The 288,358-nt window shown below is 48.3% G+C and overlaps 1 protein-coding gene across 22 annotated transcripts; it reads right to left on the minus strand.

Annotated features, from left to right (window-relative positions):
- Positions 1–25,454: 25,454 nt before the first annotated feature.
- On the minus strand, positions 25,455–215,680 carry NFASC (neurofascin). 22 transcript variants are annotated; one of them, XM_060091060.1, is made up of 34 exons: positions 215,604–215,680; positions 212,130–212,217; positions 123,405–123,513; positions 101,105–101,275; positions 94,560–94,577; positions 93,843–93,948; positions 91,714–91,910; positions 91,112–91,234; positions 88,014–88,184; positions 83,769–83,819; positions 77,629–77,740; positions 77,006–77,190; positions 75,584–75,715; positions 72,765–72,908; positions 71,993–72,104; positions 71,532–71,698; positions 70,901–71,048; positions 69,516–69,640; positions 68,603–68,647; positions 67,255–67,356; positions 66,768–66,965; positions 65,878–65,948; positions 64,120–64,342; positions 62,028–62,143; positions 60,205–60,409; positions 58,909–59,031; positions 57,626–57,799; positions 55,210–55,224; positions 49,330–49,557; positions 45,706–45,822; positions 44,381–44,533; positions 36,982–37,113; positions 34,417–34,486; positions 25,455–30,967 (listed from the first exon to the last, which is right to left on the minus strand). In XM_060091060.1, exons 4-34 carry the CDS (start codon positions 101,193–101,195, stop codon positions 30,736–30,738), a joined length of 4,086 nt encoding a protein of 1,361 aa, XP_059947043.1. In that variant the 5' UTR covers positions 101,196–101,275; positions 123,405–123,513; positions 212,130–212,217; positions 215,604–215,680; the 3' UTR covers positions 25,455–30,735. The 22 variants fall into 22 exon arrangements, with proteins under 22 accessions (XP_059947043.1, XP_059947045.1, XP_059947048.1 ...); XM_060091062.1 differs by lacking the exon at positions 94,560–94,577; XM_060091065.1 differs by lacking the exon at positions 83,769–83,819.
- Between the last annotated feature and the right edge of the window lie 72,678 nt (positions 215,681–288,358).

Below are 288,358 nucleotides of genomic sequence, written 5' to 3' on the forward strand. Positions count from 1 at the left end.
GGCCTGGGAAAGCTGCCCCTGGGTGGGAGTGGGGAGGTGGAGATGGCAGGCTGCCGATGACCTGAGTCTGCCTCTAGGGCCAGTGCAGAGTGCGAAGACCGGTGCAAGCTCCGGATCTCCCGGTCTCACTGCTGGCTCTATTCCCCAGGAAATAGAGGGCTCCCAAATGCCTTTAAGCGTCAATATTGATCACCACCACCCCGTTCCTGCCTTCCCAAAAGCCACAGCTGGCACCGAAGGAGCAGGCGGGGGTGGGGTGGGGGGAAGAGAGGGGAGAAGTGGGCCCAGGGCCCGTCAGGGAGGATATAGGCTGAGAAGCTTGGTGCTCTGGTGCGAGTGGCGGGAGTGGTGTTTAAACAGATGGCACTCCTTCCCCCGCCCCAACTCCAGCCTCATACCCACCTACCTGTGTCAGGAAGGGGGCCAGGTGCCACCTCTCCACCGTTCCTCCCTATCCTTGCCACTTTCAGTTCCAGGCTTGAACCCAGAGATTCAGCGCTTCCAGCCCATCCAACACGCCCCCAGCACCCTCAGCGCAGAATAGGTATCACTTGTGTGTTGTATTTAACTGCTTGAGAACAGCTGTGACTGTGTGCCTCCACGTCACATGCTCACACTCACACTCACACAGTGGGCTGACCCGTCTTCAGTGCTGCCCAAGGGCAGCACACACACACACACACACACACCCGTCATACTCCCTCTTACACGCATTGTCTCTCACTCACACACTCCCTCCCTCTCTCTCTCATACACACATACACTCTCACACATGCTCTCAGGTTACTGGGGTCAGCAGGGTGCTTAGCCATGGAAGAATCTAGAAGCAGGACCCTGGATAGTACACAAATGCAGGAAGCTGTCCTCATGATAGGGAGCCACTGGGGCACTGGGAACCACAACAGGCTTTGGAATCGATGAACAGGAGTTGGTGACCTTGGCTTCATCTCCTAACAGTGTTGGGAGCTTGGACAAGTTATCTCCCCTGGTGGACCTCAGTTTTCTCATCTGCGAAGTGGAGATTGTAACACTTCCTTTGCAGAGCTGTTCTGAGTGTTGAATGAGGTACAGAGTGCCCTGCAGAGGCAGTCTTGGGGCTGTTTGGACTTGCCTTCGGGTAGCGGTGGGGATAGGGGCGTGGAGAGAAGATGGGGCACCAGGCCCCCTCCCCACTTCAGCCAGAGCAACTCCACTTATACTTGTTTTATCTGCTGGACTTCCCTCTGAGGCTCCCTTTACACAAAGGTTTCCGCAGCTCCGAAGAGTTTGAAAACGCCCCTTTGGCACAGGTGTGTCCCGTCCGGAGTCTGGCACAGAGAAGATGCTCAGTCATCGTTTGCTTCCTGCCCTTTGTCTGCCTGCCAGTCTTGAGAGCTCAGCGAGGGGGTAGGGTGTGGGCTCGGGGAGACAGGCACTTATCCTGAGTGTGTCCGAGCAAAACGGAAACAGACGGGCAGGGACCCGTGGCCGGGGCTGGAGACTCCAGGGACGAGTCTGCTGCTGCCCGTCTGCTGTAGCCCACCAGCAGTGCTGGAGAGAGTGGGGTGGGTGTGCGTGTGTGCGTGCATGTATGTGATGTTTGTGCGTATCTGTGTGTTCTGTCTCTATGTCCCTGTGTACATGTGTGGTCTGGTCTTGTGTCTCTGTGTGTATGCATGTGTCTGTGTATGAGTATATCTGGTCTTTGTGTATTGAATATATGCCTCTGTGTATGTGTGTGTGTGTGTGTGTGTGTGTGTGTGTCTGTGTCTTGTGTCCCAGCCCTGCCTTGTTTCCGGGTGATCTACCAGGAGCCCTGCACCCTGGATCATTCACCTCCACCCAACAATGGTCAGAATTATCTGTTATCTCTCTTACCATAAATCATGGATAATACAATCCCTCTGCTCATCCTAAACTTCGATTTAATCCAGACTTTTATCAGTCACCTCTGGGCTCAAGGGCCCTGGGCACCCCCTGGGGCCTGAGACCTGCAGCCTCAGAGGAGACATGGGTCAGGGAGGGGCTGGTACCAGGAAGCACCTAGGGTTGCCCTCGGGGAGCATTAGAGGCTGATCAACCCAATCAGATGTCCATTGAGCCAAGCCCACTGTGTGCTGAGGCCTTGTGTGAACGCACAACCCCACCCCCCCAGAGCTTGGGTCAAAGGTTGGAGCTTATTTCCTCCCTGACACGAGGCAGTTGGCATCCAGCCTTGCCCTGCATCCATTCCCATTGCATATTTAACACCATGTGCCAGGCATTGTGCTAAGTGCTGGGGAGGCAGGAATAAAAACACCACCTTTGCTGAGCTCCCTGCCCAGCTGAGTGCAGCGGGGGATGTGCTCACGAGCTGCATGGGTCAGTCATCTCCCCATACCATCTGCCCTGTGACACATTCTAGAATACCCAGGATGGAGGAGGCCTTTTTGTCAAGACCAAGGCCGGCATGGAGCTATGCCAGGCCTAGAGCTGGCCCTGTGGACCCTGAGCCAGCCAAGCCTGGCCCCGGCCAGCTGCCCTGGTGCAGGGGTGCAGGCACAGGCTGGCACAGGCGGACACAGGCTGTCACCATTCGGGGCTGGTCCTGGGAGAACGTGGGGGGCTCATAGGCTGCTTGGGGTCCCGGGAGACCAGGGGGAGCTGGCTGAATTGCTGGGCCCAGGAGACAAAGGGCCTGGAGGACAGCTGGGGATGGAAGGCTGTGAGCTGGACTCCAGGGCTTGCTGGGCTGAGGACCCTTGCACAGAGGCAGTCGGAAAATGAAAGACACACTCCACGCAAGTGCTTTCCCTTGGGGTACTGAGCTCCTGGCCCCAAGCCTGTCTCTCCTTCCCCCGGACAATGGAGATTTGAGCAGCTTTGGGATGAGTGGGTGGTGGTAGGAAAAGAAGGAGTTTGGAGCACATTTGAGGGCAGAGACTTAAGTGACTTGTAAGCTGACAGGTATTATAGGAGCTCCTTGGGTCCCCACCGTGCTCCACCTAGCAGCACAGCACACTGGCTTAGTGGGGTGGGCTCCTGCGTTGACAGGCCTGACACTTACTAGCCAGTGTAACCCCAATTATTACGTTCATTACTTAACCTCTCTGAGCCTCAGTCTCCATCTGCAAAATGGGGATGAGAGGGGTAGTACCCACCTCCCGGGACTCCTGTGAGGTCAGCACAATTCCTAGCCCATAGTAAGCGCTTGGGAAAGATCAGAGTTCATCACTGAGAGCCCTCATGGGCCTCGAGCACGGACCCCAGCACACCGAGGGACACACAAGTGTGTCGACAGACAGTGAGCCTGGCTGTGGGTCGGGCTCACTTCCACACAGTCGCGACATTCGGGCCAGGCTCACATGTGTCAAGAGCGCTGAAAATCTCCCACAGTCTCCCTGGGCTGTACCCCACAGGCGTGGCGGGCCTGGGCCAGCACCGGCGGCCATGCCGTTCCAGACAAGGCACAAGGACACACAGACACACGTCCAGACACCACATGTTCAGGAGAGCACCTGGCTCGGACACCCACGCGGGCCCCCCCATACAGGTGCTCCACCTCAGCCACCGCACCTCCTGCCTGTGGGGTGTATGACGGGAGGCGGACTCTACCTACGAAAGGAATTGCCACCTGGGACGGGACCACTGTCTTCCGGGAAGGTCTGAGCCATGCCCACACCCCCTGGGAGGATGGGGTGTCTTCAGTGGCCTGGTGGGCCCACGTGCCTGGTGGCAGGAGCCGGCAGGAAGAGGACTGCAGTTGAGAGGCCTCGGTACGGGCGGGGCTGGTGCCCTGAGCTGGAGGAGGTCCTTAGGGCATATTTGGGTGGGATAGGGACCTTCTCAGTCCCCACTGGGGGACAGGGACTGCTTGGTGACAGGGCAGCCTTGCAGCTGGGTCCCTCCCCAGCTTGCTCTGTGTGCTCCCTCTCCTCCCACCCCTCGGTGTTCTCTGCAGGCTCTTTGTATTCGCAGCTGGTTCCCTGAGGCCCCAGCCCTGGCACTGCCGTGCCCTCTGGGGAGAGCTGTGACTCCCAGGCTCATGGGTTTGCCTGGGCTTTCGGCACGGGGCCGGGGAAGTCCAGTCCTTGATCTGCAGCCGGGAGTCTTCGGCCCTTCTGTCCCCACCCTCTCCACTGAAGAGACCCCTCAGAGTGGAGAGGGGGCAGAAGGGGAGAGCCGTGCATTCTCCTGGGAGGACCTGGGGGAGGGAAAATGGCACCCAGACTCGAGGTTTTCCTACTTGCCTGCCTACTCCATGTGGGGTCTGGGGGCAGAGCGAGTGAGGGCTTTGGGAGGAGAGCCCCCTTTGAGACGTCAGGCGTGGGAGCGTTTGTTTCAACTTGGTTCAGAAGATCCAAATTGGGAAGAAATCAGCGGAGCAATTTTGCATGTCCCCTCATCTCTGCTGAGAGGTGACTGCCTCTAATTCCTGGACAGGCTGGTTCAGAACCAAGCCTGGTCGAGGTGGGTTTGAACTTGCTCCTCCCCTCAGGCTAGTTTCCACTCTAGGGCCCAGATTAACTGCACCTGTTGGGCTGCAGGAAGGCCACCCTTCAGCCAGAGCCAGGGTTGGGGAGCCTTTTGGTCTATGAGGTCGGTGGACATTGAGAGGATGTGGGCTGGGCTGGAGGAGACCCAGCAGGTTTCATCTGGATGGGTGTCCCGAGTGTGGGGTGGGGCTCATCAGATAAAGATGCTGAGGTGCACTTGGGTTTGCACGTGTTCTGGGATGGAGTGTGTGCAGTTTGGGGTGAGAATGTCACACACTTTTGCTTTTGTTTGCATCCTCTCTGGGTAAACAAGGAAACATGGGCTCATTTTGTATCAAGAGAACTCATTAAACCCATGGAAGTACTTCTTTACTCCAGGAGAGTTACCACTGGGGCACAGAACCCATGGAAACTCCCATGAATGTTCCAAGTTAGCAAAGTCCTGGGGGGTTTGGTCTAGATTAGGGAGATCCAGAAGGTTGAGAGGTGGCCAGCATGCAGGAGGGAGAGCAAAGGATGTCTGTCTTCTTATGGATTCCTGAGTCACCTCCCCCTGTACCATTTGCACGAGGATAACCTGAGGCTGGGAGAAATTAACAGGTCGCCTAGCCCAGCCTCTACTTCTAGGCAGGACTGTCTCTGAGCTTGGACAGACCCCAGTTCTCCACACCCTCACAGAGTCATTGGAAGGAGGTTGCCCTGCTTCCTCATGGCACGTTTTCCTGCTGAGGAAGCGTCTCCTGCAGTCTAGCTTCAATCCCTCCTGCTTCACTGGCATATCTTTTGCTCTAGTTCTTTCCCTGTGTATCAATCCTCAGCCCTGTGGTTCCAACCTCAGGCATAAATGTGTGTAGATAAGCTTTCTCACAAACATTTGGCTGAGGATGTTTCTGGGAGGTGGGGCACAGTGCATTCTCCAAACCACCCCAAAGGTATTGCTTCCCTGATGGCCTTAAAGTCAGAGAGGATACCTTGGGGGCACCTCCTTCTTTGTACTTACTCCTGAGGAGCAAGTCTGGTCAGTCGGTCAGAGACAATGTGTGCAACCATCCCGTTGAGCACACTTCTTCAGAGGCCCATCCCACACGTGTCTCTAAACAACTGCTGGCAGAGAAGGTGCTGGAATGGAGTTGCATAAGGAGTGAAATCTGGCAGGGGGAACGGTGCAGGGTAGGTGGAGGAGTGCATTCGACCAGGAAGGGAATGTGAGGAGAAAGCTTGGCCGGGTGGGGCATAGAAGACGGGCGGGGAATAAGAGAGAGAGAGAGAAGGGGACACCTTTCCTAGGGCAGTGTGCCCCTGCTTCCCTCACTGCTCATGGTGAGTGCCAGAAGGACAGGTGGATCTTGGATGACTTTGATGCCATGGGCTCTGCGGCCCCTCCCTGTGTGTCTCACCTCCCACCTCCCTCTTGCCGGCTGGCGACTCCTGATAGATCTCATGGGAGATTAGGAAGAACTTTGAGCTTGTGGTCAAAGCCTTCCTTGAGTGGTCCTGCAGCCTGGCTAGAAGGGGTTAACTGTGGGCACCCTGGGGAAGGGCTTGGATGCTGCTGTGTCTAAGGGCAGAACTCCCCCCCCCCCCCGAGGACAGGAGTCAGGGCACCATCTCCCTGCTCCACCTCCAGCCTCTCCCACAGGTGGCCCACCCTTTGCTGCCCTTGATCTCCGGTGGCTCCGTCTGGTTCCCTCTGAGTGCAACTGGGAGGCGGGGACTCCTACCCCTAAGTGGAGGTAGGGGCTTACCTACACCTAAGTGGAGGTAGGGGCTCTCTGGCCAGGAGATTGGGAGAGGAACCTGAGACTGCTGCCCAGAATGAGGTCAGATCACTGACCTCCTGGGTTATTTGGTCTCTTCCTCCTTCTGCTTCCCTTTGAGCAGAAGAGAAAGGATACCAGCTGGACTGGGAAGGGAGTTTGGGGCCTTGGGGCATCAGGCTGAAAGGAAAGGGTGATAAGAGTCTGACCAGTTGCAGGCTGGACATGAAGTGGGGGAAGTTAACAGCAGGAAACCTGGAGGCTAAAAAACCTGCCCTTCTCCAGGGCAGGGGCCATGGGTACTCACAGCTCACTCCATCCTGGTCTGTCTAGATTCCCAAACCTCCAAACAACCTTGACTGACAACTTTTCCTCTTGGGACACAGGCTCAGCCCCCAGTGCTCTGTGGCTGAAGGGTCCCTGGCTTTGTCCCTGTGTAGGGTCAGGGCTCTCTCCCTCCACAGGCCCTGTCTTAGCTCACCCCCTTCCTTGCCTCCCAGACCTGGGAATCCCTCCTGGAGAAGGTGATGGGATTCATCTCTGGACACTGGCTGGGGCTGCTTCCCCCACCTCTGGCTATTATGTAAGCCCCACGGTGCCGGACAGAAGGATTGCCCTCTCTTTCTAGACCCCCTAAACGGAGCCCCTCCCCCTTCTAGCCTAGCCCCTTTCCCCACTGGAAAGCCAAACTTCTGCAAATCCTTTCTTCCCACCGGTGAGGATGAGGGGGAGGGATCCGAGGAGGAGATAAGGTTGGGGAGGGGGGAAGGGATGTGACTTGCCTCAGTTTCTCCTCTCTATGTCCCCGCTCCAGGACAGGGCTTTGCCCAAACTTGTGCTCCAGTCTCTCCTTGTCTCCCACAGCCTTCCCCTCTGCCGAACAGAAGCAAGACTTTGCAAAGAGGTCAACCTGCACAGGCAGACCCAGGGGGACCTCAAGTCTGGGCAGTCAGGCTCAATTCCATCCAGGGATATCTGTGCGCAGGTCAGGGTGTGGGACTTGGCCTCATGGATGGTCAAGCCCTGGACCAGGGGTGTGGGGCAGGCCCATAGCCTCTGCCCTCTCCGGAGGCAGTTGTTGCTACCAGCCTGTGGCTTGAATTCCTGAACACACTGCTGGGGTCTAGCTTCTGGACCAGGCTTGGCCTGCTAGGGCCCTGAAGGATGCCACCCACGTAGGGCGGAGGGCATCTCCAGTCCTGTTGGCCCCTGTGGGGCTGGGGTGAGAAGTCAGACTGGCCCCTGCCAGCCAGCTGGGGTTCCTGCCCTGTCCCTGCCCCCTCCCAAGTTGCCAGGAAACTGAACGCGGAGCCCCTGCCCACAGCAGCGCCCTGGGAAGCCCCAGGACTGGAGGAGACAAAAGCGGTTGGCACCTACCTGGGCTGAAAGAAGGGTGTTGGCTGGGGTAGGTGGACGCTGCTCATAGCCCCCTGGGCTGCCCTCCTCTCCTCCCGGCTTGCCTCAGCCTCAGCTGATCCCTGCTGTCCTGGAGCGGCAGCGACGGCAGTGGCGGTGGCGGGTGAGGGCGTGCATGTGTGTGTGTGTGTGTGCGTGTGTGTGTGTGCGCGCGCTGGAGCCACTGCAGCATCTCTGCATCAAGATGTGCTCCTCCCTCTCCCAGGCTCCGCTCACTGGCTGGCTCCCGTCCTCAGCCAACGCTCGCTCGGGGCCCTGGAGACGGCTTCCTCCTGCCCCCCTCCCACCCTCTTCCCGTCCCCACCCTCCTGGCTTTACCTCATTTGCTGTCATTTAAGGGCTAGGGAGCGAGCCAGGCGCCCACATCTTCCATAATGCATGGGCAGCTCAGCTCCTGGCGCTGTCTGGCCTGCCTGCCCCCACCTTCCCTGCCCAGCCCAGAACGGAAGGGCTGGAGAGGGGTGCGGTGAGGAGGCAAAAGAAAGTGGCTCCTATCCTCAAACCCTAGAGACCTATGGAGGCAAACTCCTTGTTTCCTCCAGAAATCCCCTATTAGAGGAAGGGCTGCAAATCAGAAATCTCCAGTTAGTGGTGCAAAGCAAGTGGGGTGGAGGGCTGCCTCCGTTGCCCACCTTACGTGTTTATTTTTATTGTTTCCCTTGCTTATAAAAGTCACACGGGCTCTTGGTCAAAATATCCGAACATTAGAGGAAATTTAAAAATAGATAGTGAAAGTACCTTAACAAATTTAAATCACATGCCTCCAGGTTTATTATTTTCATGTGTATAATTTCATGGGTTATTAGTATTATTTTATGCAAATGGATCACACAATACGTCATGATTTGCAAACTATTTTAAAATTATATAATAGATCTTGGGCACCTTTTCACATCAGTGCATATGGATCCAAGCCCATTTTCAATCAGCCAGCTGTGGATTGTCACGAAAAGCTCACTAGATTGGGGGTCTGAATGTGTGAAAGGTAGTCTGGGCTCTGCTAGTGACTGGCTATGTGTTCTAGGGTAAGTGCTCTGACCTCTCTGAGCCCCACTGGTAACCCGAAGGGGTTAAAGAGGGCCAAGGCCCCTGCCAGCTCTGAGATTCTAGGTGCTCACCCAGGTGAGTGACACATCTCTCCTGCTCTGTTCCTGTCATGTGGCAGGTGTGCCCAGGAAGCCTGGGGCCTGGAGGAGGAGGGACAAGCCATCTGTGGTGGCAGTGGGCCCCGTCAGGCTGTCACTGTTCTCTCACCCTCCTCTGGTCCACCTGCTGTCCAGCTCGCACAGACAAGACTGGTGAGTGGTCCAGGTGCTAGAAACAGCTGGCAGGGCCAGGCCAGCATCAGAGTTTTCAATAAGCATACCTGTCAAGCCTGGAACATGGCTCCATGTCTTCCTGAGTGGAGGGGGTCACAGGCGCTTGGGACAGACCTGGGCCCACAGAGAAGGGCCTGGAAAGGGAGAAGGAGGTGTGGTGTGGAGGAGGGTCTGCTGCGCAGCCTCCAAGGCCTGAACGCCTGCCCAGGTCCCATATGCTCTCCCCTCTGGTCCTCCGGCCTCCGCTCCATAAAGCTTCCCCAACTCGGGAGATCGTCTTCATTGTTCCTGATGGAGACGGTGTGAGCCACGTCTCTTGGATAACTTGGACTGATGCTGTGCAAGTTCCTTCCAGGACGTCCTTCCTTTTTCTGCCTCTGCCCACATTGTCCTTGTCTGTCTATTTGTCTTCCTGGGGCTGGCACGTTGACCCCGAGCTCCTGAGGTGAGCCCTGCCCTCTGACCCCGCCCAGGTCAGCCCAGGCTCTGAGGAGAGGGCTTCGAGTTCTCTCCAAGCAGAAACGGCTGCCAAGAGGGGATGGCTCAGCTGCTGCCCTGGGACTGACGGACCAGCCAGTGGCTGACTCAGGGGCCAAGGGTCTGGAAATGCATGCAAGGAGGATCGCTTTAGATTGATACTTGCTGTCTTTGTGACTTTGTGTTTTAGGGCAGCTGCTGCCCTTATGGTGGGAGCTGGGTCCTTGGGGAGGCCACAGTTCCCGTCCCAATGACACAGGTGGCTGGGGTTTCTAAGATGCTCTCAGATCTCTGTGCAACCTGCCTGCCCTGCCCTCCCCTGCCCTGCCCAGGTGGGCTCCAGCAGCCACAGTAAGTGAAAACAAGAGTGAAACTAAGTGGAGTAAAAAACTAAGTGAAACTAAGCCTAGGACTGGATTTGGGAAACATTTCCCAGAGTTTCATCTCAGATGGATCTGGGGGGTTGGGGAGGCTCCTCATGGCTGGCCTCTATGGTGCTTCTGTTTCTGACAAGAGACTGGGCTGAGCATTTGGGGGTCCAGGCTGAGTTTTGCTTGTGGGTCCATTAGTTCGATAAGGACAAAAATATCTTATAATGGTATTATTAATTATTGTGTAAATTATTAATAATAACGTGAGTGTCTCCAACGTGCCAGGAACTGTACTAAGTGCTTTACCTGAATTATCCACCCAAGGGGGTATGTGTAGTTATTATTATGCTCACTTTACAGATGAGGCTCAGAGAGATTAAGGAACCTGCTCAAAGTAAACAAGTGGAGAAGCAGAGACTGCTGGTCTGGCTCCAGCCCCCCATCACCTACTCTTCTCAGGTGGGCAAAGCAGGGGACAGGACAGTTCACTCTTTTTTGGTGCCTGTCAGATCCCAGAATCCTCAGCACGGTTGACTGTAAGGGCCCCTCTCCTTTCTGTGGCTAATCAGTGTGTCTCCCTGTTGTCTAGAGCGGGACACCTCATCTCCAAGTTGAGTTTCCACAGAGGTCCAGATGGGGCAGAGAAGGGCCATCCGAAGATGATCAGGCAGCTAATCTAATGGGTCACTGATCTGCCTGTAAGCATGTGGTGATCCCAGAGCGGGAGGTCCCAGAAGGCATCCTGAGGGCCACCCAACCCTGCCCAGACCATCGGCTCCTTCCTCCGGAGGCCCTACCAGTGGATCTCCAGTGGTCAAGGAGGGGGCCTTGGGCCAGCCCCAGGGGACCAGTGGAGAGGCGCTGAGACCTTGCCAGGCCCCAGGGCCCTGATGGTGTTGATCTCCTCTCTCCTCAATGCCAAGCCTCACACAGCCTTTCCTGGCCCCTCCCCGCTGCCCCGCCAGACTCTTTACCTCTGGTTTCAGGCTTCAGACCTTTTCTAGAGCTCCCAGGAGTGTTTATGTGTTTATGGAGCCGTGTCTCTGCCTAGAACAGGGGGGGATTCGAGGGCCACAGGATGTGGTCTGCCTTCAGTGTGCCTGTAACCTTTCTGGAAGCAGTCTGATGGTGGTAACAGGACGGTCCATCCACAGCTTTGGGGAAGAGTGACGGGCAGGTTGGGCAAAGCTCTGAAACAGGACCAGCTTGACACATAGTCCTGCTACTTCTGGGCTGCGTGGCCCTGGGCAAGCCACTTACCTCCTCAGAGCCTCAGGTTCCCCATTCAGAAAATGGGGATTAAGACACAAACCTCGCTGAGTTGATGTGAGCTCTGAATTAAGCACATAGTAGGTGCTCAATAAACGTCACTACTTCCCTTTGGACCCTTTTAGGATTCAGCTTCCCCATCTGTAACGAGGGTGGGCACCTACGAGGCTGAGCCCTTCTCCACTTCGAGGGTTGGGTGGCTCTGGATTCACATTCAAGAGAGCCGGACTCTGCTCTGTCACTCCCAGCTGGATGACAATGGCAGGTCACCGAAGACACTTAGTTGCTCTGAGAATCCAGTTCCTCATCAGTAAAATGGGAATGATCCTATTCCTACTTAGAGTAGTTGTAAGGACATGTGGATAAAACATGATTTTAAAAGCAGTTTTTGTATGAACAAGTGCCATGTAAAATACTGGTTATAATTCCCTCGACTACAGTCTCTGAAGGCAGAGCTTATCTCATTAATATCTCTTCCCCCCGCCCCTGCCCCCACCCCCGCCCCCGCCCCTGGCTTAACATAGTGACTGGTGCCTAGTAGAGACTCAAATAACTATTTGTTGACTGGTGAATGAATAGTGGAGAATAACCGCTGTGACAGTTCAGGTGGGGGGAGAGAGGGAGCTCGGGGGTGGGTGAAGGTTTCCATCAGTGGGGGTGTGTGGGGGGGTGCATCTTGAATTGGGCCTGGATGGACAGAGCGGAGGTGGGGAATGCATTCCTGGCATGGGGGTGCTGGAGACTGGAAAAAGCATGATTTGCGCAGGTCTAGGAGGAGCCAAGTTGAACTGAGCCCCTGGGGGCTGGAAATCTCACTACTCCATCCACATTTGCCTTCCTAATTTTGCTTGAGGGCCTGAAGGGGTCTGCGGCCCGGAGGGGCCTAATTATTCCCTTAGCCGTTTCAACCCAGGGCTCTCGGAGCTTCTTTTCAGGCTTATAATAGACAATGCTAATGTCATTATTAATATTTAATAGTAATGGTGCTAATAATGCCCTGCATTTATGTGGTCTCTCCGAAGAGCTCAGAGAACGCTGAGATCTTTTTTTATGAACGATTTGGCCAGTGTGGGAGGTGGGAGGGTGGGAGGGCAGGGGCAGCAGAGAGAGGATTGAGTCATAGGGAAACTGAAGCCCAGAAAGGTTGGGCCAAGGTCACAGAGTGGTGGAGGTGGAGCTGGGACTAGGACTGGGTCCTTGGGCTCCCTGCCTCTCCAGGACATCTGGGTCTGAGGAGGACATCCCTGGTGGGGGAATCTTCTGGCAAAGCCAAATTGTGACCCTGGATGTGGCCGGGCTGCCGAGCAGGGGCCTCTGAGTGTTCTTGTCATAAGCCTGCCCTGGGTGGCTAATGTGCGGCCTGGGAACACGGGAGCCGGAAGGGACAGGTGAGGACACTAGGAGTCCTTGGCCAGATTCTTCAGGTCTCCCTGAGCCTCAGGCCAGGCCCCTGTTTTCCAGCATCCCTGGATGGCTGATGTATAACCTCCTGGAAACAGCTTCAATCAGCCCACGTCAGGGCACAGACCCTCTCTCTACTCAGCCTTCTTGTGCTGACATTGTCAGGGCCAAAAACATACTCCAAATATATAGTTACAAAAAAGCTAGCACATTGGAATTTCAGGGCTGCTGTGTAGCACTGTCCAGGGAGCTGCATTTACGTAAGAATGGTGGGTGGTGCTCCTTGAAGGAGACAGTGCAGAGTGGAGTGGACGGCAATGGGCTTTGGCATCTGACAGCTACTGATTCCAGCCCCACCCACTCTATTGATTGGCTGGCGACCTTAGGCTTCTCTAAGTCTCAGTTTCCTCGTCTATAAAATGGAGGTGAGATTACCTGCCTCAGAGGGCTGTGTGGATCACACGAGGTGAGGTACACATGTTGGACAGCAGTGGAGGGGGCAGTGGGAATCTCAAGCTTCTGGCACCCTTGGAGGGAGTGTCCAGTGTGGGCGACGCCAGCGGTGGCATCCTGATCAGGCTGTTCCTGAGATGTGATCTGCATGTGTCTCTGCTGGCTAGCCTCCCTCGGTTTCTGCCCATTTCTGAGTTGGCTTCTGTAGCCTCCTCTGATTCTGTGATCCATCTGATAACCTTCTGGTGAATTTCCTTTTAGCTTATGACAGCCAAAGTCTGCTTCTGCTGCCTGCAGCCAAGAACCTGGACTGATTCTGGACTTAAAGTTCCTAGCACAGTGCCTGGAACGAGAGAAGTGCTCAGTCAGTGATAGCCAGAAGTTGTTAGAAAACTGTTGTATCCAGCACCCAGCCACATCCGTCCTTTCATCCATCCATCTGTTTAACAAGCAAATATCGAGCACCTCTTGTACCAAGCACCGTACTGAGTGCTGGGGACACTGAGGAGAATAAGACATAGTATGAACCCTTGAGCTCACAGTGTAATGGTGAGATGACACGAAAAATAATCAAAATACATTCCGGTGAGTGCTGTAATCCAGGCTTGCACAAAGTATCATGGAGGGCTACCTGCCTTGGCCTAGTGAGGCTCAGGGACAGAGAAAACATTTTAACTGAGTCCTGAAGGAAGGCTCTGAGCTCACCAGATAGGTCAGCTGTATGAGGCATGGGCTGGGAGGGGCAAGGAGGGCGTGGTTCCCGGCGGTAGCACGGCAGAGCAGTGAGTGAGTTTGGGGCGAGAGTTGGTCAGCATGTCTGGAGGTGAAAGAACAAGGAACAGGTGAGGCCGGAGGAGTAGGCTTCGGTCAGTCCTCGAGGAGGCTTATGAGCCCTGCAGGGGCTTTATCTGAGAACAGTGGGAGCGGTCAGAGGGGTCTGAGCCGGCAAGAGACAGGCTGAGACGTATGCTTTGGGAAGTTCACTTTGGGTTGGTGGGGAGGGTGGAAGGCCTAAAGCAGACGCAGACATGGAGGTGGGGACCTGAGCTAGTCAGGCACTGTCAGAGGAGAAGTGACAGGGACCTGGAAGGATCCTTGGGCTCAGACCTGTGTCGGCCAGCCAGAAGTCTTCACTTGGGTGCCCATGGGCCTCTCACATCTCTAGGTGGGATGAACCCCCTGTCCCCACCCCCGTGATGGTCAGTTTTGTGTGTCAACTTGGCTAGGCTACAGTACCCAGTTGTCTAATCAAACACTGATCTAGGTGTTGCTGAGAAGGTATTTTGTAGACGTGGTTAACATCCACCACCAGTTGACTTTAAGTAAAGAGGCTACCCTCTATAATGTGCGAGGGCTTCATCCAGTCGGTTGAGGGGCCTGAAAAGCACAACTGAGGTCTTCCTGAGGAAGAAGAAATTCTGCCCTCAAAGTGCAGCATCAGCTCTTACCAGAGTTTCCAGCCTGCCAGCTTTTGCCTACAGAAAACAGACTTGCTAGCCCCCGCAATTATGTAAGTCAATCCCTTGAAATAAATCATATGTGTGTGTGTGTGTGTGTGTGTGTGTATGTACACACACATGCACCTGTGCACACACATCTTACTTGTTTTGTTTCTTGGGAGAACCCTGGTTGATACATCCCTCTTTGCCCTGTCCACCTGCTTCTCCTCCTGGGTTCCCTGTCCCGTGAATGGTACCCCCCAGACCTTCACATCCTCTGTGGTTTCTCCCTCCCTCACCCTCACTCCTGTGTCTTGCCAACCACTCAGTCCTCCCACTTTGCCTCCCAAGGGCCTCTCCTATACATGTCCCGCCCCCCACCCCGCCCCAGCCTGCCTCCCACAGTCTTAGCTCTGACCCTCACCCGTTTTCACCTGAATTCTTACCATCTGTCCTCCCAGGCTTTCTGTTTCCAGTCTTGCCCCCTCCCATTCACCCTCCAGACTGCAGTCAGAGATAGCTTCCTAAAATGCAAATCAGATCATGCCACTTTCCTACTAAAAATTCCTCAGCTTCTCTTGCTTCCAGGTTGATGGCAGGCTCCTTCCTGTGACACTCGGGCTATTGTCATCTGGCCCCTCTTTAGCTCAGCCCTTGTCTTGCATATCCCCAGCTCACTCAAGGCATTTTGACCTGCCTGCCCTTTTTGGAAGGGGCTGGACTCTCTCATTTCACTCTTTTAGTGCTGTTCCTTGTTCGAAATGGTTATCTTTCTCCCTTAGGTGTACCTGGCTAAGTCCTCCTTGCTCTCAAGGATTGGCCCTGAGGTCCCACCTCCAGGAAGCCTAATCTGCCCCCGCTCTCTCGGGCACTAGGGGGCCCTCTTCAGTGTCCTTGTCATTTCATAGGCAACCCTCTCACTAATCTGTATGGAGATGGGGTGTCTCACCCTGTGTCTTATACCTTTGCACCCTCAGCATAGTATCTGTTGCTCAATATATATTTGTTAAATGGCTTGATTAGTGGGTCATCCATTCTACTCTGGGGTTCAGAATGGGGCAGAGGAGACCATGCTGGGCCACATTTGGTTACCTCCCTCCCCAACCTGGATGTCCTGGTGTTGTGATCCCTCTGAGATCCTTGGGTCCAAGTGCTAAGTGTGTGTTTCAAAGTTTCAAAGAGTTGGAAATAAAAAAAGAAAAAAGTTTTGTGACACTTGACAAAAGAATATGAAATTCAAATTTCAACGTTCATAAATAAAGATTTATTGGAACACAGTCACACTTGTTCATTTGTGTATTTCTGGCCACTTTCATGCTGCACTGGCAGTGGAATAGTTGCCACAGAGGCTATATGGTCTGCAAAGCTGAAATTATTTACTATCTGGCCCTTTACAGAAAATGTGTGCCAATGCCTAGTTTGAGCCATCCCATTGTCAGCTGGAGCCTGGGAATCAGAAACGTGGGGGGTGTCAGTCACTGATGCTCAGGTGTCAGTTTTCTTTCTTGCCTTAGCTCAGTGGTTCTCAACCAGGGGACATTTGGCGATGTCTGGAGATATTTTTCATTATCACGATGGGTGTGTGTGGGGGGGCGGAGTGGAATGTGTGTTAGGCATCTAGGGGGTAGAGGTCAGGGATGCTGCTCAATAGCCTATGAAGCACTGGGCAGCCACACAACTAAGAATTACCTAGCCCCAAACGTCAGCAGTGCCGACGTTGGGAACCCTGTGCAGAAGCTCAGGACAGGGCAGGCCAGATTCCTGGTAGGTCTTCTGGATTGCAGGCCCAACCAGAACTTCCACTGCCCTGGAACTGAGCAGTCCAAGGACTGTGTGTGTGTATAGGGAAGGGGGCAGTGGGCAGGCCAGCTTTCTTCTTGGCCCCCTGAGTCTCCTGTACCTGTTAGGGGCCTGGGTGGGCCTCCAATGAAAGAATAGCCTCTTCCCCTATAGCCCCCTAAGAAACAGGACAGGTGCCTACCTGCTTGGGCAAGTGAACTTGGTTTCAGAAGGGGAGATGGTTATCGAGGCTGCCAGCTGGGGTCATAGGGAGGGGCGCCAGGACCAGGGATGTAGAGGAACCGGAGGTGCTCCCAGGGGACCAGGTGATCAGGGTGTCCAAACTGGCAGAAGGAACGTGAGGCAGGGCGAGCCCCAGGGAAGGGACTGGCACTGCTCCCACCCAGCCTTCTGGAGACTGAGAAGAACAGATGCTGTGACTGTCAGATGAGATGCTCCTGGCACTTTGGGAAATTGCAAAATTAACAAAAGGACAGTTGCTTTCAGGGAGCACAAGCAGCAGCACAGTGTGTACAGCTGGGCTGGCCTCTGGGGACTCCCTTTCCTTGGAAGGGCACAGAGCAGGGGTCCTCCTGCCTGGCTTCTGGGCTGCTTGTGGATTGGGATTAGGGAGAGGGAGGGCTGAGGCAGCGCGTCGGGCCTGGGGGCAGAACAGGGTCAGGTCAGATTCAGGGCCAGGGTACATGTAGCTTGGAGTCTGGTAAGCGGCGGGGCTGTTTGGAGGTCCTCTCATCTATCCTCCTGTCTCTGGGTCCAGCCTCAGCAGACGGTGTCTTGCCGGCTGAGGATCCAAACAGAGGGGCCCTCAGCAGGAATGAGAATTCACCAGCTGTTACTTGCAAAGCCCCCAGAAGCAGCAGCCAGTGCTCTCTGGAAGCTTCATGGACAAAGAGGCATGTGCCTGAGGGTCTGCAGGGAGCCTGCACTTTCTCCTGGTAGAGAGTGGGGGCAGCCGGAGTGGCCGGAGCTGGTGTGGCCTCATCCTGGATGCTTACCTGGGACAGGGAGGGGACTGTGACTAAAACCATGTGGCTGGGAGTAACTGAGGAAGGGTCAGACTAGAGCAGGTTCGCTGGGTCCAGCTTAGAGGCAGGAGGATTAGACTCCATGCTTCTAAACCTATTAAAAGAACAGGAAAAGAAAGAGGACGATAAGCAATTTCCTAAATGGGGATGGTTTTAATTGCAATGTGGAGCTAATTTAGACCCAGAGAAAATTCCTTCTTTTTTTTTTTTTTGTTCTTTTTTAAAACATTGAAGTATAGCTGATTTACAATATTGTGTCAGTTTCAGGTGTACAATATTGTGTTAGTTTCAGGTATATATATATATATATATTCCAGAGTATTTTCCATTATAGGTTATTATAAGATATTGAATATAGTTCCCTGTGCTATACAGTAAATCCTTGTTTTTTATCTATTTTATATATAGCAGTGTGTATCTGTTAATCCCATACTCCTGATTTTATCCCTCCCCACCCTTCCCCTTTGGTAACCATAAGTTTGTTTTCTATGCCTGAGTCTGTTTCTGTTTTGTAAATAGCTTCATGTGTATTATTTTTTAGCTTCCACATATAAGTGATATCACGTCATATTTGTCTTTCTCTGACTTCAGTTAGTATGATATTCTCTAGGTCCATCCATCCCCAAAAAACTTTCTAACACTGGCATGTCAGACAAGTGACAGGGGAGCGGTGGAATCTCTCTCAGGTGTCAGGGACTTGCCTGCCTGCCTGCTCTGGTGGCCAAACCTGGCTAAAGGTCCCCAGACAGATGGTCCTGGGGTACAGCTTTGTCCTTGCCTGGCAGACCCTCTGCTTCCTTGTTCCTGGAGCTGCAGCAGCTGAAGTATAGACGGGAGACTGGGGGTGGGGGGTCTGGGGACTCTGAGTCTCTGGAGGCCCTGGGCATCGGCCAGGGAGCCCCCGAGAGGAGGCAGTTGCCTGTCTGTCCATCGGGGAAGTGAACTGACCATCAACCGATGGCCAGTCATGACTGGGAGGTGAGCAGGGCCAGAGGGCAAGGGGCAGCAGACAGATGCAAGGGGTCATGCTCCTCATTTGCTGGAGTGCCATCTCTTTCCTTGTCAAAAATCTCTCCGGGGGGCCAGCCAGCTGACAGATGCGCCCCGGAGGAGGGGGGGGCTGCCGGCCTCCTCCCCGTTGGCCAGCCATCCCTGGCTTCTTCCCCCTTCCCTGTTTCCCTGGAGCCTGCTACATTGTTAGCTGGCACCCCAGGGGACGGACTTCAGATGGAGGGAAGCGGGTGTGTATTTTGTTCTGTGGTGGGGGGGGTCTCTGAACCAAGAACCTATCTGGCTAATGAAGTCGTAATTACTCCCGGCCTCACTAATAGGATGAAAGCCGGGGGCTCCCTTAAAAGCCACTGATGGACCCACGAGAGTGTGCCTGACAGCTCTGAAGAGGGGCTGGACAATCAGAAATGGAAAGGGGTGGATGTTGCGGGGGACTGGGGGTGGGAGGAAAGGGTTGAAGAGGCTCTGCCCTGGTCTGGGGCCTACCTGCTCCTGGGAATGAAAGTTATACCTACATATTCCTCAGTTTAGGTTTCCTGAGAATTATCATATTGTCTCTTCTGCCCCCAACTTTCCCAAACTCAGCACAGCTTCCAGCTGTCTGCTTTGGTGGGAGATAGAGGGCCAGGGGGAGTCTAGGGCAGCTGAAAATCCCAAACGATTTCTACCTGTCTTTAGAATGAGTCTATTTATGTTCATATATATATATATAAATTTTTTTTTTTCCCCCTTGAAAAACCTTCAGCCTTTTCAAATGCAGTCTGGTTGGTCATAATTTGAAATGTGAGCCTGCTTTCCCCCAGGAGGCCTTAGCTAATGTGGAAGGCAAGGGCGGGGCATTCACGGGGGTGGGGGGTATGTCAGAGCCAAATTTGGATTTAGCGTTAGATGTGGGGAATCCATGGGATGAGGGGATGGACCAGGACTCACACCAGCCCTCACATTCTGTGGGTCCAAGCCACATGCACATAACTGAGAGGGGCTGGGGTGACTCCAAGGACCCTGCCAACTAAAGACCGCCCCAACGGCCCCTGTGCACACCCAGTCCGGCCCATATTCTATCCCCTGCAGTTAGCCTGTGACCTTGACTACCTCAGCCACACCAGGGCACAGCCCTGAGGAAAACTTGGGAAGGACACCCACGTGGTTCAGGAAGAAGGACCTTTTGTTTTTTTGTTTCCCGTGGAGGTTGTTGCTGGGCCTTGGGAGGGTGAAGGATGGAAGATTTTAGCTTCTCTGGACCTAAGAGCTGACTGCATCAATGATGGTCTTTGCCAAACTCCCCTTCCCTGGGGAGAGGTGTGTCAGTGTTGAGCAGGAAGGATCCCTGAGTCTTATACCTGTGGCCTAGAAGAGGTGGTGTCTCCTGTGCTGAGCTTGGGCATTGGGCTCCTAAATCTCAGGGGAAATGACCCCAGGGAGGTAACTATACCCAACTGCATCTGGACCAGGGCCGTGAGAGCTCATGGAGGGGACATTGGCTGAGTTCTGTCCTGTGGTCATTCTCCCTTGGGACAAACCCAGGCCTTCCAGACATCTAGCCTCATCCTCTTTTGCCACGTGGGTTGTCTGGTGGGTAGAGGGTTGTGCTGTGTCCTAACATCCAGGCTGGAGCTAGAAGGGGCAGGAGGGAGGGAGGTGAAAGATGGACAGTCCTTTCCGATAAATGAGAATGGGTTCCTAGGCATTCAAGGGAGACAAGAGCACTTAGGGGACTCAGGGAAAATTAATTAATGGGGCTGTAGAATGAACCTCTAGCTCTTAATACTCATCACTGGCCCTTACATCCAACCACTTGGAACGTGGTAAACTTGCTTTTAGGAAGACAAAAACTGCTTGCTCCCATCCCCTTTCACCCCACCCTCCCCACCCCCTCACCCCCAACCCAGTTGATGCCCCACAATTTAAACCACTAGCTGGGCAGTAAATACAGTAATACAGACAGCTTGAATACAAGGAGGGCCTGCTTACCCTGCGGGGACCATTGGGTCCTAAAGATCAGTGGATCACCCACTGTGCATGAGGTACCACAAAGGTACAGAGTCATGAGTTGCTGGTCCTGCCCTCCAGAGGCCTGTAGACTGGCCAGGCATGGGGGGACAAGTTGGGCACTTATGCTGAAGGCCAAGGGGAAAGGGAGGTAGGAAGTTCAAGAGAAGCTCCTTGGAGAGAGACAGACCTGTGGGCCAAGGTACTTATAAAAGGAGGGGTTTGAGCCTGGCTGGAAGGATGGGAAGGACTTTTGAAGGAAGGAGTCAAGGTCAGGGGGAACATTCTAGAAGGCAGAAGGGGATTCATTCATTTATCTAAATTTAACAAATTATTATATAGTACTTACTATGCATCAGGCATTTTTCATATTTTAATTAATTTGACCCTTACAACAACCTAAAAGGTAGCTACAATTATAACCCCTGTTTTATAGATGAAGAAACTGAGGAAAGCAAGGTTAGGTAACTTGCCCAAGGTCACACAACTAGGACCTTACTGCCCTGTCTGCCGAGCCCTGGCTCTTTCTTGGTACTCAAGGCCGACTTGCAGAAGGATGAGCGCCTATGGCTTCCCTGCCCCTCATCACATGACCAGCAGCTGCATGGCACCCCAACCCTCTCCTGAGCTCTCCTGGGCTCTCTTGGGGTGGAGTCAGGAGCCCACATGTCCTGCTACAGCAGCGCAGAGCAGGAGGGGATAAACCGTTGCCGGGTCCTGTGAAGAGCTGGCAGGGGCTGCTCTGGCATGAAAACTCTGAAGCACGTTGCCAGGGCGAATTCTTCACAATGATGCCCATTCATACCCAAGTGTAGCAGTGAAAGCTGAGGCTTCAGAGTCAGACGGACCTGACAGCTGGTTCTGGCTTTGTCACCTACCTTGGGCAAGTTATTCAGCCATGTGGAGCCACAGTTTCCTCATGGGTAACAGGATATAAAGCTACCTGCCTCAGGGGGCTGGTGTGAGGTTAAGAGAACATTTGCATAAAGTGCGCAGCCCTCTGCTTTGCACAGTTGGCCGGCGTCAACATTATTAGTTACTCTTCTCCTAAGTCACTTAATGTAAATGCATGGTGACCCAAATACCAGCTGGTGCCCTCTTGCCTCTTTGACATCTACATATAAATGGCTTAGTTGCCTGCCAATTCCGTGGTCTGTGGAAGTCAAAGTCCCTCCCATAATTTTTGCTAATTCCTGAGGTCTTGTGCTCTGATGTCTACATTCTCCTGTGGTCTCTGCTTCATCCTGCGTCAGTTTGGATGTAGAATTCACCAACTTTGCTAGTTTTTATAAAACGTCTACTCACACGAAGCTAATTCATCAATTGGGTAGATTTGACTGACAATCTGGGGGCACCAGGTAGGGCCACATCCCAGAGTGCCCAGCCTTCTCATTGTGGCCCTCTAGTCTAGGGGTCCTCAAACTTCAGTCTGCCTGAGAATCACCTAGAGCGTTTGTTAAAACACAGATTTCAGAGTTTCTGAGACAGTAGATCAGGGTGGGGCCCAAGAATCTGCATTTTAATAAATTCCCCGGTGATTCTGATCCTGCTGGTCTAGGGACCATACTTGGAAACCACTACTCTAATCTTCCTTCTGTCTGTCTCTGCGCCTCAGCTGCCTTTTGCCCTGGGTTGCTCCAGAGTTCTCAAATCTCTCCCCTCTGCTATGCAGGATTCTCTTGCTGCTATCTGCAAACTCCCTACCCAGACCATTCCTGGACCCTCCATTTAATAGGATTCAGCCCTGTTAGAGGGCAACTGTGATTTTAAACATATACTAAGTAATTTTGTTTGTCTGTTTCAGAGTGAACTACTGCCCTGCCCTCCAGCCACAGCTCGCCCTCTGCTGTGGTCTCTTACTTGAGCCTGAGGGGTCAGAGCTCCCGTTTAGGGTGGGTAAGATGAGTTCCTGCGAGCCTGAGCCAGGACTGAGAGTCTGTTTGTGGACCCTGCCAGACTGTTCCCTGAATACACAAAGCTGTGCTTCTCTATCGTGGGGTCTGGGGCTAATCAGCAGCAAGTTCTGGGGAGGGAAGTGGGAGTGGGGGTGGGGAGCTGGGCCGCTGAGCCGCAGCTGTGGCTCCAAATTGCTCTGAGGCCCACTGCCTGGTCCGTGCTCCAGCAGGAACCTACATCAAACAAATGGGCTCTGATGCATTAAGTGGGGAGAGGGTGGCTGAAATGGGCCCTCCCCCACCCACATGCATCTAATATGGTGTTGAGCGGTAGAGGCTGACTTGATAAGAGGAACCATAACGAATCCTCAGATTCCATCCCTTTGGGGGCAGCTGGGCAAGAGCGGGTATAGCCTTCACTCTTAATAAAGACTGGAAGATGACTTGTCCCCTCCCACTGGGTCAGTTAATCCAACTCCACGCTGGAGATTAGCATTTCTAATGGGCTGGGAGGCGCAGCCTTCAGAAGACAGGGATGAGGGATGACAGATATTCTGGGGGTTCCCGGGGCTCTGAAGGGAGGCGGGCCTCTCTTTGTTTGGCCTCAGTTAAATTGAGGTCGACGTTCTTCGAATAAGGTGGTCGCTTCATCTCTCCACTTCTGTCCCCTTGAGAGGGGGCTCCTGCTCTAAAAATGGGCCAGTGGACCCCCCAAATGTCATATCCAAGTCCCAAATCCAAATATCCAAAGAGGATGACACAAAAGTCTTGAATTCACCTGGCCACTTCTTTCCTTAAAAGCCACAAGCTGTCTCTGGCATTCATTCATCCACTTATTCACTCATATTCTTTCATTTTGTCCTTGCTCTGTGACAGACTGGCCTGTGGATACAGAGGTGAAAAAATGGTCTCTTACACTTAGGATGGTCACAATTTAGTGAAAGAAACAGACAATAAATGTCGTATGACAAGCCCCAGTGAGAGATATAAAATAGGTGTTCTGGGGGCATAGCGAGGGGATCTCAACCAGACCGTGCTGATGTGTGTGTGTGTGTGTGTGTGTGTGTGTGTGTGTGTGTGTGTGTACTTGTGCGGTCATATCAGGATCAGGGAGGATTTTCTGAGACAGTGTCACCTGCACTTCCTGTTAAAGATGTGTGACCCAGCACGGAGGCCACAACCTGCCTTCCAGGAGCCCAGAGAGATGATCTGTAAGGAGAAAGGTGATTAGAGAGGTATGAGAGCCTGGAATCAGGACTTACAAGGCTTGGTTGTGAGCATCAACTCCAGGGATTATGAATTATCCAGAGGGAGGGGGGTCTGGAAGGTTGAGAGGAGAATATTCCAAGTGGACTCACCTTTGGGCCATGATCCATTTGTTGAACCCACAGTTGTTGAGCCCGCTGTCCAGGACACTATCACATTGCTTTTGTCACCTGACTGTCGCCCATGACAGTCTGAATTTCCTGAGGACTGGAACTCTATCCTACTTATTTTATGTCATTAATTGGCCCAGAGTAGGTTATTAATAGGTGCTTTTTGAGCTCAATTGAATTTCTGAAGTTGAGGAGTCTGAGAAATCATTGCATGTCAGGGGAGCTGGAAATAGCTTGAAATGGCTAGAATTTAGGGTATATGTGAGGAGTAGTAAAAAATAAATAAATAAATAAATAAATAAATAAATGAGGCTGCAGACGTCAGGTGTAACATGTCAAACCGTGGAGTTTAGGTTTTATCCTATGATAGCAAATAAGGTTATTGCAGCAAACAAGGTTATTGTAGCAAACAAGGTTATTGTAGCAAACTTGAAGTTTTTCAGTAAAGGAGTGACACGATCAGATTTGTATTTTAGAAGACCCTTTTGGCTACAGTTTCAAGGGGGAGCAGGCAATACAGGAGGCAAGGACACTGTCAATTCAGGATGAGGCCTTGGACTAATGGAGGGACAGTGCAAGTGGACACAAGGAGCAAATTTCTGAGACAATCTGTGAACTTGAGAATGATAAGGTCTTTTTCATATTCCAACAAGTGAATAGGGAGGTTCAGAGGTGCTGTGGGATAAACCCAACGAGTTATTCAGAAGGAGCCAGACCTGGAAATAAGGTCTTATTTTATTATATTTTTATTATTTATTTGTTTTATTTTATTTTTGTGGTACGCGGGCCTCTCACTGTTGTGGCCTCTCCCGTTGCGGAGCCCAGGCTCCGGACGCGCAGGCTCAGCGGCCATGGCTCACGGGCCCAGCCACTCCGTGGCATGCAGGATCCTCCCGGACCGGGGCACAAACCCATGTCCCCTGCATCGGCAGGTAGACTCTCAACCACTGTGCCACCAGGGAAGCCCCAATAAGGTCTTATTTTAATCTAATGAAGCAATAACCTCTCAAGTCAACGATGTTTTCTGAAGGAAGAATAAACACAGGTGGCTTGGATAGTTACTTTGCGGTTCTTTGTCCGAGAGATTTGGGTCTACATTTGCAGGGGAATCTTTTTGCCCTTGTTTCCCATGACTGCCTATAAACCGCTAGTTATCTTTCTACACAGGCAGAACCACTCCACTCCCCACACTAACCTGAGGAAAGGGAGGGGGCTTACAGTGTCTGGGTGCATCCTCACGCTGCCGGGGTGATGGTCTTCAGCCACTCCTCAGGGGGAATGTGCACAAGTACAGGCCAAAGTATCAAGAAAGGCGGCGTGGTGAAACTTGAGCCGTGTCCCTGACCAACACAGCCCTCTCTGTTTCCTTCCTTTCTCTACTTGCTTGTTGATTGAGATTCCTTTGAGTCTATTAAGAGGGGCGTTTGGTTTGTTGTAAGCAGTTTTATTCATCCTTTCAACGATATGAAATGTCTGTTCTGTGTCAGGCACAAGGCGGGGCATATACGCCAGTGTTCTCACATCTCAGGGCAGGCAGGGCTGCAAAGGAGGAGCGGCTAGGAGGCGGAGCTTCACTGCACATTCCTTTCCTTCTCCCAACATCCCAACACGGCACTTCTTAACAGGTGGCTGTGCGCAAGCACACGTCAGTTGCATGGAATCAGGGGTGCCTCCGTGGCTGAGCACATTCCTATATCACTCGTTGTACGTTGAAAACACTAACCGTGCCAGTGAGTTTTCCAAGATAAGACCAACTTCAAGATGGGGGCTGGTATCGTGGAATTTCTGGGTATGCTGTGTGGTGCCCATGAAAAACCCCATGATTCATTTCTGTCATTAATCCCCAGACATCCCTCTTCTACCCACTAAGGAAAATGAACAAATTACATGGCCAGAGTCCATTTTGAACAACTTTTATTATACGTTTAGTGTTCTCTATACAAAAGAAATCAGTCTTTTTTTTTTTTACAGTGATTCAAAAAAATTCTGAATAATTTGGCCTTTTCATTGCTCATGCAGTCGTTTATAAGTCCACATATTAGATGGTCCTCACGACCCAGAAGCCTTCCCTGCTGAAGGTCGAGCGTGACACCCTCAGATATGCATCTGTCACTGACAATGTTGGTTAATGCAAAACAACTCGCAAAAAGGAAAGAACACGATGTGAGAGGGGTTAAAACAAGGTGTGCCATGGTGAGTTAAATATTTAACCAATGGAAGAAAAGATCAGACCAATTTGTGGGTGTGTGGGTAGGTGGGAAGGGATGGAGACATTCGGAAAAGATTTCCTCACTGAAAGGAACAAACTGGAAAATGTGTGTGTTGAAGGGAGGTGAAGGGCAAGAGGTCCTCCAGGGCCCAGCACGGGTGAGGGTGGGACCAGGACAGAAGGCGGCCACGCCACAGGCAACTGATGCTCAGTGCGGGAGGATGTGAGGTTGGCAAAGAGCTGGGAGCTGGGCAGAGGGACAACACCGACTGAGGACGTCGAATTTGGGAATCAGAAAGGAGAGCAGGGCAGGGTCACCTGATCTGCATCCTTTTTGAAAAAGAAACAAGAGAAGTGCACAAAATTCTGGATTTCTTCTCCCAGATTTTTGTATTTATTGCTTCACTGAAGTCTTTACACGTGCTGACCTCCAGCCCAGCAAATCCCGGGGGTGGAGCTCCCGTGGGCCCTGCTGCCCCTCGGCACCCTGCGGCCGTGGGTGGAGGGGACAGCGCCCTGAACACCCACTCTTCCGAGGGACACAGTATGCTGGGGGCCCGATGCGTTACGAAGCAAGAGACACCACCCTAGAGGATACTCTAGGCTTCATGGTGACAAACACCAATCAGCTCGTCACCCTCTTCTCCTGGCTTGGGTCTCCCCTTAACAGCACGGCTGGTTCACCACAGGCTGGCACAAACTGGCTGATCTGGGGACTCCGAAAAATCCGCTGATTTCATCTGCGGAGGTGTATGGGGATGTGGGAGAAGTGGAAAGAGACGTGGGAGACAGTGAACCAGAAGGCCAGATCTTAAGTAACACCACTGCTCCCAAGGCGGCAGCTGCAGTGAGATGAAAGAACACTGAACAAGGAGTCAGAAGGCCTGCGCTCAAGCCCTACCGCACCTTGATCTACTAGCTGTGTGACCTCGGGCAAGTCCCTTGACCTCCCTGGATTTTAGCTTACGATGAATACGTTCAATCAGATCAGCTCTGTGATTCCTCTGCATGCTGAAATCTGATCCTGTCTTAAGCTAGACCGCTTTGTACCTATTTCACTTCCATCCTTATCATTACAAAACATCCATTTAATACTAATGTACTGCTAGAGGGGCACTGGTTTTGGGTGTGGCTTGAGACACTGGGTGGTGGGGTCTGGTGGCTTCCCTGGACAGCTGTCCTCCTTTCCCTCTGTTCCTTCTCAGAACCCGTTCTTAGTAGGGGAGGGAAGGAAAGGGCACTGCCCTGGCTTGGGCTGGGCAGGCTGGGGACAGCCACAAGGTTGGCTTGAACTCCCATGGGGTGGCCCCTGCCTGGTTTCAAGGAGGGGCTGCCCAGGATTTGGGCTCTGCCCGGGGCACTGAGTGTCCTCCTGACATTTCAAGCTCTTTGTTTCATTCGTTCGACTCCTCTGATTCTACTCTTAAGCCACCATGTAAAGATCAACCAGGATCCACAGGGTGATTTCTTTCCAGTGGACCTAGCTGGGTGGAACGAATTACAACACAGGCTTCTGTGTGCGTGGCAGGGGCTGCTGCAGTGGTGACCGAGGTATCACGGGCGGGGAGTGTGCTCTGGGCCCTCCCGCTGAGAAGTGATTCCTGACACCAGCCCCGCCAGCTGAGAGCCCAGGAAGCCTCCCCTTTTCAGCGTGTTAGTGGAGCAGCCTTGCAAAGACTGAGGCAGGTGTGTGAGATCCCCTCTCATCACACTGGCTGTTTGGGATGCTCTGTGACTTGGCTCTGGTACTGCAAAGAGCCCCAGGAGCCTTAAAAAGCTGCTGCCTGTGCTGTTCCTGGGGAAAATTCCCTCTCCTTCGGATCAGACTCTGTCTCTCTTGGTTTTGCCTCCAAGAATTGCCCGAGTGGGGTCCAGCGTGGGTAGCCTCCTTCCCCTGCCCTGAGTTGTGCATGGCACCCCACACAGCCCTTCACATTTCATCTCCAGCGGGGCTGGCTATGGACTCATCCTCTTCAAGACAAGGTCGTAATCTGGATTGTTCCCCCGAAAGGGCCGCCCTGCAAAGGGGCCTAGGTCTGCTGTGAGTGTGCCGGTGTGGCTGCCGGCTGTGTGCAGGGAGGCAGTCCAGCAGCTGGAAAAGCCACAGACATCTGTGGGTCTGTTCCCAGCCCTTTTCCAGGGCTAACTGCGTGCATGGAAACCACGAAAGCACTGTCTGGGCCCAGGCAGCGGTCCCCTTTCTGGGTGATCAGTACTGGCACCAGCAGCCTCACGGACCTTGGGACCGAGACCTTGGGACCTGCCAGGAAGGGGGTAGACCAAATGCCTCTGACCCCTCGGGGCAAAGGCAATGGACGAGGGAAGTGGCTGGTTTTCAGCTGAAACTCAACCATCTCCCCAAAAGCAAGGTAAGGAAAGAAGGGTCCCATTCACCACGACCCAGGCAAGGTGAGAGGCAGCTGTCCCCCGGCCCTGCAATGGTGCCCTCCCCAGACACTGGCCTCCCCGCTCCTTTAGCTGGGCCCATGTCCCTCTGTGGGGACAGGTTTTCAAAGGAGGGACTGACAAGGGGAGAGAGAGGCACCAAAATACAGACAAGTTCAGCAACTTGGCCCAAGGGGCAGAGAAGAGAGGCTCAGGCAGCAGGACTGCCCCTGTCTTGCCCAGGCTTCAGGACCAAGTTCCCCCTCCAAAGCTCTTCCCTTTGAGCCTGGAGCCACTGGCGGCTTAAGCACTCAGAGTTCTCCCAACCAATGCCACTCTGTCCCAAGACTCAGTTCCACGACTGTCAGCCCTTCCCCCATCATCAGTTGTGTGGAGGACTTTCCTGAGGCAGGGGGACGGGTGTGACATCTCACGGTCCATCCTGCCCAAAGAGCTTACTTCCGGTGCAATGAGTTCACTAGTATGTACCGTGCAATATGGAATGAGGGCCTGAGAGACTGACTGCTCTCCTCAGATCCAGAGTGTTTTCTGGAAAGGCCGGTCCTTTAATTCAGCTCACAGGTACACTTCCCTGACATTCCCTAGGCCACAGGAATGCCCAGCAGTATCCAGGCAGGTGGAGGAGGAAAGCCAGGGGAGGGGACCCCTGAGCTGGCTCCCTAGCCCGCTACTATTCGCCCTGTCCCCTATCATCACGAGAGAGCTTCCCCCCAGGCTTCCGGGCAGCACACCTGGCTACGGCTTGGATCAAAGGACGGTTACTCGCTCAGGTTCAGACAACATAACTGGCTCAGCTCTGAGCTACATATTCTCACCTGCAGACAGAGTAGGTGTGCCTATGGGCTTGACCTTCAACTGACTGATTATTAAGTGATGCAAGCATTGCTAATACCTTTGCGGCTTAAACATGTGGCAAACGATGCTTTCTTTAATAACGTCTCTGAAGGACACAGCCCTGCTCCTGCCCAGGTCACCTGGCAAGAAGCTGGAGGCTCCAATCAGAGGTTGTGTCTGTGGCAGGTGGTCCACGACTGGGGCTCAGCTTCACCCTCCTGAAACCAACAGCTGAAGGGTTACTCTTAGGCTCTAGATCTCTCTCTTCCTCTGAGGCTAGGTACCTTTGGTTTCAAAATGGAACAGGTGGGGAGCATGAAGGCAGTGCCTTGGGTCTCAGAGAACTGCAGGTCTGAGAGTGTCTCCATCTGGGGCAACGGGCTGCAGGGCACATTTGGAGTGGCTGCTTCTGGTTCTGCTGTGACGCTTGCATAGGCCGCCCCATTCTCCTTGAGACAGATGTCACTGGAGGCTTCAAGGCTTGCAGGGAGGGGCTGGGAACCTGGGAACTGCAGGGACAGGTCAGGGCTGCATAAGGCATACGAAGAGCGCTCCCAGGCCAGGCTTTACAGCACTGTCAGCGACGCGTTCCCGCGCGCGGCAGCGGCGGGGGTGGGGGTGGGTCTCCTGATAGGTAAATATCCTAAGGAAAGGACACACGGGCTCAGTCTTGGGGGCAGCAGGGCCCCACCCACACGCCATAAAACACCAGCTTCAACATCATACAGGAGCTGCTATCTGCTAGAGACGAAAGGGGGGGCAGTGCTTTCCACCCCCAAGCACACCAGCACAGCCTTCACATCGCAGGGGTCCATCTCCTGGACGGCAGCAGCACAGACCCTGACCAGGTGGGAGGCACCCTCTCCTCTGGATGCCGTGGGCGTGGTCCTCTCTCCCACATCCTGAGTTTCCCTGATGGGGAGGAAGGAAGTCCAAACCTAGCCCTTTCCTTCTCTCTCGAGGTGGGCACAGCTCCCTAGGGACAGACGCCTGGTTTTCCTCTGCTTGAGGTACACAGTCACTGGAGCTGAAGTCCTTCCCACTCCTGTCCCTTAAACTCCTTCAGTCAGTGCAGCTTTTGTCTCAGACACTCCAGAGGAAGGGGCAGGGTAAGAGGCAGGAGCTAGAGGTAAGCCCACCTCCCAACTGCTTACCCTCTCCCTGCCAAAACTACTGTCAATTTCCAGAGAGGAGCCAAGCCCAGCTCAGCAACTGACAAGGCTGAGGTGGATGGGTTGGGGGCCAGGGGAGGCATCTGGCGAGAAAGGCATCCTTCGGAAATACGTTGGCCCAGCCGCGGTTTGAATACTATAGCTTTTCTGTATGTTCGTTTACGGATCAATCCTTTTTTTGCCTATCTCTGCAGTTTCCTGGGCGAGGATCCACCTATTCTTTCTTTTTTTCCAGGGACATTTCTTCAAAAGGAAAAGAAAATGGAGATGTTGGGTCTGGAGGAGAAGACCCACAAAGCAAAAATAAAGACAGTGAGTAAGTACCGTAACCAACAGAAACTGGTGAGTGTGTGTGTTGAGGTCAAGGGCAGGCAGTGTGGGTAGAGGCTGGGGGTGGCTGTGAGGCTGAGCAAGGGACCTGGGCTCCCTCCAGCTGAGCTTAGCCATGGCTCCAGCTCGCCCACCGGTGGCACCCCGGGGGGGTCATCGGGAGGGGGCTTGCGATTGGCTGGGTGGTCAGTGGTCCTCACAGCTTGGCAGACTCCCATGTTGTACCCTTGTCCCTGAAGGTGGTGGCGGCTTTGTGGTAGGTCTGCAGTGGCTCGTCTCCCCCTCTCCCCTCCTTCTACTTGCAAAGTAGTGGCTGTGCCTGGGGGGCTCTGTTAGGCCAGAGAATAGATGGCGTTGACAGGAGACGTGGCCTCTGAGCTTTCGTTGCCCTCCGTCTCTTCCTTGTCCTTTTTGACTGTGTACTGGCCGATGAAGGAGCCGTCTTCATTGAACTGTCCCTCGCCGCCCTCGCCATAGTCCACCAGGCTGTCATCGCTCTCCTGCTGCTTGATGGTGCCATCCAGGGACGTCTGGCTGCCCTGCAGGGGCTTGTTGTCCTCGTCACTGGATGGAGAGAGGACAGAGAGTCAGGGCTGGCCCACCCAGCGCAGCCCAAACCCAGGCCAGGTGGAAGAAGGCCCCCAGCCTCTTGCCAGGCATGCGTACCACACAGCTCAGACAGGACGGGACCTCAGGGATGACCCAGACCAGCCCTCACTCCCCTCCCTGTCCGGGCAGTTCTGCAGAAGGGAAGCTGAGGCCTAGAGAGGACGGCATCGTCTCCCAGGCGAGGGGCAAGCTGGTGCAGAGCTGGGATGGACCCACACTCCTGGACGCCGGGTCTGGGGTCCTCTCTGGGAGGCTGGGTCGCTCTCTGGGGTGGACGCAGGCAGAGGACGCCACCCCATGGTGAGGCGGAGCCAGCCACTTGTAGACCAGGGGGACAGGAAGGGTCAAAGAAGGGAAGTCCAGGACGTGGAGTTCTGGTCCCATGTGTGTCCCTGTGTGGTTCTGTGGCCTTGGGAAAGCCCTTCCTTCTTACTGGGCCTTAGTCCCTCTATCAAGAGGGTTCAACTAGCTTTGACTCTCTGTGACCTGTGACTGTCTCTGGAAAGACTCTGCTCTTGACCCAAAGCAAGGGTCTGGACCTTAAAGGGACAAACCTCTCCCTGCCTTTCCCCTTCTTTGTCTTGGTGGTGTTCCTCTCAGCTCTGGTTTATCCACAAACAGATGCTGTTGTTTCAGGGCTAGCAAGGGATGGAGGGAGGAGGGAGGGGCATGCAAATGAGGTAGGAGGGGCCATCAAGTTGAGACAAAACCAGCAAGACTCAGAGGATCCAGCTCAGCCCCCCTCTGAGGCCCCAGGTCCTGCCCTTAAGCGCCTCTCATGCAAGGAGAGCTGGTCGTTAAAGTGGCATCTACCCACTGCGGTGCCTGCTGTGCCCCCAGGAAGTGAGATACCCCGAGTGGGCCGGCATCTGCTCAGGCACCACATCCCTTCCCCTGGCTCTTTTAGGCTCAGAGGCGGGGACCAGGTGCTGCTGGCTGCACTTCAGAGGAGAGACGAGGTCCCGGCAGGCGGCAGCCGGACCAGCAGTGGGCATCTGGGTCCCGGCAGGCAGGACTACAGCGGTGCCAGGCAGTCTGAGCAGACACCCCCCACCCCCACTCCCCTGCCCCAGGCCACCCTTAGCCCTTCCTGGGCTTGTGGCAAACCACCGGCTGAGTTGCCATTAGAGTGGGCAGTGAGTTCACTTCTAACCGCAGCGCTGGTCAAAGACAGCTGTGGGGGGAGGGCCGCGAGCCAGAGGAGCTAGGCGTCAGGAGATGGAAGGCTATTAGCCCACTGCCCCCGTGAGCTGAGTGAATGCGGCCCGTTACCCTGCTTAACTGTGTTCTCTGACGGCAGTGCTGTGGGAGAGGCAGCTGAGTGAGGGAAGTGGGTGTCTGGGGTTATGCTGTATTTGTTCAGGGGGTGGAATTCACCTTTTGAGAACCAGCAGATTCTAATGACCAGGCTCCTTAGCCCACTTGCCAGTGTTTCTCACAGGCACCCTCTCCCCAGGGCCCTCCACTCCCCCTGCAAGGGAGTGACAATTGTGTCTATGTGGTTCTCGGGAATTCCAGGCCCCCAAGCTAAATGCAATCACTGAACAGGGTGGCCCAGTGGGGGTGGGAGGGGTCCTTAGTGTGTCAGGTTCTTGTGGGAAAGAGGATCCAGGTCTGGAAAGAACAGACCTCTCCTAAGGGAAGCCTGAAAGAAACCCAATGACTGTGGCCCCCTGGTCCAGTCACCTGTTAGCCTACCTTCCAGGAGACCTTTGAGGACCAAGTGGACAGACAAGGGAGAGAGAAGCAGAGAGAGACACACCAGAGACGTGCTTGGGCAGCGAGGTCCCAGACGAGCAGGGTGAGCCAGACCCCCAGCCTGTCCCGCCCAGAAACTTGGTTTTTCCTCTAATGTATTAAATTTCTCCCCTTTCCCAGTTTTGGACTCTTGGACTCATCCAAGTGGGGGCTCTAGGATAGATGCCGCAGGCCTCCACAGAGCCGAAGCCAAGGGGTGTGTATGTGCGTGCGCTTGTGTGTGTGTACATGTGTGTGCATGGTGTGGAAGCCCGTGCGTGCGTGCACCAATATATGTGTATCCAGCCTCAGTGTCGGTGGGTCAGGGGGGTGGGGTGGTGAGGAGGCAGGTGTTTTCGCCCAACAGCTTTGGTGTCTGGTGGAGAAGAGGTACCTGCGGAAGTGGCTTCTCATAGGTTACCTGGCCCTGTATTTGAGGAGGTCCTCACCCTTCCTCACGCTGCACTGAGGGCCTGGGGAGAGAAGGCCCAGGGCCTTTGGAACTGATGGCCAGAGGATAGCTCCTGGCCCGTGGGGAAGCTGGGCCCCACCAAGGGTGCTGAGGACAGCCTGGGGAGGGGTCTCTCGTGCTTGTTCTTTGTGAGGCTCCTGGGGATGCATGAATTGGATGGATAGACAGGGTCTATAAGCCGCCAGACGGGCTCCTGTGTGGGCAGAGGCTCTGCTGCCCATTGATCTGATCCTGTTTGAGAGGCTGCTGATGGGCAGAGTGGCGGAGGCCCAAGACAGGATAAGGAGAAGTCAGAGGAGGATGGGGTGACCTGGCCCCAGAGAGTGACCTGGTGGGGGTGGGGAAGGAGGGCTCCAATCAGAACATTTCCTCCCTTTGCACTTGGCCTGGGAACGAGACCTCCATGACTCACCCTGCACCATTCCTTTACTCAAAGTCTACTTGCCAATAAAATGGACAGATTACAACTTTTGTTAAGCCAGATACAAAGGCCCATCCAGATCTGAGAGGGAGCATGGGCATAGGACAGTGGCAGTAGCTGGACGCTGGTAGCTGGACGTTGGGCCCCTGGGCTCTCCAGTTCTGCACTAGCTCACTGAGTGGACAGCACAGGAATCTTCCAGGTCACTTCCCAGCCTGGGCCTTGGTCTTCTCATCTGGGACACAGGCTCTGGACCAAATGCCTCTCCAAGGCCTATTCCAAGCCACACCCAGAGAAGTCATTCTAGTTCCTGAGGAAAAGGCCTAGAACACCTCCCCACACCCCCTTCATCCCTCACCTAGTTGAGTTTTAAAGACAATACAACTTCCCCAGGTCGTCATCTTCAGAGTTAAGGTGGGGTGTAGGCAGAGAGCGAGCTGAGAGCAGAGCTCATTTCACAGCAAGGGGGGCCTGGGTGCGCTTTCAGAGCGCAAAGGTGGAAACACACATACAAAGAATGCAATAAATCTGGGTTGTGCAGCTGAATGGATGAAATGCTGTTCATCGAATGAGTGTAGTGTGTTGGGCAGTGCTCCCCGTCCCCGGGGGGGGGGTGGCGGGTGCTGTCACAGAGGCGGAGGTGACAGCCTGATGGGAGAGGACATCCGTGTAGTAGCGTCTCAGCCCAGCTGAGCAGCTCTGAGGGAAGGGGGCTGCCTCAGGGTGGGTGAGGAGAACCCACCTGTGTGGACAGGAGTCAAGGAGATCGCGCACCTGTAATCAAAGGAGCCATCCTCTTCTTTGGGGTCTTCAGGGCCGAGGGGGACATCCTTCTTTTCTCGCACTTGGTCAGTAAGGGAAGCAAAGACAGACGTGATGATTGAGCGTGCTCCCGCTCTGTGGGGCCCCGAAGTACAGCCAAAGAAGCCGCCTCTGGGTTCCATGACTCTCCCTCTTAACAAGGCCCCATCCATGCCCCCCTTGTTCTTGCCTCCCACAGATGATCGGGTGCCAAGTGAATTCTGCTTCCTCCTCCCCGTCACTGGGGCTTTTCTTACATCTTCACTGACAACTGAAATCTCCCCCCAACCCGGCTCCCCCCCACCGCTCCATGAGGTCTTCTCCAAACACCAAATGGATGCAATCCTTGGCACCTTTCTTTTTTTCTTTTCTTTTTTTGGCTGCGGCACGTGGCATACTAGATCTTAGTTCCCTGACCATGCCCCCTGCAGTGGAAGTGCCGAGTCCTAACCACTGGACCACCAGGGAATTCCTCGGCACCTTTCTTAATCTGGCTCCATGTTATAATTATTTGTGCATTTATTTTGCCTGTAACAGAATGCCAGTTCTTGTCTCGAGGGTGGGGACTGTGTGTTTCTTCAAAGCTCCTAAGAGAGCGCCCTGGGCAGACAGGACACGCCACACACACCTCTGGAATGGAAGGTGCTCTCTTAAGTGTGACCTCACTTGTTTGTGCGACTCCCTCTTCCCACACCTCCTCTGTGATGCGTCAGCGTCCCTCCCAGGCCCTGTCTTGTGCTGTGATCCTCCTACTATGCCAGCTGCACTGTCCTTGAGGGAGAGGTCACCTCTCCTTCTAGTATCCTTAGCACCCAGCACAGAGCCTGGCACACAGCAGACACTGAGGTGAGTGACTTCATTTCTTTCTAAGGTACGAGGCAGGATAATCACCTCTATTTTAGGGGAGGGAAGCTGAGGCCTTGAAGATGTCACATAACTAATTAGCAACTAAACAAAGTTTAAGGTGGAGACTGGAGCCCTGGCCTCAAGGCTCCTGGTTCACTCATCTTCCTAATGGATGGGGGGCTTCCCTTGGAGCTGGAGGAAAGGGGATTAGCTGTAAGAAGAACTTTCTGGAACGGGCAGAGGAAAGCTGAGTTTATCTGATCAGTTCTCAGGTGCATCAGTTCCCCCTGGAACAGAGGGTAAGCTCAGAAAGGCTGCCCTTCTCCTAACTCTGCCTTTCTGTCTTACAGAAGAAAACCAGCCCCAACACAGCACAACAAAGTGAAAGAAAACATCATTCACCAATAAAGAAGTATAATTTCCTGCCCTCCCTGACTTGAAGGAGAGGCGTAACTCTTTAAAATCCTAGGGTCTGGGCCTCCCTGGTGGCGCAAGTGGTTGAGAGTCCGCCTGCCGATGCAGGGGATACGGGTTCGTGCCCCGGTCTGGGAGGATCCCATATGCCGCGGAGCGGCTGGGCCCGTGAGCCATGGCCGCTGAGCCTGCGTGTCCGGAGCCTGTGCTCCGCAACGGGGGAGGCCACAACAGTGAGAGGCCCGCATACCGCAAAAAAATAAAAAAATAAAAAAATAAAATAAAATCCTAGGGTCTGAGGGCACACGGGCCAGGGGAAGAAAATAAAACAGAATCTCCTCTCTCTTTGAGTTGAGTTTTAGGGGATCGTGGAGGAGGATGTATTCACAGAGATGCACAGAAGCTGGCACTTGGGGCGCGTGGGGTGTGTCTGGCAATGGCTTTGGGGGCAGGGAGCAATTTCATTGTGCAGTCCAGCTGGATTTTCACTCTCAGGGTCATCCATTATCCTGTCTCCTGCCACCCTACCCACTCCATCACAGACAGATGGCTTTCTCATCCCTGTTTGAAAAACAGTCAATATTTCCAGAAACAAAAAAGCCAGAGGTCCTTGTCCTTGACCTTGGTTTGTCTGGGCTGGAGGATCTTCAGGCCACAGAAGAGAAATACTGCTGTGGGACTCAAGAAAAGCTCAAAGCCATTTAAGGACTGGGGGTCCCTCTCAGTGCAACCCACCCCTCCGCCTCTGCCAGCTCCTCATATAGGAGCATCTGACCCTCTGTTGGTGTATCTGTGATTTCAACCCAGCCGTGCTGAGAGCCCAGCTCTGCGGCCTCTCTCATGCATGTGCTTCTTCCATCCAGACCTCTCTTCACTCCGGCCTCTCTCTTACGGTTACAGAAAATGCATCTCTCCTTCCCACTTCACTGGGACATAGGATCCTAATGAGATTCAGGCTGAAAGAAGCCAATTACTGAGCAGATGGGTGGTGAGTCAAGGGGAGGGAAGGTCATTCTTAAAGGGAGCCAGGGCTCTTTCCATATCCTCGCTGGCTGCCTGGACTGCTCCATCCCCCCACCTCAGGCGAACTTAATTAACTCAAGTGCTTTCTGGCTACTCTAAGATGCACAGAACAGGCAAGAGGACTGTACGTCCAAGCTTGGCAAAGACTGTGCTCACTGAGAGGGTGGAGCCGCCTGGACCTGGCAGGGGACCTGGTGACTCGCAAGAAAGCCCACTGGCCCTGTCCCCCAAGCCCAATCCTCTGACACATCTTACCTGGGTACTTGCCGCCTCGACTCCTCTTGATGAAACAGACGATGAGCAGGGTCAGCACCAGGAGGGCGACGGCGCACATGAGCCCAATGAACCAGCCCTGGGTGGCGATGTCCGCCTGGTTGTTGGTGTAGGCTGGTGGGGGAGGGCCAGAAGCAAACACGTGGTGAATGATTCACGTGGGAGAAGGTGAGGAGGGGAGGGAAGAACTTCAGTTATTTCATGTCCACGTTCCTCCTGCAGCCTAACGGTACCACCCAGCAGCCCTCTGGCCCAAACTACCCTACCCTACTACAGGGACAAAGAGAAAATAACTTAAAAGTCAAGGTCAAAAGGTCAGAAAATAGGCACAGGAAAGGGGTACAGGGAGCAGAATAAGCAGCAGAAAGCTGAACAGGTCCTTTAGGAAGGGAAGTTTCCTAAGGATGAGGCATGGCATTCTTGCAAACCCGATGGCTGGGCACAGCCTGGTGGGGAATGAGGGAAGGCCAGGGATTGACTATGATTTCCCACGAATGAGCCAGGGGTGAGCTGGCACGCTACCCGTCAGGAAACAAGGTCAGTGGTCCCATAGCAAAACCCCTGGAAGAACGCCTTTGCAGGCCTGCACAGGCACAGAGCAGCGGCCTGTCCCACCAGTACGGCCCTGAAGCCAATCGGGCTTCCCAGCAGTGGGTTGCAGGTGGGGTACAGTTCCAGGATGCCCTGTGCTTCCTCGTGTCTCCCCAACTGCACTGTGGGCTCCCTGACAGCAAAGACAGTCCCTGTGCGGGTAGCCCAGATGGGCCGGTGGCGAGGTTATGGCCAGGACTGTGCCTTCAGCACACCCCATGCTGCCGCTTCCAGACCACTTCCGTACGTGGAGACCCCTGTGACAGCGGGTCCCTCGCTGTCCCTGCCTGGACATGCGGAGACCTGTCTCCAAGTGGGCAGACACCTTCATGACGCAAGGGGCAGATGGGCGGGCCTGGAGACCAGAAGCAGACCTGATGGTGTCCTGGAGGACCAATGGCTAAGGTTAGAGATCAGAAGGGGTGGGGTGGGTAGGAGTCACTTGCCCTCTTCCTTTCTATGGACTGGAGAACAAAAGCAGCAGCCTTCCATGGAAACCACGACGTGGAGGACAGGAAGGATCACAGGGGCAGAACAGACCCTGGGTAACCCTGGGGCCAGCAGAGCGAGCGGAGTGGCCTCTGGGAGAGCCAGACAACATCAGGAGTGCTGAGAGCCACGCAGCTAGAGCCGAAGCTCAGGGCCTCCTCGGGGGAAAAGCACAGGCACAGAGGATGGACCCGGGGCCCGTGCCGTACTCTAGGGTCTGCATCACACACCATTTTGTGGGGCACGTATCTGGGTGCAGTCTACCCTTTGCTCTTCTTGGGCAGAGAAACTGTCTTTATAGTGTTCTCAGCATCGAGCCAAGGGCATTGCACCAAGATGGGTCTCAATAAACAATGAAGACTGATGCACAAGACCTTCCACGCTCTCTGTGCTCTGGCTGCCCAGGCAGCCCAGGATGGAAAGCAGCTGAGTTCCATGGGAACATGGCTGTGACTACCCTGATCCAGGTACACTGTGGGGCAAGTCCCATCCCTGCTTCCACTCCTGCTTCCAAAGGCCATTTCCTGCACAGGGTCAGAGAGGTCTTCCTAAACCCCATGCAGGATCAGATCACTTCCTCGCTTCAACCTCCAATGCTTCTCATTACTGTTAGGAAAAACCGTCCATTCCTTATCCTGATCTGCTGGGCTCCATCAGTCCCATCTCCCACCACCCTGGACACTCCAGCCACACTGGCCACTCCCACTCCTGCCTCAGGGCCTTTGCATCTGCTGCTCTTCTTTTCAGATGGCTGCCTCAGCAAAGGTCATCTCTTCAGAAAGGCCTTCCTGGAACTTCCCAGCTAAGGCAAAAGCCCTCTCCCCCACCCAGCCACTCTCTATCTGAGGGCTAGAATTTATCCTCTTCCTAGCACTTATAAGATAGCATTTGCTATCTTACTACTACTAACAGTTTACACCTATAAGCAAGTCCTATGGGCTGGCATGACTCCAAGTGCTTTCCCATGATTATCTAATTTAATCCTCCCAACAACCCCATAAGGTGGATTTTTACTATTACCCCTATTTCACAGGTGGGGAAACTGAAGCACTGAGGTTAGTGATTTGCTGAGGGGCCCAGAGCTGGTAAGTGGTAGAGCTGAGCTGTGACCCCTGGCCGTCACAGCGCGAGTCTGTGCTCTTCACTCCACTCTCATCTCTCCACCCAGAAAGTAAGCTCCTTGAAGGAGGGACTGTGAGGGTTACTGTCGTTCCCCCCAGTGCTGGGACACAGCCTGGAACACAGAGGCCCTTGATTCACATCTGCTTCCTGACTTCCTTCCCTTCGCTCAGTCCACTCATCCTCTTGGCCTGATGGGGGTCTCTGCTTCCCTCAAACTCCACGCTGCCCTCCCTTTTGCATCACCCATTCCAGCACGTGACTCAATCGCCAGCTGTGGGTCCCCTTGGCAATTACTGCATCTTTTTGTGCTTGCCCTGAGCTTTGCTGGAGGAAGATGAAGACCCAGGCCCCTCACAGATTCACTAAGTCATACTTCAACCGGACCTCCTCTGCAGCCTGGCCACCCTTCCACTCCTTTCTCACTGCCCCTCCCAACTGCTCCCCCTCCCCCTCTCGCTGCCCCCATGTGACCCTCTCTCTGAGTCAGTGTCTCGGTGTCGAGTGCATCTGCTCTACTCTGGAGACCACTGAAATCTCACAGCCTCCATGACTGTCCCTTCCTTCTGTGTCCAGTAGGGCCCTCCTCTCTCCCCTCTGAAGGGACCCAATGCCTCACCTCCTTGGTGGCTCAATCCTGTAAGGATCTCTGAAAACTCCAGCATTTTCAATTTCTTCCTCTGTGCTATCTCCTCCCTCCTGCTGTTAAGCACGTTGAAGCTCCTTGTATCTTAAAACAAAAAACCCTTGAGGAACCTGGCAGACTTTTTGGCTCTAGTGCATGCACTGTCCTCTTATAGGTAAACTCTTTAATCTTCCATCATCTCCAGTTCCTGCCAACTCCTTTCTCTGCCAAGACGCTAACCTCGAGCCCCTCTGTACTCAGTGCTCATCCACCATCACTGAGGGCATCTTTCCCAGACTTACCTCGACACCCTTGACTCTTACTCTCACCTGCCCTCCAGTCCTGCCCTTCCAACTGGTGATCCTTTTTTCACCTCTCATTGTCCTTCCAGCCGGTTCCACACTGTAAGCCCAGGGCTTGCTCCTGACATCTCCTTGGATGGTCCCTCTGCCCCCTTCCTGCCCACCTGCTTCTGCCAGTGGCTTCACGACTCATCTCTAAGGGCTATCATTTTACTCCTTCCAACATGTCTCTCATAGTCATGTCACTGCCCCATTCTAAAGGAGTCCCCTCACCCCAGTGTCCAGCAGATCCCAAGGATACAATGACACATCATGTTATCATGTTCCCAGAACACTTCCATCATGCCAGGTGCTCTGATCTTCCCCTCCCTGCATCCTTCCCATCCTGCCCCAGAGAGTCTGGATTGCCACCCTTCTTGCCCTCCACCTTTCCACATTGTACCCCCTCCTTCCTGAATCTCCCATTCCTCCAGCTCACACCAATCTCTGAACTCCCACTTCACCCCTATTTACTCTGCACAATGTAACATTTAATTGCTCTGTTTCCTGCGTTCTGATGTCCAATGATACTATTAAGGCTTGAGAAAAGGGGATTCCTTGGGCCCCCTCGTACTTAGCATGATGTTGGTCACCTAACAAGCAGTCATTGACTACTTATTAATGACCAATTTAATCCTAATATACTATGGCTAACCTGGGGTATCTCTTTCATTTTTTCCTGATACTAGCTGGAGGGTCACATGGATATTGGCTTGACCACGTGCCACCTGGGCACTGGGATGAAGGAGTCACTTCAACTTGTGTTTGGATGGTGGTCGCCACCTTTTACAGAGAAGTTGGTCTGAACGTCTGCAGTGACCTGTTTGCTCCACCATCTTGCTGATAGCCGTCTCCCACGAGACTCCTTTCTCTTGGGAGAGAAAGTCACAATTCCAGGGAAAGTGGCCATATGGGCAATTTAGAAATTAAATGTAGCTTTCCATTCCTGACAGCACCATGTAAAGTTCAAATGTTACCTTCAGTCCTCACTGAAAAGATCAAAGAAATTTCTGTGGAGTTTGGACACAGGAGGCTGTTCAAAACCAAGTAGATTCTGTAACTATGTTTGGTGATAGATGTTAACTAAACCTATAGTGATAATCATTTTGCAGTATATACATAGATCAAATCATTATGTTGTACGCCTAAAACTAATCAGTGTCAATGATACACAAAAACAAAGAAACCAAAAACCCAGTGGGATCTGGGGTAAGGTGGGCTCAACCAGACCCCATCAAAATGACTTAGTTTCTCAAGAACCAAAAGAAATTTAGGACATGATCTCACTCACAATGTGACCCTACACACAGACTCTGAGAGGAATAAGGCATTTTTGCAAGGCTTCAGGGCAGTTACATTTGTCTGCTAACACCGCTCTTAATCGATCCATTCAACATGTTTCCAGATTCCTAATGGACACAGTAATAGCAACATCCCAAGATCAGGGTATATTTACACTTACCACCTTTGCTGTAGCTAACGGAAGCCAGAACAGCACCCGTTCCTTGGGTACACACAGGTCCTCATAGCTCTTACTCTAGCCTAGAAGCCATATTTTGTGTGCCTTCCACACCACACCCTACAATCCTGCTCAGAAATGGGCAATTCACCTGCAAGGCAGACAGTTCCCATAACTCCGAACTCTAATCAGGAGGAAACTGGTTTGGCCATTGGAGAGAGGCCAGTCACTCAAAGTCAGCAGAAAAATTATATTTCAGAAATAGGGCAGATGAACAAGTATGACAGGGATGGGCTTTCTTCAAACGCAGTTTAGCTTGGCTACTCTCACTTAAGCATCATTTTACACCTTTCCATCTTCACCTCGCTCCATCCTGGGTTTCTCCCAAACACAGCAGAAAGAGGCCAAATACAAGTAGGTCCCCTAATGTCCCTCCTCCCGGAGTCCCTGAGGTCTAAGGCAGTTTGCTGTCTGTCTCGCTGGCCCCCGTCAGCCCCCCATCCCACCTGCCCCAGGATGTAAGAGCTGGCAGGCCTCCTGGAGTCCAGGGTTATGTGTTTGTGGTCCCTCGGGTCTCTTTGGCTTCAAAAGCTTCAAGAAGGTGATTAACTTCCCATGTGGGATCTTTCTGGTGAGAGTCAGGGAGCTTGTTAGCATTCCTAGTTGTTTTCTTCCATTTCCTTCCTGAACCACTGTAGCATGTTTGAGTCTATAGACTACAGTGATGGCCTGTGGTTGCCTAAATGACTAGTGGTTGGGCCCAGAGATGATCATAAACTTACTTTGATGAGACACAGGGACCTGGGAGATTGTGTGAACTTGACTCTGGAGTCCAGCCACTCCTTTGTGTGTTTTCAAAGGATCTGAACACACACTCACAGACACACATGAACTTCAGAAAGTGGAAATATTTTCCTTCTCTATGTGGTTTGCAGTGAGGTAAGTGAGCTGTATGTACTCAGGGCGAGGGTCATACCTGCCCTCTCCAGCTTGCACTGGGAGGAACTGGGAAAACATGCAAGTGCTGAAGGCCTCAATCACTCTGAAAGCAAGCTATGGGATCAGTTTCTCCATAGGAACCACAGGAAAAGAGAAATGAATACCCGAGTCAATATTCAGGAGTGTATTATCAATCATTATTATTATTTTTCTGTATTGCATGTTTCATATCTCAAAGCAGATTGGGACATACCCCAGGGCAGGGGCTGGTCCTTTTTGCTCTGGCTCTTTCTCCCCAACCCTCACCCACAGTCCCAGGGCTCAGCTCTGGGAGAAGTCGAAGTCTGAAAGCAGGCTGAGCCGGCTTTTGCTGCAATCCCTAGGATGGAACGCTATCCTCAAATCTCATCTTTGCTTTCTGCCTCTGTGCAGAATCAAATTTGTAATGAGTAAAATCAAATGCACGCACTGGTGAGCAACAGCTTGGGACCCCGACTGGGTCAGACAGAATCCGGCCACCTGCTCTGCTTGGTCAACTGTCCAGTCCCCCTGGCCTGGCTCCCAGGATGACCTGGCTGCTCATGGACATCCTGCCTGAGTTGGCCTGGTTAGCCTCAAGCTGGCAGCCGGACTCTCAGACTCCCCAAGTCTTGATGGCATGGGCATGCACAGGACAGGCAGAGACACAGGGAGGAGGCCGGGACACCCAGACCAGGAGGCACCAGGCTAGAAGGGGTGGAGTGAAGCCCTTATACACATGGGCAGTGACTCTCAAGATGCAAACTACCAAGATCGGCCTCCAAGCCAGGCACAGGGAGAGTAATACATACTTAAGTCCACATTCAGAAGTTCATATAAACCATTGTGTGTTTTTCCCTTTATCCTGTGTCTAGTAACCTGCATCTGATTAGGATGTGCCTTGAGGCAGGGACTGGTGCTTTTCTCTCTCAGTCTCTTTCCCCACACTCATCCTTACCCCAGGGTTTAGCAAACTGGCCACTTGGCTAGCTTGCCTGGCTGATTTTAAAGAGACACACAGACAGACAAGCAAGTGTCCTCACGGTCTCCAGACTGCCAGTCACCCTGATCAACAGAGAGATTTCCGAACCTTGTACCTTTTACTGAGCCCCAGTTGGTACAAGTGAAGAAGCTTCTCTATCCACAGCCCTGATAGATCCAGAGCTCTTTTAGGATTAGAAGGCTTCTTCCCCTCCCCGGTACGACCAAAGGTCAACTACTTTTAAGCCACGACAAACTTGGGACAAAATTAAACCAAAACAACTTGTGTAACACACTTTCGAATTTTTAAACAACAGATGACAGTGGCAAGGTAGTGACATACATGCTGATCCTTGGTTTGATTCCTGGGAGGATTTTTGGGTCAAGACCCTTGGATGGCCTATCCCCTAACCTAACCCCACGTGCGAGAAGCAAGCCCCTGTGCCTCCGGGACACACTGCCCCCAGACCCACACACAGGGACCATGTCTGCATATACACCAAGCCCTTGTGGTTCAAGCACAGTGGAGACCAGGTGGTCTCCCCTGCCCTCATTCTACAACGCCTCCGTTCCCCCGACATCCCACTCATCCCCACAGGGTCAGAAGCATGGTCTCCTATCTACTGGCATGCACTTTTGGCTCGTTTTGTCTTCCTGGGAGCTGCAGACTGACATAAAAGAAGAGCCGAGCCATGTCATGCAAGGTGAGGAATGGGAGGATGAGTCTTCTTTCCGAGGAGAAGAGACAAGCAGGAAGCTGACAATGAGAACAACATGCCCCATGCTTGTAGGGGACGGCCAGGCCAGATCCCCTCTCACCTGTACTGGTCATAAAGGTGATGACGGTACTGCTGATGCCCTCGTTGTCCCGGGAATAAACTCGCAACGTGTATGTCATACCGGGATAGAGGTCTGTCAGCTGTATGGGCTGGGCCTGGGCCTTAACAGGGACAGTTTTTTTCGTATGGTTGCCTGGGGAACAGAAACCTCAGTCAGCCTAAGGCTGGGCACGATGAGCTGGAGAGGCAGTGCTTAGGCTCCTGGGCACCTGTCAAAGGTAGAAGCATGGAGGGTGGGGGAAGGGGCCAGGCTGTCTTGCAGACCTGGAGGTCACTGGGCAGCTCCACCAGCTTTCTCACATGCTGACTCTCCTATACAATGGCCCTGCAGCCTAGGACACTGTTCCCTCTCCTAAAGTTTTCTGTCCTCACCCCAGTCTTAAGCACTTAGCACATCATGACCTGCTTCCTTAAGCTCTCAGGGTGTCAGCCAGCGCTCCGTTACCCTGGAGAGGGTCAGAGAGCCAGTCAGCGTCCCTCACGGTAACCGGAGGTGAGACGGCCTCTTCTTCTCAGCTCTCACTCCTGGTTTCCCCTCTCATTTCTCGCTGTGTGGTGAATTCACACATCAGGAGAAGCGAGTGCCTGGCTGTCTGAAAAAGTGCGGACCAAACTAGGAATTCTGGATTCTGTGGATGTGAATATCTCTCCAACTGTAGAGAACTAAGAGTTGACTTTGTTCTCCCTCAAAGAGCTTCGGGTGGATTTCCAGCACAAGCCAAATAGGCCAGCATGGTGGGTCTGAGCCCTCAGGAACAGGGGCCTTCACTCAGAGAAGGCAGATAGCCTGACCACACTTCACAGCCTCACAAATCTGGACGCTTGCTCCCAAGATCCAGTAAAGAATGAACAGCTCAGCTCAAGCCACCAGCTGAGACGAGTGACCCTGGACGGTGTCTCTGACCTGTGAGCAGCTAGTGTCCCTCTGTGAGCAAAGCACAGTTGAACCCCAAGTCTGGACTGGCCCAGCCTGTCTAGGGGAGACAGCTGAGAATGTGGATCCTGAATTAAGGAGATCCAAGCAAAGGTGAGATCTGGGGGCCACCAGAACCCTCATCCTGGGCAGGAAATGGACGAAGGGCCCCTCACCCAGGCCGCCCCCACCGCCAGGCACCCCTGGACCTTCGCTGATGGCCGCAGAAACCCCTTCCTCCTCCTCGGGTCTGCTCTTCCTACCTCGCCGCCGCCTGAGCACATGTCGACTTCATTAAGCCACAATGAAGCGGCTGGAAGGCCTCCCTGAGCCTGGGGGAGCGCATGGGATCTTATTCAATGGCATCTCCACCACCCGCACAGAATGCTTACTGTCGATGTACTCAACCACAAAGTCAGTTCCGGGCCCGAAATTGTGCTTCCAGGTGATGTTGGCCCATTTACTGTTGGGGAGCACTGTGACGTTCCAGATGGATTGCTCATCGGGGGCTGGTAGGGGGGTTAGAAGAGGAGTTAGTGGTGAGGAGGGAGGCAGCACTGCAGACGCGCGCGCACACACACGCACACGCACACACACACACACAGACACACACACACACGCACGCGCGCGCGCAGCTAGGAAAGGGGAGAGGAGGAAGTGGCTGTGCACAGGGCCCGACAGAGCTCCAAGCTGCAGCCTTGGTAGCCAGGCTATAGGTATGAGCAAGTACAGTCAGGAGGACCCGTATGTGAGGGAGAGCCGGAAACTATGTGTCCACATAGGTGGGAGTAGGAATGAAAGAGTGGGCTTGATCCAGGCCATTGGAGGCTCTAACCTGGGTTTATTCCCTTTTTAGGTCCCTTGTCATGGATGTGAACAGTGCAGCGAAAGGGGCCAGTGAAGAGCCCCATTAGCTAGGACGCAGATGGGGCGGGAGAGGTGTGCCAGCCTCTTTCCCCTCAACTATAGACATTCTACAGGAAGGAGAGAAGGTATCTTGAAAAGCCACTCGAGAGTCATGATGAGATTTGCAGAAAGGACAGGACCAAACAGGGGAAAGCCTTAATGGGATCCTGAAACTGGAGGTGGAGAATGGCAACCTACAAGGGTGACTCTGGTCTGAGGAGCCCCGGGGGTCATTCTTGGTCCATAAGATGCTGAATTATTGAAAAATGGCCTCAGATTCTCTAAGGGGACTTGGGGCCTAAAACCCCAGGGCCCCAAGCAGAGACAGTACGAATCCTTCCTCTCCCTTTCATGGGCTAGAGGGGACCAGAGAAGATAACTCCTTCTTGACACCCAACGTTCAGTGGTCCAGATACCAGAAGAATCCTGCTCTGTTGCCTTCTCAGCACTGTATCTTTGAGGCCCGATCTCTATGTAACACAGAAGACATTAATTATCTAGTTCCTATGAGCTGGGAGATACTTTATCAAAGCCATCACCCTGTCTGAAACCACAGCCTGCGGACAGGAGAATGGCACTAATCTTCAAATGTAATCATTTTTCAAGCATCCCAGCGGTCTGATTACCCCATTTCCCAGCAAAGATTTAATAGTGGAATACTAGCATGAAGGCTTATATTTCAAAGACTTTACAAGTGTGGCTCCTCTATATTTTATTAGCATGCAAGGGGGCACTGTCACCGACTCACCTGTCAAAAATAAATGAATAGAGTACATTGGTGATGCATTTATTCATTATCTATTTGACATGTGACTGAGTCTGCAGGGCTGGGGAAGTGATAAAAGATCTCCTGGTCTCCACTTCAAAGAAACACCTTCTCTACTACAACCTTGTCAGTTGTCAGTTGCCCCAGGTGAATATGATTCATTTTAGAAAGAGATTCCATTGATGGCACGAGGCATTCTCCGTGCGGAGGGCAGAAGTCAGCCTTCTTTACTGATCTGCCAAAGGTTTCCGCTGTATTGGCTGCTTTAACTCAGCCCAAATCCCAGCTCCTTACAATCTCATGGCTCTCTCTAGTGGGAATGAATTATGATCAGTTATGATTTGGGGACTTGAGATTTTTCCTCCTCAGCCCTGGGCCCTGGAAATAGCCAAAGAATTTGGGTTTAGACTCTCTGACCACCAATACAACCCTGGCCCAAATCTGACTGTCTTAAAGGTAATGGAGATTGGGGCACTATTAGATAAGGTCAAGCAATGGGAAACCAAAATGATTTAGAGGTGGGAGCTGGAAGAAGGCACTGCCATCTAGAGAGACCAAGATGACGATCATTAAAGAACAGAAAAGCTCAAAGAAAGGTGCCAAGAAGGAAAACAAGAGGAAGAAGTGAGGGGAAGCATGGACTGTCCTGTCAGCTCGTGGGATGTGAGACTTAAGGCGTATTCCTTGAAATCTGAAAAAGACAAGTTAAGGACAAAGAAAAAGTCCCATTTCACCACCCAAAAGAGTAAACTTAGGAAACATTTTGTCCTAAGTTGTAAGACACGAAAAAGATGAACTTTCATTTTGAAAATCCTGGACAACAGAGCCACTCTGCTGCATTGAGGGAGATGAGGATGTTGAGGGGAGCCCCCGAGCTCTAAGGATAAGGTCAGAATGTGGCCAGGCCCCCGCAGCATCTCAGGCTCAGTTAGCAGTTGGGATGTGAGAGTCCATAGGCTAGTCCTCTGCGGCAGCGAGGCCAATCCTTCCAGAAGGAGCAAGACCCACTCCCTGTCTTCATTCTTGGTACATCTCTTCTGTGAACTCGGAGCATTAAAGTGGGGCACGGAGGCCCACCTGAATGCAAAAGAAGCCTCACTGTGGACCCAAAGAACACCCATCACCAAACTGCCAGTGGCAGCTTCTCATAGCCTAGCAGGTTTCTCTCAGCCAACTTTTCCCTACAGAACATGCTGTTTAAATTCTCGTTATTGCAGCTTTAAAGCAAATCAGTGTTTTCAAGGTCTGAGGAGCATAATGTCAGCTACGCGTCACGTGTCTCCCCTTATGGCTCACATAACTCCATGTAATTGGATTAAAGAAGATACTCACACATGCATTAAGTCTCTATCCTCATTCAAGTGCTGAGAGAAGAGGGGTGGGATGGGTGACAGTGAGGCCTCGGAAGGCGAAGGGACTTGCCCAGGAAACAGAGGGGGCCTACAATTCTACAGCTGCTGGAGGAGGGTTCTGGGTGCTTCCTGCCAGCCGCATCGTGCTGACTTTACAGCTGGCCTGTGGGCTCCACAAGCTAGACGCCCTCCCCTCCGTGGTAATAAGAGTGTTTGATGTCAGTTCTTAGAAGTACTGCTGGATTCCCGAGGGGGTCTCCTCACGCTGGAAGAACAGAGCTTCCTGGCCTGGCTGCGTGATGCAGGAACAGCACATTCTCTGGGCTCAGCAGGCCAGCCCTGGGATCGATTCTTACCACGGGCCCCTAGAAAGGCTGCGATTTTCCCTCCGTGTGTATATCTGGGGGCGTGGGGAATATGAGTGGGGAGAGCCGCAGAGCCCTCTCTGCCATTACAGGACTCCTTGGTAATACCATTTCCTGCAAGCTCTGACTAGAAAAGTTTGTAAGTGCGCCTTTCGGGCAGAGGTGCAAGGGAGGCGCAGGATTCTGGGGACAGAGCTGCCTGGCATGGCTGGCCACTCCCCACTCCTCAGCCCTCTGCTGCAAGGCTGGGGCATCGTGGCGGAGACAGGAAGCCTTCTCAGGCCGGTCGGCCAGTGTCAGGCCCTTCCCCACTCTCCCCCTTCTGGAGTGCTCAGCCCTAAGCTGATCCCTCAGCCTGTGGCTGGAGGCAGCCCTACAGTCTGGAGCCTGGGGGCCCTCTGTTAAAGAACAGGGATCCGAGGTTAGGACAGGGGCTCTGAGCAGTGGAGGCCACCATAGGGGTGGGCGTTCTGTGCCTCTAGGCCACCAGACTGAGAATCCAGTCTCCTGTGCTTTCAAAGCAGAAACAAAGGGAGGTGTTGACCAGCACCATCTGAGACCCCCCGCCCCGTCCTATCTGGGGAAGCCTGTGGGTGGAGGGACGGGAGCACGGACGATGGGCAGTACCGGATTCTTGAATCTTAGTCCTGGTGGTGGTGGGAGGACTCTCCGGGGTGGCGGCGGCGGCAGTGGTTGTAGTAGTTGTGGCGACGGTGGTGGTGGCGATGGTGGAGGGTGCGACAGTTGGGAGGGCGGGGACTGCTGTGGCTTCGGCGGTGGCAGCAGTGGCAGTGGCATCAGTACTGCCCACCGTGCCCGTCACACCCACTGTGCTCGGGGGCGACGTGGGAGGAGCTAAGGGGGAAATGTAAAACAGCCAAGTCTGGTGGGCGTGGCCGTCCCCAGCCTGGACACACGGCCCCACGTGCAAGGCAGGCAGCCCGCAGAAGAGATGGAGCTTAGGGACCAGAAGCCTCCCCGAGCAGGATGGACTGGGTCAGACGGGTCGCCGTGAAAGAGAACAGGACCATGGCAACGAAAGAGAATGAAGCCTGTGTGTTTCATTTTCTTCTCATGGTCTGTGTGGCTCAAAGCACCAGCATGCACACAGCCAAGGGAGGTGATGAAGATGGGACACATACCAAATCACTCAGACCCCAGGGATGACATGGAGTCCCAGGTCAAGCACCACCCAGCACAGGCCAAGCAGCACCACTTGGGTGCAGGCCTGGAGCCCTGGCCTTGGAGGTGGGCAGGTTGCGGGGCCCTGTCCTGCAGGAGCACCGGGAAGCCTGCCATTCCCAACCATTCACTCCAAAATCACCCCCTCTCCTGCCTGCTTGAGTTCGACCACCACCCAAACCCCGTGACAGAGGGAGAACAATCCCCACCCTGTGGGCAAGACTTGCACCTTGGTTCGTCTTTCCTACCTCCACCGCCAGCCCCTCCCCAGGCTCTCAGCTCTTGTTCATTCCCTGGCCTCTCCTCCCTTCTTCTCTGCCCAGCGACGGTCCCAGATGACCCCAATCCACCCTGACTTGTAGTAACTGCCTTTCTCTCTAGGGCATCTGGGGTCTGGGCACCCGAAGCCCTTTCCCTTTGATTAGAATGTGGGGAAAGGGCATTGATGGACTCACAGTGTGGCCTGCGCTCAGTGGCACAATCTTCCCAGCCCACAGTAGATGCAGAAATCCCAGGACACGAGTGGGGCACAGGCTGGGCTGCTCTTTTGCATAAATCTTCAGAGAAGTTTAAATCTGCACTACCTCTCACTTCCTCATCTCCTATCCAAAGCTACCCTTTGTCGTTGGTCAGCCCTCAGGGGCTAAGTCTATCATGACAACATTTCCACAGACCGCCTTTCCTTCTACAGAAGGGTTGTGGACACTAACAAAGGGCTGGCCTATTCCTCTTTAGTTCCAGTATTGCTAAAGCTTAGGGTATGAGAAGAATGATGGGCAAATCAGAGAGAAACCGAGCTGCCTCTCCTCCTTGCCCACTACCTCCTGTGATCTGACCACAGTCGACTTTCTAGTGTCACTGCTGATGGGGCGGAAGGCAGTGATGTTAAGGCATAAGTAGGTAACTCTAACTTTCAAGGAAGAGTGATATCCTACCTTATCTCAAATCTGCAGAAGATCAGGAAAATACTATCTCCACTCCCCAGAAGGGAGCCAGGGCAGGGAGGGAACCAGAGAGAAAATTGCCAGAAAGCCTTTCTCAAGAAAGAATCAAGAGATCCTAACTCTTCTCAACAAGAGCCTGACCAACAAAAGTCCTTTCATTCCCCTGGGACTCCAATATTACAAGTCCCCCATAGAGAAGGAGGGACTGTTCCCAGGATCCCAGTCACTTCCCTATTTGTAAGATCAGAGGCATTACTGGGCCTGAGGGTGCTGACCACAGAAGTCACACTGGGCAGCTGAATATGCCCCATGCATTCCAGACATTCCTGGACAAGGTCAAGGCAGACTGCACCATATTCCCCAAACCCCAGTCAACTCGCAGACATCAGGAAGGAGGGGGCGGGGAGGGGAACGTGAGGTGGGAAAAACTCTCCCTCTCACAGTCAGTATTCAAGGATGTATTTCAGTCCAAGGTGGCCCCACGCCTGGAATGCAAGCTCAGTGCTATAAGAGCTCAGCCTGAGGGAATTCGCCTATCCCACCCACCAAGACACACACACACACACACACACACACACACACACACACACACACACGCCTGAGAGATCCACAAAGCAAAGGTGAGCTCCCTCTCAGGCCTGATGCCTGGCAGCTCCCATGGCCACGGAACACACATAGGCTTTTCCTGCTGTTCTGAGCTGCTGGAAGGAACCCTGAGAAGCTATTTTGTCCATCTGGATATGACTGCTCTGCTCTGGCTCCTTATCAATAGTGTATTTTCTTTTTTTTTTTTTGCGGTACGCGGGCCTCTCACCGTTGTGGCCTCTCCCGTTTGCGGAGCACAGGCTCCGGACGTGCAGGCTCAGCGGCCATGGCTCACGGGCCCAGCCGCTCCGCGGCATGTGGGATCTTCCCGGACCGGGGCACGAACCCATGTCCCCCGCATCGGCAGGCGGACTCCCAACCACTGTGCCACCAGGGAAGCCCTCACTAGTGTATTTTCTAATAATTTCTAGCAAGAGCAATGTTTACAAGGTTCCCCTTTGCTATGACTGTTTAAAAGGCATCATCAAAAAACTGAAAATGCCTTTAAAGTTAAATCATCCCACTCTGTGCAGTGCAGAGACGCGGGCTTCCCTTCTTATGTGCACAGTGGTGCTGCATTTCCCAGCCCCCGGAAGCTATTCACACTCTCAAGTGGGCCCTGGTCCTCATACAAGCAGGTACACACGCTCATGCTCACACAGGGCCTACAGCCAGGCCCACACGCTTCCCTGGGCGCTCCAGCAAGAAGCCCTAGAAACAGAGATGCTGAGACAGGCTAGGCTAGAGCGAGTTTCTTCCTGGGCCCTGCTGGGCAGAGACAAGAATGAGCAATGACTGAGGATGCTTCCACACTCTCCTCCCCTCCCTCTGCCAAGTGTGACAGGAGGAAGGGTTTTCTTTGATGATGGCTACCTAGATGCTTATCCTTCAGCTCAGCAGCAACAATCAGGTATTAGCGAGAGGGGACCAGAAGGGAGTGGGAGGAAAGGAGGCACTTCCCAGGCGTCCTCCCAGAGGGTCCTCAGCACTGGAGGCACAGTGGAGAAGACACCTTGGTTGGCTGAGGTCACAGCTGGTAAATCAGCATCCTCTCTGGCCTACTCATTAGCTGTGTCTAGTGTCCCAGGGTTGGACAGGGCCAGAGACACTGGGAGGGCAGAGGCCAGAAGGCAAGGCTCTGAGGGAAGGGACCAAGGAGTCAGGTGAGTGAGTTGTTATAGGTGGGAGAGGAGGGCAGGTTTTCCATGGGAAACTGTCCAGCGCTCAGGTCTACGGGGATTCAGATGATTTCAACCCCTGGGGTGGGGTGGGGGTAGCAGATAAACGGGCAATACGGCCCAGAAGCGGGGCTTATAGTCAGAGTGGCCCACAGGCTGGACAGACTCGTTGCTGGGCTAGGGTGTCATCTTCAGCCACAGCAGGAACTATGGGCTGGAGAACCACCCTGGTCACTGCCCAGTGGAGACCACCAGCCTGGCGACCGAGAGTAATGGGGAGCCACAGTGGGCCTGGAGCTGGAAGCACAGGACCCCTACCTGAAGGCAGAGTCAACGTAATGGGTTACCTAATGCACACTGGAAGGCACCCCAGCTATGGCCAAAGGTTTTCCACCAGAGTTTTGGGCGACACCACGCAGGAGATGGAGAAAATTAAGACATGTCTCTCATTCATTTTTCGTTGCCCAGAACCTGCCCTGGAGCTGCCCACCAAACACTGGCAGATCTGAGCCGAGTCAAAGACAAGGACAGCAGTTTCCTGACATTCCAAGGTGGAGGGTTCAGGCCAAACATGTCCACCTGGTGCACGGACTACCCTGGCCAAACCACAGATGGCCAGGACAGATGGGCAGCAACCCTAAGAGACTGCAGATATGGGTACATGAGAGGGATTATCTTTACCGGGTGAGATAGGAACAGATCAGTGTGTGTGGGGGGAAATGCCCACGTTTGGAGAAGATGAGAGGGAAGGGAGCAGTGGGCTGGACTCCAGGCCCACGTCACCAGTATAGAACCTGAGCGCCATCACTTCACACCTGCAGATTGTGCAGGAGGTTCTTACGCATTTAAGGCTGGGAACAGCTGATGTTACCAGCACAGCTCATCTACCAAGATGCGCGTTGTGCCTCTACCACCATGTCACATGGAAGCTGGAGCCTAGGAAACACATCTGACCGATGGACAGAGGCCCTGGCACCCTCTGCACACCAGGGTGAGCTTGGATCTTTCCTAAACGAGAAGTAGGAAGTGGGGTGTTTGGAATTACATCCATCCCCCTCACACCTGCCACACACGAGAGGGGCAGCACAGACTGGCATGGATGCCCACTGAGCAAAGCATACTCCCCGCAACCAGATCCACTTGCTTTGGGTCCTGGGTGCCAGATGGGGAAGGTGGACTGCAAACTGCCTGACCAAAGAGCTTCTAGGTGATTCACGTGGTACCCTCCCTGCATCTCCCCTTCCATCTCCACTAAGTCGCTTCGGCTGCCCTGAGCACCTGCTATAATAGTCCCAGGGGAAACCCTTATGCAATCTTGAATCAGGAAGTTAGGGCCACTCCCAGACTGCAAGGATGGCTTTCTCCCGGTCTCCAGGCCCAGGACACCTCTCTGCCTCACATCCCAGCAGAGGTGGGGAGGCACTGGCCCCTGCAGGCCTGGGTTATTTGGGGGCGGGGGGATGGAGAGGACTGGGCGTGGGAAGGATGATGGCAGTGCACCACCCAGATCCGACTGGTGGAGCAAACGCAAACCAAGGAAGCAGGGTGCGCAACAGAAACAGAATCAACCTAAAATGGCGGAGCAGGGGGAGGTAAATGAGTGAAGGTGGAGGGGAACCAAACCGGGTAAGGTGGCGGCCTCTTCCTAAGCCAACCCTCCAGTTCCTCACCTGGCTCTCGGCTCTCCCTGCTACCTAGAGCCTGAGAAGGCTCTGGCAAACCCTTGCCCTATAGCCTTGGTTCTGCCTCAAAGGAGGGCAGCAGAAGGCACCCTGGGGCCCCTGCCTAGTTCCTCCAGCTTGAGGACCGGCCTTCGGTGGTGATGTTCCTCAAACCCACAACAGGAGGACTTGAGACAAGGACCTTGGCTAGCAGGTCACCTCCTGCTCCAGACTTGCCTGCCCAGCTCCTCACTGTGCGTCCACTTCCCAGACCCCAAGAGTGGAGACTGTTCTTAACACCCAAGACTCTGAGAAGCTGGGTTTCTGAGGGATGAGTGGGCAATCAGTGCATGGCGTCCACTGAGACTCCAGGTCCTGGGGCACCTGGCCCCATCCTGGAACATGCAGGCTCGTTCTCACTGAGTAGAAGCCATGGTGGATGGCAGAGCTGGTGCCAGGCCCCATGCAGCATGCAAGGCCAGCATGCACGGTGTGCTCACCCACAGGCCACCCTTTCAGGGGATGGCAGCCTGACCAGGAGACGGGAGCCAGCTGCCCCCACTCCTTCTAGGGCACAGCTGGCCACCCAAAGGCTGTGGACCCTTTCTCTGTGCTCTGAGATGTCAAGCCTGGGCAAGGCCCCAGGTGGCTCAGGGGAAGTAATCACCGCTTCAGAGAAAGCTGCAGCTCCAGAGAACAGGTCTGCAGCCTATGCATGTGGGGCCCCTTCTAAGCCAACCTCCTTCTCTAGCAAAGGGAGGAGAATGTGTTTGATCTCCTCTGGTCCCATCCTCCACATACATCCTCCTGGAGAGTCTGGCTTCCCAACCACTTGAAAGGGTGAGTCCGGAGCATGCTTTCACCCCAAGCCTCTCCCTCCTTCTCTGCTCTGGCTGGGCCGGACTCCACCTGAATTGCCCCATGCCATGCCCATTACCTCTGCTGCTGGTACGGTACCTGCGGTTGGAGCAGCTTCAGAACACAGCGCCCAAGATAGCCAGAGAGGGTGAGGGCGAAAGAACGAGAGGGAAGAGAAAACAGCACAGGTGAAACCACAAGACAAGCAATCACAGGACAGAGAAGGTTCTGGCTCAAATCTGACCCAGACGGTGTGGCCAAGTGCTGGTCACGGCCCTGAGGATGCCACCTGGTGTTTGGGGATCATGTTCAACTCCACTGGGGTCTGACACGTTCCTACGGAAAACTTTCCTGGGTCTTGGAAACCTCTCTAATATACTCGCTTCTGCGTCTACTCAAGGACGTCTACGAGGTGGGAGCAGAAGCAGTCCACCTCAAGTGCTCTGTTCCCAGGTCTTTCTCGGAGGGTGTGTCCTTTCCTAGCTGGGCTGGGGTGAAGGAGTCTGGGTAACCCTCAGTGACGCCAGGAATTGAAGGCATAAGGTACAGGTCGTTTAGGAGGACATCAACGCCTGTCAAAAGCATGGTTCCTTCATCCCCAGGGGCAGGCGTTGAATAGTGCTGGGGTGGGGGGTAGGGGTGAGGGGGAGCGCATTTGGCTGAACGCTCCCCACACCAGCTCAGCCTGGGAAGGCTGGGGCATGTGATGGACTGGAGCCCGGAGACACTGTCCTGCTGCTCCGTTGTATTGTATGAAGAAACTCAACTGGGGACTGAGAGCCCTAAAAGGAATTCCTGAATTTGCCGCAAACCCCTAGGTTGAGAAGGAAGTCTCTCTTTGTTCTCTTGTCCCCTGGAGCTGAAGATCCTTCCCTGAGGTGGTCACTGGGGCTGGGCAACGGGGTTTTGTTTATCTGATGTTCTGTAATGGGGGGGGGAGATGGGGAGGGAGAAGAGGCTCTCTGTATGTATCTCCTTACAGAATTAAGTAATCAAGAAAGTGCATCATCCCTGGCCTGGCCTTTGGTAATAGGCATATATTAACCACTTACTCGAAGTCCCCCAGCCCTAATAAATTGCCCAAGTCCCCAGGAGATTGGAAGGGTACACTAGGAGGGGAGCTTATTGTGTAGCTCACTCCTGGGTTACAAGAGCAGAGAGGTAGAGACAAAGCACTGTCAGCCTTTCTCGACATTCTGCCTGCCCCCTCTCCTCTCCGCTTCAGTGCTGGCCTGCTGGCCAGGGAGGTGGGGCCTGGGGAGGGATGCAGGGCTGCTCATGAAGCCGCACTGGGAGCCTGGGGTAAGGCAGCAGGGCCTGGAAGCACTGCTCCTCTCCTGGGTTGGGGGTACGGGTGCTCAGGAGGTCCAGTCAGGCCAGGGTCAGGCCACCGGACCTCAGCCTTCTGGGGAAAGCACTAGACAGGATAACCTGTTGTCAGCTTCAAGGATTCCTAATCACATCACCCCTCCTTTGAAGTCTTCCCTTGTAGAATCAACCCCCCTCCCCTGCACAGCCACTGCACTTCTGCCATCTAAACATACACAGCTCATGGTGAATTACAATTAGATATTCCTGTGGATGTCCCTCCTTCTAGACTGTGTGAGCTTATTAGCTTTATATCCCTCGTTTTGGGTACAGCGTCTGGCACCTCATGTTGTGGGTGCTCAAGAAATGCCCTTTGCAGAGACCGTGGTACCTCTGGAGAGGCGGAGCCTCCACCCGCTGTCATAGGGGATCTGCCAGTATCCAGGCTTCTAGTGGCTCGCCTGCCCCAGAGGTTCCTGGAAGCCAGAACGTGTGCAGATGGGCCTGGAGCCCCCTCTAGTGGAGTTCTCAGGCAGGTGCAGCTCTGGGGCGGGGTGCGACGCTACTAGGTGCCAGAACCCAGGAGAGGAACTCATGGGCTCTCTCTGTGGAGCTGGTTTGGCAAATGGCTGTTTCCAAACCCCCTTTCCTCTCCTCAGCCTGACAACTCCCTCAGTTCAGGCTGCAAGGAGGGACGACACCTCCTGCTCTACTCATGATCCCGGCAATTAGCCTCAGTCACAGCTGTCCCCCTCTCTCCTGGGCGTCACGCGTCCTCGAGAGAAGAAGGGGCGCCCCCAGAGCGCTCACGGGGCGGTCTCCATAGCACTGCCGCCTCCCTCACTAGGCGAGCATCGTCACTGCTCTTTGGAGTTTGTGAGCACAGTGACTTCCAGCACGCTTTCTCTCAGCCCCTCAACTCAGCTACGATTCACACTCTCTTCCCTATCCCCCCACCACAAGGAAAGATGACAGATGTTAAGTAGCTGAGCAAGTCAAGGCCAAGTGGGGATCCAGGTCTGACTGCAACAGTAAGAAGATGTGTTTTCCAGATCCATCGCCGGTACCTACCTCTCGGCACACAGCGTGGCTCCCTCCTCTGGAGGGTTCCAGGGCCTTCAGCCTCTCCATCCCAGGAGGCCGGGCGGCCTCTAGGCATCCGAATTCCCCGGCACCATTCGCCCCGAGGCTGCCGCAGTGCACCTACCTTCATTCGGGGGTGCTGGTGATTCCTCTGTGACTGCTTCCCCAGAGCCCACCTGCGTCCTGGCACTGAGGGAAAAGCGGTAGCGCGACACGGGGTCTGCTCTTTGCATCGTGAACTTGGTCTGATTGGGAGAGAAGTTTTCCACTATCTGCTTTCCTACTTTGGTTCCATTAACTGGGGAGAGACAGGTAAGTGGAATTGAACTTTAGCAACATTGACCATGATGGGTTATACAATCTGCAGCTGGAAGGACGAAGCCTTCCCGACTCTGCTGGGAAGGGAACCCGTGGAACCTGCCCGTGATCTTAAGGACTCAGGGGAGGGAGATGATTCAAAGGCTGACGGCTGTGCAAGAACTCCTTTCCGGCTTTTTGATGACGCACCAGGGTAACACTTTTTCACTGATCTCATTACGCCAGCTCAGTGCAAAGTTATGTGGCTGATTCTGAAAGATTCAATTTTTAATCCTCAAGCCTTTTCAACAAGGACAGAACTTGAAGTTCCTTTTTTCCTTTCAAACAGAACTAGGGCAAAACCATTAGAGCTTTTCGTTGTTAATGCCTCCTTTGTAAAAGGCCTCCTTTGTCAAATACCTCAAAGGGGGAAGGTCAGGTCCAGAGATGGATTCAGAACCACATACAAGCACCCAGTTGGCTATTAAAATCCTTAACAGCACAATACCTGTCCTTTGAGCTTCACACTGAGGCACAACGTCACCCACTTTAGAAGACTTAAGTTTTTCAAATGAATGACGCTCCTGTCCCTGCCTGGTGAGGCTGAACTCTTTAGGTGAGGTCGTCCAGACCCAGGCTCCTGACTGAGCCACTCCAAATTCCATGGCAGCTCTACATACAGCTGCCTTACCATAAATGGCATCTTATTAAGGTGTCCCCAAGTGTCGGTGTCGTGTGGATTCCTAAGCACGTACTATCTGCCCCATCGGATGGAAGGTCCATCAGGTAAGGAAACTTCTCTCCTAGACTTGTAGGTGTTAGAGACTCTAAGATTCCTGAGGGCAGGGGTTGAATCCCTCATCAAACCAGAAGTCCCCTTTGTCTCACCGGGCCGACTGGAAGCTCCCTGCAGGAGGAGGTGTGTCAGAAGAGCAGGGATTGGGTCTCACTTGCCTCCCCTAACCCTACAGGAAACTTTTCCCCTGGCCCCTCTATCCCTCCACAATGACCTCTGTACCCATAGGCTTTCTACCTTGATTCCTTAGGAAAAGTGTTGAGAATGGGGTTTCTGATTCTCAGGTTATCCAAGATTAAGAGGGCAGAACGTACAGGCCACGTATTTGAGAGTATATCCAATCAGGATCCCATTGGGGTGTTCTGGATGATCCCATTCCAGGTTGATTGTCTCCAGGTTGGGCTGCCGGACTCGGAAACGCCTGGGGGCACTGGGTACTTGGGGAAGGAGGAGAGAGTGGGGGAGATGGGGGAGAGAAGAGGGGCGGGCAAGATGAAGAAAACACAAAAAACAAAGCACAAGTATGAAGGCATTGACTTCTGGGCAACCCCCGTGCTGGATCACTGTTAAGCCAGAACCCAGAGAACTACGAGGTGGCCAGCGCCCATCGCCCCATCCAGGATGGCGTTTCCCCAGATCTAGGACAAGCACGGCTCAGACTCGGTTTACACGGGGAAGAAGTCAGTCAAGTTCTCCTTTAGCAACTACCCTGGATTCAACACATGTTAGGCTCTGATCCTGCAAAGAAACCCCCAAGTTGGGCAGTCATTCGCAGGCAGGGAACCGGTTTTAGCCGTTTGGTAATAGAGGCTGCAGTTCCCAATCCTCAGACAAGGATTCTCACCGCTGGGTCCAAGCATCAGGCCCTGGCCTCTGGGCTGAGAATGCCGGGTTCAGGGGTGAAGAGAGAGAAACCCATGATGGAACATGTGGATGGTGCCAAGAGCATGAGCAATGGGGAGAGGCTGGTGATGAAAACCAGACGAGGAGGGGAGACAGGAATAAAGAAACAAGAGGGGAGAACAGAGGAGAGGACAAAGGAGGAAGAGAAGAAGAATGGGGAAAATAATAGTTAAGAAGGGAGAAAGGAGAAACAGAAGAGGGCAAAGCCACTGCCCAGCTGGTTCAAGAGGGCTGGCAGGAAGAGGAGATGCGCCGGGACCTCGGCAGGTGTCTGCCTCCCAGGACCGGGGCGCCCACTGCAGGGCCGTCTCTTGACTATAGTGGTGTAACAAGAGTGAAGGTCCTCGGGTATGGTAAACCAACCAGGTGCCTCTTGGGGTCAAGGTGCCTGAGCTCCCTCAGGAGGTGGTAGGCAGGCAGCCCCGCCTCCCGCAGTGCCCTCGGGAGTCCGTGTGCACATCCCGTCTGGAATCATGGCAGCAGCCAGCACAGTCTCGTCTTGACGTACAATCTCCCGTCAGGGCGACCGCCTTGGTGACGGTGCTCCATGAGCACGGCGGCGCTGCTCAGCTCGCAGGTCATCCCTTCTTGAGGTCAGGCAGAGGTCAATTTGTGTGGTCCAGGCCGAGCCACGCTGGAGCCGCTGAGGGGCACCTGGCCGCGCCACCCTCGACCTGCCCTACCCAGGGAGCTGCGGCCGGACCTACCTCCTTCCGGGGTGGTGAACTCCTTGGTTTCACTGCGAGGCCCATCGCCTCGCCCATTGACCACAACCATCTCCAGCTTGTAGTTACTGTAGGGGAAGAGGCGGGACACCACGCCACGGAGGCGGTCGCCGGGGAAGCCGGCTTGCTGCCTCTTCTGAGACACCCACAGGCTCTTCAGCAAGCTGCTCTCCCTCCAGTAGTAGGCCTTCAGGACAGAGGCAGGCCAGTAAGGGTTCGGCCAGGCAGAGCCAGGTTAGTTGTTAGTGGTGGCGCTCGTGGTGACCGGTGTTCCCTTTGCTGGCCACAGGCTCCAAATCCCCAACGACCTCGTCAGGCCCACGGAGGGCTGGGGGTGTCCTGACAGTCCCCATTCGTTAGCCACTAGCGAGTGGGAACTGATGTCAAACAAAATAAGAGTTTTTGGTTTCAATCATTTTCTGAGCCATGTCGCCTCTCTGGGGAACAGGCAAGTCAGCCAAACTTACAGCTGAGCGGCTCCGTCTTGAGACTTCTTTCCAAGCTGGGGATAGGTTGCTCAGGGAGTCCGTGCCAGAACCACAGATTTGAGCCAAGGGTCCAGGCACGGAAAGCTCTTTTCTGTGCTCAAAGGCCGCATCACCTTGAGTTAGATTTAGTATGGTTTAGATTGGCAGCGGGCAGGAGTTGAAAAGCAGCAGGTTACCCCCGGAAGTCTGAATATAAGAAAGGGTTGATTTAATCCATTGAAGTCCAATGGTTCTTTTTAATACTGTTTAAAGACCTTTAGGATAGTGACATGGCCAAGCCAATGGGAGACCAGGCTGTGGGGTGGCAAGAGCTTGGATGGGATGGGACGGCCTGTGCAAGGCGGTAGTGTCACAGGTACAGTCGAGAGAGTCTGAGACATGGGGTCTGATGAGCGGTGGAGGAGACGCCCCAGGTCAGCTGTCACACGAGCATCACCCGGGGCCTCCAAAGGCAAGGTAAGGAGGAAGTCCAGACTTAAGAGGGGGACCCAAAGGGAGCTTTAGCCAAAAAAAATCTCTAGGCAAGTAGGTTAAGAGTGCAAGTTGGGGAAGATTTAAGCATATATATCACCTTGCCTTCCTTCCCCTACCTACCAAATCCATTTCCCAAGAAGAGACTGGCTCCCTCTGTGTGCCCCCAACTGTCCATCAGCCAACTCTTGATGACCCCTAAGCCTGTGTTACCCCAGGGCTACAGCCTCCCCAGGAACTTTTTAAAAAGAGCTACTCATCAGGGAGAGCCTTGCCTACCCTGGGTTTTCTCTCCCTTCCCTTTCAAAGAGAGAGATGTCAGGGATGGAAGAGGTGGCCAGGGGAAGCCAAGGGCCTTGATAATTGGAGTTGGCTGTGACAACAGGGAAGGGTTTGTACCCTTCTAGTGGCTCTTCTGGTTAGTTGGGGCTTCATGAAATCAGACTGGGAGAGGCAAGCAGCCCAGCGGGGGCCATTAGGAGAGGGGAGGGGTGTAGCTCAGCGGTGCCTCAAGACTGCTTCTGAAGATACATGTGTGTCCACACACATGTATTACAAGCATAATGTGCTATGTATGGTCAACCCAAACCCAACACCCTTCACATGATTTTCTGCTGAGCAGAATCTCTCAGCATACCCGGTGCAGGATACATCTGGGTGTATATATATTTTTTCTGGGTATATTTTTGAACAGCTAACCCTAGACATCATCTTCTTGAACCAACTGTGGATCCAACAGCTATCCCAAGGGACCCCTTCCAAATATCTTACGGCCCGCATCTGCTACCCCCTCGCCCTGGTTAGCGAGCTGGGTGGTTAGACAGGGCTTGGAGCTGGCTTCCTCACTCGGTACTCTCTGAGCTGGCCCTGGACCGTGTCGGAGTAGACGCGGTTCCACTGAAGGCTGATGGCTGTGCTGTTCAGGACTCGGATTTTAACATCAGTGGGTGCAGCCCTGGGATCTGCAATGTGTTGGGACAGAGAGCTGGTTACGCAGGCGGGGCTGGGCCCCCGACTCGAGAGTCCCCTCTGACTTGTTCTCTGCTGGCCTGCACCTCCGGCCCACTCTGGACACTGGGTACTCCCTGAGGGCAGGGGCCATGCCTCCTCCACCAGCCTGGACTTGGAAGAGTGTGGGGAGGCTCAAGACAAAAGGGCGGCCTCACAGGTGGAGGGCTCTGCCTACACGTTTAGAGGGCAATTATGTGCAACCGTCACACAGAGTCTCTGCCCCTCCATCCCATTGGCCACCCTTCCCCACCCTGCCTCGGGTCCCGGGAGGCTTGTCCTCTCTGGACAATGTCAGCGGGGCTCCCCTGTTCTCAGGCTTCCAGATGGGTCTGCCCAACAGGCGGTAGCGACAGGAGCTCCCAGGGCAGGAGAGGGAAGATGGTATCTATTCCCCTGGCTGCCTCTTTGCGGGGAGGCAGGATGGCAATAGTGCACTCTTCTACACAAGGGCAGCCCTCGCTGGCCATGGTGACTCGCCCGCCGCCAGCCCCTCAGGGCTCGAGTGGTATAACAGCATCCTGCTGTCGCTGGCTCTCCAGCTGGTTTGCTGTACCTTGCTGTTGTCCCTCTTAACTCTGTCCTCACATTAGAAATAGTCCCCGCTGAGTGGCATTTATTTCCTGCCAGGGCCCTGCAGGGAACGTTACCTACAGACTAAAGACACCCTAACCAAGTTCAGGAAAAGATTCTGATCCTGTGACTACTTGCAAAGGGAGGGCCACTCCTCCCTCCCCCATACTGGTTCTCGCCCCCGTTTTCTCTACTCTGCTGCAAAAGCAGTTGTGCCCCACCCTCTCTAAAGCACCTGCCGCAGGGGTACACGGATGCGATGGAAACCGTGAGGTGGTCCGTGAAGTCCATGGCTAGATGCTCCCTCTTCCATACTTACCCTCCAGTAGTCCCTACTGTCTTCTGTCCGGAAGTGTCTGCCACCATGGAGATGAGCAGTGGGACGGACGGAGGGCCTGCTGATCCCCTCTACTTATCTCCCAAGTGGGTCCAATACATACTTCCAGCGAAGGGCCCAACCCTCACTTGCTCCCGTCTCGCCGTTATGAACCCCGCTGGCCCTGCTCCTGACCCCGGCCTTGGCCCCTGTGACCCTGCTCCTCCCTTCCTTCTGGTCACCTCACCCACCTACATGATTTCTTCTTGGATCAGACCCAAACACACCAGGACATGGATTTCCCTGACCAGGAGGGGCATCACCAACCCTCCTGCCTTGCTCAAAAGCCTACAGGATTGATGTGCGGGGGGCAGAGAGGCTACCACCATCTGGAAAACCAGGCACATACTTCTACATATATGCCCAGAATTGTGTTGATTTACCCAGTGACAGCCTCCAAAGAACTTCTCTTTTTATGTTCAATTCCAAGGGCTAAGAGCAACACTGGGAATGTTGCAGTGCCTGGTCTGGAGCATTCCAGTCTGGGGCTCTGTGGACCTTGCTTCCTCAAGGATTCCCCTGGGGAGCCCAGGAGGAGTCTGGCCTGTGGCCCTGCTTCTGGTGGAGGTGTCTAATTATGGCCTGTTGGGACGGACGGTCCGTGGTACTAGCAAGCCCTGGCAGTAAGGTAGATCAGAAGGCCTGGGTTCTATTTTCAAGCCTGACATTTGCTATTGTGCAATATTGGCAGGGGTTTCCCTTGCAGGGCCTCAGTTTTCATGTTGATAAAGTGAGAGTATTGGACTAGGTGACTAACAAGAATACTAACTAGTGTTCGGATGATACCATCTCTGCTCCCGGCATCACCTGGGGCCTGTCTGCTCTAGGTCACTGTAGGGGATTTCTCTTCCCTGGGAACTGAATGTCCTCCCAGGATGCTCTCGGAAGACCCCCGACCCACCCTGAGGTTCCTGGTCTGTGAGGGTGGCCTGTGCAGCCCAGCCATCAGGGTCCTGGGTGGGGACAGGGGAGGGTACTCACAATCTTCTCCAGAGTAACCGATGACAGTGTCTGGTTCAGGGCCCTTCCCAAAGTCATTTTCTGCCTGGACTCGGATCTCATAGGGCACGTAGACAGGGGTCTGCCCCACCACATAGCGGGAGCCCCACACAGTGACATTGTTCCAGGTCTCTCGGGTCTCTCTCCGCCGCCACTTGACGATGTAGCGCAGGTTGGGGCCAAAGGCGGAGGTGGCGTTCATCGGCTGAGCAGGGAGAGAGATGGCAGGAGTGGAGAGGGTGCAGGCGAGGAGCCCAGGCCACCCACGGCTCGCACCCTTTCTGTGCCAGGTACCCTGCCCCAAACTGCCCAACAGCGGCCAGCCCCCTGGCAGAGCTGGGGAGACCACGGCCCCCACTCTGAGTCCCCCCGGAGCCTGGAGCCCCGTGAAGCCAGCAGCGTCGAGATTCGCCACCCAAGCCCTAGTCCCTCTGATTCCACAGCCAGCCCCCCTGGCAGGTGCCCAGGGAGCGAAAGCTTTATTGTCGACAGGACTCTCTCCTGTGATGGAGCAACCAGGAAACAAAATATGGACAGTGATATAATGGCTCCAAAGTCAGAAAGGGGTGAGTTTGCTTCAGGCACAGCATGCCTGCTGCCAATGAACTCAAAATTCCAGATTTCAGTCCTACTTAATCCTTGCATGTCTGTCCTGTCCTTCCCAAAAGGCCAGAGCTGGGAGTGAGCATAACTCTGTTTTTGTTCCGTAGGGGCCTGGTCCAGGAAGCAGTCCTCCGGGAGCCTGGAATACAGAGCCGTAGACCAAGAACCGACCCTTGCAAGGTCCTGCAAGACGAGTCCCGGTGTCTTAAGTCTGGGCTCAGCCCAGTTGCCAAGGCTGCTGTGAAACCAGGCTCTCTGAAGACAGGGATGGTCGTGATTCCAAACTCTGTTATCTCCCTGTTTCCATTACTCACGTCAACAGCACAAAAATGTTAATATTTCAGTGGCTGAATTTGCATCTCTTAGACTTGGAAGGGGTTTGGAAAAAAGCCATTTTGAGGCCACATATCCCAGTTTGGGTTTGGAAAATGTGGTCAGTGAGCCGAGGTGAAGATGAGCTTTTTCAATCCTGGCCCGGAGGACATCTTTTTTTTTTTTTTTCGGTACGCGGGCCTCTCACTGTTGTGGCCTCTCCCGTTGCGGAGCACAGGCTCCGGACACGCAGTCTCAGCGGCCATGGCTCACGGGCCCAGCCGCTCCGCGCCATGTGGGATCTTCCCGGACCGGGGCACGAACCCGTGTCCCCTGCATCGGCAGGCGGACTCTCAACCACTGCGCCACCAGGGAAGCCCCCGGAGGACATCTTTTGAGTCACCTTGTCCATCCTGGACTTACAGATGGCTGGCACTGGAGGACCACTCAGAGGCTGGTCTCTCCCCACCACTCCCAGCAATCTCCAGTGATGGGCCCCCAGAACACACCAAAGCGAGGTACTGGTGTTTGGGCTAAATCTCTCCTACAGACTAATCTAAATTTCTCCCTCTTCTGAAGAAGCCCATTGATCCTGCAGGACTCTCTCTGATTTTGCCAGACTGACAGTCTGTTCCTTGGTCATCTCTGCTCCTGTCTCCTGTCTTAAATGTTGCTCTTAGACATTCTCCTGTTTGGTTTCTGGATGCTCAATGCAGAGACGAGTAGCCCCCGCACCAGCCAGGTAGTCTGAGCCACCCTGCGGCCTTGGAGTCACAGGGTTGTAAAGGGCAAGCCCATCACGGATGGGCTGCGAGGGGCTCTTACCGTCCACGTGATCTCCATGTTGTTCTTTCTGGTCCCCTCTCCCTTCACATCAGAGGGGTTGGACTCAGGGGCTGGAATCCAAATGGATGCAAAGTTCAAGTCCAGTCTGTGCATTACCAGGGCACAGTAAGCACCCTCTCTCCCCCAGCCTGACTGGTCCCTTCTACGCTCTGTCTTTTCTCAGCATCTCTCAACACACTTTGTCCCGTAAGCAGCTGAACTCCCTCTGCCACTTTCTCGTATGGGTGATGTGCCTTCCTAGCTAAGATTTAAACCCCCCAAAGCAGGGATAATTTCTTTTGAATTTTAATCCCTTACAAGACAGCATTTATCATAAGGCTTTCCAAACTTTAGATGATCAGTACAGCCAACTCAATGTGGATTATCCCCTTTGTGGATTATCCACTAAGTATGTTTAATACAAGACTGGTGGTTTACCCTGGCATTCAACATTTTGGGGGAGCATCTCCACCCTCAATGAACCAGCATGATTTTAGAAATCTAAACATTTCATTACCCAAGTGTTTTAAGAAACCTGGTGCAACCCCAGATGATATATTTCTACTGCAAATCTTTGCCATAGCTCTTCCCTTTAAAGCAGAGCATCAAGAATTATTCATAGTATTAGTAATAATAAAAATAACAGTTAACTTTTATTGTGTGCTTGCTATATGCACATCACGGTAAGTACCCGAATCCCATTTTCAAACGTAATCCTCACAACAGCCCCATGATGGAGATGGTGTTATTCTCTGTTTCACAGACGAGGAAGCTGAGCCTTGGAGAGGTTAAGTAACTTGCCCAAATTCATGTGGCTGGGGACCGGGGGAACTCAGTCTGAACTTGGGGTACCTGGCTTCAGCACCTCCCGTTAGCCCTCAAGCACTCACGTGCTCCACTGGTTCGGTAGCGCTCGGACGGGAGGCTGGGATGGCTGCTGCCCACCTCATTGATGGCAATGACCCGGAACTGGTAGTTGACATAGGGGGACAGCTGGAGGACGGCTGAGTTGACACTGCCTGGGAACTTGGAATGGTCATGCCAGACCCCTGGCTGGAACTGGTCCTCTTCAAACTGGACAACGTAGTCTGAGGGGGCAAAGGAAGACAGGGCTGTCTGGGGAGCTGAGTTAGTGAGTTCTTTCTCAAGAGCACTCCTTCATGGTCTCCATTAGTCTTTATAATCTCCCTCGGGTAGACAAAGGCACAGGTATTCTTCCCAAAACCCAAAAGGGAAACCAAGGCCTCCACGCGTTCTGTCAACAGGCCAGGGCACACGTCAAGTGAGGCCGAAGTGGGACCAGAAACCAGGACCATGCCTCTGGCTTCCGGGCTGCCGTCCCTCTTTTCTGGACAGTAGTGCAGGGCCCCGGCTGACCTGTGATGGGGCTGTTGTTATCGTCCCCCGGGATCCAGGTCAGTCTCACGCTCCTCTCGGCCAGGTCGGTGAGCTCCAGGTCCCGGGGTCGGTCTGGCCGTCCTGGCAGCAGAGGGAGAAGACACCACGCAGGCCTCCAACGTTAGAGCCGGCCCATCCCTGTGCTGGCCTCAGCCCTGAACACTGTCCCACGGACAGGACTCTGGCGGGCTGAGGTCACCACCACAGGAACCAACCCCAGCCTGTGCCGGAGGGTCAGCACAGGGACCGCCCCCTTCCCTCAGGGTTCAAGGAAGAACAAGGAGAGAACGCCAACTTCCACCCCCCCCCCCAAAATATCAAGGAATGCAGGGCACAGGGAGAGCTGGGACCAACCCACCCCATTGCTGTGGATGTTCTCGGAGTGCAAGCATTTGGGAAATGCTGCCCTTTGCATTAGACCCATGTTCACAACCTTTAGGAAAACTGGTGAAGAAGTCTGGGATTTTGTCTCATTTTCTCATAATTATCTTCTACTCAGTGTGCCGAGGCTCTGAGGGGGCAGGAGCCCAGGGGGTGTTGGGAAAGCTGAGCAGGGCAGACCAGTTAAGGGAATAGAGGGGACAAAGACGGAGGACCAGGCCAGGGAGGAGACAGGGACTCAGTCTAGAAGTTTCAGTGCTGGACAGGACAGAGGCCCTAACAAGGGTGGGGGCAGCACCTCTTTGGGGCTCCAGTCTCACTGGATTTCCTAAGTGTGTGTAAGTGCCCTCCTGGCCTGGGGATAAAGCCATCTGGCCACTGACTGGTGAGGGTAGGCATGATTTTTTTCTCCTATCCTGGCTCCTTGAACCAGCTATTTCCACCTTTTGGCTGGTTACTGGAAGGATCTGGAAGGTGAGTCACTGGAGCCCACATTCATGTGTGTTGCACACGAATGTGTGCAGATTGGAAATGGGTGTATAGTAGATGTGAAAGGCTGCAAAAGAGATGGGCCTACAGATAACTCAAAGCAAGTGGGTTTCCTGACTGAATACACTTCAGAGGCTAAGCTGGGGGAAGAGAACAGGCCACCCCAAGGGAGTCGTAGGCATGGCCAGAGGTAAGGGACTGGCGACGCGGGGAGCGACAGCCGGACTTTGGAGCTCAGTCTGTGAAAGGAGCAAGAAGCCGGGAGTCGGGCTGTGATGGGCTAATAAGGTAGGTGACGTGGGCCTCTTGAGAGGAGTCAGATTTGGCAGGGAGCGGGGCAGGCCGCCCCTTGCCTGTACACAGCACTCCTGTCCAGCAGCGCCTTCCTCCTCCTAGACTCCTCCCTCCCAGACACCTGGAGTGCTTGGCGACGGTCCCCGGGATTAGTATGAATTACCTTTGGGCAGGGCAGCCAAACGGTTAGTTGGAGTGGCCTGATCAGCTGCAAAGGTAAGATGGGTTATCCAGGTTAGCAGGTTATCTGGGGATAAAGGTGTTCTCGAAGGGTGGGAATAGGCAGCCAAGGCTTGAACAGCTGCCCCTGCACAGCTTCACCCCTCCCCCACTTCCATGGAGGGTACCCCACCCTCACAAAGGCCTTCCTGTCCTCCCTCCACAGCTGGGGGTAGACACCCTGGGTCCTTCCTATCCCAATGCTACGACTGTGACTGGGCCCACTGTTCCCAGGGTCCCTGGGACACTGCTGAGGGACGGGAGTGCACTGAGAGTTATGGCAATAGGGGGCCCGGAGACAGCAGAGATGAGGAGGTGATTTGCTTCCCCGGACGGGAGAGGCTATGTCCCCAGGTCTGGGATGGCTTAGTATTTACAGTCTGGCCTGGACACGAGGGCAGGACAAGACAGGATCATCTGAAATGCACAGCACCCTGTGAAATCCCATCAGGAAAGGGGTGCAGAGAGGAAGGCTAGCAGAGGGTGTTGGAAGGACAAACACAAAGTTCAGTCTTGCTTCAAGGATGGATCGTTTTAATTGACTTAGTGGTTTAGAGTTAGCTGTAAAGTTGGTAAAAATAATCATAATGAGAACCCCCTGTCCATTTCCCTCTCTCCTTCAGGCACCTTTCAGGTGAGGATTTGGGCAAGTTAATGATTCCATTCAGGAGGTAAGGCAACCAGCACAGCTTGTTCTGAAAAGAGCAGCTTCCTAACCCTTAAACCAGGAGGCAGGAGGATCACCAGGCCTGGCTGGCTCGCTGACCACAGGCTCTGCCCTTGGAACCGTCCTCTGCTTCTCTGGCCTCGGGAAGTAGGGGGTGGGGATCAGCGCCAGTGTGGGCAGCGGCAGTTACCTAGCACGGTCAGGTAGGCCTTGGCCAGGTCTCGGTCCAGCTCGGTGCTGGCAACGCACGTGTAGCTACCCTGGTCCCGCTCGGCCACACCAAAGATGGTCAGGGAGTCCTCTTCCTTCTTCATCCTGCAAAGGTACCAGGGAGGGGTTGGGAGGAAGGCGAGTAGGGTGACAGTGAAGGGGGCAGGCAGCAGGAGTGCTGGGCACTGCCCGGCTGCTTTCTCCCTGAAGTGGGGACAGTGGGTCAGAAGGGAGGAGGCGGCGCTGTAGCCTGGGCTGGGCCGCCGCAGCCCCTCCTAGGGGACGTGAGGCTCCACCTCAGTGCTTCAAGAGAGGCAGGGTCTTCATGTCACCTTGAGCACTTATGGTGCTTGCTGGAGGGGACAGGAAAGTAGGTGGAGCCAAAGCGGCCCTGGGCCATATTCACTGTCCTCAGTTCCCGCACTGGGTCTGCTCTCTGGGCCTTTCCTGTGCTGTGCTCCCCTCCCGGATTAGGGCACAGTTAGGCCCACCCCCAAAAGGCAGGTCTTCTCGTATTTCCAGCTCTGTCTTCAGCCCAGATTGATGCCCCGGGCTCCTCTGCACGGTCTCCCATAGAGGGAGGAGGGCACCAAAGAGCAGGGCAGACTGTGAGCATGGCTGAGGGCCAGAATACCTGCACCCACCCGCAGGCTACGCCCCTGCAGAAAACCAGATCATCACTGGAAACAGCTGGTACCGATGCTCAACCTGCCCCGAGACGGACGAAGAGTCCTGAGGGGAGGCTCGGATCAGCCGTTCTTAACCCTAGCTGCACATTACAAACATCTGGGGGGACTTTTAAACACTATCTATGCCTGGGCCCTCCCTCAACTCCAATTAAATCCGAATCTGGGATGAGGGATGGATGGGGCAGGCCTGGGCCTGGTAAACGGTCCCAGGTGCATTAAGGGCGGAGAGCGCCATTAACCACGAGGGTTAGAGTCTGCTCGGCCAACCCTGCCCTCTGCTGGAGAACAGGAGCACTGCAGGCAGGGCTGAGAGGATGGGGAGGGAGTCCTGGCTGTGAAAAGGAGGAAGGGAAAGGATCAAAATAAAGGGAGGAGGACAAGAGAAGAAGTGAGGGAAGAGAGGGAGAGAAGTGAAGACAGGAAGGCGTGGGAAGGAGAGGAGAAGAGGGAGGGAGGAGGAGGAGAGAGAAGCAGAGCCCTGACGGGGGAGAGGGGGAAGCTGCCGTGGGAGGGGGGTCTCGTCTGGTGTGGAGGGAGTCGCTGAGGCTGTCACGCCCTCCTCAGCAGTTCCCCAGTGACACACACGGCTCCCTGTGTTCTTCCATGCATCCCCAAGAGCAAGGGAAAAGAAAACGCCCCGAGGCGCAGCAGGAAGGAAGGAGGGAGGAGCAGAAACCTGTTCCCGATGTAGAGGGGCTCGTCGTCCTTCAGCCAGTACACCGTGAGCTTCAGGGAGGGGTCGTGCTTCACGCGACACTCCAGCTGCACCGTGGTGCCCCTTCTGGCGACCTGGTCCTCAGGCATCCGGTAGATCCTGGTGGGGTCTGTGGGGAAGCCCCTGGAGCTCGTCTCTGCCACCCCACGCCCGTGCGGCCACACAGTGTGACATGCATGACCTCCAGGTTAGATGCACCGCGGAAGTGGCAGAAATAGGACTCGGTTCCATGAATGGTAGGGGACGCCTGGTATGGGGGGGATCCCAAACAGTAGCCAATCCCCAAATCCTTTCTCTCCGGCTCAGGAACATAGGACGTATTTTCTGGGGTGGTAGTGGGGAGCTGGTGTGGGTAACAGGCGTCCCTGCCTAAGTCTATTTGGACCAGGCTGGTGATGACTCAGTGCTCGCAACACCAGGCCCGCCAGAGGCCCTGGCCACGAAACTTCCACGGAGAGGACACACAGACCTGGAGGGAGGTCCCATTAGGTGTGGCACATTTTCCAAGTGAGTGACACACATGGATAACCCTGAGGAGATGGCTTCCTTGCCCTCCCCACCCCTCCCTCTACCTAGCAACTCTCTCCTTTACCTTTGACCTCCAGGCGGACCTGGTTCTCAGCTTTGCCCAGGATGTTGGTGGCAACACAGGTGTAGATGCCTTGGTCCTCTTTGCGGATCATCTTGATTTCCAGACTGCCGTTCTCGTAGACATGGTAGTTGCCACCATCCAGGTTGCTTCCTTGCCCATTCTTAAACCTCACAACAGAGCAGCAGGACACACAGCATACTGAGAAAGGACTGGCCCGGGGGGCGGAGGAGCCCCGAGCCCTGTGGGTCTTGCCTCCGACCACTGGATGGCCTTGGCAGGTCTCTGGGCCTCGGTTTCTTTCTTTGCACAATAAGAGGGTTGACCCAGCTGATCTGCCACCTCCACCCAGCTTCAACCCTTTAAGGCTCCCAGGACTTGCTGAATACCTCTCACGGGCCAGATGGAATGAGCAAGGAGAGACAGATGACCCCGTGGGGGAGGCCTGGTCTCCTGGAACTTACCATCGGAGTGTGGGGATGGGAGACCCAAAGAACGGGCAGTCCAGCCGCGTCCGGTTGTACAGGATCACCCTGATGAGCTGGTTCCGGGGCGACAGCATCCGAGGGGGCACGTCTGCAATTCCCAGAGAACTGACCTTGGGTGGGGAGTCTTCCTCTTCCTCTTTGTGGACCAGTCTTATCTCTCTGTTCCTTCTCCTCACAGCAGCTTTCTCAGTACCAGTGTACTTTCCCCCATCAACCTCCCTCCTTTAAGAAGCCTCTGAGGATTAGGTGAGGAAGGAGGAAGCTTATCCATTTGTCCTTCACCTACCCTACATCCAGTCCAGCTTTTGCAAAGGGTTCCCCCCAATTTTCCAGCAGCTTCTATACCTGCCCCTCCACAGCCCCAAGGCTTCTCCTAGCTGCACCTGCCCACTGCCCTCTCCCTGCTCTGGAAATGCCACGAACATATTCAGGACTATTTCCCACCGAGACCATGGAAAACCCAGGGAGAGTCAACATGGACACACCCAGGAGACAAGACGGTCCCTCCTCTCATCAGGGGAGGAAGGGGACTGAGACTGACTTTTCGCATGGAATGAACTCTGTCTGCACACCCAGCTCTATGGATTTTAAGTCCTCCATCCTCCCCGCAAATGTCATTCTGGGTCTCCGTGCTTCCCCCATCCTGCCGCCCTCATGCCCCACCAGCCTGGCCAATCACCGGAGAAGAAAGTGTGCCCAGGAGGTGAGCAAGGTCCAGGCAGGCGAGCGGAGGGAGGGGTGCGCTCACCCAGCACGCTGACGAAGGCGTTGGCCAGCAGGTAGCCGTGCTCGTTGGAGGTGTTGCACTGGTACACGGCCCTGCTGCTGATCTGGGTGTCCCGGAAGATGATGGTGTCCCCGGCCACCTCACGGTTTGGGTTGGGTGGTGCCGCTACAGTGGGAAAAGACACTCCTTGTGAGAAAGGGGGAGGGCAGGGCGAAGGGCACTTGGGACTCTGGCCAGGACTCCCTGGTAGGACTGGGGTGCTGTGGAGGCGGTAGCACTGGGCCAGCTCAGACCCAGCTTCCGGCCCACCACTGCCTAGCTGTGTGGCCTGGGTCCATCGCTGAGCCCACTGGAGTTTATTTCTCAATCCATCCGATGGGAATAGGAATCCCGGTCAAACCTACACAGCAGCCGGGCAGCTGTGGTTGACAGCGTAAGCTTTGGAAACAGGAGGGGTTTGAATTCTAACCACACTAGCTGCCGGCGCTATTCAATGGCTCTGCACTTCAGTCTCCTTGTCAACTGAATGGGGATAACATACCACCTTGTGGGGCTCTTATGAGGATGACCGGAGATTCTCTGCATGTCATTAGCAGAGGGCTCAGCATATACTGATCATTATCGTTGTTATTATTTTATTTTATTTTATTTTTTTGCGTTACACGGGCCTCTCACTGCTGTGGCCTCTCCCGCTGCGGAGCACAGGCTCCGGACGCGCAGGCCCAGCGGCCATGGCTCACGGGCCCAGCCGTTCCGCGGCATGTGGGATCTTCCCGGACCGGGGCACGAACCTGTGTCCCCTGCATCGGCAGGCGGACTCTCAACCACTGTGCCACCAGGGTAGCCCGTTGTTATTATTTTAATTCAATGTGCATATACTCAAATGTGTTTTGAAAAGGATAAAGCGATATCCAACTAGATGGGACCTGCCACCTTCCCATCCTCTAAGCAGAGGACTCTGCAGACATTCACAGAGTTAAATCTGGAAGTCGATGCCTGCTGAAAGCTGAATGAGTCCCTGTATTTGCCAAAGCTACCTGATCTCCCCAAGACGAGTGCACACTGAGAGGACAATCCCTGCTGCAGTTCTCCTGGTACCACTGGCTGGGGATACAGAGAGCAGGGGCTGGGGAGTGGCCGTGGGGTCTCACACCTGTCCCCGTTATCACTCCAAGACCCGGGGCAAATCAATAACTCCTCTGGGCCTCATTTCCTTCACCTGTCAAACGCGGAAGCATTACTCCCATCTTTCCCCTACTCTGAGGAAGGTTAAGATAAGAAAATGATAATGAGGTAATGAGCTGTACAAATAAAAGTTTTTTAGAAGTGTAAAGAATCCCTACTTCTCTCAACTTTCACCACCAGAAGGTGCCTTTCCTCTGTAAGATTTCGGGACTGAGCCAGATGACTTGGTTTGCGTGATCTAGGAACTCATCCAGGATCACTCAGACCTACCACAGAGGTCAGCAGAGAAGAACCCAGGGTCTGGCCCCGTGGGCTCCACCCCACAGATAGCAAGTCTGAGCCCGGAACTAGGGAATCAGCAGGTGAACAAAGCCGAGGTCAGCATCCTTATCATCCTTCCGGAGTCTCCACTCAGCAAAAAAGCACAAAGGAAGCCGATGCCAGCAACTTTAAGTCTCCTTGCCCGGCAATTCCCACAGACCAGCTTTCCTCCCGGTCACTCCCTTGAGGGACGGGGGACCTTTCCCTGGGCCAAGGCTCAGCTGTAAATCCTGAACTTTGCACATTTATTTAATGGTGCTGTGAAGTTTAGAGCCTTTGTTTGCTTTGTCCCCAAACTGCTACCAGGACAGGGAGAAGGGCAGAGGGCAGGCCGTGTCCGTGTGTCGCTCGTATCCAGAGGCAGGATATTTCCTGGGATCGACAGGGTAGGCATATGGCACTGTCACGTCAGCCCACAGCTTCCCCACTCACTAGCCATGTGACCTCGGGCAATTCCCTGCACCATCAGAGCCTCATTTCCTCATCTTTAATGTTTGAGGTTAATGAGATAAGAGGAATGCACAGTGCCTGGCACACAATAAATGTCTAGAAAGGTCCATTCTCCTCTACCTGTCTCCCTGCCTCTCCACCTGTTTCTATCAGTTGTTGCTTGTGAGTTAGGCTCTGAGGTCTCGCCATCTATTTTTGGCCCCATCGGGTTGAAAACATTGTTTGCATTTCCTCTGACCCCTTAGAGAAAGTAAGGACAGGACACTTCAAAAGTAAGTGTAACTGGAGTGAATATGATGTGAAAAGTTGACCTCTGGCTGGAAGGATCCCTGGAGTCACCCACTCCGGTACCTGGGTAGGACTAACTCTTCCTGACGTCTGTGCGCACTCAGTAACTGCACTGTGCATCTCTGCTCTCATAGGGAAGTTTTCCCTCATTTCTGACCATATCTTTCATGTTGTCGCATAACCCTGCCTCTTATTTTGCCCTCGGCAGAGAGAGGGACTTGGGTAAATGATGGAAATGAGTTACCGAGCTCTCCTCTACCTCCTGAGCCCCAGCCATCACTCAGAGCCTATACTCTCAGGAGATACAGGCTGAGGTCTCCAGCCCTTGAACTGGGCTCTGTAGTTGGAAAGGGCAGAAAGCAGAAATTTACGAAAAACCCCAGGGAGCAGAAATCCCCTAAACATGGGAACATAACCACAGGCCTTCTGTTCTCTCTCACACACAAATGAGGCAGGTTTCCTGCCTCTTGAGATGTCCAAAGAGATGGGCTACTCCCTCACTTCTGCTGCAACAGGGCTGGCCCACAGGGATGGGGAGCTGGATCCTCTGGCAGGAGACAGGGCAGAGGCAAGCGGGAGAACAGTGCGTTACTCACATTGCAAAGGTTCTCCATTCACCATCCACTGGACGGTGGGCTTGGGGTTCCCGTTGGCTCGACACACCAGTCTCCCGTCCTCGCCAGGAGCCAGGATAAGGTTCTTGGGTTCGTCCAGCCAGTAGGGAGCAGCTGGAAGACAAGGACAGGCATAGGTAGGGGTGTCAGATGACAGGAGCAGCCAGAAGGAACCAATGGGCCCCCTCTAGGAAGGCAGGAGCCCCCGAGTGCCAGCCCCAGGCCCCCACCACCTGCCCAGGGCTCATCCTGATAGGTTGACAGTCTAGGCTGCCTTTGGTCAGCTTGGCACTACAGATGCTGACTGATTTATTTCAAGTTCACAGAACAAGAGTTCTAAACTGGGGCTCCCTGAAGAGCTGTTAACAAACATGGGTGCCAGGGCCCATCTTCGACCTACTAAGTCAGAATCCTCGGGGATGACTGGGCGGCCAATGCGTTGAGAGCTCCCCAGGCTCTCGTGGTGTGCACCCAAGGGCTTGAGCCAGGGAGGGTGGTAAAGTAGCAGGGGTTGGCCCTCTGGATTCCTGCTGTTGTTGCTGCAGGATCGGACCATTTAGGAAAGGCCAGATATTCATTCTTTTAGACACTAAGCTTCAGTTAGAGCAGACGCTCTTAGCTGGCCACCCCTTCCAATTTTCTGGAAATGTTTGTGAATATGTGGATATGGATTTTTTTTGAGAAGAGGGTCCTTTGGATCAGAGTCCCAAAGATCTTGAAACCCCAATAAAGGTTAAGAGCCCCTGGTTCGAGCGTGGTGCTGAAACCAAGGTCACAGGTCAACCTGAGCCTGTACTAGGAAAGTTCTTACACTGTGGTTTCAGACCTCATCACCCCAATCATCCATTCAGCCCACCATTCAGACTGAGAAGTGACTAGTGCACCCCCCCCCCACCCGTGGCTGGGACCCCCACAGAGGCATGTGCTCTGTTGCCTACAACAGCTCAGGTGGCCCATCTATGCTTTGGGGGGAGGGCAGTGATTTTTTGAAAAATAATTTGGGCCATGATGACTTCCCATTTTTGAAAGAGAACCATACACAAGTACACAGACAGCACAGGCCTAAGACAACACACCGTGAACAGGACTGCGAAACGAAAGACAGAAAGGTTCTGGGTGATCCAAATAGGCCACAGGAGAAAGTGCACCTGCTGGGCAATGGTCAGGGCAGATTCCCTCCCTTAACACCTCCCTCTTTCCCCCTCCCCTTTTACACACACACACACACACACACACACACACACACCTGGGGGTGACACCATTCCTGCAGGACACTATTGCCACTAATCAGCATGCTGGACATTTTCCCCACTCACCCTGCCCTCCAACCACCCTGAGAGAGAAGGGTGGCCATGGAGTGTAGCGCTGGCAAAATCATCGTAATGAGAAATACACACAACGTACCCTTTACTCTCACCGAGATCGTGTGCCGGATGCTGCCCATCTTGTTGGAGGCCAGGCAGAAATACTCCCCGGAGTCTTCCTCGGACACGTTGGTGATACGCAGGGCCTTGTTAAAGTTCTCAAACTTGGCCTTGTCAGACGGGAGGTCCCCACCTTTCTTGTACCATGCGATGTCTGGTGTTGGGCTAAGAGGGACCAGGCGAGAAACAGGGACTTATCACTAAATGTGGCTCTGCTATTATTGTATGGAGCCCGGGACACCCAGGTATCCTTAAAGTGTACTCGGGCCCAGGAGGATGCATGTCCTCTGAGAGCTGATGCCTCCTATGCAGAGGGGATGCTCAGCCACAGGGCACCTGAGGGACTTAGCTAAGGTCACAAGAGGGTCTAACACACATACAGGAAGCCTAGTCACCTCCTTTCCTCATTATCTAAAAAAGAGAGGCGGCCAGTGGGATGGAGATGACTATGATTTGCATCGTCCTCACTAGGAGCTGTTCGCCTCGCTTTTTGCACCACCACAACGCCCTCCACCCCAAAATGTGGCAAGAACAGAGCATGCACAAACCCCCAGCCCAGCCTCCTGGAGGGTGGCCAGAAGTTGGGGTGCAAACTGTACGTACACCCCGGAGGCGATGCACTCCAGCAGGAGGTCCATGCCACGCAGCACCATCTGACTGCTCGCAGTGCCCTGGGGATACATGAAGCTGGGTGTTCTTTCTGCAACTCCTCGGGCTGAAACAGGATGGAACAAGCTCTCGTGAGCTTATTGCCCAGCGGGCTGACCCAGCTAGGCCAGAGCTGTCAGGCTAGAGAGAAAGGTTATCATGCCCTCTTGCTTACCCCCTTACCCTCAGAGGCACCAAGCCCCAGACCCTCCCCGCTGAGACCACCCCAAGGGCCGGGACATCATTAAATGAGGTGTGTTAGGAAGCGCAGGGCTCCTCGGCCCCACCAGCACATGTGTGTGAGCAGCTCTACGTTCTGACAGGATCTGCCAAGAGGAGCCCAGCTTCCCTCCCAGTTCAGTAAGCCTCTCTGGCCCTGCAACGGGGGAGGAGTTGCCTGAGCAGCGAGTAGTCTATTCCCCGAGCATCTCCTGTTGGGATCCGGAGGCCAGCACGGTGGCCCCCAGGGAGGCCATCTCAGCAGCAGTGGAAGAAAGAGAAGGAACATCTTGGGGCCACAGGATAACCTGCTCTTTGGGACCCTGGAGACAAGGAGCTGGGATGAAGCCACGGAGACTCAGATGAACAGTCAGAGATGCGGGGAGTATTATTAATGGTTTAGCAAAGACATGGAGAGAATTAATGAACAGAGATGACAGGAAATCACTTTGGGGCCAAGACCATTCTGCTTCTTCACTAATGACTCTGGAAGGGGGCTGGGGAGGAGGGTGTTAATTGGATGTGAGAGACTGGGGGAGGGGTGAGAGGCAAGGGGCAGCCAAGATGGAGGAGGCGATCTGCAATTCAACTAGGCTGGAGCAGCCGCGGGGTCTGGAATCAATGACATGCACACAGCTTTTGGAAGCCAGATGGCTCACAAGAGAGCGACGCTGTCAGGGTGGCTATTTCCCTATGGAAGGGGTCATGCAAGTCTGGGGACACCCCAGCGCAGTGGACCCCACCTTACCTCAGCCTCACCTCTCCCTCAGGGCACAGTTCTATGGAAGCGGATAAGATGGGACGGAGAAGAACAAGGATTTTGCAACCAGGAACCACAAAGCAAAGGGAAACTGGAGCAGTCACCCCTGCTCAAAAGGTGTATGACTGCAAACAAGAAGAGTTAAAAATATAAAGATAAGCTGGGCCTACCCATGGGTTTCATGGGTCTTCAACTCAGCTGGAGAGGTGAGAGCTGGAGGGGAGGAAGGGCTGCCAGGAGCTGGGAGCCCTCAGACATGCCTGGAGGGAGAGCGAGGCATTCTTCCCGGCAGGAGTCAGGTAGTGTTACTGGGTGATGGCAGAAGGACAGAGTGGCAGGGGGAACTCTGTGTCTGTGACATTGCTGGACTTAGTGAGCTAGCTACTGGCTGGCTGGAACAGTGGGGCTCCTGTCCTAGGGGCGCCCAGTTTCTCTCCGTCAGCCTTCAGGGGAGTGCGTTTCGTAGAGTTGGCATCTATTTTATCCTTTTGTCAAGGGGAAGAACTGATGAAACGTGGAGGGAGTTAGGCTCCTGGCACAATATATGGCACATATATCGAGTGTTCAGTAAGTGTGTGTGGGATGAATAAATTCAAGAGGAGAAGAGACGAAAAAAGAAGGCAACAAGTTACCCCATGTTCTCTCTCTCTCTCTGTAGATATTCTCATCTGTCCCACCAGCACACACATATACAACAGTGGCTACTGAAGGGGTTAATCCATTATGTGGTTAATCGGTTACCGTCTATAACTCTTATAGCATCCAGGTCTCAGTACCGAAGAAGCCTGATACCAAAGCAGCAGCTTCCTCCCACCCATCATCCCGGAATCACCCAAACGGTCAGACAACACAAGGTCAGGGGCACATGAGGAGGCTCTGGTGCCGGTTTGGTGAATCTGGGAGAGCTGCGAACCGTGGGGTTACGTGGAAGCTCAGTCGGCATACTCCTTCCACATGGGAACAAAACCTGTAGAAACCAATCTGTGACCCTGTGGACATTTAGTTCACACCACAGTGTGCAGCCCTGCCAAGTACACATGACCAGCAAAGCATTAAGTACAGGAAAGGGGGAAATGAACACCGAGGGCTGCTGTAGCTGCCCTGACACACTGCAGCCGTGACTATAAAAAGGTTACAGCAATACTTCATTTGTAGGATGTGGGCAGCAGCCACAGAGTTGTTCCAAAGGAGGAGAAGCTACTGGGAAATGAGCCAAAGTTCAAAACTACAGGGAAGAACATCCTAAAGGCAGGGGTAATCATCAGGGCTGCCACGTGGCCGTTTACTATGGGCCAAGCGCTGGGGCTCGGCTCCATCTCCATCACCATCATCACGTTCGATCCTCACAGCAAACTTGGGGGGTATGACTCCCATTTTCCACAGAGGAAGCTGAGGTTCAGTGGAGTCAACAGACTTGCCGAGGTCACAAGCCAGTTATATTTTGGATTGTGGACCATCTGGTGTCAAAGTTTGTGTCCTAGCATCTATTCTATGTTGCCTCTCTCTTTAAAGATGGATACCCTACTTGTTCCTACTTCTGACAGTCAGCTTTGGGAAGATTTTTTGTACTCAAACCAAAGAATACCAAAATTCAAGGGCAAAAGACGTAAAGGAGAAAGATATTTTTGTCTTAATGAGCTGCTCTGGTGAAACTCTTCCATGATGTTTTTCTCAAATATTGTTCTCACCATCTCAGCTGAGATTCTATCTCTCCTCGATGGCTATTAAATAAAGTCAGGCCCAAACTGGAAAAATACAAGCTGGGCTGGACATTAAGAGGCTCCAAAGACATCTCAGCTGGATTGTTAAAGCCACAGAAAGCTTGAAGAGGAGGCAGGGTGACACATGGTATCATTAAGGGATGAGAAAGCTGGATCCAAAGGGGAGATCGTGAAAAAATGTGGTCTTACATGAAAGGGATTTGCAGGAAAATTTACAAAGGATAATCCAGCTGGTGGTTTTGGGAGCTACTGCTCCCAAGGGAGGGTAGCTCATTTCTTGCCCTGGAGACGTAGACCCAGAAGGAGGGTTGGAGACAAAGGCGATTGATTACTCTATGAGACTCTATATGGTGGAACATGACAGAGTCTTTTAGGGCATCATAGGATCCCACCACCTTCTCAGAGGTGGGGATCCCAGCCTCTCCAGCTTGATGACGCTTCACTGACTCTCCCAAATCTTCAGGGCTGGACCTAATATCTGATCATCTCAGAATCCAGATGCTAAAGGGCACATCTGTGAGGATTCGGGAAGAGCTTCCCATGCTGGCCCATCTGACCTCTAGGCCAAGGGCGGTCCATCCTCTCCTGCCTCTCACAAGCTGTGGTACAAGCGCAGGCTCATCAGTTTCCGGGGAAGGCTGGCCAGCAGGGGGACGTCAGGAGATGCCTCTGCCTCAACCACCTTGGCTTTAAAGAGCCAATGAAAAATGCCTCAATTGTCTCCTGCAAAAGTACAGGTCAAAACTGCTGAAAACCCGAGTTGCTCCCCCTCTGTCAAGTACTGTGTGTTAGCAGAAGAGAGTTCAATGAATCAGACGTATCTGGAATCCACAAACAGCTTTTAGGGGCGGCTGGATCCTACCTTTAGCTGCTTGTGATTCTCAGAACTGAGAACTCACGGGCCTGGATCCCTGGCATCTCACCACCTCTCTGGCTCTAGAAACGGCTGACAAAACAACCGCAGAAGACAAGAAAAACTCTTTGTCTAGTAAATTTGATACCTTCTACTGCCAGGAAATCTCTTCCATAAATCTAACCCAAATCCCTCATGCTGTAGTTGGAGCTTTTTTCTTACCCAGTTCTCAGCATAGCTGAGAATCTGAAAAGCTAGTCTGCCCTAAAATTTCTCCCTCCTTAGTACTTTCTTCCCATAATTGTGCCTGCCTCTCTCCCCTAAGCTTCTCTTCAAGTTCTCCATGTCCCTCTTAATTTTAGAATCAAAGAACAATTGTACTTGATACAGTCAACACTAAGTCTTTAACACCATAATGGTAACATTTATTAATCACTGCTGTGTCTGACACCACACTAGGAACATAGGCACATTATCCTGTTTAATCTTCACAACAATCCTTTGGGGCAGGTAATACACCCATTTTGCAGATGAGGAGATTAAAGGCCTGACACACTAAATGACTTGCCCAAGGTCACTCAATGGTATGTCCTGGAGGCTGAGTTTAATTCAAGGCAGTCTGCCTCACAGCACACATCATTATCTTCCTTTCTCCTTTCCTGGGTGAATCCTAAGTGGCAAGTTACAACTTTCAGATCAGCTTCCCCCTGCTACTTAGCAGGTCAGGGGGCATCTGGCATATGTTCAGAGGATACCAAACCACTATAGAGATCACTAAACTATAGCTATGGGCTGGCCCTACTGTTACAAAAGGGGCATGCTTCAAAGCCAAGTTCAGAGGTGTACTGGGTACTGTTCATCATACTGTGTCTCTCTGTCCAGCTCCCTGAACTCAGGAAGGACCTTATCTTCTTTCCTTTCTTTTCACTTTCTGTCTCTTTCTAGAAGCATTCAAGTTAGCTGTCCTTTGTTCAACATGTACCTCACTTTGACTTTATACCCTTTCCAGCTGGGGTCATACTTGGGTCAGCCCCACTCTACCTTGGATTGAGGAGATGAGGTCAATCTTCTTCTGAGCCCTTGTGAGTTTTGCTTGGTTTCATAGCCCTGGATGATTCTTATAACTCCTACTTATTTACTTACAATAATATCTACCACTGGTCACAAACTGGTTTAAATGGCTGGAATCACTTAAACTTATATAATTGATGAAACAACTCTATATGCATGTCCCCCTCAGTGGTTTGTCTTATATAAAGCAAGGAGCTTGGACCAGATGGCCTCTAAGAGACCTTCTGGCTTTGATAAGACTCCAGCTTTAAGAATACTTCCATAACAGATTACCCGGAGTCCAACTGAGAAAAAGGCACATTCCACACCAATGCTCTGGGGCTCTTGACACAATGGTGGTTGGCCCCATTAGTTTGAAAACAAACAATGCCCCGAATCCAACAAAGGTCCCCTGCTTCCTCGGGCAGTAAATCTCTTTGGCAGGATCTCAATGTGGCTCTGGGTGCTCGGTGCCAAGTTAAAGCCTTTGCCACTCTCGCTGGCTCTCACTCCCTCCTCCCATCCCCCACTCCAGACTCCGATCATTGTTTATATTAGCACATCACCATGCAGACACTTCCTATCTCTCTGAGCCCACAATGACCCCCCTGGGGACCTGCAGCCTCAGCTTCCGCGATGGGAGCCAGCTGCCTCTCCAGAGCCAGCAAATGATGATTCCTCCGGCTGCTCAAGGGAAACAAGACAGTCTTGAGCCATGGTTGCGGGTAGCTCAGGTGTGGAAACAGCCAATTACTCTACTAATCAGCTTGAGCAACCAGTTGTGTGATGAGTTGGAAATATGCCTCATGGAAATTGTTCCATGACTTGCAAATGTGTGGGTGGATGGGCATTGGATTTGCATGCGCTCCCACAGGAGGAAAGAGACCCAGGTGCTAGATTGCAGTGGATGGTCCAACTTCTTTTATACTTACCTTGAAAGTGAACTCAGAGCTAGACCCTTCCTCCTATTTCCCAGATGAATTTTAAAGGGATATGGGACCTGTGAAATGGTACCCCCAGTAACTAAGGCTAGAGCCCCACGCAGGCAATTCATATCCAGACACTTAAGAGCTAGCTAAGCACACACTACAAAGCTTTCTGTGTTCTTTAAACCACTGATAGAAACGAGACCTCCCCTTTCCTCCTGGCTGTGGGAACTCCCTATCCTCAGGTATTCTCCATCCATCCACCATTGGTTCCTAAGTTTCTACTGAACCCTCCAAGAAGCTCCTTTGAAGTCCTCCCCTGGCCTGACCAACTTGTCCAGAACTCAGACTGGAGGCTGGCACATTCGAAGAGATCGCACCTCCCCTCCCACACTGGCCACCTTCCTCCCCGTGAGCAGCGCTCTGGAGGTGGCGCCTTGGTATCCTGACCTGGCCAACTGTCACACTTGGCACCCAGCATGAGTTAATGGCATGGTATCAGTCAAGTTAGGCAAACTGGGGTTAGGACCGGCAAGGTTACTCCCAAGGTTACCACGGCGACTCACCACTGTACATGTCAGGGTGGTTTCTTAAGGACGAGTCATTATAGGGGTGGTCTGCAATAAACAAAAGAGGGTGAGCAAACAGGGACCACGGAGAGGTCATGGAGGCATAAACGGGAGAGAACAACAGAAATGCAAAGCCACAAAACAACCAGGGAGCACCAGTGGTCTTTTGCAAAGGAAACACACAGCATATTTGGAAAGGAAATACGGTTGGTGAAGAACAAGCAACACAAAACAGCCCCCGAAAGGGAAGAAAAGGTTAAATCCTGCAAAAGAAGGCAATATGTTTCTTTTTTAATAAAGAAATTAGGCTTGACCTTTAATTGCTTGGTCCTACTATGTTTTTAAACAAATGAGATAAGAATTAGTGGTATCCCGTAGCAATTGGAACAACCCTTTCCCACCAAAATCCTCAGTTCCCAGGACTCTGGATCAGGCCAGCTCCTGGGGTCGCTGAAGAGAAAGGAGTGTTAGTGAGCCCTGGGGCAAGAGCAAAACCCTACCTGAGCAGAAGTTAACTTGCAAGGGGTGGGAGGTAAATGAGGGGAGAAGACAGAGAGAAACAGATCATCAACAGAGTGGGACAGAGAGACCCTTGGCAGTGTCCAGCAATAATGTGCCGACCAGCAACAAACACTCCCCAACCTGTCCAGGTGGGCAGCGCCCTGGTCTCCAAGATGTGTCTGTTGGCAGAAAGGCCTCCTTCTGAGGAGGTGAGGAGTGGTCCAGGGAGGTGGGGACAGCCAGGCTGAGGTTCAGATTTTAGGATTAGAAAGGCAGCCTGGGACAGGGGAGAGAGTGTGAGCTGTGAGTTCTACACTTAGAACAGGGAAAGGCCTGCTGACTAAGATGGAGGTTCAGAGCTCTCCAGACTAGCTTGGGATGAAGCCATTCCTTAAGGAACAAGATCAGTGGGCTCCAATGTTAGGTAATTAAAACCTTTGGGCATTTCATCCTCAGTGAAAAAGACATTCTGGGATAGGCCACAATCATGCCAACATCCTTAAGTAGATTTTCGTTCTCCTATCACTGTCCCCTTCCAGCTACTGGGTTCACGTTTTGACAGTACCAACAGGGGGTGGGGAGTGGAACAGCCGACTGGAAGCCAAGCAGACGGCCCTGAGAAGCCTGGACGGAGCCCAACTGCCTGAGGCGGGAGAGGTGCTGCCAGAACATTTGCATATTTGAAGACAGATCAAATCCTGTTACAACTCATGCCAGGGAGGCAATGCGAGCTCTTTTCTGGGACCCGCATTGCGCTGCATCCCAAATTTGCTTAACACCTGCTAGAAGGAGTTTCATTATTCAGAACCATCCTTTAAAATGGAGAGAGTTGTAAGAGACCTAGCCTGTGTTTGGGAAGTTGGCTTGGGTTTACCTGCAGCTAAAGGTGGGAACTGATCTGCAGTGGAAAGAAGAGACAGGGTGGCAAAGGGGCAGGAGGGTTGAGTGGTAACGTTCCCCTCCTGGGGAGGACAGGGCACACACAGGTGAAAGGGCCCTTGCTTCATGCTCCCAGTGCCACCAGGTGAAACAGAAGTGACCAAGCTCAGGATTGACCTCTTGGTTTGTGGATTCTGGAGCACATCTGAGAGATTTAGGGAGACTTTCTGACTCCTTTAAGAAGGTCCCTGAGACGACAGACATTAGAAGGAAGCAGGGTTAGCGCTCCACCGTCCGCCTCAGGGCCATCCCTCCTCCCTCACCACGGCTGCCTCTTGTCCCCAGGAGGCACCCGGTGCCTGTGTGGTGTGGACAAAGTGGGACAGGCATCTCTTTGTTACTCCGACTTCACTGTTTGTCTTTGACTGCATCCCAAAACAAAATTTTAAAATGATTTTATATTGCCCAATATTTGGTATTAGATCCCTTTCTCTCCTTCCTTTAATGCAGGTAATAAAAACTGGGCTGTGATGAGATGTATTTCTTCCCCAATGGGCAGACTGTGAAAGAAACTCCTGGTGAGAACAGTCTTTGAAGCTGTCCCAACTTGTCTGTTTTGTCTTCCACCCCCAGACCTGGTTCTGAAGGTACAAGAAAAAGCTTGTGTCCTTTCCAGGCAGGAAAGCAGAGAGAGCACAACTGAGTTATTTTAAGCAACTGTGCCCAATTCTGGGCTGGCTCGGATGCCCAGAACTTGCTCCCAGCCAAAGCTGCCCTTGGGAGAACTCCAGGAAGCCGACAGGGTTCTGTTCCCATCACCCAGGGGGTTTCTCAGCATTTGGGGGAAAGCGATTTCAGTGGGGTAGGGGACCCAGAAATGAAGCAGAAACAAACATCTCTTACCTCCTCTGGTAGGGAAAAGGAGGTTTCTGGAAAGTTCAACTTGTAAATGTTGTTGAAATCTCCAGCTGCTTAATTCTACAGAGGAAGGCTCTTCCCCACCTCTATCTCCCTGCTTCTACCCCGTGTAACAGTGAGGGCCTCTGCTCAGGACTGCAGATGGTCACCTGACTCAGTCCCCAAACAGCAGGCAGATTTCAAGGTGATGGCACTGAAAGCTATCCAGGGAGCATCTTGCTCTTGATATTCCTGTCTCTCCCACTGCCCAAGGCTGCCTGCTCTGTCCTGGCTCCGGAGGCCCCTCTGAGGTCCTGGGCAGACCACACTGTCCTCCCCAGCTCAGCCAGCTGGCAGGCGATCGCCCCTGCACTGAGGCGGCACCTCAGAAAACCCAACTTTCTTTGCAGGGGTCCTCTCTGGGCCTGGGTCCGGGATAAGAAAACCAGGGAGCAGGTAGCAAGTGGATCGGAGCTGGGTGACCCTGCCAGGAACAAGGGGGGCTTGTCCCTGGGTTGCTGGCCATCGTGTTGGCTACCAGAGCACGGGCAACTCAGAGCAGTGTGTGGGGAGCTGTACAGGCAGGAAGGGGAGAATTAGAGGAGGGTGAAAGGGGGTTCAAAGAGAGAAAGGTGAGAGGGGAAAAGAAGAGAGAAAGAAAGAGGGAGGCGAAACAGTGAAGAAGGAAGTGAAAAAAGGGGAAGAACGTGAAGAGAAAGGAAGAAAGAAAAGGCCCACAACAGGAGAAGGGGCACGGGAGGGATGCTGCTTCTTGGGGGTCCCCCTCCGTGCTGCGGTGGAGACAGTGTGGGGCAGGGCTGACTCTCAGCACCAGGGGTTCCCATCACCGGCAGGGACTGGTGGGGAGAGAAGAGCCCACCTGTCCTGACCGAGGGGCGAGCTCACCCGCGCCTCTCCCCCGCCGCCTGCGCCCACCCAGGAGGCGTCGTCAACCACCCACCCACTTCCGGGGGGCGCTCCGGGGAGCCAGGGCTCAGCCTCTTTCCTTCGACCTGCGGAAACTGCCAGCGCCCACATGGGGCCCTCTGCCTGGCCTCCCCCATGACTGCCTCTGCCCATGGCATTGAAAACAACACTCATAGCTGTGTCAGACAGACGAAGGTCTTTGGGGGGCTTTTCTACAGAAGGCAAGTTACAAATCCATGGTATAAACCAACACAGCCACTTTCAATGCCCTGAGCAGGCTGAGGACTTTGCAGCCAAAGCTCCAGGCCGGCTGGCACCTGGCAAAAAAAGTGTCTCTCTGACCTGTCTTCTTTCTCTTCTGGTGGAGCGTCACAATGCTAAAATGGGTCAGGAAATGCTGATTCACTCTGGTACCAGCCAAACAGAATCAGGGAATAAAAATGAAAACAAATAAAACTAAAAGATAAACCTGCAACTTTTAAACACAGCGACTCCACATGGTCCAGCATATACTTATTACAGAATCAAACACAATTCATTTTGCTGTACTCACTAATTTGGATATTCCATACTATCGCTTTATTCTAGAAATAAAGATAACCAAACAAGGACTAGAAATAATCAAGCTGGCTGCATGAGAACAATGGTGGATGACCACTTACAGTAGTGCTTCTCAAATTGTGGTGTGTCCCAAAACACCTGGAGAACTAATGAAGACCAAAGAGGCCCCGGACTGCCGGGCAGGAGAGGGCTAGGCTTAGGTACGTACGGGTGCCAGGTTTGCCAGGTTATTCTGATTCCACCAAAATTTGAGAAGCGCTGGTGTAGAGTAGGACCAAGTTTAACTCAAGGCTCCAGAATCAAGAGATGTGGCTGAAGAGCAGCTAAAGTCACTCAGGCACAATGAGCTGCAAGGATTTCTAGCTCACGATGGGGGACAAGGCTCTTCCCAGACCCAGGTGCCAGGGGCCGCTTGGGCTCAGCAGGCTGCTGCCCCCGACCCCCAGCTTCCAGCCCCGGGCAGGGGCCTGCACTTACTGGTAAGGACTTTGAGGTTGAATGGGTTCTTCTGCTGGATGGTGTGGGTGAAGTGGAAGCGGGCATTGCAGCTGTAGTCCGTCTGCATGTCCTGCAGCATCACATTAGAGAAATACAGGTCTCCGTTATGGCCCTGGGAGACACGCTTGTCTTGGGTGATGGGCTCCATGGCTATAAGGAAGCAGAGGTAGAGTGGGAGGTTAGCAGTAACTATAACAGTAATAAAAATCATCATAGTTCTGGCAATTGAGCACCTACGGAGGGCCAGGTCGGGGCCGGGAGCTTGACATTATTTGATTTAATCCCTTCAACTCTGAGGCAGGGCTTATTCCCATTTTAAGGATAAGAAAGCAGAGGATTTAACATGATCTGGGTCGCAAAAGCAGTGAGAGGGGAGTAGGATTTCGATTCAGATCTGCCTGCCTACCATGCTCATGCTCCGTGACCATGCTTTTCTATCTCCTATTCATGCCACAAAAGATCTGACTGGCTCTGAGGCCAGAGGGAGGAAACACAATCCTTTAGATGCTCCCCAAACTGGGAGTCAAGTTCACCTGTTTTATTTTTTAAACGTCTACTCATCCCCAAGAAAGAAAAAAGCACCATCAATTATAATTGTATGAGGTATACCAATCAATGATGCATACCAACAATTTTAGGACACCTTCCAATTTTAGAGATGTTAAAATATGAAAATGTGTGCTTTTTAGAATTAATGACATCATAGGAGTGGCTGAGAATGCTGACAACATAATCTACATTTCTTTCAAGCACTGCATCTGTAAACTCAAATGATCAGGTTTCTAGGCTGTTAGGTTTATAAAAATATACTTAATAAGGCTGACTACTCATAGGTATCGCCTTCTTATCCCTACTGATTGTTTCTCAAGTCACCATTTCTTTTTTTTTTCTCTTGAAAAGTGGTTCTCTTTTATTTATTTATTTATTTATTTATTTTACAATGTTGTGCTACTTTCAGGTATACAGCAAAGTGATTCAGTTTATTTATATATATATATATATATATAAAATACTTTGTCAGATTCTTTTTCCATTATAGGTTATTATAAGGTACTGAATATAGTTCCCTGTGCCATACAGTAGGACCTTGCTGTTTATCTATCAAGTCACCATTTCTTAAAGCATTTCTTAAAGGTTAATGATGCCAACTTTCCAATGATGGGCTGCTGAGCTTTTCAATTCATTTATCAAAGATTTACTGTAGGCGTCAGGTACTGTGCTAGGCACTGTTGAAAGAGCGAGAAATAAGAAAGACAGTTCCTACCCTCAAAGCACCTTCGGTCTAGTAGAAGAGACAGCAGATAAATGCAATGCAGTGTGGTGAGTGGGAAGCCCCAGATAAGAAGGGGATGAGCTGAGAGAAGGAACACCCAGTCCATTCCGGGGTTTGAGCTGACACTTGAAGGCTGCATGACATTTACCAGGCAGAAGAGAAAGGACCTAAGTGGTTTCTAAGCAGCAGGAACAGCGTGTGCGAAAGGTAAGAATCCACAGCCTGAGCAGGGGAGTGGGGGTGGGGAGAGGCAGGGGGTAGGGGAAGGGCTGGAGAGTCAGAGGGGACCACATCAGGAGCTGTGTGCCAGGGAAAGGAGTCTGGACTTTATGGGAAGTGATGAGGAGGCAGTGAAGGACTCTGAGCATGAATGAATCAGTTTTACATTTTTAGAAAGACAGGGGAGGCCAGGTACGGATGATTACTCTAACCCAGGGAAAAGCCGACGGTGGCCTGTGCTGGGTAGATGCTAGAGAGGATGGAAAGAGGAGGGCCATGAGATGTGCTCAGGAGGTAGCATGGACACAACTTGGTGCGATGCGGGGGATGAGAGGAGAGTCTGAACTGTTAGCTAACAAGCCAACCCTCCAGCCTGTGGCCCACATATACTCACGGTGGTGAGGCAAGGCAGGGACAATGATTGAGCACAAAGCCATCCTCACCTCGCAAAACAATTGAAAGCAGTCTCTTTCGGAAGCAGGCTAATAAGAATTCAGAGATGGGGACTTCCCTGGTGGTCCAGTGGCTAGGACTCCACACTCCCAGTGCAGGGGACCCAGGTTCGATCCCTGGTCAGGAAACTAGAGCCCACATGCTGCAACTAAGAGTTCGCATGCTGCAAGGAAGATCTCGCACGTGGCAAAGAAGATCCCACGTGCTGCAACTAAGACCCGGCGCAGCCAAATAAATAAATAAAAATAAATAAAATATTAAAAAAAAGAATTCAGGGATGGAGAGAATGATGGGTGACAGGGAGGAGTATCTATAGATTGATGAAAGGATGGATAGATGGGGAAGGAGGAGGGGCAGGAGGGGATGGGAGGTATTCAGGAAGGGAGGGAGGAAGGAAGCCAGGGTGATGCTCAGATAGACAGCAGTCTTCTATCCACCTTCATAATGTCCCCTCCCTTTATTTGACTGAAAACACAGGAATAAACATCGGTCCACAGCAGTTAAGTGAGCCTCTGTCCAAAACTGAGCCAGGACAAGCTCTGAATGATGTACTCTGTCCCCGACTCCAAACATCCTGTCTCCCCATCACTCCTTTATCAGAAGTTTCATTCCTGAATCCCACTTCTGTCCTACAAGAAGAGTGAATCGGAGTAAATCCAGATGCACCAAAGACTGAAAGAGGAGGCTTGGTTTCAACCTGCCTTCAACTGGCCGACTGAAAACCAGCTTCTCCTCCGTCCCATTCCTTTCGCTCTTCCTCTTCTCCATGTTCACAAATATTACTGAGCACTTATTGTGTCTGGCCCTGTTCTAAGCACTTTGGATGTATTAACTCATTTATCCTTACAATAATTCTATTAGATAAGTACGATTACCAGCCTTATTTTTTCCAGAGGAGGAAACTGAGGCCCAGAGATGTTAAGCAGCTTGCTCAAGATCACACAGCTAATAGCAGCCAGGCTAAAAAGTGAGCCCTAGCAACCTCTCTCTGCAAAGCCAGTGTTCTCTGCCACATGGCCACCTTATATCTGCTTCTCACAAGTCAAGGTCGTCTAGCCTTGGGAAGACCCCTCCCCATTTAACACTCCCTAAGATTAAAAGAGAAATAAAACACCAGGTCCCCAAGACTTACAGCTGCTCATCCAAAAGATGACTGGGGATGGAAGTCCGGGTGGGGGGTTGCACTGGAGCGTCAAGGGAGCACCTTCTTGAACGACGACAGGGTCTAGGTTTTCCTTGGGCCACAGAGGAGATTCTAGGGAGAAACAGACAAAGGAGGATGCGATGAGGGTGACGGCTGGGCTGGGGCAAGGAGTGGGGTTAGAGGCTGGCACGCAAGGAGGGCAAAGAGAAGAGGAAATGGGAGAACAAGGGAGGCATGAGAGAGGAACGGGGCCTATGAGTCCAAGCGAGGCGCAGCCCTTGAGAGGCTGGAGAGGCCTATTTCATCTGACTGAATGGATGCACATCTTTAAAGTCTCTTCTCCTTCCCCGCCCTGCGCCCGGAGTGGCCAGTGAAGTTGTTCATGACCGGTTTGGAAACTTCTTTTCCAAGGAATCTTTTTGAGTTGGGGGAGATGAACCCCTGCTCAGAGGCAGAAAAGCAAGCAGGACACGTGGGGCACCAAGGTACCTGCAGGACAAGGGTGGGGCAACCCTTCTGGAATGACCCTCCAGGCCCTGCCCTCCACTGACCCAGAAGCAGGGCATCCTGGGCCTGCCCCATGCACTCACTGGACACCTGCAGGCGGATCCTATTGGATAGGGCCGTGCCAAACTTGTTGCGGGCAAAGCACTGGTATTCCCCCTCATATTCCTCTGGCCGCCCGCCACTGCGGAAGTCGATCACCAGGGTACCAGACCTCCTCCTCATTGACACCCGGGGGTCCTTGGCGATGTTGAAGAACCTACTGTTGCGAGTCCAGTGGAAGCTGTGGACAATGAAGGGGGTGGGTTGGAGGGGGGTGGTCAGGGACGATGAAGAGTAGCAGGGTGGGCTCCAGGCTCCGAGCTCCAGGTCAGAATCACAGGGCCCTAGACTCTGACTCAGGCCCATAACTGTTCCTCCAGACCAATGGGTCCCAGCCCTGGCTGAGTAGCAGGACCTGCTAGAATGCCTGATAAAATGCCGGGACCCGGGTCCCACCCAGGTGAACCTCTGGGGCAGGTCCCTGACATTAGTAGTTTTATTACCCAACCCAGGCTGGGAGTCATGGCTCTAAGTGATAGATACCAAGTAGCCCCTGGGGGATTGTGCTCTTTAGAGGAGTAGGCAGCAATTTTGATTTTGTAAAATCCCGAGTCAGCTGCTACTTCCACCCCCAAGCATTCCCAACCTCCGACTAGGAATGCAAACCCAAATTCCTATTCCACCCGACCCGAACACATGAGGGAGCCAGCCCTGCTCCTCCTGTGTCTTTATTTGATAATCGAAATGGCCCGGGTTATCTATGCCGCTGCTCAGTGGATGCAGATTATAAAACGGTGGCTGTACATTTCGGAAGGAGCAATTTTGAAAGAAAGGGCAGCCTTAATAAAACTGAGCCTGGGGTGGAGAGACTAGAACATCCCTCTGCTTCGCCTGGGGGGACGTGTGTCTGCAGCTGCCCAGGACATAAGTAAAAGAAGCAGGAGCAATAGTGGCTGCTCAGTGTCTGAGTCATCGTCCCTGCGAAGGACCGTGGAAGAAAGACCAAACCTCAGAAGCAAGGTCACCAGTGCCCTGCCTGACTTTTCAGGGTGACTCCTGCTTCTCCCGTCATGGGCAAGAGAGGCCCTGCTTGCTCCTGGGCTCACAGCTCTGGGCCAGACCATCTCAGGCACACCCGGGGAGGGAGGCAGAAGCAGGATGCCACACACCTGAGGCAGGCTCCACTCGCCTCATTGCTCCTGCTGACAGACACGCTCTACATGGGGGCCTGTCACGTCTGGGTCTGAATCCAGCGTGAGGCTCCTGAAAGCTCCAGCCTGTGGATGCTGTTTTGAAGATGGTGGACGCGTAGTGCATCCTTATCACCAGTGCTTATCGCTTGGTAGAAACGAACCTGGCCTGGGCAGTCAGAGGCCTGGGATTAGGTACTTCACATCTCTGTGCCTCCATTTTACTGCCTCTTCACCAGGACATGAGTCCTTCCCCAAAGGGCAGTGAGGTGGTTGAACAGACAGCGTGAGGAACATCTAACACAGAGCCTGGCACAGCAGGCTTGCAACTCGTGTCTGCTGACATCTCATGTGATCCTGATGTGCACATAAATAAGCAGAGACGAGCTCAGAATGAAAGACTCAAGTTAGGTTGAAGAGGAACTTCCTATAGCCTAAGCATGGGGTGGATGCTGGGGACAAAGGCAGTGGGAAGAATGTTTTACTCAAAGTTGGAAAACTTAATACCTGGTCCTGGCTTTTTGTTGTGAACTTAAGCCAGTTAAGTTTTCTGGCCCCCAGTGTCCTCATCAGCTAAATTTCCTGGCTATCCAAATTGTACCTTCTACCTTGTGGGTGCCTAACGGACATTTTCTTTTTTTTTTTTTCGGTATGTGGGCCTCTCACTGTTGTGGCCTCTCCCCTTGTGGAGCACAGGCTCCGGACGCGCAGGCTCAGCGGCCATGGCTCACGGGCCCAGCTGCTCCGCGGCATGTGGGATCTTCCCAGACCGGGGCATGAACCCGTGTCCCCTGCATCGGCAGGCGGACTCTCAACCACTGCGCCACCAGGGAAGCCCTAACGGACATTTTTTGAATGGATACATTTAATTTCTCAGCTGCTTCAACTATCATCAGACCCAGAGGGAAGGGGACGGTTTAAATGCCCTCTTCGCAGGCCCCTTTCCCTCCACCCAGCTTGGATTTACCTGCCAGTACACTCACCTGGGGGCAGGGTTCCCTTTTGCTTCACACTCAATCAAGATGTTATCACGGGGATCCACGATGTGGTCCTTCACTGACTGCTTGGTGATGGTTGGGGGCTGGGACACTGCAACAGCACACACAGTGGGCAGTCAGGGCTGCAGGGACCTGCCCTTGGCGGACGGCTGAAATTAAGAGCTTCAGGAGCCACACAGACAAGCAGGCAAGCGGGGGGTGAACAGTGCCCCATTCTAGAGACCCAGCTCCTTAAACGGGGCTGCAGGAAAGGGGGTGTGTGTCAAGGACTAAGCATAAGAAGAATCCCTTTAAGATCTCATAATATCGTTGTGAGAAACTGAAGGCCAGGCTTCTGTTTTACGCATTCTTGTACTCCAGGGCTTAGTACAATGCCTAGCGTACAACAGTTCTTGACAAGTGTTTGTTGAATGAATAAAGAAGCCAAAAGCTGATCGATTTCCAGAACCTAGCGGCCATTTCCAGAACCTTCTGAGCCCAGTTGGCCAAACTGTGGTGAGGTTGGAGCTGAAAGACGCTTCAGTCCCCAGAGAAGCCCTCCCAGGGTCTTACTTGTCTGCAGCTAAAGAGCCAGCTCCTCTCATTCCCAGTCCCGGACTCTAAAGTTCTCCAGGGATCTCCTCCCTGGCCTTTTCCCGCCCCTCCTTGCTGCCCTCCTAACTCCCAGAGGCACAAGTGCAGACAGGCACCCAGGGGACTTACGCTCATTCTGAATGCTTGCTGTTAGTTCCCGATGGGTTAGCATTGTGATGGGGGAGAAAAGAAGACAATGGTTATCGGTTATCTGTGGTCGGACACGACTGATCGCCCAGGTGGCCTCACACCCCAGCATACAGGGAGAGGGCGAGGCAGGCCTGGGGAGGGCAGTGTGCGGGCTGTCTCCTCCCAGCTGCGGAACTCCATGAATAGCCAAGCAGGGGTGGGGACAGACCCGGCAAGTGCTTCACGGAGAAGGTGATGCCTCCCCCAGGAGACCAGACTGTGCAGTTGAGCAGAATGACCACCTTCTGACCAGATGATGACGTCTCCAGGGATGTCTCCCATCAGGAGTGGCAGTGTTGCTCACAAGAGGCTGGGGTCCGAAGATGCAGCCTGTCATCTCCAGATGCCCCCGAGCAAAGCAGGTTCCTTAGCCAAGGGTGCAAGGGTGAGGCTGGGGGCGCCAGGGAAGGAGTGGATCTGAACCACCGCTACAGGGGGCAGCCCGAGGGGGCCCAGCCAGGTCCACAGGCGCCACTCCTCCCTCGACACCTTCTTCTCTTTCACACCTGAAAGCACCTTCTCTCCTCATGGTCTCCTCCTTTGCCATCCTTTGGAAAACTCGAGGGACGGATGAATTATCGTCGTCTGCTCATGGCAGAAGTACATTGTTCTATGGAAACTCTGCTTCTGAAAAACCCTGGGGATGAAGCAGAGCCCACCACTCTTTTCTGTGCTTTTTACAAAGAGGGTAAAGAGGCAGGTGGCACAAATGGTCCCCGGCGCTCACCTGAGGTGTGCATGTGCTCATGTACAGGTGTGTGCACGTTTGGGGTGTGGGCTTCTCACACTTTGAGAAGCACGAGAATCACCTTGCAGGGGGGTCTGGTTAAAATGCAGGTTCTGACTCAGTAGGTCTGGGCGGGGTCTGAGCTTCTGCCTTTTTTTTTTTTTTTTTTTTTTTTTTTTGCAGTACGCGGGCCTCTCACTGTTGTGGCCTCCCCCGTTGCGGAGCACAGGCTCCGGACGCGCAGGCTCAGCGGCCATGGCTCACGGGCCCAGCCGCTCCGCGGCATATGGGATCCTCCCAGACCGGGGCACGAACCCGTATCCCCTGCATCGGCAGGCGGACTCTCAACCACTTGCGCCACCAGGGAGGCCCTGAGCTTCTGCCTTTTTGACAAGCAGCCAGGTGATGCCGATGCTGGTGGTCTGTGGACCACACTTTGAATAGCAAGGTTTCAGAGGTTTTAGAGGGTATATACTCTCTGTGGGGAGAAGGGCTTGGTTAAAATTTGTCTGCAGAAAAGAGAACATGTGTTGCTATAACCTTTTCCCTTATACAATATATGTATTACATGATTATGTGACTGTATGCCATTCTTATTTCATGCTGGTGGGGGTGTCAGACACTGCCGGTCTTGTGAGCTGACCTTTTCCAAGTGATCGCTTCCTGGGGGAAGGCTGAGCCACGGTGACCTCAAAGCTTTCTGACTTGACCGCAGTGAGCTATGCAAGAGGAGTTTAGGGGCTCAGAGAGGGGGCGGCCTGGGGAAGGCAGAGTTAAGACAGGACTAAGAGATGCAACAGGAGCCACAGGAGAAAGAAGGGAGACAGAGAGGAGAGACGGAGGGTAGCAGGGATGAGGGCCCTGCTACACATGCTATCAGGAAGTGAAAGTGTTGAGAGTAAGGCTTATGGAGGGGTTCAAAACAATTCTTTCATTGGCCTGTTCGGGCACTGAAGAGAAATTTTATCTGCTTTACCATGTGCCTGGGGCAGCCCTGGCAGGAAACAAAAAGGAAAAGAAAAGTCCAGGGGAACAGCAGGAATCTGTGGTTTCTGAACACAGGCTCTGTGGAGCTCCCCACTGCAGCATCTTCACCCATCTATGATTTTCCTGCCACGGCCCAAGAAAGGTAATTCTGGAAAATCAGTGGGGCTAGGCAGGGAGGGGGAGGTGGGAGGAAGGGACCATTGTCCGGAGCAGCAGGGCTGACACCTGACCCACTCCTTTGATAACCAGCCCAGGCCCCTGGTTTCTTCATCTCAAGACACAGTTGACATCTCTTGGGTCCTCCTATCCATTTGAGGGCTCTGGCCTCACCCTGGATGGAAAGCCTGACAAAGGATCTGCTTTGCCCACATGGGCTTCAAGCCTCTTTTATATAAAGGTCAGTTCAATGGAAACAGCCCTAGACGTTGCCCAGGGAATCTCAGGTTCTTGGACGGGAAGTCACTCAGTTAAGGTCACACAGGAAGTTTGCTGCAGAATAGGAATGAGAATCAGCTCTCCCACTGCTGGTCGAGAGCTCTTTTTGCAAATCCATCCTTGGCCGGAGAGATGAGCTGGTCTGGTGGGGTCTTGGCACTCTGCTCTCCTTGACACTTTGGACAGAGCTTGGGGAAGGGGAGACGCTCAGGATGCTGTCCCCAGCCCCACACTGAAGTCAGGCCGGGGGCCTCCTGAGAAACTACTTGCCTAAAGAGGTAATGACATCTGCAGCCACCATGGTGCTACCAAGGGGTTTATTACAGGGACACAATCAACCCAGAAGACATGCCGCCACAGGGAGAAGACAGTGAGGACAGCCTGCCTAGGGACAAAGGCGACCCATCTAGTCCCGGGAACGCCCCTGCCTCCCATGTCACACCACCTGCCCTCCTCTCCGTCTATGGAAGTTGCTGGATGACTACGTCAAGTGGAGAATGAATGTGCTCTTTTGACTTCCAAGGGGGAGGACAAGTCTTCCAATGGTCTCTGCAGGGGGTGAGGCAGATGCCTGCCCAGTCTGCAAGGTTTCTTTATTCATGAACCACTTTTCTTTCCCTGGCTACCACCAAAGCAGTCATCCCTTGGAGGGTGTGTGTGTGTGTGTGTGTGTGTGTGTGTGTGTGTGTGTGTGTGTGTGTGTGTGTGTGTGTGTGTGTGTGTGTGTGTGTGTGTGTGTGTGTGTGTGTGTGTGTGTGTGTGTGTGTGTGTGTGTGTGTGTGTGTGTGTGTGTGTGTGTGTGTGTGTGTGTCCTGGCTACCACCAAAGCAGTCATCCCTTGGAGGGTGTGTGTGTGTGTGTGTGTGTGTGTGTGTGTGTGTGTGTGTGTGTGTGTGCGTGCGTGCTTTGCTGAGGTGTCCTGCAGCCTCACTGCCCGGGATGACAGTGAGGAGGAAGTGTTTCTCCTACCCCAGGGCCCTCCTCTGTGGGTTCCTAGGAGAAAAATGCCCAGTTCTTTGATGTGGGGAGGGAGCTGGAGGGGCAAGCTGCCAGCAGACTCACTTTTCTGGCAAAATCACTCTGGTGGACAGGGCAACCCTTTGCTTTTTCCAAAGGTCATGCTGTTCTGCTTGGGGTAGTGAGAGTTGGGGTACATGTGACTTGGCTGGCAGAGCAGTGGGAACGGGAGGCCGAGTGTTCAAGGAGGGATTGTGCCTCGGCCCATGGGGTCCGTTCCAGGAAGCCTGCTGCACCCAAGCTCCCCAGGGCAGAAGCAGCGCCCTGGTCCTCAAGGCACAGACGACGCCCTCCCAAAGGGGAAGCGAATGGAGGGCACACCGGGCCGGGGAGCCTCTGGCCTGAGCCCCTCAGTCCCTTCCAGCCAACACACAGAGAAAGTTACAAGTGCCTGATCTGAGGTGGTTCCCGTTGGCTATTGTGAGCAATGCTGCATGCACATGGGGGTGCAGATACCTCTCCTGCCTTTTGCAACAACATGGATGGACCCTGAGGTCATTATGCTAAGTGAAAATAAGTCAGAGAAAGACAAATACCGTGTGTTCTCACTTATATGTAGAGTCTAAAAAAGTCAAACTGAAAGAAATAGGGAGTAGGATGGTGGTTGCCAGGGGCCGGGGGTGGGGGAAGTAGGGGGATGCTGGCCAAGGGGCACAAACTTTCAGCTACAAGATGGATAAGTTCTGAGGATCTCATGTACAGCATGGCAACTATAATTAACTGTACTGTACTATATACTTGTAAGTTGTTATGAGAGATCTTCAAAGTTATCACCACACACACAAAAAGGTAATTATGTGAGGAGATGGATGTGTTAACTCACCCTATTCTGGTGACCATTTCCTACTGTATATGTGCATCAAACTGTCGAGTTGTACACCTTAAATTGACATATATGTCAATAATATCTCAATAAAGCTGGGGGTGGAGGGGAGAAAGCCTGATCTTTCCCCAGCCCATTCCACTGGGGCTCAGCCCAGGGTGAGATGGAAGGACGGGCTCAGATAATCTGGGGGGCATCTATCCTGCGCCCAGGGGGAGGGAAAATCCTGGCTGAAGAGGACTTCTTCCCATGGCAACTGGGTATTCTCTGAAGGGCTTGCTTCACTCTTGTCTTGCATTCAGCCTTTGTAGACTCAGTCTGGAGACGTCGCCACGGCCACTGTGCCTGCAGCAACCAGGGAGGCATACGTATGTATGAGGCAGGCTCCAGCGGTAGCAGTAGGAGTGCATAGCCCAGGGCACTGGGAGTGGCTTTGCAGAAGGACTCACCTCTTCATTCAGAGAAACACTGGCCCTGCCGCTATGAACAGGAGAAAACAGCTTTGTTTCTCTGCTCCTCAGATTTCTAACCTGTCAGCTAAGGATAATACCTACTTCATGGATTCGCTGTGAGAATCATGGGAAATGATGCCTGGAAAGCTCTTAGCTCTCTATTAAGCACACGGCAGCTGCTGTTCCAGGGAGAATAACAGGGGCTCCAAGAGGAGCTAAAAGGGGCCAGATTACCAGAGGTAGGGGTGCGGCATGTAGGGCCAGACTGGGGATCCAAGAGGCCTGGGTTCTTTCCATGAGTCCATCACCCGTTTGCTGTGTGACCTTGAGCAAGTAGGGACCTGAGTTCCCGTGAACACATGGGAAGGGGTCCTGCAGACCCTCCTCAGGGTCCTGGCAGCTCTCTGGCCCACAGGTGGTGCTCTGGAGAGACTGACTGCGGGGGTCCTGCCCGGCGCACGGCTGAGCTTTAGGACTCCGGATTCCTAACACAGACATCAAAGCCATCTGTTTACAGGCTCACCTTGCAGGAACCCCTCACCCACCAGCCCCAGGGATCAAAGTGGCAGGTGAGTGAGTGAGGAGAAGCAGCAGAAGAGAAACGAGGCTTCACCACGTCCTTCATAACGCAATTTCCTCTGCAGCCCCTCTCCTCTCCAAGGACGAGGCCTTATCATGCTTCTTATTAGACTATCTGCCTGGGACTGTTAATGAGAAACTATCCTTGGGCCAGCAGTGCAGATGGTCTCCATGGGAACAGCCCCCTTTACAACTCCCCTCTCCCTCCCTCCCTAAGTGTGTGCGAGCAAGTGCGCACGCACACACACACGTACACACGTACACACATACACACGTTGGGGCCATAGGGAGGGCAGTAGGGACCTTGTCCATCTTGCTCTGGGTCCAACTTAGAGTTTCTCCTGGCCTTCTCCATCCAGAAGCAGTCACTCCTCTGAGCAACTATTAGTGGCGAAGTGGGGGGCGGGGAGCAGAGATACCTGCAACTCTTCTCCAAGCTGTGCTAATTCCAGGCCCCAGGGGCTGGTTTTGGAGAGCTCAGTGGGGACTTCTTGGAGGCTATATCACTCTCTCACCCCTCCCTCCCCAGACACCTGTCACCTGGAGAGAGCCCAACTCAACTCTGGCATCACGTGGGCCCCATCTATTCCTAGAAGCAGGGAACGGGGGACAGAGGTGGTATGTCTCCATCATAGCACTGGGATGCCAAGACTTTCTGGCAGAAGTGTCAGAATTGTGGCAAAGGCGGTGCACATCTAAACGCAGAGCCAAGGAGCATGGCTGCCAGTCAATGGGCCATTTACAAATGCAACACCAGGTATGGTTGGTGGAGACATGGCTATTAGATCAGCATTTTAAGCTTTCCTTTATGATCCTGATGGCCGAATAATTCCCCCACCCTGGTAAACAGATGCCATGGATTTTACTTTTCAACTTTACCATGGGAAAGTTGAAAACAAACAGAAGGAATCCATGCCTGGTTCTCCCATGGTGACATTATCATGGGGCTCTATTTTAATGTCTCATTTAGCCACAGTCTTTTGCAAAAGTAGTCTCCTTCTCAACCCTCCCAGGCCATCTGTCCTCCTCATCACTTCAGCCAAGAGGACCTGGACATATGAGAGAGGCAAATAAGAGCTGTCCACCACGCTCGGCCCCTGGAAACTCCACTTCGATAGGTAAGTCAAGACGACGGAGGGCCGAGGGAGGGGTGTGGAGGGAAGAACTCCCCAGTGACACTCAGACTTCCAAACTCTGCCGTCTCTGGTCCCACTCAGCAGGCTCCAGGCAGCCATCCGCGCAGCCATGGCCCTGAGAGACAGCACTGAGACTCAAGGTCTCAGGTCCCCAAATAAGAGGCCACCTGCACCGATTCTTCAGAGGGAGACCCAGCTCTGAATCCAGAAGCCACTGCTTCCTCAACCCCAACCTGCTGTGAATGGTCTTCACTCTCCCCTGACCTTCCCTACCCTCCAATTCCTCTGCCACAAATCAGGAGAATAAAAGAGGACAGCGCAGGACTCACGATCCATAGGAATCTCGATGGCCTCGCTGAGGCTAAGCAGGCAGAAGAGGAAGGCTGTGTGGACCCAGGGCGGTGGCTGCTGCCTGGCCATCCTGAGCACTGGGCCTCGCTCCCTGCTCTCTGGCCCACAGCCTCCAGCCGCTGTAACTGGGCCTCCCGGACAGAGCTCAGCTGTGGAAAGAAATGTGATGACAGGTGAGTTTTTCTTGAACTCCTGGTTTGCTCCAGCAATCCTACAGGGCCTCAAGGACTCAAGGGTCCCCTTGGTTATAGACCTATGTTCTATTACAGGGTTTCTTAACCTTGCGCTATTGACTTTTGGGACCCAGTGATTCTTTGTGTGGGGAACTGTCTTGGGTATTGTAGGATGTTGAGCAGCATCCCTGGCCTCTACCCACTAGATGCCAGTAGAGCTCACTCCTGTCTCCAATCAAAAAACGTCTCTAGGCATTGACAACTGTCCCCTGGAGGGCAAAACCACCCCCTGTTGAGAACCAGTATTCTAGAAGGAAGGGCAACTCAGCATAGAACAGTCATGAAAACAAACACTGGCCCCTAGGTCCAGCATCTAGAAGGTGCCATGCACTGAGCCAGTAGGAAATGCACCGATCTCACAGCCTCTATGAACCACGTGTGATGAGTGGACCCGAGGCCGAGTGTGTCTGGGGTAGTAGCTCAGAGACAAGATCACGGTGCTCTCCTTTGACCCAGAGAGAGGGGGAGGGGGCAGCACTGTGGGCCAGAAGTTTGGTAAGTGAAAACTTGGTTGCCCCAAAGACTTTCTGTAATTGAATGATTTCTGCAAATACTTTGTGCAGCTAAATATTTGGTGGTGGTCCCTGATGTTGTCCCTTAAGAGATAAAGGCAGTGCTGAGATGAGGGCCCAGGACAGGAGGCTCCAGGAGGTTGGCAGAATAAGCAACATTTATGACAGCACGATGTTCACACCCTCAAGCACAAGACATCATTCCAGGGCTTACAGGGGTAAGGGTTAAAAATGGCTGTCCAAGGAGCCTGGAACAGGTCCTTGAGAGACAAACCCTTTTCCCCTTGTCCTGAGAGAGAAGAGCAAGAATGGCCTACAGCTGAGGCTCAGATACTGAGCTATAAAACTGCCTGAGGCTCGGAAACACGGAGTTGTAAAAACTGGTCCATTTTGCTGTTCTACCTAGCATGGGGCCAAAGAAAGCAAAGAGGACAGTGGGAGGCAGTTTCCCCACAATTCCTCCAGCTTTGCTGGACCAACAGCCATCTATCAAATGGACACATTGTTTAAAACAACTTGGCAGCAAAACGAAGACTCTATCACCTGTACAACCCCACCATCTCCCAGCTTTCCAGACTGAGGGTGTAAGGCATGCCCTGTGCCAGGATGTGAGCAAACTAGAGGATGCTGATTCAGATTTCAGCAATTTCTTTCCTGGAAGCTGGGCCCAATACCAGCCTCCAACCTCACGTGTATTTCTGGACTCCATCTGCTGGTCTCCTTTCCCATTGCTTCCTCCTTGGCTTTGGGCACCACTATTTCACACCAATTACTGCAACAGCTTCCTAAGTGGTCTCTTCCCACTTCTACTCTTGCCTCTCTGGTTCATTCTCCATCCACAGTCAGAGTGCTTACTCCTCAAATGCAAGTATAAATAAGCCACTCCCCTAGTCAAGCTCACTAGCTCACTGCTGCTCCAAAGTTGAAGCTGAAGTCCGTGAAATGGCTCAGAAGCCCTGCATGATGCAGTCCCGTCTGCAAGGTTCTTTCTTATCACCATCCCCTTGTGTTCTGTGTTCCAGCCAACATGGGTCTTCTACCAGGTCTTTCAGTGCATAATGCTCTGTTGTGCTGACTTCTGCACAGATTAACTTCTGTCTAGAACACTCTTTGCACCTGCCTTCTCTCATTAGGCTATGCTAAGTGTGACTTATGTGCCCCCTTGTCTGCGCTCCTGAACACCACTCATGACCCCCTATTATAGCACTTGTCACTTAGTATTCACTCTAAAAGTCACTAGTCTGTACCCCCTATAGAAAGGAAGGTACTGTAAGGGAAGGTGCCTCGTCTTGTTATTCCTGGAATACAGCATAGTGCCTAAAACATAGCAGGCACTCAAAACCATGTGATGGATGGATGAAAAATGAGCAAATAAAATAATAAACCACTTGGATCACAGGTTTTAAACCTGTTTCCCCATAAAACCACCAGGCGGCGCAGGAGAACACATGCTTTGGACCTGGGCAGCAAACTGTGAAGGCTTCCCATCAGTAGAGGACAAAATTCCCTCCCTACACAGGCACTGCTCTCCGGCCAGGGAACCATCCAGCTGTAAGAGAGTTAAGAAAGTAGAAAATCTCCCAAGGTGGGGACTGTCTGGCTGGAAGGCATCACAGCAGGTCTTTGGTTCTTTCTCCTCTCTAAGATGATCCTCACACTGTCTCAAAAAGAGTCTGCTAATGCCTCTCCATGGCTCCTGTATTTCCAAAGACTAGACTCAGGTTATCCAACTGAAACCTTAGTGCTGAGGGAACCAGCACCAGGGGGAGGTTCAGCTTTCCTTCCAGGAGGACAGTGGGGATGGCTCCAGTCTTGGCTCCATGACCGCCATGTTTTGTTCAGGAGCTGCCAAGTGGTAGGAAGTGATGGGAAAGAGAAGGATATCTTATTCTGGGAATCTTGATGGAAACGGGAAGCCAGAAGCTATTCAATAACTAGATACACATTGGCAAGAAGAAAGTCCAATCATTTGGGGTGTCTTTAACTCACAATTTAAAAACACAGTAGGAAAAGAACAGAGAAATAATCACATTTAGTTGTTTGACAATTCTCTCTCTCTCTTCTCCTGGAATCCAATTTTTCCAATAAAATCTTTAAAAAGGAAGATAATTTAAAGAGCATTTAGCTTTATGCAATCCCCTTACTTCTCAGATGAGGAAACAAGAGCCGAGAAAGGGGAAGTGATGTGCTCAAGGTCACTGTGCGGGTTAGTGGCAAAGCTAGGAAAAGAACCTAGGTCTCCTGATTCCTAGCTCAGGGTTTTTCCATCCAATTTCCCTGTCTCTCAATATGCATGACAGGTCCTAAGCAAAGTTGCAATTTAAAAAAAGAAATGTATAGTTTGGCAGTACCTCAAAAAATTAAGCAAAGAATTACCATATGAGCCCGTATTTCTGCTCTTAGGTATATGTCCTAAAGAATTAAAAACTGGGACTCAAACAAGTACATGTACACACATGTTCATAGCAGCATCATTCACAATAGCTGAGAAGTGGAACGAGCCCAAATGTCCATCAAAGAATCAATGAATAAACAAATTGCAGGTTATCGCTAGGAGAGAAGCATACCATCCAGCTGGGGGCGGGGCTTGGCGGTGGAGTTGTCAGGGCTCTTCAAGGGAAATGCTATCTAACTATGGAGCATCCCGTGGAGGAATAAGGAAAATCCCATATCCTTGAGAGGGCAGATAGAGGCTGCAGAAGAGGGGGTGGTGATGACTGTCTTGGGAAGTCAGAAGAGGGCGTGGCATTTTTCTGTTTAGCTCCACGGGGGCAAAAGAAGGATCAAATGGGAGGAAGTTCCAGAGAGGCAGATGCTTCTCTGAGATGCAAGGAAGAATAATCCACAGCCATCGTACAAAATCATTCATGAAAATGAAACACACCACCCACACACGCTACCACTATGATGTATCTGAAGGATCCTTTTATATCGAATCAAACAGGTAAGAGGTGAACTGTAAGGCTATAAAATACATTGAAGGGGGGTCTATTGCATGGGGAGTGAGGAAAAGAACAAAAATAAATAAAACCGAAAGAGAAATCTTGTGTGGACTGGTGGTGTACTATGAACTAGAGAATATGATTAATTCAGTCCTTGTGTATCTGAGATGCCTGTACCCCAATCCACTGTGTGAAAAGAAAAGCCAAAAAAAAAAAGAAGAAGAAGAAAGAAAAGAAAAGACAAAAGAGAATAGAGTCACCTGAATATGAAGTGTTCTGCATGTGATGTGCTGAGCTCACCGCTTTTCATAAAGAATCCATATGGCATTTGGTCAGGTGTGTCCCTGACAATGTGCCCCCGCAGGAGGGAAACTGGATGCTTATCAGGATCACCTGGGTACTCTTTAAATACACAAATCCTTGGACCCTCAAACTTCTAGGTAGGGCATCAAATCAAGCCTGCAGATTAAAAAAATTTTTTAATTTGAATGCCCTTAGAACCTCTGTTATCTTACATGGGGGTGTTTCACACACTTAGGTCTTCTTGAACTCAAGGACCTTAAATGTGCAAGCCCTGTGGGAGATGTGAATTCAAAATATCTAAGATGGGGCCCAGGAAAGCGCACGTGAGTCGAGTGATGATCAGCCACTGGTGGGGACAGCAGACATGACAGCCTCTCTTGGTTGAGTTCAACAGCATTGGCCATGCAGCAAAACCACCTGGGTTTGAAGCTGCTCCCCACGGGCAAGTACTGAAACTTTGGAGCTTTGTATTTCTCATCTGAAAAATGCAGATAATAGAAGCACCTATTCCAGAGGGTTGCCACTGTGACTTGATACCCCAAATCCTATATAAAGCACTTAACAAAGCATGGGGGCACAAGCTCAAGAAATGTTAGCTACTGCTATCCATCGGGCTTTGAACTACCTCCAGGACATTACCTGCAACAGCTCCAAGGAGCAATACTACTTATCCAACCGCAATCAGTGTGCTTTTCTATTTTTCCTTTTTTCTGGGTCCTGGTTTGCTTTCTTTCCCCAGATTGGGGGGCCCCTGGTGTTGATTCCACAAGCTGTCCCTGGCAGATGGATGAGAGGCCCACAGCTCCCACAAGCTGTTGCCGTCAGGAGCTCCCCGCATTCCCGCAGCCCCATTCTGAGCAGGCTGCACCGGTGTTCACAACACATCTGAAGTGATGGGGAGAGGAGACGGGCTGCGCGGAGACACGCCTCAGTCGGCAGGACCATGGCCCCTGAAGCAGAACCCGCCTTGGACTTTTGGCCAGCAGTCAGCCGGCCATTCGTTCACTTGCCAGACCTGGTGGCTGGCGCCAGTCTAGAGAATATACAGGGACAAGAGCTGAGGTTTCTCTACTCTTGCAGAGCCTGCGTCTCAGTGGGGAAGACAGGAAATAAACGTTGAACAGCAGCAACAACAACAACAAAATCAGGCAGCAGTAAGTGCAAAGAAGGACATACAATCTGACCTGCACACAACGTTTACAGTAGCCTTTTCCATAACTGCCAAATTTGGAAGCACCAAAGTTGTCCTTCAGTAGGTGAATAGATAAATAAACTGGTCCATCCAGACAATGGAATATTTTTTTAGCACTAAAAAGAAATGAGCTATCAAGCCTTGAAAAGACATGGAAGAAACTTAAATGCCTATTAGTAAGTGAAAGAAGCCAATCTGAAAAAGCTACCTACTGTATGATTCTAACTATGGAACATTCTGGAAAAGGCAAAGCTATGGAGACAATAAAAAGATCAGGGGTTGGAGGGATGAATAGGTGGAGCACAGAGGATTTTTAGGGCAATGAAACTACTCTGTATGATACTCTAATGGTATCATTATAATTTGTCAAAACTCATAGAATGTACAATACCAGGAGTAAACCCTATTGCAAACTATGGACTTTGGGTGATAACGATGTGTCAATATAGGTTCATCAGTTGTAACAAATGTACCGCTCTGGTGGGAATGGTGATGACACAGGGGTGGCTGTGCATGTGTGGGGGCAGGAGGCATATGGGAAATCTCTGTACCTTCTGCTCAATTTTGCTGTGAATCTAAAAGTGCTCTAAAAAATAAAGTCATTAAAAACAAGAAAAAAGAAACTACAGTGATGGTGATGTGATAAAAGAAAGTGAATGGTCAAGGAAGGCCTCTGTGAAAATGTGACATTTGACCGAGATATAAATGGCAATAAGGAGCCAACCTTGTAAAGATGGGTCAGAAAAACATTCCAGGCAGAGAGAACTGCCTGTGCAAAGGCCCAGTGGCAGGAAGCAGATGGGGACATGAAAGAAACTGAAAGAAGCCGGTGTGACTGGAGCTTGGAGGGTACGTGGGGAAGAACAGAACAAGTCATAGTCAGAGAGGGAGACAAGAGTATACTCCCAGAGGGCTGAAGGCCAAAGTAAGGAATTAAAATATATTCTAAGCATGTCAGGAAACTATTGTAGGGTTCTAAGTGGTGAACCGACCCGATAAGATTTGTTTGTAAAGACCACTCTGCTGTGTGGAGGGTTGAATGTAGATCGACAACACTGGAAGCAGGAAGACCTTGTAGGAGGCGCTGCATCCTCTGGGGCAAGGCCAGCCCCTCAGCTTCCAAACTCAGAAACTTCATCACACAAAGTATTCCTGGTGGTGAGGGCAGAGCTGAAAAATTCTGCAAAATCTTTTAGTGCTGGGTGTTTATGATGGGTCCAGAGAAGCTGGGTGGCTTCTTTGGAAGTGCCTCAGGCCCTCTCCGAGGGGGAGGATGGGTGGCTAGCTGCTTCACAGTCCTTGTTTTACATTGGGCTTTTGCATAAGGTTTTGTTTCAAGAAAGTATTCTGTTAGTAAAAAAAAGAACTAAAAACCCCTGTGCAACAGCCTAACTTCCCAAATGCAGAAACCCTGCGCCCAGTGGCAAAAACATGTGAGTGCAACAGCCAGGTACAGGCGTGAGGAACAGCACACCAGGCTGGGGCCGCAGCACTGCATTGGAAACCGTCTGGCTTCCCGTGGCTAGCATTTCCTCACTGAGGCCTGGGGTACCTGCTTGGGACAGCCTCACAATCCCTGACACCCCTGGTCAACCTGTGTCCATCCCCACCCCACCTGCTTCTGTCCTTTATGTCTCTCTTAAAATAAAACGTGCTTCGAAAGCCCTCCCTGATCAGGCCTTGCATACCTGCCCAGTCTCATCCGCCGCTCCTCCACTCACCCCCAGTTATACTGAATTATTCCTAGTTCCATCAATAGTCCTTGCTCGCTCACCCACCCACTGAGAGAGGACTGCACAGACGACGGCCACACCATCTACGACAGCAGGAGCCTGGCCCACAGCCTCTCAGCAGACAGCCCAGAGTGGTCAGGACTCGGGCAGTGACTACAGGCTTTCAGATATTTTTTTACCAGTATTTCCAACTCAAGACCAACCAGGGAAAGACAAATATGCTTCTCAGACCAATCACATAGGATGCCTGCTTCTACTTAGCCCGCCTCCAGGTGCCCATGTCAGTCCGAGCATACAGGAAGCCTTCCCTTTCTTTCACTAAAAACTTGTCCTCTCCCCTCTCTACCTTTAAGTCTCTGCCAAAGCAAGTGATGGTGGCTGACTCCCTTGCTATAGCTCACTCCAAATAAATAGCCTCTGCTTGTTCTCATTTGGGTGGCATTTATTTTCACACTAACTTTACATAAATTATTCTCTTTTCCTAGTCTGCCTTTTCTGCTCTTTCACTCAACTTTCTGTTATCTTTCAGGCTCAGGGCAGGTGACACCACCTCTGGGAAGCCTTCCTTGGTTTCCCTGGAACACCCTATCCCACCAAGGCTGGATGCAGTCCTCATCCTCCTTGCTCTCAGAGAATTCTGGGATATACTCGCTGTAATGAGTGCTAGGTCTTGGTGTAGATTGTTGTCTCCCCAGTGAATTTCTTGAGGCTGTCAAGCACACAGAGAACCTAGTGGGCATTTACTGGATGTTTATCCAGCATCCTTGCTCTCCTCCTCCCACCCACTGTACCTGTGTTCTTCAGCTAGCACTGCCATTACAAAATACCACAGACTGGAAATTCACTGTCTCACAGTTTTGGAAGCTGGCAGTCCAAGATCAAGGTGCCGGCAGGGTTGGCTTCTCCTAAGGTCTCTCTCCTTAGCTTCCAAATGGCTGCCTTCTTGCAGTGTCCTCACACGGCCTTTCCTCTGTGCAAATGCACCTCTGGTGTTTCTTCCTCTTCTTATAAGGACACCAACACTATTGGATTAGGGCGCACCATAATGACATCATTTAACCTTAATTACTTCTTTAAAGGCCCAGTATCCAAATAGAGTCACATTGTGGGTAGACCTTCAACATATGAATTTTTGGGGGGACACGATTCTGTCCATCTCTGCCTCTTTCTTAGAATGATCCTACCCCAATTCCAGGGTTGGCTTGTGATTAGTATAAGAAAATTAGCATTCCCTACCCCTCACCACTATGGTTGGTTTAGGAAAGGATACTTCAGCCAGCCAGAGGCAGTGTGCTTCATGTAGACTTCTGCTAAAAGCTCTGGGAAAGACAAGTTTCCCCCTTTCTTCTGAAAGAGATCCAGTGAGGAACCCCCCTAAGGGGAGAGGATGGAGCTTCAGGGAGTGGGAGTAGGGGGGTCTCCAAGCATAATGTGAGGATACTCCAACATTGCAGAAGGCAGAGAGAAGACACAGGAAGACCTGATCCTTCACGTCACTGAGTCACTGATGAAGCATATCCTACTTGGGGATTTTAAATTACTTGTGTGTTTATATTAAAAATTCTCTTGAATTTTTAAGCCAGCTGGAGTTGAGTTTTCTATCACTTGGAAATGACAGTGCTATCAGAATCAGAAATGCCCCTAGTATGTTGGTTGAACACATAAGCTTCCCGTGACCTCCATTTTCTGTATTAAAAAAGCATTCCTCCCTCCACCTACCTGCCTGCCTCTGCCTGGACCCGGCCCCAACCCTCTGCTATCAATTGGTTGGCTAGTGGGAAGTTGCTGCATTGCACAGGGAGATCAGCTCGATGCTTTGTGACCACCTAGAGGGGTGGGTTAGGGAGGATGGGAGGGAGGCTCAAGAGGGAGGGGATATGGGGATATATGTATACATATAGCTGATTCACTTTGTTGTACAGCAGAAACTAACACAACAATGTAAAGCAATTATATTCCAATAAAGATATTAAAAAAAAAAAACAGAAAGAAAGAAAACTCAGGGCATTTCCATCTCCTGAGGCCCTTAAAATGTAGCCAAAGTGTGTACTGTGCTGGAAACAAAGGAGATAAAGCATCCCCCTGAAACCCTCCCGTGCTAATGGGGTGTGTGAAGAGGGACACAGGAGGGTGTCATAATCAGTGCTTTTTTTCCCATCTTAAAATAAATAAATAAATTGGGGGAAAAAAAAACCCAAAACTATCTGCTCTCTCCTGAATTTCCAAACTCTTCTCAACTTTCTCCCTGCCTTAGCAGAGAAGCATCTTCATGAGTTTCTCTCATAATGAAATCATAACATCATTCTCTGCATCTCACAGCCTCCCTATATGTACCTGAAGTTTTTTCTTCCATTTCTTCTCATAAAAGTTTTTTTTTTTTTTTTTTTCTACAGTGGTCAATGGCTTCTGCCTTTACTTATTTCATTCCCATTCACTCCTCATCCAACGACATCCTGGAACCCTCCTGTCTGGACCTCCCATTGGCCTCCCGATGGCCAAAACCAGTGTTCTCAGTCTTTATCTTGCCAGACCTCTTGGGGGCATTAACACTTGTTAACCACCCCATCCATCCCTCCTAACATCCTTTCCTCCTTGGCCTCTGAAACACCACCCTGGGCCCTCGTTTTCTCTCTGGGCCTTCTAACCTCCACGACAGCACTGATCACACTGCTGGATCCTCTTCTGCCTGATGTCCTCAGTGTCTCCATCAGGGTCCTGACCCTCCATTTCTATTCCCTGTCTTTGTTGGTGGTACCCACCTAAGTCACCAAGCTAGACACCTGGAATCACCCTTAAATCCCACCTCTTCTCACATCTCACATCCAGCCACCAAGGCCCTTGGACTGTCTCCTTCCTGGTGTCTCTCATTCCCCCTCCCTTCTGCATGTTCCCACCTGTTTACCTCTGATAAATATCATGTCTCATGAACCACTGCAATAACCTCCCAATTGGTCTCCTTCCAATCCATTCTCCATGTTGCTATTACAGTGATTTTTCTAAACCCCCACCTGATCATGTCAGTGCTCTGCTGCAAACCTTTCCATGTCTCCCCGTCAATCTATAAGACCAAATCCAAACCCCCAAGCGTAGCATATAAGGCTCTTTGAAATCAAGTTCCTGGAGGCCTCTCCAAGCTCACCCAAACCTAAAAGCTTCCTTACTGAATTCTGTGCCATTTTCTAAGCATACCACACCGTTTACAGCCTCCACACTTTACCCGTGCCATCCCCTGTGCTTGGAAAGGCCTTCCCTCCTTGTCATGTGATTAATTCCTACTCAGTCTTCAAGACCTCACTCCTCAGACATCTTCTGCTCAGTGAAGAATTCCTTGTGCTTAGCCTGTGTGCCCCACCCCCAAGCAGAGCTGAGAGTCCATCTCATCTCTACTGTAGCTTAAACCTGCCTCTCTGAGGCCCTTAGCACACTGGCAAAACTACGTGATTAAAGTAAGGGTTGGAGACCTTTTCTGTAAATGTCTAGACAGTAAATATTTTAGGCTTTGTAAGACAGACGGTCTCTGTCACAAATACTGAACTTTACTATTACAGTGTGAGGGCTGCCACGGACAATAAGTGAGCGGATGGGCATGGCTATGTTCCAATAAAACTTTATTTACAAAACAGGCGGGATTGGCCTGAGGGCTGTAGGTTGCTCACCACTGGCTTACGCTTTCTCCCCTCTTTGTGGAATTCGTGAGGCTCAGACAATGCCCTGATCATTTCTGTGTCCCTAGTGTCTGGCAGGGTCCCTGGCAGGAAACATTTATGGAAAGGAAGATCCAAGTAAAGATCTCAGTCCTGCCACTTATCTTTTGTAAATTACTTGTTTTCTAAGCCTTTTAAAAAATCTCAAAAATGGAAATAAATATTCCTGCTTTGCCTGCTGCAGATGCTCATTGTGAGAATCACATGAATAATGCATAGGAATGTGAAGCACAGTACAGATGGAAGCTGTTTCACTGTTCAAGTGACTCCACTACACACAGACCTTTATCAGGTAAACCTAAGTCCTGGACAGGGCCTGTGATCTGCCCATCGTTTTGTCCATCTGCTGGCTGGTCTGGGGCTTAGCCACAGGCCACTCTCTGCCCTAAATCATCCTCCTGCTCTGGGAGCGAAGCCCAGGGGTGAGGTTTCTCGACCACTTCTCCTCTCCCCGTCACTCCACCTGCCTTCTCCTAGATTCCAGATTCCACAGGTGCCCCTGGGCAGGTGTGAAAGAGACTGTGTGTGTGACAGATGAATGGCTTGATGGCCTCCAAGGCCTCCCTGAGATTTGAGGATGGTCTCTGGGTTAGATTCAACAAGGTTAGAATCTGATGACCGACTGGTAGTGGATGGCGAGAAGGAGGATGGCATCAAAGTTTCTAGGTTGGGAAACTGGATTAGGATGACACATAACTGGCATCACGAATAAAGACAGGGGAGGGACTTCCCTGGTGGTGCAGTGGTTAAGAATCCGCCTGCCAATGCAGGGGACACGGGTTCGAGCCCTGGTCTGGGAAGATCCCACATGCCGCGGAGGAACTCAGCCTGTGCGCCACAGCTATTGAGCCTGTGCTCTAGAGCCCATGAGCCACAACTACTGAAGCCCGTGCACCTGGAGCCCGTGCTCCGCAACAAGAGAAGCCACAACAATGAGTAGCCCCCGCTCATCGCAACTAGAGAAAGCCCACGTGCAGCAACGAAGACCCAACGCAGCCAAAAATAAGTAAATAAATAAATAAATTTATATTAAAAAAAAAAGAATAAAGAAAGGGGAAAAGTCTGGAACTGGTTGGGGCTCAGGGAGATCATGAGCTTGGAACCAAGTTCAGTTCGAAATGCCCAGGGTCGTGAACGAAACAGCTCTGCAGGTAGTCTGAGGCTGTGCTCCTGAATTACTGCCTGGGGATACGCACACCAACAGATTAGTGCTATGAGGCCACGTGCCAGCAACTAGCTCTTAGAATAAACTAATGGAATGACTAGAATAGTACTACAAGAACCAACTAAGGAATACACTCACACATCACTGCCACAGGATATTGTGGGGGAACAGAGAGATAATAAAAGCCCGACAGAGCCAACGCAAAACTCAGCCATTCTGCATTAGATTTAAACAAACAAACAAACACGCAGCAGGGTTTATTACTATAGGTGCCCAGAAGCAACCTGTTCAGAAATCAGAGAGAGGAGCTGAAACAAAAGAGGAAACAGAGGCACATCAAAATAAGTGAGGAAGGGCCGTGTGTGTGACGTCTGAAAAGAGCTCGGAAGTATTCCAGACTGGGCCGGGGGGCTCCCTGTAGAAAGGCAGGCAGGCCCTCTTAGCTGGAACTCAGGACTAGGATATAAGGAATTTCTCAAGTAATCTGTTCCCCGTAGAAACCAAGAACTGTTGTAAATGATTTATACATAAATATAAATCTGAGCGGCTCAGGTTACTGCTATAATAATCACATTTTCCCTCACTTTCTGTTTTCTTTCTTGAAGAACGGAGAAAGAGCCAGTGTGTGGCCTCTATCACGTTTGTTTTGGCAGAAAAAACAGTCGAGGAACTGGCCTAAGAGACAAAATCTACACTCTCTGTGCACTGTGCAAGCCCCTGTGACCGGACTCCCGCCCCGCTCAGCCTCCTCTCCCGCAGGTCCAGCCCAGACCTCGCCCCACTCCCCAGACCGGCCAGGTGCTTTCTGGACCTTTGGCCACACTCTGCATAGGCTGGAAGTGCTATCCCCTTACCTCTCTACAAGGCCCTCAGTGGCAACCTCTCCGCGATGCTGACCCTACTTTCCCATTGAAAGTGGGCTGCCATTTCCCCTGTGCTCCCCAGCACACTCTGTTCTAGGGGTAACTTCCTCCTGCCTGAGGGAATAGTTGCTCCAACATCCATCTCCTGCATCAGACTCTGAAATTCTTGAGGTCAGTGTCCATGTTTTGTCTCCCTTCGTAGTGAGACAGTGCAATAAATACTCATGGGGCTAGTGAACAGCCATCTTATCAGATATTTCCTATTACTGAGAGATATGCATCCCATCAATGAATTAGTATATTATAAACCCTTGATTAAATCACAAATGATAAAAACTGTTGTTACAGTATAAGCCTGAGTAATAAAAATAACAGCAGTAACCTAATAATAATATCTATTAAGCATCCCATGAAGTAGATAGATCCTGTCCCTGCTCAGCAGACATATTCATCTCCTTTTTTCCTGAAATCCTCCCCCACTCCCTCTCAGGGTTTCTGTCTGATCCCAGTCAGGCCACCCTGCTTTCTCCAACCCACAGACAGACTCTCAGAGTCTTGGGATTCAGCCGCTCCAGGCACTAACCCCAGAACGGCCATCACCTCCGTTCCCAGCCTCCCCGCATCCTCATCCCGAGTGCTTCCGCTTAGCTGCCCCGGTTCTGAGGTCACCTTCAGCAGAGGGTTGCCCTGGGCACTGTGGAGGACCCTCCTCCCTGCTTCTCTTCCTACCTCGGGTCCCCTCCTCCCTTCCATCTCTCATGCCAGGGAAGGAACCATGCAACAGATGGTGACCCGAGCCCACTCACTCCCTCCACTCACAGGCATCTGAAGGCCAGAGGGGTTTCCTAGGAAACTGGAAATGCCCCCTAGTAGTGATCATCAGCCTGTCCCAAAGAGACAGAGCACCAAGCAGGGAGAAGGAAGATAGAGGGGTCTCTGGAAGAGGACGAGACAAGAGGGGGAAGCCGCAGGGGGAGCTCCCTGCCTTCCTCTTGAGAAAGCCCCAGGGAAGCTTGATATCTCACATCTCCCCTTCACCACCCACAAAATGACCGCAGTCTCAGCATCTTTACAAAGTCTCTCTGCCCACGCAATCCTCCCACCTCCCCTTTATGGGGCTGTAACTACACCGAACCCTCCCGGGCCCAAGGACTTGACAGCCTAAGAAAGCACTCACCAGCCTGCTTCTAGATCTGCCTCTCCCCCTGCCCAGGAGGGGAGACCCCGCTTCCTCCCTGTGTGGGGTTGAACCAGTTGTCTTCTAGGATTTTCCAACAGCTAAAGACACCTTGTTATGGGATTCAAGCCCCCTCCCCCCTCCTCCCTTCTCAGGGTTGGAGGGGGTGGTCTCCATCTGCTCGGTGGCTGTGTTTCATGCTTGGCTCCCTTGCGTGGTCAGGGGGAGAGATCTGGGAGGAGTGAGGGGCTGCGTGTTTAACCATTGGTAGGGTTCCGCTTGGTGGTAGGGGCACCAGCAGGTCTGGCCCCTCCTCTCCCTGCCTGGGCTAAGTTCACAGAGGCCAACAGGGTCTCAGGAGGAGTGCAGGGTGGGGGAACAACAGTATCAGGTGGCCCTGATTCCCACCGGGAGCGGGTGGAGGGGGACACCTGGGTTTAGGATTAAGGATTTGGCTGAAAACAGCTGTTTCCTGCTCAACACCCAGAACTAATCTATAGGTTGAAACCTGAACCACTTGGCTATTTAGTAAGTTGGGGGTGAGGGAAGGAGGGGTCAGGAAAGAATAAAGGGGGAAGGGACCTTTTCCTCAAGGTGCCCACCATAAATATCTAGTGAATTTCTCATGGTCACTCCAGGCTCTCTGGGGCACAAAGCACTTGCAGGGCACCTTGGTGTGCAAAAGCCACCAGGCAGCCAGGCTCCACACGAAGGCTGCGTCCACCAGGAAAGTGCCCCCCTTCTAGGGGGAAAGGCGCAGGCACCTCACTGTGGGGGCAGAGCTGGTTGAGTCACTAAGTCAATAGAGCTTGGACATAAGAGACCTACTGCATACTTTTTCATAACTGATTTGTGTGGATCTACAACAAATCTTTTAACCATCTGCTTATAGTGGACCTTTAGATTATTTTTCTTTATTTTTTCTCCATCACCACAATGTTACAATGAATACCCTTGTACATACAATCCGATATATGGAAGAAGTGGGGTTGCTGCCTTATCCTGTTTCTTTGACCCCAGGCCAACTGGAGCCTGACACATCTTAGCCTGGCATAGCAAGACAGCCCAAAGTATACAGGCAGCTGGGTCCACAGCCCAGCCCTGAACAGCCAACCACACAGGCTGGCAGTTGCTGGGCACACTGGGAAGGATATCGCTGATGCTATAATCCAGCCAAGCCAGCTTTCTGAAGTTCTTTGGGGTTGTCCATTTTCTCCTCATTATTATTGCTTATTCATTCATCCTCCAAGAGGCAGGACTGGGAGACATACATGGAATGGAAAAGACTCTCAAATGTAGTCAGTATAGCTGCCTGTTAGCTAATGTGACACGCTGTGCAGGGGCTGCCTTCAATAAGGTTTGTGGATATCTGTGAATTTCCCTTATTCCGGCTCCACTCACTGCCCCTGCTCAGGGTTAACTGAGCTCTGACCAGTTTTCTTATAGAGATTAGCAGGTAAAGCAAATTGCAAAGGGAACAAAAGTTAACATGTAGGGTATGCAGACAGCCTCCACCTTGGAGACATCAGCTAAAGACACAGGAAACAATCTTCCCTCGGTGGGGGGAGAAATTCTGCCACCTCCAAGAAGGAGAAGAAGAGCCCCCACCTCTCTACAACTTAAGAACCAACTTCACACTTGTCTCCCTGTTTTCTACCCTCAGGGAGAAAGTTTCACAGCAATTAGACACACATCTTCTTTACAGCTGGAGGGAGAAGAGAGAGGGCTGTGAAGCTCTCCATCCGCCTCCAAGTCAGGGAGAAGACACCCGGGATAGCAGAGCCGGCTCCCCTGGGCCTGTTAGTAAAGGGAAATTGCTCTGAGGAAGGCTGGAGGGGGAAGTAATCATAATCCTATGGACATAATCCTATGTGTCCAAGGGTACAGCCCAATATTTGGGAAGGGTAAGAAGGAGGGACCTGAGTGGGAGAGAAGGTAGAGACTGAAGGTAGAAGGCCTGAAAGGGAGGATTGGATTTAGTATAAGAAGACCTAGGGTTCCTCAAAACATGAAACACAGAATTACCACATGACCCAGCAATCCACTCCTGGGTATATACCAAAGAGAACTAAAAATGTATGTCCAATCAGAACTTAAACATGAATGCTCACAGTAGCATAACTGATCATAGCCAAAAAGTTGAAACAACCTAAATGTCCATCAACTGATGATGCATAAGTAAAATGTGGTATATCTATATATAAAGGAATATTATTCAGCCATAAAAAAGGAATGACAAATGGACACATGCTACAACATGGATGAAACTTGAAAACATCATGCTAAGTAAAAGAAGCCAGACACAAAAGACCACATATTGTACCATTCCGTTTATACAAAATGTCCGGAATAGGCAAATCTACAGAAGTGGGAAATAGATTAGTGATTGCCTAAGGCTAGAGGAAGACCAGGGTTGGGGGTGGGAAGAGGAGTGACTGATAATGGGTATGGGTTTTTTTGGTGGAAGTGGAAGGTAATTAAAATGTTCTAAAATTAATTATGGTGATTGGTGCCCAAGTCGGTAAATATATTAAAAATCAATGCATTGTATACTTTATTTTTTTTCAAATTTATTTTTTATTGAAGTATAGTTGATTAATGAGTTGTATATTTTATATAGGTGAATTGTACGATATGTGAATTATATCTCAATAAAGCTGTTACTTAAAATATCAATGAGAAAAAAGAATTAATTACATAAGAACTTGGAAGACTTTGTTAGAAAATTGTGAAACTTCAAAAAGGGAAATGAATGATTAAATTTATAAATGCAGTTTCAAATGTTCAAAGGAATTTAACTAAGTTTATTAATGGAATCAAACAAGTGATTGTTAAAATTTATGAGATTTATGAAGAGAATTGTAAAATTTGTCAGTTGAAATGAAAAGTTTAAGAAAAATTAGGTTTGGGGATTCCTAACTTTAACATATTGAATATTGATTTTTTAAAAAAGACCTAGGGCTAAGTTCCTGGATGCCACCCAGAACAAGTCACTGTTTGTCTAGTCCCTATCTCCACAGTAAACTGCAAAATGCTGTACAAAGGGAATGCTGCACAAAGAACAGCCCGAAAGCTCAATCTCTGTCTTGGCGGCTTTCCTGAAGGGTGATAGCTGTACAAATCCCTAGCCACCTTTCTTTCAAACCCCAGCTCCTCATTTGAGTCACTGACCAATGCGTTCCCAGGCTCCCTGAGTGGGGTGTCCATTTGGAGTCTGGGACTCTGTCCATCTGAGGAGCTACCATCTGGACCCATCTGCTCAAACGTCACTCATGTTAAGCTGCTTACTCCACCCTCTATTTGTGGGATTCCAAGCCTAGTTTCAACAGACCAGGGTTCTAAAGCCATTTGAAAACCACAGGATGAGCTCAAGCAGGAAAAAAAAAAGGGGGGCGGTGGGGCAAGACTATTGAAGAAGCTTGGGATGAGGGAAAGAGAGATGACCTCCAGCCCCTTAACCGGACTGTGAGCTTCTTGAGGGTGAGGGCAGTGCCTTCTACCTTTTTCCTGTGTTCTTCATAGAAGCGAGCACCAGCTCAAAGCAGAACAGGGCTAGCGAAGAAGATGCAGACCAGGGGAAACACACCAGACATGGATTCTGAGACGCAGCTTCAAGAGTAAGTGACGTAGTATAATCCCTCTGGCACATGGAAGGGGCATGGACTTGCGAGCCGCGCACCTGAGTTTCAATCCCACCTCAGCCATTTACCTGCTGCATGGTCTTCAGCAATTTGTTTACTCTCTCTCTTAGAGCCTCAGTTTTCTTGTCTTTGAAAGGGATAATACACTTACTTATGATAAGATTATTGTGATGATTATTAACTGAGTTGATTTAATTCATTTTAAATGAATGAATGGGCTAATGTTTATGTATAGCATCTAACACAAGGCCTGGCCCAAACTAAGCATTCAAAAACTATTGGTCATTTCCCCTTCCCCACAAGTTACAGCTGGTGCAATGCTTTGCTACATGACTTTGGACAAGCTGGACCTTCGAACCTACAGATCTATTTTGTAGATGTACAAAGTACACAATGCCTGTGCTAATAACCATACGTTAGCTCTGTGGCCAAGGAATTATTATTCACTCTTAGAGCCGACATACGGTGATCTGCACAAGTGTTGTCTACTGTGGACCAGAGAGAAGGGAGGTTCCTGCAAGATTCCAGACCAGCCAAAGCAGCTCTGCACCGCCCTCTCTCCCACCTTTACCCTGGCCTCCTTAACCAAAGTGCTTCAAACTCCTGGGGACCACCCTGCACGGCCCCAATCCTGCCCTTGTTCATGCCAGCTTCTTCCACCAGTGGTCCATGACCTGTGACATCAACTGCACCAGACTGGAGTCAACCTCAATGGAGCCAGGTCAGTTCTTCTGAGGCTTCCATCCTTCTATCAATATTGGTCTAGCTGCTGGTATTCCACGGATTGCACAACGCTGGTGGCATTTTTAAGATTCCTGTCTGACATAATAAGGAGGCACAGGGAGGAAAGGACTAAGACAGCAGGAGGGAGTAGCATCTGTTCTTCCTCTCTCTCCAGCCCTCTGCATTCACATCCAACACAGTCATCGGTCTGGATCCAATTGCCATCCTGGCAGGCTTCTACAGGTTGGAGGAGATGTGAAAATACAGGCGCGTGGACGAGGGGAGGTGGAACAGACAGGGGAAGGTTGTTTCCTGCATTATAAGATGCACCATTTGTCTAGAAGTCCGGTGCAAAGTGCTGGCTATTATGCTCACACCGAAGACACCATTGGCTCCAGCGGTGTAGGGAAAAGCTTTGTGTTAATGCCCCGAATGAGCGCATACACCTGCTTGTAGAAGGGCTTCCCTTTGCTATAGTCTATAATCCTCCCATTAGAAACGGAAACTCACAGGGTGACATGCTGTCTCAAACCCAACAGCCCAGCCTCCAGTAAAAAGGTGGGTTTAGTAGGGCAGCAAGGAAGGCTGAGAGGGGTGTAGAAGCGATTGCATCACCTCAGCAGACACGAGGTAGACAGCACACGCTATTGAGGGAATAGCTTTCACTGTTGCCAGCTGTGGCTCCACACCTAGCCCTGCACATCTCAGCACCCAGGAGAAGGTGGCTAAGCATGCATGCTGCCTCAGGGGCCCGGAATTGGTCCTGGGGCAGGGAGTGCGGAGGCAAAACAGTTCCTAATGCAGTTCCACGGCCCTTCCCCAATCACCCCACAGTGGTGTGTCCTGAGCCCACGTTGGCCACAGCAGCCTGTTGTAATGTTTCTGGAGAGAGAAGGCCCAGCTTCTTACCAACAGGCAGAGGGGCTGAGGAGTGTGAGTGCTATTAACCAAATGACCCCATTTGAGAAACTGAAGGCCTGGGCGAGCTGGGTGGTTCTTCTGCCTTGCATCAAAGGGCAGGTGTCTGCTCTGAGTGCCTGGCGAGGCCCAGGGGCTGAAGCACTGGGGCAGGGGAGACACGGGATGGGAGAGATTAGTCTGTGTGGGAAGGTGCCTCACGCTGGGGCTGCAGGAGGAGTGGGGAGGGAGGAGACCTGTGCTGGGGAGCAGATGCGTGGGGCCGCTCCAGATGGCAGTGGCCCAGAACAAAAGGGGAAGAGCCAGAGGGAAGCAGGACAGAGAGACAGAGGACTTGCTCCTCTGAGGCTTCCCAAGTGGAGAGACGAAATCAGATTCTTACCTGGAACCTGGCCGGAGGCTTGCTCAGAAACACCTATGCAGCCCCAAGCCACCCTGAAAACACCCTGCAACCCCAAGCCCAAATGGCCAACCGTGTGGGTCCCAGAGCTGGAGAACTGCTGGGATTTGAATTCAGGTACTGCCGCTTTCTCAGCTGTGGTGCTCTGAGCATGTTCCTCCACCTTTCTGTATTTCTGTCACCAGTAAAATGTGGGTAACAATGGGCCCTATTTCATAGGGTGACTGTGAGGAGGATTCAATGGAAAATGCACAGCGCTGGCGGCTGGGGAGTCCTCCAGTGCTGATTCTGGCAAGGATGGCTGTTACCACCTCTAAAGAACCGGCTCAGACCCCTGCAGAGCGTAGTGGTCCTCACGTGACCATACGTGTGCACTCTCTTCTTCTTCTGTTAAAAGTTTCCCTGTGTGTCTGAAGGTTCTCTGATCCATTGACTTCCTGAAGGTGTGGGTGCCTCAGACTGGAGGAGGCAGTGTGGTGTCGCAGCAAGAAAAACGGCCCACAATTCAGGACATCTGAGTGCTTTCTTTTTTTAAAAAAATTTATTTATTTAATTTATTTTTGGCTGCGTTGGGTCTTTGTTGCTGTGCGCGGGCTTTCTCTAGTTGCGGCGAGCAGGGGCTACTCTTCGTTGCGGTGCACGGGCTTCTCATTGCGGTGGCTTCTCTTGTTGCGGAGCACGGGCTCTAGGCACGCGGGCTTCAGTCATTGTAGCACATAGGCTCAGCAGTTGTGGCTCGTGGGCTCTGGAGTGTAGGCTCAGTAGTTGTGGCTCACAGGCTCTAGAGCGCAGGCTCAGTAGTTGTGGTGCACGGGCTTAGTTGCTCCGCGGCATGTGGGATCTTCCCGGACCAGGGCTCGAACCCGTGTCTTCTGCATTGGCAGGCGGATTCTTAACCACTGCGCCACCAGGGAAGCCCCAGGACATCTGAGTTCTAATATGAGTTCTGTTGCTGTTCGTTTTGTGGACGTTGGAGAAGTAACTTCTTGAGCCTCACTGTATTCATCAGTCAAATGCGAATGATGACGCCAGCCTTGCCCACATCACAGAATTGTCGTGAAAGCCAAATGACACAACTAATGTAAATGAATGCACTGTAAAAATATAGTGAACCAATATGTGGTTCTAACTTTAGGGCTCGTGGATTAGACGGGAAGTGTCCAGAGGTGCAAGCTAGAATAGGTTTGCTCGGCATCAGGCAGGATGCAGCAGGGTGTGACTCTGGCTGCCAGTCAGGTGTGCTGCTGGGTAGTGACACTGCTATCATCAGAGAAGGTCGGGGGGCTCCCAGGTTCCTTAGGCAGGGATCTGGTTAGGCAACCCAGAGTGTGTGTGCCCAGGGAGGAGTGTGGAGGGGCCTTAGGAGGGGGCGCAGAGATAGAAAGCAGGGTGGGTTCATGAAAAAGTGCCAAGAGAGGGGCCACAGTGACCACAAAGCTGGACTAACCCCTGATTCTGGCACAAACCTGGGTATCTGTTCCCATGCTGTTTTGCATATATTTACAGGCCCATTATAATAACCTGTACACTATTTTTGCAATCAGAGTCCTCCAAATACAAACCAAAAGAATGGTGTCCCCCCCTGCTACTGCCAGTATGTTAAAGTTCCATACTTAGTAACAGGTGAAAAAGTCCTGTGGTCAGATGGATTTCCCTGGTGGTCCCCGAAACCTGACACTCTTCTAATGCAAGTCGTAGACCTAAGAGAACCCATACAGAAACTACCTTCATAAAACAAGTATATCTGAGCCGCTGTTGATATGACAAATAATTTCATTTACTGAATACCTAGTATAAGCCAGGCACGGTGCAGGGCTCTTTATACGTTTAATCTTTACAAGATGTTCATTATTATCCCTACTGTTTAAACCTAGAGTGGTTCGAAACTTTCCTACAGTCACAAAGCAAGGACAGCCAGAACCCATGTCATCAGCATATTCTGTTCCTACCTTTCAACTCCCTCCCTGCCTGCCTCCTCCCAGCCCAAATCTCCAACTCTTTCTGGGAGAACAGAAGCCATCTGAAAAGGGAGTTGGAGCAATGAGGCTGAAATGCCCACACTCAAGAACAGGGAAACCTTTCTCTGTTTAGGCCTCCAGGTCAGACTCCGCCAGCCCAGAAGCCTCCAGGCTGCTAGCGTCTGATTCAATGCCAATTACTCCTTGGTTAAATTTGTAGCCCTTCTTGCATGTACTCCCCTGCCATACCTGCCTTGAGACTAAGACAGGAGTTGCTGGGAGCAGCAGGAAATTTTACCCCAGAATGGAACAATGCAGACCCTGGACACAGGGTGTGGCTTCAGTGATGTCAGCTTCAGCTGTTTACGGTGCCCTGGACAGCTGTCCATCTGCCAGGGCCCACTGCTCCGCCCAGAGGAGGAGTTCTCAGACTGCCCCCCATATGCTGGGGCTGTCACTCAGGAGGCTCCCAGGTTGTGGAGGCCAGGCTAAGGGGGAGTGAGGGCCACAAACACAGCTGTTTCCCAATTTTTCAATTGAAGTGAACAGTCGGGACAATGGCAGGGCTAATGCCGGCTCACTGCATCTGCTGGAGAAAAAGGAACAAATGCTTCCCCAAAGTCAGCCTCCTGGCCTAGGAGAGCCTTGAGGTCTGGCTCTGTGGCCAACTCTGGGGAGAAGGAAGGAGATGTCCCCTCAGAAAATTCCGGGGCCTGAAATGTCTCTCATCAAAGAGAAGGGTCAGGAGGTGAGAATTTCTTCCCACCCTACCCCTGAGACACGGGGCCCAGGCCCAGGCCCAAGCCCCACTCACCGTCTCTGCCTCATTCAGCCTCCTTCCTGTAACACCAGAGGGGGCTCCCTTCCAGTCTGCAGCGGGAAGGAACACTCCAGCGTCCCAAATTGCACATAAGTCAATCAACCTGTCACAAAGCAAGCACAAAGAAGAACCCCAGGGTCACTTTAGGAAAGGAAAAGAAAAGGCTTTGTGCTTTGCAGCTTGTTCATTCACTGGGAAATTACATCTTTGTCCACACCCATTTGGACAGTTTTACATAGCATAACAGCATCTTTGTTCACAAAAATTCAAAGCACTCTGCAAGAAATGGGACAGATTCTGCAAGGTGCCTAAGCATGCTGGACTTTGGGAAGGGGGGATCATCTCTCTCTTCATAAGATTATTATTGTGGCCTGACATCATAATCGAATTGCTGAATCCCTAGTCACCTGAAGGAGTTAAGCCATTCCTCAAAGAATCTCTCCTACACCCAAGGGAGAATTTACCCATAATTATCTCATTAATTTTTTTACTTAGGAGAACTATTATGTTTTTCTTCCCCATCTACAGATAATCAAACCAAGTTCACCATAAATAAATTACCCATTAAAAGGAGATCTAATTTTAGTTTTAGGAGACATGGGTTTTAGGTCCTAGTTTGTTATATCATTTTGCATGGATCACGTCCCTACATGTGACTCATTTTCTTCGTCTGTTAAATGGGGAGAAGGTACAGGACAGTGGGTGAGACCACTAGACTATTAGTTGGCATTTCAAGGGTTCAAGTCCCAGGTCTGGGCCTTTGGGGCAATCATTTAGCCTTTCTCACTACAGATAACATATCTCACTTAATCATTTGCTTTAACATTAAAACGTGTCTGCAGAAAATGTTCACATCCACCTTTGTAGAGGGGAATGCGGCAATATCTATCAAACTAAGTATGTATTTACTCTTTGTCCCAGTAGCCTCAGTTCTAGGAATCTTTTTGAAATATATCTTATATGATGCCCAAGTTGTGGCCTACAGGATTATTGTCAAGTGAAAAAAAACACGACAGGAAAAAGTGTGCTTAATATGCTACCATTTATTTAAGAAAGGGAGAATGAATGCAAAGATATATATGTATTTGCTTATATTCTGAAAAGACAATAAAAGGATAAAGATAAAATAAAATTTAAAGGACTTATAGGGAGGGGGAGGAATGAGGTGGAGGGAACAGAGATATTGAATATACCTTGTTTTGTGGATTTGCTTTGGAACGTGTAAATATTTGACATAATTATAAGGAACAATATTTTTTAAAGAAATCCCTAAAATGAAAGTGTAGCAAATGAGTCTGTATGTCCAGCTGGTTGGCATAACTACACATAGAGAAATTAAAACATAGTAATTTGACTGTATATCCTTGGAGGGATATATCCTAAGAATAAAAAGAACTGCTCCATTCCCCCCACCCCAAAATCCTAAACTGTTTTCAATAATCATATTATTGATGAAGCTATGGTATTATTATTGTTGTTGTTATTCTGAGACTTTTGTATGTGTATTGTGGGATAAACCAAATGAGTAATAATATTTATATTACTGAAAAACAAGAGTTTCCTATTGCAAGAAGATATAAATGTAACCTCGATGAGATCAGGTTAAAATTTTGTAGTCCTGATTGTGAACTGGGAGTATCAGGATGAACTCCATATGTTTTATGTTACATCCATCCATCCACACACACACACACACTGCCTAGCAAGGCCTAGAAACAAGGATCATCCTGGAAGGAATGAGTACCCCTAGCAATCAGATTATGAACTCTATATACCATCCCCCCCAAAGAAATCAGGCTTCCTTGGAGAAGGGTCTGAAGCAGCAAATATATAAGATGAGCCTAGAACATCTTGTCACACCATAAAAGCAAACAAAGCGTCAAAGTTTACTAGAGTTGGGGGGACCTTCAAGATGGCGGAGGAGTAAGACGTGGAGATCACCTTCCTGCCCACAAATACATCAAAAATACACCATGTGGAACAACTCCTACAGAACACCTACTGAACGCTGGCAGAAGACCTCAGACTTCCCAAAAGATGCCTGAGGGCGACCTATATGCAGAGGTGGGGCCCAAACCAAAGCTGAACCCTGGGAACTGTGCAAACAAAGAAGAGAAAAGGAGATTTCTCTGTGCAGCCTCAGGAGCAGCGGATTAAACCCCACAATCAACTTGATGTACCCTGCATCTGTGGAATACCTGAAGAGACAATGAATGTTCCCAAAACTGAGGCAGTGGACTTTAGGAGCAACTGTAGACTTGGGGTTTGCTGTCTGTGACTGATTTGCTTCTGATATTTATGTTTACTTTAGTTTAGTTTTTAGCGCTTGTTATCATTGGTGTATTTGTTTATTGGTTTGGTTGCTCTCTTCTTTTCTTTTAAAATTATTATTATTATTTTATGTAAATAACTTTTCTTTTTAATTTTTTTTCTTTTTCTTTTTCCTCCCTTTTCTTCTGAGCTGTGTGGCTGACAGCTCTTGGTGCTCCAGCCTGGTGTCAGGCCTGAACCTCTGAGGTAGGAAGCCAAATTCAGGACACTGGACCACCAGAGACCACCCGGCCCCATGTAATACCAGTCAGCGAAAGCTCTCCCAGAGATCTCTGTCTCAATGCTAAGACCCACTTCCACCCAACAGCTAGCAAGCTCCAGGGCTGGATGTCCCATGCCAAACAACTAGTAAGACAGGAACACAACTCCACCCATTAGCAGAGAGGCTGCCTAAAATCATAAGAAGTTCACAGACACCCCAAAACACACCACCAGATGCGGCCCTGCCCACCAGAGAGACAAGATCCAGCCCCACCCACCAGAACACAGGCACAAGTCCCCTCCACCAGGAAGCCTATACAAAGCACTGAACCAACCTCACCCACTGGGGGCAGATACCAAAAACAACAGGAACTACGAACCTGCAGCCTGCAAAAAGGAGACCCCAAACACAGTAAGTTAAACAAAATGAGAAGACAGAGAAATATGCAGCAGATGAAGGAGCAGGGTAAAAACCCACCAGAGCAACCAAAGGAAGAGGAAATAGGTAGTCTACCTGAAAAAGAATTCAGAGTAATGATAGTAAAGATGATCCAAAAACTTGGAAATAGAATGGAGAAAATACAAGAAATGTTTAACAAGGACCTAGAAGAATAAAGAGCAAACAAACAATGATGGACAACACAATAAATGAAATTAAAAATTCTCTAGAAGGAATCAGTAGCAGAATAACTGAGGCAGAAGAATGGATAAGTGACCTGGAAGATAAAATAGTGGAAATAACTAATGCAGAGCAGAATAAAGAAAAAAAGAATGAATAGAATTGAGGACAGTCTCAGGGACCTCTGGGACAACATTAAATACACCAACATTCAAATTATAGGGGTCCCAGAAGAAGAAGAAAAAAAAAAGGGACTGAGAAAATATTTGAAGAAATTATAGTTGAAAACTTCCCAAACATGGGAAAGGAAATAGTCAATCAAGTCCACGAAGCACAGAGAGTCCCATACAGGACAAATCCAAGGAGAAACATGCCAAGACACATATTAATCAAACTATCAAAAATTAAATACAAAGAAAAAATATTAAAAGCAGCAAGGGAAAAGCAACAAATAACATACAAGGGAATCCCCGTAAGGTTAACAGCTGATCTTTCAGCAGAAACTCTGCAAGCCAGAAGGGAGCGGCAGGACATATTTAAAGTGATGAAAGGGAAAAACCTACAACCAAGATTACTCTACCCAGCAAGGATCTCATTCAGATTCAATGGAGAAATTAAAACCTTTACAGATAAGCAAAAGTTAAGAGAATTCAGCACCACCAAATCACCTTTACAACAAATGCTAAAGGAACTTCTCTGGGCAGGAAACACGAGAGAAGGAAAAAACCTACAAAAACAAACCAAAAACAGTTAAGAAAATGGTAATAGGAACATACATATTGATAATTATCTTACATGTAAATGGATTAAATGCTACAACCAAAAGACATAGACAGGTTGAATGGATACAAAAACAAGGCCTGTACATATGCTGTCTACAAGAGACCGACTTCAGACCTAGGGACACATACAGACTGAAAGTGAGGGGATGGAAAAAGATATTCCATGCAAATGGAAATCAAAAGAAAGCTGGAGTAGCAATTCTCATATCAGACAAAATATACTTTAAAATAAAGACTATTATAAGAGATAAAGAAGGACACTGCATAGTGATCAAGGGATCAATCCAAGAAGAAAATATAACAATTGTAAATATTTATGCACCCAACATAGGAGCACTTCAATACATAAGGGAAATGCTAACAGCCATAAAAGGGGGAATCAACAGTAACACAATAATACTGGGGGACTTTAACACCCCACTTTCACCAATGGTCAGATCATCTAAAATGAAAATAAATAAGGAAACACAAGCTTTAAATGACACATTAGACAAGATGGACTTAATTGATATTTATAGGACATTCCATCCAAAAACAACAGAATATAGTTTCTTTTCAAGTGCTCATGGAACATTCTCCAGAATAGATCATATCTTGGGTCTTAAATCAAGCCTTGGTAAATTTAAGGAAATTGAAATCATATCAAGTACCTTTTCCGACCACAACACTATAAGAGTAGATATTAATTACAGGGGAAAAAAACTGTAAAAAATACAAACACATGGATGCTAAACAATATGCTACTAAATAACCAAGAGATCACTGAAGAAATCAAAGAGGAAATAAAAAAATATCTAGAAACAAATGACAATGAAAACACGATGACCCAAAACCTATGGGATGCAGCAAAAGCAGTTCTAAGAGGGAAGTTTATAGCAATACAATCCTACCTCAAGAAACAAGAAACATCTCAAATAAACAACCTAACCTTACACCTAAAGCAATTAGAGAAAGAAGAAGAAGAACAACAAAAAAAAAAACCCCCAAAGTTAGCAGAAGGAAAGAAATCATAAAGATCAGATCAGAAATAAATGAAAAGAGATGAAGGAAACAATAGCAAAGATCAATAAAACTAAAAGCTGGTTCTTTGAGAAGATAAACAAAATTGATAAACCATTAGCCAGACTCATCAAGAAAAGAAGGGAGCAGACTCAAATCAACAGAATTAGAAATGAAAAAGGAGAAGTAATAGCTGACACTGCAGAAATGAAAGGATCATGAGAGATTACTACAAGCAACTCCATGCCAATAAAATGGACAACCTGGAAGAAATGGACAAATTCTTAGAAGAGCACAACCTTCCGAGACTGAACCAGGAAGAAACAGAAAATATAAACAGACCAATCATAAGCACTGAAATTGAAACTGTGATTAAAAATCTTCCAACAAACAAAAGCCCAGGACCAGATGGCTTCACAGGCGAATTCTGTCAAACATTTAGAGAAGAACTAACACGTATCCTTCTCAAACTCCTCCAAAATATAGCAGAGGGAGGAACACTCCCAAACTCATTCTACAAGGCCACCATCACCCTGATACCAAAACCAGACAAAGATGTCACAAAAACAGAAAACTACAGGCCAATATCACTGATGAACATAGATGCAAAAATCCTCAGCAAAATATTAGCAAACAGAATCCAACAGCACATTAAAAGGATCATACACCACGATCAAGTGGGGTTTATCCCCGAAAGGCAAGGATTGTTCAATATACGCAAATCAATCAATGTGATACACCATATTAACAAATTGAAGGATAAAATCCATATGATCATCTCAGTAGGTTCAGAAAAAGCTTTCAACAAAATTCAACACCCATTTATGATAAAAACTCTCCAGAAGGTAGGCACAGGGAACCTACCTCAACATAATAAAGGCCACATATGACAAACCCACAGTCAACACTGTTCTCAGTGGTGAAAAACTGAAACCATTTCCTCTAAGATCAGGAACAAGCAAGGTTGCCCACTCTCACCACTATTATTTAACACAGTTTTGGAAGTTTTAGCCACAGAAATCAGAGAAGAAAAAGAAATAAAAGGAATCTAAATCGGAAAAGAAGTAAAACTGTCACTGTTTGTAGATGACATGATACTATACATATAGAATCCTAAAGATGCTACCAGAAAACTACTAGAGTTAATCAATGAATTTGGTAAAGTAGCAGGATACAAAATTAATGCAGAGAAATCTCTTACATTCCTATACACTAACGATGAAAAATCTGAAAGAAAAATTAAGGAAACACTCCTATTTTCCATCGCAACAAAAAGAATAAAATACCTAGGGATAAACCTACCTAAGGAGACAAAAGACCTGTATGGAGAAAACTGTAAGACACTGTTGAAAGAAATTAAAGATGATACAAACAGATGGAGAGATATACCATGTTCTTGGATTGGAAGAATCAACAGTGTGAAAATCATTCTACTACCCAAAGCAATGTACAGATTCAATGCAACCCCTATCAAATTACCAATGGCATTTTTCGCAGAACTAGAACAAAAAATTTCACAATTTGTATGGAAACACAAAAGACCCCGAATAGCCAAAGCAATCTTGAGAAAGAAAAACAGAGCTGGAGGAATTAGGCTCCCTGACTTCAGACTAGGGGAACCTAGGGACAGGAGAGGAATAAAGACACAGACGTAGAGAATGGACCTGAGGACACAGGGAGGCGGAAGGGTAATCTGGGACGTAGTGAGAGAGTAGCATTGACATATATACACTACCAAATGTAAAGCAGATAGCTCGTTGGAAGCAGCTGCATAACACAGGGGGATCACCTCGGTGCTTTGTGTCCACCTAGAGGGGTGGGATAGGGAGGGTGGGAGGGAGACGCAAGAGGGAGGGGATATAGGGATATATGTATACATATAGCTAATTCACTTTGTTATACAGCAGAAAGTAACACAACATTGTAAAGCAACTATACTCCAATAAAGATATTAAAAAAAGAAAAAAAAAGATTACTAGAGTTACGCCAAAAGGACTTGGAAGCTACCCAGCATAAGGTGTCCCTGGTCAAATTGAGCATTAAAAAGGATCATGGGGCTTCCCTGGTGGCGCAGTGGTTGAGAGTCTGCCTGCTGATGCAGGGGACATGGGTTTGTGCCCCGGTCCGGGAAGATCCCATGTGCCGCGGAGCGGCTGGGCCCGTGAGCCATGGTTGCTGAGCCTGCGCATCCAGAGCCTGTGCTCCGCAACAGGAGAGGCCACAACAGTGAGAGGCCCGCGTACCAAAAAACAAAAAACAAAAACCAAAAAAAAACAGGATCATGACTACAATAGGTTGAAACATAACAAACGTGTTTAAACATTTAAATCTTATAAATCCCTAATAATATTCTTTAAAACCCCAAATAACCCGTGAGTCACCTTTTAGGGATGTTAGGAATACACTTTACTATTTGAAAATCTGGTCAATAAAGCAAAAGAGGGAGGAGTGGGTAGAGGTATTGCTGAGACAAGACTGGCCTGGTACTGATCACTGTTGAAGAGAGTGACAGATACATCAGGTTCATTATATTATTCTCTCTTCTTTGTAACACATTTTCAAAATAAAAATAAACTTTAAATGATAGAACAGGTTGAGAAATGAGAAATCTTAGAATGTCTTGAAACTCTTTAGAACCACAGTCATTTAATCCTAACAACAATCCTATATGGTGACCAAGGATATAGATATTATTATCCCCACGTTACCCTGGAGGAAATAAGTGTAAAGAATCCTTTGAGTCAGGATTCAAGCCCACATGTTCTTAGCCCAAAGGCTCACTATTTCAGAGTTGCCTCTTTAATATTCTCTTCTTTTATATCTGCATTAATAAAACTTTCCTTGCCTATATGAGGTTAATGGGGGGCTGCAATGAGAAAAGTACTTGGAAAACAAATCTTTGTATAAATATTTTGCTGTCATTTGAAAATTGGGGATCAGATATGCCCTATGCGGTTGCTGTGAGGATCCACTGAGAATTGTGATTTGAAGATAGATAGACAGATATCAAGAGAGAGAAACAGAAAAGCCTCAAAGATGAGTGAGGTTGCAACTACCCTGATACCTCTATCATCACTCACAGGACTTCAGGGTTAAATGAGAAGTGCGGCTTCAAACCCAGGGTCTAGACTCTCCAGCTGACCCAGGGATAGGAAGGTTCCAGGAGGGACACCTGATGCTCTGGGGATGATCAGGGATCAAGAAAGACACCTGATACCCTGCAAGCTGCAAGAAGAGCAGCTCTGAGGCCCAGCTGGGTGGGGACCATGGCCAGGTTGCTGGGCGTCTCAGGCACTGCCTCCAGGTTCCAGAAGGTCAGACACCTGCTCTCTCTCGGCATTCATATCTTAATGTCTGCCTGGAGAGTACCTACAGATCTCTTCTCAGCAAATGTTCATTCTCAGATTGTCCTTCCTCTGCCACAGAAGAAAAGTGGGTCTGGGGACTCTCTAAGACTTTTTCACCTTGGAATTCCATGATTCTATAAATGCCTGTTTCTGAAGAAGTACAAAGTCAAACTTTTCCCGAGTCCTGGTTCATGTGCTCCCTCCCTCTGGATATTTAGTCTGAGCTCAGGGAACAAGAACTCTCTCTGTCTCTGTCTCTTGCTTGAGGTTCTTACTTAAACATTTAAAAAATTACTTTGTTTTTTGAATAGGTAACCCCTTCACATGATATGAAACTCAAAAGATATAAGAGTGTATAGTAGAAGTATTGTATATATAAGTAAATTTCCCTCCCAATCTTGTCCTGCAACTTCCTAGTCCCACTGAGCCCCTCTCCCCCACCAGCCACTCTTACCAGTCTCTTGTGTATCCTTCCAGAGACGTCCATGCACACACAGATACATTTTAAAAATTATAGTATACTATACAAATTTTCTCCTAACTTGCCTTTTTTAGTTAATATCTTAGATGTCTTTCTATATTAGTTCATATGAAACTGCCTTATTACTTTTAGCAGCTGTATAGTATTCCACTGTATGAACATATAATAATTTACTCAACCCTCTACTGATAGACATTTAGGATGTTTGTAATCCCTGGATGTAGAAAATTGCTGCAATACATATCTTTGGATAAATATGATTTCTCTCATTTGCAAGATTATTTTTAGGATAAATTCTTGGATGCAGAATTCTTAGGTCAAAGGGAATGTGGCTAAATTGTTCTCCATGAAAGTTTTCACAATTAAACTCCCACCAGCAATTTATAAAAGTTCCTGTTTTCCTTCTCCAACATGCTGTTGTTATTATTATTTTTTAATTTTAACCATCTGATGCACAGAAATTGTGTCCCTTTGTGGTTCTCTTATTATAGTGAGGTTGAACACTTTTCTTTTCTTTGAATTATTGTATTCTTTGCCCAGTTCTCTACTGGGTAGTTGGTTTATTCTTATCAGTTTGAAGGAACTCTTTATTTTTTAGGAAAATTACCTTTTTATTTATAAGAGTAGCTGCAAACTGTCCATATCATTATTTTTATCCTGACTTTATTTATGGTGTTTTTGCCATGCAAAAAAAAAGTTTTTTCATAGTTATAGGTCTTTCGTCATTGTTTTTGTCATACTTAGGCCTCTTCTTTCAAGAATATTTTAAAGTATTCCCATGTTTTCTTTAGCATTTCTATAGTTTAATATTTATGTTTCAATCTTCTATTCATCTGGAAATTACTTTGAAATCATAGGAGGGAGGACTATAACTTTATAAATATATAAGATGGCTTTCCCAACACCACGTACTGAAGAATTCACATTTTACCCTTTGGTTTGAAATGCCTTTTTTGTTTTCATGTATTAAACCCCCTTATGTGTTTGGGTCTATTCCTGGATTTTCTCTTCCACTCATCTATTTATCTCTTCATAGGCAGGTACCATACACTTTTAATTACTGTAGTTTATTTGATTTGATTTTTAAGAATTTTCCTGTTTATTTTTGCTTTTTTTTTCACATGAACTACAAAATCAGATTCTCTAGGTTTTTTTTTTAATCAGATGGTATTTAAAAAATCATATTAAAATTATAAATTAACTTAGAGAGAATTGACATATTTATGTTGTTGAATCTACTTAAGAACGTGACATACCTTAAATTTGTTTAAATTTTCTTTGGGGTTTTTCAACTACATTTTAAAGTTTTCTCATATAGATTATATACATTCTTGTTATATTTATTGCTATGCATTTGATCTTTCATTAAGCTATTTTATTTTATTTTATTTTATTTTATTTTATTTTTTTTTTTTTTTTATGCGGTATGCGGGCCTCTCACTGTTGTGGCCTCCCCCGTTGCGGAGCACAGGCTCCGGACGCGCAGGCTCCGGACGCGCAGGCTCAGCGGCCATGGCTCACGGGCCCAGCCGCTCCGCGGCATATGGGATCCTCCCAGACCGGGGCACGAACCCGTATCCCCTGCATCGGCAGGCGGACTCTCAACCACTTGCGCCACCAGGGAGGCCCTCATTAAGCTATTTTAAAGAACTGTTTTAAGGACTTCCCTGGTGGCGCAGGGGTTAAGAATCCACCTGCCAATGCAGGGAACACAGGTTCTATCCCTGGTCTGGGAAGATCCCACATGCCATGAAGCAACTAAGCCCGTGTGCCACAACTACTGAGCCCGCACTCTAGAGCCTGCGAATCACAACCACTGAGCCCACGTGCCACAACTACTGAAGCCCATGTGCCTAGAGCCCATGCTCTGCAACAAGAAAAGCCACCACAATGAGAAGCCCGTGCACCGGGATGAAGAGTAGCCCCCGCTCGCTGCAGCTAGAGAAAGCCCACACGCAGCAACAAAGACCCAACACAGCCAAAAAATAAATAAGTAAAATTTAAAAAAAAGAATTGTTTTATATTAATTTTGAATTCCACTATTTTGAATTTTATTTTCTAAATAATTCAACATTCAAAGGGAAAGCTTCAAGGGAAATTTAAAAAATACATTGAACTGAACGAAAATTAAAATACAATATATCCAAATCTGTGGGACACAGCTAAAGCAGTGCTGAAGGGAAATTTATAGCACTAAATACATACATTAAAAAAAAGGAAAAGTTTCAAATCAGTAATATAAGGTCCCACTTCAAGAAAGTAGAAAAAGAGGAGCGAAATAAACCCAAAGCAAGCAGAATGAAAGAAATAAAAAACAGAAATTAATGAAATAGAAAACAAAAACAATTGAAAAAAATCAATGAAATAAACTGGTTCTTTGAAAAAGTTAATATGATTGACAAACCTCTAGCAAAACTGAAGAAGAAAAAAAAGAGAGATGACACAGTTGCCAACATCAGGAATGACAAGAGCGAATGTCATTACAGATCCTGCAGACATCAAAAGAATACTAAGAAAACACTATGAACAATTCCACACCCATAAATTAAAAAACTTAGTTGAAATGGAACAATTCCTTGAAAAACACAAACTACCACGGTCCTCAATAGGTACTAGATAATTTGAATAGGTTTATAATCATTAAAGAAATTGAACTCATAATTTAAAAATTCCCCAAAGAGAAATCTCCAGGCCCAGATTCTTTCACTAGAGAATTTTAACAAACTCTTAAAGATAATCAACACCAATTCTATAAAATCTCTTCCAAACTATAGAAGAGGAGAGGACACTTCCGAATTCATTTGATGTAGCCAGTGTTATCCTGATACCAAAATCAAATGAAGACAGTATAAGAAAGAAAGAAAGAAAGAAAGAAAGAGAGAGAGAGAGAAAGGAAGGAAGGAAGGAAGGAAGGAAGGAAGGAAGAAAGAGGAAGGAAGGAAGGAAAAAAATTAGCAGATCAATAATACCTCTCATGAATATAGATACAAAAATCCTTAACAAAATATTAGCAAATAGAATTCAGCAATATATAAAAAGAATTATACACCATGACCAAGTAGGGTTCATTCCAGGGATGTAAGGCTGGTTTAATATTCTAAAATCAATCAATGTAATCTATCATATTAACAAGCTAAAGAAGAAAAACACATGACCATATCAATCAATGAAGAAAAAGCATTTGACAAAATTCAACACCCAGTCATGATAAAGAAAAAAAGTCTCAGAAACATAGGAAGTGAGAGAAAATTCCTCAACTTGATTTTTAAAAATCTATAAAAATCCACAGCTAACATTATACTTAATGGTGAAAAACTGAATGTTTTCTCCCCTAAAACTGGAGACAAGGCAAGGATGTCTACTTTCACCACTCTTATTCAACATAGTGCTGGACGTTTTAGCCATTAGAATAAGACAAGAAAAGGAGATAAAGGGCGTACAAGTCAGAATGGAAGAAATAAAACTGTTTCTATGTACTGATAACATGATGGTCTATGTAAAAAATCCCAAGGAAACTACAAAAAATTGTCTTAGAACTGGAGCCATCAAAGTCTCAGGATACAAGGTAAACATACAAAAATCAACTGTATTTCTGTATATAAGCAATGAACCCATGAAAAAATTTAAAATACCACTTACAGTCCCTCAAAAAAATAAATAACTAAGTATAAAATGAACAAAACATGTACAGGACTTGTGTGCTGAAAACTACTGATGAAGTAAATTAAAGATCTAAATAAATGGAGAGACATATCATGTTCATGGACTGGAAGACTCAATGCAGTAAACATGCAAATTCTCCCCAAATTGATACACTGGTTTAAAGCAATCTTTATCAAAATCCCAAGATTTTTAGTAGATATAGACAGATTATTCTAAAATTTATACAGAAATACAAAAGAACTAGAATAGGTATAATAATTTTGAAAAAGAAGAAAATAGGAAAAATCAGGCTACCCAATAGAAAGACTCATTATATAGCTACAGTAATCAAAACTATGTGGTGTTGGTGGAGGAATAGACACATAGTTCAATGGAACAGAATTGAAAACACAGAAATAGCCCAACACAAATATGCTCAACTGATTTTTGACAAAGAGGCCAAAGCAATGGAGGAAAATAGCCTTTTCAATAAATGGTGCTGGAGGAATTGGACATCCATAGGAACCACAGGCTAAAAAAAAAATTCTTAACCCAAGTCCTTATATAAAAATGGGCTCCAAATGGATGGTGGACTTAAAATGTAAAACTATAAGACTTGTAGAATAAATACAAGAGAAAATCTAGGCAAACAGTTCTTAGATTTGATGCCCAAAGCAAGATCCATAGAAGCAAAAATTGATAAACTAGACTTCAAAATTTTAAACTTTGCCTTTCAGGAGATAAGAGTGGGAGAAACCATGCATATGACAAAGAACTAGCTCTCTGTCATAGAATATAACTAGAATATAAAATAAAGAACCGAAAAACTCGGCAGTAAAGATGCAAACAACCCAATTAGGACATGGCCAAAGTCATGGTAAAGACACTTCACTAAAGTAGATATTCAGATGGCAAATAAGCACTTGAAAAGACATTCAACATCATTAACCATCAGGGGAATGCAAATTAAAACCACAATAAAAAGAAAAACCCAGTGAGATATCACTACACATCTATCAGAATAACTAAAATAAAAAATAGTGACAACAGCAAATGCTGACAAGAGGTGGAGAAACTAGATCACTCATACATTACTGGTGGAAATGTAAAATGGTACATCCAGCCTAGAACACAGTTCGCCAGTTTCTTAAAAAAAAAAAAATTAAACATGTAACTATCATGTAACCCAGCAAATGCACTTCTGGGCATTTATCCCAGAGAAATAAAGACTTATGTTCACACCAAAACCTGTACAAGAATGTTTATAGTGGCTTTATTCATAATAGCCCCAAACTGGAAACAGCCCAGGTATCCTTTAATGGATGAATGGTTAAACAAACAGCAGTGTGTCCACATCATGAGACACTACCCAGCAATAAAAAGGAAAGAACATACATTATTGAAACATACATTAACTTAGATAAATCTCCAGAGAATTATGCTGAGTGAAAAAAGTCAACCCAAAAGGTTAAAGTGTGTAATTCCATTTATATAACATTCTGGAAATGACAAAATTATAGAAATGCAGAACAGATTTGTGGTTGCCACGGGTTAAGGAAGGGGGGTGCTGATGGGAGGAGGTGGGTGTGGCTATAAAAGGTCAACAAGCGGTATCTTTGTAGTGATGGAAGCGTTTTTTATCTTGACAGTATATCATCAATATCCTAGTTTTGCAAGTTGTTACTACTGGTGGAACCTGGGCAAACTGTATAAGGAATCTCTTATATTATTATTTGCTGTATTATTGTATTATTTGTATAACTGTATTATTTGCTGTAACTGCATATGAATCTATAATTGTCTCAGAATTTAAAAATTTATTAAAAATAGTTTTCAGTTTATTCCTTTTGAATTCCATGTAAATAATTATATCATCTGTAAATAATTATAATGTCTCCTCATCTCCAATTTTTATACCTCATTTCTTTCTTCTGGCAGATTCAACTTAATGTTAGGCATAGGAAAACAAATTAGGAAAGAAAAATCTGCTATCATAAAAAGTAATACAAATTGGATGGAAATAATTTTTTAACATATTCTCATTACAGGCTAGCACAGATTACAGAATTTTGACAGTATTTCTAAAACCTAGATGTATTTAAAAGCTATTGCTCCTCAGAACAAATTGCCCAGTGCTAAGAGCATCATGAGTGTTCAAAAATGACATTTCCAAGAAGAGAGATTCGTTAGCCTTCCCTGATAATTTGCTTCACTAAGTGGGTCTCAGATTCCAAATGAGCAAAAAAATCCCACTAAAATCTGACACTGTTATTTCAGTACAGCTGGACCTGCATTCTGAAGCCATCAGCAAGAGGAAAAAGAGGTTCTCTAAATGCAAGAAAGATGGGCATTCACCCTGGAAAGTTCAAGACAGATGTGAGCACTCTCACTCACAGTTTCAGCAAAGTTAGACCAGTCAAACAGAACAGTAAACAATGTGGAGAAACATTATCTTCAAAATGTGCCCAGGGTATAGGGGTAGAGGATCAAGAGGTACAAACCATTACGTACAAAATAAGCTACAAGGATATGTTGTACAACACGGGGAATATAGCCAATATTTTACAATAACTATAAATGGAGTATAACCTTTAAAAATTGTGAACCACTATATTGTACACCTATAACTTATACAATATTGACATCAATTATGCTTCAATTAAAAAATGTGCCCAGAGTGATTGCTGGTGATAGTGGGGAGGCCAGCATCAAGTGGGCCCCTGCAGCTCTGCCTGCTGCATAGTAAGGGGAGGAACAACCAGGAGAGGCTAGAGGGGCCTGTACGGCCACTAGAAAGACACTGCTAAGAGAACAAAATGACAAGCCACAGTCTGAGAGAAAATGTTTGAAAAACATAAATCTGATAAAGGGCTGGTTGCAGAATATACAATGAATTCTCAACTGAATAATAAGAAAACAAACAACCCAATAAAAAATAAGCAAAAGATCTAAACAGATCTTCACCAAAGAAGATATATTTGGCAAATAAGCACTCAAAAAGATGTTCAACACCCTTAGTCATTACGGAAGTGCAAATTAAAACCACAGTGAGATACCATGAGATACCATTATATACCTGTTAGAATAATTGCTCAAAAAACCCCCAAAACTAAAAGCCTTACAATACCATGTGCTGGTGAGGATGTGAACTGAAACTTGCATACACTGCTGGTGGGAATAAAAATATAGTACATCTACTTTGGAAAAGTTTGGCAGATTCTTACAAAGTGAAACATACAGTTACCATATAACCCAGTAATCCCACTCCTAGGTATTCACCCAAGAGAAATGAATATATATTTCTACACAAAAACCTACATCTGAATATTTATAGCAAGTTTATTCATAATTACCAAAAACTAGAAATAAGCCAAATATCTGTCAACAGGTGAGTGGATAAATAAACTGTGGTACATAATACTATGGAATACTACTTACCAATAAAAAGAAATGATCTACTAATACATGCAGCAAATCAGAGGCATCCCCAGTGCATTGCTAAATAAAAGAAGCCAGTCTCAAAAGACTACATACTATATGATTTCATTTATATGACATTTTAGGAAATGCATACTCTAGGGACATAATAAAGATCAGTGGTTACCAGAAGCTGGGATTGGGGGGGAGAAGATTAACCAAAAAGGGGTACATGAGAACTTTATGGAATGATGGAAATGCTCTGTATTTTGATTACAGTGGTGGTTACATAACTGTATGTGTTTGTAATATTCATAGGACTGTACACCTAACAAAAGTGAATTTTATTCTATCTAAGTTATACCTCAATAGACCCGACTTGGGGAAAAAACCTCTTAAGGTATGGGAAAAGACAAATTAAAACCTAGGAGAAGCTATTGGATATACACATCTGACAAAAGATTACTATCAAGAATATATAAATAAGTTCTATAAGTAAGTAAGAGGATAAACAATCCAATAGAAAGATGGCTAATAAATATACTGATGACTGGGAAATGCAAATCAAGACCATAATGAGATACCAATTTATACTCATTCAATTTGCAAAAATTACTAAATCTGATGATATCAAGTGCTGAAAGAGGAACAGAAAATAACAGTGTTGGTGAGGATGTGGAGAAACTGGAACCCTCCTACATTGCTGGTGGGAATGTAAGATGGTGCAGCCTTTATGGAGAACAGCATGGTGGTTCCTCAAAAAATTAAAAACAGAATTATCATATGATCTGGCGATTCCACTTTTGGGTATATATAAAAAAGGATTGAAAGCAAGGTCTCAAAGAAATATCTGCACATCCATGTTCACAGCAGCATTATTTAAGACAGCCAAAAGGTGGAAGTAACCCAAGCATTCATCAACAGATCAATGGATTAACAAAATGTAGTATAAACATACAATGGAATATTATTCAGCCTTAAAAAGGAAGGGGATTCTAACGTGTGCTATAACATGGATAAACTTTGAGGATACTATGTAAATTGAAATAAGTCAGTCACAGAAGGACAAATACTGTATGATTCCACTTATATGAGGTACCTAAAGTAGTCAGATTTCATAGAAACATAAGTAGAAGGGTGGTTGCCAGGGGGAGGAGGGATGGGGAGCTGCTCTTTAATGGGTACAGGCTTTCAGTTTTGCAAGATGAAAAGAGTTCTGAAGACTAGTTGTACAACAATGTGAATGTACTTAACACTACAGAGCTGCACACTTAAAATGGTTTAAATGGTAAATTTTATGTCATGTATATCTTACTACAATTAAAAAAGAAAGATAATGATTACTTCTGGTAGTGGGGGAGGTGGAGAGAACAGCTGAATGGGTGTAGTGGGACCATAAGATTAGATATTTGCTATTCTCAAAATCCTACTTTTTGCAGTAGGTGGTAGATTTGCAGGTACTTACAATATTACTATAGATAAGTAGGTACAAAGATAGCCAATTAGGAAGGAAAGCAGGTAGCAAGGAAGGAAGGTAAGAAGGAAGGAAGGGGGGAAGGAGGGAGAGAAGGAATAAAAGAAGAAAAACAGCAGGGCATGCATGGACCAATGATGAGAATGAATCATGAACCAAGGATTATAATTAATCCAATGCTGTGTATCTGAGGTTCTCCCCCACAAAAGTCTGTTCCAGTGGGTCAAAGGAATCCTAGATTACCTAAAATGAAAGGATCTCAGAAATCTCTAATTGAATTCCATCATTCAATGTGATGGGAAAAGTGATGCAGAAATAGATGAGAAATGTGAATAACACTCAGAGATGTTCAATGATCTCTCTCTGTCACACAGCTATCTACGTTCTAATCCTTTCTCAACCATGTTTGTTAAAACAGGAAGCAGCAATGAGGGCAAATTAAGAACAGACATCCATTCTTACACTAACCATCACTTTTAATCCTTACAACATTCCTATAAGGAAGGCATTATTATCCTGATTTTACACATTAGAAGTCTGAAGCCTAATGATGTTAGGAAAAAAAAAAACTTGCCTAGGGTTTCTCAGCTGGTGAGTGGCAGAGCCAACACTCAAACCCAGGTTGGTGGGTGTCTCCAGAGCCCACACTCCTTTGATGCCACGTGGAAGCCTAGTTCACAGCAATAAAGCAACATTCCAACTGCTACTTTGTGAATGGCCCTGGATTTCTTTTAAAAGTTCTCTTTGTGATTATATCAGAAAATTGTCATTATGCCCAAGGGGGAAAAGGGGTATAATTACACTTGGTTTATATATTCCATATGTCTTAGTTTTAAAATATACCATGAATGAGAGACAAATTTGTAATGGTAACATGACCTTGCCAGAGAAATGTTTTGATTTATAGAAAACTCTTCTTAAAGAAGATAAATAAGGGGCTTCCCTGGTGACGCAGTGGTTGAGAGTCCGCCTGCCAATGCAGGGGACACGAGTTCATGCTCCGGTCCGGGAAGATCCCACGTGCCGCGGAGTGGCTGGTCCCGTGAGCCATGGCCGCTGAGCCTGCGCGTCCGGAGCCTGTACTCCGCAACGGGGGAGGCCAAAACAGTGAGAGGCCCGGGTACCACAAAAAAAAAAAAAAAAAAAGAAAGAAAAGAAGATAAAGTAGGTATGTCATAGCAATTGGACCCCTACTTCTGTGACTAGAACCTAGGAAGAAATGCTCCAGTGAAAGATAGGCTCCTGCTTCAGATGGAAGAAACTTGGAAAAGATCATAAACTGGTAGACAGGAGGGGGTGAGGGCAGCACTCTACAAAGGCAGAGCCATCATCAGGGATGTGGGAAACACCCTGAGTCTTTGACTCCCAACTGGGCCTCAATGACACGCTTCACAGAACAAGCTAACAACTGAAAATGGGAATCTGACTCTATCAAATTACCCATGACATTTTTCACAGAACCAGAACAAATAATCCAAAAATTTATATGAAATCATAAAAGACCCAGAATTGCCAAAGCAATCCCGAGGAACAAAAACAAAGCAAAAGATATAACTCTCCAGACTTCAGACAATACTACAAAGCTACAGTAATCAAAACTGTGGTATGGGAACAAAAACAGACATGCGGATCAATGGAACAGAATATAGAGAGCCCAGAATCAAATCCACACACCTATGGTCAATTAATTTTCGACAAAGGAGGTAAGGATATAAAATGGGGAAAAAAAACCACTCTTCAGCAAGTGTGCTGGGAAAGTTGGAGAGCCGCGTGTAAATCAATGAAGTTAGAACACACCCTCACACCATGCACAAAAATAAACTCAAAATGGCTTAAAGACTTAAATATAAGACATGATACCATAAAACTCCTAGAAGAGAGCATAGGCAAAACATTCTCTGACATAAATCATACCAATGTTTTCTTAGGTCAGTCTCCCAAGGCAATAGAAATAAAAACAAACAAAAACAAATGGGACCTAGTCAAACTTACAAGCTTTTGCATAGCAAAGGAAACCATAAAAAAACCTAAAAGACAACCTAAGGAATGGGAGAAAATAGTTGCAAATGAGGAAACTGACAAGGGCTTAATGTTCAAAATATAGAAATAGCTCACACAACTCAACAACAAAAAAAACTAACAACCCAATAGAAAAATGGGCAGAAGACCTAACTATTTAGGTCTTTTTCTATTTCTATTTCTATTTCTCCAAAGAAGACAAACAGATGGCCTGTAGGCCCATGAAAAGATGCTCAACATCACTAATTATTAGAGAAATGCAAATCAAAACTACAATGAGCTATCACCTCACACCAGTCAGAATGGCCATCATTAAAAAGTCTACAAATAACAAATGCTGGAGAGGGTGTGAAGAAAAGGGAACCCTCCTGTACTGTTGGTGGGAGTGTTAAGTTGGTGCAGCCACTATGAAAAACAGTATGGAGGATCCTTAAAAAAAAAAAAATATGATCCAGCAATGTTACTCCTGGGCATATACCTGGACAAAACTATAATTCAAAAAGATATGCACCCCTATGTTCATAGCAGCACTATTCACAACAGCCAAAACATGGAAACAACCTAAATGTCCATCGACAGACGAATGGCTAAAGAAGATGTGGTTCATATATATAATGGAATATTACTCAGCCATAAAAAGAACAAAATAATGCCATCTGCAGCAACATGAATGCAACTAGAGATTATCATATCAAGTAAAGTAAGCCAGAAAGAGAAAGACAAATACCATATCATATCACTTATGTGTGGAATCTAAAATATGGCACAAATGAACCTATCTACAAAACAGAAACAGACTCACAGGAGATCAGACTTGTGGTTGCCGGGGCGGGGGGGTGGTGGAGGGAGAGGGATGGACTGGGAATTTGGGGCTGGTAGGTGCAAACTATTACATTTAGAATGGATAAACAACAAGGTCCTACTGTAGAGCACAGGGAACTATATCCAATCTCCTGGGATAAACCATAATGGAAAAGAATATTAAAAAAAGAATGTATATATGTGTAAAACTGAGTCACTTTGCTGTGCAGCAGAGATTGACACAACATTGTAAATCAACTATACTTCAATAAAAAAAAAAAGAAAATGGGGATCTGACATTGTTCATGAGAGGCATTAATATCACACTTGTCCCAGCCACGTGCACATGGGGAGAGGACTCACAAACCAAGATTACCTGCTACTTAGGACCAAAGGGGAGGAGCATGAGACACAAGGCAACTGAAACCACTTCTATTCCCACTTTTTTTTGCTTGTAGATGCAACCAAGTAAATCTTAAAAAAAAAAAAAAACTGGTAAAATATACATAACATAAAATTTACCATTCTAACCACTTTGTGTATGGTTCAGTGGCATTAAGTACGTTCACCTTGTGGTGCAACCATCATTACCATCCATCCTAAGAACTTCTTCATCTTCCCAGACTAACACTCTGTACCCATTAAACAATATACCCCCATATTCCCCCCTCCAGTTAGCACCTCCAAATAAATCATTTTAAAGTACTTGCGATAGAGTATCGAGTTTTAGTCAAAACATGTGGGTGGGCTAGGGAATCAGCTAGTCAAATTAGCTGTGAAGTCACTGAAGCAAAGACAGAACCCCAGTCCTCCAAGACTTTATTAACACAATGGGAGGATGATATTCTCAATTCCTGTACTTGGTTGGCTAATCCCACAACGCTTCGCCTACTCTGTGCCCCCACGTGTATAGCTGCTCGTGGCTGAGGAAATACATGCCTCGATGCTGTCTGGCTTCATTTTAATTCATGCTTTTGAATCTCAAGTGGGCCTTTAATGGCATGGGACAATCAAATGCATCTCCCCCTCATCTGCTCTCCCAGATGGCAATTCATACCTTCACCTTTCTTCTTAACCCCCAACCTCTCCTTCCCCATTCTTTTTTCCTTTGCTTTAATTTTTATTATGAAGTATAATGAAGTACTATTAAGTATAGTGAGTGAATCTCCATATGCACACCAGCCAACATTGACAATTACTGACCCAAGGCCAATCACACATTATCTAACACACACACACACTTCTCCCCCACTTCTCCACTGGATTATTTTGAAGCAAACCCCTGTTACTGTATAATTTCATCTATAAATAGTGCTTTTTTGGCTTCTATCTCTAAAAGATGCCCCTTTTACAAAACATAACCTTAGTAACATCACGCCTCCAAAATTATCAATAACTTTTATTATCAAATATCCATTCAATGTCTGAATTTCCAATGGGCTCACAAATGTCCTTTTTTTTTTTTTTTTTTGCGGTACGCGGGCCTCTCACCGCTGAGGCCTCTCCCGTTGCGGAGCACAGGCTCCGGGCGCGCAGGCTCAGTGGCCACGGCTCACGGGCCTAGCCGCTCCGTGGCATGTGGGACCTTCCTGCACCGGGGCACGAACCCGTGTCCCCTGCATCGGCAGGCGGACTCTCAACCACTGCGCCACCAGGGAGCCCCTACAAATGTCCATTTTTTTTTTACTGTTTGTTTGAATCAGAATCCAAATAAGGTCCACACATTAGCTGATAATTATGTCTCTTTTAATCTGTAAATTTCATCTCTTTATTTCCCTTACACTTTATTTGTTTTGAAAGAAACTGGGATTGCATCTTTTTTCCCCCTTACCCTTTATTTTTTTTCAACTGGGATTCCCCCACCATTCCTTGGCTGATGGCCACGTTTATTCTTTGACAGAAAATAGAAGCAAGGAGTAAGAACTTCCACAGGTGCCGCCCCTCCATTTGCCCACCTACCTCTGTCTTGTATGTTTCACCTTCTCTCCCATATCTGTGGATGACCCATCTGTGCTCTGGACCCCATCCCCTCTTGCCCACTCAGCAGCAGTGCTCCAGCAATTCTTCTCTTCCTCCTGCCTCATCATTACTGGATCTTTCCCACCAGCTTACAATGCTGTGATTTATCCCAACCCACGGATTAGCCTTCCCTTGCCCACACTCTTGCCTCTGGCTATGGCCCTCTTTCTCTTCCCTTTACAGGAAAAATCCTTACAGACCTGCCCACGCTTACGTCCTCCAATTTCTCTTCTCCAAACTTCATTTAAACCCGAACCAGTCAAGATTCCCCCTGACAATTCAACCCAAACTGTTCTTATCGAGGTCACCTCAATAGTGTAAGTCCAGGGGTGAATGAACTCCGAGCTCTCAGCTTTCTTGCTCCCAACACAAGTGATCGCTCTGTCCCCCTGGAGCACTTCCTTCACTTGACACCTGGAACAGCACAATCTCCTGATTTTCCTCCTTCCTTATTGCTGCTCCTTCTCCATCTCATCTGCTGGACCCTCCTCTTCCTCCCAACTTCTAGTGCTGGAGTGCCCCAGGCTCGGTCCCAGGAGGTCTTCTCTACATGGGCCCTCTGCCTTGGGATCCCATCTAGTCTCACAGCATTAAACACCATCTGTATGCTCAAAACTCCCATCTTTACATCTCTAGCCCAGACCTCTCCACCAAACTTTGGACCCACGTATCTAACTGCCGACGTGGCACCTCCGACTGTATTTCTAACAAGGGTCTCAGAGTCTGAAACTCAGCTCCTGATCTCACCTTCTTCCTCCCACTCCACCGGCACAGTGGAGTCCCATTTCATTTAATGACAACGCTTCCAGGTGTTCATGACAAACCCTCGAGTCATCTCTGACTCCGCTCTCTCCCTCTCACCCTGCCCCTGAGCATCAGCAAATCCTATCGCCTCTTCCTGGAAAAGGAATCTGCTCTCTCCTCGCTTCCTCTGCTGCTCTTCTCCTGGTCCACACCACCATGCTCGTCTATTACCTTATTTTTCTCCCTCTGATCTTTGCTCCCATGTTCCCTTCTCAGTAAGGAATTCCTGGTCACCGCGTCTAAAATTACAAACCATCTTGCCCCAACAACCCTCACTGTCCTCCTTACCTGCTTTATTTTATAACTTCTTAGCACTTATTACCTCCTAATGCACCACATATTTTTACTTATTTTAGCTTGGTTATTACCTGTCTTTCCCTATTAAAATGTAAGTTCCTTGAAATACAGGGATTTTATCTATTTACCATTATATTTCTGACATCTAGAACAGTGTCCAGCCCATAGAAGGTGGTCAAAAATATCTGCTGAATAAATAAATACATTTATACATGTAGCTATAGTAAAAAGTATTTCCTCCACACAGGCTTCCTGGAGTCCTCTGAACCTCCCCAGCACTTAGTCTGAAATGCAGCAGTTAGTATTATGTATTACTGCCATGACTCTTAGCCTTATTTCTCCTTCTAGACTCTGGGTTCTCTGAGCCTGAGACCTGGTTTCCCACTTATCCTTTCTCCCCCTCAGCCCTACATAGTACTGGTCATGAATTAGCTGTTCCTGTCGCTCAGGCTCTCAGACCTGTGTGGACTCAATATTTATTTTGGCTAATATGAATCTCTTACATTTTAATAAACTTTTTGTTTTCACATATGATCTTTTTTTTTCAATATTATCACCACCACAACCATGTGAGGAGGAAAGGGAAGGGTATCTATCTCCCCTTCAAAAAATAACACTGGTTATTAAATGATTTAAAATTGTCAAAGTATTTCAGCATATTCACTATAATTGACCCTCATAACCTCCCAGTATGGTAGACATTACTGTCATAATTTCCATCTTACAGGTAAGAAAACTGAAGCTCAAGTGATTTTTAAAAATCCTTTATCTGGGGACTTCCCTGGTGGTCCAGTGGTAAAGGATCTGCCTTCCAATGCAGGAGACGCGAGTTTGATCCCTGGACAGGGAACTAAGATCCCACGTGCCGCAGGACAACTAAGCCCGTGAGCCACAACTACTGAGCTCGCGCGCCTCAACTAGAGAACCCACGTGTCACAAACTACAGATCCTGCACGTCACAACTAGAGAGAAGCCCGAGCACTGCAATGAAGAGACTTCACGCCATAAAGAAAGATCCTGCGTGGCTCAGTGAAGACCCCGTGTGCTGCAACTAAGACCCGACGCAGCCAAAAAAATAAGGAAAATTTAAAAAATCCTTTATCTGTGGGAAAGTGGATTCGCCTTACCCAAGGTCATACAGTTAGAAGCAGGAGAGCCAGGAATTGAAACTGGGTCTCATGATTTCACATCATGTGGTCTTTCCTGTCCACCATGTTTCCTTAGTTTAATATTGATGGGAAAACGGTGGTCCTGGTAGCAGAGAAAAGGAATGGAGGAGAATTTGCTCAAGGTGACATGTAAGTCATTTGTGGGACAAAAGCAAGAGCTTCCTGATTAATCCAACATCGCCTTCAGTAGACCTCGAGTTCTCTTTCTCTCTTGCCTGACATCAGCAGTCATGGTCTCCAGGGGAGGTGCTAGGGAGGAAAGGCAGGGAGACAGAAGGATTCCATTTTTGCCAAGGATGGCCAGACAAATACAATGCATGCTAGACAGTGCTCTAGAGGCACAGCTGTCCTCCAGAGGCGGGAACTGGCCCAACCCGTGCCACCAGCCTCGCCTGCACAGCGGAGTGTGAGTTGTGAGCCAAGCTGGGGTTTGGATGAGGGGAGCAGAGAGACAGCCTGGGTGTTGCCAGCTATCTGTCTCTGTTCAGGAGCTTCTCCTTCCCTCCAGCCAGGGCCATAAGGAGGCATCTGAAACAAGTCTTGGGCAGAGGAGACCAGCTCAACCAAGGCGGGCACAATCTCTGACATGACTGACTTCATGGCTTCCCATTTTACAGATGTGATGAGCACTTGCTGCTTTTGCAGTTTGCCAGGAAAAGGCAAGAAGAAGCGAAGGTTTCAGAGTCCTCCAGTGGCAGTGTGGAGTCAGAAAGGCTGTGACTTTTTTTTATAGCTTTGGTAACTTTGATCATTGTGCTCTTATTTATTCTCCTATGTCTGTGCTTTCTATCTCTCCCATCAGCCTGGGGGCTCCCTGGGGCTGGTCTGTCACTCCCCTTCAGGGTGACTTCATGAACACAGGAGCTGTGCCTCTCCTATCACATTGGGAGCTGTCCAAAGGCAGGGGCTGTGCCTCTCCCATTAGACTGGAAGCTACCCAAGATTAAAGGTCATATCTCCCAATAGCTTTAGAATCCCCTGAACCCCAGGGCTCCCATCTCCTCTTTTAACCTCCCCCAACACCAAGGACAGGGGCCTGTATTCTCTCCTCCCCTGCAATCTGACCTCTCAGAAATCCATGAACCACACAGGACCCAGTCAGGCTCCTGGGAGGAGATCAGGCGTTCAGCTCGTCCTGCGATGCCCAAATCTCACATATCTGGACAGAGATGCAGAGCACACCGGCTGCACTTGGTCTCTCCATTCCCTCCCTGCCTCTCCCTCCTGGCTTCTGGCCCCATGAGCCGTGCTGCCCACCCTGCGAGCAGAGAGAAAGGAAGGGTCTCTCAGCCTAGCAGCACAACCCTAGTTGAATCACAGAGTGCTTTGCCCTCACAATTAGTCATTTCATGCTTCCTCTTACAGTTTAATGATAGGAAAAAGAAAAACGTTCTTCTTGAGGAAGAAGTCTACTTCATTTTTTCAGATAACAAGGGTTAACTATACAACTTACAGTGTCTCCTTTTATACCGTATCTCCTAAGAAACTTAGGGGGGGAAATATCTGTGCTCAGATGGAATTTATATCTCCTCTCAGTTCATGGGTTTTATTATTTTATTCCAAATTTAATCTCCTTGTTTTATCTAAGCCATTATAAGAGTCTTCAAATCCTAACTTATACAGAGATGCATTAAAAATTATATTGTGTGTATATTTTGTCTTGTTAATTACCTGAGAGGACAAAATTATGTAGTGGTTCATAAAATGGGCTTCAGAATTAGAGACCTGGATATACATCCCAGCTTTGATTAGTTTACCAGTGAATTACTAACTGTGTGGCTATGGGCCAATTACTCAACCTATCTGAGCTTTGGTGGCCTCATCTATACATTGGGGACAGTATCTCTTCAATCCATTCTCACTGGATCTAAATTCCTTACCCTGGTTTACCAGGCCTTCCCCTCCTGGCTCCTGCCTATCCCTCTGCTCAGCTTCCGTACTGTACTTCACAGCCCCACATGCTCACAGGCTGTTTTTGTTGCCTGAAACTCGCCTCATCCCAGCCCCACCTGTCATCTTCTTTCCTGCTGGGTCCTCAGCACATCTCGGTTTAACAGTCACTGCCTGGGCGAGGCCTTCCTTCATCCTCTACTTTAGACCAAGCTAATCCCTGTCTGCTGGCCAGTGCTTCCCAAACTTCAGTGTACATATCAATGAATCACCCAGTAATCTTGTTAAAATATGGCATGTCTGGGTGGGGCCCTACATTTGTTATTTCTAACAAGCTGTAGGTGATCTGATACTGTAATCGAGCAGGACCCTGTGGGGCCTTCCCAGGACAGACCCCTATGCTGTAGCTTCTCTCTGAAGCACTTAGATAATAGCATCTGATGCGTATTTACTGGGTTGTTATACAGATGCTAAAACCACCACCAAATGGAAGAAATGGACTACATGGTGATCATGAGCATGTAGCCCCCAGACCTACTGGCACCTAAAGATTGATAATGTTAACCTCTGTGACACCACCTTCAACCTCACTGTCAACCAACCAGAGAAATGTTCATGAGCTGATCACATACCTTGGGATGTCCTTCCCTCACCTTGCCTTTGAAAATGCTTTGCTGAAACCCTTCGGGGACTTCAGGGTTTTAGAGCATGAGCCACCTGTTCTCCTTGTCTGGCGTCTTACAATAAACACCGCACTTTCCTTCACCACAACTGGATGTCAGTAGATTTCCTTTACTGCGTGCGGGTGAGTGGATCTGTTTGGTTCAGTAAGAATGCTGCTGGGAGGAGTACCCTTGAGAGTGACGTGGCACCCCTGCATGCCTGTAATCACTTGTTTAATGATATCTGTCTTCCTGCTAGACTAAGGTCCCCTACTCCAGCCCCTAGCACAGTGCCTAGACAAGAAGTGCTCAAGAAATGTTGGCTGATTAAACTGAGCAATATCTATAATGTCTTTAGCCTGATTTCTAGTCAGACTAAAAAGGATTCAATAAATGGTGTCAGCCATTATTAATAATAATATTATTATATGCTCACTACAGCTTCTTGAGGCAAGAACCATATCTTTTACTTCTTTTCCACCCCAAATAGTTCTTAGAATGGTCCTAGACACAAAACCAAGGCCTAGAATGTGTTTATTGAATAGATGCCTAAAGGAACAGTGAATGAGAGACCCTGGTCCATGGCCCTTTATGAGTGTCCAATGTACGTAGAATGTCACCATTAATACATCCCCAGCCTTTCATATAAACCCAAACCCTCCTTTCTACCAATTCCTGCTTGTGGTTAGGAGCACAGAGTTAGGAGCACACACACAACAGAGACCAAAGAGTTACTGAGAAATCCTCAGAGCAAACAAACAAGTGACAGCCCAGGAAGGAGGGTATTGTTTTAAAAATTATTTCCTTAGTCCTCAAAGAACTGGAACAAAGCAGGATTGTGCTGGCTGCCTCCCCTGCAAGAATTCGCATTCTAGGCCTGTCTAAATGCTACTCAGAATACAATTACTAAAGCCAACAGGCAGCAGCCACAGGAGGAGGCTGGGATGCTACCCCTCCCACCAGCTTCACAGCAACTTCAGGCAGTGAACTTCAGCTCTCTGCATTCAGCTTTTCTGATTACCCCACCCGGCTCCCTGCCTCCATTTTGTTCCTTTTGGCCTACTCCATGCTGTCTTCTTCAGGCCAGAGAGTGGGCAGAGCTGTGTGCAGTTCACAAGCTTCTAAACAAAATAATCTCAAGGAGACGAGTGGACTAGGCCATCTCCAGGCAACCTAACCCACTGGCAGAACGAATTCCCTTCATTCTCAACCTCCTACAGATTAGGGAGGAAAGTAGAAACCTGGGGAAGGCGCTTGAAGACTTTGTACCTCCAAGTAGGTGCTTATAGAGCTAGAGGGGCCACTTAACTTATACAAAGGGGGTTGGAAACATCAACCTGCAAATTCATATGTAGGGTCATAAGTATTTAAAAAATGAGTCTTGAGTGCTGATCTGCATTTTCTTCATATGAAGAAAATGTAAGAAAATAGGATTAAAATCAAACCAACAAATATTTACTAGGAAAGATACTGTGGGGGGTAAATAGAAATAAATAAGATAGGACACTGTCCATGTGGTTTACAACCTTCTTAGGGGGATGAGATAAATAAGAATAGTAAATAACAATGTGGTATTTAAGTAATGCCTCAAGGCTACAATATCAGAGATATTACATTTAAAAGTCAAATGAATAGTTCAGGGCTTCCCTGGTGGCGCAGTGGTTGAGGGTCCGCCTGCCGATGCAGGGGACACGGGTTCGTGCCCCGGTCCGGGAAGATCCCACATGCCGTGGAGCGGCTGGGCCCGTGAGCCATGGCCGCTGAGCCTGCGCGTCTGGAGCCTGTGCTCCACAGTGGGAGAGGCCACAACAGTGGGAGGCCCGCATACCGCAAAAAAAAGTCAAATGAATAGTTCAGGTATTCCAGTTTATAGGCAAGGCCTTTCTGGAGACCACATCTTAAAGCTCACTTTTGTAAGGTGAAATCCTGTTTCGGTCACTCCAGCCACATTCCGTGTCGTCAGCTAAAATCAGAACGTGAATGAATAAAGGCACGGAGAATGGATGCTCTATTAGGCAGTACCCAAAGAGCAGAGATCAATGACACAAAGGGGCAGATGTGTTCAGAACCCTGATGTACAACAGCAAAAGTGCTTCGGAGTTCAGAGAAGGAAGAGCTTGTGGGAGACTCATGGGGAGGGGTGGTGGCTGCCAGGAGGTGGGATGGGGGCTCTTGAGCAAATTGTTAGACAGTCTAGGTCTTGGAAGATTAAAGAACGTGTAGAAATTAAGCCTGGCAGGAAAGTCATGAGTCATTTGATACTAGGTTGTGTTTGTGCAACGATTCAAGCCTGGTCTTGAGGGTAGGAAGGATGCCAGTTTGAATGGAGAGGAAAGTTCGTGCAGAAGAGCAGTGGAAGAGGACCTGGAAAGAACGTGGAAAACTTTGAAAGCTAGACCAGAGGTTTTTTCTTTTTAAATTTTGCAAGTTACACAGAACACATTCTTGCAGTAAAAGATTCAAGTAATACGGAACCCCTCAACACCTTCTTCTCTCACTCAAGTCTCTTCTACATAGACAACACTGTTATTGGCTCGGTGGCTATCCTTCTGTCAGGCTAGAGACTTCATGTAACAGGCAATGGGGACTCACTGGAACTTTCTAAGCCAGGGACTGTGTTCAAATTGGGAACAGTCAGCAGAGGCGAGCAGGTGACTCCTCAAGAACAAAGTAATGCAAGGCACGAGGTTGAAGAGAGTGAATGGTGCAGGAAGAAGAGAGTGAGCAAACAAGCTTGAAGACGACATTGAGATTGACCGATGGAAACTGGGAACGAGGGAGATTCATCACAGACAGAAAGGAGAATAGGTGGTAAAATATTTTAAAGGGAGAAGCTGAAGGGGAGACCAGGAGTACAGAGGACAAGGTCCACCACAAACAGAACAAAGATGATAGGAATACAGGGTTTCCAAAGTCAGGACTAGCTGCACCAGCCAAGATGGTGAGGCAAGTGGCTGCAATATTGATTTAGAACTGAGCAAAACCCAGAGGGCTGATTCAGTATCCCAAGCAGGAAAGGCCTCCAAGGAATAACAGAGGCCAACGAAAGGTGGTAGGCAGAAGGATCTAGTCAGTATTTTAAAACCTGACCTGTTACCTGCCTCAGTGGTAAAATAACTGTTCTTGCTACACAGGAGCCACTCAATAAATGTTGGATTGAATGTTCTCAAGCCTAAGTTACAAGGACCAAAAATATGGGTATGGAAGACACCACTGGTTTCCTACCCAACACCCATCCCTCCTTCTTCCTTAGTTTTCAGGACCCCATTTTTTCCTGGTGGTACCAGGCTCAGGGAAGATGAATCTTCCTCTTGCTCCAAGGGATGAGCCATGATTTGGCTAAATCGGAATGGTAACACCATCTCCTTTTGCTTGTGCTTGGTTTAGTAATGGCCAAGTTGGCCTATGAGACATAAGGGGAAATCAGCTGGGGAAACTTCTGACAAAGATTTTTATCTCTGTCAAAGATACAGCAGAGGCCTGACATTTTATTCCTTCCAAGAACTTGACTATTTTAGGATATGATGCTTGGAAGTATGGCAAACATCCCATAAGCATGAGGTGCTAAACCTGGGGACTAAGGATCAACAAACTTAAGATACCAAAGAGGAAAGACAACAAAAGTTGGGTCCTTTATAACATAAGTCCTGCCCCAAACCTGAAGCTACCTACCTTCAGACTGCTTATTATGAGAGGTAATTAAGTGTCCTTTTACTTAAGCCTCTGTTATCTAGCCATTCTGTTCACAGTCATCTGAAGGCTGGCAAATGGTAACTGGTGAGATAATCAGCTTTTACTAAGTCCCTGAAATGTTTAACTGGGCAACAGAGTTCTTGCTGTATACTGGACACAGTGAACAAGAGGAGGGAAAGGGGGAGAAGCTGAACAGAGCAGGGAAAAAGCCTAAAACAGCTAGAGCAGCCCAGGAAGTAGTAAACTCAATTCAGTTCAAACCAGTGCAGTGCAATACAATGCAACTTAATTTAATTCAACAAATGTTACTCCCTGTCTCCTCTGTACAAAGCCCTTTGGGGAATAAAATGCTAAACACATGGCCCACGATGTTCCAGGAATCTCTTTCTCCTTTTCTTTAGCAATTATAGATTAAGTACCAAGCTCTGTTACTAGATCACTTCTTGGCCTACTTCGAAGGTTCTGTTTCCCTTCCCTGTACTTCAAACATGGCTGTTTCCCAGGGTCTCCCTCTCAAGCAATATCTTCTTAGTCTACATCCCCCTCCCCCAGAGAATCTTATCTTTGCCAATGGTTTTAATTACCTCCTACTTGATAAGGCTCCCAATCAACTTCTCATGTCCTTCCTCCTCTCCCACAATTAAATCCATATTTACAGTTGTTTACTGACCATCTCTGCTTGGGTCTCCCATAGGTACTTTAAAAACAACATAATTAAACCAGACCTATGATCTTCTCTACCAAACCTCTTCCTCTTCCTTATAGTCACATTATCAGTGAATGACACCATTATCCACTTGGCTAGACTTGAGAACCCTAAGCCTCCCATATCCAATTCCTATCTTTAGATATTTTGGCTCCCAGGTATCTAATTATTCTATCCCTTACTATTCATGCTTCCTATTGTGCTTTAGTTCAAGTCTCCCCAGGATCACTACAAAACCTGGTAATTGTTTTCCTGCTGCCTAATAGTTATCTCTGAGCTTCAGCAAGGTATATGGTGCAGTTCTGCTTTGCTGTGGCCACAGAAGTTGCAGACTTCCTTAGGACCTAGAGCATTTGGGTCAAAAGGCTAGGTGGATTTCCTCAGCCCAGCTCAGTGACTGTCACTAATTACAGTCTCTACTTTTCATCCTTTGTTCCTGGTTGGGTTGGGGGTCCTGCTCCCCATCTTGTCCCACCTGGTCCAGCAAGGTGAGTGAACATCAACTGACTACAGCAGAATGTCAAACTGTAGGACTCTGAGCTACTGTATCTGCTTCTGGTGCTTGGGATTGAGTTGGGCTGCCAGTGGCATGAAGGCATGGGATGTGATGGGGAAGGGTTTGGGGGTGTCTAGAGGAGGGAAGCACCTAAGCTGGAGAAGCAGATGGTCCACTGAGAAGCCTGGGATTCAATGACACATCATTGAGGGGCATGAGCAATGCAGCCAAGGCCTGGATGGCAGGAGTCCTGGGCTCTAGTTCTTACCAAGTCATTTAACCCTCTGGGCCTTTGTTTCCCTCCTTCACAAAACAGAGGTGTTACAAAGCAAGACTCTGTATGCTAGTCCAAGCTCCCCAACCTTAAATAATTCTGGATCCTTCTACCAGAAGTGAAATGTATGGGCCAGAGGTGAAAGGTGGGACTGTTTACCTATTTCATCATTTATATGTATAAACTGTGAAATTACATCCTAGTTCCATTTGTAATGCAACTATATATTTCATTCATATAGTATAATGCTGTCCAGTAGAAATATAATAATGCAAGCCATATATGTAATTTTTAATTTTCTAATAGTCATATTAGAAAACTAAAAAGAAGCAGGCAAATAGAAACAGGTGAAATTAAGCTTAATATATTATATTTAACCCAATATTAAAAAATTAGCATTTCAACATGTAACCAATATATCAAAATTATTAATGAGATAGATTACCTTGGACACAGTTATTAAGTCTTCAAAATCCAGTGTATTCTACAGTTACAGCACACCTCAAATCGGGCCAGACACAGTTCAAGTGCTCAATAGCCATATGCGGCTAGTAGCTACTGTACTGGACAGCACAGCCCTCGACCAAGCAGCTGGTAGCAGCACATACCAGATGTGCAAGGCCAACTTACATCATCCTTTTGGGCCACCAGGTGACTGCAGCCACACGAGTGACTACAGGCATGACCATCAGAAGAATGTCCCAACCAAGCTCTGCTTAAATTGTTGACCAGAGAATTGTGAATAAATGATATGGTGGTTGTTTTAAGCCCCTAAGTTTTGGGGGTGGCTTGTTACACGGCAATAGAAAACTGATACAGCAGTAGATAGTGCTGCTGTCTTTACTAAAGAAACGAAGATCTTAAGAGTTCAAGGGACAAAGGGGTTAACTATTCAAGAGGGTAAAGAAGGGTGAATGTAAAAGTAATTTTCAAATTGGTAGTCAGTGTCAGAGATTGACTTTATTTCAATTCTGCTGACTCTAAGCCCCCTTTTTATGCTTGTATATTGCTTGCTAAACCATCACATGCCTACACAGATGCAAGGCACATCCTTGGTGCTAAATATTAACAGAGGAGTCCACAGAACCTTTTTCCCTGGGCTGGGTTAGGTGCAGGGCTCCATGGAGGAGGACTGGAGAAGATAACGTTTTCTTTGTAGACTAGTTTTATTTGACCAGAGGTTGGGGCACGGCAAACTAAACGGCGGCTGTTGTTGCTACCTGGGCATCTTTCCTCTTCATCTCCATCCACAGGAAAACTAATAATGCTTCCTGGCACCACCCCCAGCCCCACTCTGTGCCCCACACTCTTGCTGGTATTGAAAGAAAATCTATCTTGCCTCCTGTCCATTGTGGTGTACGGGTGTGTGGTCAAGTGCCTCTCAGCCGCATCTGTCACCAGGGCCTTTGGCCTTTCCTTCCAGCCCCAGACACTGCTGTAGTGACACTGCTGTAGAGCTACGCACTTCCCACAGGCACCACCCAACCATGCCTAGACTTATGCCCACTTCCTGTACCTCCTGCTTCCGGCCCTAGGGCTTCCTATTTACACTGAGGGTTGAGACACAGCAGGGCCTACTCAGGGAGACTGGGCATGTGCAACCCAGAAATGCAGGGGAATTATGCCCAGTGGGATAAGCCTTTGGCCCATGGGAGAGGGGACCCCTTCCGCTCCTGACTGATTGTCCTGAGGAGCAGTCAGTTCTTCAAACCCTGAAAGACTGAACCACTGGTTGGGCTTGACACCAAGTGCTAGCCAGATCAATAAATTATCCTCATGTTGGCCTGCCCTTTCCCTGCATCTCGCCTTCTCCTTCACTTCTGTTCTCTGGGATTGTACTCTCTGATAAAGGTGCAGCACATAAGCCTTTACCTTAGGCTCTGTGTTCTAGGGACTCCAGGCCAGATGCCAAGTAATCTAGGATTTTTCCAGCTGGTAGATCTTTACGTTCCACCCTCAAATATGACGTTAGGCACCTTATGCTTAGCTGCCTCAATGAAGACCCAAATTTCTTTGGCTCCCAATTGAGGTAACACTTTCTCTACCATCCCACTCTGCTTGCCCAAGAAGGCCCGGCCCACGACCAGAGCACCAAACCAATGGGCAAACACCAGGGCATACATGCACTGTCATTCCCCTCTACCACTCCTCTTGGAAAAGGGCCCCTCACTTTCCAAAGACATAGACACTGTTTTTCTTAAGTACTTTTATTTATGATGCTTAAAATACTTCACTTCTCCCCTTCTCCTGGTATTACTTCATGCCTAGTTTAGGAACAAGAGCTTGAGTTTCACATGCTCCCTCGATTTACCTGTAAAATGCATGGGTTGGGTGCCTTACAGCCTGCCTTGTATTGTTGCCTAGATCTTCATGTAGAGCAGACTGGTTTTCTCAAGCATCCTGGAGGCACTGTGAAGGCACACGCCAGGTCTCACACAGCTCTGGCCCCTGGGCCACTCCCAGCACAAGCACTCCGGGAGCAAACACTATCTGAATGAATGGATGGGGGAAGGGGTGGAGGTTACCAAGGAGGTGTCTCAGGGGATTTAAAGTGCTGACCAACTCTTCTGCAGGTCCAACACCCGGCGAGTCAGCCGCATCTGCCTCCGTGCTGTGCAGCACCCTAAGCAGGGCAGCTCTCATAGACAGGGGAGACCCACAAAGACCCTGCTGGTCTCATGTGATCACTCTGTTACAGTGCAACCAGAAAGGGTAGTCAGTTACTGCGCGGGAATTACCCTTTTAAGCCGCAGCATGATGCTGAGAGAAGGTTGGGTCTGGTTACCATTAGTAGCAAGCACTGATGTTAATGGATTCCACAAATTTGTACTCTGAAGACCTGATGACAGCTCCCAGCATCCAGAGAAATCACCGACTACCACCCAGTTTACCTTCCATGACTGTTCCTGGGATCTGGGAACTCTTACAAGCCTCTATTTTAACCCGACTGAAGAAAACAAGGATGATAGACATTTGGAGCTGGACTACCTGCTTCTGGGAAAATGGCCTGGAGGAAGAGAAACACAAAGTCCTGGGATCTAACGAGACGTTTACCACTGTGGAGAGACGTGGGTAAAGCAAACTGTAAACCATGAAACTCTATACAGAAAGGCAGTATCATCTGCTGATACAGAGTAAGTAAAAAAGATGCTATTCTGAGCCAACAGGGATTCTGTGGATTAACGACCACATCTGTTGCACTGTTCCCCTCTGTTAACCTGGATAATGGAGCACTAGAACAAAAAGAGTCATTTCTGATGACCTCAATAATGGGCATCTTGCTTTAAAATTTAAAAAGGAAGTAACCTAGCCACTTAGTTCCCTGACCCTGGATAGGGTGGAAAAATGATGCTGATACACACGTTTTAGGAATTCTACACCTGGTTGCTATTGATCTAACTGCACTGATAGAAGGATTTTATAAACCAACCACAAAGAAAATGCTGTACAGTCTTAATTTTCCTTAAATTTAAAAATATAATAATTGGTTTTGAAGTCTCACAATATCCTCTTGAGTCACTGAAGAGACATTTGGGTTTTTGCAGACTTGGGCTGGATCCGTGAGTTGGCAAGTCTACAGCCTGTTCTTTCTTCTCCTTCAGCCCCCAACACTCTGCCAATTCTAGGAGTCGCTGCTCTAGATCCCTCCAGACAAGACTGGATCCCAAGGAAGACACATTCTTCAACCCTCAAGCTGGCACTTACTTGGAAGCAGAAGGCACTAGGCCTCCCAATTGGCCCCTCTAATTCCAGGGCAGCACAAGATTCCCTGGAGGTGGTGTAGCCCCAGAGACTGTTGGGTGGTGGCAAAAACCAATCCAAGTAGTTGGCTATTTCTTGCAAAATGCCCAGCCCTGGAACCCTGCCTGCCAGCATTCTAGCCCTCCTGTCACACTCATTCATTAATTCTACAAGTATTTCTTAATGTCTACTACATGTGAGGTCTTCCCACGCCACCACCTGGCATGCTGCCTCCCAGATTACAGTCATATTCCATATAGAGAACTTAAGGTGCAGTGTAATGGGGTTGGACCCACTGATTCCAGATTTCATTCTGCAATGCAGTGGGAGTGTTTGGGGCTGGCAAGATTTGATGGACAAGAATACAAACTATCAGATAAATGCCCAAAGACAAAGAGGGAGGCAAACATGAGTGAAGACTGGTGGCAGTGAAGTCAGAGCAGAGCCAAGGAATAGAAGAGCAAAAACCTAGGAGACACTGCAGTCTCTGGTAGTAAACTGGAAATAACAGGGTCTCTTTATCGCAAGGCCTTAGGGCAGTTGATTCACCTTCCAACATTAGCACCAGATGGATAAGAGCCAGGGACTGTTCCAGCTCTGTTTACCCACTAACTTGTTAATAGCAGGTCCATATTTCTAGCCTCAAGCTCCCAGAATCAAAAGCAAATCAGGTTCCTCAAAAAACTAAATATAGGGCTTCCCTGGTGGCACAATGGTTGAGAGTCCGCCTGCCAATGCAGGGGACACGGGTTCGTGCCCCGGTCCGGGAAGATCCCACATGCCGCGGAGCGGCTGGGCCCATAAGCCATGGCCACTGAGCCTGTGCGTCCGGAGCCTGTGCTCCGCTAAGGGAGAGGCCACAACAGTGAGAGGCCCGCGTACCGCAAAAAAAAAAAAAAACAAACCAAAACAAAACAAAAACAACAACAACAACAAAAACTAAATATAGAATTACCATGTAACCCAGCAATTCCACTTCTGAGTATATACCCCAAAGAACTGAAAGCAGGGGCTCGAAGAGATATTTGCACACCCATGTTCATAGCAGCCTTATTCACAATAACCAAGAGGTGGAAGCAACCCAAGTGTCCATCAATGGATAAATGGATGAATAAAATGTGGTGTATACATACAATGGAATATTATTCAGCCTTCAAAAGGAACTGAATTCTGACACATGCTTCAACATGGATGAACCCTGAAGACATTGTGCTAAGTGAAATCAGCCAGACACACATGAAGGACAAATACTGTATGATTCCACTTACATGAGGTACCTAGAGTAAAGTCACAGAGACAGAAATTAGAATGATGGTTGCCAGGAGCTGGAGGACGAAGAAATGGGGAGTTGTTGTTTAGCGGGTACGGAGTCTCCGTTGGGGAAGATAAAAAAAGTTCTGGAGATGGATGTGGTGGTGATGGCTGCATAACACTGTGTACTTAGTAAACTTAAAATGGTTAAAATATTAAATCTTGTGTCGTGTGTATTTTATCACAATGTTTTAAAAAGAAAATCAAACACAAGTTATTCCTGTCATGAGATAAAAATCATGACACAGTTGTACTAAAGGGGATAACAGGCCAGATTATTTGAAATCAGGAAGGTTGAACAAAATCTTAAAACCTTACACTCACGTTAACTAGTCTCCAACCAAGAAACAATAATTTGAGAAGCACTGGACTGGGCTTACTGAATGCCTGGGTTTCAGATCCAGCTTTGTCACTAATCTAATTATACAACACTTGGTGAGGGAGTCACTCCTCCCTATACCTCAGTTAACCGACATGTACAATAAAGGGGTTAGTTTGATGACCAAAGCCCCTTTCAGTTAGGTCAGGGGGTCTCAGAACCTGGTCCAGGAGCAACAGCATCACCTGGGAGTACATTAAAATGCAAATTATCGAGCCCCACCCGAGACTTACTGAATCAGAAGCTCTGTGCATGAGCCCAGCCACCGGGGTTTGAATAAGCTAAGAGGTTTGAGAACCACTAACATAAAACATTTTATGTTTTTATAATTGATAATGAACTCAGTAAGCCACAATTTTAATAAAATAAAAAGCACAAATATCCAAACACATAAAACAAATGCATTAGGAAATGGAGAGGATAATCACTTTTTGAAAACATGAGATGTAAATATAAAGTAGCAAAATCATTTTTTAAAAATCAGAATTAATATACCCAAATGAGTACTGTCCTTAAAATAATAAGAACATATCACCTGTGTTCTAAGGATGCAGTCCTTGCGGAAAACATTTTTAAAATTTTATTTGGAACCGTTTTCTGAGTCCGCATAGAAGCTGGATGAAATCAGCTTCATTTGTTTGCAACTAAAAGTATCTTCATTCAGCTTGATCCTATACTTATTTTCTTGATTAGGCTGCTCCCCGAAATCAAATTCCCTCTAAGAAGAAGACTACCCCTCACTGAGGAAGAATGAACGTGCCACAGGCTCCGAGGCAAATTCCAAAGCAGAGCTTTGTTCTAAATAATGACAGACGTGTGTGTTTGGCATCTCAGTGCCCATCTGGAAAGGGGCAACACTTGCTGCATCTGAGCTCAGACCTGAGAGCTGGCGGTGGAGCAAAAGACCACCCCACCTGGCCAATCCCTCCCTTCAGAGTGAGTGGAATGGCCATCACCACTTCACAGGTGAAGCCGCTAAGGCCAGAGGGGTTGATGGATTTGCCGAAGGCGAGGGAACTGACAGGTGGAACCAGAACTGCGCTTTCCTAAAGAACCCTGCATAGGCTAAGACCTTGGAGCTCAGGAGTGGGAGCTGGACAAGAATGGAAGGCCCAACCCACCAGGCTATGATGTCAGATTGGAAGAGGAGTCTCCAGCTCAGCTGCTTTCTTCAGCAAACAATAGACTCTTTTGAATTTACCGAATATTTTGGCACCCGCCCTGGTTGATTCTTTCTCTTGCGGTGGGTTGGAAAATATTTCTACCATCCCCCAGAGTCCAGTGAGAGTGAAGAGGGTGAAAGATTCCTCCTCTATCTAGCCACACAGACTTTCTGGCCTTTGGGAAGGAGGCACCCATGCACCAAGCCCCTGGGAGGGCAAGGCGAGGGTGAGGATGGAGCTTTCTTTTCCCCCGGCTACTGGCCACTCGGAACTTCTGCCTGCCCCTCAGCGGGAGGACTTTCTCCTTGCTCCACGTGTGTTATTCTAAAGCGTTCACTTGCAGGGGCGGGGACATACTAAAAGTGGAATATTAATTTGAATATATATCAAGTTTTTTCCTAATCCACCCATAACTCCTCAAAAGGCCTTTAAAATCCTCTTCTTCCCTTTGCAGATCTCTCCCCATTTGAGATCTCTATGTATGCTGTGCACTTTGTTTTGTGTGTAATTCTCCAGCCAGACTACGTGCCCAGTGGCTGATGCGTGATCCTCTTTACTTTTCACAGCATCTTGCATAGTGTTGGCACCGTGCAGGCACTCAGCTGTCCTGTGGTGCTGATGGCGATGCTAAGTTACCTTATCATGTTTGCCTACTGGGGCTGGGTACTCAGGTAAGCGCTCTGTGGATATGGATTATCTCAGTGAATCCCTATATGGTGCAAGGTGCCAGGGGCTATTAAATCCACTTTTCAGATAAGAAAACTGAGGGTCAAAAAAGTTAAGTAGGCTATTCAAGGTCAAGGAGATTAAGTAGCCTATTCAAGGTCAAGGGGAGAGGCTTGGGTGCAAATCTACGTCTCCCTGGACTCCAAAACCAGAGCTCTTAACACTTAAACATGGCCTATTTCTCAAGATCCTAAATTAAGGAGTTAGAAAACCCCTGACCTAATCTTCTACTTCAGGTATTCCTTCCCCAGCCAGGTCTGCCTGCTCCCTTCCTAACCTCCACACTCTCCTGACTCCAGGCTGGGGGGAGGGGGCAGGAGGAAGGGACCTCAAAGCCCACGTGGTGGTTTTAGGAACCTCCACCAGGATGACTGACCCTGGAAGAACAAGCGGGAGGTAGACGGGAAGCTGTGGACAGAGAAGGGTAGGGCATCGCGGGGCACGGACATCCTCTTCCTCAGGCCTAGCTGCCTTTCCACTCGGGAGCCACTCTATACACAGACATTACCTGCAGGGCTGACAGTCCCCCAGACACAGTCCTGCCTGAAGCCTGACGGGGTGAGGAAGCCACATCACAGCCCCGTGTCCAAGGAGAATAACTGTCACTCCAGCAGAGAGTTGGATACATTTATTTTAACTTCTCAAAGCAAACCTCAATGTTTATGCGTGAGATGCACGGGCCAAAACCAAGGTGCAGAGGTACTGCTGCCCGTATCTCGTGGCCCACCTGGGTTCCTATCCTAAACAGGAGATGGCAGAAAGAGCACTGAGCTGGGTGTCCCGACTCTTCTGTCACTCTCTGGGCCTCAAGCACCCCATCCCTACAACAAGGGGGTCGCTGCGTGGCTTGTAAAGGGCCTCCCAGATCCTCAGGTCTGCAGTCTGTGACCAGGCTGGGAAGCCACCTTGCCAATCATATGCTGCTGCACCAGCCGGGCTGCAGACAACGGAGAGCTGATGCAGGAGATAGGGCCGTATCCTGGCCCACTCCCTGGGAATTTGACCCCGCTCCCCCTCAACCTCAGGCAAGCTCTGACAGTCTCCCAAGGAAAATGCTGACCTCTGGTCTGGTTGATTCCCAGTAAAACAAAGGACTGCAAGCTGGTGAGCTGGGGACCGCCTTCCCCAGGCCTGGGTCATCTTCCACCTGCCAGCTGACTCCCGCGCACCCTCCATGCCCCAGCTGCACAGGCCACAGGAGGGGGGCCAAGCCTCCCTGGAGGGGATCATGCCAACATGACTTCAGTGACACATAAGTGATGAGGAAGGGGCCAGAAAGCAGAGTTTATGGGTTACTGCTCCACTGCAATCCCAGCCCTTGCACAGCTGTCACTCAAATTCAGGCTTTCAGAGCATGAAGTACCCTCAACTTAACTGCTTCACCTTGTTCTATCCAAGTTCAGACTCCATTTCGGCCAGGCACACATGCTCCCCAGTGGCCCGTGAGGGCTTGCCCCCTATGGCCTCTTAGCGTTACAAACCAGGCCCTCAAAGCGAGTCACCCAAAGCTCTTCTGTCCTGTATTAAGACCTGCCCCTTTCTTCTAACTACTGCTTAAGATCTGTTTTCCAGAAAGTCCTCCAGAGTCCACCTCCAAGGCACCCTAGCTCGTGAGCCCTTATGTGCATGATTTCCAACAGCTACACATGGATTTCCCAAACTTGACTAATATACAGACATCTTCCAAAGGAAAAAATCCCCAAACTCCCATGGGCACATCGAAGAACCCCCAGGCTCTGTATACCCCAGTGTAAGAGGTACTGCCTTAAGAAACCAAAATCTAATTTTATGAACAATGTCTTTCAATTGCAAATTAGAATTGCAAAAGAGAAGTTTTCTCTTTTTTAAAAATTTTTTAAAAATTTATTGTATAGTTGATTTACCATGTGTTAGTTTCTGCTGTACAGCAAAGTGATTCATTTATACATATATATACATTCTTTTTCATATTCTTTTCCATTATGGTTTATCCCAGGAGATTATATATAGTTCTGTGTGCTATACAGTAGGACCTTGTTATCTGTTCTATATGTAATAGTTTGCATCTGCTAATCCCAAACTCCCAATACATCCCTCCCCCACCCCCTCCCCCTTGGCAACCACAAGTCGGTCCTCTATGTCTGTGACTCTGTTTCATAGATGAGTTCATTTGTGTCATATTTTGGATTCCACATATACATGATATCACATGGTATTTGTCTTTCTTTTTCTGACTTACAGAAGTTTTCTCTTTACAACGGGTGGAGTAATATAAAAGCACATTGTTAACATTCTCACAGAATCGAATGCAATCCTCTGAGTTACACGGTTTGTCACTTAGTCATACAATATTTATTGAGTGCTTCACGTGTGCCAGGCGATGCTCTTAGCAATGGGATTCAGGGGTAAACGAGACATTGTCCCAGCTCCGGAGGAGCAGACCTTCCAGGAGGGGAGGCAGGCAATCAAACAGTGAACAAGTAAATATGCAAGTGCTGTGAAGAAAAGCAGAGCAGGGAAAGAGGTTAAGTGCGGGGTGTGGGAAGAAAGGAAGGGCTGATTTGACACAGGGTGGTCAGGAAATGATATCAAAGCAGAGGCCTGAATAAGGTGAAGGAGGAGGAGGTGACGGAGGAAACAGCTCTAGGCCAAGGGAATAGCAAGGAAGGGCCCCAAGGCAGCAGCCAGCTGGAATCCTGAGGAAGAGCCCAGAGCCCACTGTGGCAGAAACCAGGGAGCCTGGGGGAGGACCGGGAGGGAAGGGCCCACGTACAGTACTGAGTACACCATGGAGGTGAGTCTGACTTTATGGGAAGCATGAAGGGAGGCCACTGGAGGGCTTAAAATAAGGAAGCCATGGCTTTTTCCTTCTCTGTCTTTGTCCCCTACCCTGTGTCTTCCTGTGCATCTGGTTGTCCCCATCAAACTGGGAGCCCACTGAGCGCAGGGGCTTTTCCCCTCTCATACCAGGAGCTCCCTGATGGCACAAGTTATGTTTCCCCTTCCTTCTGATACGTCCTTTCAGCCTCCAGGATAGGGCGCGAACCCTAAACCCTACCTGCCACCTAAAGTGCAGCAGCTCCACACAGGTGTGGCCCACCTCAGGTGCACCGCTGCCCCCCGGCTCCCGGCTGGGCCACCTGAGGCCCTTAGAGGAGCCAAGGTGGCAGCTCAGGCAAAGCTGGCCCCTGCCCATCATGCTGAAGCGCCATGATGGAGAACACACCAACACCGAGCCCTGTATCACTGCAACAGCCTTGAGGCCTCCACTGCCACCACCCAAGGGAGCCTCAGTTGCCCGTATCCAGAGCAACCGGCATTTGTGAGTTGCAGTCCCTGGAGGGCAGGCAGCATCACTCTTGCCATTTATTCTGAGTGGAGACACGCTTTTCTCCTGCTGGTTTGGAAGCGCTCAATTCCTAAAAGAGGTGTCCTCAGGCTTCCCTGGTGGCGCAGTGGTTGAGAGTCCGTCTGCCGATGCAGGGGACGCGGGTTTGTGCCCCGGTCCGGGAGGATCCCACATGCCGCGGAGCGGCTGGGCCCGTGGGCCATGGCTGCTGAGCCTGCGCGTCCGGAGCCTGTGCTCTGCAACGGGAGAGGCCACAACAGTGAGAGGCCCGCGTACCACAAAAAAGAAAAAAAAAAAAAAAGAGGTGTCCTCATCCACTTTCATCTATTTCCTCTCTCTGTCAGCCAGGTGCAAATGGAGATGATATGCTGATTTGAAGATGGGATATTCTCCTGGGTTCTATTTGAAGCTGATCCTGCATAAAATCTTGCTTCTATGTTACCTGGGAACTCAGAGTGGGGACAACTAGAAAAAAAAAAATCACACACCTGGAAGGAACTTGAGATGTTCCATTCTCCTGCCTCTGAGCCAGATGGCACCTGGCCCCATCTCACGGCAAAAAAAAAAACTTTTAAAAAATGAATTAAAATTAAATTAAAATGCTAATAATAAACACTTTCCTTTCCTTAAAAGAGATCTCAGCCTGGGACCCTGATTTCAACGTTTCATATTTCTTTTTGGTTAGGCAGGCAGAGCTTTCTACATTTATCTTACACTATAGGTTACAGCTTAAACATGGGTAAGGATGAGGGGCTTCCTGGGATGAGTGGAAAAGAGAGTCATAGGTTTTCTTTTTTTTTTTGCGGTACGCGGGCCTCTCACTGTTGTGGCCTCTCCCGTTGCAGAGCACAGGCTCCAGACGCGCAGGCTCAGCGGCCATGGCTCACGGGCCCAGCTGCTCCGCGGCATGTGGGATTCTCCCAGACCGGGGCACGAACCCGTGTCCCCTGCCTCGGCAGGTGGACTCTCAACCACTGCACCACCAGGGAAACCCAGGTTTTCTTTTAAAATAAGTAATTTACTGCCCCCTGCTACAGAGGTACTTGCTGATGCAACCTTGGAAAATATGTTCAAACTCAAAGCAGGCCTCCAAGTGAAAGAAACTGGGCACACCAAGCCGACTTCATCCCAGAAAGAGAGGAATGGCACCACCAGCTGCTCTTGTGACTGAGGGCCCACCCCACTAGAACCCAAAACCATCTGATATCTGGACTAAGTCAAACCAGATCAGAAACTGTCCCTTCATTATACTTAAAACCACCTCTCTCATTCCCACAACTCCTCTCCCTTGAAAGATGCCCAATCTTCTTTTAAATAAAAACAGAACAAACCTAGCTCTTTCTCTTCTCTCCATCCCTTTCTGCAGCCTCAGGAAAGAACTCTTTCTGAAGTTCCAGTCTTCACTCGTCCCCTCCTCCCAAAGAACTCCCCTGTCTTCAAAATAAAAATAAATCCCACAGTCCTCTGTAAAGTCGAGAGGAAAAATATACCTACCATTTGGCTGCCCCCAATCCTATGAGAAAGCACATCTCGCGGGGTTTTATATACGCATGTTCCTGCAGCTTAAGAGACAGTCCCCCGCCCCCTCTACCTTCTCCAACCTGTGCCTGAACTCCTCATTCTGCTCAGATGCGGCAGCGCAAACACAATCAGCTCCACGCCCTGCCAGCTACGTGGGAGGCAGCGAGCCCCGGTTTCCTTGTCTACAAAACAGACACAATTGTACCCATCTTACAGATTGTGTTGGGGGGTATAATCAGACAATGTACGTAAAGTGCCTGGCACACACACGTTAGTTGTTACTAGCTGTTATTTTTGTGGACCACAAATTTCTCGAGAGCAGATACCAACATTACATAGTTGGATTCCCAGCATTTAGCGCAGTGCCTGGAACATGGTGGATAGTTAAAAAAAACTAAAAATTAAAATGTTTGTTAAATAAATCTAGTTGAAGAGGCCAAAAGCTTATTTCCCACTGGTCCCCGCTCCATCCTAAGACTGCCTTGGCTGTTCCCCTAAGGGAATGGTTATCCTCACATAACCTTCTCTCTTCCTACTCAGAAAAATTCCAATAAAATCAAACAGAAGAAGGATAATGCTCTAAGAAAGGGAAGCCTCTCTGCACACCACCTTGCCAGGACTTGCCAGGCCTCTCAAAAGAGTTTTCCCCTCCCCCTGCCTCCTGGATGGTGTTCAGTACCCAGACGAATAATGAACCATCAGAGAGGATTCCAACCGGTGGCAATTAACACACTTCCAGCTGGGAACAGATTTAGCTTCATGATGCCCAGATCTACCGATTCCCCTTCCCTCTTCCAGAAAACACCAACTGCTGCCAGTCCACTTGGGAGGACCCCCCAGATCAAAAAGAGGAACCTGATCAATGAAACAAGATTGGCCAAGTGTCCATAGTTGTTGAAGCTGGGTGATGGAGACACGGGGATTCATGATACCTACTGTCTCTACTCTTGTACATTCTGAAAAATAAACAAAACCTTGATTAATAATTCCACCTTTTACGGAACTAGGGCAAGGAAGCCCAAAGGGTTACTCTTTTCAGATCATAGGGGGAACTCCAGACGTGGATTTCCATTATAAAAGAAAAGATCCAGGAAATACCTCTGGCATTTGAAAGGTCAGGGTGGTATTTAGGTGGTATATAGAAAGAATGTTGGCCTCTGTGAGCTTGGGCAAGTAACTTAACCTCTCTGCCTCTCCTCTGCTTCCTTACCCTTAAAACTCAGGCTCTGTCCCTACCTCACAGGGCTGTCCAGTGAGGCAAAGGAAGTGAAGCTTGTAGTACTGTGACAGCACCTCAAGCGGTACCTAGCACATAGTAGATGCGGGATAAAATTTAGTTTCTTTTCTTCCCTTAATGGAACTAAGATGTTCTATTGTATTCTAGTATTAAGAAGCTTAGTGGAGGACTTCCCTGGTGGCGCAGTGGTTGAGAGTCCGCCTGCCGATGCAGGGGACACGGGTTCGAGCCCTGGTCCAGGAAGATCCCACATGCCATGGAGCAACTAAGCCCGTACACCACAACTACTGAGCCTGTGCTCTAGAGCCCACAAGCCACAACTGCTGAGCCTGCGTGCCACAACTACTGAAGCCCGTGCGCCTAGAGCCCATGCTCCGCAACAAGAGAAGCCACTGCTCGCTGCAGCTAGAGAAAGCCCGCGCACAGCAACGAAAACCCAACACAGCCAAAAATAAATTAATTAAAAAAAAAAAGAAGAAGCTTAGTGGAATCAAACTCCAGAAGTTAGCTGGTGGACAACAGTAACTAAGACACACTAAAATGAAGGCCTCTAAAGAAAGGAACTTGACTCCATTGCCTGGGAAACCTGAGCTCCCAAATACCCGTCCAAGACTGAAGCGTTTGAAGCGCATCATTCGTCATAGGCACTAAGTTAGAAGTGATAGGGAGGCAGGCTAGGAAAGAGAAATGCATCCCTCTCCCAGGCCTCGGGCAGCAGTAGGTTTAAGCAAGAGGAGATGCTAGAAGGGATTGCTGAGCATTTGAATACCATGATGACCAGACAGATATTTGTACACAAATGTTCGTAACAGCAGCATTATTCACAATAGCCAAAATGTAGAAACAACCCAGATAGCCACTGACAGATGGATAAACAAAATGTGCTCTATTTATACAATGAAATAACATTCAGCTTTAAAAAGGAACGGAATTCTGATACTTGCTACAACATGGATGACCCTGGAAGACATTATGCTAAATGAAATAAGCCAGATACACAAATACTGATTCCACTTATATGAGATTACTAGAGTAGTCAAATTCACAGAAACAGAAAGTAGAATGGTGGTTACCAGAGGCTGGGAGAGGAGGGGGAATGGGGAGTTAGTGTTTAATGGGTATAGAGTTTCAGTTGGGGAGGATGAGAAGTTCTGGAGATGGATGGTGATGATGATTGCACAACAAAGTGAATGTACTTCATGCCCCTGAACTGTACACTTAAAAATGGTTAAAATGGGGCTTCCCTGGTGGCGCAGTGGTTGAGAGTCCGCCTGCCGATGCAGGGGACACGGGTTCGTGCCCCGATCCCGGAAGATCCCACATGCCGCGGAGCGGCTGGGCCCGCGAGCCATGGCCGCGGAGCCTGTGTGTCCGGAGCCTGTGCTCCGCAACGGGAGAGGCCACAGCAGTGAGAGGCCCGCGTACAGCAAAAAAAAAAAAAAAAAAAAAATGGTTAAAATGGTCAATTTTATGTTGTATATATTTTACCATAATGATGATGATGATGATGATGATGATGATGATGATTTAAAAAATACTATAATGACAACATCCTGGTTTTAGTTTGTATCCCTTTTCCCCAAGGGCTGAAAGCAACCTTAAAATACCATCAAATAGGCCCACTTGTAGCATGGGTCAACTGAATCCCAGAAAGGTTAGGCAAACTGTAGCAAATCTTTAGCAATGCGTCCTTCTCCAGCAGGCTGCCACCTAGGATCGCTACTGCCGTGTAAGAGTCAGTCCTGTCTGCTGCCCCTCCCGCCTGCCCAAGGACGGGGTGAGCTGCAGACCTGAGCACAAGCCGAAGAGCGTGGTGCTGATCAGCCCCAAGCCCCCTGCTGCTTGTCCTCTGGCACCTCCTTGCTGGGCAGGACATGCACACACCTCAGTGCCAGAGCCCTCAGGCTGGGCTTGACCAGGGTGTGAGGAGCTGGCCTGTTCACTCCAGCACCCCGACAGAAGCTGCCCTCTGAAGTCTGCATCTTGTGCCTCCCTGCCCCTCCATTCACTCAAAAGGACCCTGGAACTCCAGGGTGAATGGTCCCCAGGAGAGCAGCTTTCAAACCCACTTCCATGCAAAGAATGGCAGCAACAGTGGCAGCAAAGCCTGCAGCAGGAGAGAGGACAGCCCCCTGCTGCCCCAGCCCTAGCCCCGCAGGCTTTCCAACCCGGATCCCACATCCACTTCATGGTTGAGAACAGAATCCTCCACATCCTGAGTTCCTCAGCCATGGCCAGAATTCCCCGAAATCTCCTCTCCCTCCGGTTTCCCTAGACTCACTGCTGAAGCAGAGGGAAGGGAGTGTCTTTCTCCTGCCAATGTATCTGTGTCCACAAACGAGGGCAAAAACAGGCTGAAGGGCTCAGGGAAGGATTGAGAGGGTGCAGAGACCTGGGGAAATCAAATCACTCTTACTCTCCCCTGAGGCTTATCAAACTCTAGAAGTGGCACAAAGAGACTAGCCTATATACAAATATACAGATATCTAGAACAGCAGAAACAATCTACAATGACAGAAAGCCCTCAGAGGTTGCCTGGGGCCAGGGCAGGGAGGGAAACTGACTGCAAGTGGGATGAGGGAAGTTTTAGGGGAGATGAAATAATCTATATATCCTGATTGGAGTTGTGGTTACATGGGTATATACATTTATCAAAACTCATCTGACAGGACTTCCCTGGTGGTGCAGTGGTTAAGAATCCGCCTGCCAATGCACAGGACATGGGTTCGAGCCCTGGTCTGGGAAGACCCCACATGCTGCGGAGCAACTAAGCCCGTGCACCACAACTACTGAGCCTGTGCTCCAGAGCCCGTGCTCCACAGGAAAGAGAAGCCACCGCAATGAGAAGCCCGCACACTGCAACGAAGAGTAGCCCCCTGCTCGCTGCAACTAGAGAAAGCCCATGCACAGCAACGAAGACCCAACGCAACCCAAAATAAATAAATAAATTTATTTTTAAAAAAAACCTCATCTGACTATACCTTTACAATGAGTACACTTTATTGAATGGAAATTATACCTCAATACAGTTTATTTTTAAAGTTAAAAAAAAAAAAGAGCTCGGGTAAGAAAGTCACATGCTTTAGTAGTCATATAGGAGGCAAATCTTTAAGGCTCAGGAAGGAAGACAATACATCCCAAATGACTGTGTATTTACCAGACAATTCTGTGCTGAGTCTAAGAGACCTACAGACCCCTCCTCCCTCCGCCTCTCCCCACTAACCCCAGAATTTCAGAGTCAGGAAGACAAAGACCCCATCAGACCTCTCCTCAGGCTGATGGAAGTAGAATTCCAAAGGCTTCCTCCGAAGTAGTTAATAACATCCTGTCTTGGTTGGGAATTTGCGGAGGGGGGAACTGGGTGGCTGGTCCCTACCATTGGCTCTTAGTGTGTGCTTAGGCCCATTACCCTGCCACTTACATCTTCCCTTACAAAGAGCCCCCAGCAGGGGAGCTAAGAGGCTTGGGGAATGGGAAAGCTCCAAGGAGAGCCCAGAGCCTGGAGACTGGGAGCAGTGATTTTTATGGACTGTACAGATGCCCACACGCAGCGCTCCTGGACAATCTGCAAGAATTTTGCATTCACAGCCTGTTTTTAGGCAGGAGAAGCCCTTCAACTTTCTATTACTGTATTATTCAGGCACTTCCAGACCTATTTTTCTTTTCCCTTCTTCTGGCAAAATATAGTCTATTCTCAGGGACGCGTGACTTCTGGGAAGCTCACAGCTTCAGCAGTGTCCCCACACTCCTGGTCTAACCTGGAGGCTGACAGAGAGCAATGGGAGGCTGGGGTCTCCCCTCCTCCCTTCAGGGAGGTCCACAGAGAAGGGATGGAGAGTTACAAGGAAGGGACATGAACAGGATGCTTGGATTTGCTCAGAGTCAAAAATCCAGCTCCAGGGTAATCAAAATTCAGTTATGTCTACATTAACATCCCCTATCCAACCCACCTTCTTCTAGAAGCTGCATGATTCCTGGAGAATTAAACAGACCCACACTCAAATTCTGACTCTCTCACTTAATCACTGTGTGACCTTTGGTAAGTCATTTAACCTCTCTGTTTCCCCATCTATAAAATGGGGATTGTGGTATCTGCCTCCTCAGATTATTGAAGGAACTGAATGAGGACATACATCAAAAGCACAGGGCAAAAAAAAAAAAAAGACAGGGCAGTGCCTGAGGGCAGCCAGAGAGCATTATGCCACCCTCCTCCACCCAACCTCTTCATCCTGACCCTGCTCAGTCCAGAGCAAAATGGAAAGTTACCTCTCTTTTTCAAAAGTGATTATAAATGTGGGCTGACTCCATCACAGGGGCCTCCTTTAAGTTTCGCATACCAGAAAGAGAGTATGCTGTGTTCACACGGAAATGAAAATGTGGGCCTTGAAGTACTTTTAAATGTCAACAGATGTTTGCTTTAGGCATGCAAAGTGTACCGGAATCCATGAGAAGTATAAACTGGGTGAGATTCAGACCAGGGACAAGACAGAGGTGGGAAGGGGAGAAGGGTGCTGGCAGAGAAAAGGCAGGATCTGGGGCAGATGCACAGGACCAGGTGCCAGAAAGGCGTAGGGAGGGAGGTGGGTGCAGGACGGTGGGTTAGAACTGTAGGCAGGGCCCTGGAGAGCCTGGCACAGGGCAGAGAGGGGATGGAAGAAAGCCATGATTCGATTCCCAGGTCCCCGAAGTGCTGGTAACAGCTGAGCTGTGAGGAAGACCCATGAAGTCAGAAACCTGGCATAAACCAGAGGAGGACTCTCACCTCCAGAGACCCCGAGTAAACGGGGCCAAAGGCAGGGGTCAAGGAGACCTGAACCTTGAGCGTCCAACCTAGTGTTGGCTCCCAGAGCTAAAGGGGGTGGCGGCAGGAAGCAGCCAGGAGATTGCTGGGTTCCTTCACCTGAGCCAAGGTGAGCAGCAGGGGACAGAACCACCAGCACTTGGCAAGGACAGCCCCCGACGTAGGCCTGGCCCAGCCTAAGACAGTCTGGGCCTGGGAGAGAGACCGATGTGGCCACGAGGCCCTGGACAGAGGGACCTTCCTCCTCCTTCCTCCTGTGCTAAATGATTTCATGGATTTGTTCATTTATCTTCACAAAGGCCAAGAGGCAGGTGCTATTAATATCACACTCGACAGACAAGGAAGCCAGGAGGTCACCCCGCCAGGGGCAGAACTGGGACTGGACTCCAGACAGTCTGGCTCCACCACCCACATGTCTGACCATTCTACCACACTGCCTCAAGGGTGTTGTACCCCCTCCTCACGGCAACAAACCAGGGGAGGAGAGACAGCATCCCCATTCTTCTGAGGCTGCTCCATGGTACAGATCAGGGTGACAGGGGCAGAAACTGCATAAGCAGCCCTGCAGCTGGCTGCCAAAAGGGGACCCTTTGCTCTGGCCCCTACACTGAGTCGGCTTGGAGAGGCCCCAGCTGCCGTCGCTAAACATGTATCCACTACAGACGCCTGTGTCCTGTGTGGGGAGGCCCAGGAACAGAGGCCTTGGCAAAGATTAAGTACTGCTTTCTGCGTGAGCAAGGCACATCTCCCTGGGAGTCCATTAACCCACAGGCCGATCCAGAGCTCCCAGGAGCCATTACTCTCTCAGCCTTCCCCTTGGGGCCTAGGGAATTATCCAGTCTCCCCAGCCTTTCCACATCCCAAACCCCAGCTGGGCACTTGATGCGCCCAGAAGCCGCTGGTCGTTGACACCCGTGTTAGTGACACACGGGCTGGCATCTTTCAGGGACTGGCCAGGGGTCCAGGAAACAGAGCTGCGAAAACCCCAAGAAAGAAAATCCATCGAATGGTCATCAATCCAGAGTCTGGTCTGCAGGAAGGCCCCCTCCCCCTCCTGAAGAGCTGGATGCTTCTCAAAGGTCGCTAAGGAAGAACATTCCACACCGTTCCCTCTCACTGTCAGGAAATATCCGTGCAAGAACTCGGTCCTTGTGGCCACCAAAATAACACATGCTGTTGCCTTCTACTGGGGAGGCGGCACGGCACAAGGGCTCGAGGGAGCAGGGTCTTGTCCAGGGCGGACAGTGTGACACTGGGCAACGTGCTTCCCTCCTCTGGATGCCAGCAGAGGACAGCACAGGTTGTTGGGAGAGTTACAGGCGATGACAGAGGTCAAGGCTCCAGCAGTGCCGATCCCAGGGGATGCTCTCAATGAACGGTCACCACTGTTATGGCTGTTAATGGTGTCCCCATCACCGGGGAAGGCCACCTTACCAGTTCCTCCTGGTACACTGAGAGCACGGCGGCCGCAGAGCGCAGCGTGACTCAGCCTGCTGCCTTGATGAGGAAGGCCCCTGTCTCTGTTCCTGGACCTTCCAGGAACCTCCCACAGCAACTGACAGCCATAAACATAGCCTGTAGGAACCCCCGAAAAGCTTGGTGGAGGACACTGGGTCATTCCTCCAGGCCAGGTGCCCAGCCGGGCCAACTCCCATTGGACTGACCACACACACACCCCTACACCCCACCTCCAGCTGTTTCTCCAGCGCTCACGTCCTCACTAAGTAGAAGAGCATCCAGAAGAGCAGATAAATCACAAAAACAGTGCTCCCAAGAGCAAGCAGATGCTTCTGAAAATAGTCACTGTTTCTTCAGACTGTGGGAGGCGGAAGGGGAGCGAGTGCCCACAGCGCCCGCAGGAGTGGAGAGCCCGGGAGAAGCATCCTCCTCTGCAGAGCCTGCTCATCGCCGACCGCGCTGAGGCCAGGGCCAGGGCAGGCGACACCAGGGATGCGCTGTGCTCACAGAGCCTGTCCTGTTTGCTTTGTGCACACGGGTGAGGGAGTAGCCTGCACGGCTCCGAGTCTTAGGGGGAGGTCCCCCCTGCTTTGGGGGAGGTTGTCCCTTTCTGGTTTGAGGCAGGGATGTGATGGCTCAATAACCTAGAATCAGCCCATTCTGGGCCTAATGCAGCCTCAAACCTTCCTAGGTTAAGTGGGGTCACTGGATCCTTCATCGAAACAAAAATTTAAAGTCACTGGGTCCAAATCCCTGCCACAGGGAGCCCTGCACCCATGAGGAGGGCAGGACAGACCGTCCCCTCCACCACCTTCCTTTTCCTTCCCATTTCACAACCAAACAAGCACACATCTCTCAGACAGAGTTGCTTGAGATGAAAGGGTTTCCTAACTCAAGGTAGCTCCTAGCGAGGCTGATTCCAAAGGTCAAAGGGAGCACCATCAGCTCCTGATGCAGACAGGTGACCCACGCAGCTGACTTCCCCCTTGCTCTGGTTCCTTACCACGTGATAGGGAACCAAGACTCCCCAGAACCAGGACCTGCTCTCCATCCCTGGAAGCCAGCTGAGAGCAAAATGGCCTATTCTCACTTCTTCCCAACCAGCAGCTTGTGCATTCCTGACCTGAGATCCAGAGATGCCAAGACTGAGACAGGCCGGGGTACAGAGAGAAGACTGCTTTGGGCTGGTGGAGCCCAGAGTAAAGGGCTGAAGGAAAGAAAGGTAGAGACTCAGGAAAGACTAACAGAGGAGAGGACTGAGTCACAGAGTTAATGCAGGCTCTGCAAAGAGGTCCATAGGCCCGAGTCCTCCCTCTGCCAAAATGCTCTTCGGCATCTCCCTTTCCCAGACACCCCCACCCCTCAGACCAAAGCTCCCCTGCCCACCCTTGCCCTTGCCTCTCTTCCTCCTACATTTCAGTTCATTCAGCACAATCGCTTCTCTCCCTTCTAGACTGCTTGCTTCACATTCCTGATTCTAACACCAAACGGGTCCACTCTCTGGCTAGGAAGCTTCTTGCAGAACTTGTACACAAACACAACTCCAGCATCGTCAGGAAACCATTCACAATTTTAACACACGCCACTTTGGAGATTTTTGAGGCCAAAGCGGTAATACTCACCTGGAAGGAGGAATGGGGTGGGGATAGGAAGCCAAGGGGTAGGGTAGAGTAGCCCCTCCTAGCTCTGTCCTGAAGGAGTCGTGGCCGGTTCATGCAGCATCTTCTCAGTCTCCCTCCATGGGGATGGGTGGGGATGGAAAGCTAGGTGTTCCTTAGACCCCAGGCCATCCCAAGGGGCAGATGTAGGACTGAGCAAAATCCCAGCTAGACCTTCCCCTTGGATACTAGCCTCAGAGCAAACACAGCAGCCCTGCCCTCAATGGAATCAAAATAACTCCTGGCTTTCCTGCTCCTTGCCACCTCCCACTGGCCACCTCCCCAGCCCTCCGTGGCATAAACAGGGCTTTATTATCTCAAGCCCACCACGTCCTCAGAGAGGGCCGTGAATGGAATGTCACACAGTACACTTGTTTATTAATAACCACTCATACCCCCAACCCGTTCGCTCACTCGCTCACCGCTGGATTCCCTCATGCATAATGGAGGAGTTGTGTGGCCCATGACACAAGCCAGGCTGTGCTGCTCAGGCTCCGAGGGGATAGACAGAGAGGGGTGCCAGGCTGGGCCAGGCTCCCCGAGGCAGGAGTGGAATGGGGAGCAGGTCCCCCCAGTTAAGATTCAGAGGCGTGATGTTTGTGGGGGACCACGGTGTGGAGTGGGTGGTACCGCCTCCCCCCGCCATGAAACCCAAGCCAGGGACGGCAGCAGGTCACGTCACATTTACTCAACACCCACCCTGCCCGTCCACGTCGTTCTGTGCTGGCCCCGCACAGAACAATGGCTCTCCGTAAACCTCAACTTCAGCCCACTCACTGGTCCACTTCTGCTCCAGGGCCTCAGGACAAACCTGTCTCTCTTCCACTTGACAGCCGTCACACATTTGATGGTAGCCATTGAGTGTGCCCTCTCTCCAACACTCCAAATCTCCAGGCAAAGTACCTCCAGTCCCTTCAACCGCTCCTCATGAAACTATTTCCAGCCATTGCCCTGTCCTGCTTCCCCTACGAGGGCCAAACTTCAGAGGGTCAGGCTTTCCCTCAAACTGTAAGGCCCAGCTCTCCTGTTCTGCTGGTGAGAGGGTACACTGATAACATCCTTCTGGAGGAAAGCTTGGAAATACATTCAAAAGTCTTTAAAATGTTTATGCCCTTTGTTCCATAAATTCCATTTCTGGGAGTAGATCTTAAGTAAATAATCAAGGATAATTAGAATATATAAGTCACACAAATGTTCATCAGCATATGATGGTAAAGGTTATAAAGGTAAAAAATCAGAAACATCCTAAACAGCCATCACTAGGGGAAATGTTAGACTATGGCACGTCCATGGTTTGACAGGGTGTAGAGTATGGAAACAAGGGTTCTGGTTCTGCCATTTATTGGCTGTGTTACTTTAGGCGAGTTACTTAGCCTCTCTGTGCCTCACTCTCCTTATTTGTATAACCGGGATAATAAAAGTATCAATCTCAAGTTACAAAGGTTCAATGCTGACAGTGTCTGATAGATACGGTAAATGCTTAAAATAAAATAAAATAAAAAGGCTTGGATTCGTACTACTACCATAAGCAATGAAATACTACATAGCTATTAAAATGATGCAATACGGTAGAATAATATTTTAATAATATGAAAAATTAAGTGAAAAAAGGCAGATTACAAAAATAGGATAAGAATGGCTACCTTTGGTAGTGAAACTATAGATAATTTGCATTTTTTTGCTTTGTGCTTAATTATATTTTGTAAATTTTCTGCAAAGAACATAAATTACTTTTGTTAACAAGAATAAGTGTTCTTGTACTTATGGTGCCATCCCTAGCATGCAGCACAGGGCAGCCCTGGTCCTGGATGCCGCCCTTCCTCTGGGGAAGCCAATCTGGCATTGCCTCTGACCATCACATCACACTGCTGCCTTGTATTGAGCGTCAAGTCAATAACCCAGCCCCGTGGCCCTGGCTCCCTCCAGCCCCACACCTTGCCCCCAGCCTGGCCTTTTCCCAGGGGCTGCTGTTCAGCCCTTTCTCTTGCCTGTAATGAACACGGGGCTAGTGGAGTCTGCAAGAGTGTGGGAAGGATAGTTGAGAAAGGCACAGCCAGAGTGGAAGGTGCTGGCCTGAGGTTCAGTGCTACGGTAGAGGGGTACCTCTCAGGTCGGGGGCAGAGGCAGCCCCTTCTCCATCTCAGCAGGGTAGGGAGGGGTTAATGGAGAGACCAGATTTATCCTACATTGAAGACGAATAAAGGGAGGCAAGACTCTGAGAAAATCAGGCCAGCGTCCAGATTGGGGGTGCACCCAGACGGTAGCCGCCCCCCACCACCATCCACTGCTGTAGAGTGTCTTTGGCTCTTCTCATGGAGGTAGCCACACTGGCCAATCCCTCAGAGCCGCCCGCAGATAGCAGCCCCTTTCTCAGCCCAGAGCAACGGCCCAGGGGAGAGCAGCGAGTGGGGAGGCCTGGCAGCCAGAGGGGAGGAATGCAGTAGAGGGCAGAGAGCTGCGGGGTTGGCCGGCCGGAATGTGGGTCACATTTGCAGAGGACGGCCCACCCCAGCCCAGAACAGCTGTAACAACAGCTGGCCTGGCGTGCCTGGGGTAGAGTTCCGTCCCATCCTAGGCGGGGCAGCCGAGTCCCGCTCCCTAACTCAGGATCACTCCCCCGTCACCCACAGCCCCCTCCTAAGAGGACAGGTGTGCCACTCTTCCACACCAGAGCAGATCAGCAACGAAATGATCTGGGGGACTGGTGATTTTGCCAGAGTGTGGCCAAGGGACTGTCCATAGGATCGAGGGGACAGGGCGGGGCTGGGTGAGCCTGATGCCCTCAAACCGCATTTGTTAACTGTTAACTGTTGTGGCCAAGGGTCCAGTCTCATCTCTAGGGACATAACTCCCATTTTCCAGAATGAAAAGCAAATTCTACTACAACCAGAAACTTGCTGTCGTGAAGTACTTCGTCTAAAGTGGTTAAACAATAGTTGGGTGACCCCCATCAGAGGAGCTGTAGAAATCCCTGCACAGAGCAGGAGGTGGGCTAAGAGCAACTCTGAGGGCTTGTCCAGTGCCAACACCCCAGGATTACACAAGGCTGGAGGCGGCCGGCAGGAAGCAAATCATTCAGAAGTGAGCCTGGGATGAGAATGGCAGGTGTCCGTAGAGCAGCATGGCCTAGGATTGTACCACCCAGGTCTGTGGTCCACCTCTGCTGCACTGTGACTGCTGCTTGGATCTGTCTGTGGTTGTGCCTATGTGTGTGTGTGTGTGCGTTTGTAGTCTGTGTTAAGGCACACACCTTGGGAGGGGTTTTGGTCACCACGTGTATGCCCCAGTGAGTGTGAGCACACTTTACTTGGCCGTGTGTGTGTGAAGGTGTCTCAGTGTATGTATATCTAAGTACATGCCTACCTGCCTGGCTTGGTGGGCTTATGTGTAGGACTAAGGGTATCTGTCTGTCTAGTGGCATGTGCATGCGACTTACGTTATTAGTGTGCCCCATTATGTGTAGGTATGTGTGGGTATTTGTCTGTCTGTGCATGTCTACAGGTGTTCCAGTTCACATATGTGGTATGGGATGGGTGTCTCCTCGGGTTTATAGGTTGGTATCATTGTGTAGGTATGTGAGTGCAAATATGTGTAAGTTATGACATATGTTTGATGTGTGGGTCTCTTAGTCTCATGCGTGTGTTTGTCCTGGTTCCTATATGCATGTCTGTGGGTATGTATGTCTACCTTGATGTCTGTACTACCTGTGTGTGTGTGTCTGCACATGCACGTGCATGGGTGTGCAGGAGCAGAATGAGGACCGGGGGTGGGGGGCAGTCCCATGGTCTCCCTGCCACTCTCCAGTCAGGAACAACACTGAGTGAATCTTCCACCTGCAAACCCTGCAGGGGCTCCCTGTTTCTGCAGAATAAAACCCACCTCCCCCAGGCTGACACCTAGGGAGCTCCACGTCACCGTCCAGTAATCTGACTGTACTTGTTTTTCTCCAAATGTCCGAGATAGCTCACCTTCACCTATGCTTTTTTTCTGTTTCTCTGCCTAGAGTTCCCTTACCCTGTCTCTGCCCAACAAAATCTTACTCATCCTCTAAGGCCAATGCCACCTCCTCCAGGAAGCCAGTCCAATCCTCAGACCATTCCCGCCTTCAGCTTCCAAGCAAATTACGTATATCCCTCACTAAGCACAGATCTTGTTCTCCTTTCATTGCAATGATGGGTGCAAGTATTTCCTCCACTATCGGACAATGAAGAACTTAGAGTCAGGAACTTCATCCTGTCCTTTGTAGCTCCCTAGGTGCCTGGTTCAATGTCTGGTACACAGAGGCCTGCAGTAAATGTTTACTGAACTATATGACTTGACTTTAGCTACCCAGCAAGCTGAAAATGGAAACAACATTTATATTGTCTTGGGGCCTTTAGAATTGGGCAAGTATAAGACACAGGCTTGCGAGTCCCCAGCCCTGGTGTGCTGTAGGGCTAGGAAAAACCAATTACCCTCTCCAGACTCAGGCTCTGTGCCTAAAGGAGCCTCTTCCGAGAAAAACTGCCCAAGGTCAAACGGGACAGTTGGGCCAGCTTCTTCATTCTTGTGAAGCATGGTTACCTAAGAACTGACCTCTCTCAGGGGCTGGGCACTGCTCCAAAAGTCCCATCCACACTGGAATTCATATGGCCGGCTGCTGCAGACAGGATGGAGTCCAGTTACCAATTTTCCTTTAGCAACTCTACACGCACACTCCCAATCCCAAGGTTCTCTCATGTAGGTTGAGCTTTTGCACTGTGAAGGTGCAGCCTATTCTGCCTTCCCACCAGCCAGATCTCCAGCCTCTGGAGCAAGACCGTGGCTCATGTTGATGGGGAAGGGAGCAAGCAGCGCTCTTCAAGTCCTGGCACCAGGAGAAAGATCCCCTGAACAAAGAATTGAAGAATAACAGCGGTGTTTGACTCATACTTTGGGAAAATCTACCGGAAAGGCTAAAATTCTACCCAAAAAATTGACATCACTAAATGTTGGTAAAGATGTTGTGTAACTGGAACACATACACTGCTGGTAGAAGAATAAACTGGCACAGTCACTTTGGAAGACTGTTCAGCAGTGTGCACTAAAGCTCAGCATACTTACACCCTGTGGTCCAGCAGTTCTACCTCTGGGCATGCACCCAACGGAAGTCAGTACTTACCTCCATAAAAAGGCATGTTCAAGAGTGATTATATTCAAATTCATATGGAGTTGCAAGAGGCCCTGAAGAGCCAAAACAATCTTGAAGAAGAACAACAAACCAGAGATTCACATTTCCCAATTTCAAAACTTTAATATAAAACTACCGCAGTCAAATCAGTGCAGTACTGGCATTAGGACAGACCAATGGAATAGAATTTAGAGTTCAGAAATAAACTCATATATCTATGGCCAACTGAGTTTTGACAAGAGTGCCAAGTCCACTCAATGGGGAAAGAACAGTTTCATCAACAAATGGTGCTAGGACAACTGGATTTACACATGCGAATTAATGACACTGGATCCCTACCCCACACCACACACAAAAATTAACTCAAAAGGGATCAGTGACCTAAATATAAGAGCCAGAACTATAAAACTCTTAGAAGAAAACTAGAGGTACATCTTCACGACCTTGCATTTGCATCAAAGAACACTATCAATAAAGTGAAAAGACCTGCAGAATAAGAGAAAATATTTGCAAATCACATATCATAAAAGTTTAATATTCAGAATTTATAAAGAACTCCTAAAACTCAACAACAAAAAGCCAAACAACAGGTAAAGGATTGGAACAGACACTTCTCCAAAGAAGATACACAAATGGTCAAGAAGCAAAAGAAAATAAGCTTAACACCATTAACCATTAGGAAAATGCAAATCAAAACCATAATGAGATACTACTTCACGCATACTAGCACAGTTATAATCAGTAAAATGGAAGATAACAAGTGTTGGGGAGGTGGAGAAAGTGGAACCCTCCTACACTGCTGGTGGGAATGCAGTATGGTACATCCACTGTGGAAAACAGTTGGGCAGGCCCTCAAAAAGTTAAACATAGAATTACCGTAGGATCGAGCAATTCCAGTCCTACATATACACCCCAAAGAATTGAAAACAGGAACTCAAACAGATACCTACACACCAATGTTCATCACAGCATTATTCAAAATAGCCAAAAGGTGGAAAAAACACCAATGTTCATCAATGGGTGAATGGATAAACAAAATGTGGTCTATCCAAACAACAGAATATTATTCAGCCATAAAAAGGAAAGAAGTTCTGAGTCATGCTGAAAGACCAATGCATTTTGAAAACATTATGCTAAGTGAAATAATAGGCCAGACACAAAGGTACCACCTACATGAGGGATCTATGTAGTCAAATTCATAGAAACAGAAAGTAGATTAAGGTTACCAGGGGCTTGGGAAGCAGGGAATGGAAGTTGTTGCTTAATGTTTACAGTTTCTACTGGGGTGATGAAAAAGCTTTGGGAATAGAGACAGTTGTACAACATTGTGAATATCCTAAATGCCACGAATTGTACACTTAAAACTGTTAAAATGGCAAATTTTATGTCACAAACACACACACATTTACAGCAATAAAAAACAATTTTTTTTAAATCACTGCAGCATCCTTCCCTGCTTTGCTGTCAAACCCATCAGTATCTGACCCCAAATAAATAATGGTCAGGATTAATGCGACAAAGACATGAAAGAGATTTCAGAAGAATATTTCCCCAGAGGTCGATATTCTTCAAACCTTGGAGTGAGTTACTGTGATGATGGAGTGGTAGAGGGATCTATTTTTGAAATTCCACTGACCTTGTCATTCACTTCTCAGGCCTGGTTGTAAAAGGGGACAGCGTCACCAGCCTCCAAAGTGCCTCTGAAATCTCATGAGAACCAGACAACACATCTCTGACCCTCCAGGCCACTCTCTAGATGTCTTTAGTTCCATCCCCTTCACTGCTGACTTCAGCTATCTTTCTTTTTCTTTTTAATATTTATTTATTTATTTATTTATTTGGTTGCACCAGGGCTTAGTTGAGGCAGGCAGGCTCCTTAGTTGCGGCTTGCAGGCTCCTCCTTAGTTGAGGCTCCAAGGCTCCTTAGTTGCAGCTCACCGGCTCCTTAGTTGTGGCAGGCAGGCTCCTTTGTTGCGGTATGTGGGCTCCTTAGTTGTGCCATGAGGGCTCCTTAGTTGTGGCATGCAAACTCTTGGTTGCGGCACAGATGTGGGATCTAGTTCCCTGACCAGGGACTGAACCCGGGCCCCCTGCATTGGGAGTGCGGAGTCTCATCCACTGTGCCACCAGGGAAGTCCCTTAGCTTTCTGAACAAGGAAGAAAAACACTACTATCCAGTAGGTGAAATATATCCAGAACATTCGCCTAGGAGCTTTGCCTGGAGTTCTCTGACAGACTTCCAAAGCTGGCTGAAATATTTAACCTTTAAAGGAAAGCCCTGGCTTGTCCAGGCTACAGCAAGAGATGTGCTATTTTAAAATTTTAAAAATTCAACTCACCAAGGCACCGGTTCACCTGTACGTACTGGTCACCAGCCTCCCTTCTCACATTGCCCTCAAAGATGGAGAATGATCAAAACAGACATTCTGTACGTGGTCCCCTTCCCAGCCAGACCAATGGTTGGAATACCCTAACTGCCCTACTAACCCTCATGAAGAGGGTTAGATACTCCCCACTGACCCCTCTCCTCCCCAGCAGTTGGGCAATACTATTTTGTGTTAACCACCCCACCACAATCCCAGGTTATATTTTAGACTTTGTCTCCCTAAAACTCCTAAAATGCATATCTTTCTTGATATCTTGGAGCTGTATATAATTCAACAACCATTCACATCATCTTTTTATTGTACGCCTATAAGGCTTTCTGACGGATCTTTTAAATGAACACACCAGAATTTATACATTCAAATGAGTGCTGACTCCTTCAAAGAAGTCCCCTTGGGAGGCTATATACATATTCCAACAATGCACTTGCCCGTGCTGAGAACATTTCTGAAGCTTCTCCTTTGGAACTGCTTTAAAAGCCTGTAGCATATTCTTTTGATGTGCCCCCAAGGTGGCAAATTTTTATCCTATGTGGGTAGATTTGATGTTTTTTCTTACCTTGAAAGATAGGGCTAAGAATGGCAAAGATGGCTGGTGATGCAGTTGGGAATACTATTTAATGTTAAAAGCAAAGAATGAGGGCTTCCCTGGTGGCGCAGTGGTTGAGAGTCCACCTGCCGATGCAGGGGATACGGGTTCATGCCCCGGTCTGGGAAGATCCCACATGCCGCGGAGCGGCTGGGCCCTTGAGCCACGGCCGCTGAGCCTGCGTGTCCGGAGCCTGTGCTCCGCAATGAGAGAGGCCACAACAGTAAGAGGCCCGCGTACCACAAAAAAAAAAAAAAGCAAACAATGATTATCAAGGCAAGATCTCTGAAGGCTGTTCCTAGGGAGGATGCAGCAAGCTTCTGAGCACTGGATCCACTGTAGGGACAAATATGCAGCCCTCAAGTGGTGCAGCTTTGGAGGACAGCACATGTGTGAATGATTAAGATCTGGTTATACCATTAAAAACAATTAGAGATCACTCCACTGTCACCATAGATTCCTTTGTTGTGTCCACTCACGTCACTGTGTCTGACCAGGCGCTAGGAAGTAGAAACTTTCCAAAAGTGGCTGCCAAAGGTCATAGCCTAGAGTGGGCATAGGGACCAGGCTGCCCCCTCTCTGAAAAGAAGACAGGGACTGGCACATGTAAAGACACTGGCAAAGTCTGGTGGGTTCTCGTTAAGTGAAACATTGAATTACTATATGACCCAGAAACTCCACTCCTAGGTATATACCCCAAAAAACTGAAAACAAGTGCTCAAACAAAAACATGAACAGAAATGTTCATAACACCATTCACGATAAATAACCAAAATGTCCACCAACGGATCAATGAATAAACAAAATGTGATGTATACAGATGAAATATTATAGAGCCACAAACAGGAATGAACTGGGAGATTGGGCCTGACATATATACACTAATATGTATAAAATAGATAACTAATAAGAACCTGCTGTATATAAAAAAAAAGTACTGTTTCCTGCTGCAATGTGAATGAACCTTGAAAACATTATGCTAAGTTGAAAGAAGCAGTCACAAAAGGCCACATATTGTATGATTCCATTTATATGAAATGTCCAGAAGAGGCATGTCGAGAGAACAGATTAATGGTTGCCAGGGGCTAGAGAGGGGAGAACTAGACAGTGGTGATGGCACACAGCACTGTGAATAAACAAGATGCCACAAACTGAACACTTTAAAATGGTTAAAATGGTCAGTTTTATGTTATATGTGTTTTATCACAAAGAACAAAAAGAAAAAAGAGGGCTTCCCTGGTGGCGCAGTGGTTGAGAGTCCGCCTGCCGATGCAGGGGACACGGGTTCGTGCCCCGGTCCGGGAAGATCCCACATGCCGTGGAGCAGCTGGGCCCGTGAGCCATGGCCGCTGAGCCTGCGCGTCCGGAGCCTGTGCTCCGCAACGGGAGAGGCCACAACAGTGAGAGGCCCGCATACCGCAAAAAAAAAAAAAGAAAAAGAAAAAGAAAAAAGAAGCTGGCAGAGTTTCTATGCTAATCTCTGGCAGGAGAGCCGTATGCAGAGGGCAGTGGTGCTGGCGCCGGATGGCAGCGCTCGCAGGCAGCAGTGCTGAAAGCGTCACAGGTGGGAGAGAAGAAAGGGTACAGGGCCACTGGCCCACACACCAGTGACAGTCACCAAAACCATCAAGCGCACAGTAAATGCTTTTTGATGGGCACTCAAGCCATGTGTGAAAAAAGATCCCCTGTGGTGAGAAGCAGGGACATTTCCCGAGATAAGGCCAGAGGAGGACATTTCTAATTCAGCTGCTTTTCCTGTCAACTCTAATCTCTGCCTGTAGCATCATGACCATCTGATTAGGACATGACTGCTATCTCTTTGGGGTCATCAGGGCTGTGAGCCTATGGGCTGGGGAGGGGGCAGGGAAGGCGCTGTCCTTCCCCTGGAGATAAGACTCCCCTCTCCACCAGCAGCTGCTTGTCATGAGGGCAACCCAGGCCACACTGCTCTGCAAGGCACCCCCTCCCTTCTTTCCCCAACTCCCCGATGGGCTCACAGATGCTCCCGGGGCATATCTGCAGGCCCAGCTGGAGGCTTTAGCAGGAAACTCACACACCAGTCGGGCAGCTGAGGCTGCTCTCCAGCCACCCGTGGCAACCTCCAGCTTAGGGGTATGTTTTCCTAATCTTTGTGTGTGAGGATTTACAAATTCAGAGAACAGACAAGACCCTTAGCACCAATTACAGGACTAATGACATTAAGTCTTACATGGTTATTACCTACCCAGATCCCTTATTAGTTGTGACAGCCAGTGAATCAGGGGAGCAGTGAATTGTAATACATGTGAAAAATAACTTTAAAAATTCAATGGTCTCGGGTGGTGGTGGTGGTGGGATGAATTGAGAGATTGGGATTGACATATATACATTAATGTGTATAAAACAGATTACTAATAAGAACCTGCTGTATAAAAAAAAAAAAATTCAATGGTCTCTCTTGCTGAGGCTCAGTGCAGCTGTTGGACCTGAGATCCAGCCTCCGGGAAAGACTGGGAGAGAGACCCAGGCACACAAGGCCTGCTGCTGACTTAGTCATTAGCCCAGGCCTCCTTCGCACCTCGCTTTCATTTCTTGCACACACAATGCCAACATTTACTAGGTACCTACTATGTGGCACCATGGAGCCTAGAGTACAGGAGGGGAGTACAGCCTTCCTGGTTAGCTGCATGCTTCTGGCATGTTCCCATCCACCGAGGCCAGGAGGAAGGGATGAAGGACGGACTTCTGTAGCCAATGACGGGCAGTGCAAGGATGACTAAGGCAGGGGAAGGCACTGCCCAGCTGCGCTGCTTGAGGGGATCTCCCCAAGGACAGAGGCACAGTGAGTGTGGCAAGAAGTTAATTCATTCCATTTGCTAGGAGACACCAAGGGACAGTGTGAAACAGGCTGCAGGAAAAGCAGCACGCAGAGTGCCTGCACTAAGGCGAGAGGCCCGGAAGCTGAAAAGCCGGTGAAATGACCTCTGGAGGGTCTTTCCAGAAAAAGGAGTCAGGCTATGGCCCTGGTCATCCCCCACCCTGGGGCCACACCGGGGTGGGGAAGGAGCTGCTACAGAGTCCCCACACTGAAAGCAGGCAGGCTCCACCCATAAGAAGGCTCCCGAGACACAAGAAAAATGAGAGGAAGGGGAGGGAGGGCGAGAGGAACCGAGTGAGGAGAGGCTTTGAGAGGCAACTGTCAGGCCAACCACTCAGGAGCCGCCTGTTGCCATGACGACGCCCTCCTGCATGGTATCCAGGAATAAATTACTGATCATGGACACTGCTTGCCTGCCTCCCCAAAGCCCCCAGTGCCCTCTTCAATGCCACCATTAATCTCCCCTCCTCTACCTATTCTGTATTTGCCTGAAGAAGAGTCACTGGGAAACCAAAGAGGAACCGGGAGAAATCACCGGGGCCCCCTAACCCTCCATCCCCCCGCCTCTCTGCCTCCCTCGTCATTATCACCCTAGCTGCTCTATCCACCTGTTACAGGCTGAACTGTGACCCCAAAACTCCTATGTTGAAGTCCGAACCTCCAGTATCACAGAATGGGACTGAATTCTGGCCTTTTAAAGAGATAATTAAAGTAAAATGAGGTCATTAGGGTGGGCCCAAATCCAATATGACTGGTGTCCTTATAAGAAGAGAAGGTTAGAACACAGAGGTACGGAGGGAAACTCATGGGAGAACACAGGGAAAAGAGGACCATCTACAAGCCAAGGACAGAGGCCGCAGAAGAAACCAATCCTGCTGATACTTTGATCTTGGACTTCCCGGCTTCAGAACTGTGAGCAAATACATTTCTGTTGTTTAAGCCACCCAGTCTGTGATACTTTGTTATGGCAGCCCTAGAAATACACTACCCAAATAAGACCCCCTTAAAGCCAGTTGTCATTTTGGGGTGTCAAACAGAATGAAAACATCATCTCAGCAGCACAGCCAGAGAACTTTGAGATCCCATGTGTTCACACAATGGGCTTCCAGGGCCCTGAAGCTGGGAGACAGAGGGCACATGAGAGGCAGGACAGCCCAGCCCAGAAACCAGCCAGCAGACCCGGTGCCAGGAAGGCAGGGCCAGTCTGTGCAGGAAACGGCAGCGGTCCTGGGTTCCTTCTGCTTAGGATGACCACAGCCGAGTCATCCCACTTCTTGGGGCTCAGTTCCCTAACCTAAGAGAACACAAGGCTGCCCCGAAGGCAGACCCAATGTGCAACAAGGAATGACAAGAGCTAGAAGCAGCCAAGGCCCCCAGCCCGAGGTGAGTGGACTTAAGGCTCTATTGTGAGAAAGGGGCAGCACCTACTGTCTAGTGTGTAAGACTGTGAGGGGTGGTCTTCAGGTCAAAGGATAAGCACTAGGTGGAGGCCTGGAGAAACTGGAACCCTAGTGCATCACTGTGGGAATGTAAAATGGTGCAGCCCCTGGAAAAAACCGTTTGGCGGTTCCTCTGTAACTTAAACACAGAATTACCATATGACCCTACAATTCCACTCCTACGCAGACACCCCCAAAATTGAAAACAGGTGCTCAAACAAGTGCACATATACACATTTTCCATAGCAGCACCATTCACAATGGCCAAAAGGTGAAAACAATCCAAAAGTTCATCCACAGATGAATGAATAAACAAGTTATGGTATATACATACGATGGAATATTATTTAGCCATAAAATGGGATGAAGTCCTGGTATGTGCTACAAGGTGGATTAGTGAAAACTAAGTGAAAGAAGCCAGACACAAAAGGCTACACATTGTATGGTGCCAGTACAGGCAAATCCATACAGACAGAAAGCAGATGAGTGGTTGCCAGGGGGTGGGGGAGGGGGAAATGGAGGGCAATTGCTCAATGGGTATGGGCTGTTCTTCCGGGGTGATGAGAAAGCTTTGAAGCTAGAGAGAGGTGGTGGTGGTACAACATTGTGAATCTACTAAATGTCACTGAATCGTTCACTTAAAAATTGTTAATGTTACGTCATGCAAATTGCATCTCAATAAATTATTTAAGTTAAGCCCTAGGTATATGGGAGATCAGTCTCTCTATCTCGGTGTAGGCTTCACAGACATTTACACTCATGCGTGCACACATGTGCACACAATCAGGGATCGCTCAGCCTCCCCTGCTCCACACATACACCTTGTCCTGCAGTTAGAGGTCTCCTCACCCTTCCTATTCCCTCTGCTTCCTTATTCATCATCCTCTCTCCTTTTCCCCATGTGAAGTCAGTCAGAAAGAGAAAAACAAATACCGTATGCTAATACATATATATGGAATCTAAAAAAAAATGGTTCTGAAGAACCTACGGGCAGGATGAGAATAAAGACACAGACATAGAGAATGGAGTTGAGGACACGGGGAGGGGGAAGGGTAAGCTGCGACAAAGTGAGAGAGTGGCATGGACATATATACACTACCAAACGTAAAACAGATAGCTAGTGGGAAGCAGATGCATAGCAGAAGGAGATCAGCTCGGTGCCTTGTGACCACCTAGAGGGGTGGGATAGGGAGGGTGGGAGGGAGACGCAAGAGGAAGGGGATATGAGGATATAGGTATACGTATAGCTGATTCACTTTGTTATACAGCAGAAACTAACACACCATTGTAAAGCAATCATACTCCAATAAAGATGTTAAAAAATATATTACTGATCTTTTAATGCTGAGCTTAAAGCCTGTCTTTTCCACAGAGCCTTCCCCAACAACCCCAGTCAACAATGGACTTCCTTCCTCCCTCCTATCCCCACTGCTGTCTATCGGCTGTCAATGAGAGTCAATTATATTCGAGCATGGAATGGTGTTCCTGAGTCTTTTTCTGCATGTGTAACTTTTGTTCCCACATTAAGATTATAAACTTGAGGAAGGGACTGAGGCGCATACATGTGCTCTATCTGCCAAGCACTAATGCGGCCTCTGGGGTGGTGGCAGAAGCCCATTGCTGGAGTCAGGTGGGCTGAGAGCTGATCCTGGCTCCACGCCTCCCTCATTGACTGAGCCTGAATCTCAGGGGTCCTCATCCGGGCTCCCAGTCAGAGCTCTCCAAGCGCTGTAAGGAAGCTCAAATGTGGCCTTGCAGGTAAAGAACCCTGCACACTCCAAAGCATGAGACAACGGAAGACACTCTTCATAAAGCACATGCTCCATAACCACTTGAGGAGCACAGGGACCTGCCCTGCCCATCACCCCCCAGGGTTCCAGCATCCCTGAAGGTGGTGGGTCTGGAGGAACAGCTGGCAGCACAGTGAGGCCTGGAGAGGGTTCAGCGGAAAACTGCTTCTCACCAGGGACTCACCAGGGGACCGAACGGCTCCTGCCTGGACAGGGGTGGAAGGGGACCCTGAAGGAGGAAAGACTGGGACTCTGGCTAAATACACCATCTCCTGATGATCCCCACCGAGAGAAAGGAGCAGAAATGCCCCCAGGTAAGGCAGATCTGTGCTAAGCTGGGACTGGGGTTCCTGTATGCCCCAGACGAATGGATGACCAGGGGAGGACTGACCAGGCTGGAAGGACTCCAAAGGGGTTCACCTCCACAAGGATGGCAAAGTGAAAGGAGACACTTGTCCTAGGGAGGCAGCCACAAAAGGGCTAATCCCAGGCTGGCACCCACCCACCTGTCCAAGGGCCCCCTCCCTCCTCAAACTACAACGTCTGCTGGGAATCAGTATGCAGTTTCTCACTGCAGGTAATTAGGTCAGCTTAGAGGATTTCCCAGGTCAGGAGGGTGGGGGAGGCAACGCAGCCGGGCTCTACCGTCTCAGGCCAAGCTCCCGGGTGCTGAGCTGGCCCCCTCCCCCAAGACAGGCACTCACCTCCTGGGTGAAGTGTCTGCCACAAAATGAAGCGGCCCAGGTGGGGAAAGTGGAAGTAGTTGAGGCCACCTACGCGCAACCCCCACTCGCAGTGGGATGAACCCATGGCCCAGATATCAGAATGGGCAAGGGAAAGAGAAGTGGCAAGGATTTTGGCTCTTGCGGAGTCTGTGAATAGGTTAGACAGAAAGGCCTGGAGGGTGGAGTGAGGCAGCCTAAGGGCAGTCAGCGAACAATCTAGCTGCAAGGTTATGCTAATGGTCAAGTCTAGGTTTCTGTTTTTTTTTACAACTTTATTGGAGTATAATTGCTTCACAATGGTGTATTAGTTTCTGCTTTATAACAAAGTGAATCAGTTATACATATACATATGTCCCCATATCTCTTCCCTCTTGCATCTCCCTCCCTCCCACCCTCCCTATCCCACCCCTCTAGGTGGTCACAAAGCACTGAGCTGATCTCCCTGTGCTATGCGGCTGCTTCCCACTAGCTATCTATTTTACGTTTGGTAGAGAGACAGTCAGGAAGTCGGCTTGGAGCCCTTTCAAGAAGAGCAGAAAAGAAGCCAATCGGCTCTCCGGTGGCCCATCTCTCTCTAGCCCCTCCCCCTTCCCTCTTTCCTATGCCAGCAGAGATCCAGTTGAGGAGCAGGCAGAAAGGGTGTGTCCTGAAAACCCCACTGAGAAACTCATTCACACCTTCACCAACGGGGATTCCCTTCTCACTCTCCAAGTGGGCAGGTCAAGAGCATCAGAGACTTCTCTCAACATGTCAGTGAGATCTGGAGGGGCTGGTATGGGTTTGACACCATACCAGGAGGTATGCACCGTGTGAACACCTGTGTTCAGGACACACACGCACACAGCAAATGCCTCCCTCAGGTAGGAACAGAACATGAAAGACTGGCTCAGGGTTATAAACCCTATGCTTCAATTGGCTTCATCTTAACTGCACCCCAAAATAATATGGGAGCCAGTTACTGAGCCCTGACTATAGAAAGATACAGAAAGAAGGCCCTAGGCTGTGGCTTGGAGAGGCCAGTCAAGTCTAAATGGGGTATATGGAGACACACACACACACACACACACACATACACACACACAGAGGAAATGACCAAAGTTGAAGGGAATTAACATATAAGAATATAAGCTAATGTGATTATGGGGAACTAAAAGCAATCAATTATCTGCAGCAAATGTCCAGGCCTAGGATAGCTTACTTCTGAGCCTGAATGAACGCAGTGGGTACCTCACTTCTAATATGGGCTCAAAGTATATAAAAGCGTTTGTTTTCAGCCTCAACAAAAGAAAAATTAGGAAAGATAATCTGTGTAAAAATGATATGCAATAGATCATTCATAAACCAAATGTGGACTGTAGATTATCTAGGGTTTGGGCTTTCTGTGACATTGCTTCCCATCAGTTAATGTGGTCAGAAAAGAGGCAAGCCAGGCTGGGAGGAAGTGGCATGGAGACAGTGTCTACTGACAGCGCAGAAGATTCTTTAGGCTATGTGAGGCCTCAGATGTGTCCCAACCCCAAGTCCGAGGGCCTTTCCTCCAGACCAGGCCATTAGCATCTCTTTCAAACATGTAGCTAAAATTCTGATGCCATTGAAGACACGCCAGCCAGCTCACCCAGTCGAGGCATGCCTAAGAGTTTGGTGAGAGCCCCCATGGTGTCGCAGCAGTGCTCCCAGGAGTCCCAGGACCAGGCCCCAGACTCATCCATCCCTGGACTGACCTTTGCCAAAGACAACTTTTAGGGGAGAGAGAAGTGACCATTTGGCCACACTCATTTCTGAGCCCCACTAGCAGGCTCCAGCCATTGAGGCCAGCAGAGCAGGCCACCATCCCAGGCCTGGGGTCAACTGGCCTCTGCTTAAACACTCCCTAAGACACAGAGCTCACTCCTTGCAAGGCTTCTCACTCCACTTCTTATTTGGAGGAAGCTCTTATAGGGTCAGATGATATCTAATGTCCCATCCAACTCTATAATCCAATGAGTCTAATGGTTAGAAAGTTCTTAGGTAAGTTGGACAGGATGTTGTTTTCTGTAGTTCTGACATCTGGACCCTCAAAGACCTTGTCTAATCCCATTTCCAACAACAATCTAGGGGAAAGGGGGCACACTGTGTCCACCACCCCCAAACTATCATATTCTCCTGTTCTTCATCATGGTTTTCAGACCCTGCACCATCCTAGAATCCTAGTGTGTCAGAGGCAGAAGGAACCTCAGAAGTTGTTCTTGTTAATGCTTCCCATCTTTCTATCTTGTAATCACGCCAAGGAAATGATAACATAATTTGGTTATTTTTGCATATCTTTAAGTTTTAAAATATGCTATTTTAGATCAGATTATTATTAAAATTTTTATAAAGTGCAGTTTTTTTTTTGCGGTACGCGGGCCTCTCACTGTTGTGGCCTCTCCCGTTGCGGAGCACAGGCTCCAGACGCGCAGGCTCAGCGGCCATGGCTCACGGGTCTAGCCGCTCCGCGCGGCATGTGGGATCTTCCCGGACCAGCGCACAAACCCGCGTCCCCTGCATCGGCAGGCGGACTCTCAACCACTGCACCACCAGGGAAGCCCTAAAGTGCAGTTTTAACACAATCTTTAATAATGGTTATTACATGCATAAATTTGATTCTCCCCCTTCCCAATTTAGCAAGTTGCACATACTGTCCAATTTAGTTCAGGTTAACTATATAAGAAGAAGCATGATTTGTTAACACATTTTTAGATGGCATATTATATCATGTCAGGCTTGGGGATCAAATTACACTATAATAATTTAATCAAATGTTAAGATACAAAAATAGTCAAAAGCTGCTCTCACATCCTGAAGTTGGAAATTCTTATCCTTGGTGCTTTGTAAGTTTGAAATTTTGTTTCTGCAAGAGAGAAGTATTCGGACTAATTTACATGCACTTCTCTGTTATAGGTGTAAAAAGTGTTTATTCCCGGTAAATGAAAATCCACTTTAGGTATATTTATCACATTTTTTGAGTATTAGAAACATCTTGGTGTGCTGTATAAAAAGTCTGGTCAAATGAACACAATCTGGTAACCATCATCTTCTGGCAAATTTGTAGAATTACTATATTGGGTTCCTCATTAGCTCTGTGACGTTCCATGTTTCCTGTCTCCACTCATGGTTCATTATGGATAAACGCAACAATAGATGACTAAGAAGAGAAGCAAATTAAAACTCTGAGGGCAAAAGCACCCTGCAGTCAGCAGTGTTCAGAAGATAATATAGTACCTAATCTCCTCGGAGTCCTCATACCTCACACGCTAGGAGAGCCCCAGTCTGTCTCATATTAAGGAGGAAAAAAATGGAGTAAAAGTATTAATTGATTAAAAACAGAAATGAAGGGGCTTCCATGGTGGCGCAGTGGTTAAGAATCCACCTGCCAATGCAGGGGTCACGGGTTCGAGCCCTGGTCCGGGAAGATTCCACATGCCGCAGAGCAACTAAGCCCGTGTGCCACAACTACTGAGCCTGCGCTCTAGAGCCCGCGAGCCACAACTACTGAAGCCCACACGCCTAGAGCCAGTGCTCCACAACAAGAGAAGCCACAACAATGAGAATCCCGCGCACTGCGATGAAGAGTAGCCCCGGCTCCCGCTCGCCGCAACTAGAGAAAGCCCATATGCAGCAACGAAGACCCAACACAGCCCAAAATTAACTACCTACCTACCTAACTAACTAACTAAATAACAGAAATGAAGTCAGATGACATTTTAACCACTTGAGAGCCCCCAGAGTTTTAGAATTACAGGTTAGGGAAGAGGTCTTGTTCAACCATCACCTCACCCACTGCTGCACCGAATTTTTTAATGAAGAAACTGAGGTCTACAGAGAAGGATTTAGCTGAGGTCTCCTGGTGTGTCAGGGCTGAGTGAGGCTCAGTACCCAGTCTCCTGACTCTGAGTTCTCTCCTCTCCCTGTGCAGCCAGCAGTGACAGGATGGCTCCAAAGCCTATTTGAGGGTGAGGCCCTGTCAAGGGACCAGACCGGAAGAGAGGGGAACGAGCTGCCACAAAATGCAGACTGTCCTGTTTGCCTGATTAGGCTGCACAGCAGCAGGCACAGCTCTTTTCCCACAGGATATACGTGATAACTGTTTCTTGGATGAATAAATGGAATTGTAGCAGGACCAGGATTTGTATACCTGCTTCTCCTTCTCACCCCTGGGTCATGCTGTATCTGTTCTTGTCCCCTTTCCACAGAGTTGCGACAGTTTCTATCCCATCAAGAAAGCAGCCCCTCACGACCCAGCTGCTGGCACCTCCCAGAGGATAAATGGACCAGGACGTGGTGTGGTCCACCACGCTAGCTTAGTCCCTTCGGACTGCTCCAAAAGCAATACCACAGACTGGGTGCCTTACAAACAACAGAAATTTACTTCTCACAGTTCTGGAGGCTGGGAGTCTAAGACCAGGGTGCCAGCATGGTCAGGTTCTGGTGAGGACCCTCTTCCGGCTGCAGACGGCTGCCTGCCTGCTGCGTCCTCACACAGTGGAAGGGATGAGCTAGCTCTCTGGGGTCTCTTATATAAGGGCACTGATCCCATTCATGAGGGCAGCACCTTCCTGACCTCATCACCTCCCAAAGGCCCTACCTCCTAATACCATCACCTTAAGCATTAGGTTTTCAACATATAAAATTTGGGGGGAACACAAGCTTTCAGGCTATAGCAGGCTCACACTTGCGAAAATGAAAGACTTGGATCAGCGGTTCTTCAAGTGCGGTCCCTGAACCAGCAGCAGCATCACCTGAGAACTTGTCAGAAATGCACATTCTTGGGCCCCACCCCAGAAGGCCTGACTCAGGAACTGTGGGGGTGAGGCCCAGCAACCTGTGTTCTAAGAAGCCGTCCAGGGGGCTCTGATGCAGGCTGAAAGTCTGAGACTCACAGAGTAGCCTGTGTTTAAGGTCCCTTGCGGCTCTGACAGTTTCTATCCCAGCCTAGATAACGAGACAGTGGTCTGGATGACGATGGTATCCAGGAACGCTGGCAGAGCTCTCGCAGCACCAAGTACTCTTCTGAACACTCCACGTAAAATGACTTAATGCCCCAGTGGAAGCCAATCTCTGCAGGGAGGCTCAGACGCAAAGAGTTGAGGTTGACGGGCCCAAGAGTGAGGCCGCTGCCCTCCAAGCCTTGTTCAATAAAGCCCCAAAGGGAGGCCTGAGAAGCAGGCTAGAGGCAGACACCAATCCAGATGTGTGTAAACATGCAGCATTTACTCAGGCCAACGGGTCTCCCAGGGCCACACCTGCCCTCAAGTGCTCTAGGACTCTCTTCCCAACGTGTCAAACCTGACTTTTGTACTTTGAACAATGCAGAGTCGTTCAAATAATGGCTTGCATGGTGTTACTGCTAATTATTTGATTTACTAACAGTTGGGGCAGGGATGATAATGTTTCTAAGTTGCAGGTGAAGATCAGAAGCTAATAATAAAATAAAAATAAAAATAAAAAAATAAAGATCAGAAGCTAGGCTGTAGCTGGGACCAGGAATGAAACATCCTGAGAAGGAGCAAAGGACCCTCCAAGACCCCTGTCCTTGTCCTCTGTCCCCAACAGCCGACTTCTAGCAATAACTCCCAAACCAGGAGAAGATCAACTGAAAACATGCACATCAAATCTTAATGGCTCTTATTTCTAAGTGATTGGGGTTTTTGTTTGTTCATTTTTTTCAAGTTTTATAACTTTTACCTTTATAACCAGAAAACTAACATTTAAGAAACATAAAATGTGGATTTCTGTACTTTACTGTATATATGCTTTACTTTAATACAAGTTATTAAAAAAAATAATGACAAAGGGGATTGTATCCAACCCGCTGAATCTTTCTATCCCTGCTAAGAGGTAGTGTCAGTTCCTGGACAGGAAGGATAAGAAGGACAGGATGAATTCTCAAGACTTCCCTGGTTGGGGCTCTGGGTTCCTGAGTCTCAGTGTGTCCCTCTGGGAAATGGGGAAATGATCACTGTTTTCCAGTGGGTTAATGGGAAGACAAAGGCAGAGCCAGAAATGAGTCCCTAAGACCCAGACTGCCCTCCACCTGTGTATTCATCTTCTTACCAACAACATAGCTGAGACTAATGCAATTGAGTTCCTCTGGCTCTGGAGGGATCCTGTGAGCTTTTCCCTCAGAAAGAGACAAACCTGACAAGTCCCACCACTACTCCTTACCCCCCAGGCCTACTGCCCATAGGGAAAGCAGCACAATACAAAGTGGCTGTCTTCAAATGGAGGTAGAAGCGCATCCGTCACCAGGCCAGGGAAGAGTCTCTCATAACCTACTGGGTTTGTGGGATTTTCTGGAGAGAAAAGGTAGAAGGGGGTGGGGAGTGGCAGGAAAGAGTCAAGTCCTCTACAACCCCCCGACTTCCCAAGTGCGCCAGAGGGTAACCGACACAAAGGAAAAGAGGCTGGTGGAAAAGAGCTAGTCGGGACTGTCCCCTGCCTACGGAAGTCAGCAGCCCAGTGGGAAAGAGAATTCGGCCTGGCCCTCCCCCTTCCCCACTGTCTCACACTGGCATCTGGGGTAGGTGGGTGGAGAGACGCGGGGCAGCAAAGGTGCTCTACAAGTAGACGGTGGTGAGACAAGTTTGGGCTACCAGCCAGGAGGCTGGGTTCTACTCCTCACTTTGCTATTAGGTTGCTGCCAGCTTTGAGCGAGTCCCCTCCTCAGGCTTCATTCTCCTCCTGTGCAAAGTGAGGGACTCCCCAAGCTCAGATGTCTAAGAAACCCATGAGATACTAAGGCTTCCCCATAACCGAGGAATCCATCAGCTGGTCAGACCTGTGCCTTTTACTCCACCGGAGGGAACAGGGTGGTGGTCAGGGTTACAGTGGACTTTCTGGCAGGGAAGAATCTTCTCAGCATTCAGAAGAACACCGAAGGTTAGGAGCTCAGGAAGATAGAATCTGGGGCTTCCCTGGTGGCGCAGTGGTTGAGAGTCCGCCTGCCAATGCAGGGGACACGGGTTCGTGCCCCGGTGCGGGAAGATCCCACATGCCGCGGAGCGGCTGGGCCCGTGAGCCATGGCCACTGAGCCGGCGCGTCCGGAGCCTGTGCTCTGCAATGGGAGAGGCCACAACAGTGAGAGGCCCGTGTACCGAAAAAAAAAAAAAAGATAGAATCTGACTGGAATCAGAAGGGTCTGAATTGAAGCCCCGAACACACAGCTTACTAGCCAAGCGACCTCAGAAAAAAGCCATCAAGCTCCCTGTGCTTCCCTTTCCTTGCCCGTAAAGCAAGGCCACTGAAAATACTTCATAAGTGAGTGTGGAGTGAGACACCTATTAAAAGCCCATAGCATGTAATAAGCTCTGAGTATCTGGAAGCTGCCATTATTCTAACCTCACTCTTCCTATTATTACTACTACTACTGCTGCTGCTGCTATGACAACAACCAGGGATGGGGGAAGTCACAGGTGACTAAATGCCTAGAACCCATGACCATAGTACACTTCCTGACCTCCCACTGGTGGTCAGGCTGATAACCAAGGTCAATTTACACACATCTGAAAGAAGAAAACCACAGGGGCTCCCAAAAGACAGTCACATATCAGCCTTGAGTTATCTCCTCCCAGAATGAGTGCCCAGTAGAGAAAGAGATTTAGTTTTCAGGAAGCTTAACACCTTCCTTCCCCCCCTGCCCCCCAGCCCTACACACACAGAGCCAGCAGCCTTCCATCAGTACCATGGAGAATTCTAGGATAGACTGGGGCAAAGGTTGAGCAGGTGCCAGCTGCCCAGCTGCAGCTGAATATAGGGCTCAGAGCAGCCTACACAAAACAAATTAAAACTGAACAAGCAAGCTAGCCAGCAGCCACATAGCCAGTGGTCATGCAAGAAGACAATGGGCTCTTCCCAGGCCTGGCCACCAAGTCCTGTGGCTGTTGAGACCAGGACTTGAAACGCTGCCAGAGCTGGGAGAGTGCAGTGATGGTCACATGGTGTTCTGGGCCAGAGCTGCTTGAACTGCTCTCCATCCTCCTAGGGATCCAGGGCTTGCCTTACGCTAGACACCAGCTGAGACCTGTGTCCCAGGAGAAGCTCAGGAGAGAGCTAGACTGGGAATCCACAGGTAGATAATTTGGCTTGACTCTGCTCTGATTCATGCTGCTTCCTGAACTAGTCACCCAACTCTCTATGCTTTGGTTTCCCCACCTCTACAGTGGAAATGATACATTAGCTCAGGGTATTAACTTGGTGTGGCAAGGGTATGATAAGGATACAAGTAAATTACAGGAAGCAAAACGAGGGAACTGAAATGGCTTATTATAAGAAATGAACTCCCATACTCTGGACTGATATGTGGTCTCACTTCTACCTCTGTTTCATTGATTAACCTTGTGCTGATTTCCTCACTGTGTCTGTGCCTCAGGAAAGTCACCCCTTTCTCCCCACCATCCTTTTTCCTTACAGGTGTGGCCAGCATGAAATTAGAAAATTGTCCATTTCTTCTGAATTTCTACCTCCTCCCCTTTGGAGACACTCCCTAATGAGCCTGTTAGGAGCACAGAAAGAGTAAGAGCTCCGTCTTTCAAAGCTCCACTCTAAGTCTCCTCCTTGAGTCTTCCAAACTACCATAGATTAAAATGAACTCTCTCTTAAACTCCAAGAGCTATGTGGTCCAAACCATACATTTGCATTTATTCTTTATTACTTTGTGTAATTAGTCATCTTGACCATGCATGGATGCCTGGTACGCTTGCTCAACTAGAGTACAAGGTTTTTTTTTTTTCAATACGCGGGCCTCTCACTGCTGTGGCCTCTCCCGTTGCGGAGCACAGGCTCCGGACGCGCAGGCTCACGGGCCCAGCCGCTCCGCGGCATGTGGAATCTTCCCGGACTGGGGCATGAACCCGTGTCCCCTGCATCAGCAGGCGGACTCTCAACCACTGCGCCACCAGGGAAGCCCTAGAGTGCAAGGTTTTTGAGGGTAAAGATTGCCTTTCCTTCTCCACTGTAATTCTCATAGTACCTAGCACACAAATGAACACCTATTTGAGGCTCAAAAATATTTTCTGATTGCTCCCCAAAGTTGTTAGGTGTACGTGAATAAGGCAGGGCATGAAGCTACTATAAGGAAGGGAAGGCGGGGAAGTAACAACAGCAGCTCACTTTCATCAGCTACTTGTTATTTGCCAGGCATTATGCAAAGGGGTTCATGTGCGTTATCTAATTTAATCTTCACAAATCCATGCAGGGTAAGCACGATTTAACTCCCCGGTTTACAGATGAAAATTAGAGAAGATTTAAGTCATTCGCCAAAGATCACACAACTAGTGAATAAAGAGACAGATTGGAATCCAGGCAGCCTGATTCCAGGCCCTTGCCCCTGCACTATCTTCTGCTTGCAAGACCAGATGCATGCCCTTGAGTATTCCACACTGGGAGCTGAGAAAAACAAACCTGGGAGGGCAGAAAGAGGAGGAAGAAGATAAATAATCTGGAGCAAAAATAGTCCAAGCCATCAGAATATCTTTAGCCACCAATGAGTAGTCCTTGGCCTGTTTTGGTCTGTCCCCAACATACCAGCATCTGGGTAGACCCCAGATGATGTCACCAGCCTGTTGAGAAACAAAGCATTCTTGCTCTCAGAAGCCCCCACTGTAACTTTTTAGGGTGCCATCCAAAAGCTTTCTCTTTATTTTTCAAGGTTTAAGAATGCAAAAGGGGCTTCCCTGGTGGCACAGTGGTTGAGAGTCCAGGACACGGGTTCGTGCCCTGGTCCAGGAAGATCCCACATACCGCGGAGCGGCTAGGCCCGTGAGCCGTAGCCGCTGAGCCTGCGTGTCGGAGCCTGTGCTCCACAACAGGAAAGGCCACAACAGTGAGAGGCCCGCGTACCGCAAAAAAAAAAAAAAGAATGCAGAGGAACCATGGGATGTGTTCAGAGAGGGCTTTCCCAGTCTGACTCAGAATGGGGCCCTGACCCTACTCCCGCACCAGCCTTCCAGAACCTTCCAGAAGGATCCAGCAACACATCATCATAGTCTTTTACTACATCTCCTTTTAGCTTGACTTCCCCCTAACCTGCACATTCCACATTCCCCAATGTCCGTGCATCATGAAGGCCCCTGCTGCTGTGAAGGCAGCCAGATGAAGAAGGAAAAGAGCCAGAGACCTGGGGCCCACCAGCCAAACCCACCCAAGTCCCAGAAGCCCAGTAGGCTCACGCTGATTCCTAAACTATCCAGGACAGGTTGTGCTGGAACAGCCACTGTCCGTGGGAGTGAAAAGATTAAGCACTAAGACCCCAGACCTCTACAGTCAGATAGGGTATTTAACGGTGTCACACAGACAGGTCGTGGGTGGCCAAGCTTCCAGGTGATAGGGGATTCATTGTTGAGCCCAGGCCTAACTGGAAGTCCTTATTCTTATCAGAGGGGCAGCATGCTGACCATGCACAACCAGAGATAGGAAACAGAGTTCTCAGAAACAGAAAACCCTAGGGACACTCAGAGAGAAAGAGAAAGGAAAACCAAAATAGAAAATGGAGATTTAGCAGAGAAAATGTTGAAGCAACACAATGGATAAACACTTTGCACTTAACAGTAAACACTAAACAATTCATAAACAAAGCTTAAGAGGGGTCTGGATGCTGTAATACTACTGGCTTTGATACAGGAAAGCAATATCTCAGCACAGAATTTCACGGAATGCATAAGAAAAAAAATCAGCCAAATTGGAACACAGCAAGAGGACGAATGTAGACCAGATACATGAACAGAGAGTTAGTCATTTCTCAGTGAGGAAGCAGAAATTTATATCCACACGCCCAACATGGGATATGTGTAGTTGCCTGTGTCGTCATGCTTGAGTTTCCTGTCCCAGTGAAATATATATATATATATATATTTCTCTCTCCCAGTGTGGACTGTTAGTCTCAGCTAACATGTGATAAGATCTTGAGTTAAAGAACTCTTCCAGGTAAAGACAGATAAGCACCTGGACTAGGTGGATCCCTCCATAACTGGTCAGACCATGCAACTTAGCCCTCCCCGCTCTTTTACTGAATAGCTTAGCCAGGATGACTTCTGCCAGGATGTGTCCTTGTCATAATGGCAGCACTGCTGAAGCTAGAGAGGTGGGCAGAACAACAGACTTGGGATCTCCTCTCAGGGCTAAATCTACTGGAGAAGACCCCCCCACACACACACACACACCACAGGATAGGAGCACGAGCACCCGATGATGAAAATATTCTGTTGATGTTATATGTGTGGATGAAGGGAGGCTCCTGGGATTGTCCCCTTTTATGTTCCCATTTTCTTTTAGCAGCAGAATGAAAGGTAAACCTCGGTAGGCAAAACAGACGAGAGGTGGGTTCAGTGGCTCTGTCAAGCAGAGAGGGGACTGCGGGACAGATGGCGATTCTTCTGTGCGGAAAGCGTCACAGCCTCCGCCTCGGGGCCTGATGAAGACTCAGAGCAGTGGTTCTACAGTGCCTTGTGGGCCAAGACTCAGAAGACTTCGGTGCCACTGGACCCTAACGTTCCCTAACAGAAGACTGGAGTTTCGGTGTTACCCAGACTCTTACCTCACTCTTCAATACAAGTGACTCCCAGACACAGAAACTTCTCAAACAAGGGACCATCAGCCCCATGTTGGAATTCAGAGTTGCCCATTTGGGTCACGAGCCAGGATTAGGAGACTCTGGAATCAGATCCAATCCCAGCTCTGCCACTTAGAGCTATCCTACTTTGGGCCCACTCTGAGCCCCCATTATTCCATGTGATGGGTATAAACATCCAGTCCAAGGTTGTGATGAATCAGTGAGATGACAAAAGCCAAGCATCTAGCATAGTCCCTGACACAGGGCAGGTGTCCAGTCAACAGCTCGTCCCTTAGTCCCTGGCTGTCCTGTGGACAGAGGCACACATGGTGGGACCTGGGAGCGTCTGTAGAACAAGGGTTGGAAGACCAATACCTATAGCTCAGCCAGCCACTTTTAAAATGAATTCTTACACAATCACTTATCTGTACAACACTAGCATTTATAGAGCCCTTTCTCCTACATTATTCTTATTTAAATAGACTTATTAGGTAGGCATTATTGTCCCCAGTTTACAATTGAGAAAATTAAAGCTAAAGAAGCTTAGATAACTTGCTCTGGTCCTTTCAGATCCCTAATCCGTCTGGTTTTCAGATCCCTAATCCAGTGCCCTTTCTGCCACACCACAATGGAATAATCATCCATTTAATATATATTTCCTGAAAGTTTACTATGTTCTGGGCATGGATCCAGGGACTGGATACCCACTTGGACTGGTTCTAGGAGTAGCACTGGTCTGCTCTAAGCCAGCCACATTCTTTGATCCCTCATGGCTGGTGGTACATCCATGGGAGCAGCGGCCAGAGTGATAAAGCGAGCCAGTGACCACCTTCATGCTGACTGAGGACAGCCGTGGGGCAGGGCTGGTGAGGTAAGGCATCGTGTGCCTTCAAGGCACTTACCATCTCCTGGGGTAAGGAAGGAATAGCCAGGTGAAAAGCAGATCAGAGGGAGGAGAAAAACCATCCAGAGAGCCAGTGGTTCTCAGCCTGAGCTGTATATAAGAATCACCAGGAGGACCTTTAAACATTCCTGTGCCGAGACCCAACTCTTAGAGATTGTGAATTATTTGGCTTAGAGAGGGTCCCAGCATCAGCACATTTAAAATCTCCCCAGGTGAGGCTAACTCGTTGCCAGGTTGAGAACACACGTCTAGGGCCTTGCCAATCAGAGTGTGCTTTGCTCACTGGCAGTACTGGCATTACCTGGGAGCTTGTTAGAAATGCAGACTCTCAGGCCCAATCCAAACCTACTGATTCTGCCTCTGCACTTGAACAAGATCCCGGGTGACTCATGTGCTCGTGGAGGATGGAAAAGGGCAGGCTCCTCCCTGTGAGTCAACCAGAGAAGTCCCTCCCCAGCCGCAGCTGGGAGATGCAGCCCACCTGCTCCCCACCAGGCAGGGCACGCCCCTCGAGAGTACAGCAGGGGGCTCAGGTGACTTTGGGGAGCCACGTCACTAAGCTCTGCTTCTCTTGTCACCTCCAGGGCCTCACCTGAGCCTGCATCATGGGGCTCCAGGTACCAGAGCTGCTGGAGTCCCAACAAGCCCCTCTGTGACCAGGAGGGAATCTGAGAGCAGGACCCTGTTACTATTTCAGTGACAAGAAAAAAAGGAGTTTCTTCCCCTTCCACACAGTCTTTGCCCCCACTCCCCCTCCCCCCTCTCCGAGTGTCTTCACCACAGAAGAGGCAAGCTCAGGACAGCAGCGCCTCAGCACAGCCCCAGCGAGACAGTGAGCTGCCTGATCCACCATAAAGGCAGCACTGTCACTGCAGGCATGGGGGTGGCTGGTACCAGCTAAGCCTCATGAAGGAGGGAATCCTCAAGAGAAGGCCAGACAGAGACACACACATAAAATGACCCTTCCAGCATCCTGCACCCCTCCCCCAGCTCTGTATCCCTCCTACCACTTCAGTCTTTGTTTCTGTCTATCAGTTGTGTGTGTGTATAATTTTTCACACATGCCTGCCTTTGCTCTCCCATTAGACTGAGATCAACCATCCCTGGCTCCTCCTTTGTCACTGCCCACAGTACCAAGTACAGAGACTTATGCCCAGCAGGGGCTTCATAAATATTATTTGTATTCATGCGCACACATTTTCTAGGAGTCAAACCGATAGCTCCAGGCTAACAAAGAGCTACTCAACAAGCAGGCATTTATTAAGATTATCAGAACACTGAGAGTCTATGGAAGAAAACTGTAAGGCATGGCTTCAAAAAGCACACACTCTGGTTTAGGTAACCAGACTTATACATAGAAAGCCTAAGACCCGAGACCCAAAGAAGTCAAACGTGTTTAGGATATGTGCACTGGCACATGCCTATACAATGGAAATTTTCTACTCCAGTCTTTTGACAGGTTATTATTACTTGCTTATTAATTGGCATTTTAAAGCATTTTCCCCCTCTGGTATCTCTACCACTGACCCACATCCCCATCCTGGGCCACATCCCCCATACCAGGTAAACAAGATAAAATGATGCCTACAGTCAGAAAGGGAGATGGATCAAGACCAGGAACTTCTCTCTGCTGGATGCCCACAAACATCTGATGTAACAGTACAAAATCTGTACCCCACCTCACCACAAAGCCAAGTGTCCAGGGCCATACACACTGCATTGCTTGCCCATTCAAGGTTCCAAAAAGTCTCGGATCAGGTCCCTGGGACCAGAGCCAGAATCCAAGGAGCCTTCTCCCTGTCCTTGGAAGGAAAACCGCAGTGCGTCATGCATGGTTGTCCCCACTGTGACCATAAAAAAGGGCGAAACTCACAGTCAGGCGCGGACTTTCAGTTCAGATTCAGCTTGGGGTTTTCTCCAGCAATGTGTCAAACTCATCCCCATTCAACAGTCCATTTTTACTCTAAGTCAAAGAGGTTTAGGTAGGAGGGACAAATATGCAAGGGTAAGTGCAAATTGCAAGGATTCTGACATTAGAGCTGTGCAGTTTAATACAGTAGCCACACATGGCTATTTAATTTAAATTAAAAATTCAATTCTCAATCACATTAGCCACATTTCAAGTGCTCAATAGCCACATGTGGCTAGTGGCTACCATGTTGGACAGTGCAGATACAGAACATTTCCATCATCACAGAAAGCTCTACTGGACAGCACTAATGTTGAACATTTAGATGTTTCATTTGAAGCAATGAGTAGGGTCTTCTGGGAACTTTGGTTGCTCTCTCCAGCACATTGCTTCTTTCACAATGAAAGAAGCAATGTGCTGAGAGTCTCATGTAAATACAAAGACTCTAAGGCAAAATTTATAGGGCTACAAATTGGGCCATTTTAACACGCATATGTGCACACACATGGTCACTCCTTCTTTTTTTTTTTTTTTTTTGCGGTACGCGGGCCTCTCACTGTTGTGGCCTCTCCCGTTGCGGAGCACAGGCTCCGGACGCGCAGGCTCAGTGGCCATGGCTCACGGGCCTAGCCGCTCCGCAGCATGTGGGTCTTCCCGGACCGGGGCACGAACCCGTGTCCCCTGCATCAGCAGGCGGACTCTCAACCACTGCGCCACCAGGGAAGCCCGGTCACTCCTTTTTTTTTTTTTTTTTTTTTTTGCGGTACGTGGGCCTCTCTCACTGCTGTGGCCTCTCCCGTTGCAGAGTACAGGCTCCGGACGCGCAGGCTCAGCGGCCATGGCTCACGGGCCCAGCCGCTCCGCAGCATGTGGGATCTTCCCAGACTGGGGCACGAACCCGTGTCCCCTGCATCGGCAGGCGGACTCTCAACCACTGCGCCACCAGGGAAGCCCCCCTGGCTTTACCTTTTAACCTGGCATCACCAGGGAGAAAAATCTTGCAGATGGCAGCTCAGCACCCTGGACAGCGACAAGCTCCCGACCAGCCGACAAGCGTTTAAAAGTTCCAGTACTCCCCTTTTCTCCAAACGCCCTTCAGAAGCAACTATCCCCAGACACCACTGCCTGTGAAGGGATTTCCCATTCACTTCTCCTAACACCACAGTCTTGTCTTTAGAGCAAGAGCAAGCTCAGCTAAGAAGCTTAAATGCTCCTCACCAAGACAAAGTCCAACTCCTTAGTCAGATTCAAGATTCTCTGGAGTCTGGCCTCAGCTGGTCCCTCCAGCTGTACCTTCCACTGCTCCAGCCTGGCCAATTCAATGCCTGAGTGTAAGTTCCCTCCTTTAAACCTCTGATTATGCTCCCTTACCCCACCAGAAATGCCATTCCCTTACCTTTATCTATTCAAATCCTACCCATCCCTAGGGACCCAGACCAGCCCGTTTCACTTCAAAACCTTCCCAAAGGACTTTAGTCTACTTTGATATCCTCTCTTCTCTGACATCTCAAAGCATTTCTAGTTTAGATCATGCTTTAAGGAACTTGATTACATACCCTCCTGTACAATTACTAGGTTCATATATAGTGTTTAAAGTGGCCTGGTATGTGGAAGAACTGACTTTGCCAGAAACTAGCCATTTTGATCAGTAAAATAATGATCTTAGACTAAACCATCTCTAACATTCGATGAGTTGAAGATTCTCTCAAAACAAGTTGCCACCCAGAAGTGTGCTCTGCTCATAATAAAGGCTTCAAAGACTAAAGAGCATTGTGTAAAAACAAGCCAAGGCACAGCTCAGAGCTGGGATCAGCCAGAGAGCCCTGGTTTAGCTCCCAACATGAGTCACAAAGGCTTCATTTCCACTCAGTGTGTGATGATGATCAGAAAGAGATCTAGTTTCTGTCCTTGCCTACGTCAGCATAGGAAAATTGCCTGTGGCCTCAGAGGCATTTTCCTTCATAAAGAACATGTCACCTCCAACAAGTGGAAAAATACCACACAATGGGTATTATAACCGTGGCATTGTAACAATGTCTCTCATACAAACATGCATGGATAGGTCAACCAACACCTGACAGCAGTATACTAACTCCATTACTAATTATGCATAAGCCCAGATAGACTATGGAAAATAACAAAAAGCATAATCTTTGTTGGTGCCCCGAAGTAAAACTCTGACTAGTCTTACAAGTCAAGAGGTTCCAAGGGGGAGAGAGAACTGACTTAAAATTTCAGCTTAATATTTTACTTCTTGTCAAAATGATAGTTATAGTACCTCCTTATGTTTAAAATCCTATTCTCAAAGCATTCAGTTTATGGATCTACATACAATAGGATACAGGGATGACTCTTTCCCTCTTGCACATGGAGCAACTAAGGCCCAGAAATGTTTAATAACTTTTGTATTGCAAATAAAGATCACACTAGAATGAGAATCTAGTTGGAATAATTTCAATAACATAAGCAGCATGCACACATGAACGTACATATACATGTACACACACACATTCAAAGAACTCAATAATATAAAGAGATGAGGGAATTCCCTGGCGGTCCAGTGGTTGGGACTCCGAGCTTTCACTGCTGAGGGCGCCGGTTCAATCCCTGGTCAGGGAACTAGGATCCCGCAGGCTGCCGAGCAAGGTCAAAAATAAATAAATAAATAAAAGTGGAAAATAATATAAAGGGAGAGTTATGAAACTCACTGACCCTGGAACTGGAAGATTCCACTAAATACTTGCAAAAAAGTGCCAAAGCAAATTGGCCAGCATCGGTAAAGAAGGAACTCTCATCACTGGGAAAAGTCCTTGGAATTGCTCTGCCAGCCATTCACTCTCATCCCAGAAAGTCATAAGATCTGAGAACAAAGTTTAGCATCTGGTCAACCCACCCCAGTTGGCCTAAACTGGATCCAGGAAAGTGAGTTCAGCATGAAGGCCAGAATCATCCTGTCCTAAGCCCTTCCCCAAGCCAACCATCCTAAGTGCTCGGAGAGGGAAAGCAGTGAGACCCCAGTATGACCAGGCTAGAAAAGTAAAGGCTCCATTACTCAGGATCCTCTATGACTATGTCTCAATATACTGTTCCCTCACCAGGGAATTACACGCACCCACCACCCAAGCCATGCCATTTATTCATCATGACTCAAACATCCCCTGCGCACGCGTGCCTTTGAATCTGCTCTTCCTCCAGCAGCTCTGACCATTAAGTCTTCAAGTCTTGAGGTCTCAGGACCCATGCAAGAGGCTTTTACAGATCATCTAAGCCCAATATAACCTCCTGTCATCCTTCTAGCATTTACTGTCTGGAATTAGCAAATGTTTCTTATTTTTGAATATATATCTCTTATCTCCTTTAGGGTGGAGACGAGGTCTCAGGAGCCTCAATTTTGCTCCAGAAGATGGCGCAGTACCCCTTACCCACGTTCAATAAATGTTTGGTGATGATGATGAGAGTGCTACGACCTCTCCAGAGGGTCATGTCACCTAAGGACAAAATTAGATATGCAACTATGTCCATGGGGCTGGGTGGGGCAGGCAGAACGAGCCCCAAAGGGAAACCTCCTGGAGGACAACTGCTCACACGGCCTTCCTCCAACTTCAGTGCCAAGGGCTTCCTCATTCTGGGACTGAGTCAGAAATCTTCCCTTCCTACCCTTGAGCCACTGATCCCAAGCTGTTTATCTCGTTAACTCTGTTTATTGTGATCCTGGTAAGAGGTTCTAAAGTCCTCCAAGCCCCTCTCTAATTAAATTCATTAGAACAGATTGGGGCTTTCTTTCTGCATCTCAGAAAAATTAACAACACGATTAGCATCATAATGGCGGGGAGAGGGGCTGCCTGGGAGGCCTTTCAGGAGGGGCTGGCCCAGTCTGGGAAGGGAAGAGTGAAGAGGGGCAGCGAAGGAGAAGGCAGATGCTCAGGCAGCTGCTTCCCGGAGGAGGGAAGCTACAGTAGTCAGGAAGGGATGATGACGGCCTGAGGGGATGACCCCACCAGGCCCCAGGCATCCCCACTTTTTCATGGCTTTGGGGAGAGGAAAGGCAAGACAAGAAATTAATCAATGACATGAACTCCAGAGACACAGGCTTCTAGGACTAGAGACTTTTAGCAATCTTCTAGTTTTACAGAAAGAGAAACACATTTAAACTCTGTTAATGATGGGGCTGGAAGTAAAACATAAACCCCTCACGGTTTTCATGAAGGTGTCCTTTTCTATAAGGTTGTACTGCAGGAACCTGGGGAAAGCAGGCAGGGTGAGGCAAGTCACTTCTTTCCCAGAGAACCTGAACCCATCCAGTATTTGCTTAGACCCCTGTGGGTTCCCTCATCTAGAAAACTCTCATCTTCCCTTCCTTATTAAAATTCTACCAATTTTTCAAGGCTCAGCTCCATTCCCACCCCTCTCTGAAGAGCAGCTAGCATTGGTGAGTGTTTACTGCCAGCCAGGGAGGGTGCTGGGCCCTTCACTGCCTTATCACATTTAATCCTTATTATGGCTCTGTAAGGTTCATATTAATACTCCCATTTTACAGACTGGGAAACTGTAGCTCCTCAGCCAGTAAGGGAAAGAACCAAAGGTTTGAAGGCAGGTCTGCCTGATGTCAAAAGCTGAGCACTTTCTGCAATGCCATGTCACCTCCCTGACTCAAAAACCATACTGAGGCATAACTCCTTCCTTTGCAATTTTACTGTCCAGGGTCTGAAGACTTAATTATACAATGTCTTGTATTATTCCCAAGGGTTTTCACATGTTTCCATCTTATTTCCCCTATTTGAAAGCAGGAACCACATTTCTGTATCCTTCAGAAGGACACAGTAGGTACTGAGAAATGCATGCTAACTGAGCCCTTCTAACAGATTTTCCTAGAGAGGCTCGTACAAGTGGATAAAACATTCCAGTCCTACCAGGGTCAGAGAGATCACAGGAGACGAGCATGGGCTTTGGTGTCAAACTAATATAGTTTAAATTCTAGCTCTGCAACTCACTGTTCTATAATCTTAAATCACAACCTCTCTGGGTCTGTTTCATTATGGGTAAAACCAGAATCCTAACAATACTTTTTTTGTAGAGTTAACCCTTATGAAGGTTAAATGAGATGATGCATATCAAGCATATAGTAGGGTGCCTGGCACATAGTAAGCGCTCTATAATGATGACTAATCTATTATGCCACTTTTATTTTTCCTAGCTTGTCTCAAAACCTAAGGAAAGGAGGGTAGTTCAAGAAATCTCAAGCTGGCTGGCACAGTTTGACCAATATCCCAGGTCAGCAAAGCTGTGGAAGTGCCTCCTTAAGCACCCAGCACAGCCATTAGCTCCCAGAGCCCTTCCCTGCAGCCCCAAGGACCAGGCCATATGCATCTAACATCTGCCCTTGCAACTAGGCCTGGGCCCTAGCTGAGCATCTGGAGTAAACGCTCAAAAGTTTGACAACAGGCTGCTCTAGCCAAAGCAGGGGTCTAGCCAAACAGTGTGGTACAATCATCCCAGGCCCTACAGCCCACTGGGCCCCCTCAGCCATGCTCTTACAAAGCCAGGAATCCGTTTACCTCCAGTAGAGCATTTTTTGTACCGAATTTTAATTTGTTTTCATTTCTGTGTCTCTCACTTGACTTACACACCCAACATCTAGCTTAGTTCCTAGGAGATTTTCAAGGGCTCAGGACACACTAATGAAATGAGCTAAATCATATGTGTAGGTGGGGGGGTGGATTCCTCAGACAGGTGAGGCTGGCTGTCTCTATCCTTAGGCTCTTTCCCAGTTCAGCTATGGATGTTCATGGTGACCTGTGCTCGAGTGTAACTTTTAAGGATTCCCCTGTCACTATCAACCTCCTCTCCCTTATCTGGACCTCTCTGATGACTCACACCTGACTCTGACCTCCCAGAACTCCAAGACCCTTCCATCCATGTCAGAGCTCACAATATTTTTACTCACCTTGTTTCTGAGCACATACCTGAACTTGCTATTTCTCCATCAGCCCCCGGGCCTCTTTCCTCTGACTCACTCTGACATTCTAAGCATATTCTGACCACACTTTGCCCCTAAAATACAAAGTGTGGAAATGTAATGGCAGAGGAAACAGTAATGGCAGAGTTGAGTAGCCTTGATCTTGTCCCCGAGTTCCCCCTTCAGGATGAAGCAGTAGCCAGCAGGGTTCAGCTGCACACAGAACATCCCCTCTTCCCCCTCAAGCTGGGGATCTGGTAACATCTTGCATCTTACCTTCTCCCTCACCTTCTCCCTCACATTCAACTTCCATGTCAGCCCTGAACCACCATTCTGACAACATCAACCAGCCCTCTTCCTAGCTGTGGAGGAGGGGGGGCTGATGCCACTGGAGTGAAAGATGCTGCTGTTCATCATCCCTGTCCCCACGTCCTCACTCAAGCTTATCTATGTTATTTGTCTGATTACTTGTCTCTTTCATTACACTGGCAGCCCTGAGAGAGTCTTTTGATCTCTATGATCCCAGCACCTAGCAGAGCAGCACACTGTAGGGTTTAATTAGTATTTGTTGAATGAATAAGTATGTAACCAGCCTTAAATTCCTCTTACTTCCTTCTTCCTTCTTCTCCCAGGCCAAACAGACTGAAGACTGAACTTCTCTGCCTCTCTCTTTCTAGTTTCCTAAGAAATTCTTTTTCTAAAGACTAAGTGATGATCCTCACACCCCAGGTCTTGGATGGTCTTGGAGGAGAGTGGCACCAGGGGAAGGGAACACATTGCAACAACAGAGTGATGGGAGCCTTGGAATCCTGTCTCTCAGTCACTGCAGAAATAGGACCACCTTCTATGCCTCGCCCCTTGGATATCCAAAGCCAGAACCCAACCCCTAGATACCAGCTACCTCTTCAATGTACCCCTGAAAGATCCAGCCCGGCCCCATAAGCCCAGCCTGCATCAGCCCACAGGGAGCTAGTCAGGTCTTGCTCCAGCTCTGCAGGGAGCTGGCTTCTCTTTCTGTGTGCCTCAGTGTATCCCTGCTGTAGCCTCTGTGATGTCAAACAAGGGATGAGGGATGAGATGCATTGCACAAAACTGGGAGATGTGTACATTGTTATCAGAATCCCCCACTTAAGCAATCAAGCATTTCAACGTCAGGACCTTCATCCAATCAGCTCTCAGAGACGACTCCAGGTGATGCCTCCTCCCTGGGCCAGGAAAAGCTGGCAGCTCTGGGAACGCTGATGCCAGGGGAAGCTTCCTGCCCCACCCCCACTCATGATGGGAGGGGCACAGAATGTTGACAAAGCAGAGAACAGCCAGTCCCCCAGCTGCACACCCGCCCCTCCACCCCTTGCTGGGCACTGCCTGAATCCCATTCAGAGTTGCTGTTCACGAGCTGAAGGAGTCCACTCATGTTTCTAAAGTGAGGGAGCCTTGCAGAGAAGGGCCAGGATCCGTCAGCAATTTGCTCTTAACCTCCAATTTAAGACTTGGGATGTTAGCTGAGGTCCCCAGGGCAGGAATCGGGCTGCCCTGTTTCACATTTCCTGTTTCACAGGAAACACAATTTCTGGCCTAAGTGTGAGTGAGTCTCTTTCCTCATCTGTGCTATTCATTCTCATTCTCTCTCTCTTTTTCTTTCTAAACACGCGTGTGCACGCACGCGCACACATACAAACACACACACACCTTCAGCTGAATCCAAACACAAGAGGAAGAAATTACTGCCTCAGAAGTGCCCGCTCTGTCAGGACAAAAGGTAGAATTATTAGATGCATAGCAGACCCCACCTCCATCTTCTTTAATTCTTCCTGCAATGCAAATCCACCAGATCCAATCATCCCCAAACCAGGGGAGACAGGTCTCTGCCTTCCTTCTTCTCCCTGCCCGCTGCTCTCACAGTTGGCATGACCAATCCCCAGGGTCTCCACACACGTTTTTCCTGGGCTTCTCCTACGTATGTTTCAAGTTCGGTGGGTTGTGAACCTGCTGGTCTCCAGCTCCATACAAACAATTCAACTCCTGCCCAACCAGGTCTCAAAGCCCCGTGATCTGCCCTTGCTGGAGATTTGACTGGGCCCCAGCAGGGCGCATCACAGTTCCAAGGGTAGATAATACACACCAGGCCCTTATGCCTGGAGACAGACAGGCAGAAAAGGTATATTGTCATCCACTCCTTTGGACTGAGGAAGGAGGCATCTCTGCCCAACACACAGACACACACACACACACACACACACACACACCACTGCCAAATGCCAAGGAAGGAATGAGGAACAGAACCTGGCTCAGGGCAAGAGAGGGGCTGCCATGGGGACTAGAGACTAGGTGATTCAGCACTCTGCCCACTCAGCCCAGACCATGGGCCACACTCATGACAGCTCCCGATGCCAAAGTGCTGACTTGGAGGCTGAGGAAGAATCCTTTCTAAAATCCAAAATTCTCCAACCCTTCAGTGGGGCTCCTCATCCAGGCCTTTGCATCCTCAGGGCTCAGATCAAGACCAGGTAGAGGGTGCTCAGCCATCTCCTTGGACCCCTGCCCCAAGGGTCCTAGTTTCCCTATGCTTAACACCCCCCTACCCCATGCATCTAGGAAACAAACCTGAACAACTAGCGGAAGAGAGTAGCCGAAGAGGAACCTAAGAGAGGCCTACAAACACCCAGCATCCTTTGCCCCCAAGCCATGAATAGGATCAAACATACAGAAGGGATAAGTGGATTTTGCAACAGCGAGTACATGGGGCCTTCAGAGCCCTAGGCCTCCCCAAGCACGGAAGGAGGGCCCAGTGGCAGGGAGGGGGGCTCGGTAAAAGCCATGTGGCTACAAAAGCACCAGGAAGGGCAGGTGGGAAAGGCGATGGGTGGCAGGCCAGCTAACAGCCAAGGGGGAGAAGATGGGGTTCTTGAGATGGTGGAGGAGGAAACCAAGAGGCAGTTGGGAAGGGGCTGGGACAGGGTGTGCAGAGGGGACCCGAGAAGGACAGAAGCTGTGAGGGAGCTGATGGAGAGACAGGCACACAGAGTGATGGGGGTATGAGCTGGGGACCAGAGCAGGGAGGGCAAGGAGAGAGCCTGGTGTGCGGGGCAGGAAAAATAGAAGGGACAGGGGTCACACAAAGTGGGGTGTGGAGGTAAACAGGTGAGGGCAGAGCTCGGGGATGAGGCAGGGACAGAAGGAAAGGGGGAAGAGAGTGAGGCGCGGGAAGGGGGAGGGGAAGCAGCCAGCGAGATAGAAAAGGTGTTGGGGCGGATGGGGCTGGGAGCTGGATGGGGTGGGGTCCTGATATTGACATACGATGGATTCAGGGCAGGTAACAGCGTGGAGAGAAGGGTCGGGGGTGTGGATGGAGGGGGATGGGGACAGGTCAGGGGATGGAGACGGACAGAGGAGGGCGGGAACAAGGGGGTGTCGCTAGATGGGTTTCCATGACCCCCGTTCTACCCCCACCCCCATCTCTCTGCTGTTCACGCTCGCCTACCTGCAAGGGCTCGGGCTCCGGCCCTGGGTGCAGTCGGTGCTGTCCGCTGCCGGCGCCGCCACTTCCCCAGAGTCCCCTGCAGCGCCTCTCGCCGCCAGCCGCCGCATTAGGGCAGAGACCAGCCCGTGCGCGTCCCCGGGCGGCCAGCGCGCCCCCGACACCCTGCGTGCGCGCCCCCGCGCCCCTCCCTTCGCGCGCCGAGCGGGGACCAGGACGCTGGAGGAGCAGGGTCGGATGCTCCCGTGCCGCCCCGCCAGGCGCGCTGGAAAGCGATTGCAGGGCCTGGACCGGGGAGAAAAAGCGCCTGCTTTTCGCACCGACCCACGGGCCTCTTTGCGGACTGGCGTTGAAAATGATACTAATTAGCGCCCGTTTCCGTTCGCTGAGCGTCTAGTGCGAGCCAAACCTACAGGAGGAAATACGCTGGAGACCCAGGAGTATCACGTGTTTGTCCTGTATATGCCCCTCCACCATCAGACTGTGACTTCTTGGGGGCAGAAACTTGTCGAACAGCTTGTGTTCCCAGGGAGACTTGCTTCTGATAGACTCTCCAGGAACGTGTGTTTTTCTTTTGTTTTTGTTTTTGTTTTTAACAGCGGATGATCTTTTTTCTTTTTATATAAATTTATTTTATTTTTATTTATTTATTATTTTAGGCTGTGTTGGGTCTTTGTTGCTGCGCGCGGGCTTTCTCCAGTTTCGGAGAGCGGGGGCTACTCTTCGTTGCGGTGTGCGGGCTTCTTATTGCGGTGGCTTCTCTTGTTGCGGAGCACGGGCTCTAGAGAGTGTGGGCTTCAGTAGTTGGGGCGTGTGGGCTCAGTAGTTGTGGCTCGTGGGCTCTAGAGCACAGGCTCAGTAGTTGTGGCGCACGGGCTTAGTTGCTCCGTGGCATGTGGGATCTTCCCAGACCAGGGAACGAACCCGTGTCCCCTCCACTGGCAGGTGGATTCTTAACCACTGCACCACCAGGAAAGCCCCAGGAACGTTTGTTGATTGAAGAGTTGGTGGATCCCGAATTGAGGATGTGAGAAATGTTGTGACACCTGCTGGGGGTGGAGTGGTCTTCTTTTAAAAATGGGAAATTTCATCTGCCTTAAGGGGGCTCAGGCCTGCCCGGACTTGAGTTAAGAGGGAAGAAACCCGGGACTGGGAGGCCAGAGATCCAAGGGCTCCTCCTGACTCTGTGACTCTCTGCCGTGGTTAAGACACTTCTTTGTGGGCCTCAGTTTTCTCAACTGAACAATGAAAAGTTGATTGGATGATCTCTTCAGGTACCTTCTGGCTCAGAAATGGAGACTGTGAGGCCCTGGCTGACAATTGTGCAGGCAGAGACCGGAGCTCGTTATCACCTGAAATTATGGAAAGATCTGGATTGGGACATCACAGAATCTTAGGCTAGAAAGAGCTCTTGGAAGAAACTTTTATTCTATCCCTCATCCCAAACCACAGTTCCCTTGGCAGCGCCTCTCTGAGGTCCCATTCAAAACCACATTCAGCCCCCTTCTCTGTGCTCACACAGCCCCTGCTGTGGCACCACCTGCCTCTCTGTTGCCCCTTCAGCCTGTGAGCTCTGGGAGAGCAGGAATGCATCTTGTCCCCCATGCTGTCCCCAGCTCTAGAACATAGTAGGTGCTCAATAAGTACTTGCTGAAGGAATGAGTGACTGCCAGTGATAGTGAATCATCCAAATAGCTGACAAAATATCCCTTTTTAGGTGGCATTGCATGGTGGTGGTGAGACCAGCTTAGAGACAGCCTGCTGGGATTCAGATCCTACCTCCATCACATCAGATATGGATGAAAGTGGGTCATTTACTTATTTTCCTTTTATTTCTTTTGAAAAATATTATTAAATCTGTACAGGCACGTAGTTGAATTAGAGCCAAATCATTCTAGAAGATTTCTTATAAAATGTTTCCCTCATGTTTTCCCCTCTCTAGACGTCATCTCTTTCAACTCTTTTGATCTTTGCTTATTGCCTATTTACTGCTGTATATCTAATAACATGCCATATTGCTACTTCTTGCTTCTGTTTTAGGCGTTATCTGCTTTTTCTTTAAAAGTCTTTATTGAATTTGTTACAATATTTCTCCTGTTTTATGTTTTGGTTTTTTGACCGTGAGGCATATGGGATCTTAGCTACCCGACCAGGGACTGAACCCACAGTCCCTGCATTGGAAGGCAAAGTCTTAACCACTGGACCGCCAGGGAAGCCCCTAGGCATTATCTCTCTTTTTTTTTTTTTTTTTGCTGTACGCGGGCCTCTCACTGCTGCGGCCTCTCCCGTTGCGGAGCACAGGCTCCGGACACACAGGCTCCGCGGCCATGGCTCGCGGGCCCAGCCGCTCCGCGGCATGTGGGATCTTCCGGGATCGGGGCACGAACCCGTGTCCCCTGCATCGGCAGGCGGACTCTCAACCACTGCGCCACCAGGGAAGCCCAGGCATTATCTCTTGATTCCACCCTGTGATGGACACTCTTCACCTCACATATACCCTTCCTGTCCTCCTCTCCAGCCTCCCAATCTAGTCACATCTTGACACTGGTTATATCAGAATTAGTATTTATTATGACTACTTAAATCCTATTCACAACTAGCCTTTTCAGTTCCTGCAAACTTTTTGTTTTTTTTCTAGACTTAATAATTGTCATTTTTGTCTACTCGTTTTGTTTCATATATAGTAAGTATCTATAATTCAACTCTAAACTCTCCATCAATTGTCTATGTTCATTTGTTCAGACCTTTCAGGTATTCTATTAATTTTATCTTCTTGAAGATTCTCTCCTAGAGCCTTCTGATGTGTTCCAGTCCCTGTTGGTTTCTCTATGCCCAATGCACTGCTATTGATCTCTCCAAGCTTCAGTTTCTTCATCTGTAAAATGGGGATAATTATTATACCTCATAGAGTTGTGAGGATAAATGAAATAATTCATGTAGTGTAATTCATGTAGTTTGTCATATAATAAGCACTTGATAAATATACTGATTACTATTCTAGACGAGAAAACCAAAGCTCAAGTAACCTACCCAAGTAATACTTCAAAGCCTACATGTGTCTGACAGCACCTAATTAAAACTATTATTTTAGGGTGAGAACTAAAAATCTTAGATTTACAATATTAGAATCTTTCAGTATGGTCAAGTTGAAGGAACACAGATTTTCCAAGAAAGTCCTGGCTGGCCAGCAGGGTGAACTTGGGCAGATCACTTAACCTCTCTAAGACTTATTTTTCTTATCTGTAAAATGGTGATAAAGTGAACACTAATGAGATAAGGCCCTTTGTAAACCAAAATGCTCTGCACAAGTGTTAGCTATTACCAGCATTCTCTTCCTTTTCTTCACCTTTTTTTTAAAAACAGCTAAGAAAGCCGAGGCTAGAGAGAAAGAAAATCACACAGTGATTTGGTGGTTGAAACTGAACTGGAACTCAAGTCTCACAGCTTTAGTGTAAAGAAATTAATTCTGGCCGGAGGGGAGTGCAGAACTGCCAGAGGACCTGAGGGTGGCGAAGCAGGTGTTTCCTTGGCTTTGGTGTCCCCGAGCTGCTGGCCTGTCCTGACTAGGGGATGGGCACCACCTGCTGGTGATAGACTGTGGGCACGGAGACCAGCCTCGGCTCATGCAGGCTGGTCTACTTGTGTGTCAGGAACAGGCTGAATCAGTAACAAGGGCAGAAAATGGTTGCTTTTTCTTCCTAGACCTTTATCTGGCCTTCCTGCATCCTTTTCTTCCCTGAGTGTGTCTCTCTAGTTCTGGCTGAAACCCCAGCAGGCATGGACTCTGCTGACCCTAGACTTGAAACCCCACTCCCTGTGTCCTCTGTCATGGTGAGTGTGAGTCACTGATGATTTTCATATTCCCTAGCATCTCATGGCTCCCAACCAAATTGCACAAGCCATGCCTTACCCTGGGCTCAGGCCAAGAGAAAGCCCCTGCGCACTGTCTCACGTACTTGTAGGACACTGGCATTACAGGCCTGGGGAACGTTGAGGGACAGGGCCAGGCCCCACCAGTGTCTGTTGTACCCTCCAAGCCACCCTCCTCCACATGGTCCCCAGAAGATGTGGGGAAACGGACAGTTGCATGCATTATTGCTGGAGGTTTGACTTTATACAGGGCAATTTGGCAGTGCCCTCAAGACTTTAATGTAGCCTTTGACCCATCTAAGACTCTAGCCTGCAGAAACACTGGCACAAATCACAAAAATGTGTACACACCAGGATGTTCAGTGTAGCCCATTCAGAGGGCAATGGTCAAATATGCTGTGATAATCTGTGCGGTGGAGAGATATGGAGCCACTTAAAAAATAATACACACACATATCCTTTAAAAAGAAGAGCAGCGTAATAATATGTAGAGTATGATCCTTTTGGGGGGAAAAAATAAAAGCCAGTTTATATAAGAGGGTGGAAGAAGAAGAGAGAGGGAATGATGCCATGGACCTGTTCAGGAGCTGAGGACAGAGCACCTGGAGGAACTCAAGAGGGACCTGATTTCTGTGGAAGCTTGTCCCATACTAGGTTCTTCCCATATGTTAGATCACTTAGTCCTCACAAAAGCCCAGTGAGATGGGCATCATTGTCTCCAGTTTACTGATGAGAGGCCAAATGAGGTTAGTAAAATTGCAACATCACACAGATGGGATGTGGTAAAGGATTAACTTTGCCCAAAGAGAGGCCTGGCCTTTGCCCTAGGCTTCTGGGAGGTCATCTCTAAACCCTTGGGATGTCCTCCGTGACAAGAGGCTCTTTGTCTACTTCTGGGGGCTCAGCCACACTAGATAGTCTGCTAACAATGCGGTTTATGGTGGGGGCTTGGGGCACAACCACCAGAGGGCTGGAAACTCAGGTCAATCACATGAGCGGTCAGCCATGTCTACGTGACTGAGTCTCAATAAAGACTCTCACACTGAGGCTCGGGTGAGCTTTCCTGGCTGGCCGCCGTCCGTGCATACTGTCACACATCACTGCTGGGATTTAGCAGTGTCCCCACGCCTCCACTGGGGGAGGACAACTGGAAGCTCTGTGTGGGGAGCTTTCCTGGGCTCCGCCTCTTCCCGTAGCTGACTTTACTCTGTATCCTTTTGCTGTAATAAACCCTAACCATGGATATACTAGCTTCCGGTGAGTGTTGTGAGTCCTGCCATCAAATTATTGAACCTGGGGCTTCCCTGGTGGTGCAGTGGTTGAGAGTCCGCCTGCCAATGCAGGGGACACGGGTTCGTGCCCCGGTCTGGGAAGATCCCACATGCCGCGGAGCGGCTGGGCCCGTGAGCCATGGCTGCTGAGCCTGCGTGTCCGGAGCCTGTGCTCCGCAACGGGAGAGGCCTGTGTACCGCCAAAAAAAAAAAAAAAAAAAATTATTGAACCTGAGGGTGGTCTTGGGGATGCCCAAGGTTGCAGTTAGTGACAGAGTGGGGGTGGTCTTGTGGAATGCTCCCTAACTTTGAAGATGGTAAGTGGTAGAATCTGGAGTCACACAAAGATCTCAGAGACGCCAGTGTGCCCCCTCCCCACTTCCCTGCACTCCCTACACTGGCACATTGTGTGACCAGCGCTGAAGGATAGAAATTCTAGCGTCCTGTGGAAGAACAGAGTGGTGGCCACACTAAGGGACAGCAAGGCAGGTGGGTGAGGATGTAACAAAGCAAGCTGAGTGGCACGCTCAGAGCAAGTACAGAAGGACCACATTTTAGAAAGATCCAGGAATCTATGCCCCTCACAGTGCAGGGGGTCAGGAAGGCAGGTACAGAGAAAGCCAATGGGAGAGGGACTGTCTTATCTCTGTGCAACCACAGAGCTTAGCACAGCACGCTGCTCAGAGCTGAAGCTCCATAAATATTTGTTCAGCAGACGAATGAATGTTTGAATAAAAGCAGAGCTCCTGTGAGAATAGAGCACACTGCCCGGTGATGGGGACCACTAGCCACTAGTTTAAATTTAAACTAACTAAAATTACAAATTCAGCTCAGTCACATTAGCCACAATTTCAGCCACAGATTGAAGAACATTTCTGTCATTACAGAAGGTTCTATTGAACAGCACTGGACTACATTATGACTGGTGGCACCTTGACTTGTGCAGTGCACAACCTTCACAATTGTTCAGAGCAGACCTCTGTGAATGCAGTACCTCCCAGTAGGTGGTGCTGTGCTAGTTCCTGGTGAAAGAATCACACAGACATTTATGGTCTAAGGCAGGCATGAGAACATCTAAAGAATGACCTGTTAACGCCTTCAGGCTAACTGAAGTAAAGAGATTATGTTTAGGTATTGCCAAACACATAAATAATGAATAGACCAAAGAAAAGAAATGTAAAGAGGTTTAGCTATCTTCACAGCCAGAAAACTGTCTGTTTCCCTTCTTATGTTTGAACTGAACATAACTCTGCTAGGATTATTTCTTGGAGAAGTAAACATACTTGACAGAAATAAACATGCCGGCTATTGAAATACAGCCCCCCCCAAAAAATATTTGCCTTCACGTAGCAACCTCAGAAGGTCTCTAACATGGTAGCCACTGACATTCTAGGTGACATTTACAGTGATCTTTCCTGTTGTTTGCCATAAACCATTGAAATGTCTTATCATTTGCAACATTTCAACCTCCAAATGATCTTTCTGACACTGCCTCTTGCACAGAGCAAATGCACAAAAATTCTTTGTTTGACCATGTTTCTTGGTTTTCTATCAGGGAAATATGGTCCCTGTACCTTGCAGGTCCTTTCCATCTTCTGTAGGCTATGATTGCACACTGCTAAAGGAATCATAAGTCTAAATGGTTCAGGATGCCTCCTTCTGCACTGGACCAGACCCAGCAGGTTGGGGCAAAGCGAAGGAGGCTGCACCTGCACTTTGCAGCGAGCCAGGGCCCTGCGCCCCAGACCCCAGGCCCCAGAATTCAAACTTCTCTGTTTCTGCCCCTCCCAGCCACTGCTTCCCAGCACAACTCCTGCTGGCTGCCAGCATCAGCCTATGAGCCAGGAGCCAGGTGGTAGCAGCTGAGAGCCTGACCTGTGGGCCTGGCCACCCCCAATTCGTTTATCTTATTTATGCCAATTTATTAGCACAAAACCCCTGGGAAAGCAGCAGGAGGAGGTTTCTGCTTTAAATAAGCATCAATATGGCATCATGTCTGTAAGCTCAGGCCCTGGGTGGCTGGCCCTCCTGCCTCCCACCTCCTCTAGGTGGGTAGACCCAGGAGAGTAGGTCTGACTGGGCAGATTGGCTGGTGTGTGCTTCTAAACCTTAAACCCAAGACTGGTCACAATTTTACAATTGTGTGTGCTGACTTCCGGTTAAGGGTCCTCTAAGAGTGCTTTTATAACAAAGAATCTGTCTATTAAATGGCAATGACTTTGTAAATAAAACAGCCTTAATAATTAAATCTTGCTCTCTCTCTCTCTCTCTCTCTCTCTCTCTCTCTCTCTCTCTCAGGGCTTCACATGGACTAACTCTTTCAGTTCTGAAGTGTCAGCAGCTGGGGAAATGCGATCTTCCTGCTGAGGAGCTCCTGGATCAGAATGAGTCCCCATCATTCACTCCCTTGTTGAAGCTGGGGCTGGAATAAGGGGTACCCACCCTCTCAGACACGAGAGAGCATTTGAAATGAATAGATGAATAGCCATAATTTAAGATGATTCAAAGCACCTGAGAAATTTTCATGGACCATGAACTCCTTCTGCTTCATAGAGACCAGGTACCATGACCAGGTAGATCTTATCTGCAAAAATGCAGGGGTCAAGGAGGGGGGAAAGAACCCCTCAGATACTGTTTCTTCCCTTACTAACACTCAGCTGTAAAAATTCCAAGAACAAACAAAATCTTCTCACCTACCCATCCTCTTGCCCAGGGAGAACATTCCTTGGACAGTCATTTGGCCATTGTGTACATATTTTTGTGTGTTAGGGGGAGAATGAAGCAGGGATGTGTTGGTAAATATTTAACAATGGGTTCACTGGGGGAAAAAATAAAAAAAGAGAGAAGCCCTGATGTGTAGCATTTTCTGATTTCTATGGTGTAAATTCTCCCACCACGGTCAATTTCAAGGTACCCATATGAGGTCACTGAATGTGGAGTTGGGAAGAGACACGCAGTAAGTAGCTCACGATTATGTAATATTTCCAACGCACCGGTACAATAGACATGAATAACCTCAAGATCATAGACAGTAGTAAAGTGTAGTAGAATAATTAGGAAGTGATAATTTGAATTATTTCTTACTCTTCAATATAATTATTTAACTGTGCGGTTATATAATTTAATTTTAAGTAATGACTGTGTTTCACAACCAGCTTGCAAAGTTCCTGAAACTTTAGCAGGGGGCTCTTGTGAGCAGACACAGGCTGTCGGGCACACTACTACCCTGAAGCCATGCAGTCACACGGCTCTGTCCCTGCTCTTGCCACTTCCTAGCCTAGAATTTCTATTTTGTGTTTCCCACAACAACTTCAGCGAGGTCAGTATATTAGGCCTGTTTGAAAGAAGTGGAAGCCAGCTGTGCAAGACGCTGCACAGCCGCGTTAGTGGCCAGCGCTCCCATCCCAGCTGCCATGAGTGCTGCAGTGATGGTCAAAGGCTCGCCCTGTGTCCTTCTCTGGGGGCTGCTCTACCTGACAGGAGCAACTCCTCCCTGGGATGCCTGAAGGTTACGATGGCCAATAATCACTCATGCGGGGTGCAAAGCCTGGCCCCTTGCACCAGAGAGGACTGTGCCATGGAGTGAGTTACACCCAGAGCATCTGTGGATCAGGCCAAGGTCTTTACCTGAGACACAGCCTGGCTTAGCAACTTCCTTATCATTCTGCTTCCCACATTCCCTGTGTCTGAGAGCACTCCTTCCATAAGTCACAGGCACCCAAATCTCTGTCGTAGGCTCTGCTTCTAGGGAACTTGACCAAAGACACGAAGCCCCAGAGGGATTTCCCTGAAGTCGCACTGTGACCAAGGCACGATTTGCACCCAGGTCTTCCGATACCCAAGAAAGTGTTCTTGCCATCATCCCACAGCTGCTGCTTCTACTCAAGACTCTTCAGCAACTATGGAATGAAGCTGAAGCCCACACACCTTCGCATGGCGTTCAAGCCCCCGGTGCTCTGACTCCAACTTTCCTTGCCAGCCTCGTTTCCCAGGATTCTCGCTACTTACACCCTTGACTTCAGCCAGAGCAGACTGCCTTCTGTTCCTCAAACCTGCTCTGGGTTTCTTGTCTCCATGCTTTTGCTTCTGTTGTTTATTCTCCAGAACAAATACATTTAAATGTAGTTAAGTGCCTACCACATTCAAGGCATTGCACTCTAGAACAGCAGTCTTCAAAATAGGGTAGATCTATCCTTGCGGGTAGCAGACTTTCCAAGAAGTATGTGCACAAGAGTAGTTTTAAGTGAACTGGTTTCTAGGTCCTCAGCTATTTGTGTTTTCCTAAAATTGTCTGAGAAGTGGTCTGCATTCAAAATAGCCCTTTTCTAGAACCCTCCTACACTGTTTGTGGGGATGTAAATTAGTACAGCCACTATGGAGAACAGTATGGAGGTTCCTCAAAAAACTAAAAGTAGAGCTACTGTATGATCCAACAATCCCACTCCTGGGCACATATTCAGAGAAAACCATGGTTCGAAAGGATACATGCACCACAGTGTTCATTGCAGCACTATTTACAATAGCCAAGACATGGAAACAACTTAAATGTCCACCGAGAGATGAATGGATAAAGAAGATGAGGTATATATATACAATGGAATATTACTCAGCCATCAAAAATAATGAAATAATGACATTTGCAGCAACATGGATGGACCTGGAGATTATCATACTAAGTGAAGTTAAGTCAGACAGAGAAAGACAAATATCATATGATATTGCTTATATGCAGAATCTAAAAAAATGATACAAATGAACTTATTTACAAAACAGAAACAGACTCACAGACATAGAAAACAAACTTATGGTTACCAAAGGGGAAAGGTGGGGGGAGGGATAAATTGGGAATTTGGGATTGACATATACACACTATTATATTTATCAATAAAATAGATAACCAACAAGGACCTACTGGGAATGCAGGGAACTCTGCTCAATATTCTGCAATAATCTAAATGGGAAAAGAATTTGAAAAAGAATAGGTATATGTATGTGTATAACTGAATCACTTTGCTGTACACCTGAAACTAACACAACATTGTAAATCAACTATAGAATCAACTATTGTCCAATATAAAATAAAAATTAAAAAATAATAGCCCTGGGCTTCCCTGGTGGCGCAGTGGTTGAGAGTCCGCCTGCCGATGCAGGGGACGCGGGTTCGTGCCCCGGTCTGGGAAGATCCCACATGCCGCGGAGTGGCTGGGCCCGTGAGCCATGGCCGCTGGGCCTGTGCGTCCGGAGCCTGTGCTCTGCAATGGGGGAGGCCACAACAGTGAGAGGCCCGCGTGCCGCAAGGGGAAAAAAAAAAAAAAAAAATAATAATAATAATAGCCCTTTTCCCACCTGACCAAAAAAAAAAAAAAAAGAGGAAAAGCCCTCATCTGTCTCAGTTTTTACTATGGTGCATTTCCCTAAGGTATAAAAATGTTTCAAAATACTGGTTTGGGGGAAGGCTCCTTTAATAATTAGTCAGGGCACATTTACCCTTAGGGTGCTCAGTAGTAAGAGACTGTGATGGAAACACATGGTTATGCAAGGTTGGCCTGGGCTTTGATGCCAGGCAAAAGGGTTTTAGCCTCGGTGCAGGAAACAGCGGGGCAATTTGGCACCAAACAGCCAGATACAGGGATTTGGGCTGGAGTTGGTTTGGGGTCAACTTTTCCCTACTTCCATGCTTTACAACATGGGGTCATTAGTGCTGAAACAAGGGTTCTAGAATACGGCATACCTTCAGGGATCATCAGTTTTGCTCAGACTTGATGGGGACAGAGATGGGATGGTGGAAGTTTAGTACTCTAGCTAGTAAGTAATTGTATACATTTTTATATTAAAGTAATAATAGCTAACACAGATAGTGCTCACTGTATGCCTGTCCCATGTAAGAACTTGATATCTATTAAACACATTGAGTCATTACATCAAAGCCATGAGGAAACCAAGGCTGAAAATGGAGGTGAAGTACCTTGCCAGAGGTCTCCCAGCTGGCAAACTGAAGAGCCAGATTCAAACCCATGTGCTATGGCTCCAGAGTCTGTGCCTTTAACCAAAAACCGGACACCTTCAAGCAGATGTGTTTTAAAGTAGAAAGCAATATTTGACGACTGTTTAAGCTAAAGCTTTAGGTTTTCAGCTTTTGTGAACTGCTTGTTTTCCTAGGGGTGGGATGGTGGTTGGCGGGGGGGTGGATGGGTGGGACATTGGTCACTCTGCTATGACCTTGGGGTAGTTGGTGGAAAAGCTTTTCCATCCTTCTGGTCTCTATTTATTCTGCTCGGTGGGGAATAAAATGGGGAACAAATGGGGGAGGGGTGAGGATGTCTTGAGAAGAAGGGATGAGGACAGACCCTAATCCTGGGGAATGCCATATGGGTATACATGAAGTTAGTCTTCTGTTTTCTAGCTCATTAGAGATGTTGGGAGAGATCAGTCTGGGAAACCTGCTGGAGTCAGGAGGGTAATGATACCTATTTCATCATCTGGGCTGTGGCTGTTCTGGAGAAACCCATCACCAGAGAGAGTGCTCTGTGTGCGCCATGCAGGGATCTGCCAGGGCAACCACAGGAGAGGAAAAAAGTGCAGAAAAGCCCCTAGAATGATGAGGGGCAGGGGTCACAGTGAAAGTGGAGCCTGTGGCCAATGCTGACTTGCCTTGGTGAAAAGGAGAGAAGAGGATTATGCTAAAATGAGAAGGAAAGAGAGCATTTCTATATGTTATAGCCAATTACAAATATGCCTACAAAGAAATAGGGCAAGGAACTGATAAAAACATGAGTGAATATGTCCCTTGCCCCCAATTCTATTTTTTTAATTAAGACTTTATTTTTTAAGAAGTTTTAAGTTCAAAATTGAGTGGAAGGTACAGAGATTTCTCGCATCCTGTCACTCACCAGGGTGGTACATTTGTTACAATTGATGAAACTATGTTGATACACTGTTATCACCCAAAGTCCATAGTTTACCTCTGGGTTCACTCTTGGTTTGGTACATTCTATGGGTTTGAACAAATGTATGAATGACATGTATCCATCATTACAGTATCCTACAGAGTGTTTCCACTGCCCTAAAAATTCCTCTGTGCTCTGACTATCCATCCCATTCCTCACCTAACTCCCGGCAACCATCGATCTTTTTACTGTCTCCATAGTTTTGCCTTTTCCAGAATGTCATACCGTTGGAATCATATAGTATGTAGCTTTTCCAGGTTGGCCTCTTTCACACAGTGATGTGCATTTAAGGATCCTCCATGTCTCTTCATGGCTTGATAGCTCATTTCTTTTTAGTGCTGAATGATATTGCGTTGTCTGGATGGACCACAGTTTATTTACCCATTCACCTACTGAAAGACATCTTGGTTGCTTCCAAGTTTTGGCAACTGTGGATAAGGCTGCTGTAACATCAGTGTGCAAGTTTTTGTGTGGACATAAGTTACATACATCATGAAATGATTATCACAATACATTTAGTGAACATTCCTCATCTCTTATAGATACAAAATTAAAGAAATAGAAAAAATGCTTTTCCTTGTGATGAGAACTCTTCGGATTTACCCTCAACAACTTTCATATATAACATAGAGCACTGTTAATTATATTTATTATGTTGTACATTACATCCCTAGTACTTATTTATCTTATAACTGGGAATTTGTACCTTTTGACGGCCTTCATCCAATTCCCCCTCCCCTCACCCCCCTACTCTGGTTAACCAGAAATTTGATCTCCTTTTCTATGAGTTTACTTGTTTGTTTTTGAAGTATAACTGACCTACAACACTATGTTAGTCCCTGCTCCACGGCATAGTGATTTGATATTTCTGTACATTTCAAAATGATCACCAAGTTAAGTCCAGCTATGTCACCATACAAAGATATTACATAGTTATTGACAATATTCCCCACACTATACATTTCATATCCATGACTCATTTATTTTGCAACTGGAAGTTTTACCTCTTAATCTCCCTCACCTATTTCTTTCCTCCCCTCTCCTCCTCCCCCGCTCTTCTTTGGCAACCAGCTGTCAGGTTCTCTGTTTCTATAACTTTATTTCTGCTTTGTTATGTTTGTTCATTTGTTTTGTCTTTTAGATTCTACATATAAGTGAAATCATACAATATTTATCTTTCTCTGTCTGACTTATTTCATTTAGGATAATATCCTCTAGGTCCATCCATGTTGTTGCAAATGTCTTTCTTATTACTGAATAATATTCCGTTGTATATATATACATCATAGTTTCTTTATCCATTAATCCATTGATGAATACTTAGGTTGTTTCCATATCTTGGCTATTGTAAATAATGCTGCTATGAACATGGGGGTGCAGATCTGCTTTTTAGCTGGTTTTTCATTTCCTTTGGATATATGTTCAAAAGTGGAATTGCTGGACCATATGGTAGTTGTATTTTTAATTTTTTGAGGAACTTCTATGCTGTTTTCCATAGTAGCTGCACTAGTTTACACTCCCACCAACAGTGCAAAAGCATTCCCTTTTCTCCACATTCTGGCTGACACTTGTTATTTGTTGTCTTTTTGATAATAGCCATTCTAACAGATGTGTCACTATGTTTTTTTTTTTTTACAAGAGATAAACTGCTCACTATGGTTTTGACTTGCATTTCCCTAATGATTAGTGACGTTGAGCACCTTTTTATGAATCTGTTGGCCATCTGTATGCCTTTTGGAAAAATGTCTTCAGATCCCCTGCACATTTTTTTTTAAGATGTTGAGATGTTAAGATGTTTATTTATTTTTGTTGTGTTGGATCTTCGTTTCTGTGCGAGGGTTTTCTCTAGTTGTGGCAAGCGGGGGCCACTCTTCATCGCGGTGCGTGGGCCTCTCACTATCGCGGCCTCTCCTGTTGCGGAGCACAGGCTCCAGACGCGCAGGCTCAGTAGTTGTGGCTCACGGGCCTAGTTGCTCTTCGGCATGTGGGATCCTCCCAGACCAGGGCTCGAACCCGTGTCCCCTGCATTAGCAGGCAGATTCTCAACCACTGCGCCACCAGGGAAGCCCCCCATGCGCATTTTTAAATGATTTTTTTTCTGTTGAGCTCTATGAATTCTTTACATATTTTGGATACCAGCCCCTTATCAGATATATGATTTGCAAATATTTTCTCCCATTCTGTAGGCTGCCTTTCATTTTGGTGATGGTTTCCTTTGCTTTACAGAAGCTCTTTAGTCTGATGTAGAAATCTGTACTTTAAAAATGGGGGGTAGGGCTTCCCTGGTGGCGCACTGGTTGAGAGTCCGCCTGCTGTTGCAGGGGACATGGGTTCGTGCCCCGGTCCAGGAAGATCCCACATGCCGCGGAGCGGCTGTTCCCGTGAGCCATGGCCGCTGGGCCTGCGCGTCCAGAGCCTGTGCTCCGCAACGGGAGAGGCCACAGCAGTGAGAGGCCCGCATACCACAAAAAAAAAAAAAAAAAAAAAGATAAAAATGGGGGGTGGAGGGCCTCCCTGGTGGCGCAGTGGTTGAGAGTCCGCCTGCCGATGCAGGGGATACGGGTTCGTGCCCCGGTCTGGGAGGATCCCATGTGCCGCGGAGCGGCTGGGCCCGTGAGCCATGGCCGCTGAGCCTGCGCATCCGGAGCCTGTGCTCCGCAACGGGAGAGGCCACAACAGTGAGAGGCCCGCATACCGCAAAAAAAAATAAATAAATAAAAAATAATAATAATAAAAAAATGGGGGGTGGTGTCAGGAAATAGAGCTATATAGGAGTAACATTTATATATATCACTGGAATTAAGCTAGTATAACTCTGAAGCTGATTATAACGAGTTAAGTTATACATGGTAAAAGGCCTAGGGCAACCATTAAAATAATAAATTTTTAAAAGTTTTTAAAAACTGAAGAAATTAAAATGCTACATTAAAAAGATTCACTTAGTGCAAAAGAAAACAGTGAAAGAGGAAAAGAGGAACAAAAAATACATGAAATGTGTAGAAAATGAAAAGCAAAATAACAGGTGTAAATCCAACTGTATAAATAAAACATTAAATATAAATAAGCCAAACAATCCAAATAAAGACAGAGATTGTCAGAATGGATAAAAAAAGATAAGATCCACCTATATTCTGTCTACAGGCCTTACACTTTGTTTTGAAAGATACAAATAGACTGAAAGGAGAAGATACACCATGCAAATAGCAACCACAAGAAAGCTAAAGGGGCTATACTGACTAATATCAGATAAATTAGACTTTAAAACAAAACAAAACAAATGTTACCAGATATAAAGAGGAACATTTCATAATGACAAAAGGGCCAATCCATCAGGAAGATATAACAATTATAAACATATATGCATCTAATGACAGAGCACCAAAATACATGAAGCAGAAACTGACAGAAATAGAGAAATAAACAATTCAACAATAATAGTTGGAGATCCCAATATCCCTTTTTCAAGAACAGAACATGTAGACAGAAGATCAACTAGGAAATAGAAAACTTTAAGAACACTATAAAACACTATGAAACACTACCCAAGAGTAGACTATATATCCTTCTCAAGTGCACATGGAGCATTCTCCAGGGTAGACCATATGCTAGCCCATAAAACACATCTCAGTTGCACTATTGGGCGTTTATGTCAGAGAAATGAAAACATGCTCACACAACAAACTGTCTATAAACATTCATAGCAACTTTATTTGTAGTAGCCAAAAACTTGAAATAACCCAGATGTTCTTGAACAGGTGAATGGTTAAATAAACAGTATTTTTATCATAATTATTAAAAGTATTATTATTACCTAAAACCACCTGAAAATCTCACCACCCAAAGTCAATTCCTGCTACCACTCTGGTGAACATCCCATCAACATCCTACAAGCACACACATTCTACACACAAACAAGTATGTGTGCACCTCCAGCAACTGTCTATCCTCCCCACCCCCTGCAATGATTCTCAAAGGGAAGCTGAGGCTCCCAGAGGAGCATGTCACAATTTCCTGGGGTGAGGGGTTGAGGAAAGGTGCATGGTTTGAAAACCTCCCCAAGTGATTCACCTTCACCCCACTACCTAGAGACTCCCTGGACACTTTACACAAATGGGGTCATAGCACATGCTCTTTTGTAAACTTTTTAAATTCTACGTTAAACTCTACCTTAATATACCTAATGGATGCTCAGTATACATTTTTTGTTGTGGTGGTAGTGGTGGTGACAGAATTTTAAAACTAATTCCATGTTGGTGTTCTTTAGATTTTTTTCCATTGAAAATATAAAATTTTTGCAGTGAATGTCTTTGTATATATAATTAGCACCTATATTAAATTCCTATTATAGAATTTCTCAATCAGTGGGTTTGAACATTAAAAATTGTTTAAACGTAATGACAAAATACTTTCTAGGAAGATTGTACAGATTCACATACCCATCAATGCTTATTGTTGATAGTTTAGTCGTAAGAGTGTCCCCCACACCCTTGAAGTATTGCCTCCAGGCCCCTGACCTCAAGTAAAGATGCTAATGCTGCTCTTTAACCTCTTAGGTTACAGCCAGGAGCCTACCACGCCTCTTTTCCTTTGCCACAAGCAGTACCATTTGCTTCTCTCTGCTGCCACCTTGTGCTGGAACATGAGACGTTCATAAGGGAGGACCTGAGCTAGAGCAGCTGGCAACCCCTGACTTCCAGGAGCCTGTCGGCAGATCCTGACAATCTGTCCTAAATGGACCAGGACCACAGAGAGTGAGGCCTTTGAACTTCAGTGCAAAGGAAGGTCTGGGACAGAGCCCAGAGGAGACCCTGGTGTGAGGGAAGAAGAGCTCAGAGACCTGAATACTAGATCTGCCCCTGATTTGCTCTTGGGCGTGTGTTATTTCTTTGCCCTCGGTTTACTCTCAGCGAAATAGAAGTCAGCTTAGGCCAGTGTTCTGCAAACTTCAGGTGGTGACCTGTTAATGAGCTGTGAATTCTGTTTACTAAGTTGTGGGGAGACTTTTTTTTTTTTAGTGGAAAGGACAAGATTGAAAATTATGGAAATGTCAAAAATACACTGCACATAGTAAGGGTGAGGTTTTCTGAACCTTCTCTACATAGCGTGTCTTGGGTTATGTTGTAAAACGTATTTGTTACTGAGGGTCTTGGCCATTATGGTTAGAAGGCCACTGCCTCAGGATCCTCCCAGCTGGAGTTTGCTGTTCTAATTGGGCTATTCTAGTGAGAAGGTCCCACCATGTGGAGGAAGATTTGGTGCTGTTCTGACACAGTCCTTTTTCTTTCCCTCCTCAGGAAGCCCCAGCTCTAATGAAGATGACTGGTGAGAGCTTCGCATGGGGCCCCAAAGCAAAAACAACAACAGACTACAGCACGTGAGCCAGAATTCCCTTAGAGCAGCTCCCTCTCAGGGGTGCCCAGCATGGGGCTGTCAGTGGAGGTGCATATGTCATTGACCTGGCAGAGGCACTAGATGGAGCCACAGTGCCAGGGAAAGACCCACTTCCCCAACTCATCACCACCCTGCTGGAACTGCAGTGGGCAGTGAGAACACACGAATCCGGGATGAGGAGGGTGTAGCAGGTCTAGAGGCCCTGGACGTTCTTACCTGGGTCCCCTTGTGTTCCAGAAGGCTGGAGTGGGAGAGGTTGTTTAGCGGCGGGAGCCGCTGATCCTGTCTCGGAGCTGGAGCCAGTGGGTCCTGCTATGGGTTTAAGGTTTGAGGCAGCCGCAGAGGGCAGGAGCTGCCACTAGAGGGCAGCAGAGCATTGATGTTGGAAGTGTGGGCTCTGCCCTCAAGGCTGGGAGCAAGAGATAAAGGGGTTTCAGAGACAGCAGGGAGCAGAGGGCCTCCAGAGAAGAGGGGAGAGACTTTTAAGATAGGCGCCCACCAAGGGTGTGCTGGACCTAGCTCGCACAGCCAATGGTTGAATTTTCAAAACATTTGCAAGCCAGTTGTTAAACACAGCCATTGTTAAAACTTACAATGAAACAAATTATATTTTTAAAAAGGAAACAGACACTAAAAAGTCGTCACTTTCTAATTATTATACTACAATCTATTATCTATGTTCCTGAAGTTTATTCAGTCTGTGTGGTGAAAATGCTGTATAGCATTGTGCTACCCTGCACAGTGGCATCACACTGCCAGCCTGAAATCGGTCACAGTGGGAGAATTTACACTGTAGAAATCAGAAAATGCTACAAATCAGGGAGGCTCCATCTTATTTTGGAGAGCAGTTGTTAATTTTCCAGCACATCCTGTCTCCAGTTCTGTGATCTTTCTCCACCCCAAACAGCCACTCCCACCATCGTCAGTTTAAGAGAGTCTTCTCCAGAACAGGGAGATGCGAGACATGGCTTTGACCTTCAGCACTGAGAAGACTTAATGACTTTACCTGGACAAGCAGACATGGAAGAACTTACAACTGAGACCGGAGTTCAAAAGGAGGACGCTGGGGCAGGGCCGCACACTTCCCCATCTCTCCCACCCCACGACCCCTGCTGCATGGGGAGCAGGTGGAGAAGAGATGATCAGCCTGAGGAAAAGACACAAGAAAGAAAACAGCCTGGCAAAAACTTGAAGGGCTGGCTGTGAGCGGTGGTTCAGATCCAGGATACAGAATTAGGGCGAAGAAATACAGATTTGACTTAATACGAAGAAGAACCTCAACTAGGGCTATTCAGAGATGGAATGAGATGTCTCCTAAGTGCAACTTCCTCCCCGTTGGATGGGGTGCATAAAAAGAATTTGAAGACTTGTACAAGAAGTCAGCTAAACTCTTGCTACTCAAAATGTGGTCCACAGCTCAGTATCATTAGAAATGCAGGATCTCAGGCCCCACCACAGACCTACTGAATCAGAACCCACATGTTAACAGATCCCCACATAATCCATAAGCACATGACAGTTTCAGAAGCATTAAACTAAATTACCTTTTAGATATCTTTGAGGGGGTTACTCATTACATTATTGCTTATAATGGCATATTACATGGAAATAATCTAACCATCTATAATTTGGAGAACTGTTAATAAAGTAAATCCACATGATAGAATCACTATTCACACAGTAAAAAGAATGAGATGACTTTTATACACTGGTAAGAATGAGATTCAACCTACATTATTACATGAAAAAAAGCTGTCATTCCTAAAATCAAAATGTGTTCTAGATCATCAATCAAATATTTAAAAATAGAAAGGAAACTCTACAAGAACTGGAAGAGTCATAAAAGAAAAGATTAATAAGCTCAGACATATAAAAACCACACATTTCTACCTGGCAAAAAAACAAAACAAAATAGACACTAAAAAAGCTACGAGTGCAAATGACAGATAAGAAAGTATTTACAACATTATAAAAAGAGGTTACTTTAATAAATAAAGAGCTCCTACAGATCGATAAGACCAACAATTTCATAGAAAAAAATGGATGAAGGATTTAAACATTTCATAGGAAAGGAAAGGCAAATAATACCTTTTATTTTAAAAAAATTTTTTGGCAGCGTTGGGCCTTTGTTGCTGCGCGTGGGCTTTCTCTAGTTGCAGCAAGCGGGGGCTACTCTTTGTTGCAGTGCACGGGCTTCTCATTGCACTGGCTTCTCTTGTTGTGGAGCATGAGCTCTAGGCGAGTGGGCTTCAGTAGTTGTGGTGTGCAGGGTTTAGAGCGCAGACTCAGTAGTTGAGGCACATGGGCTTAGTTGCTCTGCAGCATGTGGGATCTTCCCGGACCAGGGCTCGAACCTGTGTCCTCTGCATTGGCAGGCGGATTCTTAACTGCTGCGCCACCAGGGAAGCCCCAAACAATGCCTTTTAAACATGTGAAAGGATGTTCAACTCATTCAGGGTGCAAATCAGCACTATGATGAGACATCATTTTTACTTAGATTGGCAAAAATCAAATAAGTTTAGTACTGTGGGAAAGGAAGGAAGCAGGTACTCTCATACAGTGGTATCTCTATGGAGGACTATTGGTAATAGCTCTCAAATTTTAAATGTACGTACTCCTTGATGCAGCTGTTTCTGTAGATACACCTGTATAAAATGACATATATTCAAGAATATTGTAATACCAGTTACAATAGCAAAAAATTGGAAATAACCTGACTGTGCATCATTATAGCTCTGGTTGAGTTCATTTTTCACATGCATGCAATGGAATTATTATTTGAAACCATCAAAAATAACCCAGCAACTCTATAGGGACTTAAATGGAATAATCACCCACATATTTCTAATTTTAAAAAACAAGCTATAGAACATTGTAGTGTGTTGCCATTTGTGTTAAAATATAAACTTTTATATTCTCAGAAATCTCTGGAATGATAACATAAGAGACAGGTACCAGTGGAATCTGAGAAGGTAGTCGGGGTAGGAGGGAGCTGAACTTTTCAATGAATGCCCTTTTAAAATGATTTACAGTTTTTAATGCTTTGATTTTAAACTTAACAAAAATTCATTCACGGGGAAGATCTCCATGGTGCACACCAAGCACCCCCATCCCCTTCCCAGACTTGAGTGGATGGCATGTCCTGGACTCTGCCCTGTTCTTCCACTCTTCTCTCCCTAATTAAATACTTTCTTTTCTTATGGATCATTCAAGGCTCTGACTCCCTACCTCCAGCCTCTGAAGGCAACCTTCCCCTGGTTCTCAACATTTAGCTGGTGGGACGTGCAGCCCTTTCTTCTGGCTGCTCTGGGCATTATTTGCTTCTCTACAGGTACCATTAGAGGTGTCTGTACTTCCTTATATCACCTAGCATGTCATCGGCCTTTGGTGATATCACCCCTCTCACCCCTGACACTCACAATCACACCACACAATGCAGTCTGTAATTGTACCCTGGCTGAGTTGCTCACTGGAGAACTGTGAGTCTCACCTCCCCAATGGCACTGGGGGCTCCTTGAAGCTGGGGGCCTGGGTTTGATTCATCTCTATACCCCCCTCAGTGCTAAGAGCAGAGTGGGTGCTCCTGAAAGACGTCTTGAGTTCTCAGGTGATGGATGGCCATTCAACATAGGTAACACCACTGCTGTCTTCACTGCTCACCCCCCTTATACTGGCACTTGGTCCGGAGTGACTTGAGGCATGGTCACTCTCTGTGCTGCAGGGACTGTGGTTCTTTCCTGCAGAGACAGCAGCCTGCAGCTGGCCTCATCCCCAAGAGCTCAGAACCCTGACCCTCCTCCCACTGCTGTAGTCACTGTCCCCCGCTCCACCCACCCAGCCCTCTGGAAAACATGTACAAGTGCAGGCAGGTCTCTTTTCTCTATTACAGCACTTCAATCCCACCCCTACCTGAACCATTAATATGTATGTACTGAGGCTTCATTTTCTTTTGTGAATTTCACAAGCTCAGGGAAGCTTTCACCAAATATTTATCAAGTGCCCACTATATGTTAGACACTGTGGTGGGCACGGATTGTGAATAAACACCACACAGATTCTGCTCTGAAGGAGCTTATGGTCTTTGGGGGGAAAAAGTCACATGAGCAAAATGAATATAATGTTGTTAGCACAGTGATAGAAAGATGCCCAGGGTGTTACAGGAACACAGAGGGGAGGGGATTACCCTTTGGGGGTGGGTGGAATGAGCAACAATTTCCTGGAGGAGAAGGTTCTACACCCCAGCCTGAATGATAAATGAGAATCTGGGGCGCCCAGCCCAGGTTTTACAGCCAGTCTTCTCTTTAGCCTGATACTCTTCATTATCCTCCTCTCTTTCTTCCTCAGGAGAGGAGCTGTCCGACGTGGGGGAAATAAAACTGGTTTTGCTAAAGGGACAAGTGGAATGAAGTGAGATACTCATAGGTCAGTTGTATAGAGTCTAAGACTGGGAGGGGCAGTAGCTTAGGGTGTAGGGTTGGAAGGGGGTGGAGGGGAGGCTCTGGGGTGATTAAGTCTTGCCTTATCAAGAGTCCAGGGCTTCCCTGGTGACACAGTGGTTAAGAATCCACCTGCCAATGCAGGGGACATGGGTTCGAGCCTTAGTCCGGGAGGATCCCACATGCCGTGGAGCAACTAAGCCCATGCACCACAACTACTGAGCCTGTGCTCTAGAGCCCAGGAGCCACAACTACTGAAGCCCACGTGCCTAGAGCCCGTGCTCCGCAACAAGAGAAGCCACTGCAGTGAGAAGCCCATGCACCGCAACGAAGAGTAGCCCCTGCTCACCACAACTAGAGAAAGCCCGCACGCAGCAACAAGGACCCAACTCAGCCATAAATAAATTAATTAATATTTTGAAAATGATGTCCGATTGTCATTTAAAAAAAAAGAAAAAAGAGTCCAGCTAGAAGCCATCCTGCTCCCTTCCAGGGAAACTCCTCTCCAGTTCAGGCTCTGCCCTGTGGGTGCTCCCAGGAAAGGGGCAATGGGGCAGGTACACTCCAGGCTTGAGGCCCAGGTGCAAGCTGACCACTCTCCCACCCCTTTGCTTACCACCCCTTGCAGAGTCCAGAGGATGACACGTCTTCTTCCCAGGATGCTCGGAAGTGTGGTCACACTGAAGGTACTGGCTGGCCAGCCATGGGAGGATCTGACCCCATATGAGTACAAGCTCTTGGCTACACCATTTGAAGTGTTTGAAATATGTGCATTTCCTCTGCTGGAGATGTGGTGGGACGTGACTTTATTAGGGGTCTTTGGAGGTTAGCACAGTCATCTAGGACTTCCTCCCTGGGCTCAGCTCTGGAGGAAATCTGGAAACCAGCGTGGATGGGAGTGAGAACACTCTGCTCCACCCTCTGGGAGGACTCGGCCTCAGGGCAGCCAGGGAAGAAGGGTTTAGACCCCTCTGATTAGGAACTTTCACCTTGAGACTGGCCCTGCAGAGCCAGGAAGGGGTTTCCTGAGTGAAATCCTCCAAAGCTGATTGATTCTCATGACCCAGAGACCAAGATGTCAGCTGCCAGCTAACCTTCCCTTCAAATGCAGACACTTGGGCTGCCGCAGTGAAGAGCAGGCTTTCCGAACACTCAGAGGCTCCTCTCTCCCCGCTTGCATCCACCACTCCCCACCCGGGCCCCCTTCCCAGATAAAAGGCTTCTTGTACAAAAATCTCCCATTTGAAGCACTGGGAATCCTATAAGCCGACTACATTAGCCACATGTCATAAATATTGATGCTCCTGTTGCTATGTGTGTCAGAGTGTATGTGTGCAAGCAGGGGAGAGAGGCAGACTTCAGGTCAGTGAAAGGCAGAACGTTCTAACCCTGAGCACGGTCTGGGGTGCCCACATGTGGTGAGCTTGGGCCTCTCGACGGGATCAAACAGAGACAAGTTGGCCACCATCAGGGATGATGCTGTAACCGGAGTTCTGAATAGGGTAGGAAGGAAAAATCTACAACCCCTCAGCCCACTCCAGTGCCCAAATGCTGTGCTTCTGTAGAATATAGATGATCACTGTGGTTTACAGTGAATTACACATGGAGACCCAGGCTTCAAGCTCCACACGCTCAGCACCAAGAAAGTGCTTTCACAGAGGTCATCTCATTCTGCCCCCAACGATGCCTGGAGGTTGGTACCAACCATCCCCTCAGCTCACGGAGGAGGAGAATGAGACTCAGAACGGTGACATGACTTGTCTGTAAAGAGCAGAGCTGAGATTCAAATTCAAGATCTTGGCTCCAAGACCAGTGCTCTCTTTTCTCTGTGACACAGCTGCTCAATCAGTCCCCCACACTGCAGGCATTGGCAACGTCACAACCCTGCCTGCAGGGGGCATGCCGCGCTGCAGGGGGTGCTTTGAAGATGGGGTAGGGGCACTGTGCGTTGTGTGCACAGCACAGAGACCTGGAGAGGAGACTCAGCCGACCGGGCAGCCCAGGAGGCGGGAGGTTGCAAGGCTGGACTCCGCTCACCTGTAAGGGTCAGCAGGTGACCCCCAGCGCAGTCCCTGAACACAGCCCAGATAGGAGGCTGGGAGCCTCCTATCTCTCCAGAGTAGGATCACCCAGGATAGCATGAAGGGGTGACTGCCCTTATCTTTTGGTCTTGAGCTGAACCTCTTGCTGAACCTCTTGGAGCTTCTGCTCACTCTGCTGTCGACCTGCGAAACGGAGCTAGAAGCTGGCCCGCCTCCCCACAGGGCTGCTGTGAGGAGCGAGCCAGAGCTGGCGTCCGCGGGCCTCAGTCAGCCTGTGGAGGAGCAGGTGGCCAACAAGCAGGGAGATCAGGAACTGACCTTAGTCCTCTCCCTCCTCTCCCCAGCGCCCACGCTCTGATCTGGCCGGGGCCGCCCTCCACGTCCCCCGCCCTCACTGTGCCTCCTCTTTCCCGACCTGGAGTAGCCCCCCTGCACCAGTCCAGCTCCACACATCCCTAAGGACCCCACCTTTCCCTTAGCGACTTCTCCGACAACTTCGGTCCTCATCTCCTCTTTCCAAAAAGTCTCAGTAATATCTTGGAGGTTACTGTACCACCGCTGCCCTGCTTGACCCTGGGTTGTCTCCATGTACACAGTCCAGGAGGCTGAAAGCAGTGATGAGTCTCCTAGCTCCTGAACGCCTCTCCCAGCACCAAGCCCAGAGCCGGGACCACCTGTGGAGGAAGCAAATGGAAGAGCTGGGTTCTCCCACAGGCCCTTAGCCTGCCAGGCACTGGGCCAGGGCAGGGATATGAGCTTAGAGAGGCAGGGGGGAGATAGACAACAAGAAGCAATTATAATGCCAGGTGACAAGGCTGTGATAAGGCATGCACTGGTTTCTTGGGAGCACAGAGGAAGTTGGTGACTGAGTCTGTGTTGAGGGAGGGAGGTTGGATGTGGATGGGACAGAAAGGGGAGGAAAGGAAGGAAGAAGGAAGGGAGGGAGGAGAGAATTCTTCTTAGTCCAGCTAAGAAGTGTAATAGAGAGAAAGGGACATTTTCTCATCTTTGCCCCTTGCAGACTCAAAGGGGAAAAGGGACCTTGATCCTGATGGACAGGCTAGCAAAATTTGCCTCTTATGTAGCCGCGGCCCAGGTGGAGGCAAGGCTGGTGGGAGATTCCTTAGACCCCATCCCCACTGGAAGATGCCATGGAAGATGCTCCAAAGGACCTGATCCGTCCAGCATCGGGTGGGGTGGGCCCAGCAAGAAAGCTGTGTGCCGAGGGGCCACACCTCGGTGGTCTTGTTCTCCTGGAATGGCATCCCTACCTCCCCGCAGGCACTCCCAGCCCTCTTGCCGTGCTGGCTTGAAGACCCTGGAGAGCCTGGAAAGCCCCAGGGCTTTCAGACTTGACACTGGCAGCTGGCAGCTCTCACTTAACCCTGCCTTTTCCCTTGATGAGGAGGAAGAGTGAGGGTGGTCTCTGTAAGGTGAGACTCTGTAAGGTGTGGTGTAATGGGAAGCTGTCAGGGTTTGGAGCCCATAGTCCTGGGTTCAAACCCTCGCTCTTCCATTTGCTGGCTGTGTGACCCTGGGAAAGTCATTTCCCCTCTCTACACTGAGTCTTCAATGAGAAACGGCTGCACGATGACCCACCTCACCACCGAGGACTTGTGAGATTAAATGAGATGCTCTCTACGAAGGCACCTGGCATGGAGCATGTACTCCCTGTAGACTCAGCAAGTGTTTGCATATTCATGCCTGACGTGAGCACTGCTCACCGCTCACTGACTGTGACCCCATCAACCATGCTTCCATCCCCACCCATTTTCTAAAAGGAGGTTGCTGAGGTCTAGCCCTGATGGTCCATCAGAGCAGGACCGATGCCTATAAGTCTGGGCTGGTGGGTGCAACATCGCCCCGAGGTAGGGGGCCTCCTTGGCCTCTAGCCGGCTCTGCCAGTGTGTAGCATCCAGAAAGCTTTGTTGAGGTTTGCCTAGGAAGCTGCCCAGCCCACCAGCTGGTACCAGCAGGGCAGCGCTGAGTGTGTGGTGGTCCCCAGGGCTTCCTGGCCTGGAGCACCTGGGCCCAGGAGAATGCATATAGCCTTGAGAGAGGTGTGGTTGGCAGAGGAGGGTGGGAGGGAGTCAGGGGGCCTCAGAGGACCCAGAAGAGCTTACCCCACGTCCACGCCCCAGCAGGTCACCAGGACAGCCAACAAGAGGACCTGGGGCTCCCAGCCTTCTCCTGCTCTCACCAGGGCCCCCTCTGGAAGGCCTGGGATGCATACAGTTGCCACAGGATGCCTGCTTCTGCTGCCCCCAACCCGGCATCTGGGCAGCAGCCCAGGCCAGGACCTTTTCATTCCTATACAGAAAATCTGTGAGTTGGTTATCTAGTCCAACCCTTCACCTCACAAACTAGGAAAATGAAAGCCACAGAGGCTGAGTGACTCGCCCAGGTGTGCAGAGCTGGCTGGTGGCAGAACTGTGGTGGTCAGTGGCAAAGTGGGAGCTACAGGTTGTTAGGAGAATGTCTAAGGAGAGGCACGTGGAGTCGGCCGCCTGGAGAAGGGCTGTGACATCGGTTGAGGAACTGGCCAGCCTGAGGCAGCTCCACAGAGAGGGGCTAGGAATGAAGTCCCTTGCCTGTGTTTCTTCTGCCTTCTGACCCCCAGCAGGACTCCCCTGGGCCAACACAGCAGAAAGCCTGGCGGGGTGGAGATCCCAGTGGAGAAAGGCTCCCTATCCCAGCCAACCGGAACCCAGCCCCTCTCGGACTGGAGAAAGCCTTTCTTTCCCAAGTTGCTTTTGCTTCTGCTGTGGCTTTATGGGAGCACTAGGGTCTCCTGGGAATTGAGGAGATGGGCCCTCATCTGCTCCCTCTTCCTGACCAGGTTCAGGAGCTGCCCCCAGGGTTTCTAGCCCCCCTTGGTCCCTACAAGATTCTGCCCCTCCTCCCTCTTTCTACCCTTAAGTCAAGGCTGCTTAGCCTCGGTGCTGTTGACATTTGGGACCAGATCATTCTTACGGTGGGGGCTGCATTGCAGGATGTTTAGCAGCATCCCTGGCCTCTACCCACTAGATGCCAGTAGCAATGCCAGATGCCTTCCCTGCACCCCGAGTTGTGACAACCAAAAATGTCTCCAGATATTGCCAAGTGAGTGCCCCCTGGGAGACAAAATTGGCCCCAGCGGAGAACCACTGCCTTAAATTGACTCTTCCTAGGGCAGACACCTGGGCCCAACCCTGCTTTTTATATTGAAAATGAAAACACTCTGTTTCCTTGCTTCCTAGGTACTCATCAGAGCTCTCAATTTTGAATCCAGTCAGTTACACAATTAGCAAACGCAAACACAGCCATTTGCAGGCATCAGCAGGCAGTAATTCTTGCAAAAGAGATACACAAGAATACATACATATACAATGGAAAGCTGTTTAAATACAGATAGGATGTATTTATTTATTCCTCACCTTGTTTCAAAATGGATGTAAGGCAGGTTAAAGTAAATTAAAACGAGTGACTGGAAATGAGACAAACTGAAAATAAGAGCGTGCATTTTAAATGGAGTTTCGTAACCTAATGCACGAAATGAAGGATTATGCTCTTGCTAAAGATGGGCCATAAATTTAGCTCCATGCTCTTAGTACCCCACTTAAAAGGGGAAGCAGGACCAGTTACAGTGTCCGTGGGGAGCTTTTCATCACCAGGACCCTCAGCTCAGTTGCCCTGAGTCTGCTTTTTCATGGTGACCTGTCACTGGGCTGGCAGCACCTACTCACTGCGGCAGGTGGCCAGCAGGTCAGGGTCCAGCCTTGAGCCTCTCTTGGGAGGGGCTGCTGAGATGCCCAGGCCAGGACCAGAATTTTTAGGAGCTGGAGGGAGGAGCATATAGAACTGTCTTCCTGGTGGCTTCCAGGAGTGGAATGGAGCTCTGTCCTTCCTTCTAGGTACTATCATGCTCTTTAGCATATAACTTGTCTCACTTTGGGGCTGAGAACATGATACCCATTTTATGGATAAAAATAATAACAAATGTTTATTAAGCACTTAATATGGACCAGTCCCTCTGTTACATGCTTTATGTACATTATCTCATTTTTTTAATTTTATTTTTTATTGAAGTATAGTTGATTTACCATGTTGTGTTAATTTCTGCTGTATAGCAAAGTGACTCAGTTATATACATATATATTATTTTTTCATATTCTTTTCCTTTATGGTTTATCCCAGGATATTGACTATAGTTCCCTGTGCTATACAGTAGGACCTTGTTGTTTTTCCATTCTATATGTAGTAGTTTGCATCTACTAACCCCAAACTCCCAGTCCATGACTCCCCCTACATTATCGCATTTAATCTTCAGAGTAACCCCATGAGGCCGGCACAGGTGAGAAAACTGAGGCTTACAGATAGGAAACTGAGGCTTGTAGAATGTTAAGCAACTATCCCACTCTCCCAGAGCTAGTAAACAATGGGACAGGGACTGAAGTGCAGCCTGGTCTTACTCCAGAACCTGTGAGCAGGTGGCCTGCCTCTCCTGGCTCTGCTGGGAAAGCTGGAGGTCAGAGAAGGAAAGGAGTCATACCCTAAACTGAGAGGCCAAGAGGGACAAAATCTCAATACGGAGTCCCAGTGTTTCCTCCACCCCAGGGAATCCTTGTCTCTGTGCTCAGGGGGAAGAAAAAGCTTGTTTTATGAGATGGGAACTGATCCTGTCTCTATTTTAAAATTAGATATTTTGTTCATTATGGATTTTTTTGCATTAATTTTGATCTTAAAAGTATTACATTAAAATATTATTCATCTTGATGACTGTTTTGGCATCCCGTTAAATTTGCACGCCTGGGGCAAGTATAATACCTTACTCACCTCATCCTAATCCCGGCTTCCAGAGAGCCTGACACTGACCATCACCCACATTCCCTCACTCAGCCACAGTTTCCTTGTCATGTGAGAAGAAATAGCCTCTTCTCTGCCTGACAAACAGGGCTGAAGAGGCTGAAAAAGCACCAGAGGGCTTTTTCTTCCGAGAATCATACCAAATACTCCCGGACTTCACAATCTTCATCCTGCCACACTAGCAAGGATTATCGTCCCATGTTACAGGTAGAGAAACTGAGATTCAGGGTCAGAATTACTCATCCAAGGTCATACAACCAGGCTGGACTCATGGTCCAAGGCTTTACCCACCACCCCACCCTGCTTCTTTGTCCTGAGCTCCTCTGGTCCTGGTGGAGAGGATGGGTCAGGTGGCTCTGGTCCCTGATCACTCCTCTTTCCAGGAGGCTGAAAGCTGCCTCCTTACACTGCCTCAGCAAGCTGTGAAAGCCAAGCCAAGCCAATCTGTAGCAAAAGCAAATGCACTCTATGGAGAAAACAAGATGCTGTCCGAAACAAGATGCTGTCCGAGTTAATAAGGTAACAATTTAAAGTTTCTCTCGCCTACCCTCAGCCTCCCTCTTAAACAAGCTAGCAAGTGTTCACAGTTGTTGTTGTTGTTGTTGTTGTTTTTCTGGTACGCAGGCCTCTCACTGCTGTGGCCTCTCCCGTTGCGGAGCACGGCTCTAGACACACAGGCTCAGCGGCCATGGCTCACGGGCCTAGCCGCTCCGCGGCATGTGGGATCTTCCCGGACCGGGGCACGAACCCATGTCCCCTGCATTGGCAGGTGGACTCTCAACCACTGCGCCACCAGGGAAACACAGTGTGCCTTTAAGTAATTTAGGGAAGGTGTTTGAAATTCCCATCTGCCCTGCTCCCAAACCAGTGACGTTTCTTGTCACTGGCTAACAGCATTTAAAATATTTACAGCCCTTTCTCTACCCTGGGGTGTATCAGAATAAACCATTGTTACCACCAATAAATCAAAAATTAATCTCCAGAAAGCTCTATGCCTGTCCTATCCCTCAAATAACAGGTAGCAGAATCTATCCAAGCAACTGGGCATCAACAGAATTGTTGTTTCCCCAGCATCCCCAGGGAGGAGGTGAATTGCAGGTGAAAAATGCAAAGAAAAGGGCCCCACACTGCACGCTGGTGGAGCTGCTCCACCTGGGATTGGGACTGATGCCTGGGGAGCCCTCACTGACATCGACCCCTGGCTCCTCAGCCCTAATTATCATACCAAATCCTCCCAGACACCACAGTTCTCTTTCACCCTGAAAATGCCTCTGTTATCCTGTGAAAAGTACCTCCCCCTTTGCTATTTTTTCTCTTCACTATTTTCTTTTCCTCCAGTTAGAGGTCCCTCCTCTCATCTTTTCATTCCCTCGCTTTTCCCTCTTGTCCAACTCTTTCCTTAAACTCTATTGATCTTTTCTTCTTCTTTTCCCTTTCCTGTTCCTTTGAAAGCTCCCTCCCTCCTTTTCCCTCTTTGCTTTCATGCCTTGGAATTCAGGATAGAACAGTCAGACATCTAACATGTATACTATGTGCTTGTACTATGCTGGGGAGGAATGAGTTTCCAGAAGTATGTGCAGCATCTCTGTCCTACTAGTGCCCACCTTCCAACACCTGACTCTCCTTTCTCTGCCTTCTGGTCCTAGCCCCTCTGTGTGTTAACTTCATGTATAGCCTCAGCTCCTTAAACAATATGAAGGAAAATAAAAACAGAAGCTAAAACCTCTCCCCCGCCCCCAAATGCCTGCAGCAACAGGGTATGGCATGAGATGGACAGAGGTTCGGGGCAGGGGTAAGAACGCAGGCTGGGCATGAGCTGGGGCTTTCCTCTGTGATGTCCCTACTCTTTTTTTTTTTTTTTTTTAATGTATAACTGAATCAATTTACTGTGCAGCAGAAACTAACGCAACATTGTAAATCAACTATACTTCAAGTTAAGAAAAAAAAGAAATGACCAAACAGCAGAGATTACCAAAGCAAAGACATTGATGAAGCAAATACAATCTGCAATAATAAATACATCTGCAATAGATGCTAAATATCATTAAATTATTATATCATTTAGACAGTAAATATGGTCTATTTTTGCTTCTTTCCAATAGAATACATTTGATCCCATTTTGGTTTATACAGCAGGTCCTTATTAGTCATCAATTTTATACACATCAGTGTATACATGTCAATCCCAATCGCCCAATTCATCACACCACCAGCCCCACCCTCCCGTGGCTTTCCCCGCTTGGTGTCCATACGTTTGTTCTCTACATCTGTGTCTCAATTTCAGCCCTGCAAACCAGTCCACCTGTACCACTTTTCTAGGTTCCACATATATGTGTTAATATACGATATTTGTTTTTCTCTTTCTGACTTACTTCACTCTGTATGACGGTCTATAGATCCATCCACATCTCAACAAATGACCAAATTTCGTTCCTTTTTATGGCTGAGTAATATTCCATTGTATATATGTACCACTTCTTCTTTATCCATTCGTCTGTTGATGGGCACTTAGGTTGCTTCCATGACCTGGCTATTGTAAATACTACTGCAATGAACATTGGGGTGCATGTGTCTTTTTGAATTGTGGTTTTCTCTGGGTATATGCCCAGTAGTGGGATAGCTGGATCATATGGTAATTCTATTCTTAGTTTTTTAAGGAGCCTCCATACTGTTCTCCATAGTGGCTGTATCAATTTACATTCCCACCAACAGTGCAGGAGGGTTCCCTTTTCTCCACACCCTCTCCAGCATTTGTTGTTTGTAGATTTTCTGATGATGCCCATTCTAACTGGTGTGAGGTGATACCTCATTGTAGTTTTGATTTGCATTTCTCTAATAATTAATGATGTTGAGCAGCTTTTCATGTGCTTCTTGGCCATCTGTATATCATCTTTGGAGAAATGTCTATTTAGGTCTTCTGCCCATTTTTGGATTGGGTTGTTTGTTTTTTTAATATTGAGCTGCATGAGCTGTTTATATATTTTGGAGATTAATCCTTTGTCCGTTGATTGGTTTGCAAATATTTTCTCCCATTCTGAGGGTTGTCTTTTCTTCTTGTTTATGGTTTCCTTTGCTGTGCAAAAGCTTTTAAGTTTCATTAGGTCCCATTTGTTTATTTTTGTTTTTATTTCCATTACTCTAGGAGGTGGATCCAAAAAATCTTGCTGTGATTTATGTCAAAGAGTGTTCTTCCTATGTTTTCCTCTAAGAGTTTTATAGTGTCCGGTCTTACATTTAGGTCTCTAATCCATTTTGAGTTTATTTCTGTGCATGGTGTTAGGGAAGATTCTAATTTCGTTCTTCTACATGTAGCTGTCCAGTTTTCCCAGCACCACTTATTGAAGAGACTGTCTTTTCTCCATTGTATATCCTTGCCACCTTTGTCACAGATTAGTTGACCATAAGTGCGTGGGTTTACCTCTGGCCTTTCTATCTTGTTCCATGGATCTGTGTTTCTGTTTTTGTTCCAGTACCATATTGTCTTGATTACTGTAGCTTTGTATTATAGTCTGAAGACAGGGAGTCTGATTCCACCAGCTCCGTTTTTTTCCCTCAAGACTGCTTTGGCTATTCGGGGTCTTTTGTGTCTCCATACAAATTTTAAGATTTTTTGTTCTAGTTCCATAAAAAATGCCATTGGTGGGGCTTCCCTGGTGGCGCAGTGGTTTAGAATCTGCCTGCCAATGCAGGGGACACGGGTTCGAGCCCTGGTCTGGGAAGATCCCACATGCTGTGGAGCAACTAAGCCTGTGTGCCACAACTACTGAGCCCATGAGCCACAGCTACTGAAGCCTGTGAGCCTAGAGCCCGTGCTCCGTAACAAGGGAAGGCACCAAAATCAGAAGCCTGCACGCCGCAACGAAGAGTAGCCCCCACTCGCCGCAACTAGAGAAAGCCTGTGTGCAGCAGGAAAGACCCAAGGCAGCCAAAAATAAAATAAATAAATTTTAAAAAATGCCATTGGTAATTTGGTAGGGATTACATTGAATCTGTAGATTGCTTTGGGTAGTATAGTCATTTTCACAATATTGATTCTTCCAATCCGAGAACATGGTATGTCTCTCCATCTGTTGGTATCATCTTTAATTTCTTTCATCAGGGTCTTATAGTTTTCTGCATACAGGACTTTTGTCTCCCTAGGTAGGTTTATTCCTAGGTATTTTATTCTTTTTGTTGCAATGGTAAATGGGAGTGTTTCCTTAATTTCTCTTTCAGATTTTTCATCATTAGTGTATAGGAATGCAAGAGATTTCTGTGCATTAATTTTGTATCCTGCAACTTTACCAAATTCATTGATTAGCTCTAGTAGTTTTCTGGTGGCATCTTTAGGATTCTCTATATATAGTATCATGTCATCTGCAAACAGTGACAGTTTTACTTCTTCTTTTCCAATTTGTATTCCTTTTATTTCTTTTTCTTCTCTGATTGCCATAGGGAGGACTTCCAAAACTATGTTGAATAATAGTGGTGAGAGTGAACATCCTTGTCTTGTTCCTGATCTTAGAGGAAATGCTTTCAGTTTTTCACCACTGAGAATGATGTTAGTTGTGGGTTTGTCATATATGGCCTTTATTATGTTGAGGTAGGTTCACTCTATGCCCAATTCCTGGAGAGTTTTTGTCATAAATGGGTGTTGAATTTTGGCAAAAGCTTGTTTTGCGTCTATTGAGATGATCATATGGTTTTTCTTCTTCAATTTGTTAATATGGTGTATCCCATTGATTGATTTGCATATATTGAAGACTCCTTGCATCCCTGGGATAAATCCCACGTGATCAAGGTGTGTGATCCTTTTAATGTGTTGTTGGATTCTGTTTGCTAGTATTTTGTTGAGGATTTTTGCATCTATATTCATCAGTGATATTGGTCTGTAATTTTCTTTTTTTTGTAGTATCTTTGTCTGGTTTTGTTATCAGGGTGATAGTGGCCTCATAGAATGAGTTTGGGAGTGTTCCTTCCTCTGCAAATTTTTGGAAGAGTTTGAGAAGGATGAGTGTTAGCTCTTCTCTAAATGTTTGATAGGATTCACCTCTGAAGCCATCTGGTCCTGGACTTTTGTTTGCTGGAAGTTTTTTTTTTTTTTTCCAGTATGCGGGCCTCTCACTGTTGTGGCCTCTCCTGTTGCGGAGCAACAGGCTCCGGACGCGCAGGCTCAGCGGCCATGGTTCACGGGCTTAGCCGCTCCACGGCATGTGGGATCTTCCTGGACCGGGGCACGAATCCGTGTCCCCTGCAGCGGCAGGCAGACTCTCAACCACTGCGCCACCAGGGAAGCCCCTTGTTGGAAGATTTTTAATCACAGTTTCAATTTGATTACTTGTGATTGGTCTGTTCATATTTTCTATTTCTTCCTGGTTCAGTCTTGGAACCATGGACAAATTCTTAGAAAGAATTTGTCCATTTCTTCCAGGTTGTCCATTTTATTGGCATAGAATTGCTTGTAGTAGTCTCTTAGGATGCTTTGTATTTCTGCAGTGTCTGTTGTAACTTCTCCTTTTTCATTTCTAATTTTATTGATTTGAGTCCTCTCCCTCTTTTTCTTGATGAGTCTGGCTAATGGTTTATCAATTTTGTTTATCTTCTCAAAGAACCAGACTTTAGTTTTATTGATCTTTGCTATTGTTTTCTTTGTTTCTATTTCAGTTATTTATGCTCTGATCTTATTTCTTTCCTTCTGCTAACTTTGGGTTTTCTTTGTTCTTCTTTCTCTAGCTCCTTTAAGTGTAAGGTTAGATTGTTTATTTGAGATTTTTCTTGTTTCTTGAGGTAGGCTTGTATAGCTATAAACTTCCCTCTTAGAACTGCTTTTGCTGCATCCCATAGGTTTTGGATTGTCATGTTTTCATTGTCATTTGTCTCTAGGCATTTTTTGATTTCCTCTTTGATTTCTTCAGTGATCTCTTGGTTATTTAGTAATGTACTGTTTAGCCTCCATGTGTTTGTGTTTTTTACGTCTTTTCCCCTGTAATTCATTTCTAATCTCATAGCGTTGTGGTCAGAAAAGATGCTTGATATGATTTCAATATTCTTAAATTTACTGTGGCTTGAATTGTGATGCAAGATGTGATCTATCCTGGAGAATGTTCCATGCGCACTTGAGAAGAAAGTGTAATCTGCTGTTTTTGGATGGAATGTCCTATATATATCAATTAAATCTATCTGGTCTATTGCGTCATTTAAAGCTTCTGTTTCCTTATTTATTTTCATTTTGGATGATCTGTCCATTGGTGTAAGTGAGGTGTTAAAGTCCCCCACAATTATTGTGTTACTGTCGATTTCCTCTTTTATAGCTGTTAGCAGTTGCCTTATGTATTGTGGTGCTCCTATGTTGGGTGCATATATATTTATAATTGTTATATCTTCTTCTTGGATTGATCCCTTGATCATTATGTAGTGTCCTTCCTTGCTTCTTGTAACATTCTTTTTTTTTTTTTTTTTTTTTTTTTGCGGTACACAGGCTTCTCACTGTTGTGGCCTCTCCCGTTGCAGAGCACAGGCTCCGGACGCACAGGCCCAGCGGCCATGGCTTACGGGCCCAGCCGCTCCGCGGCATGTGGGATCTTCTTGGTCCGAGGCACGAACCCGTGTGCCCTGAATTGGCAGGTGGACTCTCAACCATTGCGCCACCAGGGAAGCCCACATTCTTTATTTTAAAGTATATTTTTTCTGATATGAGTATTGCTACTCCAGCGTTCTTTTGATTTCCATTTGCATGGAATATCTTTTCCATCCCTTCACTTTCAGTCCCTATATATCCCTAGGTCTGAAGTGGGTCTCTTGTAGACAGCATATATATAGATGGGTCTTGTTTTTGTATCCACTCATTGAGCCTGTGTCTTTTGGTGGGAGCATTTAATCCATTCAAGGTTAAGGTAATTATCAATATGTATGTTTCTATGACCATTTTCTTAATTGCTTTGGGTGTGTTTTTGTAGGTCCTTTTCTTCTCTTGTGTTTCCCACTTAGAGAAGTTCCTTTAGCATTTGTTGTAGAACTGGTTTGGTGGTGCTGAATTCTCTTAGCTTTTGCTTGTCTATAAAGCTTTTGATTTCTCCATCGAATCTGAATGAGATCCTTGCCGGGTAGAGTAATCTTGGTTGTAGGTTCTTCCCTTTCATCACTTTAAGTATATCATGCCACTGCCTACTGGCTTGTAGAGTTCTGCTGAGAAGTCAGCTGTTAACCTTATTGGAGTTCCCTTGTATGTTATTTGTCATTTTTCCCTTGCTGCTTTCAATAATTTTTCTTTGTCTTTAATTTTTGCCAATTTGATTACTATGTGTTACAGTGTGTTTCTCCTTGGGTTTATCCTGTATGGGACTTGCTGCACTTCCTGGACTTGGGTGGTTATTTCCTTTCCCATGTTAGGGAAGTTTTCGACCATAATCTCTTCGAATATTTTCTCGGGTCCTTTCTCTCTCTCTTCTCCCTCTGGGACCCCTATAATGTGAATGTTATTGCGTTTAATGTCCCAGAGGTCTCTTAGGCTGTCTTCATTTCTTTTCATTCTTTTTTCTTCATTCTGTTCCACAGCAGTGAATTCCACCATTCTGTCTTCCAGGTCACTTATCCGTTCTTCTGCCTCAGTTATTCTGCTATTGATTCCTTCTAGTGTATTTTTCATTTCACTTATTGCATTGTTCATCTCTGTTTGTTTGTTCTTTAATTCTTCTAGGCCTTTGTTAAACATTTCTTGCATCTTCATGATCTTTGCCTCCATTGTTTTTCCGAGGTCCTGGATCATCTTCACTATCATTATTCTGAATTCTTTTCCTGGAAGCTTGCCTATCTCCACTTCATTTCGTTGTTTTTCTGGGGTTTTTATCTTGTTCCTTCATCTGGTACATAGCCCTCTGCCTTTTCATCTTGTCTATCTTTCTGTGAATGTGGTTTTCATTCCACAGGCTGCAGGATTGTAGTTCTTCTTGATTCTGCTCTGTCCTCTGGTGGATGAGGCTATCTAAGAGGCTTGTGCAGGTTTCCTGTTGGGAGGGACTGGTGGTGGGTAGAGCTGGGTGTTGCTCTGGTGGGCAGAGCTCAGTAAAACTTTAATCCGCTTGACTGCTGATGGGTGAGGCTGGGTTCCCTCCCTTTTGGTTGTTTGGCCTGAGGTGACCCAACATTGGAGCCTACCTGGGCTCTTTGGTGGGGCTAATGGCAGACTCTCAGAGGTCTCACACCAAGGAGTACTTCCCAGAACTTCTGCTGCCAGTGTCCTTGTCCCCACGGTGAGCCACCACCCCCCCCACCTCTGCAGGAGACCCTCCAACACTAGCAGGTAGGTCTGGTTCAGTCTCCCCTGGGTTCACTGATCCTTCCCTTGGGTCCCAGTGCGCACAGTACTTTGTGTGTACCCTCCAATAGTGGAGTCTCTGTTACCCCCAGTCCTGTCAAAGTCCTGCAATCAAATCCCACTATCTTTCAAAGTCTGATTCTCTAGGAATTCCTCCTCCTGTTGCCGGACCCCCAGGTTGGGATGCCTGAAGTGGGGCTCAGAACCTTCACTCCAGTGGGTGAACTTCTGTGGTATAAGTGTTCTCCAGTCTGTGAGCCACCCATCCAGCAGTTATGGGATTTGATTTTGCTGTGATTGTGCCCCTCCTACCATCTCACTCTTGCTTCTCCTTTGTCTTTGGATGTGGGGTATCTTTTTTTGTGAGTTCCAGTGTCTTCCTGTCGATGATTGACCAGCAGGTAGTTGGGATTCTGGTGTTCTCAGAAGAGGGAGTGAAAGCATGTCCTTCTACTCTGCCATCTTGCTTCAGGCTCCTACTCTTTTTCTTTGCATGACTATGTCCTCAATGAATATGAAACTGAATTATTTTGTTGCTTTTTCCTCTGCTTTTTTCTACCCTTAAATTCTGTACTTGAATAGACTTGCTACATGCCTTCTGATAATGAGGTTCTTTCTCAACTTGTTATTATGTCTGTAACTACCTGAATTTAGAGAATTTATATTTGTCATGACTATAAAATAACACATGCTCAGTGTCGCGAATTTGGGAAAGGGAGAAAAATGCAAAGAAAAGGAAATCCTCCCATAATTCCACCACCTATAGATAACCACCATTATTAACGTCTTGGTATATTTTATTCCATTTCTTTTCTATACATATGTGTGTTTTTAATAGGGTTTTCACAAATGTATCATAATCAGAAAGTTTTATGTAGGGTAGGGCCATACTGCAACAATAAAGATATCCTCAAAATTTCCCATGTTTTAACACATTAGAAGTTTACTTGTTGTTCCTATAATAATCTTGGCTGATTATTTAGCTTTGCAGGGTAGCTTTGCTCAACAGAGTCATTAAAGGCCGGAGCTTCTTCCATTATGTGGCCCTACTGTCTCCATAGGGCCTTGTTATCGCCTCTGCCCAGTTCTCAAAAAGGTGAAGAGAGCATGAAGGAGGCACACCCACTCTTACACTCTTGGCTCCAGGTGGCACATGCCACTTCTGCTCACGTTCCACTGGTGTCCCCACCTAACACCAAGGGAGGCTGGGAAATGTAGTCCAGCCATATGCTTGGCTACAATCCCACTTCTGTTAAAAGAGAGAATATTTACATCCTATGATGCTTCCCACAGCTTCCCTAAGGTCCCCCATGTGGACTGTTCACCATAAATGCCTGTGCTCTCATACCTCACTTCCCTTACATGTGCATTCGCCCTCCTTTGTGGGTGCTGCCCCAGTGCTTGGAGCTCCCTTACCAACCCCAGTTCCCCTAGGCTCTCACATGTCACCCTGTGGGGCTAGATGACTCAATTGTCTCATTTAGACTGTGAGCGTCTTGAGGGCAGCATCTGACAGACAACCAGAAGTCAATAATTTTGTTGTTGAGTTCTGCTGCAAAATAGGTACTTAATATGTATTTGCTAAGCAAGATAGGGAATGTTTAGGAGAAAAAGAGAATATGGGCACTGGTCAGCACTGCAGGGGCGTCAGGAGTGATGAGCTCCAAGAGCCCATCTGATGGAGTAGGTGGGAAGAGAGCGAGGCAGTGGAGAAGTTCTGGGCTGGAGGTGGTAGCATAACTAGAGTGGAGGCCAGGAACGTTCACTCTCAACAAGCACTCTCCTATGGTAACTCCTCATCAGTCATTTCTAAGGGAATGTGTTGATGTGATGATTATTTAGACAACAACACAAAAACATTAGAGGAAAGCAGGAGAAAGCAGGAGTGAAACACCAAGAAAAAGTGGTGGAAGGGCTTCCCAGTCTCCACCAGTCAACCGCAAGGACCCAACCTCCACCCAGGCTTTGCCCCCCAGCCCTGCCCTTGCAAGCTGAGAATGGTCTAGAGTTTAGAACCTGGCTGTGCTTCTGGGTCCATGACCCTGCCTGAGATTTCACAGTGGAGTGGTGGAAGTGGGTTAAATAGGGAATGGGTTTAGAAGATGTAGGTACAATAAATGAAGTCTTTTCTTTTGAGCTGCTTGGCTGTGAATGGAGGAGGAAGGATACAACAGTAGCTAGAATGGGATGTGAGTTCAATAAAGGGCTTTTGGAGGTGGTGGGGGATGTGGTAGTTGTCTTGTTCTTCTTTGGTTTGGTTTGGTAGTAATTGGAAGGATTGGAGCATGTTTATACGCTGAAGGGGAGGAGACAACAGAGGTTAGAAATATAGAAGAGAGAAACTGGACCCTTCAAAATGAAAAACACGTGCTCTTTGAAAGACACCTTTAAGAAAATGAAAAGACTCATACATATATATTTCATATAAAGATATTGGGTTGGCCAAAAAGTTCGTTTGGATTTTTCCATAACGTATGAAAACCCAAACAAACTTTCTGGCCAACCCAATATAAATATATCTTTATGGGTTGTAAGAGTGTTACAACTCAATAATACAAGAACCAAAAAAATGGGCCAAGGATTTGAATGGACACTTCACAAGAGAAGATACAAATGGCCAAGAAGTGCGTGAAAAGATCCTCAACATTTTTAGTCAACAGGAAAATGAAAATTAAAACTACAATGAGATACCACTATACATCCACTAAAATGGCAAAAATACTGACAATACCAAGTGTTGGTAAAAATACGAAACAAGCAGGCTTCTCACGTATTTCTGGCAGAAGTATAAAATTATATGGCCACTTTGGGAAAAAATTTGGCTGTTTCTTAGAAACTAAACATGCATTTACCATACAACTCAAATTTTCACTTCTAGGTATTTACCCAAGAGAAATGAAAACATGTCTACATGAAGACTGTATATGTATGTTCACAGCTCATACAACTATGAAAACAATCCAAACGCCCATCAACAGGTACATGGATAAATAAGTGTATCTATACAATGGAATACTACTTAGAAATAAAAAGGGTGAACTACTGATACACACAAGAGGATACATCTCAAAAACATTATGCTGAACAAAAGAAGTCAAACATAAAAAAATGAATTCCATACGATTCCATTTATATGAAATTCTACTACAGCCAAAACTAATCTATAGTGACAGAAAGCAGATCTGTCACTTCTCAGCAGTGGTTGCTGGGGAATTGAGTGCAGGTGGCAGCTTTTTGGGGAGACAGCAGTGTTTTACATCTTGACTGTGGGGCTAGTGCTGACACAGGTATATTCATTTGTCAAAACTCACCCATTTGCTAAAATGGTTGCACTTTACTGTATACGAATTACACTTCAATAAAGCTGATTACACACTTTTTAAAAAATATGGGAGAGAGAGAGAATGACTGGAGACTAAGTCCTAAATGTAAAATGGGATCAAAACTATAGATGGAAAGGTGAATCTTGAATAGGAAAAGATGTACTTTCTCCTCTGAGCTATAAAAAAAGTGAGGGTGTGGGAGAATGGAGAGACCTGGGGAGTCTGTGGGGGCCGAGTGAGAAATCTCTCACGACCACAGCGAAAAGTAACCTTGCAACGTCAACAGCCCACAAGTTCTATCTCCCATGAGGAAGACTGTGATGGCCTGTATTTTTTACAGCTGTAAAGGCTGACCAGGTGGATTTCAAAGGTTATCCAGGACCACTACATGATGAACCCAGTGGTTCAGGCTGTTAGCTTGGGTTGACACCATTAGCCGGTATTATATTTGCATAAAGCCATTTTGTACTTGCAGGAAAAACATCAGGTCCTATAAAGCATCCAGGAATGTTAGAGATCTCAGGAAGCCTCTGACCACACACTGTTATGCAGCTGAAACAGCAGACTTTTGTTGCTGTCTTTTGCCTTGGGTTTTAGGGGTAATGAGACATCCCAGCGGAGGCTTACACATGTTATTTGGAAGTATTGTGACAGCCAAGAAATTGGGCTGGTGTCAAAAGAAACCGCAGTGGCTGTTTCCTTTTTATTATTTTTTAAAAAGCAATTTTGATCTTTCAAGCCCTGTGAGAAACAAAGTTTACTAAATATACCTCTGTGGGGATGTGTGTTGATTCAAGCATTTATCTTGTCTCTGATCCCAGAGGATACATTCCTCTTCCCCGGGCCTTCTCACCCTCTGCCATCACGCAGGTCTCCTCCTTCTCGGGGGCCCCCCTCCCCAGGCTTCTAAAAATCTGTGGGATAAAGAGCAAAGGATGGAGCCCTTTCTGGAGAAGGTAGGTTCAGCTCCTCACCCTGCCACATTTGCCTTATGATTACAAATGGCAGAAAACTGTCTTAAGAAGAAAAAAATGAATGTATGGCTTATGTAACAAAAAGTCCAGGGATGGGCCAGCTCTGGCTATGGCTGGATTCAGGGCTCAAACTTGTCACAAGGGCATGCATTTGGTCATCTCTCAGTTTGCCTTCCTCTATGTTGGCTTCAGCCTTGTCTCCATGTGTAGAAAGCTGGCAGCAAAAGTCTTACCTTGAATTCCTCTCAGATTCTTATACCTCTCATGAAATTCCAGAAACTGACTTTGGTTGGCACCTTTTGACCTGACTTGGGTCAGGTCACTGTCTCTGGGGAAATGCAATATGCTGGGTTGCTTAGGACCTCAACCCAAAACACATAGCCTGAGAGGAGTGGAAGTTCCCCCAAAGCAATATAACAGAATAATTACAAAGCAATATAATAGGATAATTACTACATGAAAGAAGTGGGTAATGGGAGTCCCAAACAACCAGTGTCTACCACACTCAGGGGCACTAGGCAGGTTCTTCAAGGCTGATTATCTGGCTCGGGCTACTGAGAAGAGAAAGCAAAGGTCAATGTGTTTCCTAATTCCTACAGGGCTTGAAAAAGTATTGCAGGAGCAGATATGGTACCTGCCAGTGCTCGGAGAGAGAGCTAAACAATTCCGCAGACCAGCTTACAAGGCTGTCCATGCTTTGGCCCCAACCTCTGTCTCCACTTCTCTAATTGAACCCTCTCCTCCAGCTTAACTGATCTCATTTTGCATGAATTAAAAACTCAAGTTCAAATTGCCCAGGTTCAAACAGCAACCCCACCAGTTATTATTTGTATAATTTTGAGCAAACCTATTGCCTCATTTGTAAAATGGAGATTATAATAATACATACCTTGGGGCTTCCCTGGTGGCGAAGTGCTTGAGAATCTGTATGCTAATGCAGGGGACACGGGTTCGAGCCCCGGTCTGGGAGGATCCCACATGCCGCGGAGCAACTAGGCCTGTGAGCCACAACTACTGAGCCTGCGCGTCTGGAGTCTCTGCTCCGCAACAAGAGAGGCGGCGACAGTGAGAGGCCCGCGCACTGCGATGAAGAGTGGCCCCCGCTTGCCACAACTAGAGAAAGTGCTCGCACAGAAACGAAGACCCAACACAGCAAAAATAAATAAATAAATTACTAAACTCCTACCCCCAACATCTTCTTTAAAAAAAAAAAGTACCTTATGGATATCAGGTTAAAAGGATTAAAGGAGTTTGTTCACATAAAATGCAACACCTGGAGGACGGTTTTTTGTTTTTTGTGCTCCTCTCTCAAATCCATTCTCAGCCCTTCTTTGCACCCCTTGAGGCCCAGGATACTCATCCCTTTTTTGGACTGCATCACCCGGGTGCCTCTGTCCTCTGGCTTCCAAATGGGTCTGACCATGGGGTTAGAGTATTTCTTACCTGCCCGGCACTTGTATCACAGCGCTGACAGTGGCTGTGACCCTCCATGGACTGCAACTCTTGCCATGTCCCCTTCTCCATGTCTCCACTTCCCACTTTGTCCTTTGGTGACATTATTTCTTCCATTACCTTTTCAGCCCTGGATAGTGATGGTTTTACACCATTGCTAAGCCCTGAGTTCCTTAGCATCTCTCATTTGGTCCCTTAACCCTGCTCAGACCTCCTCATAGCTCTTCATTAAGATAGCTTTATCTACACCACCTGATGTAATGCTGCTTCCTGCTGAGACCTTGACTAGTACAATAGTTGGTAACAGGAGTGGTCCCAGAAAACAGCCTTCAAAGTGAGATTTGGGGACCAGTTCTCTCAGTTATTTAATGAATGCATAAGTGACCTTATTGCTGGCAGAAATGGGACACTGGTAATCTGCACCATGATGTAGCATTACGATTATTCAAATTATCACTGAGAGTGATGTCAGGTAGTCAGTGGAAGGCAAAGTTCTAAGTGATCAAGTGACCGCTGCACTTGATTGCTATGGCAACAGTGGTAATTACAGTAATTGTAGTGTGGGCTGGTTACTTCTGACTGTGCTAGAGAGTTTATGAGAGAAAGAGATATTGAGGAGCTTTAAGTCTTGAACTTCCAACTCAAGACATGAGTGTAGAACCAGAAAATTTCTGTGGTGGCCTTAAAAGAATCCTTATCTCTTGCAGCCTCAGAGAAGACATACTGTGGGTCAGGCCTAAAGTCTAATTGTGTGGGTTGAAGATTGACAATGCCTGGTAGATGTACCACTTTGTCAAGTTTCTATGCTAATGTTAGGGCACTGGTTGGGAAGAGTTCTACATTGGGGTGAGGACATTTGGAATGACACAAATGAAACTGAGATAGATGAACCCCTCGTCCCCCTGAATCTCCCTTGCTGGAGAAAGCAGTCCCTTGCATAAAGACTTACGTATGGTTTCACATAGGGCAGTTGCCTGGCAAGAGGTGTACTATGGCCCCAGCTTATCTCACTACCACCAGATTCACAATGAGAGTCACATCTCATCACAGCCCAGGGGAAAATTTGAAAGGTCTTCTGCAGGAGGAGGTAGTTATACTACAAAGGAATTGCGATATCTTTCCATTTGTACTGATAGGAACTTTGGGAACATGTATATGTGAATAGATTCCAAGAGTATTAGGCTGAGGAGGATGAAATATAGCTGGATTGGATCAAATGTGTCAATATGGGTGAATTTACCTGGGATTCAAGGTGTAATATTGCAGTTTAAGCAGTTGGGAGTGGCTCTAATAGTTTGCTTGGTTGAGTAATTAAATATTGGATTTAATAGTGCCTTATGTCTAATGAGGCTGAGCATTGCAGAACTTCCCTAGTACATTGTGGTAGGAATCCCAAGCTTAGGGAGATGGGAAATTGAAATGTATCTATTGTATGTAACGTGATTAATCCCTCCTCTAAGGCCCAGAGGATACTCCCCCCACGAAAACATTTAAAAACTCATCAGTAAGAAGAATACCAGCATCCTTGAAAAGCCCTGTGGTGGCTGTCCTCCATAGGTCAGAGATAACAGCGGGAGATGCTGCTATTGAACTAGGATCTCTAACACTGATTGTAAAAATGGGAACCCCCAGTGACAGACTACTGGAGACAGGTGGGCTCAATTACTCTAATGAGCCACAAGGATAGAAGAGTAATCATATTGTTTTGTTCCACATGGATTTATGGTGGTGGCTAATTGATCACAGGGTCCAAAGGAAGGAAATAGTTGTGCAACCTACTATGAAATGGCTTGATCTATATCAGCACAGTCTAATAGAAATACAACATGAGCCACATTCGTAATTTAAAACTTTCTAGTTGCCACATATTAAAAAAGTAAAAAGAAACCATGATAATAATTTTAATAATACATCTTATTTAACTCATATCTAAAGTGTTATCATTTCAACATATAATCTACATAAAACATTCCTGATGTGATACTTTACTCTTTTTTGGGCTAAGTGCTCAGTAGCTACATGTGACCAGTAGCTACCACATTAGATAGCATAGATCTATCAATATATCACTGGGAAAATAATTACTGAGGTGGATAGAAACCTGATTCAAGCAGCCATAGTGATAATTCTTAGTTTCCCACCCAGTGTGCCGAGAGAAGTTGTTTACAAACTCAGAATCCTTTGACTGAGGGAGAAGCCAGGTCCCTTTAAGGGAGCTTGAAACGTGACCAAAAGTGTATTCTGTAAATTTCTTCCAAGCCTTCCCCAGAGGTACCTGAGGGGCCATTTGCTATGGTGACTGGACAGGAGAGAAAGGGAAATAAACAGCCCTGTGTAGGTGACTGGATACTAGCTCTGAACGGATGCTAATTTCTGGGAACCCTAAAACTCACCATGATTATCAGCCAGAGTGGAAACTTAGGAAGGTCTGATGATAAATGAAATCTTGGCATGAGCTCTCCTACAATAACTCTAGCGGGCCCATGGAAGAGACATAAGTGGCAACTGGCAGAGTCCCCACATTAGTTCCCTGATCCATGGAATAAAAACTACTGGTTGAGAAAGGCCAAGAGGAAGCCTCTGTAAAGCTGACTACCCATCCTCCTGCTTGCCAAAGAGCAAACAAAAAGCAACACCACATTCCTGGGGGGTACTTCAGAGATTAGGGTCACCATCCAAGTCTTGAAAGATGAAAGGATGGTGGTTCCAGTCATATCCCTGTTTAATACCTATTTGGTCAGCAAAAAAGCCATATAGGTCATGGAGAATGACTATGGATTATGCTACACTTTATTAGGTAGCTGTTGCTGACTGCAGCTGCTCTTCTGGCTGTGGGGTCTTTATTAGAGCAATGGCACCTGGTAGAGAGCTATTGACTTGGCAAATGATTTTTTTTCTTTATCTTAATTAGTAAGAACAATCAGAAGCAGTCTGCTTTCACCTGGCTGAGACAGTGGTCTACTCATTGTCTTCAGGGTTATGTCAACTCTCCTGCTTTCATTTAATTCAAAGGAGCCTTGATACCTCACAGTACTTCATGCTGGTCCATTATGCTGATGACATCATGTCAGCTGAACCTAGAGAGCAGGATGCAGCAAGAACCCCTAAAACCTCTGTAAGGTATAGGCATAGCAGGGGATAGGAAGAGAAACCTCACAAAATTTAGAAGGCGGACACATTGATGAAATGCCTAGGGATCCAGTGGTCTAGGTCATCTTGGGATAGCCCTTCCAAAGTCAAAGTTAAATTGCTCCACTTTACACTGTGCACCACAAAGAAAAAGGCCCAATGCTTGATGAGTCTCTTTGAATTTTGAAAGCAACATTTGGGTGATCTACTGTGGCCCATTTGCTCAGCAACTCATAAGGCTGCCATTTTAAGGTGGGTCCCAGAGCAAGAGAGGACTCTACACCAAGCCCAGGCTGAAGGACAAGTTGCTCTGCCGCTTAGGCCTTATGACCCAGGAGATTCAATGTACTTGAAGTATCTGAACTTTTGACCAAAGGATACCAAGTGATGATGTGACTTTAGCTGTTCATTATGAATTGGGTATTATCTTATGCTCCAAATCATAAAGTTTGGTGTGTGCAGCATCATTCCATTATTAAATGGAGATGGTATATATGAAACCAGTCCTGAGTGGGCCTGGGTGGCACAGGTCTATGGACTGAGATTCCCATTGCATCTACTCCTGCTGTTTTACCATCTCTTCCTCAACCCACATAAGTGGTCTCATAGGAACTTCCACCTGACCAGTTAACAGAAGAAGGATAAACTGTAGGCTTGGTTTTTAGATAAGTCTATTTCCATGTTGACACCAGCCAGAAGTGGATGGCGGTTGCACTACAACCCCACTAAGGGTGGCCCTGAAAGACAGTGATGAAGAAAAACTTCCCAGTGGGCAGAAACTTGGACAAAAATATCTCATTTGCTTGGAAGGAAAGGTGGGCTGAAGAAGAAATCTATACAGTCTCATGTGCTGTGGCTAAAAGATTAGTTGGATCGGTCAGGGACTTGGAAAGACTAAGAGTGGAAGATTGATACAACAAAGAAAACTGGAGAATAAGTATATTGATGAAACTCTTGGAATGAGTGAAGATTGAGGAGATAGTTATGACCCAAGGAAATGATGATCACCAGTGATCATTCACGGTAGAGGAAGCTTCCAAAAATAAGGTAGATAAGATGACCAGCCTTGTGGCTGTAGTCAACTTCTCTCCCTATCCACCCTGCTCCTTGCTCTGTGGGCCCAGGTATAGAGTGGCCAGAGTGGCAGAAATGGTCACAACAATAGAGATTTCCCCTCCCCGAGGTTTCTGGCAATCACCATTGCTGAGTGCCCACCTTGCCAGTAGCAGAGGACAACCAGAAGGCTACCAGTCCCTTGGGAACCAGCTAATCACCTAATTTTATGGAATTATTTCCATCTTAGATGGGGCAGTGCTTTGTCTTGATGGGAATAGATACATATTCTATATACGATTTACCTTCTCTTCCTGAAACTCTTCTACCAGCACTATCAACAGGGGACCTACAAAAGCCCTTATACCACCATCATGGTATCTTATATAAACTTGCCTCTGACAAAGGGACTCATATCAATACAGAAGTTGTGCTCATGCCCATGGAATTCAGTGATGCGACCATGGGCCCTATAATCTGGAGGCAGCTGATATGATAGAAGAGTGGAATGGCCAATAGGGGCTCACTTATGACTCTAGCTGGGTGACAACACCCTGAGAGATTGGGGTGTTATCCTATAGGATGCCATATATGTTTTAAACCTGACCATATGATGGTGCCAATTCCCTCAAAACCAAAATATAAAGGTCTGAAAACCAAGTGGAAGAGGCGAAAATGACACCTCTCATGATTATATCTAATAATACATTTATAAAATTTTTTCCTGATGTGCACTTTCTCTTGGTTTGGGTAGGTTTTGAGATCTTAATTCCCAAGGGAGGAATGCTCCCACAGGGAATGCACATAGCCATGGTTCCATTAAATTGGAAGCTGACACCACCACCCCTAGCCATTTGGGGCTCCTCTTGTCACTGACCCAACAGCCAGAGCAAGAGTTTCCATAACTAGTTAAGGTGATTGGTTCTATTTACCAAGAAGAATATGGGCTGCTGCTGTCCCCCAGGACTACTGCTTGTTTCAGGGCCCTGTGTGGGGGATGGCTTTAGAATACCACCCACCAAGACCTGGTCAATGGCAGAGGGGAACCTCCGGCTGGCTCAGAGAAGCCCAGGCTGGAGGGCCCTCGTGGGTTCCATTCTCCATGCTTCTCCAGCCCTAGTGAGAAAAGACAGGGTGTGTGGAGTTCAATTCAGGTCAACAAACATTTATTGGAAAGTTTTTGGAGGTAACAGTGCAGCATAACTTACTAACCAGAACATTCATGAAATGAATTGTTCTGGTAAATTGAGCTTGCTAAGTAACTAAGTGTCATTCTGAAAACTCTTATTAAATATCTCTCTGAAATGTCTGACTCCACTTCCTTCCCACCATAAGCACTGCCTAGTGAGCATGGTTGATACTTCCTTTGATGAACAGGGACCTTAAAGGCCCTCAAGGTGATTATTTCCAGAAGACTAAGTCTCAAGTTGATAATGTAGATAAAGAAAGGGAAGGTGATGGGGCCGAATGAACTGCACAGGACAGAAGGTACTTTATCAAAAGATAAATTCCTGATATCAGCCCGATTCACCATCATTTGCCTCTGAAAGAGGAGTCCTGAAGGAGCTCTGGTTAGTAGAAAGCTTTGGGAGCTGAGGATGTGTTGTTGTGATGATGATGGCTGTTCACCTGTGATCTCATGTTTATATGGTGCTCTACATGTTCATGCCTCTTTACATGCTTAGGCTCTCATTTGTGTCTCATGTTAGCCCTTTGAGATGGCAAAGGCATGTTCTGTTATTCCACTGAAGAGTTGGAACAACTGAGGCACAGAGAGGCTGGTGGCAGACTAGGACACAAATCCCTTGAATTGCTACTCATTATTTCTTTGGTTTCTGATCTGAGGTATTCTCTCAGGCCTTGATAGTGGGAAGAAGACAACACATCTCCAATGATCTTGAGAGGGGAAAAAAGAGGCAGAAAAAAACCCTTCAATGTGTTGTTTTCATAGCAATGGGAAAGCTGGGCTGCAGGAAGATTGGACAGTCAAGGGATTTCCCCCAAATTTCTACATGTGGAACTAAAAGTTGTATGTTTCCCCCACATGATCAGAACCCCAGGCAACACAGCACAAAGGCCATTCTCCGCCTACAGTGGCAATCTCCTGCCATTGCACTGATGTTCTCAGCCAGGTCTCTGACACGTCCCATGAGGACAAAGTCAGGAGATGCCTCCACCTTGGGAGAAAGACTGTGGCCAATGGGATGTACCTTTTGCTTCTTGCTGCTTCCCCAAAGGGAGGGGAACTGACCTTCTGGCTCTGACAAAATGGCTCTTCACAGTGGAGTAACCAGGGATGCAAAGAGCATGGAGCTGGCAGTCAGGAACCTGGGTTCAAAGTCTTGGCAATACAACTGTGGGCAAATCAAATGGGTTTTCTGTGGCTCAGCTGATTTCTCATGCACGCAGGAGGGGACAATTATCCATGTTCCTCTTTAAGTCCAAGACTGCTCTGAAAGTAAGTGAGATCCTATGAAAAGAAAGATGTTCTGCACTTTTTAGAAACTGGAGGAATAGAGACAACCAACCAAGGCACTCAAAGATCCACTGCATTGGGTGTCTGCAGCGTTCTGAGGTTGCCGCCTCTTCTCCCTAAATTTCTGCCCCCTGCCCCCATTCTGCATCCGACAGTATGTTATCATTTCTACCTTGGGTCTAACTGGTGTTGAGGATGAGGTGTACATTAATGTCTGACTGTAACCGGAATGAACAGGAGTTGCTTTTTTCTCTGCAAATCAGTGTTCACATCTATAAACTGTAGAGGGGGAGGTTGAGGCAGGACAGTCAGTTCTATTAGATGATTCTGAAAGCCCGCTACAGTCTAACAGTCAGTGAGATGATCAACTCTGTCTCCCTAAAGAGAAACTTGCATGTTTCAGACCATGTCTGTGAAAAGCTAAGGACCAGACAGGCACAGGGAAGTGGGTAAGACATTTAGGAAGAGCAAAACGTGTGGAGGGGAGAAAGGATTTGGACTCCCAAGCAGCTGAGAAAGGGTTAGCCCAGAACGAAGAGTGGACTGCCTGCAGAGAGATGTCAGGATTGAAGGAAGTTCATGAGAGCAGCCCGGGAACCTGGGCACCTCTGCACCTGGCCTCCAGGCCTCTGTGCATCACGCTGGTGCTGTCCTCCCTGCAGACACATCATGCGTTTGTGCATGTGGTCCAGTGGGGCTCCTCACACTTGGAAAGCCTGGCTCTGCCCTCTCTCTTCAGTCCAGTGAAACCAAGAGGCAGAGTTGCTGATCTCCTCTGAGGATGGTGAAGGCAGAACCCAGACAGTCACAGGCCAGATACTGACTTAACATGGTGGGAGACCTTATATCTGAGCAGGGTGGACGAGAACATCAGAGCCCATTAGCAGAGCCGGCCACAACAGGCTCAGAGAATAAGTATGGCCGGAGGCCCTGCAAGAAATCTTAGGGCTCACTCCTTACAAACACGGCTTTCACAGGTGCTTGTCCATCAGGCCTAAACACTTTTGCTATTAGGTTGATTTCCTCCAAGGAGGAAGATGTGAGGGCAAGGAGGCCCACATTCCTGAGGTTGAAGCCACCAAACAGAGTCCCACACCCTCCCTCTCAGCTCTGCAGTCTTTCAACAGAAAGCCTGAAGACTTTGGCAGGCACAGAGGGCATAAATGGTGAGACCCTCTGACTCCCTGGAAGAGCCAGGCCAGCATTTCTCAAAGTCTGAACCAAGAAATCACTTGTATCAGAATAAGCTGGCACACTAATTTGAAAATGCACATTCTTGGACTCCTTGCCAGTGAATCTGAATCTCTGGGGGAAATGCCATTTCTTAGCAAGCTATTCAGAGTGATTCTTATGTCCAGTAATGTTAAAAACTATATGACTACCCTCCATTCCTGGCAAATAGTAGACACTCAGCAATACTGTGTTGAAAGAATGAATGTATAATTGAATGTGTGTGAGGGAGAGAAAGCTCATTCTCAGCAAATCAAGAAGAAACAGAAGTGACTAGGATGAGAGTCAGGGTTTATTGGACCTGGAAATGGGTTCAAAGACTTCCAACAGAATCAACATTCTCCTATAACAATATATAGCATTTAAAAAATTTTTATTGAAGTACAGTTGATTTACAATGTTGTGTTTAATTTCTGCTATATAGCAATGTGACTCAGTTATACATATATACATATTCTTTTTCATATTATTTTCCACCATGGTTTATCGTAGGATATTGAATATAGTTCCCTGTGCTATACAGTAGGACCTTGTTGTTTATCCATCCTACATATAATAGTTTACATCTGCTAATCCCAAGCTCCCAGTCCTTCCCTACCCCACTCCCCCTTGGCAACCACAAGTCTGTTCTCTATATCTGTGAGTCTGTTTTTGTTCGGTTGATATGTTCATTTGTGTTGTTGTTGTTGTTGTTGTTTGGCTGTGCCTTGCTGCATGTGGGATCTTAGTTCCCTGATCAGGGATCGAACCCGTGCCCCCTGCAGTGGAAGTGCAGAGTCTTAGCCACCAGACCACTGGGAAAGTCCTGTGTCGTATTTTAGATTCCACATATAAGTGATATCATACAGCATTTGTCTTTCTCTTTCTGATTTACTTTGCTTGGTATGTTAATCTCTAGGTCCATCCACGTTGCTGAAAATGACATTATTTCATTCTTTTTAATGGCTGAGTATAAAAATATATAGCATTTTGTAGTTTACAAAGCTTTCATCTTTCTTCCCTTTTGAATACTGATGAAAAAACCCTAAGATAGACGTCACTATTGTTAACTCATTTAACACACGAAAAAAAACTGAGGTTCAGAGAGTGTTCATTTGCCCAGTATCATGCAGCTAGTAGGGGACAGACCCATGATTCAGGTCCTTTGACAAAGATCTCCAGGCCAAGTCATCATGCAGAATCTCAGCTGCTACCATTTTCACCAAGTACAGGGCGAGGAAACTGGCCTGGAATGGTACCACAGTGGGGTGCTCTTAGGAGGAAGGGAGACCTTCCTTAACATGTGTGATTAAGGTGGTAAGGGTGGTGCAGAGCAGGAAGAGAGGGCAGAGCTGACTACTACTGAGCACCTACTGTATGCCATAGCTATCCACTTTGCACGTATTATCTCATAGAATGCTCACAACCACCCTGTAAAGATTTCATTGCCCTCATTTTGCAGTTGAGGAAAATGAAGCTCAAAAGGGAAGACAAGGAAGTAACTTGCCCATGGCACTGGCCACAGAGCTAGGAAGTGGCAAAGCCAAGTTTAGAACTCAAGTCTCATCAGATTCAGAGCCCATTTACTAAACATTTCCTTTGTCACTTTTTTCACCTCCTTTTCTGCCTACCATTGGATTGATGCAGAATTTTTCAATTTGTTTTTTTTTTCTTTGACTGGTTAGTTTTTTTCCTTTTAGGAATTACTTAATTTTTTATATGCACTTTTATTGAATTATATACCTTTAATATTTTAACATATGTACTTAACAATGTCTAACATGACTCATCTCTATCTTTTTCCTGAGCTATACAAGGTCTTTACAATGCTGTGCATCTGATTCCTCCCTCCTGTCTTTCAAGATACTGCCATCTATTCAGTTGAACCACATGAAATCGCCAATATTCAACGATTTCTAACCTATAAAAGTGGCAATTTCATACAAATAATATTTTCAATGAAAACAATATGCTAGTTACATTTCATAATTAAACTCCCCCAAATTAGACATTTAAAATATTTGATACTTAGATTTACCAACATATAAACCAATTTCCTTACACATTATTAATATTTTTGGTTTATCTTTTAAACATAGAACTTATTTATTTAATCACACACACACAAAACAATGGGAACCAGCCCAATAAATGTTGCCCCAGACATAACTGAACAAACCCTGTGCTGGAGCAACACGCCCTGTCTCTCACTTTTTCCTGATTCTGAGGCCTCTTCATTCAAGCCAAACAAACTCTAAGGCAGATAAAATTATACCAAGACATTTAAGTATTATTGCTTCTTTCACACAATTTGACCTGGATTTGATGCACACAGTTTGTCTGGATTTGACCTTGGGTAGGTCATTTTTACCTCTCTGAGTCTCAGTTTTTACTTAAGTAAAATTAAGGTTTTGTGTCTTGGGCGTGGGTTTGCGTCAGAATCACATGAATTTTCAAAATATCACTCTTAGTTTTTGAGACCTACTTCTTTATGTTCAGTTTCATTAGAAGTGTTTTTCAGCCTTCCCTGGTGGTGCAGTGGTTGAGAGTCCGCCTGCCGATGCAAGGGACATGGGTTCGTGTCCCGGTCTGCGAAGATCCCACATGCTGCGGAGCGGCTGGGCCCATGAGCCATGGCCGCTGAGCCTGCGCGTCGGGAGCCTGTGCTCCGCAACGGGAGAGGCCACAACAGTGAGAGGCCCGCGTACTGCAAAAAAAAAAAAAAAAAATGTTTTTCAATGTAGGGCTGTAAGTAGCAAACTCAATCTTTAAATGTCTAAAAACATTTTTATTTCACATTCACTTTTTTTTTTTTTTTTTGCAGTACGCGGGGCTCTCACTGTTGTGGCCTCTCTCGTTGCGGAGCACAGGCTCCGGACGCGCAGGCTCAGCGGCCATGGCTCACGGGCTTAGCCTCTCCGCGGCATGCGGGATCTTCCCGGACCAGGGCTTGATCCCATGTCCCCTGCATCGGCAGGCGGACTCTCAACCACTGCACCACCAGGGAAGCCCTCACATTCACTTTTGTATGACAGTTGAACTGAGTATAGAATTCTAGGTTGACAGTTCTTGATCCTGAGCATTTTTCTTACCCCTTTCTCTCTTTTCATAACTCTTATTAACCTTCTTCCAAACTTCTCATTATATCCTCCATACCAATGAGCCTGGTTTTCATCTCTTTATCCCTCTGAGCTTCAGTCTAGATTATTACCTCAGATCTAGTGTTTTAAAAATTCATTATTTCTTTCTTTGACCTCGAAAAGGCTATTATTTAAACTTCCATTGAGTTTTTAAGTTTTCACTATTATATTTTTTATTTCTAGAATTTTCATATGCTCTTTTTGACTATTGCATTTTTTGTCATATGATCTTATTCGTATTTTCCTGATGATTATTCCTCCTTTAATATTTTAACACTTTAAGGCTACTTATTACATTTTCTTTCAAATATTTTATTCTATCCGGATATTGCAGTGCAAATTCTTTGACTTCAAATATCTGCTAACTATCCCTTCTGGTGGTTTGTTTTCTTTTGTGGTTATAATATTTGACTGTGAGCCTCTATTCAGTGGGGATTACTTACCATGGGATTCCCATGTGTCCTGGGCAATGGAAGTGTCCTTTCTCACAAGGCATCTGCAGGGTCCTACAGAGTTCAAAAGTTTCTGGCTGGTTTTTATGTTAATTTCTCAGCTGGGGTCCCCGTACCATGGGAATTGTGGAAATTTAGAACCCAAGCTTGTCAAAATGGTTTAGGATGCCAATTTCTTGAGAATGACCCTTTGTACATCCATGGCCAGCGTGGACATAAAGCTTTCCTTATCAATTTCCAAGATGGTTGGTAGAGATTGTCTTATTCTTGTGGCACGGGTTGATCAGACCTTCACAATCCCTACCTTTACGACAGCTCAGCTCTACCCCCTGAGGCCCTCAGCCACGTCTCCCCTCACTAGTCAGGTACCAGAACTCCAGCCCCCAGCTGATTTCATAATTCCAAGGGCCCTTCTGGCTCAGCAGCTCCTAACCACCCTGACTTTGAGTCTCCTCTCTGTTAATCTAGCATTGGGGATTTCTCTCCCTTAACACTGAGCTTGGCTATGTTTAAAATTTTTCTTTTGTTCTATTTTATCCGGCATTCCCATGTGTTTGGAGAGGGGTGGGGCTGTGAAGGTAGAGTTGTTTTCTATCAGCTCAGTGCACCACATTGACCAGAAGTGCCCAGTCCTTGCTTTTACAATGCACAGCTCCTTTTTGGGGGTAGATTCATTTTCTCTTTTGTTCAATGGCTTTTCAGAAGGAATAAAGGCCCAATTCCCTTAGAAGTCAGATGATAAAATGAAGACTCTCACTGGAAGGAAGGAACCTGAGTAAGCAAATCAGAAGAGCCAAGGGAAGACACTGGCAGGAGTACCTGTTTTAAAAAGGAATTCAGAGCTACTGAATTGAAGTAGGAAGTTGAAAATGGAGCTGATCTCTGAGGCCTGGAGCACCAAACAAAGAGGCAGAAGTGCTGAGGAGATAATTAACATAAGTAATCTAAGCAGAAACTGCATACAAGCTGCTTTAGACCTGTGGAAAGGCCCGAGGCTGCCTGGAGGTGAGGAAAAAAGATAAGTAAGCAAATGTTCAGAGAAAGGGAATTTATAACAGTTCTGTTAATGACAAAGCATTCAATGTGTACTGTGGAGGTTTTACTTCTTTAAACCCTTCTCTAGAGTATTTCATAGCTTCTAAAAACTGTTTCCATGCCATTAGATAATTAAATCCTTGTTTTAAATGGAAACCAAGAGAATATACCCAGTGTCATGTGCCTTCCTTCTATCACCCCTGCCCAAAATAGTCCAACTACCTGTCCTAGTTCTTACCTTAATCAGGCAACACTGATCACATGGGAGTCAGTCTCTGTTGGAATTAGAGAGCAGCCACTGACCTTTAAATGATGCTCAGCACCTTTGCATGGTGGGAATATCACAGATATCACAACAGAGACAAGTCAGTAAGAGTGGAGGCCATCTAGTATAAACAAAGGGAACAGAGTTTTCTGGCTACTTAATGCTAAGGGGGGTGAGCTACTTCAGCAGATGCTGGAAGAGTTCAGGAGAGGGATGAAGCCCACCGCCCTGCCCTCCCATGTTCCCCACCGGCCAGGCTGTGAGCAGTGGTAGTGAGTTAGGTCTCTAAGGAAGCTAATGACTGCGAATTCTATTCTTACCCAGTTTGTATGACTCCAATCACCACAGTACAAGCAGCCTGATTATAGGAGCTAAATAAATACCAGGAATGCAAATACTTTCAGGGAGAAGGGGCGAGGGGAGAAGCAGAGCATGGGGAGAGAAGGGTCCTCACGCACTGGTTTAAAGCAGACAGGGAAGGAGAAAATGCTTTCTTAGAAGTGGAGAGGACAATGGCAGAAGTTTTTGGATCCTGCTCTGCAAAGGGTTAAGCAATTAGCATGATGCCTAGAACCCAGGAATGCTGAGGCCAGGGGATTCTGGGACTCTGTCCTGGTCCCGATAACAATGTTGGTGACGATGATAGCAAACACTTCCACGGTGTTTGATATTTGCCAAGCACTCTTCTAAGCACTATGTATATAACTCATTTAATCCTCATAGCAACCTGGCAAGTTAGGTAAACCGAAGCACTTCCCCAAAGTCACACAGTAAGTGATGGAGCTGGGATCCAAACCTTGGCAGACTGACTCAGGTGCCCATGTTCCTAAACACGAAGCTCTGCTGCATTTATATGTGGAGATATATATCAATATACAGTGATAACAATAATACCAACACTAGCACTAATACTGCTCTTGAGCACTTGCTCTGTGCCAGGCACTGTGCTAAGCATTTTAGATACATCATCACATTTAACCCTTAGGACAACTCCGTGAGTAAAGTTGCAATACTCCTCCAGTGCTGTAAATGAGATGAGAGATCCTTAATGGTTAAGTAACTTGGAAAAGGTCACTCAGTTAAAAAGTGGCAGTTCTGGGGCACCAGCTTTTGTGTCTAGAATATATGAGCTTGTCAAGAAAGAAGGGTTATGTGAGAGATCTATCCAAGGGCCAGGAAAAGAACTTCGTTGGTCTGGTGAAAAGAGCTCCATTGATCTGGTACAAACAAACACAGGCACACAACCAAATAAGGCAACACTAACCCTTCCCAAAGTACTTCTGGAAGAGAATGGAAGGCACCAAGGATGGCTCTTTTCCTCAGCATTATTTTCTTTGCTAAGAACAGTGTTGAGATATACTATAGAACAGGGTTCTGTATATAGAACAGGTTCTATATACTATAGAACAGGGCCAAATCCTGTCCATGCCTGTTTTTGTAAATAAAGCTTTATTGTAACACAGCCATGCCATTCATTTATGTAGTGTCTATGGCTGCTTTCATAATATAATGAATTGAGTAGTTATGGTGGAGACCATATGGCCCATATGCCTACAGTATTTACTATCTGACCCTTTACAGGAGAATTCGGCTGACCCCTGACATAGAAGTAAAAACTGAAGGGGTCTGCTAGCAGATTGGATGTGGTTGGAGCAGAAAAGGGAGGGATCCAGAGTGACTATTAGGTTTGTGGGCACTCAACCTTTTGTGGTTGAGTTTGCGGGCACAGCAATCTTTTGTGGAGCCCCACCTATGTGTCAAGCAGTACGCTGCCACCTGCTGAGGACTCAGACATGCAAAGTGTCACCTTCTGAGAGAAGCACGTGCAAATGCAAATGGCAGATGGAAATAAAACCGAGATGAACCTGGAAAGGTGGACTTAGTACATCATCTGTGAATGATGAAAACAGCAATGATTTCATTTTCATCTTATCCCAGATGCTTAAGTCAATGTGATGGGCTCTTCCTCTCACCCCTCCAGGAGGTCGTATGTAAACAAAGAAGAGTGACCTGGTAAATCAGGAAAGGATGGAGAATTCACTTATTTATCATCAATCTTGGGAGCCCACTATATGCCAGGCACTGTGCTAGGTTCTGCCCTCATGGAGCATTGCTGATTGTAACCAGAGTGTGGGAGAAGAAGAAAGGGAGAGGGGAAGAAGTTTTGGAAAAATGAGGGAGTGCACATCAGATGGTTTCTATTCTCCCAGGAAAGTAAGAGAAGAAGGAACAGGTGTGGGAGGCTTGAGGCAAGAACAAACGGTATCAAATAGGCATCTCCTGTTGTAGAAGAAGTTTTCCTCAGAAAAAACCATAGTGGAGTAGCCAGACAGTGTTGGGTGCCATTTTGAGGGATGAAGTCATGAAGGTAAAAGCAGGTTCAGCAGTACATAAGGTTTTCTTTCCGCAACATTGAGTTACTCAGGTGAGGCACAAAGATGGACACGGGTGAGAAGGACCCAACAGGAGACAGCCTCACGGCAGGGAGGAAATGCAGGAGCACGAAGTCTATTATGGAGCATCAACATTTGTTAACTGGAGTAAGGTCGTGGGTCACGATATTGGAAGTATTGATTAAGTCCAGGTCTGCTGAGTAGAAAACGCTGCTTCCTTGTGGAAATCTAAAGATGTTCTCTCACTGAGAGGCTCTAATGATTCTAATGAAGCTAGGACACTTGAGTTCAAAGAGATGATTAGCATTGTCAATTAGGCCTAGATGCATTGATTTTCTAATTAGCCTTTGGTAGTGCTATGGCCTCTTCTCTCATTAGGCTCTGTAAGCACAGGCTGCCACCAGCACAGGTCAACATCCTCATTCAAGTAGGGACTCAGCCAAAATATTTCCTTCCTTAAACAATATTTTATCTTGAAAATTATAATTGAACATTTGCAAATGTTTTGATGTAAGACCATGACATTTTTTGTAAGTATAGACCCACTAGTTTTTCCCTCTGTCTTTCTTCCATGAGTCATACTCATAAGGCATCAGCCAAGATTTCTATTTTACCCAAGGACTTGAAAGCATTTGCATAGCAATCTGAATGCAGAGTGGTTAGGACTTTTATAATTCCCCTCCAAACTTTTCCCCACTGATTTTTTTTTTAATATAAATTTATTTATTTTATTTATTTATTTTTGGCAGCATTGGGTCTTCGTTGCTGTGCACGGGCTTTCTCTAGTTGCAGTGAGTGGGGGCTACTCTTCGTTGCGGTGCGCAGACTTCTCATTGGCTTCTCTTGTTGCGGAGCGTGGGCTCTAGGACAGGCAGGCTTCAGTAGTTATGGCTCACGGACTCAGTAGTTGTGGCACACGGGCTTAGTTGCTCTGCGGCATGTGGGATCTTCCTGGCCCAGGGCTTGAACCAGTGTCCCCTGCATTGGCAGGCGGATTGTTAACCACTGCGCCACCAGAGAAGCCCTCCCCACTAATCTTTTACAGACAACTCAGGCACACCTAGATAGAAAGCTTTTTTCTTTCTTTTCTTTTCTTTCCTTTCCTTTTCTTTTTCTTTCTTTCCTTCCTTCATAAATTGTCTCTCCTTTATGGGCTTTTTCCAAAGTGTTCAACCTAATTTTCATAGAAACATTTTTTTCACTCATACTTCATCAGTTTATATAATATTTAATTAAAAGTATGTAATTACAAAAGAGTACTACTGGCATACAGATTTCGGACCAAACACAGCTGCCTCTAGGTAAGCAGACAACATGAGGGGTGGACATCAGCTACCTCTCTTTCCTGAGAGAGGTGTGGGATAAGGGGGCTTCTGCTATACCTGCTCTGCACCAGGGGAGCCTGAAGTCTCTCAGACAGACGCCAAGTTGATGGCTGACTCTATGCTGGGATTTGAGCAGCACAACAGGGCCCACATTGAAGCCTCAATGGTAACAGAGTAGAGTCCTTTCTCTTGGCCTGGAATTGCCCCTTTTCTTGATCATCTTTCAGGCTACAGATTGGCCTTGTGTGAGGAAGGGAGATTCATTAAGTCTCCAGTATATAGAACTGTTTATCAGATTTTCTTCTCATGGAGGGAGCTGACAGGTCTCAATGTCTAGAAACATGGTCTTTCCTAAATAATCAGTTTTTGTCCAGGTGCACCCTCTAAAGAGGGTGGTATGGATGTGAAACACCACCTCCGCTGATCTGGCTTCCTGGGTGGGGATCCCGGTACTCTGTGCCCACCACTAGCTGCTATGGGTGTCGGCTGCCCTGGGATCCACTGCTCTGCTGGGAGGATGCAGGAGTGGGGAACGTGGGCAGTGGCATTTGGGCAGATGAGTAAGAGACAATCAGCCCCCAACACCGTTGACCTTGACTGCAGCTGCTGCCAGAACTGGAGACTGAGCTGACTATGCTATTCATGACCCCAGACCCGTGGCATTAACATAGGGGGTTGGTGACATGGGAGCTCTGAGGGGATGGATTTATGCCTCCCATTTCCAGGATCCTGGCAAGGGGAACCTGCAGTGAGTTGGGGGGCAGTGGGCCTGAACACTGCTTCCCTGCAAAGGAACCTCAGACCTCTGGCTTCTGTAATTTGGAGAACCCCAGCTTTATGATAGTAAATTAAGAGATGTCCAGGTACCCTGGAAGCAGCAGAACAGTCATAGTTCCAGAAGCTAGAACATTTATGTGGTAGGAGAATGTAGAGATTAAGAGCACTAGCTTTGGAGTCAGTGAGACTGGGTTAGGATCACAGTACCTGTTATTGGCTGAGTGACCTTGGGTTACTTCTACAGCATAATCTTTTGGACATGTGGCTCAGTTTCCTCATCAGTAAAATGGAGGAATCCATACCTACCTTAGCGGGTTAGGAGGAGGATAAAATAACATAAAGACACTTAGCACTGCTGGCATGTTGGACATTTCCCACAAATGCTAGCTTCCTGGAGCATCAGGAGGGAGACGCTGTGGTGTAGAGAGGTGGGGTATAAGTCAGACCTCTCCCAGAATCCTCCCTGTGCCTCAGTTTCCCTTTCCATACCACAGGAGGGTGCTTTCTAGCGAGGAGGCAATGAACCTTGGCAGCAATGCCAAGCTGCAGTTTAGGACCTTTGGGCCATCAGCATTAACTAAATAGAGGGATTGCTGAGACAACATCAGAGCCACCTGGCATTTGGAAATGTCTAGATTAGACCATAGGATTCTCCAGTGACAACCTAACCCAACAGAATTTTCCACAGTTGCCTTTAAATTCCTAGGGACATGAGGGTGAGGTTCCTAAGTCTCCTTCTGATTCTACCTCAGGCCTCCTTCACCCCAGGCTCCCCAGGGCCTAAACGCAGTGTTGTGGTTTTAAAATATTTATTCAAACTCTTTTTTTCTTTAATTTAATTTTATTTATTTTTTTATACAGCAGGTTCTTATTAGTTATCTTTTTTCTTTAACATCTTTATTGGAATATAATTGCTTTACGATGGTGTGTTAGTTTCTGCTTTATAACAAAGTGAATCAGTTATACATATACATATATCCCCATATCTCCTCCCTCTTGCATCTCTCTCCCTCCCACACTCCCTATCCCACCCCTCGAGGTGGTCACAAAGCACCGAGCTGATCTCCCTGTGCTATGCGGCTGCTTCCCACTAGCTATCTATTTTACATTTGGTAGTGTATATACGTCCATGCCACTCTCTCACTTTGTCCTAGCTTACCCTTCCGCCTCCCCATGTCCTCAAGTCCATTCTCTACGTCTGCATCTTTATTCCTGTCCTGCCCCTACGTTCTTCATGACCTTTTTTTTTTTTTTTAGATTCCATATATATGTGTTAGCATATGGTATTTGTTTTTCTCTTTCTGACTTACTTCACTCTGTATGACAGATCATACGACCCAGCAATCCCACTACTGGGCATATACCCTGAGAAAACCAAAGTTCAAAAAGAGTCATGTACCACAATGTTCATTGCAGCTCTATTAACAATAGCCAGGACATGGAAGCAACCTAAGTGTCCATCAACAGATGAATGGATAAAGAAGATGTGGCACATATATACAATGAAATATTACTCAGCCATAAAAAGGAAAGAAACTGAGTTACTTGTAGTGAGGTGGATGGACCTAGAGACTGTCAGAATTTTGACTCCTGAAGAAAGGCTAGCCCAACTTTTATCCTGCAAGGGGCTCAGCAGCTAGGCTGCCACTTCTTAAAGGCTAGAGGAGGTCCTGGGACCCAAAGCATAAAGGTAGAGCAGGTTTCCAGAAGGGTCTCCAATAGAATGAGCTCTGCCACCAACCACAGTTGGGGTGAACCCTGGAACACCAATAAAAGTAACCAGGAAGCTGGGTGCTCAGAGTCCTAACAGACACAGGGACTCCTCTTCTTCCTCTTCCTCTCCCTCCTCTTCCTCTCCCCAGCTGTTGGTGCTCTGCAGGGTTCCATCTGCAAGGGGGGAGGGGGGCAGCGAACACATTCCTGAAAAGTGGCACTTTTCATTTTTCAAGGTAATATGTTGTATGACAATTGTAGGCTGATGGAAATCTGTCAGAAGAGGAAGAGTGTGAAAACAGCACATTTGGAGAGACAGATGTCAGAGGTGGCACCTTCTTACCCACTTGCCCTTCCCCAACCAGAAATCTAATCCCTGCTCCCAGGCAGGCACCCACTGATGTTAAAACCTGAATACATCTCTTTACTCACCCCTCCTCTCACTCTACCTGATATGTAAGAGACCTCAATGTTGGAGCCCACCTATTGGAGCTTATCTATTATTCCCTGTGGCAGCTACTGCAACTTGCCAGTTTAAAAGGATTCTAGACCCGATTCCAATGTGCAGGTGTGTGACAGGATGGGGGATAGTTTCCCCATACCACCAAGCGATTCTCTAACACCAGCTGGGTCTCCTACAATTCAACTCAATTTTGACACTGATAACATCAGATCCCACAGATTATGTGTTTAGTCCTACAAAACTGCTCCAGCCCAGCCCACCCCCACCCCCACCCCCCCATCCTTCAGATGCCAATAGTAAATCCAGGAGGTTATCACCTGGGCTTCTGACCAACCGGCTGTAGATTAGAGGTTCCAACAACTCCCCCCTTGGGTTCATTTAATTTGCTAGAGCAGCTCACAGAACTCAGAGAAACATTTAACTTACTAGTTTATCAGTGTATTGTAAAAGGATGTAGATCAGGAACATCCAGATGGAAGAGATGCATATTCAAAGGTATGGGGAAAGAGCTCGGAGCTCCCATGCTCTCTCTGAGCATGCCACCCTCCCCAAACCTCCACGTGTTCACCAACATGGAAGCTCTCCGAGCCCAGTCCTTCACATTTTTATGGAGGCTTCATTACACAGGCACAGTTGATTAAATCATTGGTCATTGGCGATTGAACTCAATCTCCAACCCCTCTCCCCTTCCCAGAGGTCAGGGGATGGAACAGAAATTTCCAATCCTCTAAATACTCTGTTGGTTCTCCTGGCAATCAGCCCTCAGCCCTTGTTACCTAGGGGCATTCCCAAAGTTGCCTCATTAACATAACAAAAGACACATTTATTGCTCTTATCACAGGAAGTTCCAAGGGTTTTAGGAGCTCAGTGCCAGAAACAGAGACCAAATATACATTCTTTAAATTTATAAATCACAATATTATACCAATCAAAATCTGTATTCCTTCTCCTTTTTTTCTAAGAGAACCCAGCCCAAAAACCATGATTCTAAGCCTCCCTTGCAACTATATGAGGCCAGGTGACTAAGTTCAGGCCAGTGACCTATAAGCATAAGTGATTCATGGGAACTCTGGAAAATTGCTTAAAGGAAGCTGACTCAGCTGGAGGGTGGGGCCTTTGTCCTCCTCCTCTTTCTTATTTCAGCTACTTAGAATTGGGATGTAATGGCTGGAGCACCAGCAGCCATCTGGACTATGTGGTGACCTTGAGAATGAAAGCCAAGTGCTAAGGATGTTAGAGTAGAAAATTAGAATATTAAAATACATATGACACCATTATGCACCAGGTTCTGTTCAAAACACTTTTTCTATATGAAATAATTGAATCCTCAGCAATCCTATGAGACAGGTACTTTTATTATCCTCATTTTACAGCTGAGGAAACAGAGAGGAAAGATAACTTTTTCACTGTCTCATGGCCTGAGAAAGAATTAAAACCCAGACAGTGTGCCTCTGGAGACCATGCTCTAAGCAGCACCTTGCACTACCTGGGTTCCCAATGACTGAGGATCTGCCACATCAGCCCTGGGCTGCCTATCTCTGCACTTCTTTTATGTGAGAGAGAAATAAACCTCAAGCCTGCTTAAGCCCCTGCTATTTTGAGCTTTCTATTGTCAGCTGCCAAGCCTATGCCTCCCTGATACATCCTCCAAATTGATTTTCATGCCTCCAGGCACTTGTTCAAACTGTTCCTTCTGCCTGGAATGCCCTTTCCCTTGTACACGCCTCTGTTAGTGCAGCTCTTATGCAGAACAGCATCACAGTTCCTTGTTCACCCATCTGTCTCCCAAGCCAGAGGTCACCTTTCAGAGTGTAGGGACACTGACTTAGTATATCTGCACCCGCAAAACTTAACCTAGTCTAGCACCTAATAAGCATTCAATAAATGTTTCCTGAATTTAATCAAGTTGGGGGGAAAAAAAACCTGCCAGTCCTATACAAAAGCAGGATAAAAGTGTGACATCAGATATGTTAGAGTGCCTTCCTCTCCTCTCCTCCTCCTTGACCAGTGCTGCCAAAAGTCTTACTTGCTTATTGATTCTTCAAAACAGTTTGTCTTTTATTCCACAGTGAAATGAAACTTATTTTTAGTAAACACTCTGGGTATGATAGGCACTTTACATGTTATCTGATTCTCTACAACACTGAGAAGGTTGTTACAGATGAGGGAACTGAGGCCCAGAGAGGTCGAGTGATGCTCCCCAGGTCACACAGCTGGTAAGGGGTAGATTTAGATGAGCTTATGACTATCTTATGTCATACACTCATATTCTTATAAATGAGAGCTCATTGCTGAAAACATGTCACTTGACTTCAAGAGTGCTAATCTGGGATTCCACAGGCCTAGTTTCAAATCAAGTCTCTTATCTCTGGGGTTGGGCCTCTGTTCCCTCAGCTATAAATTGTGGGTGGTCTCTGAGAACCCTTCCAGCTCGAATGGTAGATAATACTATGATTTAAATTCGCACTAAGTGTAGGTGATTGAGAGTCTTTTTTATATAGGAAAGTAAAGAGGGCAAAAAGGAAGCAACTGGAAGGCTCTGGTTTAAAAGCAGCTCAGTGTTAATTCTGCTAGACACCAGCTCTGCTTGGCCTGCCTGGATCTCAAAAGTCATCAAGCCCATCCCCCCACCCCCCCAAATTATATCCGACAGTGTGGTTACCTATCTGAGCTGGTGGAAGGACAGCAAGAAGGACATTTGCTGGCAGGACCTGGAGTCTATAAACAGATCTCTTTCAGCAGAGTCACTGGGGATGGAGGGGGAGGTTCCAAACTGGAAGTTGCAGGCTCCCATGGACCTTTGTGTATTGACATTCACCAGGGAAGCTCCTACTGCATCAGGAATTCCAGGGAGGCTGTCACCTTGGGAGTCTGGGCAAGGCGAGTGACTGTGAACAAATACAGCTTGTACTCTTGGAGGAACCAGAGGGCCGGAAAAATCCCTGAGGGGCTTCCAAGAGCCACAGAATGCGAACTGAGCACAGGCTGGAAGACAGGCAGGTTACTGCCTCTCTCAGACCCACAGCTCTCTGCCAGGCCTCCCTGTGCTCCTGCCCTCCCATGGCGGCCCACCCAAGCCCATGAATCCTGAGTTCAAATCCAGCTTTGATGCCACCTGTCATGTGAATTTAAAATTTTAATCTGTTTCTCCAAGTTGTTCTTTCTTATACAAACAGAATTAAATGAAATGATTCTACTCCAATCCATCAATTCTAACTTGCCACACATATCTGATAATAATCAATACTGACATTAATACTGACATTTTATGACACTTTACAGCCTATAAATTACTCCACATCCATTACCTCATTTGGGCCTCCCTTTAGCCCTAAGTTTAAGAATTATGTCGAAGCAACGAAATTGCTGATATTCAATTGTTTTTGACCTACAAAAATGTCACTTTCCTATGGTTCAGCTTAATATTTGTGCTATCATCCTCATTTTGCAGATGAGGAAACTGAAGCTTTTACTTGCTGTGTGACTTGTCCAAGGTTTTATTAGTAAATGACAGAACAGAGACTGTATCTCTGATTCTGATTCCAGACATTGTTTGTTCATCCCACGAGTATTTACTGAGAGCCTGATATATGCCAGGCACTTGCTGGATACCAAATATGCAGAGAAGGGAGACTACCCTTACCCTGTCTGCTTGGGCATGTGCACAGGGTACCAAGAAGCACAGGGAAAAGAATATCTAATTAACACATGCTGAGCACTCGCTCTGTGTCAGGCCCAATCCTGCTTTTATGTTTCTGCTTCTGTATTATTTCCTTGTATATTTACGTTTTATTATTCATAAACATAATAATAATTATTAATACTTATATATTAATTAATCCTCACACCAGCCTTGCCTATGTTTTAGGCTAGGAAGTTGAGGCACAGAAAGGCTAAGTAATGTGCCCAAGGTTAAGTGGCAGAGCCAGGATTGAAGCCCAAGCATGTGGTTCCAGCCTGAATCTGCCTGCCTGGGGGCATCTGGGCAGGCTTCCTGGAGACGTCCTCTGTGCTGAGCCCTGGAGGATGAATAGTGCAGAGTCCTTCCGGGCAGAGGGAAAAATCACGTGCAGAGGTACAGAAGCCTGAGAAAGAAAGGCATGCTTTTAGGAATCAGCCTAAGTGTTAGGGAAGTGGTAAGAGATGAGCTTAGACAAATAGGCAAGGGACAAGTTCTGTAAAGGGTTTATATTTTATCTCCTGAGCAATAGGGAATTACAATTCTTATGGGGGGAGTGACAGGATTAGATTAGCCGGTTGGCAATGTCACTTGGATGATAAAGTGGGAGACATATGGGAGGCAGGAGGGAGGCTAGAGGGTGTTGTGATTTGGGGGTACGGGTCCACTCACAGTCCCTTTCTCTAAACCTCCTTGTCACTAATTTTCCATCTAGCTCCTTTTAAATCCCTGGCCATTGGGCCAGACCACTTGCTACTGCTCACGAATCACTTTAGTTGCTTACCTCAGGCCATCTCTCCTCATCTGAGTGGTGAAAATATACTGCAAAAGTCCTGTCCCTGGGAGGGCTTGCCGTCTCTGCTGTCCTTCGAGGATGGCCCTGAGGGCAGTTCTGATGCCACAGCAGTCCGTTACTGTGAGATTCCAGAATATTGTACAGAGCCACCTGCAAATCAGGCTCAATTTGTCCTCTTCAGTCAACAGGACATAGGCGCTCTCCACGAGCTCGTAGGTGTGTGCTGAGGGCAGGCGGCAGTGGAACAGGAGCAGGTGTGTCAAAAGTAACCCAAATGCGAGGCTTCCCTGGTGGCGCAGTGGTTGGGAATCTGCCTGCTAATGCAGGGGACACGGGTTCGAGCCCTGGTCTGGGAGGATCCCACATGCCGCGGAGCAACTAGGCCTGTGAGCCACAACTACTGAGCCTGCGCGTCTGGAGCCTGTGCTCCGCAACGAGAGGCCGCGATAGTGAGAGGCCCGCGCACTGCGATGAAGAGTGGCCCCTGCTTGCCACAACTAGAGAAAGCCCTCGCACAGAAACGAAGACCCAACACAGCAAAAATAAATAAATTAATTAAAAACAAAAGTACCAATGCCACCGTGGATGTGAGGATTAAATTAGTCAATGCTTTAAAAAAAAAAAAGTAACCCAAATGCAACAGGCTTGTCTCTTCAGGCCCTGCTTGACCCAGCCCCAAATATACTGCTTCCACCTGGTGGTGTGGTGGTGCTGGGCACACTTTTCTTGGCTTACTGGTCACATCATACACGGTTCATAATGGGCAACGTGGGTTGCATGATCCCCTGGTATCTATGTTCTGGTGTTTAGTCTATGAGTTCAGCGAGAAAGTCAAGAGCTGTTTCTCACATGAGGAATTACTGGGCAAAGAGATGACATCATTGTTCCAAAACCCCAGAAGCCCCCACTGGAATCCTCCCACTGGTGTTCTCCAATGGCTCTACATGGAATCCTGACCTACCACAACCCTGATCACCACTGGATCAGCTGGGTCATGAGAGGCACAGGCCATAGGTACTTACATTTAGACTTGGACCCTCAACAGAAATGTCTCTTGCTTTTGGCTCCTTTCAAAGCTGGAAGCTGCCGATGGTTGCATTAATCTCTGCATCCATCATGGCTCTGGGAGGACTCCAGAGACTCCTGCTTGGTCCTTCCTATGGCAATAGCCTTTACTCCATGGATCAGGAGCCAGGGCAGGGATTCTGCCAGTCGCTCAGGTTGTTTATTCCAATTGTTTAGTCAGGAACTGAGAAAATAACCATGGGGTACCCCATGGGGTCTACCATGAGACAAACTCAGGTAAAAATCCATTTATCACCTGGCCCCCAAAGCCTCACACTGACCAATGGATAAAGTGGTATTCGAGGTTCCCAAGAATTAATGTTATACCAGAACCAGTGTCCAATAAACCTTGAAAGATCTGGGTAATCCAGTTACCCCGATCAATACATAGTTACCCTGGTAGGTGGCCACCAGATCCCTTCAGGGAAGGCTAGAAGATTCTCAATGCACTATCATGGGGTTACTGCAGGATCTTGCCTCAAGAGCACTTGACTTTCCCTTTGTTCCATGTCTGTGAACTGACTGAGGAGTGGGAAAGAGGTGAGGGCCATGATTTTCCATTTTAGCTCAAATCAGAACTCTATTTGCCAGTCCTGGAGTTTTTGGCAGTTATACGATTAGGCAAAGAGAGCAAGAAGGAAAAGGGCAAACGTCTCCCTTCTTCACTGGGAGAGGCTGCAGTCTTTCTTCTGTCGGTTGTTGCTGCTTCTTGGCAGGTCATCGAGCCCCTTGTGGGACAGGCACCAAATGCTTGGCTCAAATGTGAGCTCCCGGTGGACCTTGAGGGGACTTGTGTTCTACATTTCCCTGACCCAGGAGATTGACTCTGGCTTGGCTTACTTCCCCATCCTTCCCCAATCCCCACCAAATGTACTCAACCCTGGTCTCCAGCTGCCAGGATGACTTTGGTGGGCAGTCAGTCCTCACGTGGAGTCACTGACAAGACAACTCAAGACCAGCTCCCTTCTGCTATGGCCACCCAACCGCTGGGAAACTCATGGGTCTTTACCATGGCAAATGATAGGAGTATAAGCTTACTGCCCATCCCCGCCCCATACACAGACCTGGCCCCACCATCTTTCCCCAGGTCTCCATTCCCTTGCTCAGGTCAGCAAAGCAGACATCCAACCAGGACATGAAATGGCAGTCTTCTCTGCTCCCTTCTTTACAAGTGATTCTCTTAGAGCATCCCCTCTCCTTTCTCCACCCATCAGGTGTGAAGGGAGGGAATAGCTTCTCACCATAAACACTGTATCCCCCAAAGGCTAGCTTATGTCTCTCAGGTATCACTGCACATCGTGGAGACAGTGAGGGTGTTGGTGGTGACGGTACCCCTGGTATGTCCTGAATAGAGGTGGCGTGATGACTCTGTATTTAGAATGTATGATACTTAGCATCTTCTATCCTAACTTTTGGCCTTAACCATAATTCCAGGGCAAGAGGACATGACCCACTAGACATCTTGGTAAATATATATTCCTCAAGACAGTGGGAAAAAAGAAATGTCTTCTGGGTCCTCTCAGAGTCAGTGGGTGGGTCTCATATAAATCTATTTCCACATTTCTATGCCCTCCATTCTCTGCATTCCTTCCTTATGTCTGAGGAATTTCTGGCTTCTCAACTCCATTTAGTGTGGAATCCATGCTTCAGTCAACCAAACACAGAATTAGAACTTAGAATTAGTGACTTAGGTTAGGACATTCAATTGAGAATCTTCAGATTCAGACAATCTCATACTGTATTCTTTCCTTGGTCTTATTCTCTCATAATTCATTCTCACATGAATTCCTCAGATTTTTGGTGATTCAAATTAATAATGTCATGTTGTACTTTTGGTGTGTACATTTTCTCCTCCAGAGCTTGACCATGTAATTAACTACCTCCACCCCCCCCACCCCCCAGCATGCTGTGATCTACCTCTAATCATTTTTTTCTGTCTGGAGATAATAAGGATAGTGACTCCTATCCTTGCAAGGTAACTGCATAAGGTGGGTCCATACAGGGTTTACAAACAAGGCAGAAACCACTGCAGACAGAGGGGGAGAAGCTACTGTCTCTAGCCAGAAAGACTCAGTCGGGGTGAGAGGTTCAGTGTGCTTCGAGTCCCCCCAGACTTCCCACATATCCTCAGTCCAGCTTTTGGGGCCCCACCCTTTGCTGGTCAATGCCCTATTTTTCACATTAGAAATGTAGAGAAGCTGTGGGGTTTTTTTTTTTAACAAATTTGTCATTTGACCACCTATAGGATTAAACTTTCTAATTGATTTTGACTATCTCAGTCCTGCGACCGAGCTAGAAGAAAACCTTTTAGTAAGGTCATAGAAAGTCCCTGGGTTTCTATAACTGTCCTGGGCTGGAATGTATGAATTTGGGTTTTCCATTTTCTCCTTAAGCTTCCCAGTGCTGGCAGAAGCAAGCCTACAGCCACCCTGCCACCGCCCCTTCCAGCTCCCCATCTTTAATTCTTCGCTCCACCCTGTTCCTTGACTTAGTTTGGGTTCTCCTGAAAGCGAGCTTGAGACTTAGACTCAGATGCAGGTCATTTATCTGAGGTTTCCATCAGGAAGCGGGTGAGGAAGCAGGGTGAGTGAGACAGGAAAGAGAGAAAAATGAACAGAGGGTGTGTGATTGAGCTGCTGAATGTGGTGGGCTCACGCCCACTGGGGGTCTTCTGAAGCACGTGAGAGGCACCTTTGACTTGTCCTCTGAAGGAAGGGAGTGGAACCACTTGTCCACTGGCTCCCACCCCCTTTTGGTTGAGGTTTGCCCTCAGGAATGATGATTTCCCTCACACTTGGGAGCTGGCTGCACTGATCATGAGCTGAGACATTCTCCCGCGCCTTTGGAGAAAGCTTTGAGGCGGAAAAGCAGAGAGACACTGGTACACGCTTCAGTGGGACTGCCCCACCGCTGCACTGAAATCTGGAGGGCGGGAGATGTGCTGCAGGTATCAAGAGCATCTGCTCCAGAGCCTCTGCACCCTTGTCTACAGCTGGTAACTTCAGGAGCTGTTTTGCTACTGGAGCCACAGAGTGCTAGAGTTCCTGGCTGGATTCCCGCTGTCTTCAGCTCCAACCAGGCAGATTACAAATCCCAACGCTCCATTTCTCCAAAGGTCTGTTTCCTGCCACCACTTAAGACTCCATATTTCCATATCTGCTAGGGTTCTTTTTTTTTTTTTTTTTTGCGGTACGCAGGCCTCTCACTGTTGTGGCCTCTCCCATTGCGGAGCACAGGCTCCGGACGCGCAGGCCCAGCGGCCATGGCTCACGGGCCCAGCCGCTCTGCGGAATGTGGGATCTTCCCGGACCGGGGCACGAACCCGCGTCCCTGCATCGGCAGGCAGACTCTCAACCACTGCACCACGAGGGAAGCCCCTCTGCTAGGGTTCTTGACTGTAAATATCAGGACTGACTTAGGCTGATGTCATCTGAAAAGGGAATTTATTGAAAAAGTACTGGATAACTCATAAAATTGCTTAGAAGACTGAAGAGCCACACTCAAAACAGGTGGGAAAGAAGGCAGCCAGCCCTCGGCCAAGCCGGCCTTCCATTCAGAATTTACTAAGGCTCTCCCAGGTACTGGCCTGGGGGTGCTCTACTGAGAGCTGGGGGAAACACATCTAGAAAGAGTTGAACAACCCAACCACTGAGTAAGAGAACAGATGGCTCTATTTGTCTGGAGCCCTCAGGGAAGCAGGCATGCCAGCTGGACAGGTGGGGAGGAGAGGCATGAGCAACCTCCCCTGGGGCCATGGTCACCAGAAGACCCCCTGTGGCCGCCATAGCTGTAGGTGTTGGGGAGGGATCCTCTCCTTTCTTAGACCTCAGAACATAGGCCCTTACTTCTTGTCCTCGCATATACTTCCATTCTAGAGGAGGTTATTAAAATTAATAAGCTCAGCCATTCAGATTGTAAATCTACTTTGCTATGGGGAAAGAAAATCTTTAAAATGTATACACATTAAATCCAGTGGAGTAATTTATAGGTACCTGACCTGATCATTGAATCCAGCTTGGCAACCTCATAAGTCTGCTTTTCAAAGGTTTAACGTTAATGGCTCTTTGCTGCCCGAAGGCCTCCCTTCCCCATTCTCTAGTGGGTCCTAGACTCTAGACCCTAGAGTCTAGCACTTTAGTCTAATCTGCATTCTCACTTCTGCCTCAAACTCTGAGACTTATCCTGACCTCAGTCATGGAGCAAGTTTAAGGAGCCCTACCTAGTTCAGGAGCTCAGCTGTAAGTCACCCAGCCCTGCTCTGACCACACAACCTAGTTCTTGGGCTTTGTTTGTATCCAGGTTCTCACCAAACATCCCTCCTGGGCCTCTTCAGTTTTCTGCCTAGAAAACTTGGCAAGAACCCAGTTTCTCCAAAGCCAAGACCCAGCCTTACTCCCGTCTATCTTTCCAGGGTACTGAATTCCACCATTCTTTCCAGAAATCTCACCCACAGTCCAAATGGCTGCCAGTTCTCCTTGATGCTGACCACTTACCCATTTGGCTCTCCCATGGTTCCTGCTCATAGCACTCCCCCTGCCCCGTACCAAGGTCCAGAGCTGCTGGGGTCCTCTCTTCTTCCCTTTGATAGGCTTCCCTAAGACGGCCACCTATGCCCATCTGCACACAGAGTTTACTGCTTGTCTGGGTTTCCCCCACAACCTATAGCAGAGCCTGCCTACCCTCCCCCCATGAGTAGGACTGGTTTCTCTATTCTTACCACTCCTGGTCTGCCCCTTCCACTGTTCCTGAGTTCTGGACTCCCATTTATAACACAGCTTGTTTCTTTCCTTGAGCCTGCCTGCTTATAATTCCTGCCAGCCCTAGTTAATGGTTCTTTTGTGCTCTGCCAGGAATGAGCAATCCACTGATTTCAGGTAAAATCTGCTCTCTCTACAAGAGAGTGGCTTCAATCAAGTTGTTTATTCCTATGAGAAAACAACCATT

This window comes from Mesoplodon densirostris, chromosome 2 (genome assembly GCF_025265405.1).
Source record: "Mesoplodon densirostris isolate mMesDen1 chromosome 2, mMesDen1 primary haplotype, whole genome shotgun sequence".
NCBI classification, from domain to species: Eukaryota; Metazoa; Chordata; class Mammalia; order Artiodactyla; family Ziphiidae; genus Mesoplodon; species Mesoplodon densirostris.

Coding starts and splice junctions, on each gene's coding strand:
- NFASC (XM_060091060.1), bottom strand. CDS start 101,195: ATGGCCAGGCAGCAGCCACCGCCCTGGGTCCACACAGCCTTCCTCTTC. Junction 66,966..67,254: donor TAACAACAGCCCCATCACAG/GTCAGCCGGGGC, acceptor TTGCCCCCTCAG/ACTACGTTGTCCAGTTTGAA. Junction 45,823..49,329: donor GACTAAGATTCAAGAATCCG/GTACTGCCCATC, acceptor CCCCCCTACCAG/CCCCCGATGAGCAATCCATC.